At 45.7% G+C, this 288,358-nt stretch overlaps 1 protein-coding gene across 2 annotated transcripts; it reads right to left on the reverse strand.

Annotated features, from left to right (window-relative positions):
* Positions 1–21,926: 21,926 nt before the first annotated feature.
* STX5 (syntaxin 5) lies at positions 21,927–157,088 on the reverse strand. 2 transcript variants are annotated; one of them, XM_069207168.1, is made up of 12 exons: positions 156,983–157,055; positions 145,828–145,886; positions 129,183–129,399; positions 128,986–129,056; positions 102,816–102,871; positions 101,229–101,299; positions 96,831–96,947; positions 96,691–96,747; positions 96,514–96,595; positions 74,107–74,207; positions 73,236–73,357; positions 21,927–24,127 (listed from the first exon to the last, which is right to left on the reverse strand). In XM_069207168.1, exons 3-12 carry the CDS (start codon positions 129,378–129,380, stop codon positions 23,968–23,970), a joined length of 1,035 nt encoding a protein of 344 aa, XP_069063269.1. In that variant the 5' UTR covers positions 129,381–129,399; positions 145,828–145,886; positions 156,983–157,055; the 3' UTR covers positions 21,927–23,967. The 2 variants fall into 2 exon arrangements, with proteins under 2 accessions (XP_069063269.1, XP_069063268.1); XM_069207167.1 differs by lacking the exon at positions 145,828–145,886 and having other exon boundaries at positions 156,983–157,088.
* Positions 157,089–288,358: the final 131,270 nt, after the last annotated feature.

The following is a 288,358-nucleotide window of genomic DNA, read 5'->3' on the forward strand; positions in this document are numbered from 1 at the left end:
CCTGTGAAGCACTAGGACAAAGAAGGGCACGGGTGCCCAAAAGGGCGTTTAATCTATCCCAACAATACAATCGGATCAAGTCTAGTTAGAAAACACGTTCAAAAACAATACCAACGTTTAAAGAAAAGATAGAGAAGTTCAGATAGTACTGAACCGAGATCTACCAGAGCAAGAGGAAACACGTATGAACCAGACGGCGGAAAGAAAACAATCTAACAAAGGACTTGATGCCCATGCGCACTATCACCAAGAGGAGGAGTCACTCGATCTTGTGACTCAAAACAGCTTCTTCGAAGAAAAATAACTTGTAACACTCCAAGCCCAACACTAGATGGCGGACTTATGTAAAGCATGTGCATATGCAGCTACACGTGCCATCGAACATGAACATGTACATGTGTATATATATATATATATACATACATATACACACACATATATACACACACACACACACAATCAGAAATTAGAATAGAAAACTAGGATTGGCAAGAACTGTAGAAAATAGCTAGGACCCTAGGGGAGGGCCAAACCATATAATAAAATAGTGGAATGCGAAGTGAAGTCCCCCACCCACGTATGGAGTAGTTAGCGGGAAGCTGGGAGAACTCAGGACCCCAAGAGGTGAGTACATAAGGGACACCCAATGACCATGAGAGCAGAGGTAAGTACCAGGTTTTCTCAAGGATTAACAAGAGGACCTAGAAATTGGATTGTGCAAGTTCAGGACCAGACCAGAGGAACCCAAAGGTGGATTCTGGAAGAAGAGGACCTGCAAAAGAAGGGGACAGAGTCCAGTCCACGAAGGAGTGTCCAGTCAAGGCAGGAGTCCCTACCCACCCTTCTGTGGATGAAGCTGCACAGGAGTCCTTGGAGCAGTGCAGATAGTGTCCCATGTTGGGTCGCAGGTCAGTGGTTAGGAGAACCGTCAAAAAGACTTGACAAATGCAAGGAGGAGGCAAAAGAAGAGTTGCAAGGCTGAAGAGGACCATCGAGGTCCAGGGGACTCGACCCTTGGAGGGGAGTCCAGGCTTACCCTCAGGAGTCTGGAGAGCCAGCAGAAGCAGTCACAGCCTCCATAGACAACTCAGGGCAGCAGACACAGTAGGTTGCGGTGAGGCCCAATCAGCACACCTGGAGAGGAGTCCCGCATCGCTGGAGCAACAGAGGAAAGACTGTCCTTGTAAGGATGAAGTGCTGGGGGGCCGGGGCTACTCAGAGCCTGAAGATCCCTGGGAGCAAGAGACAACAAGCCTTGGTTGCTGCAAGAGTTGCAGTGCACAGGGGTACTGTCCTGGAAGAAGAGGCAAGGGCTCACCGTCTCCCAAGATGGAGAGTAGGCAGAGAGGACCAAAGGGACCACTCAAGACCACCATCTGTGATGCAGGATCCACACAGTTCAAGGATGGCAGATCCACGCAGCCGGACATCGTTGCCGTAGTTGCCTGCAAATGCAGGGGAGTGACTCCTTCACTATTCTTGGATGCAGCTGAAGTCTTGCCAAAGTCTTGCCAACCTCTGAGGATGCAAAATGAGCCAGGGAAACAGTGTTGCAAGGGGAGGTCGTCTCTGGGGTTGCAGTCTTGTTGGTTCCTGAAGTGTCCAGTTACAGTTCAAGTGGCCAGGAGCAGAAGCAGATGATGCAAAGGAGTCCTGGTGAATTCTTGCACGCAGAATCTGGGGACCCACCTGCAAGGGAGTCCCTAATTAGCCCTAAAAGGGGGTTTGGTCACTTTGCACGGCTACCACCTATTAAAGGGAGTCACTGATGTCAGCTGCCTGACCTGTTCATTCAGAAGCTCCCAGGGGCCACTGCACATCTGGATTTCAAGATGGTAGAATCAAGTGGCCACCTGGAGGAGCTCTGGGCACCACCTCTGGGGGTGGTGATGGACAGGAAAGTGGTCACTCACCTTTCCTCTGTCCTGTTTCACACCAGAGCAGGGACTAGGGGTCCCTGAGTTGATGCAAACTTGTTTATGAAAGGAGAGCACCAAATGTGCCCTGCAAAACAAACTGGTGGCTTGGGGAGGGTACCCCTCCCAAGCCTTGTAACACCTTTTTCCAAGGGGGTGTTGTCTCCTCTCTCCCACAGGAAATCCTTTATTCTGCTTTTCCTTACCTGAGCTGGTCAAGCAGCAGGAGGGCAGAAACATGTCTGAAGGGCTGCAGCAGCACAGGCTGTCTGTAAAACCCTGGAAGACTGGTAGGGGCAATACTGGACGGTCCTCTAAGGAGCCCCCAGAGTACATGGAATCATACAACCAATACTGGAATTAGTATTGGGGTATGATTCTGACATGTCTGATACCTCACATGCCAGGAATGAAGTTACCATTATGTAGCTGGACACAGGTCCAGTACACAGGCAAAACGGCTTCCCTGCACTTATGAAGTCCAGTGCAATGGAAATTGAGTTCGTAGGGGAACCTCTGCTCATGCAGGGGTGCCTTCACACAAAGAAGAACTCACCGCCCTTTGGGCTGAAAGGGCCTACCATAGGGGTGACTTGTAGTGACCTGTGGTGAAAGGGTGCATGCACCTTTCACGCAGGTTGCAATGGCAGGCCTACAGACACATTTTGCATGGGCTCTAATGGGTGGCATAATACATGCTGCAGCCCAGGGGGGGACCCCTAGTGTCCCAGTGCCCTGGGTACCTAAGTACCATATACTAGGGACTTAGAAGGGGACACCAGTATGCTAACTGTGGAGTGCACAAAGGTCCAAGGCAACCATATATGGCGGGAGAGGGTACAATTACGGGGGTTCTTGTAAGCAGGATCCCAGTGAAAACAGTCTAAGCATGCCGATAGCAGGCAAAAAGTGGGGGTAACCATGCTAAAAAGGTTACTTTCCTACACTGTCTAGAGCCACAGGAGCTGCACTTCACCCAAAAGTGAACAAGTATTCATGCCGTCCTGCTTGCTGATACAGACCACTGGTACTGGTATAGTACTGGTGTTGTCTGTTTTTACCAGCACTAGCAAATTTCTCAACCTGGTAAGAAAGGATTGTAATCTCTGGAACCGTTCTGAGCTCCAGAAAATGTATGTGAATGTCCTTCTCCAGGATCGTGCAATTACGCCCTGCATCCATTTCATGAAGGTAGACATCCCATCCTTGCAGTAGTGCGCTTAATGTCAAGATGAAGTGGGCTATTTGCATCTGAAAGAGTCAAGCCTTTGTGAAACTTCATCGCTCCAATCACCAGCTAAAGGCAGCTTTGATCTTGGGATTGTGACTTGAACTGGTAGCCAACTTCCCCTGCAGAGGTTGCAGCCATAGCCTTAAAAAAAAAAAAAGTATCAGTGAAATACAACACTATTTCATTCCCAGCAGTGAACTCAACAGCCACAGATATGTTTACAACATTTGGATCTACCATGTGAAAGACTGAGATGCACAATTTTTTCCTCCAACAGGAAGACTTTGCCAGCTCTGGAGTTGAGGTGAGACTCTAGAACCTGAAGTGATGATGTGGATAGAAATTGAGATTTAATCATGTTGATGGCGGGACGCAGATTGCCGAAAACTTTAATATATTCCTTTGTAGATGTGTCTGCTTCTCAAATGGTCCTTCCATTGATCAGCTAGGTGTCCACAGATTGAAACATCTGATGTCCTTGAAGGCATAAAAAATAAGCTGCTAACAGTGCCATGCACCCTGGGAATATTCTAGACTGAATAGCCCTGGTTACCTGGAGTTTTGCAAATTTGCACGGTTTGAGGTGAATGGGTAAGTGAAAGTAGGCATCCTGTAGATACAAGATCTAGCCATGCGAAAAACGTCTCTTCCTGCAGAAACTATAACTTTCTAAAGAGTCACCCGTCTGAAATACTGATTCTGTGTAACTTTGTTGAGCTATCAGTAAGTCCAGAATAGGACAGCATTCTCCTGACCTTGGAATAGAACTCCTTTCTTAACTAGGATCAGAGCATAAGTTCAAGTGCTCCTATATGAATCATTGACTATTTCAACCTTCAAAACTTCCAAATGAGGAGTTACTCTCCATAGTGATGTTTTGTGTAGGTTTCTGTAGAAATCTGAGGGTGTATTTGTATTTCACCAAGCCCAAAACCCATCAGTCTCTTATGTTTTAACAGTGAGCCTACAAGGCGAAAATTCTGTCACCCACCAGGGACAACAAGATGTGAGGTGAAGATAAGACAGCTGGGGCCAATATAGAGTCACTGACAATGCACTAAGGTCTGCTGTTTTAGGACTTATTTCAGGTTGCTCGCTTGGTGCCACCTGAATAGGGTGGTCTATTTGATTGAGAGATGGCTGGTAAGGCTGTGACAAAACGTTTTCACATTTTGATTTTTCTAGGGTCAGTATGGTTGGAAGCTGCCTTTGTATAAGAACGCTCTGCCTGTGGCTGCATTTATTTTTTTGTTGTATTTTTTTTTTTTTTTTTTTTTTAAATAAGAGCTTTCCTCGACTTCTATCCATGCTTTATGGTGCCACAATTCCGCGAGAAAACCGACCCAGTCACCAAATTGCCAGTACTGGCTTGGAGAAAGGCTCTACGCCACATCCAATGGCTGAACAAAATCATACAACAACCGCGTATCTGTCATGGCTCTTGGCTCCGAAGCACAGCACAGCTGCAGGACTTTGGGCGGTGGGACAGTATCAGCCTGTTGCGAGAAGGGGATGTCTGGTCAGGTACTCAACTGAAATCACTCCAAGAACTGCAGCTTGAATTCGTACTTACAAACACACAGTTCTTTAAGTATCTACAACTACGCCACGCCCTCATAACCAGAAACCCAGAGACACCCCCCTGCCAGAGCTCAATCCCCTTGAAAGCAGACTCCTTATGAGATCTATATACAAAGGAAAAATATCTCAAACATATCATACACTAATCCTAAACACCCCGGGAGACCTCCAAGTTCCTTAGACCCCGATGGGAGGAGTGGGTGGGAACACTTGAAGAAGAGGATTGGCGTGATGCTCTGATGGCACCTAGAATGATCACTACCTCCCTGCCTACGGCTAATCCAACTCTATACCTCTCCCCAGTGCGACTTTATCACGCAGGTCTACACGTGACTCTTGACTGTCTCCGCTGTAGTAATGGTCCGGCCGACTTATCACATGGTATGGAATTGCAGCCCAATTCAAAGTTACTGGTTGATGGTGGTGGCTGAGCTGACAAGATTTCTGGGATGGGAAGTTCCCTTCTCCCCAATTATGATCCTGCTGGGAGTGATGGAAGGAACTGGAGGAACAAGAGCTGATAGATCATGATTGGGAACAGTCCACTTAGTGGCTAAGAGAGATAAAGTAGCCCGATGGCAGGCATTTGGCCCTTCTACCCTTACACAATGGCACTTTGGAGTGGAGTGGACTGGTGAGTCGTGCAGGAGACGTCAGTCTATGAGGCCAGAGGTTGCCCCATAAACAAAGTATGGGGGAAATGGTCGAGAGAAATTGTTTAGGTGTGGTGGGGATCCGATGGGGGTGGTGGGTGTGGGGAGTCCTTGGCATACGTGAAGTGGGGGGGGGGGGGGGTCAGCTCCGTGATTGTTGGAGGAGCTGGAAATGGGGAGTGATAAAATGTACATGCAAGGCACTGTTTCTTTGATGAAAAGCCTAATAAAATTTGTTATAAATAAAAAAATTCAAAAAACTGCTGTCAATGCTGTAGCACACCAGCAAAGATGCACTGTGTTAGATTTGATGGCATGAAGGGCTTTGACCACGTCTTCCAAAGACATGGCCAAAGCCACATCCAGCATTCTGTGCTATACTTCAGTTCTAAAAGAAGTAGAGTGCAGCCACTTGATATTGCAGGCCTGCTGCATCTGCCATTTGTCAGAAACCAGTACCAACTATATATTTATATTCATCTACCATGGCAGAGCAGCCCTTTTCACACTCTCGCAGAATGCTTCTTCACTTCCGGAAAGTTAAGATATGAAGCCATGTCTGCACACATTTGGTGACTGTACCTACCAACTAATGCTGCAGAATTTGCCAAAGAAGATATCCCTTTACCAAAATTGTCTGCCAAATCTCCCAGCATGCAGGGCTAAGATGGAGTTTTGGAGCTGTGCTCTAGAAATCTGCCTCTTAATGACAGATATGGAATGAGTTACCTAGAGATATATGGAAAATGTCACTTACCAAGTGTATATCTGTTTGTGGCATGTCCCGCTGCAGATTCACATGCTGTACATACGTCTGCCATCTAGTGTTGGGCTCGGAGTGTTACAAGTTGTTTTTCTTCGAAGAAGTGTTTTCGAGTCATGGGATCGAGTGACTCCTCCTCTTCGGCTCCATTGCGCATGGGCATCGACTCCATGTTAAACTGTTTTCCCGCAGAGGGTAAGTTAGGAGTGATAGAGTATAAAGAAAAGAGATGTCCATGCAAATGGAATATATATAAATATACATATGTACAAGTGATTGTTCAACTTAAATGGCTACAGGCTCCCGGGGAGGTGGGAAGGTGAACGTGAATCTGCAGCGGAACATGCCACGAACAGATGTACACTGGGTAATGGACATTTTCCGTTTGATGGCATGTGTAGCTGCAGATACACATGCTGTGCATAGACTAAAAAGCAGTTGTTCCTCCCATAAAAGCGGTGGTTAGCCTGTAGGAGTTGAAGTGGTTTGAAATAATGTTCTTAGTACAGCTTGGCCTACTGTGGCTTGCTGCGCTGCTAACACATCTACACAATAGTGTTTAGTAAATGCGGTGTTGACCAAGTAGCTGCTTTACAAATTTCAGCCATTGGTATATTTCCTAAGAAAGCCATTGTAGCCCCTTTTTTCCTCGTGGAATGTGCTTTAGGTGCAACTAAGAGTTGTCTTTTAGCTTTCAGGTAACACGTTTGGATACATTTTACTATCCATCTTGCTAAACCTAGTTTTGAAATGGGGTTACCAGTATGTGGTTTCTGGAAGGCCACAAATAATTGTTTAGTCTTTGTGAATGATTTTGTTCTATGTAATACATTAGGGCTCTATTAATATCTACAGGGAGTGCAGAATTATTAGGCAAATGAGTATTTTGACCACATCATCCTCTTTATGCATGTTGTCTTACTCCAAGCTGTATAGGCTCGAAAGCCTACTACCAATTAAGCATATTAGGTGATGTGCATCTCTGTAATGAGAAGGGGTGTGGTCTAATGACATCAACACCCTATATCAGGTGTGCATAATTATTAGGCAACTTCCTTTCCTTTGGCAAAATGGGTCAAAAGAAGGACTTGACAGGCTCAGAAAAGTCAAAAATAGTGAGATATCTTGCAGAGGGAAGCAGCACTCTTAAAATTGCAAAGCTTCTGAAGCGTGATCATCGAACAATCAAGCGTTTCATTCAAAATAGTCAACAGGGTCGCAAGAAGCGTGTGGAAAAACCAAGGCGCAAAATAACTGCCCATGAACTGAGAAAAGTCAAGCGTGCAGCTGCCACGATGCCACTTGCCACCAGTTTGGCCATATTTCAGAGCTGCAACATCACTGGAGTGCCCAAAAGCACAAGGTGTGCAATACTCAGAGACATGGCCAAGGTAAGAAAGGCTGAAAGACGACCACCACTGAACAAGACACACAAGCTGAAACGTCAAGAATGGGCCAAGAAATATCTCAAGACTGATTTTTCTAAGGTTTTATGGACTGATGAAATGAGAGTGAGTCTTGATGGGCCAGATGGATGGGCCCGTGGCTGGATTGGTAAAGGGCAGAGAGCTCCAGTCCGACTCAGACGCCAGCAAGGTGGAGGTGGAGTACTGGTTTGGGCTGGTATCATCAAAGATGAGCTTGTGGGGCCTTTTCGGGTTGAGGATGGAGTCAAGCTCAACTCCCAGTCCTACTGCCAGTTCCTGGAAGACACCTTCTTCAAGCAGTGGTACAGGAAGAAGTCTGCATCCTTCAAGAAAAACATGATTTTCATGCAGGACAATGCTCCATCACACGCGTCCAAGTACTCCACAGCGTGGCTGGCAAGAAAGGGTATAAAAGAAGGAAATCTAATGACATGGCCTCCTTGTTCACCTGATCTGAACCCCATTGAGAACCTGTGGTCCATCATCAAATGTGAGATTTACAAGGAGGGAAAACAGTACACCTCTCTGAACAGTGTCTGGGAGGCTGTGGTTGCTGCTGCACGCAATGTTGATGGTGAACAGATCAAAACACTGACAGAATCCATGGATGGCAGGCTTTTGAGTGTCCTTGCAAAGAAAGGTGGCTATATTGGTCACTGATTTGTTTTTGTTTTGTTTTTGAATGTCAGAAATGTATATTTGTGAATGTTGAGATGTTATATTGGTTTCACTGGTAATAATAAATAATTGAAATGGGTATATATTTTTTTTTGTTAAGTTGCCTAATAATTATGCACAGTAATAGTCACCTGCACACACAGATATCCCCCTAACATAGCTAAAACTAAAAACAAACTAAAAACTACTTCCAAAAATATTCAGCTTTGATATTAATGAGTTTTTTGGGTTCATTGAGAACATGGTTGTTGTTCAATAATAAAATTAATCCTCAAAAATACAACTTGCCTAATAATTCTGCACTCCCTGTAATGTATGCAGGGCTCTTTGTGCCACAGAATCTGGCTGTGGGAAGAAGACTGGCAGTTCCACTGTTTGATTGATATGAAAAGGTGATACTACTTTTAGAAGCAATTTAGGGTTAGTTTGTAGTACGACTTTATGCTTATGTACTTGTATGAACGGTTCTTAAATTGTGAAAGCTTGAATTTTACTAACTCTTTGCAATGAATTCATTGCAACTAGGAAGGCAACTTTCCATGTTAAGTATTGAATTTGACATGAGTGCATAGGTTCAAATGGTGGGCCCATAAGTCGTGTGAGCACTATGTTTAGATTCCACAAAGGCACTGGAGGCTTTCTAGGTGGGATGATGAGTTTTAACCCTTCCAATAAGGCTTTGATAACAGGAACTCTAAATAAAGAGCTGTGCTGTATATTTTGGAAGTACGCGGAAATTGCAGTGAGATGTATTTTTATGGATGAAAAAGCTAAATTTGCTTTTTGCAAATGAAGCAAATAGAATACAATGTCTTGTACTGATGCTGAAAGAGGGGTCATTTGTTTAGATTGACAGTAATGTGCAAATCTTTTCCATTTGTTGGCACAGCACTGCCTGGTAGTGGGTTTTGTTGCTTGCTTAATTACTTCCATACATTCAGTTGGTAGTTGTAGATACCCAAATTCTATAACCTCAGGAGCCAAATCGCTAGATTGAGTATGTTGGGATTTGGATGCCTGATCTGCCGTTTGTTTTGTGTTAACAGATCTGGTCTGTTTGGGAGTTTGATATGTGGTACTACTGACAGGTCTAATAGTGTTGTGTACCACGGTTGACATGCCCACATTGGCGCTATGAGTATCAGTTTGAGCGTGTTTTGACGCAGTTTGTTGACTAGAAATGGAATGAGTGGGAGAGGGGGAAAAGCGTAAGCAAATATCTCTGACCAATTGATCCACAGAGCATTGCCCTTGGATAGGGTATGTGGGTACCTGGATGCAAAGTTTTGGCATTTTGCGATTTATATCTGGTGCTCGCCATTATTGGAAATATTGTTGAAGTACTTGAGGGTGAATCTCCCACTCGTGTGTTTGTTGGTGATTTCTGCTGAAAACATCTGCCAATTGGTTGTGTATCCCTGGAATGTATTGTGCTACCAGGTGAATTTTGTTGTGGATTGCCCATTGCCAAATTTTTTGGGCTAGGAGGGAGAGTTGGGACGAATACGTCCCTCCTTGTTTGTTTAGGTAATACATTGTTGTCATGTTGTCTGTTTTGATTAGGATATTCATGTGAGTGAGAAGAGGCTGAAAAGTTTTGAGTGCTAGGAATACAGCTAACAACTCTAAGTGATTTATGTTTAACTGTTTGTGTTTGGTCTCCCATTGTCCTTGAATGTTGTGATTGTTGAGATGAGCCCCCCAGCCAATCATTAATGCATCTGTTGCAAGTATGGTCTGAGGCACAGGGTCTTGAAAAGTCCGCCTTTTGTTTAGGTTTGTGGAATTCCACCACTGAAGGGACATGTATGTTTGGCGGTCTATCAACGCTAGATCTTGAATTTGACCCTGTGCCTGTGACCACTGCTGTAAAGGCCGCATGTTTAGTCTTGCATGTGGACAATCGCAATACAGGATGCCATCATGGCAATAGTTTCATGACAAATTACACAGTGTACTGTTGGCCTGTCTGTATTTGTGCTAATACATTGCGAAATACTTGTATTCTTTGTGGATTTGGGCTTGCTAGCACTCTCTGAGTATTTAGTGTTGCCCCTAAATACTTTGAATTTGCGCAGGTTGTAGTTGTGAATTTTGGTAGTTTATGGAGAACCCTAGGGTGTGCAGGGTTTGTATTACATAATGCATATGGTTTTGACACTGTGTGTGACTGTTTGATTTTATTATCCAATCATCCAGATATGGAAAGACATGAATGTGTTGCCTTCTTAGATAGGGTGCAACTACCGCCAGGCATTTTGTGAATACTCTGGGAGCTGTTGTTATTCCGAAGGGTAACACTTTGAACTGATAATGCTTTCCCTGAATGACAAACCTGAGATATTTTCTGTGCGGAGGATGGATGGGTATGTGAAAATATGCATCTTTGAGGTCTAATGTTGCCATGAAATCATGTTGTTGAAGTAGCGGGATAACATCCTGTAGTGTTACCATGTGAAAATGTTCTGACAGGATGTAAACATTGAGGGTTCTGAGATCTGATACTGGCCTTAAGGTTCTGTCCTTTTTGGGAATGAGGAAATACAGTGAGTAAACTCCTGTCCCTATTTGATTTTGTGGCACTGCTTCTATTGCTTGTTTGAGTAATATTTTACTTCCTCTTGCAATAGAGCAATATGGTGTGTGGAGAGGTTGTGTGGTTTTGGTGGAATATCTGGTGGTATTTGTGTCAATTCTATGCAATAGCCATTGCGGATAATTGATAATAACCAGCTGTCTGTGGTAATGGGTAGCCAATTGTTGTGGAACCTTTGCAGTCTTCCCCCCACAGGTGAGGTGTGAATTGGGAAGGGATGGCTCAAGTCACTGCTTAGTTTGCTGTGAGGCTTGTTTTGCTGTTTGATATTTTCCCCTGCCTCTGAGGTACTGGCCTCTATAATACCTTTGAAACCACCTCGTTGATATTGAGGTTGGCAGGCCGACTTTGTCTATGAGGTGGTTGCCTCTGCTGTTTGGGCTCTAAATCCACCTCTATATTGGGGCTTATGAAAGGATCCCTTGTATTGCATGGTATACAGAGCTCCCATGGACTTTGCGGTGTCAGAATCTTTTTTAATTTTTTCAATTGCCATGTCCACCTCTGGGCCAAAAATTTGTTTTTGGTTAAACAGCAAAATGAGGACAGCCTGTTGTATTTTAGGCTTAAATCCTGAAGACCTAAGCCATGAGTGTCTTCTTATGGTTACAGTAGTGTTGATGGTTCTGGCTGCTGTATCTGCAGAGTCTAAGGCTGACCTGATTATAGGTGATGGCTTGCCCTTCCTCTACTATTTGTTGTGCCCTCTTTTGCTGTTCCTTGGGGAGATGTTGGATTATGTCTTTCATCTCATCCCAGTGGGACCTGTTGTATCTAGCCAACAATGCCTGAGAGTTGGCTATCCTCCACTGGTTGGCTGCCTGAGATGCCAACCTTTTCTCCGCAGCATCAAACTTCTTACTCTCCTTGTCTGGTGGGGGTGCATCCCCTGACGACTAAGAGTTTGCTCTTTTCCTGGCTGTGCTTACGACTACGGAGTCTGGCGGTAACTATTGTGTGATAAAGGCAGGATCAGAAGGAGGTGGCTTATATTTTTTCTCCACCCTAGGAGTATTTATTCTTGTTTTTACTGGTTCTTTGAATATTTGGTCAGAATGTTTTACCATGCCGGGGAGCATGGGAAGTGACTGATAAGTTGCATGTGTAGAGGAGAGTGTATTAAAAAGGAAGTCATCCTCTAATGGCTCAGTATGCATGGCGACATTGTGATAGGATGCCGCCCTAGCTATGACCTGAGTGTAGCCTGTACTATCGTCTGGTGGTGAAGGCTTAGAGGGATAGCAATCTGGGTTGTTGTCTGGAATGGGGTCTGGATCATAAAGATCCCATGGATCCACATTGTCCAGTCAGAATCGAATGAGTGTGCTGGTGACTGCATAGGTGTAGGACTAGTAGGGTGAGAGATAAGTAAATTTGGAGAGTGAGGGGGAGACTGAGGAGAGGAAAATTGAGGAGGCGGAGGTTTCTCCTTTGTTCTTGGCACTTTAGCTGGAGGTTGAGCAGTGTCCAATTCTTCTTGAAAGGCTAATTTCCTCTTTGGCTTTGGAGGAGGTGCTGTTACAATTCTGCCAGTCTCTTTATGGATGTGAATCCTGGCTTGCCTTTCATCCATTGCCTCCATTTGTGAGTGTTCCTCAGTAACTTTATTGCTTTCTTTGAGTGCTTGTGAAAGTCCATGCTCCTCTGTGTAAATAGGCTTTTTCGGCTCCGAAGCTGGTTTTTTCGGTATAGAAAAAGTCAGTGTTGAGGATGGTCTAAGCTCAGAAAACGATTTTCGAGATTTCGACTTGAAGGATCGATGTTTGCTGGGCTCAAAGAAAGACCCTCAGCTCGAGTCCGATGGCTTGGGTGGAGTGGCCTTTTTCAGTGCCAAAGTTGTGGGTTGGTCACCCAAGGTCTTTTCTCGGGTCGAGCCATGGCCTTCCGGCAGTGGCCTCCCCAAGGCCTTACGATTGGGCTTGGCTGGGACAGGGGCAGGCGTACTCACGTGCTGTCCTGCCGTGACCGGTCTGACCTCCTCAGACTCCTGCTCGGAGTCGGATCCTCGAACGGAGACAGCCGTCTGCATGATCTCCTCCTCTTCGACATCAAGACATTCGGTGCTCTTGGATGCCATCTTGAGTCTCCGTGCTCTCCTGTCTCGGAGCGTTTTCTTGGAACGGAAGGATCTGCAGGCCTCACAATTTTCTTCCCGATGGTCTGAGGAAAGGCAGAGATTACAGACGAGATGTTGGTCTGTGTAGGGGAATTTAGCGTGGCACCGAGGACAAAAGCGGAATGGGGTCCAGTCCATGAGGCTTCAACTCGATCGGCCCGACCAGGCCTGAGTTGGGTGTGGGCGTTCTGAAGGGCGAGTAAATATGTTTGACACGACAGTACTGAAGTGTCGATAGAAGATGGGACACGATCGAAACTATACTGACGAGAATTAGAGAGTTTTGAAACTTTTCCAACTCGAACTATCGGAGCGAAAGGAAACACGTCCGAACCCAATGGCGGAAAGAAAACAATCTAACATGGAGTCGATGCCCATGCGCAATGGAGCCGAAGAGGAGGAGTCACGTGATCCTGTGACGCGAAAAACAACTTGTAACACTCCGTGCCCAACACTAGATGGCAGATGTGTGCACAGCATGTTTATCTGCAGCTACACATGCCCTTGAACATTATTTTATATATATATATATATTTATTTTTTCTTGCCCAGGAATTATGGCTGAACTGTAGCTGCTGTTTGCATGATCTTTACACACTCTTTCCAAATTGACTATTTTCCAGGAGCCACCCTACATTCTAGAGGAAACAATTTCAGTCAGAATAAAGTAATTTAGATGCCATTTACATTTGTGAGTGGGAATGGGCAACGTTATTCAGAGGCGAGTTGGCAAGAGGCGGGGTAAATGCACTTATTGTGGGGAGTGGGGTGTGAAACAGCCATTCCACTCTTCAGGGTCCCATTCTATTATTTTGGATCAGTTCATTACTCCTTAAACACAAGGGATCAATAATGGAGAAAATCATTTTGGGATATTGTTTCAACCTTATGTTTGAAAAATATTGCATCAAAATTGTGTTTTAATGCAATATTGTTTCCTTAACTTATGAATGGAAGCAATGCAACTTCATCGATTCTATGTTCACTTTCTTTTTTTAAACAAGGGGTGTTCTGCCCTCCATTCACCTAACTTTCTTTCACTTTGTTTTTTTTGGGGGGTGGGGGGGGGGGGGGGGTGAGTAGGGTGGGTCGCCATGCCACCCCTTAAAACTCTGTGTGTATATATATGGAAAATGTCACCCAGTGTACATCTGTTCGTGGCATGAGACGCTGCAGATTCACATGCTGTGCATTATCCTGCCATCTAGTGTATGGGCTCGGAGTGTTACAAGTTGTTTTTCTTCGAAGAAGTCTTTTCGAGTCACGAGACCGAGGGACTCCTCACTTTCGGCTCCATTGCGCATGGGCGTCGACTCCATCTTAGATTGTTTTTCCCAGCAGAGGGTGAGGTAGGAGTTGTGTATATAGTAAAGGTGCCCATGCAATGGAGCAAGTATGTATGTACATAATGTGATTAAAAGTGATATATATTTACAAATTTACAAGTTTTATCAACATATAATATATAGTTTTCATCAACTTAAAACGGCTACAGGCTCCCGGGGAGGCGGGAGGGCGCATGTGAATCTGCAGCGTCTCATGCCACGAACAGATGTACACTGGGTAAGTGACATTTTCCGTTCGATGGCATGTGTAGCTGCAGATACACATGCTGTGCATAGACTAGTAAGCAGTTACTCCCCAAAAGCGGTGGCTTAGCCTGTAGGAGTTGAAGTTGTCTGAAATAATGTTCTTAATACAGCCTGTCCTACTGTGGCTTGTTGTGTTGCTAACACATCTACACAGTAATGCTTAGTAAATGTATGAGGCTTAGACCAGGTGGCTGCCTTACAAATTTCTGCCATAGGTATATTCCCAAGAAAAGCCATTGTGTCGCCTTTCTTTCTAGTGGAATGTGCTCTTGGTGTAATAGGTAATTCTCATTTGGCTTTAATATAGCAAGTTTGAATACATTTAACTATCCATCTGCCGATGCCTTGTTTGGATATAGGATTACCTGCATGAGGTTTTTGGAAGGCTACAAACAATTGTTTTGTTTTACGAAATTGTTTCGTTCTGTCAATGTAATACATTAGTGCTCTTTTTATGTCTAATGTATGCAAGGCTCTTTCGGCTACTGAGTCTGGTTGCGGAAAGAAGACTGGGAGTTCCACAGTTTGGTTTAGGTGGAATGGTGATATGACCTTTGGTAAGAATTTTGGATTTGTACGGAGAACCACTTTATGTTTATGTATTTGTATAAAGGGTTCTTGAATAGTAACTGCTTGTATTTCACTTACTCTTCTAAGTGATGTGATAGCTATTAGAAAGGCTGCTTTCCAAGTCAGATATTGCATTTCACACGAATGCATGGGTTCGAATGGTGGGCCCATGAGTCGTGTTAATACAATATTAAGGTTCCACGAAGGTACTGGTGGTGTCCTTGGGGGTATGATTCTTTTTAGTCCCTCCATAAATGCTTTAATGACTGGGATTCTAAAAAGTGATGTTGTATGTGTAATCTGCAGCTAGGCAGATATTGCAGTGAGATGGATTTTAATGGAAGAGAATGCTAGATTAGACTTTTGTAAGTGTAATAAGTAGCTTACAATGTCCTTTGTGGAGGCATGTAGTGGTTGAATTTGATTAGTGTGGCAGTAGCAAACAAATCTTTTCCATTTGTTTGCGTAACAATGTCTCGTTGTAGGTTTTCTCGCCTGTTTAATGACCTCCATACACTCTTCTGTAAGATTTAAATGTCCGAATTCCAAGACTTCAGGAGCCAGATTGCTAGATTGAGCGATGCTGGATTCGGGAGTCTGATCTGTTGTTTGTGTTGTGTTAATAGATCTGGTATGTTTGGTAATTTGATGTGGGGTACTACTGATAAGTCCAATAGTGTTGTGTACCACGGTTGGCGAGCCCAGGTTGGTGCTATGAGTATTAGTTTGAGTTTGTTTTGACTTAGTTTGTTGACCAGATAAGGAATGAGTGGGAGAGGGGGAAAAGCGTAAGCAAATATCCCTGACCAACTGATCCATAGTGCATTGCCCTTGGATTGAGGGTGTGGGTACCTGGACGCGAAGTTTTGGCATTTTGCGTTTTCTTTTGTTGCGAATAGGTCTATGTTCGGTGTTCCCCAGCGGAGGAAGTGATCCTGTAGGATCTGGGGATGAATTTCCCATTCAAGAGTTTCCTGGTGATCTCGACAGATGGTCGGCTAACTGATTCTGAATGCCTGGTATTTATTGTGTAATTAGGCGAATGTGATTGTGAATTGCCCAATGCCAAATCTTTTGTGCTAAGAGACACAGTTGTGACGAGTGTGTCCCCCCTTGTTTGTTGAGATAATACATTGTTGTCATGTTGTCGGTTTTGACAAGGATGTGTTTGTGGGCTACCAGTGGTTGAAAAGCTTTTAATGCTAGAAAAACCACTAGCAGTTCCAAATGATTTATGTGAAGTTTTTTTTGTTGATCGTCCCATTGACCCTGTATGCTGTGCTTGTTTAGGTGTGCTCACCACCAAATCATGGAAGCATCTGTTGTGATAACAGCTTGAGGCACTGGGGAATTGCTGCCCTTTGTTTAAATTTATTGGGTTCCACCACTGAAGTGATGAGTGTGTTTGGCAGTCTATCAACACTAGATCTTGAAGTTGACCCTGTGCTTGTGTCCATTGTTTTGCTAGGCACTGTTGTAAGGGCCGCATGTGTAATCTTGCATTTGGGACAATGGCTATGCATGAAGACATCATGCCTAGAAGTTTCATTACAAACCTTACTGGGTAGTGTTGGTTTGACTGTATGCTTGATCTTACATTTTTGAACGCTTGGACCCTTTGTGGACTTGGAGTGGCAATCGCCCTTTGTGTGTTGAGTGTTGCTCCCAAATATTGTTGTATTTGGGATGGTTGCAGATGTGATTTCTGGTAATTTATAGAGAACCCCAGTTTGTGTAGAGTTTCTATGACATATTGCATGTGAAGAAGACACTGTTGTTGAGTGTTGGTTTTTATTAGTCAGTAGTCTAAATATGGGAATACGTGCATGTGCTGTCTCCTTATGTGAGCGTCTTCTACTGCTAGGCATTTTGTGAATACCCTTGGGGCTGTTGTTATTCCGAACGGTAACACTTTGAATTGATAGTGTACACCGTGCATTACAAACCTTAAGTATTTTCTGTGAGAAGGATGGGTATGTGGAAATACGCATCCTTGAGATCCAATGTTGTCATGTATTCCTCCTTTTTTTTAATAAGGGAACCACGTCTTGAAGTGTTACCATGTGGAAGTGGTTTGATTTATTGAAGAGATTCAGTGTTCTGAGATCTAAGATAGGTCTTAACGTTTTGTCCTTTTTTGGAATTAGGAAAATTAGTGAGTATACGCCTGTTCCTTTCTGATGATTGGGTACGAGCTCGATTGCTTGTTTTTGTAGTAGTGCTTGGACCTCTATTTGTAATAGGTCTAAGTGTTGTTGGGACAGATTGTGCGTTCTTGGTGGCACATCTGGTGGGAATTTTGTGAATGCTATGCAATAACCATGTTGGACAATTGATAGGACCCATGCGTCTGTGGTAATATGTGTCCAGTGATGATAATATGTGGTTAACCTAACCCCCACTGGTGACAAGTGTTGGGGTTTTGTGACATTGAAGTCACTGTTTGGTCTGGCTTGGTTTGGTTGTTTGGAACTTTCCCCTTGGGAATTGTCCTCTATAGGAACCACGAAACCCTCCCCTTTGGTATTGTGCCTGATAGGTGGGTCTGGTTTGAGAGGTGGAAGGCTCTGATGTTTGTTGCCGAAAACCTCCTCTGAATTGTGGTTTCCTAAAGGTGCCTCTGACTTGTGGGGAATAGAGCGCGCCCATGGCTTTGGCCGTGTCCGTGTCTTTTTTCAGCTTCTCAATTGCTGTCTCAACTTCCGGCCCAAACAACTGTTCTTGATTAAACGCCATATTTAACACCGCTTGTTGAATCTCTGGCTTGAATCCAGAACTTCGTAACCATGCATGCCTGCGAATGGTTACAGCCGTGTTGACAGTTCGTGCTGCTGTGTCTGCAGAGTCTAGTGCGGACCTTATCTGGTTGTTAGATATGGCCTGTCCTTCTTCCACTACCTGTTGGGCACGTTTCTGGTGTTCCTTGGGCAAGTGCTGTATGATGTGTTGCATCTCGTCCCAGTGTGCCCGGTGGAAGCGTGCAAGCAGGGCTTGCGAATTTGCAATCCGCCATTGATTGGCTGCTTGTGCTGCCACTCGTTTGCCCGCTGCGTCGAACTTTCTGCTTTCTTTCTCAGGCGGTGGAGCGTCTCCTGGCGATTGAGAGTTTGCTCTCTTTCTTGCCGCCCCTACAACCACTTAGTCTGGTGTAAGTTGTGTTATGAACACAGGATCTGTTGGGGGAGGTTTGTATTTCTTCTCCACTCTAGGCGTGATAGCCATTCCTTTTACAGGCCCCTGGAAGACCTGTTTCGCATGTTTGAGCATGCCCGGGAGCATTGGCAGACTCTGATAGGAAGCGTGGGTGGATGCCAAAGTGTTAAACAGGAAATCATCCTCCACTGGCTGTGTGTGCATTGCTACGTTGTGGAACGTAGCTGCCCTGGATAGTACCTGCGTATATGCAGTACTGTCTTCTGGTGGTGACGGTTTTGTTGGATAACAATCCGGACTGTTATCCGATACTGGTGCATCATATAAGTCCCATACATCAGCATCATCCTGTGTCATCCCAGTATGTGTGGGTGACTGCATTGTAGGTGTTTCCACTGGTGATAGTTGTGGTGAGTGCAGTGGGGATGGTTGTGGTGAAAACCTTGGTGGTGGGGATCTGTCTCTAACCACCTTTGCCTTAGGTTGCATTTCTGTCTCCAGTTTTCTTTTAGATTTGAGTGGAGGTAAAGTTTGTATTTTTCCAATCTCTTTCTGGATATGTAACCTCCTTTGTGTATGGTCTGGTTCTTCCATACCTAATTCCTGCTCAAATCTATGTCTTTCCTTGAATTGGCTGGAAAGTCCTTGCTCTTCTATATAAGAGCTTCTTCTCAGCTCCAAAGCCGCTTTTTTCGATACCGAGGTTTCAGGTATAGTCTTTTTCGGTTCCGAAGATATTTTCCTTACTTTGGGCGAATCGAACTCTCGGTGTCGAGATCATTCGGTGCCGGAATCACGACCGGAGTCAGAAGTCTTCGGCAATTCTCTGGCCTTTTTCGGTGCCGATGTTTGGTCACCTTCTTTTCGGTGGGTTAAGCCATGGCCTGCTGGTGGTGGCGTCCCCATGGCCTTAAATGTCTTAGTGTGAGATTTGGACGGGGCAGGTTTACTCACTGTTCGCTGCACCGTCGAGGGTTGTTCACTTTCGGATTCATCCGAGTCCGTCCCCTGGATGGAAATGCTTTCCTCCTCTCTGACGTCGAGTTGCTCTTTCGGTGTCAACGCCATTTGTAGTCTTCTTGCGTGTCGATCTCTCAAGGTCTTTTTCGATTGAAACGCTCGACAAGCCTCGCAAGTATCCTCCCTGTGTTCAGGTGATAAACACATACTACAGACCCGGTGCTGGTCTGTATAAGGATACTTCAAACGACACTTAGGACAGAAGCGGAAGGGGGTCCGGGCTGACCAGGCCTCGTGAAGAACGGAAGCCCCAAAGGGCCGCCGAAGCGCTCTTGATGTCAGTGCCGATACACTAACACTAACCCGGTACCGAACGATAACAATACCGTCGAATTTTCGATAATTTAGCTAACTTTCCCGATTCGAAATACGGAACGAAGAGGAACACGTCCGAAGCGGATGGCGGAAAAAAAACAATCTAAGATGGAGTCGATGCCCATGCGCAATGGAGCCGAAAGGGAGGAGTCACTCGGTCTTGTGACACGAAAAGACTTCTTAGAAGAAAAACAACTTGTAACACTCCGAGCCCAACAGTAGATGGCAGGATAATGCACAGCATGTGTATCTGCAGCTACACATGCCACCGAACATATATATATATATATATATATACACACACCCACACACACACACACACACCTCTAATCCCTTATTTTTACCTGTTTTTGTTAATGTTTTGGATGACTTTTTGGTTTTCTTGATTTTTTTCATTTTTTCAGACATTGTTTTTGGGACAAAGTAATAAAACTCTAATCAGATGCGTCATCAGGCCTTTTGAAGAGCTCTCCTTTTACCTCAATGTCCTCATTTCAAGAATCTGTATCCACAACTGAACTAGCTTTGGTAGACGCAACATTGGAGGTGGAGGTAGCAGGGGCAGTACCAGCTGAAGGAGCAAGTGCTGGCTGCGGCTGGACTCGAAGCTGGGCTCTGGAACATCCACATGAGGTATATAGTCTGGCAACCTTATATAACAATCTACATTGTATGATGCAAGACTAAGACCCACTGGAACCCTTACAGTTGGTGATCTCCAGTAAAATGAATCCATGCAGTACTCATATCAAGGGTTTCCATAACTAGTGAGACTAAGCTTCCTCATAATAGCTGTTGTCAGTTGCTTGCTAATGCCCGTAGTGATCGTCTTGACACTTTGGGAAGCTGAGAAAGGCTAGTAGCAGCTGCACGGGGTCCTTTGTCCTGGGATGCATCTTGTGCCCAAGAACTTCACAGGATGCAGAGAAGGTATTCTACTAGATGATGTGCCCTTAGGGCACCAGCACTTGTTGGCCGGGACCAGTGGAAATGGAATAGACTTCATCTTAGGTGTCAGACGATGGGACTGTCTACAATACCAAACAGTGATGCTACTGGTAGAGCATGAGTTGTTGTGTAGCAGGCATCAACGGTGCAGCAGCTGGAATGGCAGCTGGTGTCCCAATTGCCAGTAAAGTGACTGTCATTGGTGATGAACCAATGCAGACAGGGAGTCTATGGATGGAGCAGTCATGGGATCACAGAAGATAGCTCACCCATAGGAAAACTACAGCAGACTGAAGTCTTCTATGACGTGGGAACTGTCAATAGTCTACCAGAGATTTATAATTAAGAATGGGTCTCATAAGACAATTTTGATGGCATATATAAATTCTTGTCAGAATTTTTCAAGGTCTACAATAAGGTGCTCTTTAGGAACACCTTTTCCAGATGATTTTCGAGTCAAATTGTCCTCCTCAAATGGTCTTTTCTGTGGATGTTTATCTTGTTTTGATATTTCTGGAATAGACTCGGCTGATTACTTCTGATCACGGACTCCTTTTCTGCAGCCACCTGGAAAGACAGTCGTAACCTCTCACCATTCAGTATTTTAGATGAAACTTGGCAGCAAATTATAGTCTTTCGGTTTGTCATGCAGGTAAATGCACTAAATAGTCTGAATATAGGTCATTTACAAATGTCTTTCTGCCACAAGAGGGGTTCAGCGATTCAGCCATTATGGCAGAAAATATTGTAAAATCCAGTAGAGTTGTAGAAAAATATGAATGACTAGATAAAATCTGGATGAAATTTTGTCAAAATAAGTTGATAGATATGCCTCTGAGCAGAACTCCAAAAAGGACTATTCCACAAGATGTGAAATAGAATTCTGAAATATGTAAACCTCTGGGAGGAGTGGACTTCACAACACTCCAATCTCTTTGAACAGAGTTTGGGTCTTTTTAAATTAGGTGAATGTGCTACTAAAGTAGCTTTGCCCTGTTTCAAGGCATTTTCTTTAACACTGCTTTGAAAGCTCGCTGCAGGACTCCCAATGTGCCACAAGGAAGGATAAGAACATGTCAATCTATGAAAGATCTAGTATTAGAGAAACAAATCTACCTTTAGTGGAGGTCTGAAAACACCAGCATGCACATACCTGGATCAATAAGTATCAAGTGTGAAAACATTGTATGTTCCTCAATAAAGTGGTTGTCTACAAAGCAAATTCCTTCCTATCCTCAACAGTGGTCACTGTAAAATACACACAATTGCCCTTGATACTAAGCCAATTTAACTATTAAACACATGCACGCAAGATGTATTGCACAAACACAAGCGGTTGCAGAAATGATCACGAAAACTATACCACAGAATTTTATGTCTTGTTTACTTTTTTGGCAAACAGTATGATTATACAAATCACTACTGAACTGTCCGAACTGTGCTATTTACAGTCTGTACAGGGGCAACATGGCCAGAAAAAATTCATACAGGTCCTTGCTCAAAAACCAGCACATGGAGCTCCCAAAAATGCTCAAGGACAGGGCCTAGAACTGTAACACACTCTGCATTAAACTCAAACACAAGCAACAAGCACCAGAGAAGCACAGTCTTCTACACTTTGTTCAAGCACTGAGTGGAAGACTGTCACTGTGGCCTAAGTGCTCAGCACAGCACTAGGTGCTTGAGCACATGGGCTGCAAAACTCTGGGACTTATTCAAGGTCTGGCTCAAGCAGAAGTAAGGCAGTGTGAATACTCACACCAGGAGGCAAGACCATCCCACACTCTTGCCAACATCTGCTACATTCTGTCTTTAGTATTAAAAAGCGAGCTGTGATTAGCCTGACCTCAACCCACAAAACCAGAGCAGACAAAGCCTCCAGCAAGTTTCATGGGCTTCTGTATTGAGCTGGGAAACTCGCCTAAGATGAGTGCGGGGTTTAAATAAAAATAAAAAAAAAACTAAAAAGAAAAAGACTGCCTCTGTCTCTTTAGTAACTCCTGGAATTATCTATTGTTTTATGGTTTGTTAATGGTCCTTGTACGAAGTTCTACAGCGCAACTTAAAAACTGTTTATTGTTCTCTGGGGCGATCCTGGTAATGCTGCCCTTATGGTATTTGTTTCTCTGCATATTTCACCCCAGATTTGAGCATCGCAAGTGTAAGAGTTGCTAAGAACAGCCATCTAGGCATGCAGTCACCTACCCAGGGCCCACTTTTATCTTTAATTCCTTAAACAATATGCAGGGAAGGGGCATACAAAATAGAAGACACATTGGAAGAGGGAAGTGAAACAAGGTTTCAAAACAATTTGTGGACGGTGGGTGGGTGGTTAATAAACCCTGGGAGTTAAGGGAATAACAAACATAGCAGAGCATATGTAAATACTGTTCACGTTTAGAGAGGAGCAAGAGGGAGATGTGCTGACACAGGTGGACAAGATTAAAAGGCACTGCATAGAAAAAGTGGCCCCCGTTTCCAAAAGTGGGGGAGGGAATGATTGCCACTAATGGCCCCGCCCTTATAGACCATCCAGAGGTGCTGTGCAAAGGGAGACAGAAGGGAGGAGGACAAATGGGGACATTAGAAAGCCATCTAATAAATAAAAAAGAACTGTTTACTAGCTGGATAAAAGGATAAGTGTTTAAATATCAGTCGACCCCTCCCCCAAGTCTCATTTTTTTTTTGTTACAGAAAGAGGGAGGGCTTGCCCACACTGGACTACAAAGTGCCTCGAGCAAGAGGCAAGTAAATGTTTGGTGCATGGAGGAGGGGCTGGGGGCCAGAATCCCTTCATTTCACTACACCGAGGTCCTGTCTCTTGCTGCAGGATCAACTATTCTCCATGATGGAATGCCTGCTTATAAATCCAGGACTCAGCCTCAGGGGGGGGCACTGCAGCACCCTCTGTGTAGCCTACGCTGAAAATGGACATGCAGCACCATCAAAGAGGGAAAGTTGATAGGAGTCTCTGTTTCACAGTACAGGGTCATCGAATCAGGAGGTTGGGAGCAGTGGATTCATTGAGATGGTTCAACATCAAAGGTTTTCTGCTGCCTCAGTTTTGGAATGAGTGTCATTAGGATTCAAGATTCAAGTCCCAGTATATCACAATCACCTTCTTTAAATTGTGACTTGAGTCCACAGGATAGAGGCATATACCTATCACGACCTCCCACGCCAAATTATTCAGCTTCTTTGGAGTTCATTGGTGTTTCACAGGTCGCTGGACATTAAGTGGGCAGTGTAGGTCCACCCAAGCAGCAAGCCATCACTCCATAACGCACCAGCTTCTTGAGGCCATTTGTAATGGTGATGGAGCGGAAACCCATACAGAGATCAAATGAGTCAGATGGGTGCTAGGATGGAACTGTTTTGGGATTAGGGAATGGCGTGAAGCTGATATCCTCATGCTAGGAAAACCACAAAGATGATAAAGAAGACGATGAGGATGAGGAAGATTTTGATCATTAGCCAACGGTTGGAAGTGACAGACTGGAAGTATTTAAGAATTTCAGAGTGGGCGCCCTCCACATTGAGCTGTGTGTCCTCTACGTTGGCATCGATCCTGTGAGAAAAGAGGAGAAGATATGTCAAGATGAGACAACAAGACACAGGATTAGACAACCTAGCTTTGCACTACAATGCTTGGCCCGACATAGCAGATCTCATGTACTGCATGCCCAGAAATTATAAGAACAATGGCCTTCTCTTCCCCAATCCCTGACCTTAGTTACTTATGTACTGTTCTGTTAACCAGGATGAAGCTATAAAAACAGTTGGTAGCTTGTAACTATGACTGATCAGAGCTGGTACATTCTGCAGATTTACCTTAATCCGATACTCTAAAAAGGGGCATGGCATTGTTCAGTCACAGCCAAAACAGTCTACTTTGCTGGACATCAAACCGACCAGACACGAGAGAGAGAGAAAACTCTAAAGCAAGACAAACCAACACCAAGAACATGAAAACTAGTTGCACATGCAACCACAACTGATGAAACTGGTTGATTCCTGGTCTTAACCTTTGTAGGAAGCTAGTTTTTTTTATATAGTATACCAAAATGAGATATACTGTGCAAAGAGACCAGAGGTTCCCTTACTAGTGGACAGGGGCGGCTTGCTCTAGCAATCCCAAAGAGCTCTTTTAGGTGGTAGCTTGGTTGGGCAGCCGTAGGCTTATCAGAGAGGAGTGTTAGGTATTCACCATAGGCACACAGTCAATAAATGAGACACACAACTCTAAGGAGATCCACACCAATTTACAAAAATAACAATAATCTTTATATATCTTTAGGCACCAGAACCAATACAATCAGGTAAGTACATTTTGCAATAGAAATGATCACAGGTTTGAAAAAGTGACAATGTAATTTTCTGAAGCTGCAATGTTAACCTATGGAGGAAAAGCATACAAGGTGTAGGAAGTTGGCTCTGTATGCACTATTTCAAAGTAAGGAATAGTATGCACAGAGTCCAAGGGTTCCCCTTAGAGGTAAGATAGTGGCAAAAAGAGATCATACTAATGCTCTATTTTGTGGTAGTGTGGTCGAGCAGTAGGCTTATCAAAGGAGTAGTGTTAAGCATTTGTTGTACATACACACAGGCAATAAATGAGGAACACACACTCAGAGACAATTCCAGGCCAATAGGTTTTTGTATAGAAAAATATATTTTCTTAGTTTATTTTAAGAACCACAGGTTCAAATTCTACATGTAATATCTAATTTGAAAGGTATTGCAGGTAAGTACTTTAGGAACTTTGAATATTCACAATAGCATATATACTTTTGAAATAAAACACATATAGCTATTTTAAAACTAGACACAGTGCAATTTTCAACAGTTCGTGGGGGAGGTAAGTTATGGTTAGTTCTTTCAGGTAAGTAAACCGCCTACGAGGTTGAAGTTGGGGTCCAAGGTAGCCTACCGTTGGGGGTTCAGAGCAACCCCAAAGTTACCACACCAGCAGCTCAGGGCCGGTCAGGTGCAGAGTTCAAAGTGGTGCCCAAAACACATAAGCTTCAATGGAGAAGGGGGTGCCCCGGTTCCAGTCTGCCAGCAGGTAAGTACCCGCGTCTTCGGAGGGCAGACCAGGGGGGTTTTGTAGGGCACCGGGGGGGGACACAAGTCCACACAGAAAGTACACCCTCAGCAGCGCGGGGGCGGCCGGGTGCAGTGTGTAAACAAGCGTCGGGTTTTCAATAGGTTTCAATGGGAGACCAAGGGGTCTCTTCAGCGATGCAGGCAGGCAAGGGGGGGCTCCTCGGGGTAGCCACCACCTGGGCAAGGGAGAAGGCCTCCTGGGGGTCACTCCTGCACTGGATTTCCGATCTTTCAGGTCCTGGGGGCTGCGGGTGCAGCGTAGTTTCCAGGCGTCGGGATTTTGGATTCAGACAGTCGCGGTCGGGGGGAGCCTCGGGATTCCCTCTGCAGGCGTCGCTGTGTGGGCTCAGGGGGGACAATGTTGGTTACTCACAGTCTTGGAGTCGCCGGGGGGTCCTCCCTGTAGCGTTGTTTCTCCACCAGTCGAGTCGGGGTCGCTGGGTGCAGAGTTGCAAGTCTCACGCTTCTGGCGGGAATTGCAGGGGTCTTTAAAGTTGCTCCTTTGGAAACAAAGTTGCAGTCTTGGGTGAACAGGGCCGCTGTTCTCAGGAGTTTCTTGGTCCTTTTAGAGCAGGGCAGTCCTCTGAGGATTCAGAGGTCGCTGGTCCTGGGGAAAGCGTCGCTGGAGCAGTTTTCTTCCGAAGGGGGGAGACAGGCCGGTAGGGCTGGGGCCAAAGCAGTTGGTGTCTCCGTCTTCTCTGCAGGGTTTTTCAGCTTAGCAGTCCTCTTCGTCTTAGGTTGCAGGAATCTATCTTGCTGTGTTCTGGGAGCCCCTAAATACCGAATTTAGGGGTGTGTTTAGGTCAGGGAGGGCAGTAGCCAATGGCTACTAGCCCTGAGGGTGGCTACACCCTCTTTGTGCCTCCTCCCAAGGGGAGGGGGTCACATTCCTATCCCTATTGGGGGGATCCTCCATCTGCAAGATGGAGGATTCCTAAAAGTCAGAGTCACTTCAGCTCAGGTTGCCTTAGGGGCTGTCCTGAGTGGTCAGTGACTCCTCCTTGTTTTTCTCATTATCTCCTCCGGCCTTGCCGCCAAAAGTGGGGCCGTGGCCGGAGGGGGCAGGCAACTCCACTAGCTGGAATGCCCTGTGGTGCTGGAACAAAGGGGGTGAGCCTTTGAGGCTCACCGCCAGGTGTTACAGCTCCTGCCTGGGGGAGGTGATAGCATCTCCACCCAGTGCAGGCTTTGTTACTAGCCACAGAGTGACAAAGGCACTCTCCCCATGTGGCCAGAAACATGTCTCGAGTGTGGCAGGCTGCTAAAACCAGTCGGCCTACACAGGTAGTTGGTTAAGGTTTCAGGGGGCACCTCTAAGGTGCCCTCTGGGGTGTATTTTACAATAAAATGTACACTGGCATCAGTGTGCATTTATTGTGCTGAGAAGTTTGATACCAAACTTCCCAGTTTTCAGTGTAGCCATTATGGTGCTGTGGAGTTCGTGTTTGACAGACTCCCAGACCATATACTCTTATGGCTACCCTGCACTTACAATGTCTAAGGTTTGGCTTAGACACTGTAGGGGCACAGTGCTCATGCACTGGTGCCCTCACCTATGGTATAGTGCACCCTGCCTTAGGGCTGTAAGGCCTGCTAGAGGGGTGACTTATCTATACTGCATAGGCAGTGAGAGGCTGGCATGGCACCCTGAGGGGAGTGCCATGTCGACTTACTCATTTTGTCCTCACCAGCACACACAAGCTGGCAAGCAGTGTGTCTGTGCTGAGTGAGGGGTCCCCAGGGTGGCATAAGACATGCTGCAGCCCTTAGAGACCTTCCCTGGCATCAGGGCCCTTGGTACCAGGGGTACCATTTACAAGGGACTTACCTGGATGCCAGGGTGTGCCAATTTTGGATACAAAAGTACAGGTTAGGGAAAGAACACTGGGGCCTGGTTAGCAGGCCTCAGCACACTTTCAATTCAAAACAAAGCATCAGCAAAGGCAAAAAGTCAGGGGGTAACCATGCCAAGGAGGCATTTCCTTACACAAGGCAAACAGGAACTTGGCAGTGACTTACAGGACCAATTTTCTAGACTTAAGGTGAGCATGGGGTAGGGTACTAGGCCACACCAACAGGTCACCTCTGGCAGCACTGGAGTCCGTAGTCAATGGGGATCAGTCCGGTCAGAAAGGCACTGCAGGCAGGGACTGGGGGACCAGTCAGGTAAACCACTAATTGGGCTCAAGTTTTGCAATGCTCGGGATTTAGGGACACCAGTGGTCTTCTCCTTGGTCCAGGGTGGCCGGGTGCAGAGGTTTCTTGAACTGTTGGGTTTCTGTCAAAGGGGGGCGGTTGTGGTAGAGAGGAGCCTGCAGAAAGGGGCTGCACACACGGACTGGGAGTCTAGTCTAACTGAACCAAGTGCGCTCAAGTCTCAGGAGACTGAGGGACATAGGTACACCAGTGGTACTCTTCTCAATCCCGGGCGGTGGGGTACAGAGGTGTAGTGGACCGTCTTGTTTCCGTCACAGTAGAAGGGGAACTTCCAGAAACAGGCTGCAGGCATCTGTTTGAAGGTAGCAATGGAGAGACCCACAATGGACTTTGTCTCTGAAGGTTCCGGAGACCACGCTGGCACTGTTGGCCCACTTCATCGGGAGGCATGGGTGCAGTGGTGCTGTCGGGCATCGGGTTTGATGATCCACAATCTAAGTGAATCTTGAGGTGCCTGCAAGATGTAAGGAAGCTGCTCCAGGGGAGTTCATGGACCCTGGGTGAAGCCTGACAGGCATTTGGAGGCACAAGCAGCTGCAGAACGGGGAGTATTTGGTCAAAGTCAGCAGGCAGGCTTGGTGCCAAGTCCGTCACCGATCTTCCATGCTCTCTTTTGTCTTTCGAAGGTGTACTACTTCTTTCTTCTAGTCAGCAGGATCTGATTTTCTGGCCAGAAGTAGTAGTACTTTATTGATGTGAGCTTGTTGGGAAAGCGCCCTTTTTTGATGTGGTCACCCCCACTTTTTGCCTGGTATTTGATGCAATTTTGACTGAAAGTGCACTGGGTTCCTGCTAACTAGGTCCCTGGTGCCAAATCTCTTTCCCTAAAACTGTGCTATTGTCCCCCAATTGACAATACCTTTAAGTCCCTAGTAAATGATACCCCTTACTACCTAGGTTATGGGTACCAAAGAGAGTCCATAAGGGCTACAGCATGCATTGTGCCACCTTCCGGGACACCTCACCTAGCACATGTAGACTGCCATTGAAGGCTGCATGTCTTGGTGCAGCTAAAAGTGAAAGAACAACATGGCACACAGCCTGTGTCTGTCGATTCTTAGACAGTGAGTTGACAGGGAAGCCATTCTAAGTACATGTGCCGGACAATGATCAATACGAGTTCCCTAGCTACATACAGGCTTCACTAAAACTAGGGAGCATCTGAGTGGCCAGGCCAGGCAGGTGACGTCAGAAGCACCCTCTGATAGATAGTTACCTGGTTAGATGACCAAGCTCCCTCTTTGGCTATGTAGGGTCTTCCTCTGGGGTGGATCCTCAGATTCGGCTTGCAAGATTCCAGCAGGACGTCTCTGGAACCTCTGCTTCGACTTTTGGCCTCGAGAACCGCAAATGGACCCTCCAGGAACCTTCAAGTTGCAGATCCACGAGGAAGACTCTTCTGCAACACTGCATCCAGCATTCCTGCCAGCTTTGCAACATTTCCCTGGCCATGTATCCTCAGAAGACTAACTCGCCTGCACAATAAGAAGGAATCTCCCTTGGGGTGAAGGCATCCGCACGTGCCTGTCTGCAACAACGACCAGCTGCGTGGATATCCCCTCATCCTGAGTGGAGTGGGTCCTGCATCACGGGTGGAGGTCTGGAGGGGTCCCCTTGGTCCTCTCTACCAGCTGTTGCACTTTGGTGGTGGTAAGTCCTTTCCACTGCACGCACTACAGTACCCCGTGCATTGCATCTCTTGCTGCTGCCAAGGCTTGCTTGATTCACCTCCAAGGGGAACTTCAGGCAACGTGTAGCTCCAGCCCCCAGCACTCCCTCCTGCGCTTCTGCCTAGGATGCTATAGCGACTTCTGTGTCCCTGTCCTGTGGGACACCTGTGAGTGCTGATTCTGCCCCTGTGGGCCTTCTGTGGCTCAGAGGGTCCCCTGGGACTCCCCCTCCTGGGTAGAGGAGTCCTGCTCCTTCTGGTCCCTGGCAGCACCTCTTTTCCTACAATCGCAAATTTGCCTTTGCCAAGGATTGTCGGTGGAAATCCTTCACTGACACCCTTCTGCAATCCAGCGTGGGACACATTTTAGCACTCATCAGGAACTCTTCGGTAGCTTCTGGGCTGCAGTGCTGACCTGTCCTCCTTCGTCGACCAACTCCAAAAGGTACCGCTGGGTGGGCAGTACCTCCTACTCCCCCTGGACTTCATAGACACTTCTGGACTTGGTCTCCTCTCTCCACAGGTCTCATTCTTCGGTAATCCATTGCTGGTTTCTTGCAGTCTATTCTCTGTGTCTTCTTTTCATCCTTTGGGGTGGTTTTGTGGAAATCCAGTGTTTAACTCCTGCATTTCTGGTTGCTGGGGGGTACTGCATTACCTACCTGTGTGGTTTCCTACTACTCCCAGCTCCCCTCTATACGATTTACTTACCTAGGTGGGTGTCCTGTGTTCGCATTCCACTTTTAGTATATGGTTTGGGCTTCCGCTAGGCCACTATTGCTTACTGCTATTTTACACTGTTTTCTAAACTTTTTATGCCTCTTACTGTTTATTAGAGTACATATGTAGTGTATTTACTTACCTCCTATTGGAGGGTTGCCTCAAGTATTTTCTGATACTGTGTGCCAAAAATAAAGTGCCTCTTTATTTGTACAACCAAGTGTTTTCTTTCTTTGTGTAAGTACTGTATGACTGTAGTGGTATTGCACAAGCTTTGCATGTCTCCTAGATAAGCCTTGGCTTCTCATCCACAGCTACCTCTAGAGAGCCTGGCTTCTAGACACTGCCTACATGTCACCGAGAGGGGATACCTGGACCTGGGATAAGGTGTAAGTACCATAGTTACCCACCACATACCAGGGAAGCTTTTTACATCCCCTATGGCAATTAAGTGGACATTTGGATACTGTAGGAGGCTGGACTGGCTTGTAGTGAGTACCAAGGGGTACTTGCACCTTGCACCAGGCCCAGTTATCCCTTATTAGTGTATAGGGTGTCTAGCAGCTTAGGCTGATAGATAATGGTAGCTTAGCAGAGCAGCTTAGGCTGAACTAGGAGACGTGTGAAGCTACTACAGTACCACTTAGTGTCATATGCACAATATCATAAGAAAACAAAATACACAGTTATACTAAAAATAAAGGTACTTTATTTTTATGACAATATGCCAAAGTATCTTAGAGTGTACCCTCAGTGAGAGGATAGGAAATATACACAAGATATATATACACAATAGCAAAAATATGCAGTATAGTCTTAGAAAACAGTGCAAACAATGTATAGTTACAATAGGATGCAATGGGGAAACATAGGGATAGGGGCAACACAAACCATATACTCCCAAAGTGGAATGCGAACCACGAATGGACCCCAAACCTATGTGACCTTGTAGAGGGTCGCTGGGACTATTAGAAAATAGTGAGAGTTAGAAAAATAACCCTCCCCAAGACCCTGAAAAGTGAGTGCAAAGTGCACTAAAGTTCCCCTAAGGACAAAGAAGTCGTGTTAGAGGAATAATGCAGGAAAGACACAAACCAGCAATGCAACAACTGTGGATTTCCAATCTAGGGTACCTGTAGAACAAGGGGACCAAGTCCAAAAGTCACAAGCAAGTCGGAGATGGGCAGATGCCCAGGAAATGCCAGCTGCGGGTGCAAAGAAGCTTCGACTGGACAGAAGAAGCTGAGGTTTCTGCAGGAACGAAAAGGGCTAGAGACTTCCCCTTTGGTGGACGGATCCCTCTCGCCTTGGAGAGTCGGTCAGAAGTGTTTTCCCGCCGGAAGGACGCCAACAAGCCTTGCTAGGCGCAAATCGTGCGTTTGGCGTTTTTGGACGCTGCTGGGGCCCAGGAGGGACCAGGAGGTCGCAAATTGGACCTGAAGAGAGAGGGGACGTCGAGCAAGACAAAGAGCCCTCACTGAAGCAGGTAGCACCCGGAGAAGTGCCAGAAACAGGCACTACGAGGATGCGTGAAACGGTGCTCGCCGAAGTTGCACAAAGAAGTCCCACGTCGCCGGAGACCAACTTAGAAAGTCGTGCAATGCAGGTTAGAGTGCCGTGGACCCAGGCTTGGCTGTGCACAAAGGATTTCCGCCGGAAGTGCACAGGGGCCGGAGTAGCTGCAAAGTCGCGGTTCCCAGCAATGCAGCCCAGCGAGGTGAGGCAAGGACTTACCTCCACCAAACTTGGGCTGAAGAGTCACTGGACTGTGGGGGTCACTTGGACAGCGTCGCTGGATTCGAGGGACCTCGCTCGTCGTGCTGAGAGGAGACCCAAGGGACCGGTAATGCAGCTTTTTGGTGCCTGCGGTTGCAGGGGGAAGATTCCGTCGACCCACGGGAGATTTCTTCAGAGCTTCTGGTGCAGAGAGGAGGCAGACTACCCCCACAGCATGCACAAGCAGGAAAACAGTCGAGAAGGCGGCAGGATCAGCGTTCCAGAGTTGCAGTAGTCGTCTTTGCTACTATGTTGCAGGTTTGCAGGCTTCCAGCGCGGTCAGCGGTCGATTCCTTATCAGAAGGTGAAGAGAGAGATGCAGAGGAACTCGGCTGAGCTCATGCATTCGTTATCTAAAGTTTCCCCAGAGACAGAGACCCTAAATAGCCAGAAAAGAGGGTTTGGCTACCTAGGAGAGAGGATAGGCTACTAACACCTGAAGGAGCCTATCAGCAGGAGTCTCTGACGTCACCTGGTGGCACTGGCCACTCAGAGCAGTCCAGTGTGCCAGCAGCACCTCTGTTTCCAAGATGGCAGAGGTCTGGAGCACACTGGAGGAGCTCTGGACACCTCCCAGGGGAGGTGCAGGTCAGGGGAGTGGTCACTCCCCTTTCCTTTGTCCAGTTTCGCGCCAGAGCAGGGGCTAAGGGGTCCCTGAACCGGTGTAGACTGGCTTATGCAGAATTGGGCACCTCTGTGCCCAACAAAGCATTTCCAGAGGCTGGGGGAGGCTACTCCTCCCCTGCCTTCACACCATTTTCCAAAGGGAGAGGGTGTCACACCCTCTCTCAGAGGAAGTTCTTTGTTCTGCCATCCTGGGCCAGGCCTGGCTGGACCCCAGGAGGGCAGCTGCCTGTCTGAGGGGTTGGCAGCAGCAGCAGCTGCAGTGAAACCCCAGGAAGGGCAGTTTGGCAGTACCAGGGTCTGTGCTACAGACCACTGGGATCACGGGATTGTGCCAACTATGCAAGGATGGTATAGAGGGGGCAATTCCATGATCATAGACATGTTACATGGCCATATTCGGAGTTACCATGGTGAAGCTACATATAGGTAGTGACCTATATGTAGTGCACGCGTGTAATGGTGTCCCCGCACTCACAAAGTTCAGGGAATTGGCTCTGAACAATGTGGGGGCACCTTGGCTAGTGCCAGGGTGCCCTCACACTAAGTAACTTTGCACCTAACCTTTACCAGGTAAAGGTTAGACATATAGGTGACTTATAAGTTACTTAAGTGCAGTGTAAAATGGCTGTGAAATAACGTGGACGTTATTTCACTCAGGCTGCAGTGGCAGGCCTGTGTAAGAATTGTCAGAGCTCCCTATGGGTGGCAAAAGAAATGCTGCAGCCCATAGGGATCTCCTGGAACCCCAATACCCTGGGTACCTCAGTACCATATACTAGGGAATTATAAGGGTGTTCCAGTAAGCCAATGTAAATTGGTAAAAATGGTCACTAGCCTGTCAGTGACAATTTGGAAAGAAATGAGAGAGCATAACCACTGAGGTTCTGATTAGCAGAGCCTCAGTGAGACAGTTAGTCACTACACAGGTAACACATTCAGGCACACTTATGAGCACTGGGGCCCTGGGTTACAAGGGTTCCAGTGACACATACAACTAAAACAACATATATACAGTGAAAAATGGGGGTAACATGCCAGGCAAGATGGTACTTTCCTACACAACCCCCCCCTAAACGAAGGACAATAAGACTAGCCATGACCTGATGAGTCTTCATTGTCTAAGTGGAAATATCTGGAGAGTCCATCTGCATTGGAGTGGCTACTCCCAGGTCTATGTTCCACTGTATAGCCCATTCCCTGTAGGGATATGGACCACCTCAACAATTTAGGATTTTCACCTTTCATTTGTTTTAGCCAAAGTAGAGGTTTGTGGTCTGTCTGAACAATGAAGTGAGTGCCAAACAGGTATGGCCTCAACTTCTTCAGAGCCCAGACCACAGCAAAGGCCTCCCTCTCAATGGCAGACCAACGCTTTTCTCTAGGGGTCAACCTTCTACTAATAAAAGCAACAGGTTGATCCTGGCCCTCAGAATTAAGTTGTGATAGGACTGCCCCTACTCCTAATTCAGATGCATCAGTTTGGACATAGAATTTTTTAGAGTAACAAGGGCTTTTCAGGACAGGTGCAGAGCACATGGCCTGCTTCAGCTCCTCAAAAGCTTTCTGACAGTTTGCTGTCCATAATACCTTTTTAGGCATTTTCTTGGATGTGAGGTCATTAAGAGGGGCTGCAATGGAGCCATAGTTCATAATGAACCTCCTGTAATACCCAGTGAGGCCTAGGAAGGCTCTCACCTGAGTCTGAGTGGTAGGGGGAACCCAATCAATAATAGTTTTGATTTTCCCCTGAAGTGGTGCAATCTGTTCCCCACCAACAAGGTGTCCCAGATAAACCACTTTACCCTGCCCTATCTGGCACTTTGAAGCCTTGATAGTGAGGCCTGCCTTTTGCAGGGCCTCCAAAACTTTCCATAGGTGGACCAGGTGATCATCCCAGCTGGAGCTAAAGACAGCTATATCGTCCAAATATGCTGCACTGAAAGCTTCCAGCCCTTGCAGGACTGTGTTCACCAACCTCTGAAAAGTGGCAGGTGCATTTTTCAAACCAAAAGGCATTACAGTAAACTGGTAATGTCCTCCAATGGTAGAAAATGCAGTCTTAGGTTTAGCATCTTCTGATAATTTGATCTGCCAATACCCTGCAGTCAAATCAAAAGTGCTTAGATAATTGGCAGATGCCAGTGTATCTATAAGCTCATCTGCCCTGGGTATAGGGTGAGCATCAGTTTTGGTTACTAAGTTGAGACCTCTATAGTCTACACAAAACCGCATTTCTTTCTTTCCATCTTTAGAATTGGGTTTTGGTACCAGTACCACAGGAGAAGCCCATGGACTGTCAGAGTGCTCAACCACTCCTAGTTCCAACATTTTCTGAACTTCTTGCTTTATGCAGTCCCTGACATGGTCAGGCTGCCTATAGATCTTACTTTTGACAGGTAAACTGTCTCAAGTATCTATAGTGTGCTCACACCAAGAAGTGGTGCCTGGCACAGTAGAGAAGAGTTCTGAAAATTGTCCTAGGAGATTTATGCAATTGTCTTTCTGCTCAGCAGTAAGACAATCAGCCAAAACTACACCTTCCACAAGAGCATCTTGATCTGTGGAAGAGAAGAGATCAGGTAGAGGATCACTGTCTTCTTCCTGTCCCTCATCTGTTGCCATGAGCAGGGTGAGATCAGCCCTGTCATAGTAGGGTTTCAGGCGGTTGACATGGAGCACCCTAAGGGGACTCCTGGCAGTGCCTAAGTCAACCAAGTAGGTGACTTCACCCTTCTTTTCAACAATTGTGTGGGGACCACTCCATTTATCTTGGAGTGCTCTTGGGGCCACAGGCTCCAAGACCCACACTTTCTGCCCTGGTTGGTACTGAACCAAAACAGCCTTCTGATCATGCCATTGCTTCTGGAGCTCTTGGCTGGCCTGAAGGTTTTTACTGGCCTTTTTCATGTACTCAGCCATCCTTGATCTGAGGCCAAGTACATAATCCACAATATCCTGCTTAGGAGCTTTTAAAGGTTGTTCCCAACCCTCCTTTACAAGTGTGAGTGGACCCCTAACAGGGTGTCCAAAAAGAAGTTCAAAGGGGCTGAAGCCCACTCCTTTCTGGGGTACCTCCCTGTAGGCAAAAAGGAGGCATGGTAGAAGGATATCCCATCTCCTGCGGAGTTTTTCAGGGAGACCCATAATCATGCCTTTGAGAGTTTTATTAAATCTCTCCACCAGTCCATTTGTTTGTGGATGATAGGGTGTTGTGAACTTGTACGTTACACCACACTCCTTCCACATGGCCTTTAAGTATGCAGACATGAAATTGCTTTCTCTGTCTGATACTACTTCCTTTGGGAAGCCCACCCTGGAAAATATTCCCAGGAGGGCCTTTGCCACTGCAGGAGCTGTAGTGGTCCTTAAAGGAATTGCTTCAGGATATCTTGTGGCATGGTCCACTACCACCAAGATAAACCTATTGCCTGAAGCAGTAGGAGGGTCAAGGGGGCCAACTATGTCAACCCCTACCCTTTCAAAGGGAACCCCAACCACAGGCAGTGGGATAAGGGGTGCCTTTGGGGTGCCACCTGTCTTGCCACTGGCTTGACAGGTTTCACAGGACTTACAAAATTCCTTTGTGTCCTCAGACATCCTAGGCCAATGAAACAGGGGAACAAGCCTGTCCCAAGTTTTCATTTGTCCTAGGTGCCCAGCTAAGGGAATGTCATGTGCCAGTGTTAGGAGGAACTTTCTGTACTCCTGAGGAATCACTAATCTCCTGGCAGCTCCAGGTTTAGGATCCCTATGCTCAGTGTACAAGAGGTTGTCCTCCCAGTAAACTCTGTGAGAGTCACTGACATCCCCATTAGCCTGTTTGACAGCTTGCTGTCTGAGACCCTCTAATGTGGGACAGGTTTGCTGTGCCACACTCAGCTCCTCTCTGGCAGGCCCCCCTTCACCCAAAAGCTCAGCAGTGTCTGCTTCCAGCTCCTCTGGTGTAGGTTCTGCACAGGGAGGGAATTCTTCTTCCTCAGAAGTAGAATCCACTGTAGAGGGAGGGATAGTAGGAAGTGGTTTGCTTCTACTAGCCCTAGCTTTAGGGAGCACTTGGTCCATTGTTCCAGGATCCAAGCTTCCCTGTCCTTTTTGCTTTTTGGCCTGAGCCCTTGTCAAAGCAAAAATATGCCCTGGGATGCCCAGCATTGCTGCATGGGCCTCCAACTCCACATCTGACCAAGCTGATGTCTCCAAATCATTCCCTAATAGACAGTCTACAGGTAAATCTGAAGCTACCACAACTTTCTTTGGACCAGTTACCCCCCCCCAGTTGAGATTTACAACAGCCATGGGGTGGCTTTGTGTTATGTTGTGAGCATCGGTTACTTGGTACTGGTGTCCAAGTATGTGTTGTTCAGGGTGCACCAGTTTCTCAATCACCATTGTGACACTGGCACCTGTGTCCCTGTAGGCCTGGACCTCAACACCATTTATTAGGGTTAGTTGCTTGTACTTCTCCAAGTTATGGGGGCAAGCAACCAAAGTGGCTAAATCAATAGCCCCTTCAGAGACTAAAGTAGCCTCTGCGGTCTCCCTAATCAGACCAACCCCAACTAAATTACCAAAAGTGAGCCCAGCTACTCCCTTGGATTGGCTATTAGTAGGTTTGCTCCCACCACCACTGCTATTAGTAGGGACACTAGGTGTAGCAGTAGGGGTTGTAGTGGTAGGAGCTGTGGTGCCTTTCTTTGGACAACTGGGATCTGTTGTCCAATGGCCTTTTATTTTACATAAATAGCACCATGGTTTCTTTTCCTTGTTCTGATTAAAGGAGGATTTGGACCCACCACCCCCACCAGAGTGTTTTTGTGGGCCTGATGAAGACTCATTTTTAGATTTGTCCCCACCCTTGTCAGAAGACTTACCATCCTTCTTTTTGTTGCCATCTTTGTCACCCCCTGAATGAACTTTTCTGTTCACTCTTGTTCTGACCCATTTGTCTGCCTTCTTTCCCAATTCTTGGGGAGAGGTCAGATCAGAGTCCACCAAGTACTGGTGCAACAAATCAGACACACAATTATTAAGAATATGCTCTCTCAGGATCAAGTTATACAGGCTGTCATAATCAGTAACTTTACTGCCATGTAACCACCCCTCCAAGGCCTTCACTGCCTGGTCAATGAAATCAACCCAGTCTTGTGAAGACTCCTTTTTGGTCTCTCTGAACTTTATCCTGTACTGTTCAGTGGTTAAGCCATAACCATCCAGGAGTGCATTCTTAAGAACTTGGAAATTATTGGCATCATTTTCTTTCACAGTAAGGAGCCTATCCCTACCTTTTCCACTAAATGATAGCCATAGGATAGCAGCCCACTGCCTTTGAGGGACATCCTGTACAGCACAGGCCCTCTCAAGTGCAGCAAACCACTTGTTAATGTCATCCCCCTCCTTATAAGGGGGAACTATCTTGTGCAGATTCCTGGAATCATGCTCTTTTGCAGGATGACTATGGGGAATACTGCTGCTGCCACCATGGGTTTCTAAACCCAACTTCTGTCTTTCCTTCTCTAATTCAAAAGACTGTCTATCCAAATCCAGCTGTTGCTTTTTAAGCTTCAGTCTGGTTTGTTCCACCCTCAACTTATTGAGTTCCCTCTCTAACATTCTGTCATCAGGGTTGGTGGGAGGGACATTTCTAGAAACAGAGCTATGATGGGAATGAACAGAAGGAGACTTGTCCCTTACAGAAGCCAACTTAACAGCTTGGTTTACAGAAACATTACTACCAGTATGGTGAGAATAAATGCTTTTGCTATGATGTGAGACAACACTATTTATTTGGTGTGGCTCATCATCATTACCATCTATGCTAGATTGTCTAGTAATGGGCAGGCTAGGAAGTTTATTTCCTGAATCTTTTCCTGGGGGAGTCCCTGAATCAGATTGGGAACTATTAGGTACTTTTTCAACAGATGGGGCACCTATGGCCTTATCCTGTTCTCTAAGCATGTTTAGTAACAGTTCCAAGGAAGGATTCTTCCCTACACTCAAACCTCTCTCTATACAGAGACTCCTTGCTCTTTTCCAGCTAAGGTTGTCATATGCAAGTTTGGACAGATCAACACTTTGGCCTGTGCCAGACATTTTTAGAGAGAGTTAAAGTGATAGAAAAAGAGAAAAAAGTTTTCAGAACTTTTTGGAAAGACAGAAAAAAACTTTTTAAACTTTTAAGAACTTTTTGAAAGTTTAGGAGTACTTTTCAGCACTTAGAAAAGAGTGAAAAGAGGAAATGCAAAACTTTTTGGCTATGTGTATATACACTGACCTTGTTTTGTATATTTTTCTCTTATGAAAAGTACAATGACAAGAGTGGTAAGTAGTCTCAAGCACTTATCCCACCGCTGCCACCAATGTAGGAGGCTGGACTGGCTTGTAGTGAGTACCAAGGGGTACTTGCACCTTGCACCAGGCCCAGTTATCCCTTATTAGTGTATAGGGTGTCTAGCAGCTTAGGCTGATAGATAATGGTAGCTTAGCAGAGCAGCTTAGGCTGAACTAGGAGACGTGTGAAGCTACTACAGTACCACTTAGTGTCATATGCACAATATCATAAGAAAACACAATACACAGTTATACTAAAAATAAAGGTACTTTATTTTTATGACAATATGCCAAAGTATCTTAGAGTGTACCCTCAGTGAGAGGATAGGAAATATACACAAGATATATATACACAATAGCAAAAATATGCAGTATAGTCTTAGAAAACAGTGCAAACAATGTATAGTTACAATAGGATGCAATGGGGAAACATAGGGATAGGGGCAACACAAACCATATACTCCCAAAGTGGAATACGAACCACGAATGGACCCCAAACCTATGTGACCTTGTAGAGGGTCGCTGGGACTATTAGAAAATAGTGAGAGTTAGAAAAATAACCCTCCCCAAGACCCTGAAAAGTGAGTGCAAAGTGCACTAAAGTTCCCCTAAGGACAAAGAAGTCGTGTTAGAGGAATAATGCAGGAAAGACACAAACCAGCAATGCAACAACTGTGGATTTCCAATCTAGGGTACCTGTGGAACAAGGGGACCAAGTCCAAAAGTCACAAGCAAGTCGGAGATGGGCAGATGCCCAGGAAATGCCAGCTGCGGGTGCAAAGAAGCTTCGACTGGACAGAAGAAGCTGAGGTTTCTGCAGGAACGAAAAGGGCTAGAGACTTCCCCTTTGGTGGACGGATCCCTCTCGCCTTGGAGAGTCGTGCAGAAGTGTTTTCCCGCCGGAAGGACGCCAACAAGCCTTGCTAGGCGCAAATCGTGCGTTTGGCGTTTTTGGACGCTGCTGGGGCCCAGGAGGGACCAGGAGGTCGCAAATTGGACCTGAAGAGAGAGGGGACGTCGAGCAAGACAAAGAGCCCTCACTGAAGCAGGTAGCACCCGGAGAAGTGCCAGAAACAGGCACTACGAGGATGCGTGAAACGGTGCTCGCCGAAGTTGCACAAAGGAGTCCCACGTCGCCGGAGACCAACTTAGAAAGTCGTGCAATGCAGGTTAGAGTGCCGTGGACCCAGGCTTGGCTGTGCACAAAGGATTTCCGCCGGAAGTGCACAGGGGCCGGAGTAGCTGCAAAGTCGCGGTTCCCAGCAATGCAGCCCAGCGAGGTGAGGCAAGGACTTACCTCCACCAAACTTGGGCTGAAGAGTCACTGGACTGTGGGGGTCACTTGGACAGCGTTGCTGGATTCGAGGGACCTCGCTCGTCGTGCTGAGAGGAGACCCAAGGGACCGGTAATGTAGCTTTTTGGTGCCTGCGGTTGCAGGGGGAAGATTCCGTCGACCCACGGGAGATTTCTTCGGAGCTTCTGGTGCAGAGAGGAGGCAGACTACCCCCACAGCATGCACAAGCAGGAAAACAGTCGAGAAGGCGGCAGGATCAGCGTTACAGAGTTGCAGTAGTCGTCTTTGCTACTATGTTGCAGGTTTGCAGGCTTCCAGCGCGGTCAGCGGTCGATTCCTTATCAGAAGGTGAAGAGAGAGATGCAGAGGAACTCGGCTGAGCTCATGCATTCGTTATCTAAAGTTTCCCCAGAGACAGAGACCCTAAATAGCCAGAAAAGAGGGTTTGGCTACCTAGGAGAGAGGATAGGCTACTAACACCTGAAGGAGCCTATCAGCAGGAGTCTCTGACGTCACCTGGTGGCACTGGCCACTCAGAGCAGTCCAGTGTGCCAGCAGCACCTCTGTTTCCAAGATGGCAGAGGTCTGGAGCACACTGGAGGAGCTCTGGACACCTCCCAGGGGAGGTGCAGGTCAGGGGAGTGGTCACTCCCCTTTCCTTTGTCCAGTTTCGCGTCAGAGCAGGGGCTAAGGGGTCCCTGAACCGGTGTAGACTGGCTTATGCAGAATTGGGCACCTCTGTGCCCAACAAAGCATTTCCAGAGGCTGGGGGAGGCTACTCCTCCCCTGCCTTCACACCATTTTCCAAAGGGAGAGGGTGTCACACCCTCTCTCAGAGGAAGTTCTTTGTTCTGCCATCCTGGGCCAGGCCTGGCTGGACCCCAGGAGGGCAGCTGCCTGTCTGAGGGGTTGGCAGCAGCAGCAGCTGCAGTGAAACCCCAGGAAGGGCAGTTTGGCAGTACCAGGGTCTGTGCTAAAGACCACTGGGATCATGGGATTGTGCCAACTATGCCAGGATGGTATAGAGGGGGCAATTCCATGATCATAGACATGTTACATGGCCATATTCGGAGTTACCATGGTGAAGCTACATATAGGTAGTGACCTATATGTAGTGCACGCGTGTAATGGTGTCCCCGCACTCACAAAGTTCAGGGAATTGGCTCTGAACAATGTGGGGGCACCTTGGCTAGTGCCAGGGTGCCCTCACACTAAGTAACTTTGCACCTAACCCTCACCAGGTAAAGGTTAGACATATGTGACTTATAAGTTACTTAAGTGCAGTGTAAAATGGCTGTGAAATAACGTGGACGTTATTTCACTCAGGCTGCAGTGGCAGGCCTGTGTAAGAATTGTCAGAGCTCCCTATGGGTGGCAAAAGAAATGCTGCAGCCCATAGGGATCTCCTGGAACCCCAATACCCTGGGTACCTCAGTACCATATACTAGGGAATTATAAGGGTGTTCCAGTAAGACAATCTAAATTGGTAAATTTGGTCACTAGCCTGTTAGTGACAATTTAGAAAGAAATGAGAGAGCATAACCACTGAGGTTCTGATTAGCAGAGCCTCAGTGAGACAGTTAGTCACTACACAGGTAACACATTCAGGCACACTTATGAGCACTGGGGCCCTGGGTTACCAGGGTCCCAGTGACACATACAACTAAAACAACATATATACAGTGAAAAATGGGGGTAACATGCCAGGCAAGATGGTACTTTCCTACAGATACCCTCAGATTTAGATCTGACATATGGGCTGACAGAAAGGGGCATACTACTGCCTTTCATTTTACTTCCCTTAGCGAAATATAACTCTCCCACCTTATCCCAATTTTAATGCCTTTAGTGGTGTCTGATGCCTGGAGGCAGGGCCTGATGCCCCACACAATTTATTTTGTTTCTTGGAAATCAACCCCTAGTCTAGTAGTTTTTCTGCCCCATGGGCTGGAAGTTAGGAGTCTCTACCTGGTGGTAGGGGCTATGGGTAGGAGAAAGTATTGTTGGTCCCAAAATTGTCATTCCGTAGCAGAAAGCCCACCAGACTAACAGGGAATAGTGGGAAAAGGAGTGGGGTGGCGTGCTAGACAGTCTTGGAATTGGGCCCCACTCCAAATTGCCCGATAGTATATTGCTATTTGGGGAGGCAGCATGGAGGGCTTTACCTACTGTCCAGAATCCCTCGCGTCAAATCCCTGCCCAAAGAAATCCAAATTTCCTCTTACTTGCCACGGGGAATAGCTCCAGTATTTGGACTCTGGGCCAGCTGGCAATGAGGAATTCCTACAAACACTGGGCATTTCTGAAACTTGGAGATCCAGGGGACTCTAAGGTAACGTGGCTTGCATGGATCTCAGCACATTCTCTTATCTGGAATGCCCAAGGAACATCAAGGGATGGGTGAAAATAACAGTTTTCCCAAGTATTTGCAATACAAATCTCTCAAACTTCCAGCAAATGATCAAACTCATATCACACAGCATACCTACAATTCTTCCAATATAAACAGTACCTTCATGTAGGAGTAATCCCAATACATGTCATAGGAAATGACAAGCTGTAATGTGAAGAGTGCAATGACTACACTGACGTCACATGGTACAGGTTTTCACCAGTTTCTGCCCTGGATGACAGGCAACCACACACAGATGGGGTACCGCTTTCATTGACAGATGCATAGGAATGCTATGTTTTAGGACTTTTGTTGGGCACTTTCCAACGACAGTAATGTAAGAAAAATCTGCTACTTTAGAAAATGTTTGAAGATTTGCAAGACGGTCCTCATAAGAATAAGTGGAGGGAATCAAATAAGCCACACAACACTGGACTCTTCTGATTGTCTAGTTTGTATCAATGTTTGGGGATGGTAGGTTTTCCTATGCTGATGCACACCTTGAGGTGAAATACAACAATAATACACATCCCAAAAAGACTGAAATTCCAACAAAAACCTTGATTTCTCCATGTTGCATTTGGGACCTTAACAGCAATCAGTTTACCCACACAAGTAGGGTACACAGTTTTTTTATTGGAAGAAGTGTGAGAACGCAGGATGGTGGTACTTTGATTGCACCACCAAACCTTGATATTTCTGAACATTTGCTTGCAGAAAATGGAGTAAAATCGATAATTTTAACCAAAGTTTGAGGACTGCAGACCATTCGAGGCAGGAAATGGTAGTGGCAACAAATCCAGCAACACCACCTCGGACGCACCCGTTTATCCAGTTTTCAAAAATGTCTGGAGCAGGAAAGCTTCCTTGGGTGCTTGCGGACTATGGGCCCAAAACCCCACAGCTACCCACATCCTATGAATGACAAACTCCATGGAAAAATGGTGTCTCCAAGTTACATTTCGGGATCCTTTCTGTCATTGGTGATATGACCACCCACACAAGTTTAGGACACTTAGTTTGGTATTCTTTTGGTTTTCTTAGTTTGGGAGAAGTATGGTATCACAGAATAGTAAGAAATTAGTTATCATGAACTGAATTTCTCTCCATTTTTGGCTTCCAAATAATGTACTACAGTATGCAAGAAAGAACCCATTTTGCAAAATGCCCTCTGAATCACATGATATTATGGATAATCCTGGATTCACAGTTGTACGACTAACCACAATTCCTAAACTCATTCCTCAACATACTTGGGTGCATTTCTAAAATGCATAGATTTCCTTTATGCCCATGGCTTATGAACTGATGAATTGTCAGTACACAATACATTACACATTCATGTGGGAAGTTTTTTTTAGATTACAGAATATTTTCCTGAGATAAGGGTGGCCACCGCCCTCAGTGCTCCATTAATGTGGTGCTTCATAACTTTACTGACTATGGATAACAGTTAAGTGTAAAAGCCAAGGTCAGAAAACAAGACAATCTAATTTGGAAAAAAGAGTCATTTAACAGACAAAAATTACAGGGTAGGGAAGTAGTTTAGGGTCTTTTCTCAAAGTTTGAAGGACATAATTTCACAAAACACTTCAAGCACAGGAAGTTGAGATTGTCTCTTAAGGTTATCCTCTGAGAACAGAATGATTCTAGGCCCAATAATTCCTAACAAAGGCTAATCTCATGCATAGAGATCTTCGGAGTTTAAAACCAGCCTTTATGAAATAATTAAAGCATCTACTTAAGCTAAAAATGAAGTGAAAAAAAGACATAAGGGTAACACCAGTGGAAGGAGTGTATAAATTATATAGCAACATGAAAAATGGAGAACCAATAAAGAAACAAGACATCCTTATGTGGGGCTGTTAAAACAAGGAACTCTAAAACGTTGAGGTGTTTGATTGACTAAGGGGAGGAATTCTACAGGACCAGTTATGATTTTTATGTTGACTGTCTACTTTGGCACATTACATCACCGAGCTGTGTGAGGAAACAGGCAAGGAGATTCTATTCAGAGACACTGGATATATAGTAAAGAAACTGAGATATGGTAAGCTACTGAATACTGTTAAACATCTCACCACTGAACAGCATAATGTATATGAGTGCAAACACATGTGCTAAAACTAGATCTGTTTTCATGGACCAAAGTACTTTCCTTTATTTATTAACATTAAAGAATACGGGTCAACCCATCATTTTGGGTGGGATCTGTAATATAACCTTTATATTAAAAAGCTCCTACTGTCTACATTAAAAACTTCTGTCTCATAGCATTGATTTATGCTGCTGGTAAAATAGTTGCAAAAATTCTATAATACAAAACTAGACGCATGTAGGTAGATAACCAGCTGATATATTTCAACTAAACTGGGTGGGAGCTCACCTGCCAATTGTTTAGCTAAAGTAAATGTGCTTTTAATAAATAAAACAGTTTGCCACTACTTTACTTGTGCTACACACATTTTAGCTCTGAATTCGATCAGGTCAAAAGATCCAGTCTGTTGACTTAAAAAATGTGGGGCTTAGATTTGGCTTTGTTATACCCAGTTTTGGAACCTCGCTCTGCAACATGGATTAGGGTAAACTTAAAGGGTGTTCCTCATAAACAACAAGAAAACATACCTTAAAGCAGGGCAGTCTTTTGCTGTCCCTTCTTTTTTCCCTTATGTATTGCACATTTTCCACCCCATCATAAACACATTAAGAACATCCCTCAGAAGTTAGCTTTGACAGACTACATTGTAGAAATTCACTCACTAGATTACAGAAGTTATTGGCTGCTCTTCAACAATGTGATAGTACTAATTTCCTGGTTAATCATAATACAAAACAGTTATTTTTTCCAGGGTGCTGAAAGAATACTGACAACACAAGAAGTGAGAAAGTAAAGGAATAACCATACTTAGGAATGAATACTGATAACACCTTCAGTTGGGAACTTCACACATTACACAATACAAAGCACTCTTTAATAGGTGGACGAGCGATCAGAGGAGCTATAACATATTTAAGAGAAGAAAATCAATCCTCTTCGTCTCTGCTGGCAAGTTAACTTTGAGGTTGGATAAACAGGTGACTGAATGCCTCCGTAAACGTGAATCTCCAATTACAGACTCCACAAGCACTGAATAGGCTAATCCTAAGTATTACACCAGTCACAGCACTTGCAGACATCCAACGTGTGTACTATTTTGTTGATTGTGCCAATGATAATCAAAACTAAATAAAAGCTTCAATTTATCTTGAACTTTAATTAGGCCTGTCTCAGGTTTTTGTGAAACACAAGTCTCAAACACTTAACAATAAAAGAATGTTCTTATTTGTGCAATTTGGATAAATGAATTATTATAAAGGAGAAATCAACTTTAGCTATAAAAAAAAAGTCAAAGAGGAGTCATTTTCAGAGGTCTGACAACAGCAGTGAAATGAAGCATTCAGATTATGTGTTAGATCTTTATTAATTACAGATGGCAACAGTATTTCAACCCTAGTCTGACAGCTAGTGCTAAAGGAAAATGTTACTTACAGAGTAAGCATCTGTGTGTGGCATGTAGTACTGTAGATTCACATGATCTGCATATTCCTGCATAGTGTTGGGCCCGGAGTGTTGCAAGTTGTTTTTTCTTCGAATTAGCATTTTCGAGTAACAGGATCGAGTGACTCCTTCTCGGTTATACTGCGCATGGGTATCATCTCCTTAGATTGTTTTCCCGCATGGGGGTATAAAAAGGAGTGTAGAGGAAGTATACAGAAAGATGTCCATGCAAAGTAACTACACATGTACAACTAAATACAAGTAGAAAGTAAATGAAACAGCCACAGGCCTCCAGGGAGGATATATGTGAATTGAGTGAATAGAGTCAACTTGAGCTGAAAAAATGCTCCTTGTCGAAGGGCATATTAAGCACTGCCTGCTGGACCTCTGTTTGAACCCAGAGAACCAAAGTCATGCGTGGCTCCTTATAAACATGCTAGTGTGAATCCCGCGTGCAGCTGTGTCTGCAGCATCTAGAGCACAGCGGATGGAATTATTTGTGATTGTTTGCATCTCTGCAACAATTTGAGGTCCTCTTTTGCAGTACTCATCAGGGAGAAACTGGAAGAGCTCCTCAATCTCATCCCAGTGAGCCTGGTCATATCTCACTAGCAAGGCCTGTGAATTGGCAATGCGCCAATGATTGGCTGTCTGGACAGCCACCCTTTTGCTGACCGCATTCCAACTTTTTACTCTCCTTATTTGGAGGAGAGTCCCCTGTGGCCTATTGGCCCTTTTCTGTTCAGAGGTGGCCAATATGGAGTCTGGAGGGACCTGGGACCTGATAGAGAGTTTGGTCAATAGTAGCAGATATATTTCTTATCTACTCTAGGGGTGATAACCGTAGAGACGACAGGTTCTTCAAACTTTTTTCCGGCGTGACAAAGCTTGCCTGGGTGCATTGGGAGAAACTGTGTATCATTGTGTGGTGACTTGGAAAGTATACAAGGGCAAAGCCCGGAGCCCTATACCTCGCATTTGTCGATTTAACCTCCACATTCGACTGTGTGGTGCATTCAAAATTGTGGCCTATCTTGTTGGACATGGGGGTTGACACTACCATAGTCCACTTTATCAGGGAATTGTATGCTGGAACAAATGCCAAGGTTCGCTATGGGCGTCAGGGGGAATGCACCTCATCTTTCCCCATTGAACGAGGGGTGCGTCAAGGCTGTGTGTTAGCTCCCCTACTGTTTGCTTCATATATTAATAGTCTAGAGGGGACTCTATCCGATGCCTGTGGTGATCTCCCACAAGTAGGCTATCGGAAGATCCCGGCGCTCCTGTATGCGGATGACGCCGTTTTGATGGCCCGCACCCCAGTCGCTTTGCAAAGACTAGTAACAACCTTTGATAACTGCATGGATGCCTTGGGCCTTAAAATCAATCACACTAAAACTTTTTCTAGGACATACTCCAGAAGCCGCACAAAGAATTGCCATATAGATTTAAAAGGCGCAAAACTAGCTGACACAGGGACATTCTCCTATTTAGGCATTGTGTTCGATGACAAAGGTACATGGGTACAAGCCATAAAAGCGAGAAAACTGTTACTCACAAAAACCGTTATGGCGATAAATAACTTTTTTAAAAGGGTGGGGAGAGCAATTCCTAAAGATATGATGACTCTTTACAATGTGAAATGTGTTTCAGTAGCACTGTATGGGGCAGGACTCTGGGGCTACCGGGACTGCACCACCCTACAGCTGACTGAAAATGCTCTCCTGAAAACAGTCCTAAGCGTCCCGCAATCAACGTCAACATTAGTATGCCATACAGAAATGGGAGTAACATACCTTACAGATCTCATTCGTGTTCAACCAATTTTACTTTGGCATAAAGTATGGACCTCGGACCCTGCGAGGCTGAATAGGGCTATCGTAACAGATGCCCTAGCACTTACTTATTCGTTCAAAATCCCATGGCTAAATTACATAAAGAATATTTTTATCAAATTAGGCCACCCCGAGCTGTATTTTACTCCAGATGAATTGAAAACAATTTCCAGGAAAGACCTGAAAAACACTTGCCTCACCCACCTGGCCGAATTAAGATGGGATGCGGAGGCAAATAAATATAGTGTCAGGAGAAACCATGTGATACAGCAAACGAATGGCATGGAACCATACTTATGTAATGTTTTGAACCCAAGACATCGGTTTGTCCTTACGCGTTTGAGACTAGAGTCTTTTCATCGCCTCGTTAGTTTCCCCCTGATTAATGACTGGTCTCTACAACTGGAAAAATGCCCCTGCGATAATGTCTCCGACCAAAATAGAATGCATACACTTCTTTTTTGTAAATATTATTTAACTCCTAGGAAAATGTTTGTGATACCACTTTTAAAATTAATGCATTTTAAACAATGTCGTCCAGCTTTCTTGTATCTTTTATCCCTTCCGTCTATTATGGGGTGTAATGGATTAGCCTTATTCCTGTGTTCAGTGATTAAGGCCAGATCATGCTTTGAGGCAAATGAGTGAGACTTTTAAGCATTATATTTGAGATTATTTTATCTGTTTTAATCAAACTGTTTAATAATATTTACCACTTCTATTATTCTCTTACCTGGTTGTATTCATATTTATATGCATTTTACCATTTGCATTTTCTCTCAGAAAATCGTTTTTTTTGCAAAATGACTTATGATTGTGAAAATCAATCGAATAAAGTTTCTTTGATGATGATGGTGTGGTGATGTAAGGGTATCGAACAGGAAGACCTGTTCAATTGGGTCCCTAAGCAGCTCAACATTATTGAAGGTGCCTGCATGAGCTACTACCAGTTGATATGATGTGGTGGGGAGGGTCGTTAGGGGTACAAATCTGGGTCGTTGGTCAACATGGGATCAGGGTCATGTGTCCCTTGGATCTGGGTCTTGCTATGTCCCACCCAAATTTTACGCAGTGTATTCAGGGGATCCTTGAGGTGTGAAATCTCCTGCAGTAGGTGAGGGAGGCGAACAAGGAAGGGTGGGAGGTGGAGGAGAAGCAGGCGGGGAGGTGGTGCAGAATGTGGAGGAGGAAGAGGTGGAGAAGGCTTAGATGTGTAGAAAGCCTTGTGCTTTGGAACCTTGTTTGGAGGTTGTAGGAAGTTGGCTCTGTATGTACTATTTCAAAGTAAGAAATAGCATGCACAGAGTCCAAGGGTTCCCCTTAGAGGTTAGATAGTGGCCAAAAGAGATAATTCTAATGCTCTATTTTGTGGTAGTGTGGTCGAGCAGTAGGCTTATCAAAGGAGTAGTGTTACGCATTTGTTGTACATACACAAGCAATAAATGAGGAACACACATTCAGAGACAATTCCAGGCCAATAGGTTTTTGTATAGAAAAATATATTTTCTTAGTTTATTTTAAGAACCACAGGTTCAAGATTTACATGTAATACTTCAAATGAAAGGTATTGCAGGTAGGTACTTTAGGAACTTTGAATTAGCAAAATAGCATATACAGTTTTCACATAAATGACATATAGCTATTTTAAAACTAGACAGTGCAATTTTCAACAGTTCCTGGGGGAAGTAAGAGTTTGTTAGTTTTTGCAGGTAAGTAAACCACCTACGGGGTTCAAGTTTGGGTCCAAGGTAGCCCACCGTTGGGGGTTCAGAGCAACCCCAAAGTTACAACACCAGCAGCTCAGGGCCGGTCAGGTGCAGAGGTCAAAGTGGTGCCCAAAACGCATAAGCTTCAATGGAGAAGGGGGTGCCCCGGTTCCAGTCTGCCAGCAGGTAAGTACCAGCGTCTTCGGAGGGCAGACCAGGGGGGTTTTGTAGGGCACCGGGGGGGACACAAGTCCACACAAAAAGTACACCCTCAGCGGCACGGGGGCGGCCGGGTGCAGTGTGCAAACAAGCGTCGGGTTTGAAATAGAAATCAATTGGAGACCAAGGGGTCTCTTCAGCGATGCAGGCAGGCAAGGGGGGGGGGGCTCCTCTGGGTAGCCACCACCTTGGCAAGGGAGAGGGCCACCTGGGGGTCGCTCCTGCACTGGAGGTCGGATCCTTCAGGTCCTGGGGGCTGTGGATGTAGTGCCTTTACCAGGTGTCGGGTCTTTGAAGCAGGCAGTCGGGGTCAGTGGAGCCTCGGGATTCCCACTGCAGGCGTCGCTGTGGGGGCTCAGTGGGGTCAACTCTGGCTACTCACGGTCTCTCAGTCGCCGGGGAGTCCTCCCTGAAGTGATTGTTCTCCCAAGTCAAGCCGGGGGTGTCAGGTGCAGAGTGCCAAGTCTCACATTTCCGGCGGGAAACGCGTGTTTTTTCAAAGTTGCTTCTTTGTTGCAAAGTTGCAGTCTTTGGTGAACAGAGCTGCTGTCCTCGGGAGTTCTTGGTCCTTCTAGATGCAGGGCAGTCCTCTGAGGCTTCAGAGGTCGCTGGTCCCTGGGGAAAGCGTTGCTGGAGCAGTGTCTTGAGAAGTGGGGAGACACGCCGGTAGAGCTGGGGCCAAAGCAGTTGGTGTCTCCATCTTCTCTGCAGGGTTTTTCAGCTTAGCGGTCCTCTTCTTCTTAGGTTGCAGGAATCTGAGTTCCTAGGTTCTGGGGAGCCCCTAAATACTAAATTTAGGGGTGTGTTTAGGTCTGGGGGGTTAGTAGCCAATGGCTATTAGCCCTGAGGGTGGCTACACCCTCTTTGTGCCTCCTCCCTGAGGGGAGGGGGGCACATCCCTAATCCTATTGGGAGAATCCTCCATCTGCAAGATGGAGGATTTCTAAAAGTTAGAGTCACCTCAGCTCAGGGCACCTTAGGGGCTTGTCCTGACTGGCTAGTGACGACTCCTTGTTTTTCTCATTATCTCCTCCGGCCTTGCCGCCAAAAGTGGGGCCGTGGCCGGAGGGGGCGGACAACTCCACTAGCTGGAGTGCCCTGGGGTGCTGTAACAAAGGGGGTGAGCCTTTGAGGCTCACCGCCAGGTGTAACAGTTCCTGCAGGGGGAGGTGATAAGCATCTCCACCCAGTACAGGGTTTGTTACTAGCCACCGAGTGACAAAGGACTCTCCCCATGTGGCCAGCAACATGTCTGGTGTGTGGCAGGCTGCTAAAACCAGTCAGCCTACACGGGTAGTCGGTTAAGGTTTCAGGGGGCACCTCTAAGGTGCCCTCTGGGGTGTATGTTACAGTAAAATGTACACTGACATCAGTGTGCATTTATTGTGCTGAGAAGTTTGATACCAAACTTCACAGTTTTCAGTGTAGCCATTATGGTGCTGTGGAGTTCGTGCATGACAGACTCCCAGACCATATACTCTTATGGCTACCCTGCACTTACAATGTCTAAGGTTTTGCTTAGACACTGTAGGGGCATAGTGCTCATGCACGTATGACCTCACCTATGGTATAGGGCACCCTGCCTTTGGGCTGTAAGGCCTGCTAGAGGGGTGACTTATCTATACCTTTAGGCAGTGTGAGGTTGGCATGGCACCATGAGGGGAGTGCCATGTCGACTTAGTCTTTTTATCCTCACTAGCACACACAAGCTGGCAAGCAGTGTGTCTGTGCTGAGTGAGGGGTCCCCAGGGTGGCATAAGATATGCTGCAGCCCTTAGAGACCTTCCCTGGCATCAGGGCCCTTGGTACCAAGGGTACCAGTTACAAGGGACTTACCTGGATGCCAAGGTGTGCCAATTGTGGAAACAAAAGAACAGGTTAGGGAAAGAACACTGGTGCTGGGGCCTGGTTAGCAGGCCTCAGCACACTTTCAATTCAAAACAAAGCATCAGCAAAGGCAAAAAGTCAGGGGGTAACCATGCCAAGGAGGCATTTCCTTACAGAGGTGAAATGTCCAAAGCCTCTTGGAAGGATAATTTCTACTTGAAAAGTACATGGAGGGAAGCAATAATGCACCCTGTATCCTCTTGGATATAGAGTCTGCACTGTCAAGTGTCCATGGTCTCCAAAATGGATTCCACAGGTGAAGGCATAGTTGAAGATTCACTAGAGTCCTTCTACTCTGAAGATCTTGTCTCTGAGGCTTTCGACACCAAAGTTCTCTGTCAGTGTGATCTGATCGGCACCAAGGAGGAGTTGGTAGCTGTTCGGGTTGGTACCGACGCACTCTGAGCTGAAGTTTGAACCAAAGTGTCTTGGACTGAGGTGCCAATACCAAAACTGTGTTTTGGTCTTGGCTATTTTTGGAGCAGAGTCAGAGGGCCGGGCAGCTAAAACAGTTTTTCAGATCAGACTATGAACTGGTGGTGATCCAGTAACCTCTCTAAGGAGCTTTTTAGCTGTCTTAAAGTGGGCAGGAGGGGCCACAGTGCTCACGGGATATGCGGATGTTACCTTGTGGCTTTCGATATCTAACTGGATGTCAGAGTTAGAGTCCTAGATGAAGAAAGCCTCCTCTTGTTCTGGCTCTTCCTGGGAGAATTCTTCCCCTAAGATGTCCGGCGTGTCATCAGAAGTCTTGTGCGCATCTCCAAATGACGAGCTCTCCAGTCCCAAAGGGTCTTCTTCGACCAGATGATTTGCAGGTGTTGCAGGTAGCTTCTTGGTGATCAGTGAAGAAGCACAGGTTACACACCAAATGTTGGTCGCTGTGAGGGAATTTTGAGTGGCACCGTGGGCAGAAACAAAACTGTATCCTTTCCATCAGCACAGCATACTCTTCGGTGCTACATGGTGAGGAAGGCCCAAAAAGGGTGAGGACGTCCCTGAGGGCGCACGGTCAGTGCCCAGACTGACATGTGTAGACGAATGCAAGGATGGGAATACAAAATTGAGAAACAATACCGTTGATAAAGAGAAGATCGAAGAAAAGATTTTAAACTGGAGCGAGTTGAAAGAGAGCGAAGACACACATGTCTGAACCCAACGGCAGAGAGAAAACAATCTAAAAAGGAGTTAATGCCCATGCACAGTATTACTAAGAAGGAGGAGTAACTTGGTCCCGTGACTTGAAAATGCTTCTTCGAAGAAAAACAACATGCAAAACTCTAGACCCAACGCTAGATGGCAGGAGCATGCAGAGCATGTGTATCTACAGCCACACATGCCATTGAATATCCAGTTTTCAAATTTCTGCTTCTGCACACTGTATTACTGCAAATTGTGGCGAATACAAGACTTTGTTGGTGTAGGAGGCTGGACTGGTTTGTAGTGAGTACCAAGGGGTACTTGCACCTTGCACCAGGCCCAGTTATCCCTTATTAGTGTATAGGGTGTCTAGCAGCTTAGGCTGATAGATAATGGTAGCTTAGCAGAGCAGCTTAGGCTGAACTAGGAGACGTGTGAAGCTACTAGAGTACCACTTAGTGTCACTTGCACAATATCATAAGAAAACACAATACACAGTTATACTAAAAATAAAGGTACTTTATTTTTATGACAATATGCCAAAGTATCTTAGAGTGTACCCTCAGTGAGAGGATAGGAAATATACACAAGATATATATACACAATAGCAAAAATATGCAGTATAGTCTTCGAAAACAGTGCAAACAATGTATAGTTACAATAGGATGCAATGGGGAAACATAGGGATAGGGGCAACACAAACCATACACTCCAAAAGTGGAATGCGAACCACGAATGGACCCCAAACCTATGTGACCTTGTAGAGGGTCGCTGGGACTATTAGAAAATAGTGAGAGTTAGAAAAATAACCCTCCCCAAGACCCTGAAAAGTGAGTGCAAAGTGCACTAAAGTTCCCCTAAGGACAAAGAAGTCGTGTTAGAGGAATAATGCAGGAAAGACACAAACCAACAATGCAACAACGCTGGATTTCCAATCTGGGGTACCTGTGGAACAAGGGGACCAAGTCCAAAAGTCACAAGCAAGTCGGAGATGGGCAGATGCCCAGGAAATGCCAGCTGCGGGTGCAAAGAAGCTTCTACTGGACAGAAGAAGCTGCGGTTTCTGCAGGAACGCAAAGGGCTAGAGACTTCCCCTTTGGAGGACGGATCCCTCTCGCCTTGTAGAGTCGTGCAGAAGTGTTTTCCCGCCGAAAGAACGCCAACAAGCCTTGCTAGCTGCAAATCGTGCGGTTAGCATTTTTGGATGCTGCTGTGGCCCAGGAGGTCGCAAATTGGACCAGGAGGTAGAGGGGACGTCGAGCAAGACAAGGAGCCCTCTTAGCAGCAGGTAGCACCCGGAGAAGTGCCAGAAACAGGCACTACGAGGATGCGTGAAATGGTGCTCACCCGAAGTCGCACAAAGAAGTCCCACGTCGCCGGAGAACAACTTAGGAGGTCGTGCAATGCAGGTTAGAGTGCCGTGGACCCAGGCTGGACTGTGCACAAAGGATTTCCGCCAGAAGTGCACGGAGGCCGGAGTAGCTGCAAAAGTCGCGGTTCCCAGCAATGCAGTCTAGCAAGGTGAGGCAAGGACTTACCTCCACCAAACTTGGACTGAAGAGTCACTGGACTGTGGGGGCCACTTGGACAGAGTTGCTGGATTCGAGGGACCTCGCTCGTCGTGCTGAGAGGAGACCCAAGGGACCGGTAATGCAGCTTTTTGGTGCCTGCGGTTGCAGGGGGAAGATTCCGTCGACCCACGGGAGATTTCTTCGGAGCTTCTAGTGCAGAGAGGAGGCAGACTACCCCCACAGCATGCACCACCAGGAAAACAGTCGAGAAGGCGGCAGGATCAGCGTTACAGAGTTGCAGTAGTCGTCTTTGCTACTATGTTGCAGTTTTGCAGGCTTCCAGCGCGGTCAGCAGTCGATTCCTCGGCAGAAGGTGAAGAGAGAGATGCAGAGGAACTCGGATGAGCTCTTGCATTCGTTATCTAAAGTTTCCCCAGAGACAGAGACCCTAAATAGCCAGAAAAGAGGGTTTGGCTACCTAGGAGAGAGGATAGGCTAGCAACACCTGAAGGAGCCTATCACAAGGAGTCTCTGACGTCACCTGGTGGCACTGGCCACTCAGAGCAGTCCAGTGTGCCAGCAGCACCTCTGTTTCCAAGATGGCAGAGGTCTGGAGCACACTGGAGGAGCTCTGGACACCTCCCAGGGGAGGTGCAGGTCAGGGGAGTGGTCACTCCCCTTTCCTTTGTCCAGTTTCGCGCCAGAGCAGGGCTAAGGGGTCCCCTGAACCGGTGTAGACTGGCTTATGCAGAATTGGGCACATCTGTGCCCAAGAAAGCATTTCCAGAGGCTGGGGGAGGCTACTCCTCCCCTGCCTTCACACCATTTTCCAAAGGGAGAGGGTGTAACACCCTCTCTCAGAGGAAGTCCTTTGTTCTGCCATCCTGGGCCAGGCCTGGCTGGACCCCAGGAGGGCAGCTGCCTGTCTGAGGGGTTGGCAGCAGCAGCAGCTGCAGTGAAACCCCAGGAAGGGCAGTTTGGCAGTACCAGGGTCTGTGCTACAGACCACTGGGATCATGGGATTGTGCCAACTATGCCAGGATGGTATAGAGGGGGCAATTCCATGATCATAGACATGTTACATGGCCATATTCGGAGTTACCATTGTGAAGCTACATATAGGTAGTGACCTATATGTAGTGCACGCGTGTAATGGTGTCCCCGCACTCACAAAGTCCGGGGAATTGGCCCTGAACAATGTGGGGGCACCTTGGCTAGTGCCAGGGTGCCCTCACACTAAGTAACTTTGCACCTAACCTTTACCAGGTAAAGGTTAGACATATAGGTGACTTATAAGTTACTTAAGTGCAGTGTAAAATGGCTGTGAAATAACGTGGACGTTATTTCACTCAGGCTGCAGTGGCAGGCCTGTGTAAGAATTGTCAGAGCTCCCTATGGGTGGCAAAAGAAATGCTGCAGCCCATAGGGATCTCCTGGAACCCCAATACCCTGGGTACCTTAGTACCATATACTAGGGAATTATAAGGGTGTTCCAGAAAGCCAATGTAAATTGGTAAAATTGGTCACTAGCCTGTTAGTGACAATTTGGAAAGAAATGAGAGAGCATAACCACTGAGGTTCTGGTTAGCAGAGCCTCAGTGAGACAGTTAGGCACCACACAGGGAACACATACATATAGGCCACAAACTTATGAGCACTGGGGTCCTGACTAGCAGGGTCCCAGTGACACATAACAAACATACTGAAAACATAGGGTCTTCACTATGAGCACTGGGCCCTGGCTAGCAGGATTCCAGTGAGACAGTGAAAACACCCTGACATACACTCACAAACAGGCCAAAAGTGGGGGTAACAAGGCTAGAAAGAGGCTACTTTCTCACAGTTGGTAAGGAAAATGTTACTTACCCAGTAAGCATCGGTTTGTGGCATGTCCGATTCAGCCTACAAGATTCCAGCAGGACTCCTCTGCAACCTCCACTTTGACTTCAGGCAACAGGAACCACAACTGGACCCTTCAGGAACTGACAACGGTGCAATCAACGAAGAAGACTCTTCTGCAACTTTGTTTCCACCGCTCCTGCCAGCTTTGCAACATTTCCCCAGCCGTGCATCCTCAGAAGACAGCAACTCTTCAGCCTGTACAAGAAAAAGGAATCTCCCTTGGAGTGTAGGAGTCACTCCTCTGCATCCGCAGGCACCTGCTGCAATGACAGCCGGCTGCATGGATCTCCCCTCATCTTGAGCTACGTGAATCCTGCATCACGGGTGGTGGTCTGGAGTAGTCGTCTCTGCCAGCTGTCCAACTTTGGTGGATTTAAGCCCTTGCCTTCCCACGCAGGACAGCACACCCATGCACTGCGTCTCTTGCAGCTGCCAAGGCCTGTTTGCATCTCCTCCAAGGATCTTACGCCGACATGTAGCTCCAACCGCCAGCACTCCTTCCTGCGACACACTGCCACCGGCGTGGTTCTCCTGCGGCATAGGATCCCTTCCTGTAGTGCGGCGTGGGCTCCTCCTACGACTTTTTCATGTCACTGTCCTGTGGGACTCCTGTGGGTCCTGCCTCTGCTCTTATGGACTCTCCGAGACACTGAGGGCCCCTTGTGACTCCCCCTCCTGGATTGAGTCCTCCTGGGCCTTGCTTGTCCGAGGTAGCACCACTTTTCCACTAACCCTGAGTTTGCCTTAACCAAGGCTTATTGGTGGAGTTCCTGCACCGACACCCGTCTGCAATCTTCACTCCAGCGAGAGACATCTTCTGCATCCATCAGGAACTCTTCTCCGGCTCCAAGGCTACAGTGCTGACCTGTTCTTCTCACCGTCGACCAACTCCTTCAAGTACAGCTGGGGGGGTAGCACCTCCTACTCCTCCTGGACTCCACTGTGACTTTTAGACTTGGTTCCCTCTCTCCACTGGTTGTCTTCTCCAGGAATCCACCGCTGGTTTCTTGCAGTCTTGCATGGGTGTCTTCTTTTTCCTCCTTTTAGGTGGTTTGGGGAAATTCCAGTGATTTACTCCTGTTTTCCTGGTCGCTGAGGGGTACTGTGTTTTTCTATTACTCCCAGCTCTCCTCTACACATTCCACTTACCTAGGTGGGAGTCCTGTGTTCACATTCCATTTTGCCAGTATATGGTTTGGGCTCCCCCTAGGGTCACTATTGGTTATTGCTATTTGCACTGTTTTCAAACCTTTTCTATGCCTATTTCTGATTACTTGTGTATATATTTAGTGTATTACTTACCTCCTATTCGAGGGTTGCCCTTCTAGTACTTTGTGGTATTGTGTTCCAAAAATAAAGTACCTATATTTTGTAATACTAAGTGTTTTCTTTCATGTGTGTAAGTACTGTGTGACTACAGTGGTACTGAATGAGCTTTGCATGCCTCCTAAATAAGCCTTGGCTGCCATAGCTACCTCTAGAGAGCCTGGCTTCTAGATGCTGCCTACACTTCACTAAGAGGGGATGTAAGGAAATGCCTCCTTGGCATGGTTACCCCCTGATTTTTTGCCTTTGCTGATGCTATGTTTTGAATTGAAAGTGTGCTGAGGCCTGCTAACCAGGCCCCAGCACCAGTGTTCTTTCCCTAACCTGTACTTTTGTTTTCACAATTGGCACACCCTGGCATCCAGGTAAGTCCCTTGTAACTGGTACCCCTGGTACCAAGGGCCCTGATGCCAGGGAAGGTCTCTAAGGGCTGCAGCATATCTTATGCCACCCTAGGGACCCCTCACTCAGCACAGACACACTGCTTGCCAGCTTGTGTGTGCTGGTGAGGACAAAACAAGTAAGTCGACATGGCACTCCCCTCAGGGTGCCATGCCAACCTCACACTGCCTATGCAGTATAGATAAGTCACCCCTCTAGCAGGCCTTACAGCCCTAAGGCAGGGTGCACTATACCATGGGTGAGGGCACCAGTGCATGAGCACTGTGCCCCTACAGTGTCTAAGCCAAACCTTAGACATTGTAAGTGCAGGGTAGCCATAAGAGTATATGGTCTGGGAGTCTGTCAAACACGAACTCCACAGCACCATAATGGCTACACTGAAAACTGGGAAGTTTGGTATCAAACTTCTCAACACAATAAATGCACACTGATGCCAGTGTACATTTTATTGTAAAATACACCCCAGAGGGCACCTTAGAGGTGCCCCCTGAAACCTTAACCAACTACCTGTGTAGGCTGACTGGTTTTAGCAGCCTGCCACACTCGAGACATGTTGCTGGCCACATGGGGAGAGTGCCTTTGTCACTCTGTGGCCAGTAACAAAGCCTGCACTGGGTGGAGATGCTAACACCTCCCCCAGGCAGGAGCTGTAACACCTGGCGGTGAGCCTCAAAGGCTCACCCCCTTTGTTCCAGCACCACAGAGCACTCCAGCTAGTGGAGTTGCCCGCCCCCTCTGGCCACGGCCCCACTTTTGGCGGCAAGGCCGGAGGAACTAATGAGAACAACAAGGAGGAGTCACTGGCCAGTCAGGACAGCCCCTAAGGTGTCCTGAGCTGAAGTGACTAACTTTTAGAAATCCTCCATCTTGCAGATGGAGGATTCCCCCAATAGGGATAGGAATGTGACCCCCTCCCCTTGGGAGGTGGCACAAAGAGGGTGTACCCACCCTCAGGGCTAGTAGCCATTGGCTACTAACCCCCCAGACCTAAACAAGCCCTTAAATTTAGTATTTAAGGGCTCCCCTAAACCTAAGAATTTAGATTCCTGCAACTTACAAAAAAGAGGACTGCTGAGCGGAAAAACCCCTGCAGAGAAGATGGAGACACCAACTGCTTTGGCCCCAGGCCTACCGACCTGTCTCCCTCCTTCAGAAGAAAACTGCTCCAGCGACGCTTTCCCCAGGACCAGCGACCTCTGAATCCTCAGAGGACTGCCCTACTTCCAAAAGACCAAGAAATTCCCGAGAACAGCGGCCCTCTTCAACAAAGACTGCAACTTTGTTTCCAGAGCAGCAGATTTAAAGACCCCTGTAATCCCCGCAAGAAGCGTGAGACTTGCAACACTGCACCCGGCGACCCCGACTCGACTGGTGAAGAAACAACACTACAGGGAGGACCCCCCGGCGACTCAAAGACTGTGAGTAACCAAAGTTGTCCTCCTGAGCCCCCACAGCGACGCCTGCAGAGGGAATCCCGAGGCTCCCCCTGACCGCGACTGCCTGACTCTGAAATCCTGACGCCTGGAAAAGACCCTGCACCCGCAGCCCCCAGGACCTGAAGGATCGGAACTCCAGTGCAGGAGTGACCCCAAGGAGGCCCTCTCCCTTGCCCAGGTGGTGGCTACCCCGAGGAGCCCCCCCCCCCCCTTGCCTGCATCGCTGAAGAGACCCCTTGGTCTCTCATTGAAACCTATTGAAAATCCGACGCATGTTTGCACACTGCACCCGGCCGCCCCCGCGCTGCTGAGGGTGTACTTTTTGTGCTGACTTGTGTCCCCCCCGGTGCCCTACAAAACCCCCCTGGTCTGCCCTCCGAAGACGCGGGTACTGACCTGCTGGCAGACTGGAACCGGGGCACCCCCTTCTCCATTGAAGCCTATGTGTTTTGGGCACCTCTTTGACCTCTGCACCTGACCGGCCCTGAGCTGCTGGTGTGGTGACTTTGGGGTTGCTCTGAACCCCCAACGGTGGGCTACCTTGGACCCCAATTTGAACCCCGTAGGTGGTTTACTTACCTGCAAGAACTAACAATAACTTACCTCCCCCAGGAACTGTTGAAAATTGTAGTGTCCACTTTTAAAATAGCTATATGTGTTTTATGTAAAAAGTATATATGCTATTGTTATTCAAAGTTCCTAAAGTACTTACCTGCAATACCTTTCAAATGAGATATTACATGTAGAATTTGAACCTGTGGTTCTTAAAATAAACTAAGAAAATATATTTTTCTATACAAAAACCTATTGGCCTGGAATTGTCTCTGAGTGTGTGTTCCTCATTTATTGCCTGTGTGTATGTACAACAAATGCTTAACACTACTCCTTTGATAAGCCTACTGCTCGACCACACTACCACAAAATAGAGCATTAGTAGTATCTCTACTCTTACTTTGAAATAGCACATACAGAGCCAACTTCCTACAGGGGATACCTGGACATAGTATAAGGTGTAAGTACTTTGGGTACCCACCCCACACCGGGCCAGTTTTCTATAGTGAAGTAGGTTTATGGTGACCTGAGTGTATGTTTATGGTGACCTGAGTGTGTTGCACTTTTGACAAGTTGTGCTTTTGATGACTCAGTCATCTAGGTTTGAAAAGACATGTATGTTTTGTCTGCACAACTACTACTGTAAGACATTGGGCGCTGCAGTGACTCAGAAGGGGAACACTTCGAACTGGTAATGCTGTTTATTACAAACCTGAAATACTGGCAATGTGCCAGGTGGATGGGAATATGAAAATAGGCATCCTTGAGGTCGAGTGAAGCCATGAAGTTGCCTTTTTGTAATAACGGGATGACATCTTTAAGAGTGACCAAGTGACAGTACTGAGAGACTGTACTTGTTTAGGGAGCTGAGATCCAAGACTGGTCGCAGGGACCAGTCCTTTTTGGGAACAAGGAAGTATAGTGAATAGACTCCTGTGCTTTGTTGGCGGAGCTGAACAGGTTCTAAAGCTCCTTATTTGACGACTGTTGGCACTTCTTTACTTAGCAACTGTTGATGTTGTGGGGAAAGTCTATGTTTGAGAGGTGGAATGTTGGGAGGGGTGGAAATGAGCTCCAGGCAATAAGCATGTTGGATAATATCTAAGACACAATGTTCTGAGGTGATGTTCTGCCAGGCAGGAAAGAACCTTTGTATTTGACCCCCAATAGGTGTTGTGTGATCATGGGAATGATGGTAAGCCATCGTTTGGTGGTTGTGGTGATGGTTTGGTGAATCTGCACTTTTTGCCTTTGGCACTGTTACCCCTATATAAGCCTCAGTAGTATCCTTCAAGCGAGGTGGCTTGTGTTTGTGACTGCTGGTAGTATAAGGTGGTTTTGGACCTTCCAAGGTAGGTTGAGCAGCGAAAGGTGCCACTGCAAGGTATCTGCAGCGTTCCTATGGCTTTGGCTATCTCATTGTCTTTTTTTTTCTTCCTAGTAACGTATCTACTTGAGGTCCAAATAATTGTTCACCATCGAATGAAAGGGTCAGTAGATTTTGCTGCACCTCAGGTTTAAACGCCGAGACTTGAAGCCATGCATGTCTACATAGTAAAACAGTGGGGTTTATTCCCCTAGCTGCAGCATCCGCAGTGCAGAAAGCACAAAGTATAGTGTTGGATATCAATTTTCCCCCAGAGGCTAATTGAAAGACTTGATTTTTGTGTTCTTCTGGGGGGGTATTGGAGAAGCTCCTCCATCTCATCCCAATGGGCTTTATCATACCTAGAGAGGAGGCCGATGGAATTTGCGATACATCAGTGATTGGCGGATTGTGCGGCTACTCTCTTTCCAGTGGCATCTATTCTCTTGCTCTCCTTATCTGGTGGAGGGGCCAGATGTTTGGGGATTGGCTCCTTTGTGTGCAGCTGCTCCATTAAAGAGTCTGGTGGAAGAAGACCACATATGTATAGCGGGTATAGGAAGCTGGCTCTTTATGTTGTGGACAAAAAAAGAGGTACACAGTGCAAAGTCTCCAGCAAACCCCAAAGGAATTACAGAGGCACAAATGACACTCAACACGCTCTTTTGTGGTAGTGTGGGGGAGCAATTAGACATATCAGAAGGTAGTGCTAAGCATACAAGTCACACACATAGGCAGTAAGAGACACAATAAAAACTGACTTAAATTTATAAAAATAACACATACTTTTATATAAATTTAGATACCAAGATCACTCGAAACAGGAACTTTTAGATTTTCAAAAGTTGACACTGCATTTTTTTGTAGCGGAAATGTTACCTTGTGGGAGAGAAAACATGTACGGCAAACAGGTACTCCGCAACAACTTATAGGACTGTTCTCCAGGACTTAAGGTGAGTATTAGGCAACCTCCAAGGCCACACTAACAGGTCACCTTGGGGGGCTCCGGGGCATTTGGGTGCAGAGTTGTGTTAAGGCCCTGGGTGTCCCATTTAAATGAATGGGGATCAGTCTGGTCACAAAGATGGTGCACAGAAATAGGCTGCAGGTGTGGACTGGGGTTTCAACTCGACAGAATCAACAAGTGGACTCAGGTCTCATGAGCCTCAGAAATGTAGGGACACCAGTGGTCCTCTTCTCCGTGCTCTGGGGTGTCCGGGTAAAGTGGGCCATCAGTTCTCCATCACCAGAGGTGGTCGCAATTATGGGGGCCCGCAGACAGAGGCTGCAAGTGCTGTCAGGAAGTCAACAGGGGGCGAACTCAAGGAGAGCTTAGTCTCTAGGGCCTAGGAACCAAGCTGACACTGTTGGCCCACTTCAGCTCGGGTGCAGTGGCGATGCCCAATACTGGGTCCTTACAGTTCGTTGGTTGCCTGCAGATGCAGGGAAGCAGCTCCTCTGCTCCAAGGGAGTTCTTCTTGACAATTTGTTGGAGGCTGCAGCGCAGGACTGGCCAGTTGCTCCAAAAGGGTCAGGTGCAGCAGGCAGGATTGGCGCCAAGTTCGTCATGCTCCTCGGTTCTTTGGTTAGCAGACTGTTTGTCCACTCCTTTTATGTCCAGAGAAGATTAGAGGTCCTGGTATCAGAGAGTCCCCTAAATACTGAATTTAAGGGTGTTAAGAGTGAAGGGTAGTAGCCAATGGGCTGCTTACCCCTGGGGTCACTACACCCCCTAGATAATCACCTCCTTTGGTGAGTGGGTATCACCCTGTCTCAGAATTCCTAATTTCACCATACACAAGATGGCTGAATTCCTAAGGCTGTGTTCATTTCAGGTTGGACACCCTAGAGGTGTGCCCAGCCTGCAAGTGTAACATGCATCCTGCATAGTTATTTTTCCTGCCTGTCCAGGTGCCAATTGGAAGGGGGGGGGGGTCAGCATCTCTCGCCTGAGGGAAGCCAAGTGTGCATACCACGGGCGGTGGTCCTCTGAGGTTTCCCTGCCTTGGAATGCAGATTTGCGGGTCATCCTGTTGGCAGGGGTGTACCAACAACCCTGCTAGAGCAGGCTTTGTTCCACACTGCCTGAGAGAAAATGCTCTCACCCTTGGGGGTCAGAAACTCGAATGTTGGCTGGTAGACCAATGGAAACCAGTCAGTCAGCAAAACAGCAATTGATAGGTTTTCTGGGGGCATCTCTAGGGTACCTTCTGGGTGCCTGTATTAATACATTCATCACTGAATCAGGGAGGATTTATTAATACAAGATGTTTGATACTAAAAATCCCTATTTTCAGTGGAGCCATCATGTAGCTGGGGAACTCGTACTGACCAGTGTCCAGCGCATGTATTTAAAATGGCTTCCCTGTTCGTTTACTATATCTAATCATGGACAAGGATGGTAGGGATATATCTGCTCATCCATATATGTCTTCGCCCGTAAAATACAGCACCCTGTCTTATAGCTGCATGGCCTGCTATAGGGGTAACTAACAAATATTACAAGCAGTGTTGGTGGGGGCATAGCACACAAGTGTGTGCCATGATATGTTTTCATTTTTTGGAGCCTCGTCATGCAGGCTGCAGTGGCAGTCTGTATGAGGTTGGAGCTGGGTCCTTTAGAATGGCACAAGTTGTGCTGAAGCTCTTGGGGGACACTCTTTAGAACCCCTGCCATAGGCGTCTCTTGGTGTTATCACCCTAGATTTTACAGGGTCATTGAATATGTCAGGGGTGTGACAGAACATATTTAAAATAGGTAGGTATTGTAGGAAAGTACCCTCTTTTGGCATGGTTGTCCCCACGTTTTCCCCGCTATGAGCGTGCTTTGACTGTTTTCACTGGGATCATACTAACCAGGACCCCAGTGACTGTGCTCTCTCCTTTTAAACATGGTTGCTTGGACCACAAACACCCCACATTTGGCATACAGGTGCCCCCTTGTAAGTCCCTAGTATATGATACCCAGGGCGTTTGGGCACCAGGGGTCCTCCTTGGGAAGCCGCATGTATTATGCCCCCCTGGGAAGCCCATGCAAAGTGTATCTGCAGGGCTGCCCTCACACACAGGTACCTGCACCCTGCCCTTTGGGCTAGGAGGGCCTACCATAGGGGTGACTTACAGGGACCTGGTGCAGTGACCTGTAGTGAAAGGGTAAATGTACCTTTTCAAGCAGGCTCCAACTTCAGAGATGGTAAGCCCTTGCCTCTCCTTGCAGGACAGTACCCCTCTGTGCACAGAGACTCTTGCAGGTCCGAAGGCTTGTTTGCTCCTCCTCCAAGAGATCTTCAGGCTTCGTGTAGTCCTGGCCCTAAGCACTTCTTCCTGCCAAGCACAATCTCCTCTCTGCAGCTCCTGTAATGTGGGACTCCTCTTCCTGTGTGCTGAGTAGGACTCACAGACTGCTGTGCCTGTTGTCAGTGGGTTGCCTAGGGGGGCTGCCTCCTTTTCTTGTGACTCTCCGGATTGCAGAGGGTCACCCCGGACTCCCCTCCTCGGGTTGAGGACCATTGGCCTTGCTGGTCCTCTTCAGCCTTGCAACTCGTCGTCCTCTTTTGCATTTGCCAAAGCTGGTTGGTGGTTCTCCAGCACCACTGACCAACTGCAACACGACAGATAACGTGGGACGCCATCTCTATCACTTCAGGAACACCTCTTCATCTCCTGTGCTGCACTGCTGGTGTTCCTTGTCCCTCGTCGACCTGGTCCTGCCACCACAAAAGGGTGGGTAGTGGCTTCTGCCACAACCGGACACTCCATAATGAACTGGATTTGGTCCCCTCGCTTTGCATGTCCTGCTCTGCCAGAATCCACCTTTGGGTTCCTCCAGTCTTGTTTGGGTCTTGCACAATTCTTTTCCAAAGTCCTCCTGTTAGGTTTGGGGAAAACCAGGTACTTACCTCTGCTTTCCTGGTCACTGGCAGTAACTTTGGGCAGAATTGGAAAGTACAATGAATCTTCAAAAGGCAGCTGCCTTTTGGAGGGTTGGGCACCAGTATGTGTGGAGGTCTAGTTTTTATCAGTCCTGTGTGTGGATATATCATCATATGTTACTGCCGAATGTCTTGTTTCTTTCTGTAGTCTTTGAAGCAGGGGTCCCAAAGACCATGATCCATGGACAGTTTATCGGGGCGCGGACATGTCATGATCTGAAGATCTCGGCTCTGATGGGGCAGGGTTCGGTGCCGACAGTGGCTGGTGCTTCTATGCCAATTTTTTCGGTTCTGAAGCTTGACTCAACTGAGGCACGAGTGGTTGGCTGAGAAGCAGGCACCTTCAGTGTATTTTTTAAGCACCAACCAAGGGGTGGGCATGTTTGAAGAAGCCGGTCGGTGCCAGCCATGGCCTGAAGGCAGTAGTGTCCCAGCAGTGTGTTTAGGTTGATCTTGAATGGGAAGTCGACCCTTTGTGGAAGGGGCACAGTAGTCACAGCTGGATGAGCAGAAGGCAGATCTTGTATCTTGATTTTCAGAGCTGATTTCGGGGGGGATAAGGTCCCCTCGTCCACAGCCAACACCAGTGTGTGGTGTTCTTCTTAGGTCTGAACAGGTCTGGTGTATCGCCTGCGCTCCAAGATACTTCGAGACGTCGAGCCCGACGGTCATGTAAGGACTTCTCGGATCTGGCCTCATACTCGGGGGGAGAGGCACAAATTACAGACCTAGTGAAGATCGGTGCAAGGATACTAAACGCCATACCGAGGACATACAGAAAAGGGCCTCCGGAAATGGTGTAGGGGAATGCCGAAGGATTAAAGTAATGCCCCGAAGAGTAAAGTCCCACGCAGCGCCGCGTCTGAGTCGCCCCAACAAATTTGAAGACACTGAACCAAACAAAAGAGAGAGAGGACCACGATCAACAACAATGCTAACAGAAAGCAGGTATGAATCAAGAAAATGCAGCACAATGGTGTCTAACCGGAGCAAAAGGGCACAAGTCTGGAACAGACGGTGGAAGTAAACAATCTAACAATGGAGTCGATGACCATGAGCATTACTTGCAAGAGGAGTCACAATGCCCGTAACTCAGAAGACTTTCTTCGAAGAAAAATATCTTGCACACATCCAAACCCAACACTAAATGGCAGGATTATGCTAAGAATGTGTACCTACACCCACACATGCCTTGAACAGCAATCATCACCTGAGAAAATAATGCATACCTTATGTTCATGTCCTAAACCATACGAAATCTGTTGTAAATATTTTGCGCCCAATTTTATGGACTTAATTTGTCGTACCAAAAAGAATTAGTAAAACAGAGTTTTTAGGATGTAATAATGGTATAACTGGGTAATAATCAGGGAGGAAAGGTGCCTTATTCTCCAGTCAATGTCCTTCGTTATAAAAAGGAAAAGTACTTAATTACGCTCATGCCACTGAGTACAATGTATTAATTTACAAATATGCACAAGTAGGCAAATGGAAACACCCAGAGTGACCGCCTCCTAATAGTTCACATACCTAGCAAGCCCCAGGCCCCAAAAAAGTAATCCCCACATATACTAAACACAACATAAGTGAGTGTTGTTATCAAAAGGCAGGCTTAATAACTTTGTCGGGGTGTCACTACATTAATAAAAATAAAGTTCACACAGAACTAATGAAACACCATTAAATTCACTTTGGATGGTGCCATCTTACAACTGACCTTCATTAAGGCCTGTCATGACTCACTGTTAATCTTGGGTTTGTCAAAGTATTTCAAAATATGTCAACAACCTTCAATAAAACATGGAATGTTTACTGTTAAATGTGACCTTGTCAATAAAATGTTTTCATGGTCATGACGAGCGGTATAACATTTCATTGTCAATATGGTCTTTGTCCATACAGCGTTATCAATGTGTACAAGAGTCTTTGTACTAGTTTTGACAGGCTGCTACTGCAGATTTAGAAACCAGCAATAGGATTCCTCGCACTCCAGAGCCCACCTGAAAAAGCCAAAGCTCCAGATCTGCCTGAATTGCCACAAAATCTCTAATGGGGCATCAATATAGACCCCTCTTCCGCCACCCCCAGTGGGACTTGGGGTAACCTTCTGGGACCTGCTGAACTTCTGGCAACCCCCAAACACTCTCTAGACATGTTGATGGTACTCTTGGCCTTTCCACAAAAAGTAATATGCAAATAGCTATGGGGTGCTTCTTTGCCCAGCTGATCGGCCATGGGAATTTATGAATTTATGGGGTAACCTCCTGCCCGTGTCTATGTTTTTTTATTTTTTATTTATTTTTCGTTTTTTTTTTTTTTTTAAAGGTGGTCTTGATCTGCAAGATTCATCATTATTATTATTTTTCAAGAGGCCAGGTACTCATGCACTTCAATGAGGCACCCAGGGTGTGCTTTAAGCAGAGGCAATGCAGAGGGCTCATGCCAGTGCTGTCCAGATGGCTCCCAGCCTGGCTGATCCACAAATGTGGGTGACTGTGCAGGGAAGCCACAGCACAGTGCTACTGACAGTGTGGTAGCGCTCATCTTTGTTTTAGTTCCAGGGAGATGGAACACATCGTTCCATCCCTGCCCCAACCATCATGCACAGCATTCTGGGACATTTCAACATGGCGGCTTGAAGTAGTCCATAGAATGACCTTCCGTGAGGGCCTGTGCCTTGACCTCAATTGTCACTGTAGCCAGATCCCTTCCTATTGAAAACTCAGGTGTTTGGCTTCAGGTCTAACCCCCTATGTTTCTGTAGGAGTGAGCCCCGTCCAGGCCTGGTGCAGAGTGAAAGGTAATTAGCACATGCAGACTCTTTCCCCCACTCCTTACTTTCCCAAGAGCAAGGGTAAGCACTGTCAAATTGCTATCGCAGGGGGAGGCCTCTGATCCTCTTGCTTGCTAGTAGAGTAATAAACTTGAGCGATAAGGTGGGACAAAGAATCTGATTATGGACTGAGTAAGGAAAATATGACAATTCGCCAAGTGCCATAAAGTGTACAGATATCACAACAGTAACAGTTAATCTGCACTCGGAATACATTTTTAACCTTTGGTTTAGTATCTGACCTGTATCGCTAGGCAGGACAAAACTTTACTTTGGCTCCAATTTCACCCATAATGTATAATTCAGCAATGCACCTATTCTTTATTTAAGCTTTGCAGACCTACCCCACAATTGCAATGTAAGAAGTACACCAGATCTGCAACAATCTCTTTTGTGACCGTCTACCTGTCAGGAGATACTGGGCTGAAGCAGACTGTATTCTCACACATTAGGCAAGCACACCTGTTTGTCATCACGTGTTAATGTAAACCGGCACAGGGGGCTTCCTACTCTATCTGTGCAGGAGTGAACCTTATCTTAAAAGGCATACATTGGTGGTTAGTACTCTCAATCCATTTCCACACAATGTACAGTGAGTGAGATTCGCTCACAGTTAAAGTTCAAAACTGAGCAGGCAAAAAATAAAAAAAATAAAACACAGGAGGATTAAATGGGCAGACCCCATTTACTACAGGGGCAGTGACAAATGTAATTGGTTATTTTCTGTTTGGGTGGGCGGCAAAATTGTTAAACGGAAAGAATTATTGCTTGAGTGTTGGAATTCACAGCTTTTAATAACTGTATTCTATTTTTTGGGTATTTTTATTAGGATAACAAATGTTTATGTTGTCTAGTAATCACCAACTATTCTTGTTTGACAAATAAAACACACAATTTACTTATTAGTCAACATTGAAAAGCTTTGAGTGAAAAAGGAGGAACGCTCAGTGATTTTGTAACATGTGGAAGGAAGCCCCTTTTAGCAAAATAACAAAGTTAACGTTTCCTGTAAGCGCTTAAAAGTCTCTCACATTTCCAAAGAGGAATTCTGGCCCGCTTCTTAGAAAAAAGCTTCCTTTCAGCGCTGTCTGAGGGCATTTCTTTATACACAGCTCTCTTTAGGTCCCACACCAACATCTCATTGAGGAAGAGACCTGGACATTAATTTGACCATTACAATTGTGATTATTTTCAAGAGATTCTGTTGTACATGTATTGTGTGTTTTGGTATATCATCATGTTACTCAACCCACGTTCAGCAAAGTTTCTGGATGTAAGGACTGACACTTTCCTCTAGAATATTCTGGTAGGAAGAAGTATTCAGAATGGACTCACTAGGCATCTAGGTGATGAAGCTGCAAAGCAGGCCCATATTATCACCTTTCTACCACCATACTAGATGGCTGTTAGGAGGTTCTTGTTGCAATATGCACCATTTGGGTTTCAGCAATGATGTCATTGTGCATTACAGTCAAACATCTCCACTTTGGTCCAATCTGCGTGGAGGACATTGTTCCAATAGCCTTGCAGTTCAATGAGGTGCTGTTTAGACTTTTAGAGTCCCACTTTTGTTCTGGGCCAACCTGCTGCCACACTCAACCTAAATGACTTCTAGTACATTAGCATGATTTGCTCAGAGCAGAAAGGTTGAGCAGACAAAGCTTACTTTAGATGGTTGTGCAAGGCTAGAACCATGTCAAAACTTGACAAAAGATATGGATTTTATTTAGAAGTAAATATTCCACACTCTAGTCATAAATACATATCAAAAACCTGAAGTGCCTAGAACCTTCTGGGCCAGAGAACTAAACTCAAACACTTTAGTAGCTTCTTAGCCAGAAAAGGTAGAAAATAGTTTAACTGTGAGCACTACAGATGACGTTATCCCAACCTAAAATATACTGATTGATTCAAGTTAATGCATAAGCATTCAGCTTTAATATATTTCATAGTCTATTTCAGAATGAAGTTTTGGCATGTAGTGATCGCAGACACCAATATCTCAAGGAATGTGCTCAGGAATGCATCTTACACACCTTCTACAAACCAGGTTATATCCCACAAAGCCCACCACCTAAAGAATGAAAAGCCAATCTTTCAAAATGTTGCTGTAGGTGCTCTCCTGGGGCACTCCTACTGGTGTCCACAGGGGACTCGGTATTGTGACTGGTGCTGGGTTGGGGTGAACAGTTTATTTACTTTAAAGGTCTAGTAGCTGCTGTGCTGTGGAAGGGACAGTGGCTTGCAAAGTGCCGGTTTCTTGGTTGGTAGGGAAGGGGCCTGTATCTCAAAACCTGGTAGCTGGACACCCACAATGGCACCACGAAATCCATAAGCCAGTGTAATACTGACATGAACAAATGATCTATTGGATTTGGACCACAAACTCTTAAATCGCTAGGGCCAGGAAGAGAATACTAATAAGCTCTGGCATAAGGGTGACCTGCTCCAACTGACTGCAGAGGACCCCAAGGCACGTGGAGAAGTGAAGAATACTCAAGCCGACCAGGTACAGACTGAGAGGTGCTTCCATGTATAGGGAGGGTGAGTGTCGATGCAAACTTGTACTTCTCTATTGTGAAAGAGCAGCTCCAAGTGATTTTTGAGCAGTGTCAGTCTATTAGGATGCCCTCTTCCTAAGTCACTTCAGTCGGCTGAAACTTAACATTCATAGGTGATGCTGATCAATTTCTCCAGGCAAGCACACTCCAGTAACTCCTGCAAAAAGGGATGTCCTTTCTTGTGTCTACAGGAACAGCTGCAAGGCAGCTCTGCAGACTTTGTCAAACTTGTCCCCAGTCTAGAGGCACAGTGTGAAGGTAGCAACAGACCCACTCAAGGACCTTCGGTGGGGATTTCTCTTATGCAGTGGTGCGTCCACTTTGATGGCAAGTACAAACAATAAGAGATTTACTTATTGGTGGGTGGGTAATATTTATCGTCAGCTGATTGCCACATCAAACCCTTAGTGAGACCTTAGCGGTATTACCACCAGACAGCAACAACTGGTTTCATAGAGAGAGGAAGAGAAAATGTGTACATGCAAGACATTTAATTTGAGTGCAGCACTACTGTAGCCCAGTATCCAAATTTTATTGCCCAGCCTAAACACATGAAGTCCAATGGACTATGTCAGGTCTTGCGCTGTTCTGTGTTTTGTGTTCTGGAATCTTATGTTAAGTGCATTTTTATATGCAATGGGAAAATGTTCTCAAAAGTGCAGCAGTTTATTAAGTTGGAATGCAAATGGTGAAGAGATTCTGTAGCCAACACTTTGCCCTGTATAGTAGGATTTAACGAAGATCTTTACTTTCCCCCATTTCCATTATGTATCATTATACTTCCCCATTTACATTACACATACGAACACACACCATTACACATACAAACACATACAACTAGCCCAAACCTACCACGACGTACAGAGAGGTCTTCCATGCATGTTCCAGGTATCATCAAAGCCAAGGGCCCAAAGGTAAATCAGACATCAACAAACTAACACAGTGAGTAAATAAGTAATTCACCAAAGGGGTACAGATAAAAAGGCCAGTAGCCCCAGACTAAGAACTCCTCTGCCACTGATTCAGTCCATACAAAGCCGTAACCAAAAGCAAACAATTGTGGGTGCCTCCTTAACAGCAAAGCTGAGATCTGACATTGCCTAATCAGGAAAACATGGGATTCACACAAGGTCAGATAGAAATCATCCAAAGGCATGGAGGCACAGGACTTTTGTTCCAACAGACAAAGATAGGATGTCTGCTCTCATATCTGTATGTCTTTCATGAAGCTTCTAGGGGGTTAATAAGTGATGGCAGTATTATTAGACTTAAGGCATGCCTTATCCAAACAGCACTGTGTGTAGATTGACTACTCTCATCTCATGCTAAACCTAGTTTGAGAGAGTAATTGGATTTCAAGTATGTATTCTAGTCATTTTATTTCAAGTTTGATTGTGACAAAGACACAGATTGTGCCACTTGAGTAATTATGTCTTTTGTTTTATGTTACATACTTATTATTACTGACTTCATTGCGAGCCTTGCCCTTCTTCTGACCTTACACTGGGCAAAGTGATATTTTCACAGTCCGATGCGTCTACAGGGTTGCTTGAGGCCAGTGCACTGGGCTGTGTTTTTATGGAGAAAAAAAACCAAGGTATTACAGACTTATTTATTTTCTGCTGCTCTTTGACATGTTGTATCCTACAAAACAATTTTCCTTAGTTTGTATCTATGGGATGGGTCAGGGACAGTGCTCACTCTTCTGACTGAGAAACTCATTGACCCCAAAAAAGGATAATGATTTTGTTTAGTCCAGGGCTGCAGAGCCGGGCTACCTAATGCTTTGTGGCAGACCCAGGCCCTTAAGGTGTCCTCAAAGGAGCTCCTTCACTGAAGCTAAGTCTTGTGCAATACCCCCATGGACCAGGCCGCTTATCCTGACAAATGAAACCTAACTCCTCAGCAGCAAGTAGGTATTTCTTCTTTTACTAAGCCACAGGTGCAAGGAAAAAACTGTAGGCTTACCACACCATATTAAGTAATTCCGGAGAGAGTGGCAACCACTGAGGTTCAACTCCTGATCTGGTGTCTGATGTTGCTCTACAGGCTTTCTTGGTGTCTAGATGACTTAGAACAATGAATGCAGGGAGGCTGTAAGTACGGCAGTGCCACAAAATAATTTGGTGTACCAAATGAACTGCATTAGTAATGTGCCCCCTGGACACCAGTGGTAAATCCAGGAATCACTCCCTGTAGAGCCAAAAGAAAAGGCATCACAGTGATTCTTAAAAGAAGGCTTGAACATGAACCACACCTCCCTCTTCTGAGTCATCCTCAAGAGCTTGAGGGAACTTAGTGACACAGATTCTCCTAATTGTAAAACTACTCAGTCTTAGTTGTGTTACATGCACCTTGACAAAAGCAAGATCCATGGAGGTATTTTCAATTAAAATTATCTTACCGTTGAATGGTTTCCTCCTGCTCCTTCACCATGTGTGCCAGCTGCTGAAAAATGGAGCCCAACTCTACGATGGTGGACTCTATATTCTGCATAGTATCTGCTCGGCTTTGGATATACGAGTCCTATCAGGAGACAATCAACAAGACTTTTTTTCCACCAAGATAACAAAACAGCTCCAAGTGATACTGAACTTCCCAAACAGCTGCTCCCAGAAATCAAAACTATACTCTCCTGAAAAATATACCCAACCCTACAGTGGCGAGAAGGAAATAACAGTCCACTTTTGCATCTATTAAGTGACACGTTGCTGCTGCTTTGAAGCTCTTTAAACCATTCAAAAAGGTCATGAAGTCTAAAACGTATCATTGAAGCAACTGAAATGGTCTCATATACAAATATTACTGATTTTGGATTCCAACTACATATTTCAAATGACTAAATTAAATTATACACTCTTTAAAATGTGTCTACCAAGCAGACATGAACGTGTGTATAGTGCATGGAGATGGTTGGGGCTGAATTTAGTCAATGGTGATTTTGTTTCCCCCCCCCCGCTCAATCCTCCATGTCGTCAGGGGCACTCTAAGGAGAGAATGCAAATGTTGGAAACAGCAGCTGGATGGACACTTTGGATAATCTTTTTGTTAAAGATTCTTTGAATCTGGTAAGCTGTGGAGTTGATGTACTATTTAAGAGGGTAATGGCACAACAAATTTGAAGACGAAAAGTTTGCAGTCATGTTTATAATGGAGTAGGTACAATCTTTAAAAATCCTTCCTTTATTTTGTTTATATTCTTTTCACTGGTTTGTCAACATCCTCAAAATTCCTTTACCATGCAGATCTACAAAATATGAACCATAGAAACATACCTGTTCGTCTATCAGCTGTAACTGTTGGCTCATTCTAGAATCCATGTCGATCATGACTTCACCCGATCGTCGCGCATCATCCTGGAGCAGTACAGACCCTCCTGTGTGAGAGAACCAGAGAGTTTGGGAAACTGGTCCATTTGGGATAAGAAGGCAGACTAATACAGAAGACAGCAGGCCAGAGTCAGGATGTTAAGGCTGCTCAGATGACTGTGCCTTTTGATGATGTGTAAGTCAGTCATTTTTCAGCTTCACAACTGCTTAACACTTCTATGTCAATGGGCATGCCAAACTCAGCTTAGGACATTGGAAGAATTGGCATACTCAATTTGGTTTCACAAAAGAGAAGATTAAAGTAACATTTATTGTGGGTCTTACTATTGGGCAGTGATGGCCTTACCTCTTCCAACTTGCATATAGTTTGCTGCCTAGAGGCGGGACTAGAAACAGTTTCATAACAATTGTTCAAATCAGACATCTGCACAACCTACATCAGGTATATATGTTCTCATGCTCTCTTTGTCCACAAATGCTGCCAGTTGCATTTCTGAAACATAGACAATCAGTGTGCTAGTTTTCGATGATGATAGAATGTAAAGTAGGAAGCAATGCAAAAAGAAAACACCCTAGGGACTCAAGGTGTAAAGTTGCTGTACAGAAAACAATATGTCCTCCCTTCCCTATAAGCCCTATGAGCCCAACCTGTAGACATGTTCCATAGCAAGAGAAACTAAATGGTTGGGTAAAAATCTACACAGACTAACCAGAAGATTGAGTAAAATGGTTACTCAAAACTCTTGGCAGAGCTATTTTTCCCCATGATGAAGTACCAAGGCTGTAAAGCTTGCACAAAGCACCAGACATGGTCCACAAAGTCATCCTACAAACTGCCATAGACAGACATCAAAATTCAACGACTAATGCATGACTCTGGTGGAATACAGTTGGACACAGAGGGAAGTAATTCCTGTTGCAGAACAAAGTAATGAGAAATGTAGGAGGAGAATACTGGTGTTAGATGAGTATATATCTTACCCTGTAAGTGAGCTGGACACTGTACTACAGCTCTTTTGTCAGTTAAAGTGTGAGGGCATGCCAAGCACCAATAAAGTTAATCATACTCTCCCAATTGCATGCTGGGACCCCGGAGTACTTACTTTTTTTTTGTTAAGGAAAATAATTACTTACATCTTTGATTGGAGATAAAAGATGGCATTTTCCAAAAATGCATGTTTTAACCTCCACAGAACAAACAGGCCAACTTTTTCTATATATTTTTTTTTACACAATATAAAAGGCAGCACAGCAGCATTTAACAAAAACCATGCTGAACTGTTAAAGTTGATCTTGAAAACACCTATATGACAGAATAACGAAGTGAAGAGGTACAATGTTGAAAAAAAACATGCCGTGCTCCTTGAAGGAGCCAGCGGAGTTCATCTTTCAGCACGCACTGTACAGCAATTGGCCTCAGTTTGTTTTTCAGGTTCGTGCTGAACGGATCTCAAGAGATTTCAGGGTTTCTTTTGCCCTATTTTGTGAGGTCTTCACCTAAGGGTTCAGTATAAACAGACTTCATTCAACATCTTAAGAGTGCCTTAAGCTTTTTCTTCAGTTTATGGCCACCTCAAAAATGCCTTCACTTTTTTGTAAGAGTCCCTTTCTGTGGGAGGAAGAAAGCTGAACCTGCATTTTTGTAAAACGGCAACCCTTTTACCATCATTTTAACACATTAATGACGGTTTCTGCTTCTTGAAAATAGAAAATGTTACTTACCCAGTAAGCATCTGTTTGTGGCACATAGTGCTGTAGATTCACATGCTTGCATACTTCCGCCATCTAGTCTTGGGCCCGGAAGGTTGCAAGTTGTTTTTGTTCGAAAAGTCTTTCGAGTCACGAGGTTGAGTTACTCCTCCCCTTTGCTGGCAATGCGTATGGTCCTGGACTCCATCGTCAGATTGTTTTCCACAGGCAGTTGTGAATGGAGTGTAATATAAAGATATGTAAGAAAAGCTGACCACGCATACTAAATTATGCATATTAAAATACTGAAATGACCACAGGTGTCCAGGGCGGGAGGTGGGCACATGGGAATCTACAGCACTACATTCCACAAAAAGATGCTTAGTGGGTAAGTAACATTTTCTGTTTGATGGCATGTGTGGCTGTAGATACACATGCTCTGCATAAACTGTAAAGCCGTGCCTCCCAAGAAGCAGTAGCTAATCTGTGGGTGTTACAGTAGTTTGAAAAAGTGTGTAGCACTGCCTGACCTACATTGGCTTGCTGGTGTGCTACAACATCCCGACAATAGTGTTAGTGAATGTGTGAGGTGTTGACCAAGTAGCCACCTTACAAATGTCAGCTATGGGTATGTTACCTAGAAATGCCATAGATGCACCTTTTTGTGCTGCTCTGGTGACCTCTTGGCTTTTACGTAGCACGTTTGGATACATTTACCAGCTTGCTATACTTGATTTAGTAACAGGGTTACATTTATGAGGTGGAGAGAAAGCAACAAAGAGTTGTTTTGTCTTCCTAAGTGTTTAAGTTCTATCAATATAGAACATAAGCGTTCTTTTCACATCTAACCTGTGGAGGGCTCTTTCAGCAACGGAATCAGGTTGCGGCAAAAAAAAAAAAAAAAAAAAAAAAAGCAATTCAGAAGTTTGGTTGAGATGAAATTGAGATACTACTTTTGGTAGACATTTTGGGTTGGTAGGACGAACCACTTTTTTTATGCATCTGTAAAAAGGGTTCTTGCAAGGTTAATGCCTGGAGCTCAATTACACACCTTAGGGAAGTGACTGCAACGAAGGACACCTTCCATGAAAGAAATTGCAAAGGACATGAATGCAGTGGTTCCAAAGGTGGTCTCATAAGTGTAGTGAGTTCTACATTAAGGTTCCAAGAAGGCATTGGTAGTATCACACTCTTAGACCCTTCCATAAAAGCCTTTATGACAGGGATTTTGAGAAGACAAGACCATTGTCTGTACTTGAGATAAGCAGCAATAGCTGCTAAATGTGACCATATAGAGGTATATGCCAGGTTTGTCCTTTGCAAATGTAGGAGACACAAAATAATATTTTGCACTGACACTTGTAAAGGGTTCCAATTTTTAGAAATGCAATAGTGAACAAAGCATTTCCACTTTGACGCCTAACAAGCTCTTGTGGTTGGTGTAGGAAGTTGGCTCTATATATACTATCTCAAAGTTAGAGATAGTGTGCACAGAGTCCAAGGGATCCCCTTAGAGGTTGATAGTGGCAAAATTAGATAATACTAATTCTCTATTTTGTGGTAGTGTGGTCGAGCAGTAGGCTTATCAGAGGGTAATGTTAAGCATTTGTTGTACACACACAGGCAATAAATGGGGTACACACACTCAAATACATAACTCCAGGCCAATAGTTTTTATATAGAAAAATGTATTTTCTTAATTTATTTTAGAACCACAGGATTCAAGATTTGAGGTAAGTACATAAAATGCAAGGCACTTCACACAGATAAGTATAGAACTTTGATTTAAAACAGTAGTATACACAGTTTAGGTTAAAATGGCAATAAGCTATTTTAAAAGTGGGCACAGTGCAAAAATCAACAGTTCCTGGGGGAGGTAAGTTTGGTTAAGTTTCTCAGGTAAGTAAAGCACTTACACTGTCAGTCTCCTGGGCATAGGCAGCCCACTGTTGGGAGTTCAAGGCAACCCCAAAGCCACTGCACCAGCAACACAGGGCCAGTCAAGGTGCAGAGGTCAAAGGAGGGCCCAAAACACACAGGTGCCTATGAAGAACAGGGGTTCTCCGGGCCTAGTCTGCTTACAGGTAAGTACGTCCTCGGGAAGCAGACCAGGGGGGTTTTGTAGAGCACTGTGGAGGGAAGTGGGGGAGACACACAAGCCCACAAAACACACCCTCAGCGGCACAGGGGCGGCTGGGTGCAGTAGGCAAAGTAGGAGTCAGGTTTGCTATTGAAAGCAATAGAGGGGCCCGGGGTACACTTAGGCGATGCAGGCAGGGCACAGTGGGGCTTCTCTGGCCAGCCACCTGCTGGTCACTCCTGCACTGGTTAGTGGTTCCTCTTGGTCCTGGGGGCTGCGAGTGCAGTGCTTGGACAAAGGCATCGGGTTCCTTTGTTACCAGGCAGTCGCAGTCAGGGGGAGCCTCTGGATCCTCTCTGCAGGAGTCATTGCGGAGGTGCAGGGAGGTCGACTCAGGGTGTCCAGGTTGTTGGAGTCGCCTGGGAGTCCTCTATGCGGTGTTGTTTCTCCTGAACTTGAGCCGGGGGTGTCAGGTACAGTGTGTGAAGTCTCTCGCTTCCGGCGGGGACAGAGAGTTCTTTAAAAGTTGCTTCTTTGTTGCAAAGTTATTGCAGGTTCTGAACAGTGGCGCTGTTTTCAGGAGTTTCTTGGTCCTTTAGGTTCAGGGCAGTCCTCTGAGTCCTCAGAGGTCGCTGGTTCCTGTCAGATGCCTCGCTGTGCAGGTTCTTGGAGTCTGGAGACAGGCCGGTAGGGCTGGGACTAAGTCAATTGTCGTCTCTGTCATCTCTGTGGGGCTTTCAGGTCAGCAGTCCTTTCTTCAGGTTGCAGGAATCTGATTTCCTGGGTTCAGGGTCGCCCCTAAATACTAAATTTAGTAGTGTGTTTAGGTCAGGGGGCAGTAGCCAATGGCTACTGTCCTTGAGGGTGGCTACACCCTCTTTGTGCCTCTACCCTGAGGGGAGGGGGGCACATCCCTATTCCTATTGGGGGAATCCTCCAAACTCAAGATGGAGGATTTCTAAAGGCAGGGGTCACCTCAGCTCAGGGCACCTTAGGGGCTGTCCTGACTGGTAGGTGATTTCTCCTTGTTTTTCTCATAATCTCCTCTGGCCTTGCCACCAAAAGTGGGGGCAGGGGCTGGAGGGGCGGGCATCTCCACTAGCTGGGATGCCCTGGGGTGCTGTAACAAAAGGTATGAGCCTTTGAGGCTCACCAGCAAGTGTTATAGTTCCTGCAGGGGGAGGTGAGAAGCACCTCCACCCAGTACAGGCTTTGTTCCTGGCCACCGAGTGACAAAGGCACTCACCCCATCTGGACAGAAACTCGTCTGGTTGTGGCAGGCTGGCAGAAACTGGTCAGCCTAGCACCCAGTACAGGCTTTGTTCCTGGCCACCGAGTGACAAAGGCACTCACCCCATCTGGACAGAAACTCATCTGGTTGTGGCAGGCTGGCAGAAACTGGTCAGCCTAGCACTAGGAGTCGGTCTGGGTGTATTTTACAATAAATCCCACACTGGCATCAGTGTGAATTTATTGTGCGGAGAAGTTTGATACCAAACTTCCCAGATTTCAGTGTAGCCATTATGGAACTGTGGAGTTAGTAATTGACAGACTCCCAGACCATATACTCTTTAAGGCTACCCTGCACTTACAATGCCTAAGGTTTTGCTTAGACACTGTAGGGGCAGAGTGCTCATGCAACTATGCCCTCACCTGTGGTATAGTGCACCCTGCCTTAGGGCTGTAAGGCCTGCCAGAGGGGTGACTTACCTATGCCACAGGCAGTGAGAGGTGGGCATGGCACCCTGAGGGGAGTGCCATGTCGATTCAGTCTTTTTCTCCCCACCAGCACACACAAGCTGTGAAGCAGTGTGCAGGTGCTGAGTGATGGATCCCCAGGGTGGCATAATACATGCTGCAGCCCTTCGAGACCTTCCCTGGCCACAAGGCCCTTGGTACCAGGGGTACCATTTACAAGGGACTTATCTGTGTGCCAGGGCTGTGCCAATTGTGGGAACAAAAGTACAGTTTAGGGAAAGAACACTGATGCTGGGGCCTGGTTAGCAGGGTCCCAGCACACTTTCAATCATAACTGGCATCAACAAAAGGCAAAAAGTTAGGGGGATAACCATGCCAAGGAAGGCATTTCCTCTCAGTTGGTCTGCGTACTTCTTTAAGAATGTCCGTACATTCTTGAGGTAGATTCAAATACCTGAATTCTATGACTTCAGGAGCCAAATTGCAAGATTCAACTCCTTGGGATTTGAGTGCCTGGTCCGGCCCTGATTCTGAGTGAGAAGTTCCGGGTTGAGGGGATGCTTATCATGATGTGCTACTGATAGGTCCTGTAGTGTGGTGAACCATGGATGTCTTGTTCATCTGGGTGCCACTAGAAACAGTGTGAGAGAAGTTTGCTTGAGTTTCCGAACCACATATGGAAGGGAGGGGGAGAGGTAGAAAAGCGTAGGCAAATAGAGCAATATCCCAAGACTGAGGGTGTGGGAACCTGGAGGTAAAGTTTGGGCATTTTGTGTTTTCCTTTGTTACGAATAGATCGTGATTCGGAAATCCCACTTTTGAAGTAGGGTTGCAGGTCTTTGGGGTGGAGTACCCAATTGTGGACTTGTTGGTGCACTCTGCTGAGGAGGTCAGCAAAATTGTTGTGCGATCCCATAAGTTGTTCTACTAACAGGTAAATGTTGTTGAATCGCCCAACGCCAAATTGTTTGTGAAAGGTGAGACAACTGTAGTGAGTTGCCACCCCCTCCTTGTTTTTGCAGGTAGAACGTGGTGGTCAATGTGTCTGTGCGATGAGGACTACTTTGTTGTTAAGCTGTGTCACAAAAGCTTTGAGTGCTAGATGAACATCTAGCAGCTCCATTAAGCAGATGTGCAAAAGTCCGTGTGTGTGATCACAAAGACCCTGTATGGCAAGAACTTGTAGATGAGCATCCTATCCCATTTGGAAAGCATCCATTGTCGGAATGACTTGTGGAACAGGGTCCAGAAATGGCCACCCTGTCAAAAGGTTGTTTTTGTTCCACCACTGGGTTGTCTACCAACACTAGATTCTGTAAGGGACCTGGTGTCTGAGACCAGTGACGTGATGGACATTCCTGCAACGGCGCATGTGAATACGTGAATGTCGCTCTATTGCAATGCAAGAGGCCATCATTCCCAGAAGTTTCGGGATAAATTTCAGTGCGACTCATATTGGGATTAAAGTGAAGTTGTGCTTGAAAGTTCTGTACTCTGTGCATTTGGGTAAGCCGTGCCTAACTGTGTATTGATTATGGCCACAAGGTAAGGCTGTGCCTAAAGTGGGGTGAGATGTGATTTCTGAAAGTGGATTGTGAATCCTAACCAGTGAAGCAAGTCTACTGTGGTTTGAATAGGGCTGAGACATCGATTGCGAGAGCTGGCCTTTGATAAGCCAGTCGGTAAGGGTACACATGAAAGTTCTGTCTGTGGAGGTGAGCCGCTTTCACCGCTAAGCACTTTCTGAACCCTTGGTGCTGTGGTGACCCCCAATGAGAGCAGTCTGAATTGATGGTGCTGCCTTTGTATGACAAATCTGAGATATTTGCAATGAGATGGGTGAATAGGAAAATGGAAATAGGTGTCTTTTAAATTAACTGCCAGAAGTAGCCCTCCTGTAGCAAGGGTAACACATCTTTGAGTGTGACCATATGAAAATGTTCTGATATTGTGTAATGGTCTAGGGTTGTGAAATTCAGGACAGGTTTTAGTGAGCCATCTTTCTTGGGGAAGAGAAAGTAAAGGGAATACACTCCTGTGCCTTGATACTGAATATGAAATGGTTCTATTGCTCCCTTTGCAAGCAGAGATTGAACTTCCTGTTTGAGGAGAGTGATGTGATTCTGTGAATTTGTGAGTGCGAGGTGGGATATTTGGAGGTGTAGAACTGAGCTCCAAACAATAACCATGTTCGATAATATCTAACACACATTGATCTGTAGTAATGTGTTGCCAGTTTTGGAAAAAGAACTGAAGGCTCCCTCCTAGAGAGGTCTGATGTTCAGAGGGAAGCCGGAGTAAGTTACTGGTAGGAGACAGTGCTAGAGGTTCAAGGGGAGGTTGTTTTACCTCTACCTATTTAATTGTTTCCTCTATAGGACCCACTGTAGAATCCCCTGTTTGAGGATGTATGTGGCTGACTCTTATTGTGTGGTGAGGATGTTTCGGCTGAAGGAAGTTTAGAGGCTGGCTTGTCGTGTGGCCTATGCAAGAGCTGGGAAGATGGCACGTGAGGGAAAGGCCTTATTTTTCTTCTCCACTCTAGAACTAATAACCTGAGCTCTAGCCGTGTCTTGAAGAATGTTGTCTGCATGCTTTAACATTACTTTAAACATAAGGAGACGCTGAGTGAATTTGTTGTTAGGCAGTTAATGTTTCAAAGAGGAAATCGTCCTCTATAGGATCATTATGAAGGAGTACCTGATGGTAAGCTGCTGCCATCCCCACTAGCTCTTAGAAAGAAGTAGTGTCTTCAGGTGGTGGGGGTTTACCTGGATGGACCTCTACGTCTATATCTGTGCAAGTATCTACATCATACTGACACCGAGGGTCTATGTCCGTGTGTAAGTGTTCCATGCCATCTCCTGTATCTTGTATAAGATGGAGGGAATGAGGTGATCCTTGTGGTGAAATGTCCATAAGAGTGTTTCAGAGACAAGGTATGCGGTGGTAGTGTGGTGGTTGGTGGAAGAGATTTAGAGGGAGGTGGCTAAGCACCATAGTTTCACTGCGCTACCTACATACTTGGAAAAGTGGAGGCGTGGATGTGCAAATTACTGCTTCTGGTGTGAAAGAAGTAGTGTCTTCAGGTGGTGGGGGTTTACCTGGATGGACCTCTACGTCTATATCTGTGCAAGTATCTACATCATACTGACACCGAGGGTCTATGTCCGTGTGTAAGTGTTCCATGCCATCTCCTGTATCTTGTATAAGATGGAGGGAATGAGGTGATCCTTGTGGTGAAATGTCCATAAGAGTGTTTCAGAGACAAGGTATGCGGTGGTAGTGTGGTGGTTGGTGGAAGAGATTTAGAGGGAGGTGGCTAAGCACCATAGTTTCACTGCGCTACCTACATACTGGGAAAAGTGGAGGCGTGGATGTGCAAATTACTGCTTCTGGTGTGTAACATGGATTTCTATCTGGTTCATTCTCTTTTTTGTATTTATGTTAAGTTTTGTAAAGTGCAGGAGGAAAATAATTCTACCACTTAAACACCAGGAAAGGTATGAACTCAAATGAGCATGAATGAAGACAATTTAAGCACAGTTTGGATATTAAACTGAAACATCTCAGCCACGGTGTGCTAGACACATGGATTTAAGTTTGATTCAATTCTCTGCTGGCAGACAGTTCAGGGAGGTGAAGACAGACTGAAGTGATCCATCTATCTTACCTATACCATTATATACAGTACCTCTGCATCTGCAACAACTAGAGTGTAGTAATTTATATTGCTCCCAGTATACTGGTCTCAGCGTTTTTAACTCACAATGCATTCTTGTGATGCCTTCATGCCTATGTGATTCACATTATGGCACAAGAGCTGCAGTTCCAGAACTGTGAATTTAGGCATGATAGTCAGCCATGAGGATCTCCCTCTTGACAAAACCAACTAATAAAGATCTTCTTTGGCATTTGCAACACTGAAACTTTGGCTCCAACACCATTCTTCTTCATGTCACAAATTCTGTAAGATTTTACCATTCATCGACGGGTATGCTGTTAGCTACGCACCCAACAAACTTCTCTAATGAACAGTCATGTCTGCCTAACAATACAGTCAGGCTTGCAGCTATCATGGATGTGGCTGAGTGACAGACTTTCTACATTACATCAAGGTGCCTACTGTCCTCATATGGAGCTGTGGACAGTAAAGGTGATAGGAATCTTATTTACAAATCTAAATAAATCGGAGAATTAGGAGGCAGGTCTGATCCACAAGATATGAATTATGCAAACTGAGTGTCAAACGACTTACAATAAAAGGAACATTAAGGTGAGGGACTTTGAGGTTGCAAGATTTGAAAAATAAAAGATGCTGCTTGTTGAAGAATCAAAGTAAACATACTACACTTGGTAGCAGCTTAATGTTTTCCAAGTGAAATGATTAAGCATTTACTTTCAATAATACGAACCAGGAAAGGTTGATGGTTAAATCCTGTAGTAAGATTCTGATTTTATGATGAGATGGCTCACAAAGTGAAAAATGCTGTGGGCCTCTATGATAAGTACCATGAACCTACAGAGACAAAACACCATTGTGCAGACCAACTTCTTTCCCTGGAAATGGTTTTGCATATCTCTAGGCAATGCACAGATTCAGATAAGCTAGCCTTCAGTGGAGTAAAAACCTGTGCATTAATTTATCTAGGACCAGGAACCAGATCGTGAGCATCTGTTCAATGGTATGAGTTATCACAAGGTCCCCATGTTTTACGATCTTGCTTAGGGTCCTCAACATTCAACACAAGGTCTTCTAAGTTGAAGCTCTCTGCAATGTAAGCCTCATTGATGAAGGCCTAGTCATTGAACCGCATCTTGATTTTAAAACACCACTCAGTATGTGTTTCACAGCAAGGAACCAGACTATTTGTGGATTTTTTCTTAAACTAAGGAAAATCCAGAGCTTGACTCCATTCTGAGCAGTACAGTGTGTACAGTGACAGAGAGGTTAACTGACGTGCAGTGAAGTAGAGTGGAGTAGAGTAGAGTGGCATAACGCAGCGTTGAGTAAAGTGTAAGAGCACAGAGTGTACTGGCGTAGAGTTGAGTCGACTAAAGTGTTATATCTTGGAGTGGTGCCTCGGAAAGTAGGGTGTAGTCGTGTGTCATACAGTGTTGGAAAGTCTTGTAGAGTGTTGTTGTAGGAAGTTGGCTCTGTATATACTATTTTGAAGTAAGAAATAGTGTGCACAGCGTCCAAGGGTTCCCTTTAGAGGTAAAATAGTGGCAAAATTAGATAATTCTAATGCTCTATTTTGTGGTAGTGTGGTCGAGCAGTAGGCTTATCAGAGGGTAGTGTTAAGCATTTGTTGTACACACACAGGCAATAAATGAGGAACACACACCAAAGACTTACTCCACGCCAATAGGTTTTTATATAGAAAAATATATTTTCTTAGTTTATTTTAAGAACCACAGGTTCAAGATTTGAAGTAAACACTTTAAATGCAAGGTACTTCACTTAGATACTTTGAATAAAAGCAATATCATATACAGTCTTTGTAAAAATGGCAATAAGCTATTTTCAAAGTGGACACAGTGCAAAAATCAACAGTTCCTGGGGGAGGTAAGTAAAGGTTAGATTAGGAGGTATGTAAAACACTTACAAGTCTCAGTTCTGGGGCATAGGCAGCCCACCGCTGGGGGTTCAAGGCAACCCCAAGGTTACTACTCCAGCAGCTCAGGGCCGGTCAGGTGCAGAGGTCAAAGAGGTGCCCAAAACACATAGGCGCCAGTCTGCCAGCAGGTAAGTACCTGTGTCCTCGGGGGGGCAGACCAGGGGGGTTTTGTAGAGCACTGGGGGGGGGGGGGGACACAAGTAGGCAAACAAAACACACCCTCAGCGGCACAGGGGCGGCTGGGTGCAGTGTGCAAAGCAGGTGACGGGTTTCAGGTATGAAACAATGGAGGGACGTGGGGGTCACTCTAGCGGTGCAGGCAGGCACAGGGGGTGCTTCTCGGGACAGCCATCACCTGGGCAAGGCAGAGGGTCGCCTGGGGGTCACTCCTGTGTTGAAGTTCAGTACCTTCAGGTCCTGGGGGCTGCGGGTGCAGTGCTGGTTCCAGGCGTCGGGTCCCTTGTTACAGGCAGTCGCGGTGAGGGGGAGCCTCTGGATTCTCTCTGCAGGCATCGCTGGGGGGCCTAGGGGGGCGTCTCTGGTTACTCGCGGGCTCGCAGTAGTCGGGGAGTCCTCCCTGAGGTGTTGGTTCTCTGAATCTCAAGCCAGGGGAGTCGGGTGCAGAGTGAGAAGTCTCACGCTTCCGGCGGTAAATGTGCATTCTCTGGAAGTTGCTTCTTTGTTGCAAAGAAGTAGCTGGTTTTGAGCAGGGCCGCTGCTCACAGGAGTTTCTTGGTCCTTTAGTCCAGGGCTTCAGAGGTCACTGGTCCCTGTCGGATGCGTCGCTGGTTGCAGGTTTTCGAAGTTGGAGACAGGCCGGTAGGGCTGGGGTCAAAGCAGTTGTCGTCTTCCTCCTTCTCTACAGGCTTGTAGGTCAGCAGTCCTTCTTGTTTCTTCAGGTTGCAGGAATCTGATTTCCTGGGATCTGGGGAGCCCCTAAATACTAAATTTAGGGTTGTGTTTAGGTCAGTGGCAGTAGCCAATGGCAACTGTCCTTGAGGGTGGCTACACCCTCTTTGTGCCTCCTCCCTGTGGGGAGGGGGGCACATCCCTAATCCTATTGGGGGAATCCTCCAAAATCAAGATGGAGGATTTCTCAAGCATGGGTCACCTCAGCTCAGGACACCTTAGGGGCTGTCCTGACTGGTGGGTGACTCCTCCTTGTTTTTCTAATTACCTCCTCCAGCCTTGCCGCCAAAAGTGGGGGCAGTGGCCGGAAGGGCGGGCATCTCCACTAGCTGGGATGCCCTGGGGCGCTGTAACAAAAGGGGTGAGCCTTTGAGGCTCACCGCCAGGTGTTACAGTTCCTGCAGGGGGAGGTGAGAAGCACCTCCACCCAGTACAGGCTTTGTTCCTGGCCACAGAGTGACAAAGGCACTCTCCCCCATGTGGCCAGCAACATGTCTGGTGTGTGGCAGGAACTGGTCAGCCTACACTAGAAGTCGGATTGGTATTCAGGGGGCATCTCTAAGATGCCCTCTGGGTGTATGTTACAATAAATTGCACACTGGCATCAGCGTGCATTTATTGTGCTGAGAAGTTTGATACCAAACTTCCCAGTTTTCAGTGTAGCCATTATGGAACTGTGGAGTTTGGGTTGGACAAACTCCCAGACCATATACTCTTATGGCTACCCTGCACCTACAATGTCTAAGGTTTTGCTTATACACTGTAGGGGCATAGTGCCCATGCACATATGCCCTCACCTGTGGTATAGGGCACCCTGCCTTAGGGCTGTAAGGCCTGCTAGAGGGGTGACTTACCCATGCCACAGGCAGTGTGAGGTTGGCATGGCACACTGAGGGGAGTACCATGTCGACTTAGTCATTTTCTCCCTACCAGCACACACAAGCTGTGAGGCAGTGTGCATGTGCTGAGTGAGGGGTCCCCAGGGTGGCATAAGACATGCTGCAGCCCTTAGAGACCTTCCCTGGTATCAGGGCCCTTGGTACCAGGGGTACCAGTTACAAGGGACTTACCTGAGTACCAGGGTTGTGCCAATTGTGGAGACAAAGGTACAGTTTAGGGAAAGAACACTGGTGCTGAGGCCTGGTTAGCAGGGTCCCAGCACACTTTCGAATCATAACTTAGCATCAGCAAAGGCAAAAAGGTAGGGGGTAATCATGCCAAGGAGGCATTTCCTTACAGTTGTATAGTTGAATAGTTGAATGCACAGGTGTACAGTGGAGCACCGAGTTGGACAGTGGAATGTACAGGAATAGAGTGGATTAAAGTCTCGTAGATGGGCATAGAGTGTGGCAGTGCTTTGCAGAGTAGAGTTATACAGAGTGGAGGAGAGTCTTGTAGAGTGGAGCGTTGTAGAGTTGAGTGTTGAACAATTGCATAGAATGGGGTAAAGTATAGTGGAATAGAGCAAAGCCACATATGACCGAGTGGAGTAAAGTATAATAGAGTGGAGTGGTATGTTGTAGAGTTGAGTAGAGTACTTTGGATAGCTGTATCATAGCAGAGTAAAGTATCAAAGTACAGTGGAGCGGGGTAGTGTAGAGTGCAGTCAAGTGTCGGAGTGGAGTGACGCATAGTAGACTATAGTGGCGTGGACTGCAGTAGAGTGGGGTGGTGTAGCAAACAGTTGAGTAAAGTGTCAAATTGGAGTAGCGGGTTGTAGGAAGTTGGCTCTGTATGTGCTATTTCAAAGTAAGGAATAGCATGCACAGAGTCCAAGGGTTCCCCTTAGAGGTAAGATAGTGGCAAAAAGAGATAATACTAATGCTCTATTTTGTGGTAGTGTGGTCGAGCAGTAGGCTTATCAAAGGAGTAGTGTTAAGCATTTGTTGTACATACACACAGGCAATAAATGAGGAACACACTCAGAGACAAATCCAGCCAATAGGTTCCGTTGTAGAAAAATATATTTTCTTAGTTTATTTTAAGAACCACAGGTTCAAATTCTACATGTAATATCTCATTTGAAAGGTATTGCAGGTAAGTACTTTAGGAACTTTGAATAACTACAGTAGCATATATACTTTTTACATAAAACACAATAAGCTGTTTTAAAAGTGGACACTGCAATTTTCACAGTTCCTGGGGGAGGTAAAGTACTGTTATTTTTAGCAGGTAAGTAAATCACTTACAGGTCTCAGTTTTGGGTCCAGAGTAGCCCACCGTTGGGGGTTCAGAGCAACCCCAAAGTTACCACACCAGCAGCTCAGGGCCGGTCAGGTGCAGAGGTCAAAGAGGTGCCCAAAACACATAGGCTTCAATGGAGAGAAGGGGGTGCCCCGGTTCCAGTCTGCCAGCAGGTAAGTACCCGCGTCTTCGGAGGGCAGACCAGGGGGGTTTTGTAGGGCACCGGGGGGGACACAAGTCCACACAAAAAGTACACCCTCAGCAGCGCGGGGGCGGCCGGGTGCAGTGTGTAAACACGCGTCGGGTTTCCAATGGTTTTCTATGAGAGACCAAGGGGTCTCTTCAGCGATGCAGGCAGGCAAGGGGGGAGGTTCCTCGGGGTAGCCACCACCTGGGCAAGGGAGAGGGCCTCCTGGGGGTCACTCCTGCACTGAAGTTCCGTTCCTTCAGGTGCTGGGGGCTGCGGGTGCAGGGTCTTTTCCAGCCATCGGGATCTTAGATTCAGGCAGTCGCGGTCAGGGGGAGCCTCGGGATTCCCTCTGCAGGCGTCACTGTGGGGGCTCAGGGGGGACAACTTTGGTTACTCACAGTCTCGGAGTCGCCGGAGGGTCCTCCCTGAGGTGTTGGTTCTCCACCAGTCGAGTCGGGGTCGCCGGGTGCAGTGTTGCATGTCTCACGCTTCTTGCGGGGATTTGCAGGGGTCTTTAAATCTGCTCCTCTGTAACAAAGTTGCAGTCTTTTTGGAGCAGTGCAGCTGTCTTCGGGAGTTTCTTGTCTTTCTTGAAGCAGGGCAGTCCTCTGAGGATTCAGAGGTCGCTGGTCCTTGGGAAAGCGTCGCTGGAGCAGGTTTCTTTTGAAGGCAGGAGACAGGCCGGTAGGACTGGGGCCAAAGCAGTTGGTGTCTTCTTTCTTCTTCTGCAGGGGTTTTCAGCTCAGCAGTCCTCTTCTTCTTGTAAGTTGCAGGAGTCTAAATCTTTAGGTTCAGGGAAGCACTTAAATACTAAATTTAAGGGCGTGTTTAGGTCTGGGGGGTTAGTAGCCAATGGCTACTAGCCCTGAGGGTGGGTACATCCTCTTTGTGCCTCCTCCCAAGGAGGGGGGGGTTGGGGGGGGGGGGGTCACAATCCTATCCCTATTGGGGGAATCCTCCATCTGCAAGATGGAGGATTTCTAAAAGTTAGAGTCACTTCAGCTCAGGACACCTTAGGGGCTGTCCTGACTGGCCAGTGACTCCTCCTTGTTATTCTCATTATTTCCTCCGGCCTTGCCGCCAAAAGTGGGGGCCGTGGCCGGAGGGGGCGGGCAACTCCACTAGCTGGAGTGTCCTGCGGTGCTGGAACAAAGGGGTGAGCCGTTGAGGCTCACCGCCAGGTGTTACAGCTCCTGCCTGGGGGAGGTGTTAGCATCTCCACCCAGTGCAGCCTTTGTTACTGGCCTCCGAGTGACAAAGGCACTCTCCCCATGGGGCCAGCAACATGTCTCTAGTGTGGCAGGCTGCTGGAACCAGTCAGCCTACACAGATAGTTGGATACAGTTTCAGGGGGCACCTCTAAGGTGCCCTCTGGGGTATGTTTCACAATAAAATGTACACTGGCATCAGTGTGCATTTATTGTGCTGAGAAGTTTGATACCAAACTTCCCAGTTTTCAGTGTAGCCATTATGGTGCTGTGGAGTTCGTGTTTGACAAACTCCCAGACCATATACTCTTATGGCTACCCTGCACTTACAATGTCTAAGGTTTGGCTTAGACACTGTAGGGGCACAGTGCTCATGCACTGGTGCCCTCACCTATGGTATAGTGCACCCTGCCTTAGGGGTGTAAGGCCTGCTAGAGGGGTGACTTATCTATACTTGCATAGGCAGTGAGAGGCTGGCATGGCACCCTGAGGGGAGTGCCATGTCGACTTACCCATTTTGTTCTCACCAGCACACACAAGCTGGCAAGCAGTGTGTCTGTGCTGAGTGAGGGGTCTCCAGGGTGGCATAAGACATGCTGCAGCCCTTAGAGACCTTCCTTGGCATCAGGGCCCTTGGTACCAGAGGTACCAGTTACAAGGGACTTACCTGGATGCCAGGGTGTGCCAATTGTGGATACAAAAGTACAGGTTAGGGAAAGAACACTGGTGCTGGGGCTTGGTTAGCAGGCCTCAGCACACTTTCAATTCAAAACATAGCATCAGCAAAGGCAAAAAGTCAGGAGGTAACCATGCCAAGGAGGCATTTCCTTACACAGGTCGTACAGTACCATGCAGTGGTGTTGAGTTCTGTAAAGTGTAGGTTATAGTACAGTACAGTGGAGTGGAATACAGTGGAGTAGAGTGGCGTACACTATAATGCTGTGGAGTCTGGTTGAATAGATTGGCATATATTGTTATAGAGTCGAATGGCACAGTGTGGACAGTGGAGTAACGTGACAGAGTAGAGTAAAGTGGGGTGGAGTGCCCTACAAAGAGTTGCGTAAATTGCTGCAGAGTGGACTACATTGTGGAAAGGCATAGAGTAGTGTCACACAGTGGCATACAGTGTTGTACAGTGGAGTGTAGGGCTACAGAGTGGAGTAAAGTGTTGGAGAGTATCAAAGTGTAACAGAGTCCTGCAAACTGAATTTGCATTTAATAAAGTAGGGTGTCATATAGAGGAGCTTAGTAGAGTGGACTCTTGTACAGTGATGTAGAATGAGGTAACGTTTCATAAAGTCAAGTAGAGCGGTGTAACAGTGTGGAGTGCAGTATAATACAGTGTACCGGTTATGTTGTAAAGTCGAGTGACGCAGCGCAGACCCCAGTAAGCTGTTATAACTTGGAGTGCTGGCTCATTGAATAGAGTGTCGGAAAGTCTTGTAGGGTGCAGTAGAGTGTTGGATATGGAGTGCAAATGCATAGAGTGGAGAGTACAGGGATGCAGCACAGTAGGGTGTCTGAGTGGTATAAAGTGTAGCAGAGTTTTGTAGAGTCGATGTATGTAGAGTGGAGGAGCTTGTTGTACTCTGGAGTGGCGCAGAGTAGATTAAAGTGGAGAGGCATACAGAGAAGTAGGGTGGAGTGGGATACAATGGAGTGGAATAGAGTGGGGTATAGTGGAATGAATTTGAATGGCGTATGGTGGAATGAAGTTGAGTAGTGCAGAGAGGAGTTGCGTACAGTGGAGTGGCTTAGACAGGAATGGCATACAGTTAAGTGTGGTAGAGTGGAACAGCATACAATTGAGTAATAGCGCAGAATGGAGTGGCATACATATGAGAGCCACACACTGGAGTGGCATAAAGTGTAGTAGCATATAGTGGAGTGACATACAGTAGAACAGCGTAGAGTGGAATAGAGGCGAATAGCTTATAGTGAAATAGCGGCAAATGCTAGAGTGGCATAGAGTGGAGTCATTTAAAGGCACAGACTTGAGTGGCAAACAGATTGGGAAAGAGTGGAATAACACAGTGGAGTTGCATGCAATGGAATACCGCAGAATGTAGCAGCTTACAAGGGAGTGGAATACAGTATTGTGGAGTGGCATGTGTGGAATAGCATATAGTGGAGTAACCTAGAGTGGCAAACCGTGGAATGGTGTACACTGGAATCACGTATAGTGGAGTGGTGTTGAGTGGAATAGCAAAGCGGAGGGGCGTGCAGTGTGTTGAATGGTATAGGGTGGCATGAAGGAGTGGTGTACAGTGGAGTGGCACAGTGTAGTAGTGTAGAGGAGAATTGCATTCAGTGGAATAGCGTACAGTGGAGTGTCGTAGAATGTGGTAGTATACCATGGAATAGCGAAGATTAGTGTGGCGTACAGTAGAGTGGAGTGGAATATCATACAGTGGAGTGACCTAGAATGGATACCAATGGAATAGTGCAGAATGGAATGGCGAGGAGTGGAGTAGCATACACTGGAGGGGCACACAGTGGAGTGTTATCTAGTGGCATACAGTGGAATAGTGTAGTGGTGTACAGCAGAGTGGTGTAGAGTGGACAATGGAGTGGCGTATAGTGGAATGGAGTAGCGTGGAATGGAGTAGCATAGAGTGGAGTACAGTGTAGCGACGCATAGTGGAACACCGTAGAGTGGAGTATGCACGAAGGAGAGTGGCGGGAACTGCTAGCGTTTGAAGGAAAAAACTGCTGAAAATGACAAATGGGTAGCCAAATAAGGGCAATGAAAGGTCTGACACCCAGCAACAAAAGCCTCAGGATGTGAAGATTTTGAAAGTATATGGCGGTAATGCGTTTCCATGTTGCGCCCGGGGGTGATACCTTGGACCAAACAACACCTTAAAGCAATACTTTGCTTTCTTTGCTTTAAAAAGTTCTCAAATGCACTGCATCTAGCATATCACCTGTTGGGCACCAGAATTAAACCCATATCTGTGACTGGGGGAGGGGGGGGGGGGGGGGGGAGATATTTGATTTGTTCAGCATTCCGTCCATCATATGTTCTTTTGTCGCCTTTAGTGGAAAGGGTATGCCCAGACCTGGATCCCGTGCTCACTGTATTTAAACTAGCCTGGCTGGTAAGGGGTGATACCCTGAAACTTGTCCCAGGATGCATTTTTTCAGTCCCGAAAGGACCTTGCCTGGAAGTTAGGGCTGGACTGTTTTCATGGGGAGCAGGGATATAGCTGGATCCAAACTCACAGTTCAGGGATGTAAGGAAATGCCTCCTTGGCATGGTTACCCCCTGACTTTTTGCCTTTGCTGATGCTATGTTTTGAATTGAAAGTGTGCTGAGGCCTGCTAACCAGGCCCCAGCACCAGTGTTCTTTCCCTAACCTGTACTTTTGATTCCACAATTGGCACACCCTGGCATCCAGATAAGTCCCTTGTAAGTGGTACCCCTGGTACCAAGGGCCCTGATGCCAAGGAAGGTCTCTAAGGGCTGCAGCATATCTTATGCCACCCTGGAGACCCCTCACTCAGCACAGACACCCTGCTTGCCAGCTTGTGTGTGCTGGTGAGAACAAAACGAGTAAGTCGACATGGCACTCCCCTCAGGGTGCCATGCCAGCCTCTCACTGCCTATGCAGGTATAGATAAGTCACCCCTCTAGTAGGCCTTACAGCCCTAAGGCAGGGTGCACTATACCATAGGTGAGGGCACCAGTGCATGAGCACTGTGCCCCTACAGTGTCTAAGCAATACCTTAGACATTGTAAGTGCAGGGTAGCCATAAGAGTATATGGTCTGGGAGTCTGTTTTACACGAACTCCACAGCACAATAATGGCTACACTGAAAACTGGGAAGTTTGGTATCAAACTTCTCAGCACAATAAATGCACACTGATGCCAGTGTACATTTTATTGTAAAATACACCACAGAGGGCACCTTAGAGGTGCCCCCCTGAAACTTAACCGACTATCTGTGTAGGCTGACTGGTTCCAGCAGCCTGCCACACTAGAGACATGTTGCTGGCCCCATGGGGAGAGTGCCTTTGTCACTCTGAGGCCAGTAACAAAGCCTGCACTGGGTGGAGATGCTAACACCTCCCCCAGGCAGGAGCTGTAACACCTGGCGGTGAGCCTCAAAGGCTCACCCCTTTGTCACAGCACCGCAGGACACTCCAGCTTAGTGGAGTTGCCCGCCCCCTCCGGCCACGGCCCCCACTTTTGGCGGCAAGGCTGGAGGAAACAAAGAAAACAGCAAGGAGGAGTCACTGGCCAGTCAGGACAGCCCCTAAGGTGTCCTGAGCTGAAGTGACTCTAACTTTTAGAAATCCTCCATCTTGCAGATGGAGGATTCCCCCAATAGGATTAGGGATGAGACCCCCTCCCCTTGGGAGGAGGCACAAAGAGGGTGTACTCACCCTCAGGGCTAGTAGCCATTGGCTACTAACCCCCCAGACCAAAACACGCCCTTAAATTTAGTATTTAAGGGCTTCCCTGAACCTAAGAATTTAGATTCCTGCAACTTACCTGAAGAAGAAGGACTGCTGAGCTGAAAGACCCCTGCAGAGGAAGAACAGAAGACACCAACTGCTTTGGCTCCAGACTTACCGGCCTGTCTCCTGCCTTCCAAAGAAACCTGCTCCAGCGACGCTTTCCAAGGGACCAGCGACCTCTGAATCCTCTGAGGACTGCCCAGCTTCAAGAAAGACTAGAAACTCCAGAGGACAGCGGCACTGCTCCAAGAGAACTGCAACTTTGTTACAAGGAGCAGATTTAAAGACCCCTGCAACTCCCCACAAGAAGCGTGAGACTTGCAACACTGCACCCGGCGACCCCGACTCGACTGGTGAAGAACAACCAACTCAGGGAGGACCCTCCGGCGACTCTACGACTGTGAGTAACCAAAGTTGTCCCCCCTGAGCCCCCCACAGCGAAGCCTGCAGAGGGAATCCCCAGGCTCCCCCTGACCGCGACTGTCTGAACTCCATTTCCCGACGGCTGGAAAAGCCCCTGCACCCGCAGCCCCCAGCCCCTAAAGAAACGGAACTTCTGTGCAGGAGTGACCCCCAGGAGGCCCTCTCCCTTGCCCAGGTGGTGGCTACCCCGAGGAGCCCCCCCCTTGCCTGCATCGCTGAAGAGACCCCTTGGTCTCCCATTGAAAACTAAAGGAAACCCGACGCTTGTTTGCACACTGCACCCGGCCGCCCCCGCGCTGCTGAGGGTGTACTTTCTGTGTGGACTTGTGTCCCCCCCGGTGCCCTACAAAACCCCCCTGGTCTGCCCTCCGAAGACGCGGGTACTTACCTGCTGGCAGACTGGAACCGGGGCACCCCCTTCTCTCCATTATAGCCTATGTGTTTTGGGCACCTCTTTGACCTTTGCACCTGCCCGGCCCTGAGCTGCTGGTGTGATAACTTTGGGGTTGCTCTGAACCTCCAACGGTGGGCTACCTTGGACCAAAAACTGAAACCTGTAAGTGACTTACTTACCTGTTAAAACTAACATTACTTTACCTCCCCCAGGAACTGTGAAAATTGCACTGTGTCCACTTTTAAAACAGCTTATTATGTTTTATGTGAAAAGTATACATGCTAATGAAATGATTCAAAGTTACTAAAGTACTTACCTGCAATACCTTTCAAATGAGATATTACATGTAGAATTTGAACCTGTGGTTCTTAAAATAAACTAAGAAAATATATTTTTCTATAACAAAACCTATTGGCTGGATTTGTCTCCGAGTGTGTGTTCCTCATTTATTGCCTGTGTGTATGTACAACAAATGCTTAACACTACTCCTTTGATAAGCCTACTGCTCGACCACACTACCACAAAATAGAGCATTAGTATTATCTCTTTTTGCCACTATCTTACCTCTAAGGGGAACCCTTGGACTCTGCATACTATTCCTTACTTTGAAATAGTGCATACAGAGCCAACTTCCTACAAGGGACACATATTTTATGGAAACTATATTACCAAACAAAACCTGACAGTCAGGACAACATTTGTTTGTTAGCATTCAAGGACTTAAGGCTGTCCATTTTAGAAATACTGCAAACTATTAATGCTGATAAAATATAAATGTGTTTAAAACATTATAATATCTCCACATTTTTCATTGTGTCTTCAGGCTGCAATGAAATATTGATATGGGGTTTACACAAATAAACAGCAGAGAAAGTGGTGAAAAAACACTGTCTGTATGGGTGAAAAAGGAGACCAAACATGTTCATGAAGTTGAAAAACCCAAGACGGATTAAAAACAAAAAGCTTAGGCACAGATGCGTAAATACTTCAGCAGGGAAAGGGTTAACAAGATCTCACACTGAAAGAATCATGTTTCTAAGTGTAGCTCTTCTAGTTTTGACGGTTTGTTCTGGATGGTGTTGCACTTCAGATGACATTAATATACAATAACAAATCCCTCAAAGCCAAAATGTCTTGGCCCTGGGAAGAGTTGACAGGAGCTCTACTGTATCAAAGGGTCTATGGTAAATGATGAAAGCAAAGGGGTAGAAAAAAGGTTGTGGAAAATAATGTACTTGTATATCTATAGAAATACTAGATGGTATTTTAAGAGCACAGTGCAGAGGTCACTGAGCCATGAGCAGTTTATACAAGAGAGACTAACAACTCTTCTTTCCTATTAGCAACTGGGTGCCAGAAGCTAAACAGGCTTATTAATGGCCTTTTTTTAAATACTTCTTCATTCCACTGACACCATTTTCACATTGCAGTTTGGAAGGCAAAAGTACAGCAATTAAACACTAAGAATCCAAAACTGGGAGGCATCCCATACCAATGTTGTTGGCGGCAAGAGGTCGCCCAGAAACTGGGGTCCTGGAAAACTGCTCTCGGCGACTCCGCTGCTGCTTCAGGTTCTGCAGGAAGATAAAGGAAGAATGCACATTTTAGGTCTCTGCCACACACCAGGGAAAAGACACTGATTAAACTCTTTCCAACCACTAATACTCACCTCCGTTCTTACTTCCAGGACAGACTTGAAGTCGTTGGACATAGAGGCAAGCTTAGACTGAAATCAAAGAGAATGAAGCAGTGTGACAATGAGGAGAAAAGGGGCAACATGATACCTGAATAGCACTGATGGATGCTTACCTGCAGAGAAACAACAATGGTGTTGGAATGAGTCTGGACATGTCGCCCATTTTGACTAGCCTTAGCCCGAACAAAGTCCTGTAGTTGTGCAATTTGTTTATTCAGACTGCCGATGTCCTGACAAAGAGAAACATTTCTGGGTTACCATGCAACTTCTAGTGGCTACCAATCTATCATCACACCTCTCTGTCAAGCAGTCATGGGCACACAGTAACAGCTTCCGAGGACAAAACTTTCTAGGAGAAGAACCCATTACATTCTCAGCCTGCAACTAATTTGTAAAACGTGTTTCTTTATGATTTTACTTGTCCCAGGCCAATCCATTACAGGTGTACGAGCAAACATCACTGCAGACTCCTAAGCCGGGTAAAGTCAGTGTGAAAGGCCCTTCCTAAAGATTGTGCATTATGCTGAGCTAGTCATCTGCTAACAGCTCTAGTTACTAGTCTGCTGTTGGGACAGATTACACACCAATTGTATGACCTCTCACGGGTTTTAGACAAACAGACATCTATTTTGACACTGGAGGGTCATTCTTGATTACAATTGGGAGTGAAGGATTGTAGGTGGCAAATTAATTCACTGATCTATATTACCACAGCCAGCTGTGTTTTATCTAAGTTGTGCTGCCAGAAGAAATTTCCCATGTCACTGTGGCATAAAGACAGCAATGCAATTCGCACAAGGTGATCAGTACAGATGAAAAAGTGAAAGATACACATAAAAGAGGTCTCCTTCTCCATGCTTCAAGTAATTAACACATGGCATTACTTGATAATGCGTATTTTATTTGGTTAGCTTTTACCACTTAGTTTTTTATTCTGGGAAAGAGGGTTAGTTATAAGGTATAGTTACTTGTAACCACAGTTTCCCCATTAGTGGCATTTTTAGCTTTTAAATATTAGATAACTTCCGTACACATGCAAGATTCCAGAATACATCTTCAATAAATATGGATAGAAGAGGCGGCATTTACTGCCAACTGAATTTCAACAATGCATAATGCTTTTAGTATGAAGAAACCCCTCTTTAAAAGTCCTAAAAGGAGAACAAAAGCAATGCTGGTAATGGTTGCCACAAGTGTTACAATCCACAAGTGGAAACTACTACATTGCTTGTTTAGAGATCCAAAAACACCAAGTGTACCAGTTTAACTAGCAGAAGGCTATGCATATTTTTCTCTCCAACACAGGATTTATTTTCATTGCCATTTATAAACATTAGAGAAGTGAGCTCTATTGTTAGTAGTAACAAGATCAGTAAATTGTTCTAAACAATATAATAGGTCACAGCCATCTCGACCACCACAAACTGTGGAACCTTCCGTGTAAGGTAAAGTGGATACAGTCTGGAATTAACATCAAATGCATCTACCTGAAAAGAAGCTTTACACTGATAATGCTGCAGTGAATATCTTGGGCAACCAATACAATTGAGGAGTCTGGGGAATAGTTCTGTATATCAAAAGTTGGTCGTGGTCTTAAGCTTTAAAATTTTATCTTGAGTGCTCTTCATGGCTCTGAGTTGGTGGCCTGAGAATGGCCTCCATCCTGGACTTAGTGAAGCATGGCAAAAAGGGCAACAGTCAGTGCCTTTGGGTAGTAAGTCTAAAAACGTATCAATGTGGACAAGCTGAACCAATCAAATTCTATGGCAGATGAATCACTTTACATAGCATTTTTGCTCTGATAGGACCCAAAACCAAACTATTCTGATGTTTTTCTCCAGACAGTTTAGCCTTGCGCAGCATCACTTCATGTCCCTCATCAACATATAGGATTTCGGCTGACATAACTATTAACCTCAATTACAAGTGAATCTGATAAACACACTAAACAAACCAAGTATTGATCTTTCCAAAACTTTCCACCACACGAAGGGCACTTTTATAAGATGGGGCAGTAACTGGAAAAGCATGTGATGCAACTCTTAAAGTGAAACCATAAACAGCCACTCTTCCATTAAAATAAACCTAAAATGGGAAGGTCAGTACTCAGAGATCCTTGCTCAAAAGCAACTGAAAAATAATTATATACATGTTACTGTTGTGCATTCAGAGACAAAAGAGTTTCTGGAATTTTTAAAGGACAAGTCTCCAAATACCAACATGTTAAGCGTGGGAACGTTTTAAGGAGCCAAGGGGCAGTCAATATAATTCAGGCCAATTATCACTCATGTCCAGGGGTCTAACCTTACTGTTGGTCCCAAAGATGGTCACCAAGGGCATATCTTTAGCACATGACTTAGGGTAACACGAACAAGCAGTCCAAGGCTTACTTAGGGAGGTGGTATTGGTTAGCGACTCAGAACTTAAACTACAAATAACAGTTAATAAGTCACAGGATCTCTCTTCTCACAAACTCTTGGGTGACTGTGCGACAGCAGGAGTTGCTCCCCCCCCCCCCCCCCCCTTAGATAGTGTGCTTCTGCATGGGCCTTCAAGAGAAGATCAACAGATACATAAGAGCACCACCTGTTCCTGTGAAGAGGAGACTGGCTGCAGTGGAGTTAGTGTTTGTGGTCCTACTGGTCTTGCTGTTTGGGTTCTTCATTGGGCCCCTTGTCCAAACATGCAAAGCGCATAACCAGGTGCAGCTGTGATGTTCTCCTGCTGGAGCAGTCTCTTTGAGATAAGTGTTGTTCAACAGTGGTGGCGGTCAACTTTTCCTAGCGCTTGTCTGCTTCTTGCATGAGATAATTAGACATGGAACTCCCTCTTTACCCCAGTTACCCAATTTCCTCAGATTTGTCAACGTGGCTGACTGTGCCCAAAATACTTCCACAGTGTCTGACCTCACCTACAACACAGAAGTGCAGGTCTCCGCAATGTTGCAGTGGTGGCGATTTGTCCCACCTAGATTCTTCATAGGCCCTCTTTTTTTTTTTAAATGTCTTTCTCTTACAAAGGCACCTCAAGCACTCTTCCTCAGCTGCTGATCATCTCTTTTGCTCAACGAAGGGTTTAAGCAAACTCTGCTGGCAGACTTGTTTATTTTCATGATTACCAGTTCCAAACCTGGACAAATGAGAGTTGGTTATAGCCACTAACCTGGCTCTGTAAAAATTATCTCGGTTTTTACTAGTTCGGGGTCCCAGACTTCTGATAATGAAAAAAAAAAATCTTGACACGAGTGAAAATTTCTGCTCCATCTTTATACCCCAATTGCTGACAGATTTTGGGTATTCCAATAGCATAGCCCATTCTGTGACAAGTTCTTGACACTTGTGCATTTTCACTATTTCGAAGCAAACTGGTCCGGTCATGGTTTTTCTTTGAAGTGGACAAAGCAGGAAGTCTCCAGGCAGGAGAAACCCATAACACAAAATGAGGGTTGAGGCTAGCACTGTAGGAGAAGGATGGACCAGAAAAGGGCAGGGAAATCCACTGCCTCCTCTGCTAAACCCTCTTCGGTATAACCCACTGCACTGTTTTCTCGAGCGTCTGAGAGGAGTCCAGCATTTCAAATCTTCTGGCTGGTCTCTCCCCAACCCTCCCGTCCTTGTCTAAAATGTGTATCGCTGCCACTAATGTCAGTCTTCTACAGCCTGGTGAGGCTGCATTAGTTGGAATGGCAAAAAAGGGTGCAGCTGTTGTGCCCCTCTGAAATCAAGTGCCTACCTCTGAGTTAAACCCCATGATACAGAAGGCCACTGAGCCAATGCTGATTTGCTGATTGTTGTACACATGAAGCAGGGTCCCCACTCTTCCGAACCAGGCAGGGCACTTTTCACCATCCCAACACAAAGTGTAATGTCTATGTGCAGCTTTTTCTTCTTTTGATGGTGAGAAGGGTGGAGACACGGTTAAAGGGTTTTTCCTCAGGTAAATGGATTTTATAGGATTGACTGTCCATCACACTGGTTTTCTTTTTATTTATTTTTTATTTTTAACAGCAGTAACTATTAAGTGCAGTTACTAACAATATCATTTACAAAACGGGAATTGCTATCTTTTAAGTACTGTAAATGAATGGAAATATACTGTTTATAAACTTGAAAGAAGTCTCAGGATGTTAATGTCTTGCACTATGATGTGTCAGTATACACGGAAAACTACCTCAAAGTTTTTATAGAATGCCCACAGAAAGTGGGTAAAGCAACATAATAATGGTGTGGCTTACTACTGAAGCAGATTTGACAGTATTTGACTTTCCACAAGCGAGGACTACTATGAAAAACAAGAGTTATGTAAGAAGACAACTGCCAGGTTACTAAAGAGAATAGGGACCAGACTGAGGGAAAAGCTAAGTTTAATCAGAAACAGCATGTCTAAATAACAAACACAGCACAAGGCTCTTTGCCCAGCTGTGCCACTCTGCACAGACTAGGGGTGCATAGGCCACCATCTCTCATGACTTGTAGAACACAGTGTTGCTCATATCCCTGCCTTTTACTAACCTGTTTGATGATGTATGTTAACTCTTCGATCTCTACACCTTTATCGTCAAATAGGGATTTCCGCTTTGCCACTGGAGACATGAAAGGAAAAAAAACATTTTTTAAGGTTTAAAGAGGCATGAAATGGCATCAGTCACCCACAAAATAGCACTTTTCCTGACAAAGGCAGAGACAATGGCAAACCAGCAGATTTTGTGTTGCCTGGAGAGCTACATTCCTGCGGTTTATGGACAGACACTGTGTTTTATGCTCTCTAATCAGCTTGCACTACAAGCAGGATCAATCTTCATTACTGATCGGTGTCTGATTAGGATGGTCAAACTCCTGACCAAATATACTACCTTCTTTAAATCTTCAGCCATGTCTAACAGCAGCAATGACAGCTTCTCTGCCACATCTGATATATTCTGGATTCACCTCATTACCAGAAACCTACACGGCTAAGTTCCCCAGAGGCAATGAAAACACAGAGTTATCTGTTTTCACCACTCTTGTTACATGTCAGATGTCTAGAAGCTGCTGGTATTCCTTAGAGCGCGTCATAATATTTTCCTTGGTAGCAAATTAGGGTTTTGCTGCAGTCTTTGGCACTAATCTGCAGGCAATCAGTCTCAGCTGCTGCTCTGGACGAGAGAAGGTGTACTAGGTAAACCTAGGTAAATTAAATCAAAGAAAGGGGGAACACGTTTCTAGTGTGATCAACATCATTCATTCAGAAACACACACACTACCTACAAAATTAAGAAGCTTCAATTGCAATTTCAAAAGATCAAAGACAAGCAAGCATGTATGTATGTATGTATGTATGTATGACGTAAACGTAGCTAAGAGATCAGCAAAACAAGAGTTTAGATTTTTCTTCCAGAAATGATTTATTCGAAAGACTATTTCAAGGTGTGCCTTTAACCCCAGTGTTGTGAACGTCTGCTACTATGCTTAGATAGCAAAATGTTACAAACTGAATAATCAAATCCACCCAAGAAAGTGGATGAAGAAAATGCACTGTTATCCCCTTCTCTCCTTAAAACATGGAAGCTACGCAAAACACTGGATATTTTTATATATATTATTTACATGTAATGCATAATACACTAGATACTAACTCCCTAGTCAATCTCTTCTAGGTAGCTCTTAAGTGCAACTGTGCACCCTCAAATTGACATTTTTGTAGTAGGTCGCTCTCAGTCTCAAAACTGGAAAAGGATAACACAAACAGAAGATAAGGCATTCTGATGGTACACCCCTCTAATGCGTTATTCTGCTTGCTGTTTGTCCTGGGAAACTCCTAGAGACCCCCCCCCCCCTTAGGGGCACATTTCTCTTCTATTTACCATTTGTCAACTGATACTATTGAAATTAAAAAGGCATTTATGTAAACCAATTAAGCTATACATACAACATAAACAAGAAATGTGAAAAGGAGAAACTAAAGGTAAGCAGTGGACAACAAGCAAGGCCAATCACAGTAAAGTGCTTTTTCATTCAAAAGCTTTACACTTTTAGGAGGGTTAGAAAATACTAAGACATGTATCCAGCAACACTGAAATCCACTCAGATTAAAAAAGGCATCTAAAACTTTGCACTTACGTATGGTCAGCTTCTCAAGCTTGGCAAAGGTGTTGCTGAGATCTTTTCCAATTCGTCTGATGGAAAAGAACAAGACGTTACTCTGAGGTCCTAGCGGCATTAAGCAGAGTCACTTATTCTTATTTGTGACAGTCCAAAAGCCAAAAATCAGAGACGCAGCCTTGCTTTTGTTTCATCACAGACGACACATCAGCGACATCATAGGACAGTGTTACAGCGACATTTCAAAAAGATACTGTGGGGATTGAAGTGACAAACCGTTCTGCCAATGATCACTTCCTGCCCTCTGAAACATAACATTACCTTTGTGCTGAAATGCATGCATGCTGTAGGGTCTGTTACAGGGGGGGGGGGATTTCCTTTTTAATTTCAGGCAAAAAGGATATTTCTCACATGATTGGCTGAAATACTGCGATGTTTGGTGGGTTAACGGAACTTGGCTGGAAGCGTTCCTAGGGTGTGCCTCTAGGGGAAGCTAAAGGAGCAGCTGAGGGGCTGGATTGGGATGGCTGTTCATTTTGCATCTGGGAGTTTTGGTGTTTTAAGTTTACAAAAAAGGAAATTAGCAGTCTTGTGAGAATCATTTCAGGTCTACTGGAGGGACGGACTCAAGTGAGAAGTGTAATAGAGTAATCATAAGATGAAGTTTATAGTTCTGTACATTTACTTCATTAGAAAATCCAGAACACCATCACTCTAATATGTCCACATGTCATCAATTCATTAATGCCCTCAGGGTGTTTGTCGTGAGTCCTCCTTTGCAAAGAAACACTGCCATCGCTGACCTACTGCTGAATTTGTGTTTCTGGGCTGACACGCACCACAGTGCTGCCCAGACCGTATACACATCTACTTTTCCTCCTGCTCCAGCCACGTATGTCCCCAGTTAAAAAACAAATGGGAATCAACTCTTCTCCCCTTGTCCGATTACCACTGTAATTTACCACAAGTGAAGTTTAGTTTCTCAGGTGCAACTTTGTTATGATAAATAATTGTCACTTCTGACCCTTTCTACCAAATAGGTAGCAGATTGTTGTCTTCTGATACATCATTTCTTTATACTATAACTGGAGTGTTTACATATTTGTTTACTATTTCTATTGCAGTTGCTTTAACCCTTTGAGAGACTTTACAAAGCCAGTGCAGAGCCCTTTTTATTGTTTTGGACCGTTTGCACATAAGCTTTCTCAACTTTTTCCAACAAGGTTACTAGGCAAATGTGTCATTTTTTCATCATCATTTTGGTGGTTCTAAAGGTATCCAAGGTGTGTATTCCACTGAAGGGGAGCGAGAAAACAGACAAAACGTAACAAACATGTTTAAAAAAAAATTAAAATGGGGAAACGTTCTCTGCAAGATACAACAGCATTAACAAGGGTCTGCTGTGCTAAAATGACCCTCTTTCTAGATTTTAGAAGAAAGCAGAGTTGGTTAAAAAAAAAAAAAAAAAAATTGCATCTTTAGATCTCGTCTCAGGAGGTGCATGCACCGTTGCCTGCAAGACCTTTTGCTATCTAAAACATTAAAGAAAGGGGTTGGAGCCCAACTATTAATTACCATTGTTTGGCTTCATCATTACCATCCCATTTCTTTTCAGTTTCTTGTCAACGGGAGGCTGTAATTTTTTAGGTCTCCCTACCAGAGAGTTTTAAGAGGATTTTGGTTTTGCATTCTTTAGTTTCAACACCCCACCCCCAAAGCATTGCAGGGACTCAGCTGCGTGTGCTTTACAACTCCTTCATCTTGTTCATAACTCAGATAAGCAGAGCTGCCACAACTTCCTTATAAAGAATAACGAGCAATGTATTTGCCATCCCGTTCAAAGTATTGCATTCATGCCCAGAGATGTTGTCACAGTCTAAAGTGCACAATCTTACTCAGAGGCGTCTGTGGTCTTCTATTTAAAGTGCTGCAGATCCTAGGATGCACTAGTGCCCTAGTATATGCATGGGGTTTCTGCGCCCCATAAGCATAGTAAGAGCTATAGCAATACTAGTATCCAATTGCAGTACAGCTAATAGGGGTTTGTATGGTTCTGTTAAATGTGCTTTGGCCCCCTTCTGAGGTGTACGCACTGCCAAATTAAGAGTGGTAGTCCTGTTAGGTGTGTGCACTGCCTGTATAAAAGTACTAAGGTCCTCTTGCAGTGATGTAAAGTCCTATTAAAATTAATATAGTCTTGGAGTAGATAGGGATGAGAAGTAATAGTATTACTGCAACGTAGTGTTCTAGTGGGGAAAGTTGGTTCTGCCCCACTGAATGCATTGCAGTCCTCCTGATAATCATGTTTATCATCCAATTAAAGTACAGAGAGCTGCTGAAGTTAGCAGATGAGCATGTACTGATTTAATACTACAGCTCTGCCAAGAGAGGTCTACCGTGCGCCGAAGTACAGCAGTCCTTTAGAGAAGTGCCACTCCTGACCCATTAAATGATCCGTAGTGCTGTTCATGTCACTGAAATGACCACAATCTCAACAAGAATTACTAATGTTGTTCAATGGATACTGATAAAGGTCTGTCCTTTCCCTTTGTATAGCCCTTCTTGCATTTGATTGGACTGTAAAATAAACAGTAACCGCAGCTCTGAGGAGGTGTCAACTCTGTCCCATAACAAACACCACATTCCAGGTAAGAAACGTTGGTACCGTCTAAAAGTGAGGTATCTGTTCTTGGCAAAATGAAAGTGCTGCAATACCGCTCAGTGGAAAGTGCTATAGGTCTGCTGAGAATGGCCTATATTGTCCCTTTATTTTGAAGGGTTTGAGCAGTTTCACTTGCATACCAACAAGTCTATATCACCACATTACTGAAAATAATTAGGGGTAGGCTCTATACAAGATGCTATAAGTAATTTATGAGTTGCATATGTTGCCACTTTCTTTTATTTGTTATATCTTTTTATTTTCAACAGGTGCATAGTATATCCAAGTAAACTTTACATACTGGTAGATCATCAAAGCACCAAAACGTGGGAGAAATAAGCAAGTCCCCTCCTCCCCCCCAACAACACACAGACACATGATGAACGTATAGTTGATTCGTACAGTCATCGGTCTCTCTCCCCATCTGTAAACATCATAATCTAGATGCCATTCACAATCCCACAATCTCTGTCCAATACTCCTGGAGCACAGGGCTGCCCCAGAGTGTGTGTAGAAAGGTGCCAATATTCTTGCGACAACAAAGACAGTTCGGATGCTGTGCCCTTCCCATAGTATGTAAATATTGTCTGTCATAGTAGATCCTGTGAGGGATCTTAAATTGGATTAGTCTGAGTCTTGAACGGATAGCAACTTCACTTGGGAACATCAGTGCTGTCTCCCAATCTACATCCTCCAATTCTCCTAAATCGGTCTCCCACCGTCCATGCAGTCTTAGAAGTGTGTCAGGCATGTTATTATTAATAGTCGTATACGTCATAGACTTTAAAAAATTTTACGTCTAGGCCCTCCATCAAAAATCTGCCAGCGGGGCATAGTCAGGCACCCCCCTCCCCCGGGAGGCCCTCTGCTTTCCATGCGTGTCGCAGACACGCATACCGGAGGAACTGTCTTGCTAAGTGCATACTTGGCTCGAAAGGAGGTAAAAGGCATGATGGGGGGGGGTCTCCTTCGTGGGTCCGTGATGCTATCCCATTTCAGTGGTAGCCTTAGAACATGCCCTGAGGGACACCGGGGTGGCCAGCAGAAGATGTTGCTCCCCACCCTCCCAGTTTCTCCATTATAAGTAATGACAGGATTTCCCTCCCCATTGCAGTCTCTCCAATTGGAAGGTAGGATAATCCCTGGGGGCAAACATCCAGTCATTTATGTTAATCAGATGGGCTGCCGCCCAGAAGTACACCTCCAGGTCTGGCAGAGATAAGCACCTGCTATACTGATTGCGCTGTAGCGTTTTGAGGGCAATTCTTGGATGTTTCCCCTCCCAAAGGAAGAGCTGCATGTGTTGCGCTATGGTCGGGAAAAATCCGGGGGGGGGATCTGGTTATATGTATTTTACAGAACATATAGAAATTTTGAAAGAGGGATCATCTTAAAAATGGCTACACGGCCCATCAATGTGAGAAGGAGGCCTCTCCAGCGCTCCAAGTCAGTTCGGCAGACTCATCACCCTCCCCAAATTATTAGTATGACAGAGGTCGGCCCTATGTGTTATAAATACTGAGGTATTTGAATCCCTCACGTGAACTTTGCAAATGACTTGGGAGAATGGGTCACTATGTCTCTCTGTGGGGCACACATAATTGATTTATCCATGCAGGTTTTCCTTCCGGTTCCAGCAGGGTGGCAATCTTGATTTCTAGGTGTAGGAAGCTGGCCTGGTGTGTGGTGGGTACATATGGTACTTATACCAGGTCCAGGTATCCCCTCGTAGTGATGTATAGGCAGTCTCTAGAAGCCAGGCTCTCTACAGGAAGCTGTGGATGAGCAGCCAAGGCTTATCTCGTAGTTATGCAAAGCTCATGTAATATCACTGTAGTCACACAGCAGTTACACACATGAAAGAAAACTCAGTTGTAAAAAAATAAATGTACTTTATTTTTGGCACAAATCACCACAAAATACTAGACAGGTGACCCACCCTTAGGCGGTAAGTTATACACTAAATACATACACTAGCAATCAGAAACAGGCATAGAAAACAGTGCAAACAGTAATAACCAATAGTGACCCTAGGGGCAGCACAAGCCATATACTAAAAAAAATGGAATGCCAACAAGGTACCCCCACCTAGGTAAGTAAAATGTGTGGAAGGGAGCTAGGAGTACTAGAGAAACACAAAAGGTAACACAGTACACCCCAGCGACCAGGAATGCAGGAATAAAACACTGTTTTTTCCCCAAACCACCCAAAAGGAGGAATAAGAAAAAAAGGCAGCCAGAGAAGGCTAAAAGAAAACCAGAGGTAGATTCCTGAAGAAAGAAGACCTGTGGAGAGAGGGGACCAAGTCCAAGAATCACAGTGGAGTCCAGGAGGAGATGGAGGTACTACCCATCCAGCTGTGCATGCAGGGGTTGATTGACGGCACTGAAGAACAGGTCAGCACTGCAGCCCAGGAGAAGGAGAAGAGTTCCTGATGGATGCAGAAGATGTCCCACGCCAGAAGGAAGATTGTGGATGGGTTTCAGTGCAGGGTTTCCACCAACAAGCTTGGCGCCGCAGAGTCCACAGGAGCAGAGGAGTCCCAGAGGACAGGGACACAGGAGTCGCAGAAGGAGCCCACACAGCACTACAAATGTGGATCCCACGAGGCTGTGCTTTGTGAGATGGAGTGCTGGCGGTTGGCGCTACATGTCACCTGAAGATCCCTTGGAGGAGATGCAAACAAGCCTTGGCAGCTGCAAGAGACGTGGTGTACGGGGATACTGGCCTTCATGGGAAGGCAAGGGCTTACCTCCACCAAAGTTGGACAGCTGGCAGAGAGAACTAAGGACTACTCCGGACCCCCACCCGTGATGCAGGATCCACATAGCTCAGCAAGAGAGGGGATCCACGCAGCCTGTTTTCGCTCGTTGTAGGTTCCTGCGGTTGCAGGGAAGTGACTCCTTCACTCCAAGGGAGATTTCTTCTTCTTCTTGTGCAGGCTGAAGTGTTGAAGTCTTCTGAGGAAGCACAGTCAGGAAATGTTTGCAAAGCTGGCAGGAGCCCTGGAAACAATGTTGCTGAAGAGTCCTTTCTTCTTGGAAGCAGCTTGTCGGGTCCTTGAGGTTCCAGTCGCAGTTCCAGAAGCCAGAAGTCTAAGTGAAGGTTGCAGAGGAGTCCTGCTGGAATCTTGCAACCCGAATCTGAGGATCCACCTAAGAAAGAGACTCTAAATAGCCCTGAAAGGGGGTGCTAGTCACCTGTCCAGGTAAGCACCTATCAGGAGGGGGCTCTAACGTCACCTGCCTGGCCTGTCCACTCTGATACTACCAGAGTTCCCTGCCAACCTTAGAATCAAGGTGGCAGAACCCAGGGTCCCTCTGGAGGCGCTCTGGGAACCACCCCTGGGGTGGTGATGGACACGGGAGCGGTCACTCCCTTTCAATTGTCCAGTTTTGTGCCATATCAAAGACCAGGGTGGGCTAGGTCCCTGAATCGGTGTGGACTGGTTTATGTATGGAGGGCACCAAATGTGCCTTTCAGAGCAAAACAAGTGGCTTGGGGAGGCTACCCCTCCCAAGCCAGTCACACCTATTTCCAAAGGAATTCCTTACTTCTGCCTTTCTGGCCATTAAAACTATGGCTCCCAACAAGATGCCTGGCACAGACGGTCTGCCGGTTGAGCTTTACTCTGTCTACGTGGACATTTTAGCTCCCAAAATGGTGAACCTATACAAGGTACCCAGGGAGACTGACCCGTTACCACAGCCAACCCGCAAAGCCCTGATCGTGCCCGTCTCAAGTCAAGGAAGGAGGCGTATGATAGGGCGGCCCTTTGACCGCCATCAATGTTGTACACAGATTATAAAATATTGAGCAGGATCCTGGCAACGTGCTTCCTTCCCCACATGCCTACTCAAATACATCGGGACCAGGCAGGTTTCATCCCGGGCCATAATATGGCACACAACATTGCAGACTCTTTACTATATTGGGGAACTCTACATATAATAGAGCGGAGGCTGTAATCTTCGCCGTAGACGTAAATAAGACCTTTGATAGCTTGGAATAGGCATTCCTTTATAGGTTGATGATGCACTTGAGGCTCGGGCACTGATCTGTGGCTTGAATCCGGTTGCTATACATGGACCACTCGGCCAGGGTCAGAACTAGACACATTATCTCGGAGAGCTACAAAACAAAGTGGCACCAGACAGGGCTGCCCCTGGTCACTCCTGCAGTTTGCCCTGGCCATGGAACCATTGGCTTGCTGTGCAAAAACTGGAAATATTTACCTGGACATCGCAGTGGGTAACCAGTTCCATTACATTGTGCTATACGTGGGTGACCGGTTGATTTTCTTACAGGACACAGGAGTGGCTCTAATGAAAGCCCGAGAGCTTCTAAAGCGACTTGGCTCCTTGTCAGGCCTGCGTGTTAATTGGGTGCAATCCTGCTTCTTTTAAACTCTGCAGTCCAAGGTTCCTCCTGAGGGACCGGGGGCACTGAAGTGGAAGCCCAACTGCCTTCCCTACTTGGAGGTATGAGATTACCACAGCCCTGCAGACGTACTGGAGGTCAACACAGGGAAGGCCATTTGCACTCTCCAGGTCAGTGTTGAATTCTGGAGGACACTGCCGCTATCAGTAGCGGGACGGGTGGCGTTGCTGAAAATGGTGGCCCTCCCCTGCCTACTGTACTGCTTTGTGATGCTCCTGGTCTGGACCCACAGATCCTTCTTCTAATCCTTCTTCGCTTGAGGGTGGCTTAGCTGTGCCAGTCTTTGAGGCTTACTACTCGGTGGCACAGTTGCAATGGCTAATACAACTGGTGGCATGTAGACTCTCCGAGAGGAGTACCAACTGGTACCAGATTGGCCCGGGCTGGCTAGAGTACTCCTCTGGCTTCCGAGTTCAGTGCAGATGGCACTACTGAATTCCAGTGGCAGAGCAGCCGAAGGAAGCATGCTGCCTATATGTAGTTACTTCCTCTGGAACCATCAAAACAAAATGGTTATGTGAAGAGTTTTCTGGATTCACATGCTGTGCATCATTCCGCCATCTAGTGTTTGGGTCCGGAATAGTCTTTTTTTCTTCTTCATTTTTGGGCGTCGTCGACCACCATCTGGTGTTAGGTCTATCCCTGCATGACGTCAGATGGCGCCCCGGAAGTTCCTATGCGTAGTAGCCATCTTCGGATTATTTTTCCTGTTGCTTTTGCTTTCTGTTGTCCCCTCTTTCATTCTCTTTTTCCTTTTTTTTGTTGTTTTTTTTACCGATTGCATGAGCAGAGGTGCCCCTACAAACCGCAGCTTCATTTCCCTGGACTTCTTAAGTGCAGGGAAGCCATTTTACCCGTGTACTGGACACCTATGTCCAGCTACATCATGGTAATTCCAAACCTGGGCATGTTTGGTAAACGTGTCGGAATCATACACCAATACTGTTGCCAGTATTGGTTGTATGATTCCACGCAGTTTGAGGGCTCCTTAGAGGACCCCAGCATTGCTCCTACCACTCTTCCGGGGTTTTCCAGGCAGCCCACACTGCTGCGACCCCCTAGACAAGTTTGTCCTCCTGCTGCTTGACCAACTCAAGCAGAGGAAGACAGAACAAAGGATTTCCTTTGGGAGAGGAAGGCAACACCCTCTCTTTTTGAAAATAGGTGTTACATGGCTTGGGAGGGGTAGCCTCCCCAAGCCACAGGTATGCTTTGAAGGGCACATTTGGGGCCCTCCTTGCATAAACCAGTTGGTATCAGTCCCTACTCTGGCACAAAACTGGACAATGGAAAGGGGAGTGACCACTCCCCGGTCCTTCACCATCCCAGGAGTGGTGCCCAGAGCTTCTTCAGGTGGCCACTTGATCCTGCCATCTTGAATCCAAGGTGTGCAGAGACCCATGGGAGCATCTGAGTGACCAGGTCAGGCATGTGACGTCACAGCCCCCTTCTGAGAGGTGGTCATCCTTCTAGGTGACCAATCCCCCTTCCGGGGCTATTTAGGGTCTCCCTCACGGGTGGGTCTTAAATTTCAGTGTGCAAGATTCCAGCAGGACTCCTCTGCATCGTTTACTTCATCTTCTGGCCACCGGGACTTCAAATGGATCCTCCAGGAACCTACAATCTGCAACTCCAGCAAGACTCTGCCCTGCATAATTTGTTTCTCCGGCTCCTTCCCATCAACTGCAACATTTCCCTGGCTGTGCATCCTCCGAAGGTGACGAGTTTTCAGCCTACACCAGAAGCAAGCGGAAATCTCCCTTGGAGTGAAGGAGTCACTCCCCTGCATCCGCAGGCACCAACCGCAACGACAACCGGTTGCGTGGATCATCTCTCTTCCGGAACTGCGTGGATCCTGCATCACAGGTGGTAGTCTGGAGTAGTCCCCCCTTGGTCCTCTCTACTAGCTGTCCCACTTGGGAGACGGTAAGCCCTTGCCTCTCCTTACAGGACAGTACCCCTGTGCACCATGACTCTTGAAGCTACCAAGGCTTGCTTGTTCCTCCTGCAAAGGACCTTCAGGCTCCGTGTAGCCCCGGCCTCCAGCACTCTCCCTTGCAAAGCCGACTCCTGCCTGCTGCTCCAGCAACGTGGGACTCCTTTCCAGGTGTGCTGAGTGGACCTCACTGCGACTCCTGTGTCTGCTGTCTGTGGGCCGTCTGTGGGAGCTGCCTCCTCTTATTGTAACTGTCCCAGCTGCTGAGGGTCAACTCGGACGCCCCTTCTCGAGTCCCCTGGGTCTTGCTGGTCTTCTTCAGCCTTGCAAAACCTTCTTCTCCGACTCTTGTGTTAGCCAAGGCTTCTTGGTGGTTTTCCAGCACTACTGATTGACTGCATCATGACCTCAGACGTCACTTGCATCACATCTGGAAATCCTCTTCTGCTCCTGTGCTGCACTGCTGACTTTCTTCATCCACCGTCGACCCGGTCCTGCATCCACAAAAGGGTGGGTAGGGGTTCCTGCCACAACAGGACACTCCAACGCCAACAGGACTTGGTCTCCTTTTGCAGATCATCTTCTGTCAGGGTCCACCTTTGGTGGTTTCTTCCAGTCTAATCTGGGTCTGGCACAGTCCTTTTCCAAAACTTCTCCTATGGGTTGGTGGGTTTTTGGGGTGGTGGGGTGGTGAGAGACAGATACTTACCTCTTCATTCCTAGTCAAATGTGTACATAATAGTGTATTTACCTACCTCCTAGTGGAGTATTGCCTATACAGCATTTTAGTATATGCTTTACCATAATAAAGTACCTTCATTTTTTCAACACAGTCTGGTTCTTTCATGTGTGTAAGGGCTATATGACTGTAGTGGTATTGCATAAGCTTTGCATGTCTCCTAGTTAAGTCGTGGCTGATGTAGGAACCTGCCCTGATGTGTGGTGGGTACCTAAGGTACTTACACCTTACACCAGGTCCAGGTACCTGCTCTTGGTGAAAGGTAGGCAGTGTCTAGAAGCCAGGCCCTCTAGAGGAAGCTGTGGATAAGCAGCAAAGACTTATCTAGGAGACATGCAAAGCTCATTCAATACCACTGTAGTCACACAACACTTACACACATGAAAGAAAACACAATTGTACAAAAAGAAAGGTACTTTATTTGTGGAACACACCACAAAATACTAGAAGGGCAACCTTCCAATAGGAGGGAAGTAATATACTAAACATATACATTAGTAATCAGAAACAGGCATAGAAAAGGTTAGAAATCAGTGAAAATAGCAATAACCAATAGTGAACCTAGGGAAAGCCCAGACCATCAGTGGTGTCCAGGAGGAGTAGGTGCTACTACCCACCCAGCTGTACTTGCAGGAGCTGGTCGACGGTGAGGAAGAACAGGTCAGCACTACAGCCCTGGAGCCAGAGAAGAGTTCCTGATGGATGCGGAAGATGTCCCACGCTGGAGTGAAGATTGCAGACAGGTGTCAGTGCAGGAATTCCACCAACAAGCCTTGGAAAAGGCAAACTCGCGGTTAGTGGAAAAATGGTGCTGCCGGGGACCAGCAAGGACCAGGAGGACTCAACCCAGGAGGGAGAGTCACAGGGGACCCTCGGCATCGGAGAGAGTCCACAGGAGCAGAAGCAGCACCCACAGGAGTCCCACAGGACATCGATACAGAAGTTGCAGAAGGAGCCCACGCAACACTACAGAAAGGGATTCCAATCCGTAGGAGAACCACGAAGAGGGCTGTGCGCCACAGGAAGGAGCTACACGTCGCCTGAAGTTCCCTTGGAGGAGATGCAAACAAGCTTTGGCAGCTGCAAGAGACGCAGTGCACGGGGGTACTGTCCTACATGGGCAGGCAAGGGCTTACCTCCACCAAAGTTGAACAGCTGGGCAGGGAGGACGAAGAGGACTATTTGAGATCACTAACCGAGATGAAAGATCCACGCAGCTCAGGATGAGAGGAGATCCATGCAGCCAGTCGTCATTGCAGTAGGTGCTTGCAGATGCAGGGGAGTGACTCCTTCAATCCAAGGGAGATTCCTTCTTCTTCATGTGAAGGCTGAAGAGTTTCTGTCTTCTGAGGATGCATGGCCAGGGAAATGTTGCAAAGCTGGCAGGAGCAGTGGAAACAACTTTTCTGAAAAGTGTTCTTTGTGGATTGCAGCGTTGCCAGTTCCTGGACGGTCCAGTCGCAGTTCCAGTGGCCAGAAGTCAAAGTAGAGATTGCAGAGGAGTCCTGCAGGAATCTTGCATGCCGGATCTGAGGACCCCACCCAAGAGAGAGACCCTAGATAGTCCTGAAAGGAGGATTGGTCACCTAGCCAAGTAAGCACCTAAGATGCTCCCAGAGTTTGCTGCCAACCTTAGAATCAAGATGGCAGAACTCAGGGACCCTCTGGAGGAGCTCCGAGCACCACCCCGGGGGTGGTGATGGACAGGGGAGAGGTCACTCCCCTTTCCATTGTCTAGTTCGCACTAGATCAGTGACTGGGGATCTCTGAACCGGTGTGTACTGGTTTGTAAGGAAATGCCTCCTTGGCATGGTTACCCCCTGACTTTTTGCCTTTGCTGATGCTATGTTTTGAATTGAAAGTGTGCTAAGGCCTGCTAACCAGGCCCCAGCACCAGTGTTCTTTCCCTAAACCTGTACTTTTGTATCCACAATTGGCACACCCTGGCATCCAGATAAGTCCCTTGTAAATGGTACCCCTGGTACCAAGGGCCCTGATGCCAAGGAAGGTCTCTAAGGGCTGCAGCATATCTTATGCCACCCTGGAGACCCCTCACTCAGCCCAGACACCTTGCTTGCCAGCTTGTGTGTGCTGGTGAGAACAAAACGAGTAAGTCGACATGGCACTCCCCTCAGGGTGCCATGCCAGCCTCTCACTGCCTATGCAGGTATAGATAAGTCACCCCTCTAGCAGGCCTTACAGCCCTAAGGCAGGGTGCACTATACCATAGGTGAGGGCACCAGTGCATGAGCACTGTGCCCCTACAGTGTCTAAGCAATACCTTAGACATTGTAAGTGCAGGGTAGCCATAAGAGTATATGGTCTGGGAGTCTGTCAAACACGAACTCCACAGCACCATAATGGCTACACTGAAAACTGGGAAGTTTGGTATCAAACTTTTCAGCACAATAAATGCACACTGATACCAGTGTACATTCTATTGTAAAATACACCCCAGAGGGCACCTTAGAGGTGCCCCCTGAAACCTTAACCAACTATCTGTGTAGGCTGACTGGTTCCAGCAGCCTGCCACACTAGAGACGTGTTGCTGGCCCCATGTGGAGAGTGCCTTTGTCACTCTGAGGCCAGTAACAAAGCCTGCACTGGGTGGAGATGCTAACACCTCCCCCAGGCAGGAGCTGTCACACCTGGCGGTGAGCCTCAAAGGCTCACCCCTTTGTGCCAGCACCGCAGGACACTCCAGCTAGTGGAGTTGCCCGCCCCCTCCGGCCCCGGCCCCCACTTTTGGCGGCAAGGCCGGAGAAAATAATGAGAAAAACAAGGAGGAGTCACTGGCCAGTCAGGACAGCCCCTAAGGTGTCCTGAGCTGAAGTGACTCCAACTTTTAGAAATCCTCCATCTTGCAGATGGAGGATTCCCCCAATAGGATTAGGGATGTGACCCCCTCCCCTTGGGAGGAAGCACAAAGAGGGTGTACTCACCCTCACGGCTAGTAGCCATTGGCTACTAACCCCCCAGACCTAAACACAACATTAAATTTAGTATTTAAGGGCTTCCCTGAACTTAAGAATTTAGATTCCTGCAACTTACCGAAGAAGAAGACTGCTGAGCTGAAAACCCCTGCAGAAGAAGAAAGAAGACACCAACTGCTATGGCCCCAGTCCTACCGGCCTGTCTCCTGCCTTCTAAAGAACCCTGCTCCAGCGACGCTTTCTGCAGGACCAGCGACCTCTGAATCCTCAGAGGACTGCCCTGCTTCCAAGAGACCAAGAAACTCCAGAGGACAGCGGCACTGCTCCAAAAGAACTGCGACTTTGTTTCAAGGAGCAGATTTAAAGACCCCTGCAACTCCCCGCAAGAAGCGTGAGACTTGCAACACTGCACCCGGCGACCCCGACTCGACTGGTGGAGAACCAACACCTCAGAGAGGACCCTCCGGCGACTCCGAGTCCGTGAGTAACCAAAGTTGTCCCCCCTGAGCCCCCACAGCGACGCCTGCAGAGGGAATCCCAAGGCTCCCCCTGACCGCGACTGCCTGAACTCCATTTCCCGACGGCTGGAAAAGACCCTGCACCCGCAGCCCCCAGCACCTAAAGGAACGGAACTCCTGTGCAGGAGTGACCCCCAGGAAGCCCTCTCCCTGGCCCAGGTGGTGGCTACCCCGAGGAGCCCCCCCCCTTGCCTGCCTTCAACGCTGAAGAGATCCCTTGATCTCTCATTGATTTCCATTGAAAACCCGACGCTTGTTTCTACACTGCACCCGGCCGCCCCAGTGCCGCTGAGGGTGTACTTTTTGTGTGGACTTGTGTCCCCCCGGTGCCCAACAAAACCCCCCTGGTCTGCCCTCCGAAGACGCGGGTACTTACCTCCTGGCAGACCGGAACCGGGGCATCCCCTTCTCTCCATTGAAGCCTATGCGTTTTGGGCACCTCTTTGACCTCTGCACCTGACCGGCCCTGAGCTGCTGGTGTGGTAACGTTGGGGTTGCTCTGAACCCCCAACGGTGGGCTACCTTGGACCCAAACCTGAGACTTGTAAGTGATTTACTTACCTGACAAAACTAACAAAAACTTACCTCCCCCAGGAACTGTGAAAATTGCACTAAGTGTCCACTTTTAAAACAGTTTATTGTGTTTTATGTAAAAAGGATACATGCCAAAGTTCCTAAAGTACTTACCTGCAATACCTTTCAAATGAGATATTACATGTAGAATTTGAACCTGCGGTTCTTAAAATAAACTAAGAAAATATATTTTTCTATAACAAAACCTATTGGCTGGATTTGTCTCTGAGTGTGTGTTCCTCATTTATTGCCTGTGTGTATGTACAACAAATGCTTAACACTACTCCTTTGATAAGCCTACTGCTCGACCACACTACCACAAAATAGAGCATTAGTATTATCTCTTTTTGCCACTATCTTACCTCTAAGGGGAACCCTTGGACTCTGTGCATGCTATTCCTTACTTTGAAATAGCACATAAAGAGCCAACTTCCTACATGGTTTATGTATGGAAGGCACCAAATGTGCCCTTGAAAGCATACCAGTGGCTTGGGAAGGCCAACCCTCCCAAGCCAGTCACACCTATCTCCAAAGGGAGAGGGTGTTACCTCCCTCTCCCAAAGGAAATCCTTTGTTCCGCCTTCCTGGGCTTGATCAGATCAAGCAGCAGGAGGGTAAGAACCTTTTTGATGGGTGGCAGCAGCTTGGGAGCCCAGCAAACCGTGTAAGACTGGTGGTAGCAATACTAGGGGTCCTCTAAGGAGCCCCCAGAGTGTATGGAATCAGACTTGCAACAGTACTGGGGTATGATTCTGACATGCTTGATACCAAACATGCCCAGGTTCGGAGTTACCATTATGTAGCTGGAAATAGGTAGTGACTTATGCCCAGTACATATGTAAAATGGTGTCCCCGCACTCACAAAGTCCAGGAAAATGGGCCTGAAGTTTGTGGGGGCACCTCTGCTAGTGCAAGGGTGCCCTCACACACAGGTACCTCTCTGGGCTGAGAGGGTCTTCCATAGGGGTGACTTACTGTGACCTGGTGCAGAGACCTGTAGGGAAAACGAGTGCATGCACATATTTCACGCATACTGTAATGGCAGGCCAGCAGAACCCTTTGCTTGGGCTCCCTATGGGTGGCAGAATAACTGCTGCAGCCCATAGGGATCCCCTGGTACCCAAATGCCCTGGGTATATAGGTACCATATACTAGGGACTTACATGGGGGACCAGTATATCAATTGTGGGAAGAAGAAGGTATAGTTACCAAGTTAGAAGGGAGAGAGCATAATTACTGGGGTCCTGGTTAACATGATCCCAGTGAACACAGTCAAACACACTGACAATCAGGCAGAAAATGGGGGTAGCCATGCCAAGTTAGAGTGCACTTTCTCACAGCTGCTGATCCACAGTTACCTCTAGAGCCCTGGCTTCCTAGACAATGTCCACACCTCACTAATAGGGGTTACCTGGACCTGGTATAAGGAGATAACACCATAGGTGCTCACCACACTCCAAGCCAGCTTCCTACAACAGGAGTTCCTTTGTTGGATTTAGCATATGCAACAAATAATTGGTTACACTTGCGGAGTTGCTTGGTCTCCTCAAAGAGGTATATAAGTGCCCTTCTTACGTCCCGTGTACGTAGCTTTTTCTCCATTTCGGTTTGCAGGTTTTTGAAGAAAACTGGTAACTGTATGGTCTGACTGACGTAGAATTTGGTGAAGACTTTGGGTAGGAACTGCAAGTTTGTTCAGAGAACTACCTTGTCCTTGTGGATTTACATGTATTGTTCTTCTATTTTTAAAGGTTGGATCTCGCTTACTCTCCGTAGCGACGTGATCGCTATCAGGAAGGCTGTTTTTAATGTGAGAAAACACAATTTAGCCTTGTGCATGGGTTCGAATGGTCATGAGTTGTGTTAGCACTGGGTTTGACTCCACATTGGGGCTGGTGCCCTTTTTGGAGGGGCAATTCTTTTACATCCTTCCAGGAACCTTTTGATCACGGGTGCTGTGAAGAAACTTTTACATAATGCGCCTCTGGTGTAGGCCACGATTGCCGCCAGGTGTACCTTGAGTGAAGAGTAGTTGCTTTTTGTAGGAAGCTGGCTCTGTATATACTATATCAAAATGAGATATAGTGTGAACTGAGTCCAGGGTTTCCCCAAGAGGCTTTATAGAGGCAATAATACATAATATTAATGCTCTATTTGTGGTAGGGTGGTTGAGCAGTTAGGCTTATCACCAAACATGTACCCTCAGCGGCACTGGGGCAGCCGTGTGCAGGGTGCGAACAGAGTGTCTGGTCCCAAATGGAACTCAATGGGCAGACCCGGGGATCACTTAGGTGCTGCAGGCAAGGCACAGGGGGGCTTCTTGGACATGCCACCGACTGGACAGGGAGGAGGGCCACCTGCTGGTCACTTCTGCACCAAACTTCCCAGTATTCAGTGTAGCCATTATGGAACTGTGGAGTTCGTTTTGACAAACTCCCAGACCATAGACCTAATATGGCCACAATGTACTTACAAGGTTTAAGAATGGACTTACACACCGTAGGGGCATATTGCTCATGCAGCTATGCCCTCACCTGTGGTATAGTGCACCCTGCCTTAGGCTTTAAGGCCTGCTGGAGGTTTTACTTACCTATGCCACAGGCAGTGTTTTGTGTGCATGGCACCCTGAGGGGGATGCCATGCATGTCAACTGCCTTTTTCTGCCCACCAACACACAAAATTTGCATAGGCAGTGTGCATATGTTAGGTGAGGGGTCCCTTAGGGTGGCACAACACATGCTGCAGCCCCCAGGGACCTTCCCTGGTTACAGGGCCCTTGGTACCACTGGTACCTTTTACAAGCAATTTATCTGCGTGCCAGGGGTGTGCCAATAGTGAAAACAATGGTACATTTTTAGTAAAAGAATACTGGTGCTGGGGTCTGGGTAGCAGGGTCCCAGCACACCCTCAGTCAAGTCAGCATCCGCATCAGGCAAAAAGAGGGGGGGGGGGGGGGGTTAACTGCAGTCCAGTAGGTGTGAGGGGTAGGTTATTAATGTCTCCTGGCAAGGTACTGCTTGTTGGGTATTGTTTCACGCGAAGCACAGGAGGTATCTTTTCCATTTTGATGCGTAGCATCTCCTTGTTGTTGGTTTCCTAGTGTCCTTTAATATCTCCATGGTCTCTGTGGTAGGTTAAGGTGTCCAACTTCTATGTATTCAGATGCCATGCTGTTAGATTGAGTGTTGGTGGTTCTGGGTGAAACGCTTTTCCCCCTTGTATTGCGAGTAGGTCTCGTTCCAGTTAGATTTTTATATTCTGTACCCTGGGCAGTTCAAGAAGGTCCAAGTACTGTGCTTGTCTGGGATATAAGGATGGAGTTCGTCCTTGGTCTCCTGGCCTTCTCCAGTACCTTTCGTATTAGGGGAATCAGTGGAAAGGTATAGACAAATGGCCCTAACCAGTTTAGTGACAGGGCATTCCCTTCTGATTGCTGGTTTGTAAACATGGAGGCGAAGCGCTGGTGTAGGAAGTTGGCTCTGTATGCGCTATTTCAAAGTAAGGAATAGTATGCACAGAGTCCAAGGGTTCCCCTTAGAGGTAAGATAGTGGCAAAAAGAGATAATACTAATGCTCTATTTTGTGGTAGTGTGTAGTTGAGCAGTAGGCTCATCAAAGGAGTAGTGTTAAGCATTACCAGTTTTTGCAGGTAAGTAAACCACCTACGGGGTTCAAGTGTGGGTCCAAGGTAGCCTACCGTTGGGGGTTCAGAGCAACCCCAAAGTTACCACACCAGCAGCTCAGGGCCGGTCATGTGCAGAGGTCAAAGTGGTGCCCAAAACGCATAGGCTTCAATGGAGAAGGTGGTGCCCCGGTTCCAGTCTGCCAGCAGGTAAGTACCCGCGTCTTCGGAGGGCAGACCAGGGGGGTTTTGTAGGGCACCGGGGGTGGGGGGGGGGGGGACACAGGTCAGCACAAAAAGTACACCCTCAGCAGCACGGGGGCGGCCGGGTGCAGTGTGCAAACACACGTCGGGTTTCCAATGGCAATCAATGGGAGACCAAGGGGTCTCTTCAGCGATGCTGGCAGGCAAGAGGGGGGGGGGGTGCTCCTCGGGGTAGCCACCACCTGGGCAAGGGAGAGGGCCTCCTGGGGGTCACTCCTGCACTGGAGTTCCGATCTTTCAGGTCCTGGGGGCTGCGGGTGCAGAGTCTTTACCAGGCGTCGGGATCTGGGAGACAGGCAGTCGCGGTCAGGGGGAGCCTCAGGATTCCCTCTGCAGGCGTCGCTGTGGGGGCATAGCGGGGACAACTCTGGCTACTCACAGTCTCCGGGGAGTCCTTCCTGAAGTGTTGTTTCTCCACAAGTCGAGCCGGGGGCATCGGGTGCAGAGTAGCAAGTCTCACGCTTCCGGCGGGAAACGCAAGTCGTTTTAAAGTTGCTCCTTTGAAACAAAGTTGCAGTCTTGGGTGAACAGAGCCGCTGTCCTCGGGAGTTTCTTGGTCCTTCTAGAGCAGGGCAGTCCTCTGAGGATTCAGAGGTCGCTGGTCCCTGGGGAGAGCGTCGCTGGAGCAGTGTCTTTAGAAGGGGGGGGGAGACAGGCCGGTAGAGCTGGGGCCAAAGCAGTTGGTGTCTCCGTCTTCTCTGCAGGGTTTTTCAGCTTAGCAGTCCTCTTCTTCTTAGGTTGCAGGAATCGGTTTTCCTAGGTTCTGGGGGCCCCTAAATACTCAATTTAGGGGGGGTGTTTAGGTCTGGGAGGGCAGTAGCCAATGGCTACTAGCCCTGAGGGTGGCTACACCCTCTTTGTGCCTCCTCCCTGAGGGGAGGGGGGCACATCCCTAATCCTATTGGGGGAATCCTCCAAAATCAAGATGGAGGATTTCTAAAGGAAGGGGTCATCTCAGCTTAGGACACCTTAGGGGCTGTCCTGACATGGTGGGTGACTCCTCCTTGTTTTTCTCATTATCTCTCCTGGACTTGCCGCCAAAAGTGGGGGCTGTGTCCAGGGGGCGGGCATCTCCACTAGCTGGAGTGCCCTGGGGCATTGTAACACGAAGCCTGAGCCTTTGAGGCTCACTGCTAGGTGTTACAGTTCCTGCAGGGGGGAGGTGTGAAGCACCTCCACCCACAGCAGGCTTTTGTTTCTGTCCTCAGAGAGCACAAAGGCCCTCTCCACATGGGGTCAGAAACTCGTCTCTCAGCAGCAGGCTGGCACAGACCAGTCAGTCCTGCACTGAACAATTGGGTAAAATACAGGGGGTATCTCTAAGATGCCCTCTGTATGCATTTTTTAATAAATTCAACACTGGCATCAGTGTGGGTTTATTATTCTTGGTAGAAGTTTGATACCAATCTTCCCAGTATTCAGTGTAGCCATTATGGAGCTGTGGAGTTCGTTTTTTACAGACTCCCAGACCATATACTCTTATGGCTACCCTGCACTTACAATGTCTAAGGTTTTGCTTAGACACCGTAGGGGCATAGTGTTCATGCGCCTATGCCCTCACCTGTGGTATAGTGCACCCTGCCTTAGGGCTGTGAGGCCTGCTAGAGGGGTGACTTACCTATGCCACAGGCAGTGTGAGGTTTGCATGGCACCCTGAGGGGAGTGCCATGTCGACTTAGTCGTTTTCTCCCCACCAGCACACACAAGCTGGCAAGCAGTGTGTCTGTGCTGAGTGAGGGGTCCGTAGTGTGGCATAAGACATGCTGCAGCCCTTAGAGACCTTCCCTGGCATCAGGGCCCTTGGTACCAGGGGTACCAGTTACAAGGGACCTACCTGGGTGCCAGGGATGTGCCAATTGTGGAGACAATGGTACATTTTAGGTGAAAGAACACTGGTGCTGGGGCCTGGTTAGCAGGGTCCCAGCACACTTCTCAGTCAAGTCAGCATCAGTATCATGCAAAAAGTGGGGGGTAACTGCAACAGGGAGCCATTTCTTAACAGCTGGCATTTTTTGTTCTCTGCTGATGCAAACAGGTAGATTGTTGGTGTACCCCAGATCCTGAAAATTATTTTGAGGTTCCCTTGCTTCATCTCCCATTCTTGTGTGCAGTTTTTTTGTCTGCTTAGTTTGTCCGCTTCGATGTTGTTCTTTCCTGGTAAGTGTATCGTTTGTAGGTTGATCCCTGAGGTATCGCCCATTTCCATATTTCTTGCTCCAATCTACTTAGGGAGAACAATTTTGTACCCCTTTTCTTGTTCAGCTACAACATTGTTGTTGTATTGTCTGTCTGTACTTGTACTGTTTTGCCTGCTATTTGTGATTGGAATGATTTCAGGGCCAGTAACACCATTTTCAGTTATAGGAAATTGATGTTTTACTGCATCTGTGTGTTCTATAGGCTTTGGATTCATAGATTGTCTGTGTGTGCTCCCCACCTCTTGTGGGATGCATCCGTGGTGATGGTCACAGACGGAGCTGTTGTGTTGAAAGGCCTTCCTTTGGTTATGTGCTTGGATGCCCACCCCATTGTATCTCCTTTTGTATTTTCCCCTGTTATAACCACTAGATCCTCCCAACTCCCTCTGGTTTGTGACCAATTGTTGGTTAGCCATTCTTGGAATGGTCAGATGTGTAGTCTTGCATGTGGTATGAGAGGGATACAGGATGCTATCATGCCCATCAACTTCATGAGTGTCCTCACTGTCTGAGATTGTCCCTTCTAGTAAAGGAGAGTTTGCTCTGTGATTTTCTGTAGTATCCTCTTTTGGGCAGGGTAAGCATGTACTCTCCTGGCATAGAGTCTGGCTCCTAGGAAGATCTTTTCTTGTTGAGGTTCTGGTGTTGATTTTTTGCTGCTTATGCTGAACCTGAGCACTTGTAGGGTTGTGATAACTGTTTCGGTGTCCCTTTGACATTTCTCCTTTGTATGAGCTCTTATAAGCCAGTCTAAGTAGGGCTACACATGAACTCCCTTCCTACTTAGGAAGGCTGCAACTGCAGCTAGGCATTTCGTGGAAACCCTTGGTGCCAATTTTATTTTAAATGATAAGACCTTGAATTGATAGTGCACTCCTTTGAGCATGAATCTGAGGTATTTCTTGTGTGCCTGATGTATTGGGTTGTGAAAAAGGCATCCTGAAGGTCGATGGTTGCCATGTAATCTCTTTGCAGGAGTGGTATCACCTCTTGAAGAGTTGTCATTTTGAAATGTTGAGTGCGAATGAATTTGTTTGTGAACCTGAGGTCTAGGATCGGTCTTAGTTTAAGATCTTGTTTTGGCACCAAGAAGTAGGGCGAGTAAGTTCCCTAGTTTAATTCACTCTTTTGGGGTTGGCCCCTTGCCCTCCCTCTACCTTGAAAGGGCTGTCTGGCTGGGAGTTGCCATTGTTGGTATCCAGTCTGTTGGCTGCCCTGCAATGTACTACTCTGAGTTGGCTGTTGTTGCTGGGCAGAGGTTAAAGGTTCCCCTTCCTGTGGGGCTTCTGATGTTGCTCCCTCTCCTAAAGCTCCCTCTCACAACTGTACAGCCCCCATTGCCTTGGCTGTCTCATTGTCCTTCTTGATTTGTTGTAAGAACTCATCCACTTCTTGGTCGAATAATGTCTCTCCATTGAAGGGTTTGTTGATTATGGAGGCCTGCACTTACGGTTTGAAGCCGTATATCATGAGCCTTGCGTGCCTTCTTAGAGTTGTTCCCATGCACATTTGTCTCCCCGCTGTGTCTGTCGCATCTAGGGCTGATTTTAAACATGCATTGGCAATTTTTTCCCCCCACTTGTATGATGGCTTTTGCCCTCTTTTTATCTACTTCTGGGAGCTTTTTCACGTGCTCCTCAATTTTGTCTCACTACTGGTGACCTTATCTGTTCAGGAGCGTGTTGGAGTTGGCTATACACCACTGTGTCACAGCTTTTCTTTCTACTTTCCTCCCCACCATGACCAGTCTTTTGCTCTCTTTCTGGAGGGGAGAAGGGAGGAGCTGTTGTGGAGTGTGCTTTGTTCTTCCTTCTCACTGTCAAGACTATTGATGAGTCTGCTACTGTTTTCCATGGATGTATTTAGGATGCTTTGGGGAGGGTTTGGATTTCTTTTCCACTCTTGGTGTAACTCTCTTGGCTGTTGCTAGGTCCTTGAAGGCCTCCTTACCCTGGTCTAGTATGCTGGGTAACATGTGAAGGTGTAGGCTCCCCTTACATGATGGTATGAGGGTCTCCAGTAGGAAGCAGGAGTCCCCTTTCTCTTCCTTCAAGGGTACCCTGTATGTGTCTGCTGCCCTCTTCACAAGGCTATTGTAGCATGTGGTGTTGTCAAAGGGCGAAGGTTTCGAGGGGTAGCTGTCGATCTCCTCCTCTGGGCTCTGTTTCGAGATCATGCCAATCGTACTCAAAACTCCCAGTGGCTTCCTCCTCCTCTGGGTCGTAGAACTTCTCCTCCGCCTCTTCATGTAGTTCGGGGGTTTCCAGGGCTTAGGGCGGGTCTTCCTCATCGGCCTCCGCATACGAGAAGGTCAGAGGGATTCAATATTGTTTCAGCACGTCAAACTTTTTTTTTTTTAGGAGCACTGCCATTCCAGCCTCCAGATGACATCTCTTCTCCACCTCCAATGCCTTTTTGACATCTCGCTCTGTCGAAGGTAGTCTTTTCGGCATATGTAGCCTCGATAGCTTCGGGGTCTGTTTCCCGATGTTTTCAGGGCCTCTTTCGCTGACTGGGGTCTCCTTTGTTTCAGAGGCCGGCCCTCTTCAGTATCCCTGGTGTGGGATCCTCAGGGATCTCTTGCTTGCAGCTGGCCCATGATCATCTTTTTCTTGGATGTCGGGCTGCCTTGTTGTGATAATGTTTCTCGAGGACCTTCTCCTCAGAGTTCTTTGGTATTTATTTATTTTTTTAAACCTTTTCAGATCTCTTTTCGACGTCACTTACTGTCTTCTTTTTCTGGACTTTTTCCTCTGTGTCCTTCAAGGAATTCGATGTCCAACCCTCCGTGACTTGATTCTGCACCTCCCACTTGCTCTTCCTCAGCGCTGGATAGTTCCAACTCCTTAAGCGACTTGTGGTGCTTTTGGCTCTGAATTACTACATGGTGCTCCTCCCTCTGCTTTCGGCATGCTTTGAGTGTCATGGGGACGAAGGCAGTGTATGTTTCTGTGCCCTTGTGTCTCTGTGATCCCGCTGGAGACAGAAGTCGCAGACCTAGTGAGGGTCATGCAGTCAAACTTGTGGTGGCAGTTCTGGCAGAATTTAAAAAGTGTTTTCCATGACCCCCCACCTTGCTTCATTCTCCTGCTCTGTGGATTTTTTTCGGAGTCCCCCACGGGGAAATGTGCCCGACTGTCTCATTGTCTCTGCGTTGTTGATCTCGGCATTCTCCTTCGTATCAAACTTCAAATTTTTAATTTAAGTTTTAGACGTCCTCTGTCCAAAACTTCAGAGCTCCTTCTTTGCTTCCAGACCCAACGGTGGAAAAAAGTACCTGAAGAGGGCTACCACACACAGGAACTTCTGCGGCACCGTCTGCCGTCATGCAGGGACTGACCTAACACCAAATGGTGGTCGACGACACCAAAAAAGGAAAAAATAAAAATAAAAAAAGGAGACAATTCCAAACCCAACCACTAGATGGCTGAATGCTGCACAGCATGTGAATCCATGGATTCATGCTGCAAAACTGTTACTTGCTTATATAAGAGGTTGCAAGGAGATATATTGCTTTGCTTGACTGCTTTGTGGGCCTGATGGGAGAATGATTTGGGTACCACTATTCCAGACCGGGATTAGGAACACATCCTAGAACACACCCCCCAGTCCACTAGAAATGCTAGATTTCAATTTATCAGTTTTTACGTGTTGCACATGGAGTACCTTACACCAGGGAGGATTAACAGATACTATGCATCGGCTAGCACAAAATACCCCCATTGCGGGGAGTAACTGAATTTTATATATTTTGGAGCTGTTCAGAACTGACCAGCTATTGAGAGGGGGGGGGGGCATAACAGGGACACTAGCTGAGATCATTGAGGAGGAGGTTCTGTGCACTCCGGCCCATTGCCACTTGGGTTGGTTCCCGCACACAGCAAAGATTAAAGTGACAGGCAAGTTTCAGGATATAGCCTTTTGTCCTTGTCAAAAGAGAGATCACCAGAAAATGGAAGACTCCTGGGGGGGTCCCAACTAGCAGTATGGAACAGAGGTGATTAAGTGGGTCGGGTATGAGAGCGAGGTGAGACTGCAAGAGGCAAATCGGGGTCAGGGCTCCCTTGAGGCGGCTTGGGAAGCACTAGCAGACAAGCTGCAGCACCCTGATTCCTCCCTCCACCCCACTGGGCTGTGTAGACATATCACCCACGCTTCACCAGATATTCTACAGGAGTATCGTCCACAATGGGCTGCACATATGAACACTACAACACATAGGAAAGCTTACGAGCCTGCACATCTTTTGAGGCACCAGGCAAACTTTCTTCCAATGATATGTTCATTCCCGCTCCTTGCAACAGCGGGGTACTGGAAGGGCATGCACCAGGGGCAGAATAGGCGGGCATTATGGCTTAAGCTCTATTGAAGCAAATGGTGGTGGGCATCTAGCTAAGGGACATCAGAACTTAAAAGACATAAAGCATGAGTTCCTTGTTTAGAAACAGAATACAGTATGCTTCGATTTCCTCCCTATTGTATTATGACTGTATGTAGTCAGAAAGTGGGGTATTACACTTGGAAAGTAGTGCACTGCAATGAAGATGTGCCCTGAGGGATTGTGTTGTCATGGTTGTAAATCATAATAACATTTTGAAAAAAATTCTGACTCTTGTGGATCTCACTAAGTTTTATTACCCAGGATGTGCTGCAAACCTAAAGCTTTGGCTGAAAGTTCTGTGAGGGAACGTTCCAGAATATGAAGGTATCCACAAATTTTTTACCAACCAATATTTCCATACTCCTCCTGATGGAGCCGTTAATCAGTCAAAAATGTACTGAATATCTTGGAAGCTCAAAGGTAGAAACATCTTTCACACAAATGTGCCCCATTAGAATGGAAACAGTGGTGTATCAGGCATACATAACGTACTCATCGAGGGTACCTACCTTTATGGTGTTTACTGAGTAACGGGAGGTGCAGGGATCATTATTTACTTAACTGCCTCATACTTATACCAGTCTACAGGTTATTAATGACTTTTGATTGCAACTTCAATACCTAATGTATTGTTATCGGATAGCCTATATTTAGAGCATTACAGACAATACAATTTTACATTTAAAAAAAAAAAAATAAGACGTATGAGATTTTCTGGAATCATGCAAATGGACAGAGCAAGTCAGTGTTGTTAATATTGGTGAAGATTCCAGATTCTGACTGCATACAAGTATATCCACTATACATATACATACACTGAAAAAAACCGAAGGTTAGAAGGACATTATGGTTAGGTTCTGAATTTACTCGTACAACATCATAGAAGTTCAGCAGTTATATTTAGAGTTATTTTAAGTAACTATATCTCGTGCCCTTGCCATACATAGTTTTCTTACCAATAATTTTATAGCATATTTTGCAGGGATAATATCAAAGATACCACAGAAGATGCCATCAGTTATATAATATGTGGAGTATTTAGCTGTGCATTGTGAAGGCACGAGTTGTAGTTACCTTACGGTGCGGGTTATAGTTACTTGAAATAACTAACTGCTGAATTTCTATGGTTTTGGACAAGTAAATTCAGAACCTAACTATAACGGCCCTCTAACATTCTAGTCAGGTTAAGGCCAGCCAATTACAGCGCTTCTATTTGAGCCTGAAAGGGAAAAAAAAAAAATTAAAATAAATAAATACAAAACAAAATCTGGAATTTTTGTGATTTATTCGTGAAGGATCCAGGTCTCTAGATATACAAATTTATTTTCCCTTTAATATCTTCAATTCTACTGCAAGGATTACAACCAAATAGAAAAAAGTGTGATCGGAGTACAGAAAGCTAGCTTTATGCCAAATCTGGTTAATTCAATTGAGTGGTTTGGGCTGTAGTCGTGTCTACAGAGAATTAACATGGGAAACGCAATGCTTTTTGACCCCACCTTTTTCTCAGCCACCGCTTGACAGATCACCCCGAAACTTTCTATGAGCAACAAGAATCACTGGTCCACTTTTTTTGGGGAAAATTTTTGTGACGATTCAGACAGTGCCAAAAATACAGACAAGTCAAAAAACGTTTTTTTCTATGGAAACATGGTTCTAACTATAACTAACTAGTGGCAACCGCATATAATCATATATATAAATGCTCAGCATCAGACACCACGTCTGCTTGGACCCGAAAACACACATGGGACTGTCTTCAGCAGAGTGATGTTCCCTCCCACTTTCCTGGGTACAGCTTCCAGTTCACAGTAGTGACTTCTACTCAGCTTAAATAATGAAAGGTTAAAGGAGGCCATGGCCCATAGGCCCCTCAGATTAGATAAAGACCCTAGTATGAGTCTATCCCAATGCTTACTCACTTGGCCATCATGGTGAAGTCACTCCTCTGTCGCACAGCACTAAGGACAGGACGGTTTGTCTGGACCCCATTCTGAAAAAGAATGGAATGGAGTTAGTGTGATTGCTCTAAGAAATGCTTCCCAGACATCTCTTCACCTAGTCCGTCAGCATGCAGACTTATGAATGAGCAAGGCTTCACCCCCAAATCCCTACTCACCTGTCGGCTCCTCAAAGACTTGCACGCCGAGAGAAACTCCTGGGTCCGATCCCGGCAGGACATGGTGTCCGTAAGGATTTGGGGTGGCACGGTGGCGGGAGCAGTGGCCGGCTGAGGTGGTAGGATCTGAGTTTGAGAAGGGCCAAGATAGACTCCCTCTTCAGTGTTCCTAGAACCGTGGCGTCTTCTTGTATTCATCGAGGCTCATAACCACCACCTGAAAAGGAGCGACAGAAGATTTCATTAAGAAAGATGGAAAGGGGGTGGGGGAGGGCGCAGGATCTTAAATGTACAGACCAGCCAAGATCATAAATGCAAGCTGGTAAGGAGACACGGACCAAGTGAAGAAAAAAAAAAAAAAAAGGTACAGTATCATGGTCCTAGAAGGGAAAGTGAATATCTGTGAGTAACAAGACACATGATCGTAGAATTCCAAATATAATCTACAAGAGCTTTTAACACTTGCAAGAAGCTGTGTAATGTCTCCCTGTATCATCTGATTGACGGTGTGGGCCAGAGGCCAAATTTATTCACTATAATATTTTAAGCACAAAGCTCAATGTCCACAGCTCCAGAAAGTATTGTCAAAATAGCAGGAGAGCACAAACAGAGGAAGAGGATGTGGGCCAAGTTAATAGAAAGTCATTGCTATATGGCAATCGAGCCGACATGGACATAGAAGTGCCATGTTGCCAGAGGAGCAGTATACTCTGAGAGGGAAAGGCACATGCATTGTCCTTTGCACTGGAATCTGTGAGACAGTCATCACATTTCAACTAGCTGGGTTCCGTCATTACTCATACTGTATTAATTTGGAGACAAAAACTAGGATTTGCAGACCTGTGCTCTATAGAATCTGGTCTCTTCTTTAACAAAGATTATGTGTCAAGATGTAAATCTCTCACGCCTACAAATTAAGCAAACTAAAAAATAATAATCACACAAAGTACAAACGTGTCACATATTACAGTTTTTCGCTTCAGGCACTGTCACGTACAAAGAGGACACTGTGCTCAAGGAGCAGTTGAAGTGAGTCAAGACATCAGCAAAAGACAGTTATGTAGGCAAAGCAGCTACATTCACGGTATGTTTTCTATAATTCTCAGGGAGGGACTTGTTCAGACTTAGGGAAAGCTTTAAAGTGCCACAGTTTTCTTTTGTTCAGTTTTCTTTCAGTTTTCAATGTGGTGGCTGAATACTTTGGTAAGTCTACTGGTCCTGCGTGCAATGCAGACACCAGCAGGATCAGTAGAGGGGCTCACATCCGAGAAAAAAAAAAGAACCGAAATTAAAACCTCAAAGCGCAGAAGAAAAAATATTAAGCAGACCAGAGCAAAAAATATCATGCTTCGGTCAACAAATTGCAGAAGTGCAAGTCCTGCTCAGAAAAGACCATATGCTTCATTAACAGTGGATGGACGATCATTGTGCTCGATTTATTAATACCTACACCTCGAGATCACCCTGTGCCCAAGAATCTGCACAATACTACTAAACATCTTATTTCATAACAATAGTTTTGCTTTATCAGAACCATTTCAAGTCAAGCTTTAAGTATCTGTATATGGCCCGGGGACACACACGGTGTTTTCACTTAAACATTAGGACAGTGTATAAGACAATTAATTAAAGATAGCCCTAGGCATTAAACACACAAAAAAACACACACACAAAGTAACAACTAACAAAAGGCGTTGCACATTCCGCAAATCAAAATGCCAGGGTGAAAGGAGAGGGCTGTGTGCAAGATCACCCACTTAGTCATCAGAAACAAGTAATGACAAAGTCCATCGTCTTGAATTTTGTACAATGAAAATATTTTAATCATCATTAAAATGCATTGTACAGAATAGACTTCAATGGTACAGCATCTGGACACTACTGCACAGCCAGTGACAGTGCATAAGAACCTCAGTCACAGAAAAATCACAATATCAGTAGCAGTGAAAGTTTGTTGGTCTCAAAAAACAGTCAGAGGCCGGTCCGCTGCAGATGAAAACACACACACACACACACGAACGAACAGCTGTGACTGCATGCTTTCTAGTACGTTTATCCCCACCACCACTAACAGGACGTATAATACATGCAGGACCAGAGCAACTTTACTTATAGCCAAATGGGTCCAGTCGAGCTGTGCACATTCCCCTCAGAGAAGGAAAGATACAACAAACAAACAGTGCAAGCTTTCCTCAAAAATAAATTGCATGGGCGACATGGCTAACAGGTACAGCAACAACCAACAGAAAAGCCAGCTTCTACACAAGAATCGAGAAGTGCAAGGGCATCTGCAGTGTAAGCTTTCCTTTCATGCTGAGCAGGTAGATTGGGACAGCAAAGGTGTAAGACTCAATCCAAGAACTTGCATAGAATTGGCATAGTGCCAGCGGCTCTCACGTAAAGAACATGCACACCGTAAGCAGTAGCAGTACAAGCTTTCCTCACATATCCACTATAAAAGCACAAACAGCAGCAATGTACGCTTCCCTTGTATACAGAACAGGTGCAGCACAGAGAGTGATCCTACAAGCATCCTTTGCTACAGATAACAGCAGAAATGTAGACCAAGAGGTCACTAGGAGTTATGCCAACTAAACTCAAGTCTTGTAAGGTCACTAGGAGTTATGCCAACTAAACTCAAGTCTTGTAAAGTTTTTACACGACAAAGACACAAAAGTAAACACATGCTTGTGCACACGGTTAACGTGATGATGATACAGCTCGCTTTCCTCAATGGTTAACTGACTACAGTAATTGTTTGTGGGCTACCGGCCTCTATGGAAGCCTGAACTTAGGCCAAACCCAATATATTTATTTTCAGTGTAATCTAGCCCCCAATTCAGATCGCACTATCTGATTAGTAGCAAAGCTATTAACTCTCAACAAGCACTGACTAGAGGGCATTCAATATATTTATTTCATCGTGCTGGTCCTAAATTTCATTAACACGTTTATGATTCTAGGACCACCTATAGAATCGAACTAAGGAGAAATCGGACATCAAACCACAGCATGGGTTGATCATCTCATGCCTAAATGTGGGGAGTTATGGGGCGCTGGTCCTCTGCAGACTTGGACCACCCCTGGCACCAAAGACTGATAGGGGAATATCTGAAAATGCTGCTGTGTACTGCCTTCACCATGGCAAGAGTGATGAGAAAAGCTTAATATGCTGCGCTCAGCTACAGACTTGAGATGTGCTGATTGTTCGTCCAAATCATCCCTTAAAACCAGATTATGGTGATCAGAATGTTGGGATAGCTATAATGGGAGTAGAATGTAGGGATGGAATTTTTAGTAGGAAGAACGTTGTGATAGGCAGTTGCTGTGGGGCGGTTGCTGGAAGATGTTGTGTTGGCGTTGCTCCCTTACGACAAACCTACTTTATTAAAACGAGGTTGGAAATGAATTTGCCTTGGTGGCATCTTTTTTTGTCTCCACAAAGGTGCTAGAGCTGCAGCAGTCAAATGGACCGCAAACTATAGGGTCAGAGAAAACTGATGGACTTATGTCCCCCACAGGTCCACCCTGTGAGTACAGTGTCTCCAGATCACATAAGTATTCCACAACAAGCTTGTATTCAGTGCTATAATCCATGAGAGGAGATAAATATTAGGTCTCTAAACTTTTACTAAATATTAGGTCTCTAAACGTTTACTGAAACCTCAAAACGGACAGTGGTGTGAAAATGCAAATGTCTGTCACTGTGCTACCAGACTCCATCAAGAACACTCATGGCTGACCTCAACAAGGACAGGCCTATTTAAATTGCGACACAAAAGCCGAACGGCTCATTAAATTACAGTATGATGTTCTTAAATGTTTTCTATTGTAATGGGTAGGTAAGTGGAGAGTATGCTATTGAGGAAACACAGCTCTAACCGAAATTGACAAAATAAGCCTTAAAAGAATTTTTCAAGTTCACTTGTGTGGGATCTTTCAACAATGAACAAATTGAATAGGATTCGGAAAGAAGAACTTACAAGGGTAGATTTTCAGCTTTATAACAAATACTATTTTGGATTCAATAGTTATCCTCATCAGGATGCATGGACCATCACAAACCAATGTGGCAAGCTTCATCATCAAGCTGTGCCATGTTGGGTGGCTCCTCTTTTTAAAAAAAACCCTTAGATGTGTTTGGAGTATGTTTTAGATTGGGCGAGGATTAGGTGAAGTTAATATTAACTTGAAAAGACCATTTCAGTAAATGGTTATGCAGGACTTAATGAATGGGATGATAATGTGCTGCTAGTCCCTGTTCTTTTTTTTCCTTACCATGGATAACACAACTAATAATAAGTACTACGGTAAAGGGTAAAAAAGTGGCAGTCTCTTGACCACTGCACATAAAGAGCTCCATAAAAGAGCTCCTTTTGGAGCCCAAAGTGTATTGCACACCCATCCAACATGGAGCATGACCTGACGATGAAGCATGCAACCCGGGGGGTTGAGAAATCAGTGCATCCCAATAAGGATAACCCTTGGATTCAACATACGGGTGTAAAGGCAAATCTACCTTTAAAAGCTCTTCATTCAGAAATTCGTGCCATTTGAGGATTAATATACGATATGTGTGGAAGTGTAACGGACCAATACAATCCTCTCTCCCCCTTGACTGTTACAATCATTCAACACCCTCCAGCTGGGGCAGCGGAGGGGTAGGCGAATGGCAAAGAAACCTTCAGTTACAGGTTCTTTAGTAGCGAACGACCAAGACGAAAACCTACGATTCTCCTATTGTTAATAAATGACCAATTCTATAGCTGAATACATCGACCCTTGGGAGTCACTTAGAGTCATTTTTGCTCATAAAATTATTTAGCAGAGTAAATGCTTACACCCTAATTAGCCAGGTACTGTAGGGCGTAGCCATAGAGAAGCATTCTCAGTATACCAGTCCTGCTCTTTGAAGTAAGATATTATCTAAAGGCACATCAGCGTATCCGCATTTAGTAGCGGATAACAGGTGCTTCTGTTTCAAGGATGGACAGCAAAGTAATGGTCACAGTTAAAAAAAAAACATGTGTAAATGGGAGTCAACCTGCTTTAAGAATGCAGATGGCTTACAGTGAATACACAGCAGTGAGTATGTATTTGTGCTTAGGGCTAACGTAGGATGGAATAGGAAATCCGTGAAAGGGGACATTAAAAATCCTGCGTGAAGACAAAACTCCAAGTTCACAGGTGTGAGGTTTTTTTGCCTTCAAAAATGCCGCTTATTAGAAAAGCGCAGGTTAAGCATGGTGGTCTATAATTAAACATACCCCTAAAAGTAAATAAATTGTTCTTCATAACATAACAGGGGTATTTACAAAGAGCATAATCACGCCGAAGGAGCCTCCGTCTTGCTATTGATAAATAATGGATGTGTACGGTTACTAAACTCAATGGTACTTGTTTTATCGACTTTGAAAGGCTGTGTGGACCTGAGAGAAAAATAACTCTGTAACCAAGGAGGCGAACATGGAGCCCAAGTGTGGCTTATTAATTCCAGGAGCCGCAAGAGCCCATCATTAAGAAAGCTAAGGCTTAATACTGGTGTGTGGAGATGGCCAACGCCTCCAGAATGATGAATAAAATTAAAATGGGAGTGGTTGACCAGTGTGTATGGGACCAGGAATTCAAATGATGAACAAGTGCTCCCTCTACTGGATTGGCGAGAGGGAAAATGTTTTCGCCAGAGTGGGGAAATAATGGAAAAAGATTGCGGGGTGTGTGAACCTCAGAATGAAGAAAAGGTAAAGTACGGTAGCAAAGTGCTACTCTAACATCCTCAAGAGCTTGGAAGTACTCCGCTCATGAGCGACTTTTTTTGGACCCTCAAGCTTAATATTACTGTCACGGTCAGTACGCAAATATCCAGACCACAGCTGCATACTGAATAAGAGATGTGACTTTTGCAAGAAATGCTTACCTAAAATGCGCATACCACATTTCAGGTTAAGTCAAGCAGGGCTTCTCACCACAGCAGCGACAGCACAAATAACTGCCTAAAGCAACTGTTTTCACAACGACACATTAGCAATTTGTATGCTCAGATAACTTCCAGGAACTTAATACATAACCTTATCTGACATTTAAATTTAACTAGGTCAAAGGCTAGATTATTGTTCGACAAGTAGAATAACAGTTTATGCTGTTGCCGAAACCCTAACATGTGAGTATCCAAAACTACCCTTTAATCGGCACACAACAAGCACTGACAAAACCAATAGGGCTTTCCCTGCGTCCTGACAAAAATCATGGGAGTCAATTAACAAAAACTCCAGGGGTAGCAGAAGTGACATCACACTCTTTTAACCTTTACTTTGACTCATACACACACATACATTCACACTCCTCACATACACTCTCGCCCACAAGCACAAATACAACATACATTTAAAAGCATTTTTACTTACCTTAACTGCCAGATGGTGTCCTATTCCAACTAACTGTACTCCTTTTTATTACACTAAAAATGATTATTATTCACTGTTAGTGTGATTAAAACAGCTAATAAAAAAACAGGAAAGTTGAGTCTCAACCGACGTCCATTAGGACAAGCTCTCCCTGTGTTCTAGGCACTGAATTTTGCCGCCTCCGAGGGTGGGGGTCAAAAGGGTAGTGCCAGGGGTTGCAGGGGGCAAGCACGTGGTCGCAACTGCTCCCCCTAAATGACATCCATGACAAAAATATTTGTAGTAGTGTGCTACAGTAAAAAGGTTTCCAGCTATCGCGTCAAGAATTTTAGATTCTACTAAAGACACAGAGGTGAGGATTATGCTTCTCTTTACTTTACTGAACAAACAGCAAACGTAAAACTTTAAACTACATATCCCATGAGTCTTTAACATGGTCTTGTCGAATCTTCTCTCTTCCATGCCCATACAAGTCCTTGTCACTGAAGCCCTTCCTCTTTCTTTGGCAACTTTAAGTAACCAGAACAAGAGTCCAACATTGTGCATAACATCACCATGAACTCTCCAGCACCTGCGGAACTCCCCAGTAACTGTCGCTGTGGAACTCAAGCGTCAGGGTCTACATCAGGATGTACACCAGGAGCTGGGACGAATCAAACACAGATCCCTCTACGCTATTCAGGTAGATGAAGTATTTGTCCCTGGTGGAGCCAAGAACAACAATTAGCCACATTCTAAAAGGTAAAAAGCCATTAACACTGCAGGATAATTTTTATAAATAACAATCAATATATTTATCAATTGAAATCATCCATTACATGAAATTACATAAGGAACATAACATGAAACGTTTGTTTGGGTAGTATAATCCTCGCATCCGCACCCTTAATAGAATCTACAATTCCTGAAGTTATAGCTAGAAGTGCTTTCATTCTATGGCAGGACCGGAGGATTCGGATTACGCTAGTTCAAAGTTGACTCACCACGCCTGATGCCACATCAACTACTGGTTTATGACAAAACACTTTAAATGTGAAATCCGAATACCAATTGGCCGCGGTTATAATATCTTCCAATCGTGAACAAGAGGAAAATGCCTTAAAAGCCATTGCCCCTCCCACAGAATGAGCCCTAAAGTGGGACACATCAATTCCCCCTTCAGCCAACAACTACTTAATCCAACAGGCTAAAGTCACAGAAGAGACCGGATGGAAAGGTTTCCTCAAAGAAATAAGCAATTGACCAGATACATGACGAGATTCACGAGTACAGTCCTTATATGCCTTAATGCATTGAACCACGCACAATTTCTCATCGTAACGAAAAGCAGGATAAGCTCACACAACGTGATGCAGTCTTGGTACGTTTTGATAGAGAAAATGACACTCCTGATGAAGTAAATACTCTACTTGCAGTAATTAAGGCTCACACGTCTGATACTTGCCTACAGGAAATCAAGCATAAAAGTAACTTCAATTTGGCAGATAACTGCTCGGAGGATAAGTCCTCATCATAGGACTAGTTCCCAAGGAATTGCGGTACCACATTGACATCCCATAAAACCGAATATTTAGGTTGAGCAGGCCTAACCATGAGGATGCCCAAAAGGTGCTTCCAAACCAATGGATGCTCCCCAATTGGTTTGCCCTGCATGTCAGAATGCCTTGTAGATATAGCTGAACAGAAATTATTAATTTGTTCTATATGCCAAACCCTGGGTGGCCAGATCCGAAAGAAAATTTGCTATAATATGAAATTCTGTCCCCAAGGGATCCACACCCCAGTCATCGCACCAATTAACCCATCGCCGCCAGGCTTGTTCATATCGCTTATGAGTAGAGGGAGCCCAGGATTGTCATAAGAAAAACAGTGCTGAATATTAAACTCCTTGCACTTGCCAGCGTCTCCTTAAAGCCTCCACTCCATGAGGGACAACAGACTATCAGAAGATGTGGGATTCCCATTGAATCTGTTTTCCGGTTCGGTAGCCAAACCGGAAAGTTGCATGACAGAGCCATCGGCAAAGAGAACCAGGGCTGATCTTTCCAACAGGGTGTCACCAAAACCACCTCCACCTTTTGCAGTTCTACCTGGGCGAGTACTCTCGTTATCACAGAGAATGGGAAAACGCATATAGCAGATCCCGAGACAATGATTGAAGGAATGCATCCAACCCCACCGCCTGAGGATCTGGCCTCCAACTGAAAAATGTTGGTATTTGCGTATTAAGGTGAGAGGCAAATAGGTCTATCGAGCATGGACACACAAGGCAGAAGTTACCAATAGCTGGAATCGAGCAGAAAGCACAAATTCCATTCAGCCATCACATTTGACTGACATGGAATGTACTTAGTTACTACCAAAATCTGATGTTTAAGGCAATAATGCCCAAAGTCTTCCGCTATCTCTGCCAACATGCAATATCTCATACCTCCCAGGCGATTTAGAACTGAGGACACATTGTCCATTTTATGAAGGATACAGCAATTAACTTTTGGGTGGGGGGATAGGGACCGAAAAGCAAACACCTCACGAACAGTCCAGGCAATTGATGTGATAACTCAAGTCCTCCTGTGACCATCGGTCTCCCATTTCTACAGGACTGTAACATGCTCCCAACCCCCACTCGCTGGAATCCGGTTCAATGGTCACCGCCGGAACAGATGCAAAGATCACACTGCCATTCCACGCATCCATGTGGGACAACCATCAGGAGATCTCGATCTTGGCCACCTACGACCTTCCAAGTATAGCAGACCCTTCTGAAGATGCATGAATTCCAAGCGCTGAAGGGTGCAATAGTGCAGGGGACCCAGGAAAATGATCTGTATCGAAGAGGCCAGAAGGCCCACTGATCGGGCCAAAATCCTCAACAATATAGTTGGCGAGGCAAAGGCTTTCCTCAACTTTTTCTTTATTTAGCACAGTTTGGACATCAGTAGTAGAAGTTGAACTTTGATGAAATCTATCTGAAAACCTAAGAATCCAACAGTTTGGGAAGAAAATGTACTGGATTTCTCGATGTTGAAGACAAAACAGAAATCTTGGAGCAAACTGCATCAACCAGGAGAGGTGGCAAACCACAGTCCCATTGTCTTGGCCCGGCGTCTGACCTCTGAAGCGTCCAACCCTTGTAAAAGGTTATTGAAGATCTTCTTGACTGAAGTCTGCAAAACCTATTTACTCAGATCCTTGACAAATTTACCACCAAACAGCAAACTGTTGGCCAAAGTACCAGCTTCATTGGAGGCCAAATTACACTAGTTTTGGATCCAGACGCATAACAAAAGACCATCTATGTTCCACAGACATGGCGCAATTAGCATTGCCTAACAGACAGATAGCCCTTTGCGCTCATTCCAGAATAACATCAGGGTCCAGGAGAGAGCTGGATTCTTTAGCTAGAACAGCCAGCTCGAGAATTTTTATTAAAAGGGTGGAGAGGTCTAAAAGCTTATCTTGGCAACCGCACCAGACGGAGTCCAGAACCTTCTTAGGATACTTCGCAAATATTTTCAAAAAGGTCGCCAGGCTGGGATCAAAATCAGGAGTATCAGCTACCTTTCCCAAAAGTGAAGGGTGAAGGTACTCTGACCCAAGAGTGCTTTTGACGTCTTATTCAAAGCCTTTGCGCAGTCTATCCTGCATGTAGTGTGCAACCTCCATGCAAGGAACCCACTCTGTGGGACGTGGATAAATAATGTTCTCTTGAGCGAACAAGAGATACCGCCCACTCGGACCTGGAAGATCAGAGGATAGGTGATGGGCTTTGCACTTTCTTAGATGAAGGGAGAATTGCCCTCTGTGAATCCCTTTGCAAGTCCTCCAAATCATAGGAGGCTGATGAAGATTCATAGGAGACCTCCTGTGATTGAGGAGGTATTGAGAAGGCTTCTGACGAACCTTGAGGGGCAGAGTCCCCATATTTGTGGTCAAGCAGAACAGAGGCTGCCATCTGCGCCAATATGTCAGCTGACATATTGGTGTAGATGACAGCCTCCGCGTAGTACGCCACAACTGTTAAGCTGAGGGATGCTGAAAAGGTTCAAAGGGGTGGGAGGGGGGGAATATCCTGAATCAGGTATAAGCAGTTATAGTAAGTGAAGACAGTAATAGAAACTGCCTAGCCAGAATTTAGTAATTGGGGAGGGAGCCACCTGCTGCTGTGAACCTATTTCCCCTAGGCAGGCCATAAAACGATTATTGCAGCCCCGTTGGTCACTCTCTGGGACCAATGCTCTAGCTGGAGAGCGTTGGGCGCATCAAACTGATCCGAAATATAAAATCCCCCTATGCGGTCCAAGGCGCACGTGTGCAACAAAGAGAGGACAACGTCCTCAATGAAATATAGAGACAAAAAGCCTCAGACGGTCTCCCTCCTGCTCCACTTCTGGCGCACTAGGGAGAGGAAGAACCCTAAGATTGCACAAATGCAGAAACACCGGGCACGCACAAATTTAACACAAAGCAAACATCATATATTGACAATGTATGGTAAAATAATGAGCACTTAGCTTTGACTGCTGCCGCAGCAAAGAAAGAAGAAGGACTTCAGTGTCGATTTATGGAAGGGATACAATTGGACAAGACTGTTTTAAAGGCTCATGGGATATGTAGTTTAAAGTTGTATGTATTTTGATTGGCAGCTGTTTGTTTAGCAAAGTAAAGAGAAGCATAATCCGAAGCCTCCGATCCTGCTATAGAATGGTGGATACCCACACAAAAGGAAGTTTTTCTGCATACACTGCGTCTATAAGATAAAGAGTGATGATTCAGAGTGCTTCGGAGATGCAAAACAGTCCATTAAGCACTGTAATTCTAGCACTCCATAAGAAGCAGAACAATGGGCCAGATAGTCAATAGCATGAGGTGTGAGAGAAATACTCTTCTGGGTGAAGTGAAAGCCCACTCTGTATTTTTTTTTTTTAACTGGTAACAAAAGGCAATCCAGACAATTAGGGTACTTTCTTGCTATCCCATTTGGAGGGGGCAGCGCCCACTACCCTTGACAAATTACTAATTTACTTGTTAAGAAGAAAGGAGAAAGGCACACACACTGCATAGCTCAAATTCTCTGCATTAGAGCTCATGAAGGATCTTGATATCTGGCTATTTTGTGTTCGACTAAGTACCAGAGTACATTTCAACAAGCATAAGTGGATGGAAGAGAAAGAGATGGCCATTGCAATGGTCTCTCCACGCAATGACTTCAGAGAACAAGGACTTACCTGTGGCATAACGGTTGTAGTCACAGACCCTCACACTTAAAGTTGAGTGTTCTAGTCCAGGTGTGGCTATGGTCATTTTCCTACTTTAATTTGTTTTCAACCTTAAAAAGTTTAAGGTTCATAATGAAAGGTGATCTCGCTCTTTAAATTTACAAATACATTTTTGTTTTCAATTTGTCAAAAAATATCAAATTCTAAGTATATCATTCACCAAAGTCTAAAAAAAAAAGTCTCTCTCCCTCTTTCTCTCGGTTTCTCTTTTTTAATCTCTCTAACCCACTCACAGACCCAACTCACACCCTTATGCACCCGCTCACAGGCCCAATCAGAAACTCACACACCCACTGACACACCCACTCAGACCCACTCGCACCCACTCACAGCCCAACTCAGACCCTTATGCACCCACTCAAAGACCCACTGAAACCTTCATGCACCCACTCAGACCCACACATGAACTGACACACCCACTAAGACACTGATGCACCATCTCTCACACCAAGACAGATTCTTACCCCCAGAGACACCCTCTCACACTAAGAGACACGCTGCGGCCTACTCCTGCCATGCAAGGGGAAAGGGCTGTGCGCAGCGTGAGGTTTGGTGCTTAGGGCGTTGCTTTCTGGGCCTGGCCAAGGCCAGACCCTCCAGCCCATTGCCACACATGCGACGGCGGTGGTGGTTGAATTAACATATAGTAATGAAATTAACTTTAGGTAAAAAAAAAAAAAATTTGCACAAATTACAGCACTCATGACATTATTGATAATGTTACTGTAACATGCAGTAAGATTATTGATCAGATAACTGTGCTTGGCAGGGGCAAGAGTTATAGTTACCTAAGATAACTAAGTATAACTGGTGAATTTTTATAGTTTGGTACGTTTAAAATGTGATCCCAACTATAACATCCCTGTAACCTTTGATATTTTAGGTGAACTTCCATTTAAAAAAAAATCTATTTCTTAACTATAACGTGCCTGTACCCTTTGTTTTTTCAGTATAAATTGTTAAATGGTTTTGTTATGACACCATTGTGAGCAGTAAGAGACCTGGGCCTGCATGACATATGGGAAGCGCTGTCCCCGTTTGTGCCAAAGCGCATCTTTAAATGGACACAGACTGGGATAGCATGCCATAATGCAGTAAATACATTTGCCTCCGCACAGCTACAAACTCATACCTGCCAGAGGGGCAGTGCATTAGCGAAAGCCTTATACTAGAAGAGGCCAGTCGGACCTCCACTGTGCTTACAGTAGCTAGGCCTGCTTTTAAAAGGGTGTAAGAGGTCCCCCTGCACAAGGGTGCAGTGAGTGACAACACCCAACTGCAGAGGGGTGTCCCTAGGACTCCTTGTCCCTTCAAAAGAAGTGACCTTATTTAGGAGTACAAGAAATCTGTAGCCACTACGAAAATACCAACATGCACTGATGGTACTAACACCCATCTTGAGCCCCTGCTGCAGTTACTGCAATACTGCCCCAGTTCTGTTTTTTTCCTTTTATTAGCCACAACCTTCCACAATGTAGCAATCCACTTCTTTTGTTGGCTGTATTAGATGCAATGACATCTTATGTGCAACAGGCCATTCTATGGTGCCAAATATGGCAGACGCAGGCTAGTGCAGCTCCAGAGACCTGCCCGGGAGACCAGATTATCCTGCAGACAAGGCCAGGAAATTCGCCCTGCTCGGCTACAGCTGTGGGAGGTGACCGGGGGGGACCTGAGAGAGCCCTCAGAGTCCCTCATGGTTGGCCCCCGACGCCTGGAATTTGGTCGGCTGAGGACAAGAGTGGTGCGACCTACGCAGCCTGGGTAGCAGTTTGGAGGACGTCCCTGCCCGGCTCTCCCATGGGGTGACTAACTCTTCCAGTGGATAACCGTCAGCCCCGGCGGTCGGGCACATGTGAGCTGCGGCGGTGTCTCCTTTCGGCAGCGATCGAGTGGGCTCTGTGACACTCCAGTGAGTGAGGGCACATAGTCCAGGTCAGGTCCTGCACTTGGGGGAGGGAGGCAGAATGGAGAGCCTGCAATGTCTGGTGATCCCTGTTCTGGAGACACCCGGCCACACTTTCAGACCCTCCTGAAGTTAGGATGAATGTTTGGTCGAACAGATGTTTCATGGTGGACCTAATAGTTGGGGTTTATAAAGTGCTGGTTTGCCTGCCATGGGATGCTCTGCCAAACTGGGTGGGTGCCAGGCCGCACGTTAGCTAGATGATGACAACACCATACCTTTATAAGATAGTGACAAAATGTTAGAGGTTTGGGTCGCGCTCAAAAGAGGAAAGGGGTGACAGCCTGACTACATCACCGTAAAGCATCTATTGCCTAATTTATCAATACCAGAGGTGGCCCGGCTTCGATTAAAGTGGAGAGGCCAAGTAATAGCCACCACCTACTCTGGGTTTGCCAGAGGTTCTGCCATCTGGATTAGAGCACACCAAAATAGACACCCTTGGTAGATATGCCTTCGCACTGGGAGAGTTCGATGGAGTGCCGTTGGTACTAGGGAGTATACATTGCCCCAACATATACCAAGGTGTCTCTTTGCAGCACCTTTCCGCAACACTGGGAGAATGGGCACAATTTCCGTGTGTGATAGGAGGGGATTTTAACCACTCCTGGTGGCCCACCGCCCTAGGTCCTGCACCCACCCCTGCAACCCAACCACGCAACCTCGGCATTATCCTCGACCCCTCCCTCTCCATGACACAGCAAATCAATGCTCTAACCTCCTCTTGCTTCCACACACTCCGCACTCTAAAAAAAATCCTTCAAATGGATCCCCCCAGAAACCAGAAAGACAGTCACCCATGCACACATCAGCAGCAGACTGGACTACGGCAACGCCCTCTACGCCGGCACCATACTCAAACGCAAACTCCAAAGAATCCAGAACACAGCCGCGCGCCTCGTCCTTGGCCTCCCCCGCCACGAACGAATCTCACCACACCTCAAATCCCTTCACTGGCTACCCATAGACAAGAGAATCACATTCAAGATCCTCATCCACGCACACAAATCCCTCCACAACACCGGCCCAACCTACCTCAATGAAAGGGTAAACTTCCACACTCCCACACGCAACCTCCGATCAGCCGTCCTCGCCCTAGCCGCAGTCCCCCGCATCCAGCACACCGCCACAGGAGGCAGGTCTTTCTCCTACCTCACCCCCAAAACCTGGATCTCCCTCCCAACCGACCTTCGCAAAACCAAAGACCTACTGGTTTTCAGAAAGAACCTCAAGACTTGGCTGTTCGAACAGTGACCCTCCCAGTTCCACCCCCCCAGCGCCCTGAGACCCTCACGGGTGAGTAGCGCGCTCTACAAATTTCTTTGATTGATTGATTGAGTGTTGCATCCACCGCTGCCTAACACCAACTCTTTAAAGCAAGCACAGGTGCTCATAGCCTGGTCTGTACATCGGGATCTAGCAGACGTATGAGAACACAACATGAGGGAATACTCTTTTCTCCCCACAGCACGGCTTACACACCTGATAGGACTGCATCCTATGCCCAACCAAATCGACGAGGCGTTTCAGACAAAACATACTTAGCTAAGACCTTTTCAGATCAGAACCGTCTGGATTTGACACTCCAAAGGGGCTGCGTCCCTACGCCAATCCCTACTTGGCGTATGCAACCGACCCATCGTGAGGATGCGTCCTTTGGTAGCACTGTGAACACTGCCATAACTGAGTACTTCACTATAAACGATGGTGCCGCCTCGACAAAAATAGTGGAAGGTGATGCATTTAAGGTAGTTATTAGGAGGGTAGCCATTAAAACCATACTAGGGACTATGACCAAGTTGCTACAAGACTTTACAGGTATAGAGAACCAAATGGGTAGCTTAGAGCGAGAATTGATCGAGGATGCTATCATTACACCTGCACTGCTGGCAGCTAAAAAATGATTTGCAGAACTTGAGCAACTGCGGGTTTATGACTACAAAACCTATAGACACTGGACACATGTAGACTGAGATAATGTAGGGACCTTATTAGCGCGTATGATACAACCTCCCCGGGCCCCTAACTCGATCCTTCAGGTGATATCGCAATCTGGTCTGTTGTGCGCTACTCAGTTAGAGGTGAATCGGGCATTCCAACAGTATTGCAGGCCCTTGTCACCTCCTCCCCAATCCTCATGGACCTCCGACTCCCACGTCTGTCCAGAGCGGATTGTACGCAATTGGATGGGCCCGTAACGGAAAAAGAGGTACGTCAAGCTGTAAGGGAGATGCCACGCATTAAGTCCCTGGGTATTGATGGGCTGCCAATCGAATTCTACTCTACATTTGCATCACCGATAATCCCAAAGTTGGTTACAATGTGCAAAACGGCACTAGAGCAAAGGGAGCTCCCTGTAACCTTGAGGCAAGCGCTAGTCAGTTCTTTATCAAAAACAGGTCGAGCACCTGAATTGATTGACACTGATCAATGTGGTTTTATACCCTGCAGGAGCACTTCCTTAAACATTTGCCGTCTGTAACAGGTGATGGAGGTAATGTGGGCAGCCTACCCAAGGACTGGATGCTCTTTGCTAGGGTTGCAGCAGGCATTTGATTCGCGAGATTGGGAGTATCTATTTGCCATTCTTAGGAAATTTAGCATACCGTCTGGTTACATAAGATGGGTTAAAGTACTGTACTCCCCCCACCCCCTCCCCCCACCGGCCAGAGCGAAGACGGGTGAACACATCTCACCAATCTATCAGATATCCTGGGGCATCCAACAGGGCTGCCCGCTGACCCCATTACTTTCTGCTCTAGCAATGGGAACCCTTGTCCAAAAGTTGAGGCAGGAGGGAGACAACTGGGGGATCCCTGATTGGTGTGAGGGGCGGATATACATTGTGTCCTGGGGATTACATGCTGTTATATGTACGTGACATGGGTAGAGAACATGAACTAATAAGCCACACCCTTTAACAATTTGGTGTTCTCAGGCCTGAAAGTAAACCATTCAAAGTCACTTGCGTTTTAATTTCAAGAGGGGCTACTCACCTCTGCCAACGTCCCAATGGGTGTACTGGAGATCCCCGTGGCTCAACACATTCAGATATCTAGGGGTACAAAATTAGCACTCCCCTGACGATTAACTGGAAGGTAATTTGAACAAAGCTATAACAACATTAATATCACAGATCAAATTTTGGACTTCCCTGTCAGTGGCTGGACGCTTGGCACTAGCCAAGATTTTGATGCTTGCTAGGTTATTGTACTTTTTGTGAATCTCCCAGTTTGAGTACCAAGATCGATTTTCAAAACACTGAAAATCTTACTGACAGCATTAGTATGGGGCATCAGTCTTCGTATATTACAGTTGCCCACATGGAAGGGAGGGATGGGTGCGCCTGACTTTCACACATACTGCATTGCAGCACAATTGTAATGGCTGGTCTACTGGTTAGCGGGAATAAATCCCCAGGAGATCAACTATACACAAATGTGATTAGAAAGTAGAGAACTACAATCACTCCTGCTGCCAGAAAAACTGCACCACACAAAGCAGCTACCCCTGTTGTTGCAAAATGTGCTGTGGAACTGGCTCACGGCGCTCAGGTTTACCAAGACTACAACACCATACGCACTCAACATTCCCGTGTGGCTTTCCCACCCCAGTTGGGGTGCTCTCTATGATAAGGCCGAGGCAACTGGATGAGAGTGGATTCTCGACCTGGGGTGGGGGGGGGGGGGGGGGGGGGGTGAATCTCTCCATAGAGGTCACCTCCTCTCCCATAGGAAGTTTATCACCCAAATTCAACTTCCAGGTAACCAATTCCTAACACAGGCCAATCTGTCAAATCATATACGCCACCAATGGTCCACCTCTGGGGAGGGACCCCAGACATTCCCTAGTACAGACACTTTATGATATGGGGTCAGGGAGGCATCTAATTAAATGACTAGACAAAGTACAACGTTCCCATCCATGTATATCACTCCCCCCCCCCTCCCCCTTGCGGGAAAGATGGGAGGCAGACTTAGCGTGCCCCTTGCATGATAAGGAATGGAAATTCCTTACAGAACATGCATCCTATATTCCCAGCAAAGCACGATTCAAATGTATCCAGTTTGCAATCTTCCTTAGGGCCTACTTGACTCCACAAAGGGTACACTCCCTATTTCCAACCACAAAGTCCACCTGTTCCTGGTGCCCTATAGTAGAGTCAGATTTTCTCCACATGGGCCTGTCTGCCCCCAAGACATTACTGGAATAGAATCTGCAACACACTTTGTGAGATAACAGAGTTCTCCTGTGGTATTCGGCAGACCATTGCATATTGTATCTGTAGCCCAGGCCAGGGAAAGCGGGAATGGCTACTAGATTTGTCAACCTAGCACTTATACTAGCCAAACGGTTAATTACAATTCACTGGAAATCCCCTTGCTCCACCGTCAGACCAGACAGAGAACGGAGTTACTCTGTTGGGGAAGGCAGAGTGCACAGCCTTGCACAGAGAGGAATACAGAGGCCTGAGGAAAAGCCCCATTTCAGCAGATTGGGAAATGTTAATAGAAAACCTCGACAGAATGGATTAGAGGACACCCAAGTGACTACAGAGGGCACAGGCACCAACCGGGCCAATTGACCTGTGAAGTGCACAACAAGCAGATCCTATCCTTACCTCATGCCACGCCAATACAAAGTGCTGAGCGGAGGGGCTGTCCCCTTGCTGCTGTCTCCCATCCCCCCCACACCACCCTGATCCAAAATGACAGATATTGCAGCAATATTAACATGAGCACAGAGCAGGTAAAGGGCTGTTTAATGCAACCTTAATTAGTACCAGACACTGAGGTAGGTATCCATGCCAGGGATTGTAATGTACCCAAACAGAAATGAGAAAATAGTTGACCTGTCCTTTGATGCATATTGATACATAAGGACAGAATACTGGTGTACCTTTATCTTGTAGGCTATTTAATAACATGGGAGCAATGATTTGCAGTTAACCAGATACCGGCCACTACTACATATAAAATAACAAATAACTTTAGATTGCTGTTGGCTTAGATGCAAAGAACAAAATGATAGTAGAACTACCTTAGCCAATGATTTATGTAATCACTCTTAACTCACTCTATTGCTTAAGCAATGTTAACTGACAACTATGTATAACTAAACGTGCGATAAAACTATGAAGGCATATATATCTACCTTTGACTGGTACGTAGTTACGTCGTGAATACAATGTTATGTCTGTTCTATAACATGTTAATAAAAATATGTTTGGGAAAAAATGGTGATAAGACACAGCTTGCACTTTGAAGAAGTAGGTAAAAGGAATAAAATAGAACATTAAGATTTTCTAATCAATTAAAGATCCTGGCAACGTCTATCACAATGTTCAAACAAAGGCAACACTAGACGTAACATTTCCAATGAAACTGAGTTAAAAGAATGAAAGATTCATCATTAGAAGAGTTGATTCAATGGCATGGATCAATCACTTCCATGCGATTGAAGAGTAAAAAAACAAACCACTGCCCACCTTCAATTTCAACCTAAACTAATACATGTTATGTATTAAGTAGTTAAATGGCCACAGAAACATTCTTTAGTTAACCTGATACTTTTCATATAATACAGCATGTCGGGAATTTTCACACAACACAACAAAATAACAAGCATTTGAAATGCAGTAGGTCTCACATTTGCTTGAGTTAGAGCTATTGGCACTGTGAATTCATAACTGGAATTTTCTTGCCACATAAATTGGCCAACCCTGCCTCACAATCTTGTCCTTTCCTGCCATATAATTCCAGTGGCCCTGCATATAACTAAAGCACTTCCATTTACTTTCTTTCTCTAGCTGCAGAAAAAAAATGAAAATGTTGCCATTTAGCATCCTAATTGAAATCTGCCATGCCAACAGAATCCCACTTTCACCATCCCATCATCAGAGTTGCTGGCTGACTAACACAATTCCCCCAAAAAAGACACACGACAGCTACAGCGGAGAAATAAACTAGAATGGTCACCCAAACATATCAAGAGTGTTCAAATAGTCATAGTGTAATAAAGATGTTAAATTGGCCTGAATCATGGTCATAATTGTAATAAGTAAAGATTATTATTATTAAATATATAAAATTATATAAACCTTTATCTGACATTACAAACAAGGTCTTTAAAACAAAACTTCTCCCAGCTGTAAAACAAAATTTCCAGCCATGAGAAAGCTTGACAAAGACACTGCCTGGTTATTATTCTGGGGTCCCCACTAACCTAGTGTGGGGACCCAGAGATAACGTAGACAGAGCATGTTTTTGTGATAGTTTTGGTGGTGGTCCCATTGTCCTAGGACCACCAAAAGGCTCAGTTATGAGCAAAAATGTTTTGTAAAAGTAGTGCCCTGCAAAGCACAATGGGGCAAGTTTCCATGCCACAAATGCTTTAGTATGTTGATATGATTAATGTTTAGAGAAGCCCCAAGTGGAAACCACAATGTAAATAGCTGTAAAAAAAATATAATAATAATAATACTACAAAAAATAAAAAGTTTAAAAAAATAACACACAGAAAAAGAAAAAAGGCAATAAATAATGCAGTGTAACCATGTAATTAGCCCCTAGAGAACATAGTGCAATATACATTTTCAGGGGTAGCAGGCCTGTTACAAACAAGGCCCTTAAATCACAAGCTATTCCCAGCTGTAAAACAAATGTTCCAGCCTTGGGAGTTATTATTTTGGACCTCCCACTAACAGTGAGGGGAGCTAGAGATGACAAAGACAGAAAGAGCAAATTGTGGTCAATGTTTTGAAGGTGGTCCCATAGTCTTAGGACCACCACAGAACGGGAGAAAGTAATGTTTTGTAACCATATATGTAGCCAATGGAGGACATAATGAATTACACATTTTCAAGGCTAGAAGGCCTAATGCAATGCTATTACAAATAAGGCCCATAAAACAAAACTTCTCCCAGCTGTAAAACTAAAGTTCCAGCCTTCAGAGACAAATATAGTGTGGGGACCCTGAGATGATGTGGACATAAAGAGCACATTGTGGTCAATATTTTTGAAGGTGGTCCCATTGTCACAGGACCACCACAGGCTGAATTATGAGCAAAAATATTTTGCAAATGAATGCCCTACAAAGCATCATGGGGTGAGTTTCCCAGAGTGCAAAGAATATTGTAGTATCAGCGCTCTCACTGTGCGGGAGAGCCGCTTTCGCTTCAAGGATTTCTGTTTTAAGGAAACTATTTACCAATTTCAAGTGTTTTAAGGGGAGAGCCACAAGAAATGACTGATTAGGTAGCTATGAACAATGTGACCAGTGCTCCAATACTGCCGTTCGAGTTCACGCTGTTGTGCCCTTTTGCGCTGTGAGCGCCATGGCCACCATGCAGCACGAAGCTGAGAGGTAAAAAAAAATTGTTTGCCCACTCTGAAGTGTATCGGCAATCGTGCAATCATCCACGTAACAGGGGCAGTCTGCAAGGCGGTCACAAAACTGCCCCAAGGTGGGACAAACGTAAAGCAATTACCATTTATGACAACAGATTTTTGAAAGGCGAGCCCACGAACGAGTGAAGGTGATGGGCAGGAGGTGGGTATGGTTGAAAGCCTACAATACTCACAACAGGTCAAAGAGATTGCGCGTTCGACCTAAAAAAGAAACCAATAGTAATATTGGGTTGTAATTTAATATACATTGTACTAATCAGTCAAACTTTATTAGGCAAAAAACCCATCAATGGGCAATATTAATACAAATTACACACACAGCCCATCTAAAAAATACAAGTAAGCAATTACGTACCAAATAAAATCTCAGTATAAAAGATGCAAAACTCTGTTCAGTATTAGAAGTGCAATAAATATCCCAAATACCAGAACATAATTGTGAGGAAAATTCAGCTGAGCCCTATTAGCATTATCTTTTCCTGATACTTAAGGACCCTCTAATGTTACTGATCTGATCATGACAAACCCCCGGCTAATTGCCGCGATGGAGTAATCTAAAGCCCTTCTTGTAGGAATTGAAACTTAATGGATGCAGAAAAGGAACTAAGAAACAAGATCTCATGGATGTATAAAGTGTGCAAAAAGCATAAAGTGCAATGTGTTTGCCTTGATATATTACCACAAGGGCAAGGCACTAGATTTTTTAAGGCAGTAATTGCAGCTCTAAAGATATTTTTAAGCAGAGGGGCCCACAGGTCAATATTTTCTCTGAACATGTCTAAAGGGACTCCATCAAGCCGCGGGGCTTTCCTGCACTGGCTGTGCTTGATGGTAACAGCAACATCCTTAACAGTGATGGACTGTCTAGACTAGAGAGCCAAATGTCGATCTTTACCAGAAGGTATCCCAATGTCCTGAAGAGTACTCGCATGATTAGATTTAAATACTTGCATGAACTGGGTGACCCAGGACACCGCATGGATTAGACATTCTGACCATCATTACGAGTCTGGCACTTCTAGGACTGCTAGATGTGATGGTCCGATAGCCACATTATGACCGTGGTGAAAGTGCCACAGTCTGACCACCGGCACCACCACTTTTTCACCAGCCACGGCCTGGCGGTGCCAGCAGTCTTAATCCGCCAGGGTAGCTACCCTGGCGATTACGCCCCCGGTGTCCGCCAGTCTTTGCATTGCGGTTCCACTGTCAAGCAAATACTAGTGGAGATGGGGTGCACTTGGCATCGGCAGTGCAGGGGCCCCCCTGGGCATCCCTGTTGTGCTGATCATTGCCTGAACTATACCCAGTGAAAAGCGCGACGGGTACTCTCACACCTGATGCACTGTAACATTGCCGTCGACTTGATTACGAGCCAACATCAGTGTTGTGGGTAGTTTCTGGCTGGGTCAGCAAGCAGAAATCCTGTTTCCGCCCAGCGGGTAACTCGTAATAGGGCAAGCAGGCAGGAGACCAAACTGGAAGTTTTCAGATCTAATGAGACCCTCTATGTTAGAGGAAGGACTTCTGGAAATAATGGACTGTTCAAAACCTCTCAAAATAGCCTGGCATCCTTCAAGTTCCTAGAAGCTAACAGGTCAAACCATGCCTCATTTATAAGTTCAACCTTCAACATACCTTTATGAGCTTTACATGCTACAATGATATATTCCCTATTTGTTTGGCACAGTGTTTAAGGCCGCCGTTAGCTGTTCATGTGATTTTGAGCAAGCTGCACTGAACCATTCGTGTTGAAGTGTAATGGATGAAGAACGTTACACAGAAAGCGCCTGAGAAATAGCTAAGCAGACAAAGCCCTCTATTATAGAGGAAGTGACAATAGCCGATGTCTGACACATATATTGCACCCAAATTTTCAGAAACTTTATTTTCAAAAAAACGTTTCGGGTTAACATGCTCCCATTTCATTCTGAGGCCTTTGCTGGAGCTAAAAGTAAAGAGGCCACTTCCAACCAGGGCTTAATTTTGCATTAGCTGCTTTAATAAAATATAACTAGAGGGTTATGATCACTTGAGCAAACAGGGGAGATTTTAAATCAAGAAGTAAAAAACTAAATGAATGTGAAATTAAAATAAAATCAACAGTGCTATGTTTGTTACCGCCAGTAAAAGTTGGGTATGACTTTGGGGTGACCATGGTACAGTCACTCACAAACACTAAATACTTAGAGTATATGATATTGTTTAGGGCATCCACATAATTAACAGTGACTGAAATGTGCCAATGCCTGGCTGTCTGAATTCTCCAAACCACAGACCCCTGACCTGCTAAATTCACGCAACTTATAACTGAAATCACACGCCAAAGTAGGCAATGCGAACGATTTTTAAAACTCATATTTTCAATTGTATACTCTAACTTAGCCACACCATTGGCACAACGATGATAAAGAAAAAAAAAAAAAAAAAAAAAGAAAACACTGTTAGAAATTTACAACTAAAAGAACAACTGTACCCAGCTGCATCAGAAATAATAACTGAAGCAAAGGGGATGAACCAATGGGCTTAACTTTTAAGTCACAAAACATAATAGAAATTACAGTGGCCAAGTCTCCTTGCCCTCCTACAAACTGATGATAATGCAGGGTTACAGAAAGAAAGAAACCCACCAATGTGAAAATCGTTCCGGACCAAGTTCTCTCGTAGAGAGATTAGATCAAACTTTTTAATACAATACATGCAATCTTTGCTGGATACCTTACAGTGAACACCAGCAATGGTTCGAGATAATAAATGACTAATTTTGACAACACAGGTTGGTCTGAGTAATAGACTTGGACTTAATCTTAGTTTAACTTTAAGGCCTGGACTCGAAACCATGCTTATAGAAGAATTGCATCCTGTAATACAGGGGAAAAGGGGACCCAGAACAGGCAACCATTAACACCAGCCATTTTCATGCAAGTTATGAAGGGGAGAAAAGTGATTCCACAGAGGAATCGATGAGGCCTGGGATGGAGCAGCAGAAATTAACCTCACCCCGCCGGGTGCCTTCTTCCACCCTACCCAGAGGTAGGAAGGTGTTTATAAAAGAATCCCAGATGGAGAGTTCCAATTCGTCCTTGGGCATCAGCCAACTGTTTCAAAGCTACACTCTTTTTGGCATGGTTACCCCCACTTTTTGCCTATCAGTGTGTTTAGACTGTTTTCAATGGGATCCTGCTAATCCGGATCCCAGTGATAGAGCTCTCTCCTCTAAATTTGGTTGCTTTGGTAACTTTCACACACCTGGCACACTGGTGTACCCCTGTAAGTCCAGAGTATACAACTGAGTGCTGGGTCCTCCATTTCAATATTCAAACCAGTTTTTCTGATTCTCTGAGGCCTAGGGGGTTGGTCCTCAAGACCCGAGCACCAATTACATCAGTAGTTACCAATCGGGGGGGGGGGGGGGGGTGTGGGTGTGTGTGGGTCGCTATCCTGGCCTTAGAGATACTGGGGGATGTAATCCCACACAGCAACAATTAGCAAAAAAAAATGCAGGCAGTATTACATCCCCTGTACACACTGTAGACATGATTGCAGCAGGTGCACTGGGCCTTTGGAAAGCAAAGGGCTCACAGCACCCTAATATATGTAGTAGTGTTTCTAGCCAATTATGTTTTGCCTGGTGCATTTTCTTTTTTATTAATCTTGCATTTAGTGTGGATCATGAACTGCAAACAAGCAATCCTGAAATGATCTCATAATCCTGGCCCATGTAATTACCCATGCCCTCTCCACCTCCCCAATTTTTGCCACAAGTTTTGGAGTTAACCCCCCGACTTCACAATTTTTGGTTAGGAGGGGCTCAGCATAAAAAGGGTTGAAGACCTCTAATCTAGAATGGAGCACAGGACCAATATCACCCACACTGCTGCATTTGATCAAAAACAGTGACACCTCCATACATTCTGTGCAACACATCCAAAGCAGAGGAGGATGAAAATAGCTAACACCATCTAGGCAGCCACTGAGTAACAACTGGCTTTCTCCAAAGCACCCCTACGTCCAGGAGCATTCACAGATTAACAGTTATTCGTACAGCATTTTACAGCTCCTTCACGTAAGTTACCAATAAAAATCAGTGACTCGCTGACATCCATAATTGGAATAAACCTAGTGTTGATATGTACATGGTATATTGTACGTAACTGAAAAAGCAATTCAGTGATCACAATATGAATACCACATACTAGGATATTGCATTGCAAATAATTATAAATCAGGTTGCTTCTCAAAAAACTGAAATCCCCCATCCCCGCTCTACCTTTACCACCTGGAGTGGACAATAATGAAAACCCAGTAAAACTGTGAAAAGAATGGTGCGAGGCACATAAGGGCCATATGTACGAACACATTTTCCCATTGACAGAGAATGGGAAAAACCCTTTGCTACATCTGGCCCTAAGTCACATGAAACATTACATGATCCAGAATTATAAACACTTTGCGAGAACATATCATGTACAAGATAACTGTTTTATGTGCTACAGCTAGGTCTTGTAAAGTCAAAGTGTTATGGGCTTGATTCCGCAAAGCTATTTACATTTTGGCTCGCAGGTGCAGGAGTTCAGTTTGTAATCAAAATGATTTACGTGCATGAAGATTTTTGTGGGAATAAAACTACTTACAGAGAAAGGAAGTAAATTAGACTTATTTTTGTTTGAAAACGTCACTACCTAACGTATTAATATAAATATATATATTTTCAGCCTTGAGAAAGGAGTTTCCACAACATATGAATTCACTTTTATTCTACAAGAAATAAGAAAAAGCCTCTTAAGTTCATTTCCAAATGCTTTGCATATGTGTAATAGAACAGTGAATTATTAGTTCAACCCACGTTTAAGCTGTGCTGGTAAGCTATGACACTGGTCGGTAACTCTTGTGGATGAATTCACCTAGCAACAGGCCAGAACCTATTTACACAGTCAGTCAAAACGTGCCCAGTGACGCAACCATATGCTTCAACATTACTGATGGTGAACACTCTCTACTTACTTGAAACAACTATGAGCTTCAATAACGTGAATGCGTTTGAGAGGACTGGTGCTGATGCAAAGGCAGTGTGCCCTGCCCCCTCCACCCAGTTGCTACAATAGACTTGGCCCAACCAGTGATTTGTAACCCCCTTTGCATGAGATTCCAGTTTGATTTAAAGCTTCTAACCAGTGCCAGTTACGTCTACACTGACGCATGTTCAGCTTTGACATTTCAGGTCATAACCCATAAATTGAGGAAACTTCTAAACTGTGAGCAATATTGGATGGGAATCTGTGCTTCTCCGATTTCTTACATTTATTTTTCTTTGGCTGTATTGGCCCATGTCGGCTTCTACCTTTATTTGTCCACCTACCAATCACAGAATGGCCCCAAAGTGCCTAACCAGGGCTCTTTTGAGATGTACGATGACAAATAATTACCTATAATATGCAAATGTTTCATGTTAGTGCCACTTCCATTCTTTCCCACTAACCTCAAAAGGCTGAAACGATCCTTGCTCAACTCAAACCTAACTAAAAAATACAGTGCCTAAAATGTAAGCCCGCTCTAGTTATCTAAAATGAAATTTCCATTATGAACAAAAACCTAGGGCCAACAGATAACTGTAACCACAGCACCTCATAATATTGTGAAACTCTGTCACCGCTACAAAGAACTACCCAAGTCCAGCCACTCGGTCATAATGGAGCATGCAAAGGTGAAAGTGAAACTGGATTGATGCAACAAGTTACAGCATGGGCTACCAAAGAAACCAATGGCAGGAAACACTCTAGCCAGGTGCAACAAACAAATTAAGGAGTTCACACTACCCCTGCTCCAAGGAACCACCCTTAATCATCTATTATATAGGATGGAGGAAAGAGTGACCATACTCGATGTATGGATAAAAAATGCACAGCGCAGTAAAAGGCCGGGAAAACAGTATACAGTCCAGATCGTACAATGCACTGCCATAGCCGTAGGGGCCTTATATTTCTGTAGGTCGACTAGTAATGTTTAATTGTATGTGACCAAGTCAGGTCGACTTTTACCATTTCCAGAACAGAAGATGAGAAAACATACTATGGGCGGGGGCATAAACAAAAAGACTGTGCATACAGCAGCGTCCAGTATGATAATGGCAAAATACAAGTAGGTATAATTTTCAATAGAGAGGAGCCTACGTAAGTAGGGCGACGGAGTCCTCGAAGGTGTGAGGAACCCTGGGCTGGTGCTGAAGCCAGTAAACGAGTACAATTTGGGAGGGTGACCCTTGTGGCGTAGAGCAGCTGGGCAGCCAGAGATATCAAGAGTCGCCTATAGGCGTTGGGGCGTCATAACACAAATGGTGACGAACAGTTGGTATACATTAAAACGAGAGAGTTAGGGCTGGAGGAGATGAGACGCCAAGGGATGTATGTAAAAATCTGAGTAGGGGTCTCCAACGGAGGCCCAGGAGAAAGAAGTGAAGTGACATCCATGAAAGTGACGCCGTAAAGAAGTGGGGCAAACGAATATACAGGATTAGGGAGCAAAGAAGGTGTCGCTCTCATGGGTGGACGTACCACCCAGAACAGATTCACCCAGAAACTATTCCGGGCTCAACATGGGGATGATGTTAAAGGGACCGGTGGAGAGGTGGGCAGAGATTATGGGATTTTCCTCCCTGATCTGGGCCACTACTCTCTTCGACTCCCTCGCCATGAGTACCCCTGCCTCAAATCCTTCTTAACCCCTTCCTCCCACCCCTTCTTACCAGGACTCTGCTCCTTTCAGCTTCCACAGCTGACTCTTTCCTCCGGCCACAGCTGACGTCACTGCCACGTATCCCACGCACAGCGTCATGCGCCGGCAAGCAGTAAGCCACGCCTCCTTCCTGCCGGTGTCGTGATCACGGAATTGCGTGCATACGTCAGCTCGCGCTTCCACTTGACGGCCGGGTGAGGTCACGGTACTTGTATGTCAATAGCGGATCCATGAATGCAGAGACGGAAGCTTGCATCAAGTTTAATAATACAGCAGTAGATCCACTGATGATTTTCAGCACTAACCAAGGAACAGAATTAGCTATGGCTGCAACGATACGCCAGTAGACTAGGAAACGTGAAATTCATAGCATAACCATAGAAACTAGACAAAAGATAGGCTGTATTTTTGATCCTATGTCAGGACCGGAGGTTTCGGATTATACTTTCGCTTCCTTTACTGAGAAATTACAGAAGCTAATCAACATTAATCAACACAAAACTACATAGCCCAACAGCCTGGTAGTCCATAATGCCCTATGGCAGGCCTGCTTTCCAAGTAAATGTCTCTGCCTTCTTACTCCTTCCTCTTTCTTTGCTGCTTGCAGCCAAGGCTATGTACTCCTTCAATTTATTTCCTAACCTTAAATAGATATCTATATTAAAATGTAATTACAGCCGTGGAGCGGGAGTGGGGATTGAGTAGTGCTTGACTAGGGAATCTACCCTTATAAATCACACCCATCGCGCTTGCACGTTGGGCAAGCTCTTTCCTTAAAACACCGTCTCGGCCGTGTAGAGTGCAGATGACTTTATGAAACAGAAATTAGAAAGTGGAGCGTCTGTGGTGGGCGCTTTGTTTTTCCCCTTATTCGCATGTGTAGCTGACTTCCGCGGGAGGACAGCTGAGCGCTTGCATCAAGAGGACTGTCCTCTTTCGATTTCCATGGTCCCACATGTGTGCGAGACAATCTCCGACATTGTTTTCAGTTCGGAGATTCCCTTGAGTGCAGCGCTTCGCCTGAAGTAATACTATCCCTTTAGAACGCCCAACGGGGAGCAAAAACGGAGAAGGGCTTTGGCTTAGGGAAAAGATGGGCAGGTGCTCCCGCCACACTGATTTTGGCCGTTTGAGAGATCTATCTATCATTGTTATTAGGAGCTTTTCTCCTGTTTTGACCTGCCACAGCCACCCCCCACATCCCCCACCCCCTTGTTGAACTCCCTTATATCATCTTGCCTTCTGGCATGGCATACTACGCTGAAGAGGACGAATATTTTCAGGAAGAGGCAGAAGTGCCCTATGAACATCAAATAGAGGAGAGACTAGTACAGGCCCTGGGTCTCCATGTGCAGGACTCTGTCAACCAGGCCCTGATAAATACCTTAAAGCCCTTTACTCAACCTCTGGTGAGGTACGGAAAGAGAGAATTGATGGTCATTCCCCCTCTGAGACACTGACGAGAGACAGTCAGCCTTCTGATGTGGGCCGTGCCCCTAGAGCCTCATTGAGGACTTTTTTTCTCGGCAGAGATTTTTTCACAAATGGCTTCTTCGGTCCTCAATGATCATGGATACGGACCTGGAGTTTCTCCTGATCCTTCTGGCCCATTTTTGGCTTCTGCTCCCCCACACACTGAGGCCTCTCACTCCTCTGCTTCGCAGTCTTCGGACTCCGACCAAGCGTTAGGCAATATCAAACAGTCTCCCAAACGAAAACGTAAGACTCAGCAAACCGCAACTGACGCCGTGGTTCAAAAGAACCTATTTTTTGATCATTAAAATATAACTCATCCAAGATCTACCGAATGGATACCCTCTGTCAAGGTGGCGCATGATGTGCAGGAGAGGTTACGCAAAAGTTTTGTCAAAGACGTGCATAATACTTTACGTTCAGAATGTCCTCGGCTTTCATTGCTTGGCAAAGTTACTGATACCACGGAACTGGACTCTCGTATGGCCACGCAGGCAAAATAATCCAGCTCTCCTTTGGATCCGGAGGCCATTCTAGAATGGGCACAAATGGCAATATGCCTCTTAGGAGACGCAAACTGTGCCATGTCCACGGAACAGAGGAAATCCTTTCTGATGAGAATAGATCTGAAATTGGCTGAGTTGGCTCCTTCAGAACCTGGAACCCTTGTGAATGGTCTGCTTTTCCAAGACATATTTGTGAAAGATCTGGGTAAATACGTCTCCACCTTCTCCGCTCTTGACAAACCCCAGACCTCTTTGACGAAGATGTTCAGTGGAGGCCTTTTTAACAGGGCCAGACGCTTTAGAGGCCAAGCGCCAGGCTGAGGTTTCTATCAGGCCTCAATAGGCTGCTCCCTGAGAGGACGCAGCTCCTATTAGTCACACTCAGGATTCTATCCTTCCAGAAACAGGAGAAACTGTGGTCGCGCCCACAGACGCAGTGGGAAAGGTGGTTTTGGTTCCATAGACGTCACTGCATAAAGTGAGAGTGATCCCCTTTTCAGAAGTTATTATGGGGGGAAGTTGAAATGGAATCTAGCTGCTCGGGAACGTATTTCCCAAGACCTGTAGATTTTACAAACTGCTCAAGGTTACAGTATGGAGTTTTACTCCCCTCCCAAACAAGACATTGCCCCTCTTCCTCTTCATTTTTCCCAGTCAGGAAGCAGTTTCATAGACTAAATACTTTTACTGCTTCACAGACAGGCAATAGTCAGGACGGTCCCCCACCCGTCAGGTTTTGTCAGCACAATCTTTTTGGTGCAGAAAAAAGGTGGGGGTTGTCATTTAGTGCTAAACCTAAAGACGTCCAATTCATGGATAGTGTACTACCATTTCAAGATGGAAGGTGTCCATCTTCTAAGAGCCCTCTTACAAGAAAGAGATTGGCTTGTCTGGCTAGATATCAAAGATGCCTATCTAATGGTGCCAGTTTTCAATCCGAATAGTAGTTTTCTTCAATTTTGTTGGCAAAACCAATGGTATGAGTTCACTGTCCTTCCCTTCGGACTGTCCTCGGCCCCTTGGTGTTTCACCAAACTGCTTCAAGAATGCCTTAATATATATCTTGATGACATCTTAATCATGCCCAAACTAGAGAACTGGTTTTATTGCACCTTTTGTGGACTATTCAGATTCTGCAGGATCTGGGGTTTCTGATAAACTCTGACAAATCAATCATGAATCCCTCTGAATGTATAGAATTCTTAGGTTTCCAAGTAGAGTCCATCAAAGCACAGTTGAAATGACCGCTAGTGAAACAAGCCTGGATCAAGAGCGAGTTGCAGAGAGCCCTTGCCTCTCCGACTATATCCTTGAGAACCCTTGCTTGCCCAGTAGGGCTTCTGTATTCTTCAATCCAGGCGATATTTCCTTCATTACCAGGCCCTTCAATGTTTGAAAATTTTGCATCTGCGCAAAGGGTTGTCATACGCGGAGCAGATACTGTTGTTGGACGAGGCCAAGACAGAAATAGTTTGGTGATTGGACCATATGGATGCGTGGAACGGCAAAGCCATATTTGCATCCTCTCGGGAGGTTTTCATAGAATCGGACACCAGTCAATGGGGCTGGGGGCTCGGTGTGGAATGGTTTAGACGGGGGGTAGGTAGTCTCCGGAAGAACTGAACCTTCGTGTCAGTTGTTTGGAGCTTGTAGCAGGAGCTTTTGCAATTCGATCTCTCTCTCCCCCCAAAGCCAGTTGTTGCATACCTTTGGGCATGGATAACATATCGGCGGTAAGAGACATGAATCGCCTAGGTGAGACCAAATCTTGTGTTCTGTTTGAAATTGCCAAGGAATTTTGCCATTTTTGCATTCAACGCCAAATATCGGTAACAGCGGAGTACATTCCGGGTCATTCCAATGTGATAGTGGACTGGAACTGGAGCAAGTGCTCAACAGACTTTTTTGAGTCACAGCTGAATACTCAGCTCCCTCGGTTTTACAGTTGAAGGCTGGACCCTCTGGGGTCAGAAGCCTTTCTCCAGGATTGGACCCGGGGTCTTCTGTATGGCTTCCCTCCATTTTCCATGATTCAGAGAGTACTCTCTCATGTGAAGCGGCAAATGGCAGAGATCATTTTAGTAACACTGCTCTGGAGGGCTCAGTCGTAGTTTCCAGTTGCGAAGTCGCTGTCATGTGCCCCTCCGGTCCTAATTCCATCATTCATATCCTTGCTTCTGGATCTTGCAGGTCTTCCTCATCCCCTGATACTTCAGGGACTATTGTTACTCATGGCATGGAGACTTTCAGGAAACGCTGGCAAATGCCAGAAATTTCGAGAGACGCTATGTTTTTCTTATCCCAATCTTGGGCATCTTCCACTCATAGGTGTTACGAGGCATCCTGGAAGCGATGGTTGGGTTGGTGCAGTGAACAGAGTGTTGATCCCATGGAGGCCCACATTAGTGTGATTGTCAAATTCCTTTAGGAACTAGTTATCCAAGGTTTAGTATATAGGACCATTAATAATTTTAGATCAGCTATTTCAGCAGGACACCCTCATCTCGAGGGTAAACCGGTAGGTGAACATCCACTGATTTGCAAACTCTTTTGAGGCATCCGAATGGTTAGACCTCCTTAACCTAAATATTCCACTTTATGGGATGTAGATATTGTTCTGCGTTTTCTAAGAAACTGGCCATGTGAGGAGGATCTCTCCTGTAAACAATTGTCAGTCATGTTCACGGTCCTTTTGTGCTTAATCTCATGTTGAAGCGTGTCAAACGTATGCGCCCTTGACGTAGCAGGTAGAGTATTTACTCCTTCAGGAGTTTCATTTTTGATTTCCAGACGTACGAAAATGGCAACTAAGTGTTTTTCTTATCCAGCTTTTCCCCATAATCAAAAAGTGTGTGTTGTAGAATGTTTAAAGGCTTATGAGAATTGTACTCCAGAGATGCTCGAGGACATTTGCTTATATCTCTACAAAGTCTGATTGCTCCAGTTTCATCAGCCACTTTGGCCAGATGGGTTAAACTGCTTTTGGGGGAAGCTGGTATAGATACCTCCACTTTTGGAGCGCATTCAGTACGCAGCGCCATGGCATCCAAGTCCTTTGGGGCGGGTTCTTGTTTAGAGGATATCATTGTGGCCGGAGATTGGTCTTCAGACAATATGTTTAAGGTTTTTTTTTCATAAACCTATTATGGATGTAGCATCTACTGTGGTGGATCAATTTTGAATCAGCATAATCCAAAGCCTCCGGTCCGGACATAGAATACATTTTTTTCTAGCTATCGCATCAATAATTTTCAGTTCTATTAAGGACACAGAGGCGAGGATTATCCCACCCTTATTGTTATCATTATTATTATGATATTATTATGATATTTACTGCAATAAGTATATTGTTACAATTCATATGGTACAATTAAATGATATGCATGACATATTTCTTATATACTTTATTTGTTCCCTCCCATGTTTTTCTTGAATCGTTGCCAGATTATTGGTACATTTTCTTTTGTTTGTAGGATCAGACAATAAAGGCACATGAATTCCTCATGTTTTCATGGGGGACTAGATGATCGCGCAAGTTCAGCCGATGGCTACAGTTATGTGTCCTCGATGGGACTTTAGAGAATCCAGTTTGGAGATCAGGTTGTTTTGTCCTGTTATTTGCAAAGAAAGAGTAAGGACTAAGGAGGCAGAGACATTTATATGGAGAGCAGGGCTGGGATTGGGCATTATGGACTACCAGGATTTTTGGGATATGTAGTTTTTTTGTGTTGATTGCCTGCTGTCATTTCTCAGTAAAGAAAGAGAAAGCATAAACCTCACCTCTGTGTCCTTAATAGAACTCAAAATTCTTGACGTAATAGCTAGAAATGTTTTTATTCTAGGGCAGGACCAGAGGCTTCGATTATGCTTTTCAAACTTTACTACGCCAAAACAGCAGCCAATTAAAAAAAAACAGTAAGCACACTACATATCCCATGAGGCTTTGAACCCTGCCTCTAATCAGCCCACCAATAGTCCAGCAGTATACCATATGAAATAGAGAGGCACCGTCTTGATTGCCTCTTTCTTTGCTGCTCTGCAGTCAACATAAGTGCCTCTCTCTATTGATGTGGTTTTTGCCTTTTCATGATGGTTACTGTTGTTTTGCTGTGATGTTCAGATTGTGCTGGGGGCAATTTGCTCTGTGTGCACGTGTTGCCTTTTAGGTTTTGTTGCTTTCTACTCGCGCCAATCGGCTCATGCAACCGGCACGCATGCCCTTCTTTATTACGGTGCATGTTGCACGTTCCTTGAAGTTTAATCCCCACTTTTCCCTTTCCTTTATTCAGACTCCCCGGGCTTTGTGCAGCTACACTGATAGCGGTGAAGCCCCTCATGGTAGCAAGGTTATGTGTTTAACCCAATTGGGTTACACAGGCGTACCTCAGGGATTGCAGCCAGAGCTCTTCGCATGCTTGACTGCTCTCCGAATAGCTGGCACCGCCTCTCCTGGGGCTTCAAGTATACAACATTTTCTAGCTTTGCAACAAGAATTTTAGATTCTATTAAGGGCACAGAGGCGAGGATTATGTTTCTTAAGTTTTACTACTCCATGAACAGCATCCAATAAGAAAACAGTAAAAACAGAAAACACACTATAAACCATGAGGCTTTGAACCACACCTCTCATTTAACCAACCAATAGTAGCCCAACACAGTCTACAAAATAGAAAGGCACCATCTGACTTCCTCTTTCTTTGCAAAACAGTCCAAATACGGCTCTTGAAGATGAAGGGATACAACCAGAACACCAAGGATGTCTTCAACTCCAACTGAACCTAGGAACCGACTCCTGCGATCAACGGAGAACAGGATATCCACAAAGCATTATGTCTGTTTTGAATCAGCTCCTGGAAAGAAAGAAAATATAAGTTCCAATTCAGCCCCAACAGACTAAATCAAGGGAGGGCAAAATACAAATTAACAGATAAATGCAATGCAAGCATTAGTATACTCTGCAAGATCACTTGTCCCAACGGGTAGGATAATCCTCGCCTCCGTGTCCTTAATAGAATCTAAAATTCTTGTTGCAAAGCTAGAATTTTTTTTATTGTGTTTCGACTATGCTGGTTCAAAGCTGATCATCAACCAAAGAAGAAACATGTACAATTGGTTTATAATAAAACAGTTTAAACATGGAATCATTTGATCAATCGGCCGCACAAAGAATATCTTCCAACCTAGAACCCAAAATAAAAGCTTTTGAAGCAATGGCTCCCCTGGTGGAATGTGCACCATACACAGATACATCGATGCCTGCTTCAGACATAACCCAGTTGACCCAACGGGCCAAGGTAGCAGCTGACACCGGGCGAAAAGGCTTCTGAATTGCAATCAGAAGAGGAGCTAAGGGATCATTTCTATAAGTAGCTGTATGTTCTTCATATACTTTTAACAACTTGACACACAAAATTTATCGTTGTGTGGAAATGCCGAATAATCAACTGATGTAGACATACATTTAGTCTGCCTGGAAATAAGAAAATAAATTCCTGTAGGAGAAAACAACCTACCTGCTAAATCTAAAGCCCTCACACCTGAAACCCTGCGGCATGAAATTAAACATAATAATAACAAGGTCAATTTTGCAGACAGTTGTTTCATTGATAACAAATAGTTATCAGGCCAGACATTAAAAAAAAGAACACTACACTCACATCCCACAATTAGGAGCAACGTTGTTTGGGCGGATTGGCAACCCTAATACCATTAAGTAATTGGCATACCAAGGGATGCTGACCCACTGGTTTACCATCTATCCACTGATGTCCTGCAGAAATAGCTGATCTGAAAATGTTTACTGACCTGTAACATAAACCAGATTCAGCGCACTCTAACAGAAAGTTTAGTATGTCCTTGGGTTCGGATCCCACAGGAGCCACCTCCTCTCGAAGGCACCAACCCACCCATTTCCTCCATGCCAAAGAATATCTTTTGCAGGTGGATGGAGTCCAAGCTTGATGAATAAAAGTGGCAGTTGAAGACGAAATGGCCTGCACCTGGCCATGTCTCCTGATATCTTCTAAGTCATGTGGGTCAGTCGACCCGCTAATAGAAGAGAGTAGGGGGAGCCCACTGGGTCCAGGAGGAGATGAGGAAAAACTGGGAGAAAGATGGGAAGAGCTATGGAGAACTCCAGAACGGACGGAACCATGCTTGACTCTTCCACACTAGAGTGATAAGAATCAATGATGCAGATTGATGCCTCATTTGCACTGCCATTCTCTGAATGATGGTGACGTCCTCATTGACGGGGAGAAGCGTATCGAGGCCACCATGCTGGTTACACATCCTAACGTTATTTTTTAAGGGTGATATTGTGGATTTAAACGACTTCAATGAGAATATAAAGAGGACCATTTGGTGATACTTTTGATGTGATGTGTGGCGTTATGTAGACGAAGGCTTGGTATAAAAATTTGTGATAATACCCCTATCGTTCTAGTCCTGAAGAAGACCCTGATGCGAGGCCGGATTTAGCCCGTGATTTGGATGGGTCGAAATGCAGATGAGAATTTTTAGAGCCTGGATGCAATAATTTGTTTGGACAATATTGAGGATTGATTATTTCCTGTCGTAATTAATCAATGCGGAGAAAGTTGAGACAACAGGCTCCATGTTTGTTTGTGAATCTATGTATTGATTGGATGGACCTTTTCTGTCCTCTTTTTCTTACTATCACGTGCACTTTATTCTGAGCACTTTATTCTGTCCTGTATAAGTTTTAGGTTATGATAAGAAGGGTTTTTAGACTCTTGGATGTGATTTAATTGTTATATATTAATAATAAATTATGTGTTTTATTTTCGAAACTTATTATGCTGCTTTTTATTAATGGTTTTTGTTTATAGGTGAGTTTCTAGAGTGGGCACTGTAGTCTTTTGATACTTTTCACCCAGCCCATTTTGGGTTTGTTTGGGTTACCCTCTGTGGTTAGTAATATAGGCGAACGGAGACAAGGCATAATTCATCTGACTCGACTAGTCTTGCAGAAAGACATCCGTTGCTGGGGCCAACGGATCCAGTCTCCAACTGTAAAAGTTTGGTAGTTGATAGTTGAGACGAAATGCAAACAGATCTGTTTTGCAAGGACCAAGAAGAAGCACGATTCTCCGGAAGACAGACAGATAGAGCTTCCAATCGCTGGAGTCTATCGGGAACTGAGAATTCCAATCGGCCACAAGGTTGTCCTTCCCCGAAATGAATTCCGCCACCACCATAATCTTTTGTGACAGGCAAAAGTGCCGGAAATCCCTGGCAATAGTCGCCAACAGGCGCAACTTGGTCCCTCCCAGACAGTTGATGTAACAAACTGCTGACACATAGTCCATCCTCAAAAGGATGCAACAGTTGCTTTTGATAGGGGAGAGGAACCTGATGGCGAAGGAGCTGGTTAAGAGCTCCAGGCAGTTTATGTGGAGCTGTAATTCCTCAGACGACCACCGACCTGTCAACATTTTTCCTCATCTCGCTCCCTAGCCCCACCTGCTGACATTGGAGTCTATCACCTCCTCCGAAGAGGCTCAGGTGATGGCTCTGCCATTCCAGGCCTCCATGTGGGAGCGCCGCCAATGGAGCTCCTCCTGGGCTTCGAGAGATAAGGAGATCAGGTGATCATAAGAAAGACCCTGTTGCAGATAATGAATCTTAAATCTCTGTAAGGCCCTGTAATGCAATGGCCCCGTAAATACTGCCTGAATCGTGGAAGCAAGTAACCCCGCAATCGGAGCCAGGGACCTCAAAGAGACCGTCTGATTTGACAGCGTCACCCTCAACTCTCTCTTGATCAGCTTTATTTTCTACAGAGTGAGAAGCAGCTGGGCCTTGACTGAGTCAATCTGAAACCCCTAAAACTCCAGTTGTTGGGAAGGGATCATGGAAGAATGTTTGAGCTTGATCACAAAGCACAGATTTTGCAACAAAGATACCATCCACAACAGATGATTTAGCAAAAGAGATTGGTCCTGTGCTAAAAGAATCATATCGTAGAGGTAGATGATCATGCAGATTACCCTCCAGCACAGGTGTTTCACAACCGGTTTCAAAAGTTTGGTGAAACCCCATGGAGCAGATGATAGGCCAAACGGGAGAGTCAGATATTTGTACCATTTGTCTGTCCAGCAGAATTGCATAAACCTTCTGTGGGAGGGAACCGTTAAATAAGCGTCCTTGATATTGAGACGGACCATGCAATCTCTATCCTGAAGGAGATTTCTCAACAGGTGGAGACCTTCCATCTTGAAATGGTGGTAAACCACAAAAGGATTGAAATTCCTAAGGTTGAGGACCAACCTCTGACTGCCTCCTTTCTTTTGCATTAGATAAACATTGCTACAGAAGCCATTTGGGTGTTGGGAGGTGAGGGCGATGGCCTGTTTTGCTAGCAGTTCTCGAATTTCGCAGTTTATAAAGGAGTTGTCTTGTTGGGAAAAAAGGAGAGGGGGATTTGGTTCATGAGGGATAGCAGTTAACTCTATGGCATAACCTTGAACTGTGTTTAACACCCAGACATCTAAGGACATTGTAGGAAGTTGGCTCTGTATGTGCTATTTCAAAGTAAGGAATAGCATGCACAGGGTCCAAGGGTTCCCCTTAGAGGTAAAATAGTGGTAAAAAGAGATAATACTAATGCTCTATTTTGTGGTAGTGTGGTCGAGCAGTAGGCTTATCCAAGGAGTAGTGTTAAGCATTTGTTGTACATACACATAGACAATAAATGAGGTACACACACTCAGAGACAAATCCAGCCAATAGGTTTTGTTATAGAAAAATATATTTTCTTAGTTTATTTTAAGAACCACAGGTTCAAATTTTACATGTAATAGCTCATTTGAAAGGTATTGCAGGTAAGTACTCTAGGAACTTTGAATCATTACTTTAGCATGTATACTTTTCACATAAAACACAATAAGCTGTTTTAAAAGAGGACACAGTGCAATTTTCACAGTTCCTGGGTGAGGTAAGTTATTGTTAGTTTTCACAGGTAAGTAAGTCACTTACAGTTCTCAGTTTTTGGTCCAAGGTAGCCCACCGTTGGGGGTTCAGAGCAACCCCAAAGTTATCACACCAGCAGCTCAGGGCCGGTCAGGTGCAAAGGTCAAAGAGGTGCCCAAAACACATAGGCTATAATGGAGAGAAGGGGGTGCCCCGGTTCCAGTCTGCCAGCAGGTAAGTACCCGCGTCTTCGGAGGGCAGACCAGGGGGGTTTTGTAGGGCACCGGGGGGGACACAAAGTAGCACAGAAAGTACACCCTCAGCAGCGCGGGGGCGGCCGGGTGCAGTGTGCAAACACGCGTCGGGTTTCCTTCAGGTTTCAATGGGAGACCAAGGGGTCTCTTCAGCGATGCAGGCAGGCAAGGGGGGGGCTCCTCGGGGTAGCCACCACCTGGGCAAGGGAGAGGGCCTCCTGGGGGTCACTCCTGCACAGAAGTTCCGTTTCTTTAGGGGCTGGGGGCTGCGGGTGCAGGGTCTTTTCCAGCCGTCGGGAAATGGAGTTCAGACAGTCGCGGTCAGGGGGAGCCTGGGGATTCCCTCTGCAGGCGTCGCTGTGGGGGCTCAGGGGGGACAACTTTGGTTACTCACAGTCGTAGAGTCGCCGGAGGGTCCTCCCTGAGTTGGTTGTTCTCCACCAGTCGAGTCGGGGTCGCCGGGTGCAGTGTTGCAAGTCTCACGCTTCTCGTGGGGAATTGCAGGGGTCTTTAAATCTGCTCCTTGTAACAAAGTTGCAGTTCTTTTGGAGCAGTGCCGCTGTCCTCGGGAGTTTCTTGTCTTTTTCGAAGCAGGGCAGTCCTCAGAGGATTCAGAGGTCGCTGGTCCCTTGGAAAGCGTCGCTGGAGCAGGTTCTTTGGAAGGCAGGAGACAGGCCGGTAAGTCTGGGGCCAAGGCAGTTGGTGTCTTCTGGTCTTCCTCTGCAGGAGTCTTTCAGCTCGGCAGTCCTTCTTCTTGTAGTTGCAGGAATCTAATTTCAAGGTTCAGGGAGAGCCCTTAAATACTAAATTTAAGGGCGTGTTTAGGTCTGGGGGGTTAGTAGCCAATGGCTACTAGCCCTGAGGGTGGGTACACCCTCTTTGTGCCTCCTCCCAAGGGGAGGGGGTCACATCCCTAATCCTATTGGGGGAATCCTCCATCTGCAAGATGGAGGATTTCTAAAAGTTAGAGTCACCTCAGCTCAGGACACCTTAGGGGCTGTCCTGACTGGCCAGTGACTCCTCCTTGTTATTCTCATTATTTTCTCCGGCCTTGCCGCCAAAAGTGGGGGCCGGGGCCGGAGGGGGCGGGCAACTCCACTAGCTGGAGTGTCCTGCGGGGCTGTGACAAAGGGGTGAGCCTTTGAGGCTCACCGCCAGGTGTTACAGCTCCTGCCTGGGGGAGGTGTTAGCATCTCCACCCAGTGCAGGCTTTGTTACTGGCCTCAGAGTGACAAAGGCACTCTCCCCATGGGGCCAGCAACATGTCTCTAGTGTGGCAGGCTGCTGGAACCAGTCAGCCTACACAGATAGTCGGTTAAGTTTCAGGGGGCACCTCTAAGGTGCCCTCTGTGGTGTATTTTGCAATAAAATGTACACTGGCATCAGTGTGCATTTATTGTGCTGAGAAGTTTGATACCAAACTTCCCAGTTTTCAGTGTAGCCATTATGGTGCTGTGGAGTTCGTGTAAAACAGACTCCCAGACCATATACTCTTATGGCTACCCTGCACTTACAATGTCTAAGGTTTTGCTTAGACACTGTAGGGGCACAGTGCTCATGCACTGGTACCCTCACCTATGGTATAGTGCACCCTGCCTTAGGGCTGTAAGGCCTGCTAGAGGGGTGTCTTACCTATACTGCATAGGCAGTGAGAGGCTGGCATGGCACCCTGAGAGGAGTGCCATGTCGACTTACTAATTTTGTTCTCACTAGCACACACAAGCTGGTAAGCAGTGTGTCTGTGCTGAGTGAGGGGTCTCTTAGGGTGGCATAATACATGCGGCAGCCCTTAGAGACCTTCCCTGGCATCAGGGCCCTTGGTACCAGAGGTACCAGTTACAAGGGACTTATCTGGATGCCAGGGTGTGCCAATTGTGGAATCAAAAGTACAGGTTAGGGAAAGAACACTGGTGCTGGGGCCTGGTTAGCAGGCCTCAGCACACTTTCAATTCAAAACATAGCATCAGCAAAGGCAAAAAGTCAGGGGGTAACCATGCCAAGGAGGCATTTCCTTACACAACCCCCCCCCAAACGAAAGAGGATGAGACTAACCTTTCCCAAGAGAGTCTTCATTTTCTAAGTGGAAGAACCTGGAAAGGCCATCTGCATTGGCATGGGCAGTCCCAGGTCTGTGTTCCACTATAAAGTCCATTCCCTGTAGGGAGATGGACCACCTCAACAGTTTTGGATTTTCACCTTTCATTTGCATCAGCCATCTGAGAGGTCTGTGGTCAGTCTGAACTAGGAAGTGAGTACCAAAGAGGTATGGTCTCAGCTTCTTCAGGGATCAAACCACAGCAAAGGCCTCCCTCTCAATGGCACTCCAACGCTGCTCCCTGGGGAGTAACCTCCTGCTAATGAAAGCAACAGGCTGGTCAAGGCCATCATCATTTGTTTGGGACAAAACTGCCCCTATCCCATGTTCAGAGGCATCTGTTTGCACAATGAATTGCTTGGAGTAATCTGGAGCTTTTAGAACTGGTGCTGTGCACATAGCTTGCTTCAGGGTGTCAAAGGCCTGTTGGCATTCTACAGTCCAGTTTACTTTCTTGGGCATTTTCTTGGAGGTGAGTTCTGTGAGGGCTGTCACAATGGATCCATATCCCTTCACAAACCTCCTATAGTACCCAGTCAAGCCAAGGAATGCCCTGACTTGAGTCTGGGTTTTTGGAGATGCCCAGTCCAGAATAGTCTGGATCTTAGGCTGGAGTGGCTGAATTTGGCCTCCACCTACAAGGTGTCCCAAGTAAACCACAGTTCCCTGCCCTATCTGGCATTTGGATGCCTTGATAGAGAGGCCTGCAGATTGCAGGGCCTTCAAAACCTTCTTCAGGTGGACCAGGTGATCCTGCCAGGTGGAGCTGAAGACAGCAATATCATCCAGATAAGCTGCACTAAAGGATTCCAACCCAGCAAGGACTTGATTCACCAACCTTTGGAAGGTGGCAGGGGCATTCTTTAAACCAAAGGGCATTACAGTGAACTGATAATGCCCATCCGGTGTGGAGAATGCTGTCTTTTCTTTTGCTCCAGGGGCCATTTTGATTTGCCAGTACCCTGCTGTTAAGTCAAAGGTACTTAAGAATTTGGCAGCCCCTAATTTGTCTATTAGCTCATCAGCTCTAGGAATGGGATGAGCATCTGTCTTGGTGACAGAGTTGAGACCTCTGTAGTCCACACAAAACCTCATCTCTCTCTTTCCTTCTTTGGTGTGAGGTTTGGGGACTAAGACCACTGGGCTAGCCCAGGGGCTGTCAGAGTACTCAATTACTCCCAATTCCAGCATCTTGTGGACTTCCACCTTGATGCTTTCCTTAACTTGGTCAGACTGTCTAAATATTTTGTTTTTGACAGGCATGCTGTCTCCTGGGTCCACATCATGGGTACACAGGTGTGTCTGACCAGGGGTTAGGGAAAAGAGTTCAGCAAACTGCTGCAGGACCTTCCTGCAGTCAGACTGCTGTTGGCTAGAGAGGGTGTCTGAGTAGATCACTCCATCTACTGAGCCATCTTTAGGGTCTGATGAGAGGAGATCAGGGAGAGGTTCACTCTCAGCTTCCTGGTCCTCATCTGTTACCATCAACAGATTTACATCAGCCCTGTCATGGAAGAGCTTAAGGCGGTTCACATGGATCACCCTCTTGGGGCTCCTGCTTGTGCCCAGGTCCACCAGGTAGGTGACCTGACTCTTCCTCTCTAGTACTGGGTAAGGGCCACTCCATTTGTCCTGAAGTGCCCTGGGAGCCACAGGCTCCAGAACCCAGACTTTCTTCCCTGGTTGAAATTCAACCAGTGCAGCCTTTTGGTCATACCACAACTTATGGAGTTGTTGGCTGGCCTCAATGTTTTTACTTGCCTTTTCCATGTACTCTGCCATCCTTGAGCGAAGGCCAAGTACATAGTCCACTATGTCTTGTTTAGGCTCATGAAGAGGTCTCTCCCAGCCTTCTTTAACAAGAGCAAGTGGTCCCCTTACAGGGTGGCCAAACAGAAGTTCAAAGGGTGAGAATCCTACTCCCTTCTGAGGCACCTCTCTGTAAGCGAAAAGCAGACATGGCAGGAGGACATCCCATCTCCTTTTGATTTTTTCTGCGAGCCCCATGATCATGCCCTTTAATGTCTTGTTGAATCTCTCAACAAGGCCATTAGTTTGTGGATGATATGGTGTAGTGAATTTGTAAGTCACTCCACACTCATTCCACATGTGTTTTAGGTATGCTGACATGAAGTTGGTACCTCTGTCAGACACCACCTCCTTAGGGAAACCCACTCTGGTAAAGATACCAATGAGGGCCTTGGCTACTGCAGGGGCAGTAGTCGACCTAAGGGGAATAGCTTCAGGATACCTAGTAGCATGATCCACTACTACTAGGATGTACATATTTCCTGAGGCTGTGGGAGGTTCTAGTGGACCAACTATGTCCACACTCACTCTTTCAAAGGGGACCCCCACCACTGGAAGTGGAATGAGGGGGGCCTTTGGGTGCCCACCTGTCTTACCACTGGATTGACAGGTGGGGCAGGAGAGGCAAAACTCCTTAACCTTCTGGGACATGTTGGGCCAGTAGAAGTGGTTGACTAACCTCTCCCACGTCTTGGTTTGTCCCAAATGCCCAGCAAGGGGAATATCATGGGCTAAGGTCAGAATAAACTCTCTGAAACCCTGAGGCACTACCACTCTCCTAGTGGCACCAGGTTTGGGATCTCTTGCCTCAGTGTACAGGAGTCCATCTTCCCAATAGATCCTATGTGTTCCATTTTTCTTGCCTTTGGACTCTTCAGCAGCTTGCTGCCTAAGGCCTTCAAGAGAGGGACAGGTTTCTTGTCCCTTACACAACTCTTCCCTTGAGGGTCCCCCTGGGCCCAAGAGCTCAACCTGATAAGGTTCCAGCTCCATAGGCTCAGTTCCCTCAGAGGGCAGAACTTCTTCCTGAGAAGAGAGGTTCTCTTTTTGGTGTTGTGTTGCAGCTGGTTTCCCAGCTGACTTTCCTTTTCTCTTGGTAGGCTGGGCCATTTTTCCAGACTCCAGCTCTACTTTTTCACCCTGTGCCTTGCACTGTGCCCTAGTCTTGACACACACCAGTTCAGGGATACCCAGCATGGCTGCATGGGTTTTTAGTTCTACCTCAGCCCATGCTGAGGACTCCAGGTCGTTTCCAAGCAAACAGTCTACTGGGATATTTGAGGAGACCACCACCTGTTTCAGGCCATTGACCCCTCCCCACTCTAAAGTTACCATTGCCATGGGATGTACTTTAGTTTGATTGTCAGCATTGGTGACTGGATAAGTTTGTCCAGTCAGGTATTGGCCAGGGGAAACCAGTTTCTCTGTCACCATGGTGACACTGGCACCTGTATCCCTCAGGCCCTCTACACTTGTCCCATTAATTAAGAGCTGCTGCCTGTAATTTTGCATGTTAGGGGGCCAGGCAGCCAGTGTGGCTAAATCCACCCCACCCTCAGAGACTAATGTAGCTTCAGTGTGACACCTGATTTGCTCTGGGCACACTGTTGATCCCACTTGGAGACTGGCCATTCCAGTTTTAGCTGGATGGGAGTTAGAAGTGGTATCTTTCTTGGGACAGGCCTTGTCTCCAGTTTGGTGTCCAGACTGACTACAGTTACGACACCAGGCCTTTTTGGGATCAAAGTTTTTACCCTTGTACCCAGAATTGTTTTGTGCAAAGGCTCGGGGCCCACCCTCCTGTGCAGGTTTTTGGGGGCCTGTAGAAGACTCTTTACTATCTTTGTTCTTGGCTGTCTCACCACCTTTCCCCTGGGGAGGCTTTGTGACCCCTTTCTTTTGGTCACCCCCTGTGGAAGTTTTGGACACCCTAGTCTTGACCCAATGGTCCGCCTTCTTTCCCAATTCTTGGGGAGAAATTGGTCCTAGGTCCACCAGATGCTGATGCAGTTTATCATTGAAACAATTACTTAATAGGTGTTCTTTCACAAATAAATTGTACAGCCCATCATAATCATTTACACCATTGCCTTGAATCCAACCATCTAGTGTTTTTACTGAGTAGTCTACAAAGTCAACCCAGGTCTGGCTCGAGGATTTTTGAGCCCCCCTGAATCTAATCCTATACTCCTCAGTGGAGAATCCAAAGCCCTCAATCAGGGTACCCTTCATGAGGTCATAAGATTCTGCATCTTTTTTAGAGAGTGTGAGGAGTCTATCCCTACACTTTCCTGTGAACATTTCCCAAAGGAGAGCACCCCAGTGAGATTTGTTCACTTTTCTGGTTTCACAAGCCCTCTCAAAAGCTGTGAACCATTTGGTGATGTCATCACCATCTTCATATTTAGTTACAATCCCTTTTGGGATTTTCAGCATGTCAGGAGAATCTCTGACCCTAGTTATGTTGCTGCCACCATTGATGGGTCCTAGGCCCATCTCTTGTCTTTCCCTTTCTATGGCTAGGATCTGTTTTTCCAAAGCCAATCTTTTGGCCATCCTGGCTAACTGGATGTCCTCTTCACTGGAGTTATCCTCAGTGATTTCAGAGAGGCTGGACCCTCCTGTGAGGGAGCCAGCATCTCTGACTATTATTTTTGGAGTCAGGGCTTGAGAAGCCCTGTTCTCCCTAGATAGGACTGGTGGAGGGGATTCTTCCTCCAGTTCACTATCATCCTCCTCTGTGTTATCCACAGAGGGGTTGGCTCTATCATACTCTGCCAACAGCTCCTGGAGCTGTACTTTGGTAGGTCTGGAGCCCATTGTTATTTTTCTTATGTTACAGAGTGACCTTAGCTCTTTCATCTGGAGATGGAGGTAAGGTGTGGTGTCGAGTTCCACCACATTCATCTCTGTACTAGACATTATTCTTCTAAAAGTTGGAATGCTTTTAAGAATCTAAAACTAGTTCTAGAATCTAATTCAAACTTTTAAACTCTAAAAGAAATGCTAACAGGGACTAACACAAGGCCCTAGCAGGACTTTAAAGAATTTAGAAAACTTTTCAAATTGCAAAAATCAATTTCTAATGACAATTTTGGAATTTGTCGTGTGATCAGGTATTGGCTGAGTAGTCCAGCAAATGCAAAGTCTTGTATCCCACCGCTGCCACCAATGTAGGAAGTTGGCTCTGTATGTGCTATTTCAAAGTAAGGAATAGCATGCACAGAGTCCAAGGGTTCCCCTTAGAGGTAAAATAGTGGTAAAAAGAGATAATACTAATGCTCTATTTTGTGGTAGTGTGGTCGAGCAGTAGGCTTATCCAAGGAGTAGTGTTAAGCATTTGTTGTACATACACATAGACAATAAATGAGGTACACACACTCAGAGACAAATCCAGCCAATAGGTTTTGTTATAGAAAAATATATTTTCTTAGTTTATTTTAAGAACCACAGGTTCAAATTTTACATGTAATAGCTCATTTGAAAGGTATTGCAGGTAAGTACTCTAGGAACTTTGAATCATTACTTTAGCATGTATACTTTTCACATAAAACACAATAAGCTGTTTTAAAAGAGGACACAGTGCAATTTTCACAGTTCCTGGGGGAGGTAAGTTATTGTTAGTTTTCACAGGTAAGTAAGTCACTTACAGTTCTCAGTTTTTGGTCCAAGGTAGCCCACCGTTGGGGGTTCAGAGCAACCCCAAAGTTATCACACCAGCAGCTCAGGGCCGGTCAGGTGCAAAGGTCAAAGAGGTGCCCAAAACACATAGGCTATAATGGAGAGAAGGGGGTGCCCCGGTTCCAGTCTGCCAGCAGGTAAGTACCTGCGTCTTCGGAGGGCAGACCAGGGGGGTTTTGTAGGGCACCGGGGGGGGACACAAAGTAGCACAGAAATTACACCCTCAGCAGCGCGGGGGCGGCCGGGTGCAGTGTGCAAACACGCGTCGGGTTTCCTTCAGGTTTCAATGGGAGACCAAGGGGTCTCTTCAGCGATGCAGGCAGGCAAGGGGGGGCTCCTCGGGGTAGCCACCACCTGGGCAAGGGAGAGGGCCTCCTGGGGGTCACTCCTGCACAGAATTTCTGTTTCTTTAGGGGCTGGGGGCTGCGGGTGCAGGGTCTTTTCCAGCCGTCGGGAAATGGAGTTCAGACAGTCGCGGTCAGGGGGAGCCTGGGGATTCCCTCTGCAGGCGTCGCTGTGGGGGCTCAGGGGGGACAACTTTGGTTACTCACAGTCGTAGAGTCGCCGGAGGGTCCTCCCTGAGTTGGTTGTTCTCCACCAGTCGAGTCGGGGTCGCCGGGTGCAGTGTTGCAAGTCTCACGCTTCTCGCGGGGAATTGCAGGGGTCTTTAAATCTGCTCCTTGTAACAAAGTTGCAGTTCTTTTGGAGCAGTGCCGCTGTCCTCGGGAGTTTCTTGTCTTTTTCGAAGCAGGGCAGTCCTCAGAGGATTCAGAGGTCGCTGGTCCCTTGGAAAGCGTCGCTGGAGCAGGTTCTTTGGAAGGCAGGAGACAGGCCGGTAAGTCTGGGGCCAAGGCAGTTGGTGTCTTCTGGTCTTCCTCTGCAGGGGTCTTTCAGCTCGGCAGTCCTTCTTCTTGTAGTTGCAGGAATCTAATTTCTAGGTTCAGGGAGAGCCCTTAAATACTAAATTTAAGGGCGTGTTTAGGTCTGGGGGGTTAGTAGCCAATGGCTACTAGCCCTGAGGGTGGGTACACCCTCTTTGTGCCTCCTCCCAAGGGGAGGGGGTCACATCCCTAATCCTATTGGGGGAATCCTCCATCTGCAAGATGGAGGATTTCTAAAAGTTAGAGTCACCTCAGCTCAGGACACCTTAGGGGCTGTCCTGACTGGCCAGTGACTCCTCCTTGTTATTCTCATTATTTTTTCCGGCCTTGCCGCCAAAAGTGGGGGCCGGGGCCGGAGGGGGCGGGCAACTCCACTAGCTGGAGTGTCCTGCGGGGCTGTGACAAAGGGGTGAGCCTTTGAGGCTCACCGCCAGGTGTTACAGCTCCTGCCTGGGGGAGGTGTTAGCATCTCCACCCAGTGCAGGCTTTGTTACTGGCCTCAGAGTGACAAAGGCACTCTCCCCATGGGGCCAGCAACATGTCTCTAGTGTGGCAGGCTGCTGGAACCAGTCAGCCTACACAGATAGTCGGTTAAGTTTCAGGGGGCACCTCTAAGATGCCCTCTGTGGTGTATTTTGCAATAAAATGTACACTGGCATCAGTGTGCATTTATTGTGCTGAGAAGTTTGATACCAAACTTCCCAGTTTTCAGTGTAGCCATTATGGTGCTGTGGAGTTCGTGTAAAACAGACTCCCAGACCATATACTCTTATGGCTACCCTGCACTTACAATGTCTAAGGTTTTGCTTAGACACTGTAGGGGCACAGTGCTCATGCACTGGTACCCTCACCTATGGTATAGTGCACCCTGCCTTAGGGCTGTAAGGCCTGCTAGAGGGGTGTCTTACCTATACTGCATAGGCAGTGAGAGGCTGGCATGGCACCCTGAGGGGAGTGCCATGTCGACTTACTCATTTTGTTCTCACTAGCACACACAAGCTGGTAAGCAGTGTGTCTGTGCTGAGTGAGGGGTCTCTTAGGGTGGCATAATACATGCGGCAGCCCTTAGAGACCTTCCCTGGCATCAGGGCCCTTGGTACCAGAGGTACCAGTTACAAGGGACTTATCTGGATGCCAGGGTGTGCCAATTGTGGAATCAAAAGTACAGGTTAGGGAAAGAACACTGGTGCTGGGGCCTGGTTAGCAGGCCTCAGCACACTTTCAATTCAAAACATAGCATCAGCAAAGGCAAAAAGTCAGGGGGTAACCATGCCAAGGAGGCATTTCCTTACAGACATGTTGACTCAATTGCGAATAAAGTGCTTGAGTCTGCCCCCAAAAGGAAGAGAAGGAAAAGAAGGGTTTATTACCTGAGGGGGAGTTTTCAATGGCTCTATAACCTCTGCCAGAGCCCTGGAAGCTGCAGCCTTGTGCTCCTGTAGCTCTGGATGGGCAGAAACCCACTTGTGCTAGATCTTGAGTATATCCTCTGCACCTTGGATAGGTTCCTATCAACGGACTTTGTTGGTAGCCTCAGCCCATTGGGCGTCCTCGAAAACAACCAGCCCTTCCAAAAAGGGGATTGAACATACGCTTGAGGGATGATTGTGACTTGTCTAACGAGGTGAAAGTGCTCACGAATTTTGCAATGTCTTTTACAAAGCGATCACTAAACAACTGCCCCTCGGCAAGGGGTCCCGCTTCAGCAGACGCCAAATCAACAAGTTGAGGGTCAATGCGAGGTAAGACAGATTTTTGACTTTCGGGGGCCAGGGTACAGTTCGCATTGCCCAAGAAACAGATGGCTTGTTGCATCCATCCAGCAAGCACATCTGGGTGAATGGAGGCCCCTGTTTCCATGGCTTGAGTGCCAGTCCTAGAATCTTGGCTAATGGCCCAAAAACATCCACAAGATCGTCTTGACATGCCCGCAGGGCCCTATCTATACCCTTCTTAGGGTATGTACTTGTTGTACTTGTTAAGGAAAGTCACCATGGTGGCATCAATTACAGGGGTGACAACTGTCTTATGAGGTAGGTCAGATCGAGGGCATTCGGATTTTAATCTGGATCTCACCTCCTTCTCAAAGCCTTCCCTGATATGCAATTGCATGTATTCTGCCACTGCCGGTGCTAGAGCCCAATCAGAGGACTGGGGATGAACAATATCAGAGGTTTCAAAAGTGAGCGGGGAGGGAGTGGAAGGGGAATGTTTGCATTTCTTGGATCGTTTACAAGCCTTACGTGATTCTTGTGACTAAGCTGAAGAATCAGAATCCAAAGGTAGGGAGGAGACCAGAGGGATAGTCTTTTTAGGGGAAGAATCCGCTGCATACATATGTTTGGGGAGAGACGGCTGGGACAGTTTGGCCAGAGTGCTAGAATTGGCTGGTCAGAAAAAGGTATAAAAGGAGTGGAAGAGAGATCCCCAGGGGGGAGGCGGGGACTGAAATTTCATCAAGACGTTTGGATAAAGGCTGTAGGGCTGAGGAAAGCTCGTTATCCAGTGATTTTTGAACAGAGGAGTCAATTACCTGTTCCATGCAGGGGTCAAAATAATAATCTTCATCTTCGTAAGGGCCATATAGCTCAAGGGCCGCTTGTATCACTCATAGTCTGACATGTTGGTGGCAAATTCCACAAAATACAGTCCCAAAGGGAAGTAAGGGTCCTCCAAATAGGAATTAAGATAACTCAGGGGTGCAAGAGTTAAATACAGAGAGACCCAATCAAATTATTGCAGCCCCAGCCTTCTTTAGGTCTGGGACGTCTGTGGGAGTGAAGCAGGGCAAAGGCAGAAATGAATAGTTCTAAAAATTATTATTCAATCTTGAGGGATTAAATATCTATCAAAAATGCCCCTTTTATGCAGACAGACTGATCCTGTGTGATATTCTGCATGAAGGAAATCCCCCGTTATTGCAGCAGGAGGAGAGGCGTCTTGCCGCATGTAGAGAGGTCCCCCGAGCCTGTGGAGCGTCACAGTTGCCACTCCCAGAAATAGCGTGCGCTCCGCGCCCAATTGGGCTATGCTGCTCGTCTTCACTCTTAAATGTGTCTGTCCTAGGGAACCCAGACAGGGAACTGCCTGGACAGGAAAGGCCCCGCTGAGAAGAGCAGACGGTGCTACGGGGCCAGGGGTGCCTGAAGCCAAGGGAGGAAGGTTGTTAAAAGAGGGGTATCCGGAAACATGTGTATCGGGAATCTTAGGCGCAACACACACCTGATAGAAACAGAGAAGCCTTTACCCAAGGGATCACAAGACAAAAGCAGTGTGTCGCTGTGCAGAAATCGCACAAACTGGCAAGTATAAATATTGTAATACAACATAACTCTCATGTAATGACCATAAAACCAAATAGAGAGGCACTTATCTTGACTGTAGAGCAGCAAAGAAAGAGGAAGTCAGGTGGTGCCTCTCTTTTTTGTAGACTGTGTTGGGCTACTATTGGTGGGTTAAATGAGAGGCTTGGTTCAAAGCCTTATGGTTTATAGTGGGTTTTCTGTTTTTACTGTTTTGTTATTGGCTGCTGTTTATGGAGTAGTAAAGATTGAGAAGCATAATCGGAGCCTCCGGTCTTGACATAGAATTGGGGTCTCTGCAAGATAGTGTCATTGAGGGCTTTTTTGGGAAACCTTTTAAAAAAGGCTTTCAGTGGGTACCCTCAGTGATTTAAGTCCTTTAAAGAATTTCCTGACACTTTGAGACTCTCTCTTCCCTACTGCCAGCTTTATGCTCCCACTGGCATCCTGTGTCTAAGCTGGGCAGGGCTGTAATAATATATATTTGTAGGGTCACCCCCATGCCCCTCTTTGGTGCTACTTTATGACCCAAGCTTCCCTCTGGGGACATTGAATGAGGGGATGTTTTCCCTCTATGAGCATGTCTGATTACAAGACATTTGAGTAGGGCATAGAGGCTTATGGCCTTCAAGAAGATGAGGATTATTACTATGATGAGGGCATGGAAGAGGTTATCGATAAATCTGCCCAGAAATCTCTTGATAAAGCCCTCAGCTCAGTCCATTCCTGGAGGAGCTAGCTGGACAAGCTCCGGTCCCCTCCCCCTCTGGGGACCCATCCCTCCACCTGTGTAGGAAAGTCACTCTTTTTGGCATGGTTACCCCCCTTTTTGTCTGTTTATCGGTGTGTTTAGACCGTTTTTACTGAGATCCTGCTAACCAGAACCCCAGTGATTGTGCTTTCTCCTCTAAATGTGGTTGCTTTGGTACCCTTTACACCCGCAATTGGCATACTGGTGTACCCCTGTAAGTCCCTAGTATGTAGTACTTAGGTACCCAGGGCATTGGTACACCAGGGGTCCCCCCTTGGGCTGCAGCATGTATTATGCCACCCATGGGAGCTCATGCAAACTGTTTCAGCAGGCCTGCCATTGCATCCTGCGTGAAAAGGTGCATGCACCCCTTCACCACAGGTCACTACACCGGGTCACTGAACGTCACCCCTATGGTAGGCCCTTGTAGCCTAAAGGGAAAGGTGCAGGTCCCTGTGTGTGAGGCCACCCCTGCATGAGCAGAAATGCCCCTACAAACTCCAGTTCCAATGAACTGGAGTTCGTAAGTGCAGGGAAGCCATTTTACCTGTGTACTGGCCACTGGCTACCAGCGGTACAGCTACATAATAGTAACTCTGTACCTGGGCATGTTTGGTATCAAACATGACAGAATCATACCCGAATATCAATGCCAGTATTGGTGGCATGATTCCATGCACTCTGGGGGCTCCTTAGAGGACCCCCCAGTATTGCTCTTACCAGTCTTTCAGGGTTTGCGGGCAGCCCTCACTATGCAACCAGCTTGCTTTGAAGGACAAATTTGGTGCCCTTCTCGCATAAGCTGGTTTGCACCAGTTCAGGGACCCCTGGTCCCTGCTCTGGCAAAAAAGCACACGAAAGAAAGGGGAGTGACCACTCCCTAGTCTATCACCACTCCAGGGGTGGAGTCCAGAGCTCCACCAGGTGGCCACTTGATTCTGCCATCTTGGAAACAAGATGTGCAAGGGCCCCTGGAAACATCTGGTTGGTCAGGACAGGTGCCTGACATCAGTGACCCCCTGTGATAGGTGGTCACCCTGCAGAGTGACCAAGCCTTCTGTTAGGGCTATTTAGGGACTCCCTCGCGGATGGGCCCTCAGATTTGGCGTGCAAGACTCCAACAGGACTCCTCTGCATCAACCTCTTCTGCTCCTGGCCACAGGAACCGCTGCTGGACCTCACAGGAACCAAACAAGCCTGCAACTACAGAGAAGACCTCACCTCGCAACATTGTTTCTCTGGCTCCTTCTAGCAATTACAACATTTCCACAGCTGTGCATCTTGTGGGGTCTGCAAGTCTTCATCTGCACCAAAGAAGCAAGAAGGAGTCTCCCTTGGAGTGAAGGAGCCACTCCCCTGCATTCGCAGGCACCTAAGGCAAAGACGTCCGGCTGCTGGGATCTGCTCTCCACAGGTGGTAGTCTTGAGTGGTCCTCTTGGTCCTCTCTGCCCTCTGTCCATCTTGGGAGACGGTGAGCCCTTGCCTCTCCTTGCAGGACAGTACCCTTATGCACAGCGACTCTTGCAGCAACCAAGGCATGTTGACTCCTGCTCCAAGGGATCTTCATTCTACAAGTAGCCCCAGTCTCCAGCACTTCATCCTTGCAAGGATAGTCTCTCCTCTGCTGCTCTCCAGACGTCGGACTCCTCTGCTAGTGGGTTGATTTTGTGGGGGCTGTGGCTGCTTCTGCTGGCTCTTCTGACTGCTGAGGGTCATCCCGGACTCCCCTCCACAACTGATCTTCATCTTCCCTCTTCGACCCAGACCTTCATCCACAGAAGGGTGGGTAGTGGCTGCTGCCCCACCTGGACACTCCTGTGTGGACTGGACTCTGTCCCTTTCCTTTACAGGTCCTCTTCTTCTGGAATCCACAGTTGAGTTCCCTTGGACTGGTCCTGGTCTTGCAATCTTCGTTTTCCAAGTCTCCTTGTTAGTCTTTGGGAAGACCAGGTAACTTACCTCTGCTCTCCTGATTGCTGGGGGTCACCTAGGTACTCACCTCTGGGGGTTCCGAGTTCTCCTAGCTCCCTTCTAACTATTCCACATTCATGGGTGGGGGACATCACCTCACATTCCACTATTTTAGTATATGGTTTGCACCCCCATAGGCCCAAGCTATTTTCCACAAATTCTTGCGAATGCTTGTTGTTTCTATATGATAATTCCTAATAATTTCTGTGTGTGTGTGTGTGTGTGTTTATATATATATATATTGTGTACTTACCTCCAGTTGGGAGACTGCCTATAAGTAATCTAGTCCAGTGCTACTGTTATAAAGTCCCTTTATTTTTGTAACACTGTGTGATTCCTTTCACGTGTGATGAGTTACTGTGTGACTGCTGTGGTTTTGCAAGTGCTTTACACTCCTCCTAGGTACGTCTTGACTGCTCACCACAGCTACCACTAGAGAGCCATGGCTTCCTAGACACTGTCTTACAAACTAATAGGGGTTACCTGAACCTGGTATAAGGTTCAAACACCATAGGTGTCCACCATACACCAGGCCAGCTTCCTACAATCTCTTCCTCCATTACTTCCGAGTGGTCGCATTCTGTGGTTATTAACAAAGTGGCTCAAGGAGCTTTGACTGACCATGCTTAAAGTATAAGGACATCTATAGTTTGCCCTCATTTTCTATCCCAGGCCTCAGTTTTGGATACTGATTCCTCCTTTTCCCAAGAGTATCAGGCTCGCAAACGTCCCAAAAAAACATAAGCTCTCCCTTCCCCTCCCTTCCCACTCCTTTCACCTTCGATCCCTCTGAAATTGTTCATCCTAGATCCTCCGACTGGTCACCTGCTTCTGCTGTAGCTGACTATATGCATCTTAATCTTCGCAAAGGCTTTGACTAAGAAGTCAGATCTCGACTTAAGTCTGAATGCCGCAGACCATATCTACCCAATAAAATGGTTCTTACCCCTAATATCAATACCTCCATGATGACTTTTCTCAAAAAGTTCAATAAAGATCCCCAGAAAGGCATCGATCGAGCCTTTCGGGCTTGTCAGGACAAGGTTCCTGATGTATCTGGTCCTTTGGCCAAGATTCTCGAACTGGCACTCCAAGCACAGGAAACAGGTGCACCCATTCATCCAGAAGTACTTGCTGGTTGGACCCAAAGAGCAATCTGCTTGTTGGGCAATGGTAACTGCGCTTTAGCCTCTAAACGCCGCAAATTTGTGTTGTTGAGCATTGACCCACAATTGGTGAAGTTGGCAACAGCAGAACCAGGTCAGTTATTTCGGGACCGGTTTGTGAAGGATATTACAACATATTTTAGCACCTTTACATCTCTTGACAAATCTCAGACTTCATTGAAACATATGTTAACCCCCCTTTTGGCCGGGCCAGCCGCAGCATAGGACGCCGCTTCAGTCAACAAGGTCCTCTAACAGGTTTCAACCCCAGACACAGGGATTATGGTCAATATCCAGCCCAGACGGGCTTCCATCCTACCAGATCCATGGGATACAGAGGTCTCTTCAACAAAGGGGTCATCAGAGGTTTCTGCACCTCAGATTACAAATCTACAGGTAAGGAATCCCAGTTCTCCTTCATTTTATCATCTGGGGGCAGATTGAAACATTTTTCACACAATTGGCCAAAGTCTCTTCAGATCGTTAGGTACTCGATGCAGTTTGAGGCTATCGCATATAACTGTCCCATCCTCTGGTCCAATCCTTGCCTCCCTCTCCTCTCTCTTTTTCCCAACAAGACACATTTTTTATAGACTCCGAAATTCTAGAACTCTTGGAAAAATTAGTCATTGCTCCAACATCCTGTCTTCGTCAGGGCTTCTGCAGCAATTTCTTTTTGGTTCAGAAGACGGGTGGAAGTCAGAGGCTTGCCCTCAACCTAAGACATTTCAATCCATTTGTGATTTATCGTCATTTCAAGATGGAGGGTATCTATCTGTAGAGAGACTGCTTCAAGACCAAGATTGGATTGTTCGCATCGATCTAAAAGCTGCCTGTCTGTCAGTTTCCATCTGTCCTTCTCAAAGGCGGTATCTCCAAATTACGATGGAAGGGTCAATGGTATGAGTACCGTTCTCTACCTTTCGGTCTATCTTCAGCCCCTTGGGTGTTCACCAAACTCTTGAAACCAGGGTTGTCTGTTTATGAGAAGTGGGGATTCACATGATCGTGTATCAAGATGAAATGCTCATTTTAGCTGAAGACAAGCGTCAAGTTTTCATACATCTGTCCTGGATAACATCTCTTTAACAAGATCTGTAGTTTGTGATAAACGTCAAGAGGTCCATGATGATCCCCTCCCAACAGGTGGAATTCTTGGGTTTCAAGTGGACTTGATGACAGTCCACTTATTCCTTCCCCCTCTGAAGGTGAAATCCATGAAATAGGAGTCGAAGGCTACTCTCTCCAAACAGATGGGATTGTTGAGGTCTCAAGCTCGGATTGTGGGATTGTTGGCATCTTTGATCCAAGGAGTGTTCCTAGGTCCGTTGCATTACAGGGCTCTGCAGCACATGAAGATTCATTATCTACAACAGGGTTTCAGTTACGATCATCTGATCTCATGGTCGATGGACGCTCAGAGTTCCAATTGTGGATTCATCACATTGAAGCATGGATGGCAGAGCCATCTTCGGAGCCTCCCCTGACGTGGTCATCGAGTCAGACACTAGTCGGTGGGGCAAGATGCAGAGATTTTTCTACCGGCGGTCGATGGCTGTCTGAAAAGATGACTCTTCACATCAACTGTTTAGAGCTCCTGGCAGGCTCTTTCCCCATCAAGTCCCTTTCCCCTGTCAAGAGCAATTGCTGTATCCAGTTGCACATAGACAATGCCTCAGCGGTTTGCTACATCAACCTCTTTGGAGGGAGGGAAGGGACAGAGGGGGGACCAGATCACAGCCTCTGGCAAATATTGCTTGAGAATTTTGGCATTTTTGCCTTTCTCAGAAGATAACAGTTCTGGCGGAGTTTCTCCCAGGCTAAAACAATTCAGTGGCAGATTGGGATTACAAATTCCTGGTGGATTACAGTGACTGGAAGCTCCATCTGAAGGTCTGTTCTGTCCTTGGGTCTGTGTCAGGGGGATCTTTTTGCATCCTGTTTGAACATTCAACTGTAGGAGTTTAACAGTTGGAAACCGGATCCCGTGGCAATAATAACAGATGCTTTTCTGCAGTCGTGGACAGGTCCAGTGAACTATGCGTTCCCTCCATTTGCGACCATTCTGAGAGTAGAGGCGAGGTCAGATGGCAGTCATCAACACTGGTTCTCATCACTCCAGTATGGAAAACTCAGTATTGGTCTCCATCTCTTCTGGAAATGTCAGACGCTCTCCCTGTTGTTCTTCCTGTTTTCCCTCAACTTCTCTTTGATCGAGTGGGAACTCCACACCCAATAGTCCTTCAAAACTATTTGACTCTCATGGCTTGGAAGATATCGGGTCACAAGGCCAGACTGCAGATCTTTCATCGGCAGCTGCTGAATTTATACACCAGGCTTGGGCTGCTTCCACCCGCAAACTATACTCTTTTGCATGGAAGAGATGGGTCGGTTGGTGCCTCAACGGGAGGTGGATCCCGTGGGATCCGAATTGAAGGATATCCTAAACTTCCTCACGGAATGTGCTGAATTTGGACTTTGTTACAGGTGGGTAAATAATTTCAGGTCAGGTTTATCTGCGGGTTACCATTTCTATGGTAAACCAGTAGGTATCCATCCTATGGGAAATAGTATTCGGGATGCTCAACCCCCTAAACCTATGTATTCTTAGTTGTGGGATGTGTTGTCGGCCAGTTTTGGCAGCAATTCTTGCCCATTGAGTTTATTGGGTCATGGCCGAAGAGGGGATTGATATTTCTCATTATGGTGCTCATTCAATTAGAGGAGCTATGGCATCAAAAACTTTTGCATTGGGATCTAGGCTTCAAGATATTCTTTGTGCTGCTGATTGGTCATCTGACTCTATGTTTAAATCTTTCTATTATAAGCCTGTTTCTTCTGTGGTTGTTGGTCAGCTTTGAAACAGCATAATCTGAGCCTCCGCTCCTGCCATAGAATATAACTTTTTCTAGCAGTTGAAACAAGAATTTTGTATTCTATTAAGGACAAGGAGATAAGGATTTTATCACCTGATGGAAAGGGTAAGATGTATGAGATCTTTCCTGTCAGATTAACTGTTATGCACAGTCTGCTTTATTGGCCCACCCTTATGATTATGTCTCTATTTGAAAGGGGATGTAATTTATACTTTCTTTTCAGGCTGAGAATCAAAATAAATCTGAAGTGCTTGTGGAAGGCGCTCTCCTGTGGATGACGTTTCTGGACACGGATTGGAGTTCCTTCCTTGGGAGATGTGAAGTTCTGTAATGGGTTACTTTGAGAGTCGTTTGATCTGTTATTCTTTCATATTTTCATGGACATGATTCTCATGTTTGGACTGTGCTTTTGCAAAGAAAGAGGCAGTCAACATGGTGCCTCTATATTTTGAATGGTATACTGCCTGACTATTGGTGGGTTTACTGTTTTTTTTTATTGGCTGCTGTTTTGGAGTAGTCAAGTTTGAGAAGCACAATCCTCACCTCTGTGTCCTTAATAGAATGTAAAATTCTGGTTGCAAATGCTAGAAAATGTTTTGTTCTATGTCAGGACCGGAGACTTGGGATTATGCTTCTCTTTCTTTACTTTGACTTTAACAGCAGCCAATCAAAACCAAATAAACTTTAAACGGCATATCCCATGAGCCCACAGTCTCCTCCAATCACAAAAGTTAAGTCCCCCCTATAAATAGCGCTCACACAGTAGTCCTTCCTCTTTCTTTTCTGCTGCAGCAGCCAAGCTAAGTGTTTTTCTATCACAATATTCTTACATACAGTGTTTGGTTTATGTGTTTTATTGGCCAGGTTGGTAGGTATGCTCTCCAATGCCAGCGCAATTCAGGTTTGATATATATTGCTGCCAGGTGGACTGGGAGCGGGCAAACAGAGTGGAGCCCACTTGGAGCGAGGATGACACTGCCACATATCCCACACACGGCATCATGCGCCAGCATGCACTGAGCCACTCCTCCTTACTGCTGGGGTCGTAATCACAGATTTGCGTGCATACTTCATCTCGTCTTTCACCTGACAGCAGGGTGAGGTCACTGTGCTTATACATCGATAGTGGGTCCAGGAAGCCAAAGAAGGAAGCTGACTTCCAGTTTAAGCAGCAATAGACTCACCGATAACTTTCAGTACCAACCATAGAACAGAATTAGCTATAGCTGCGACGTTACACTGGTAGATTAGAAAACGTGAAATTCACAGCATAACAGTAGAAACTGGACAAAAGATAGGCTGTATTTTTGATTCTATGTCAGTACCAGAGGCTTCCGATTATGTTTCTTGTTCTTTACTTTGACCTTCACAGCAGACAATCAAAACCAAATAAATTTTAAACTGCATGAACCCACAGTCTCCTCCAATCACAGGTGTTAAGTCCCCATATAAATAACTCTCACACCGTAGTCCTTCCTCTTCCTTTGCTGCTGCAGCAGCCAAGCTAAGTGTTTTTCTATCACAATATTCCTACTTATAGTGTTTGGTTAATGTTTTTTATTGGTCGGCTTGGAAGCGGTATACTGTCCGCTGCCAGCGTGATTCAGGTTTGATATATATTGCTGACAGGTGGACTGGAAGCAGGAAAACAGAGCGGAGTCTGCTCGGAGCGAGGATGCTGTCTTCTTTAATTTTTCATGTTCGCGCATGCGTGATGATCCAGATGGGTTTATTGCCTTTCCAGATCAGCTCTTAGCGCGTGTGCGGCAAACAACGCTTCAAAATCCCCTCTGAACGCCCAGTGGGCCTTGCCCAAGGGAACATTGCAGGTGGCTCCCTCCACTAGTAAGAATAATATTTTTTGGAATCTGGCTTGAGGCAGTTTTTAACTGTTCCTCTTGTGTATGTACTGAAATGCACCTGCCAAGGGCTTCATTCCCCCCTTAACCTCTTCCACCCCTCACTGCCTCTAGATATTATTAGGCATTATAGTGTACTACGCCAATGAGGAGGATACACAGAAAATGCTGAAGTACCATGTGAACAGCATATTGAAGAGTGTTTAGTGGAAGCACTGAATAATCAAGTCCAGGACTCCGTGATCCAAGCTTTAATCAAAGCATTGAGGCCCTTCACACAACCCCTGATCCGATTTGGAAGAAGAGAATTTGGAGGTACTTTGGGGGAATGTTTTTCCAGGATGATTAACGTTGGGAGACTTACCCCTAGAGCATCTGGTGGGGGTAGAGTTTCAAACCTTGCTTCAAGATCAGCAGAGTTTTTGTCGCAAATCGCAACCTCAGTCTTCCGGGACCATGATTATGGGAACACAATGCCTTTAGGGGTGGCTGGGAATCCCATGGGGGCTGCACCCCAACCTACTGATGTGTCTTCTACCTCTTCCCCCCCACCTTCTGACTTGGATGCCTCCCCGGAGTATTTGCATCCACCATGTAAGTGAAAACGCAAGACACATACAATTCCTACTGATCAAACCCCAGTAACACCTAAGAACCTATTGTTTGAAGGGGAGAACATAATTCATCCAAGATCTTCAGAGTGGATACCTTGCATGGAAATTGCAACTATGTGCAAGATAGATTGCGCAAAGGTTTTGAGTGTGAAGTATGCAATACTCTTCGATCAGAATGTCCTCAACCATCTTTGTTGGGCAAATCTGTGGACATGCCAGAATTGGATCCGAACATGGCGACGTTCCTAAAAATGTTTGTGAGAGACCCTAAAAGGGGCCTGGATAGGGCTTGACGTGGATGTCAAGAAAAGTTACTTGACATTTTGGGGCCTCTCACGAAGATTTTGGAATTAGCAGTCCAAGAAAAGGAAGCAAATGCCCTACTGGACCCCAGTGACAAACATGAATGGGCTCAACAAGCTATTTGCCTGTTAGGCAATGCAAACTGTGCTATGTCATCCGAGCATAGTAAGTCGTTTTGAATGAGCACTGATCCTAAACTGACGGACTTGGCCTCCTCAGAGTCTGGCACTATGGCAAATGGATTGTTGTTTGGTGACAAATTTGTCAAGTAACTGGGGTAGTGTGTCCACGTTTGCCACCCTACACAAGGCACAGACATCCATAAATAGGGGACGCCTTGAGAGGGGTCTGGGGGACCGCAGACTACACTCCCCAGACTCATAAGCAGCAGGAAGCCGCTCTTGCTGTGATTTCGTGCCCGGAGGCGCTTATCATCGGTTCTCTTCACCCGCTGTGCGGGACGCCTTGAGAGGGGCCTGGGGGACCTCAGACTACACTCCCCAGACTCATAAGCGGCAGGAAGCCGCCCTTGCTGTGATTTCGCACCCGGAGGCGCTTATCATCGGTTCTCTTCACCCGCTGCGCTGGACGCACACGGGCGAAGACCAGGCCAAGTGCGGGCTCGTCTGCACCCGTCAGAGCCCGGAGGAGACTGGGCTGGGCCACCCCTATAATATTATTGTTAGAAAGTGTATCTTCACTAAAGGTTATTGAATATTTGCATTATTTTTGTTCTGTTTTTTTATTTATTTATTGGCTCAGTGCATTAACGGAGGGCTAGTGAGGAAAGAAGTGTAATAAAGTACCTTTGTGGCTATCCTAGCGAAGGTTTAAAACCCAGACATGGGTAAGAGGAAGCAATCAAATACAAAAAATACACCTCCCCAAAAAGAGCACACATCAATACTAAAATACATCTCAGGGGCAATGGGGGCTATAGACAAACAGATTACAAATGTAGAAGAAAGGTTATCACTACAAAGGAGCCCTATTGAGGCTATACCCAGTTATAATAACCCCATAAACTTAGACCCTGACTCCACACAGTTACAGGGAACAGAAATTAGGAATCAGGATAAAACTCAAAATGGCTGCATTCAATATGTATATGAGTCTATATCAGAAGTTGATGATTTCCCCCCCCCCCAACCTAAACGCACAAGGAAGCCGCGACCACTGCAAAGGGGAAGGTCAAAACGCCCTCTGATAGCTGAACCCTGCAACAAGCCCGATACAAGCTATAGGACAGACACATAATAAAACCGATAATAAGAAGCTCCCGGGGAAAATAACTGAAATCTCGGTAAAAATTCAAGCAAGCATCCTGGACATGATTAAAGCATTAGAACTTACAATCAAAGCATCAATTGATATTCTTCTAAATCGCCTAACCCAAATAGAAAATAATGTGGCATCTATTCTTGATTTAGTGAAGACACGAATGGTCGATCCAATCATTACAACCCCCCAATTGAATGGCCTAGCTGACTCAAATCTACATCCAGTAACGGAGATGCAAACTTTTCTCTTCAGCCAACCAGCTTCCTGTAGAGCAATGTATATGTCCAGGCCGCACCAATAGCATACACCAAACGATGCGAATGCAGATAAGCAAAAGGAGTCTTGAGACCTATAACACATCTCATCCCCCTTTGGACACCTCACTTTCACCGAGCGATATCTTAAAATTACCCCCTACAGTTACACCTTATGTAGCGGTTCTTGCGAATGTTCCCATCATACCCCTTGAGAACGTGAAACCTGGACAGCGCTAAGAAACAAATCCTTAAATTGGATAGGGTCCCGAATGGAACCTGGCATGATTGGCACATTATTTGAAGACATAAAAATGGTTAGGAGAGTTAAATGGGTGGGTAGGAGTAAAAAATCATTAATGGGAGACTGTGTGGTACTCTCATTTAAATCTCCGAAACTGGTGGAAAAAATGTTATGGGGATTAAGTCCTCGATGGGTAGCCAAAGATGGCATCTCATTACACCCATTAGGTTTTTTCTACCAAGATAATAAAGGCCATGTCCATCACAGAAATAGGACCCCCTACCACGGAAGCTAAATGAGCACAACAACGCTATCCCCAACACTAATAAGTTCCAACCTCTCTCACCTTTAGAGGATTTGGACTGACGGTTGGACGGTAGCAGGGCGGTTCCCCCTATGGAACCTTCACCTGATCATCTAATCAATAACAGCAGGAGGGATAATTGTAGGAAAGTACCTGTGGGAATTAATAATGAACAGGATAACACTAGATCTGGTGTATGACGGAGGGGTTTTTGCTCACCCAATTAACTATCCACTCAGTCCCTGTAATGAGATAGATCACCCCACCCCTGATCTATATGAGGCTGAGGTAGGGGCCGTAAGACCAGGCTTCGAACTCCTATTTTGGAATGTGGCGGGTCTTTGTAGTAAAATTAATAACATTGAATGGCTACGCTTTATCGAATCATTTTCTTGCCTGTGCCTTCAAGAGACTTGGTCTACTGACCCCATACATATTAACGGATATAGGAAATTTCACACTCCTGCGATCCCTTCCATACACGGCAGGACAATGAGGGGGCTTTGCACTTATATTTCAAATAAGTTGGATTTGATAAAGGACATTAGTTTAATTTCAAATGTTTTTTTCCAGATGATTATATGCAAATTACAAAAGCTATGCCAGATAGTTATTGTCAATTTTTACAGTAATGCCCCTTTAGATAACATTTCTAGTATAATTAGACAACTCCAGGATGCCCTGAGATCAGTGTGTAATTCCTCTGGGAGAGAGTCTTTGATTGTATGGGGGGGTGGTGGTTTCAATACTCACCTGTGCACACACTTGACAGTGAAAGCTTGTGGCCTCTATGTAGGGGAGTACGAGGACCAAGCTAATTTCTTTCATAATCCCTATGGTAGCATATTGAATGACACCATGTATACGTATGATCTTGCATTTGTAAATGGAATTCATGGTAGCAATCTGCAATTTAAACCAACTTTTAACGGAAGACGCGCAAATACCAAATATAGATTTTATTTTAATATCTAATTCTAATAATTTTTCCTTTAGCATAGCCAATCATCAGATCCATGATATTGCCGTTAGCGATCATTACCCTCAAAGCATCCACCTTGCATTGCCCTTAGGAAAAAAATAGCCCACCGGAGAGGTGGATAATCTTAATAATATACCAAATCAAACCAATAGGCTTCATGAAGCAGTTGCTTAGTGATTATGCAAATGACTTCGAGATCTGTCTTAGTGATAATATTAACCCACAAGAATGTATCAGAGCCTTCACAGCAATCACCTGTGGGATTAAAAAGTCACTTAGCATTAATATGAAAACGCCAGGTCCACAGGGTAAAAAGTGCTGGTTCGACTCTGAATGCACACGGGCTCACAAAACACCTAAGAAGGCTTTACATAATTCAGAAAGAAACAGGAGTGAGATCTCCACCCTCAGACAGGAATGTAAAAAATAGGAAGACATTTCTAAAAGAGCAGGCTAGGAACACCTTGTATGAAGCAAGCGTCCAAAACAATAATGTCACATTCTGGAAAGTAGTAGTAAATTCCCCGTTGTTGGGAGAAAGAGATTCTCCCACCTTAGCAATCGCTACTACAGAAAAGGAGTGGATAGTCCATTTTTCAGAAATATACTGTTAGAAAATGGTAACTTTAGATCCAGATGCCAATAGAGGTGATGTACTGACTATTACCCCATCGTTTAGTGTAGATGAGGTCACTAAAGCCATTAACGAAAGCAAGAGTGGGAAAGCACCAGGTCCAGATGGAGTCCCAGTGGATATATACAAATCCAACATTACTCTATGGGCCCCCTTATTGACACAGGTTCTTAGAGCATGCTGTTCCACAGGTTTTATTTCAACCTGGACGGAGTCCATTATTGTACTAATATTCAAAAAAGGCGATCGCCACAATCCTGCCTGTTATAGACCAATCTCGCTCCTTGATACCTTTGCAAAGATAGTTGGTTGTATTATTTTGAATAGATTGCAGGAGTGGGCTGAAACGAATAACATTTTAATGGATATGGCTTCCATGCAGGGATAGGAACTGTGGAACAGGCTCTAAACCTTGATATCCTAATTGGCAAATATACTAAGGTCAGGATAGGAAATTTATATATGGTCTTCTTAGACTTGACCTTAGCATTTGATTGTGTGATCTATAGTAAATTATGGTTGATCCTGCTCCAATTGGGGGTAGATGAAACAATTGCCCACTTCATAAGGGAGTTATACTCGGGAAGCAGAGCAAAGGTACGGTTCAGAGTGCATGGGGAGTGCACTAGCTCATTTAACATAAAACAAGGGGTACAACAAGGCTGCGTATTAGCGCCTTTTCTATTCTCACTATATATAAACAAACTTGAGTCAGTGTTAGTTAAAGCATGTAAGGATTTACCACAAATTGGACACCGACCAATACCAGCCGTTATGTATGCTGACGACGCTGTCCTTATGGAACGAACCCCAATAGCGCTACAACGCCTTTTGGCAACCTTCGACAATTATATGGGCGAATTAGGCCTTAGAGTTAATCGCTCTAAAACTTTAGTGATGAAATGTGGCACTAAGCCTATTAAAAACTGCCCTATCACAATAAATTGAGATGTTACATCGACATTCTCGTACCTAGGAATTTTGTTTGATAACAAAGGCACCTGGAATCAATGTATTAACTCGAGGAAACTTCAATTTATTAAAACCAATATGGCTATAAACAACTTCTCTAAAAGAGTTGGGGGGATCACTCCAAAAGACATGTTGACAATTTATAGTGCCAAATGCGTCTATGTCGCAATGTATGGGGCGGTCCTATGGGGACATAAAAACTGTAATGTGCTGCAGATAGTGGAAAACTATTTTTTTAAATTACTTATGAATGTTCCCAAATCTATCTCATCATTTGTGTGCCATTCAGAACTGGGGCTCATGTACATCACTGACTTAATAAAGCTACAACCAATACTGTTATGGCACAAAGTATGGACATCAGAACGTGTAAGTTTGAATAGGGCAATCATAAAAGATTGTCAAACATCAAATTATTCACTACAAATCTCTTGGTTGAAATATATTAAGAATTTTTTTTATGGAATTGGGTCATCCAGATTACTATGACACTCCAGAGTTAATGGAAGTACTGACCAGGAAAGAACTAAAAAAGAAATGTCTCACTCATCTGGCTGATCTAAGGTGGGCGGCAGAAGCACAAAAATCGAGTGTCATGAGGAATCAATTGATGCAAATGTCTGACGGCATGGAACCATATTTGCAGTACGTTCTGAACCCTAGGCACCGCTTTGTCCTTACCCGCTTAAGACTAGAGACATTTCATCATTTGGTCATTTTCCCTCTAATGAATGATTGGAGCTCAGAATTGGAGAATTGTCCTTGCGATTTAATCTATAAGCAAAGCACAATATACTCAGTTTTATTTTGCAAAATGTATATTAACCAGAGAAAGACATTTTTAATACCAATTCTAAAAAGTTTACAAATACGACATTCTCGTCCAGCCTTCCTGTATCTACAAACTCTCCCATCAATCCAAATATGCAATGGCCTCGCAGCCTACTTATGCGCAGTTCTCAGGGCCAGAAAGGAATTGTAGATAAGTCCACAGATGCTTTCAGCTATCTTAAAGGTTTCAAGATTTTTCGTTCTAATACATTGATGTAATTTATGCTGGATTTTAAGTTAATAATCACTCTCTATTTTTAAATTTTGCTTGGTGCTGTTATGGCCTCTGATAATTAACCAAATAAGGTATTTCTACGACACAACACACATAGACAGTTCGAGATATTTCCAATCTGCTGTCTTAGCAGAAATCTGCTATGTTGTTGTGAGTTTTAGCGGATCGGCCATAAAATTATAGAGGGCCTATGGGAATTGAGATCTTTAAAATGTTTTATTTATACATGCCTGTGTCATTGTCCAGAATATTGCACACTCCATCTTAGGCCGTCGGAAGTAGAAGTGCTTTTTATGAGTGGATTGGCCAAAAATGCATTTTTAATGCTTTTTAATTTTGTTTAACTATGTATTATCCTTTGGAATAGGACCACATTGCACTTTAGATTGACAGAACCAGAATCATTCCACAAGGAGTGGAATTGGCCAAAAACTGTGTTTTTAACATCTTAACCTCGCACTCTTTTTTATATATATTAGATCGACAGAAGCATTCCACAATGCATGGAATTGGCCAAAAACTGTGTTTCTAATGTTTGTAACTTGGTACTATTTTTTATATATATATGTGCCAATTTTTAAAGGCACACTGTACTTTATGTAGATGAGATCGGAAATGTCCAAGTTGGTCTTGAGGTAACACTCCTAGGAAGGTCTCTTGTTATTTCTTTTAAATTACATGAAAGTTAATGGTTGCAATTGTCTTTATCATTTGCCATGAGACATATTCTGTTTGTATGTATTAGGTGTTTTTACTGAACTTTTATGGTCTCAATTTAGACCAAATAAAGATATCTTTGACTAGGTGTTTCACAGTGGCCTTTTTGCCAGGGCTGTACGCTTCCGAGGCTGAGCCCCTGGCTGTAGTACCTACCAGGCTTTCAGAAGTTATCCAAGAGGCAGAGGCTCCCTCTCTGGATCTTCCTTGTTCTATCCTTCCCGTAACAGAGGTGGGTGTGGCCGTGCCTAAAGAGGCAGATATCGAGGTGTAACAGTACCACGGATGCCTCTTACACAGGTGAGTGTCATTCTTGCCTCGAGGCCTTGGGGGAAGGATTCAGGGGTTTAAATGGAACTGGGAGCAAATCACTCAAGATCCTTGGGTGCTGCAAACTGTTCAGGGTTTCAGATTGGCGCTTTACTCCACTCCTCATTAGAGTTCTCACCCAACTCCCTGTCTTTTTTCCCGAACAGAGAGCTCTTTCATAGACGAAGAGCTTCAGTCTCTTCTCACAAAGAGAGCAACTGTACACACTGCTCTGCATCTTCAGGACTTTGGTAGAACGATATCTCTGGTTAAAAAAAAAAAGACAAGGGTTTCCATTTGGTTCTAAATCTCAAAAAATTCAGCTCCTAAGTTGTTTATCACCACTTCAAAATGGAGGGCATTCATTTACTTCGAGATCTGTTACAGGAAAGGGATTGGCTGGTCTGTTTGGACTTCAAAGATGCTTACCTGTGGGTTCCTATTTTCCAACCCCCATCGGAGATTCTTCCAGTTTTGTGGCGTCACCAATGGTACGAGTTCACTACGATGCCTTTTGCACTGTCCTCGCCCCTTGGTGCTTCACCAAATCGCTACAACCAGTGGTTAAATTCCTTCCGGAGCGAGGGGTGCGGCTGATCATATAACTTACGACATTCTCGTTATGGTGCACGAGAAGGAAATAGTCAACCTTCATCTCTCTTGGACAATCCAACTCCTTCAGGATCTGGGTTTCATTATCAAATCAGAAAAGTCTGTTCTAGTTCCTACTCAGATGTTAGAGGTTTCTGGGCTTTGAAGTGGATTCGGTCAGGGCACAACGTCTTCTGCTGTTAAAGAAAAGGATTTCGATAAAGAAAGAGTTGAGGAGAGCTTGCCTCTCCGACTATACCATTGAGGATCCTGGCGCACCTGGTAGGGTTGTTAGTATCTTCCATCCAGCCAGTTCTTCTGCGCCCACTTCATTATCGGGCCCTGCAACTGTTAAAGATTTTACATTTTCGCCAGGGATTGTCTTATTCAGAGAAAATAGTGTTGTCAGTAAAGGCCAGGACGGAGATGAACTGGTGGCTGGACCATATGGATGCTTGGATTGCAGAGCAATCTTTGCATCAGTACCAGAAGTAATAATATAATCTGACGCAGTCAATGGGGCTGGGGTGTCAGATGTGGCCCGGTGGAGACCGGAGGCCATTGGTCTCTGGAGGAACTTTGCCTGTACATCAATTTCCTGGAACTTCTGGCAGAGTCGTTTGCAGTTCACACTCTGTCCCCTCGCAAGACCAGCTGTTGCATTTGGTTAAAAATGGACAATGCCTAAGTGGTACTTTATATCAACCGTCTAGAGGGGGAAAGTTCCTGTGTCCTGGTGGAGATCGCCAAAGATTTTTGGAATTATTTTCTCCAACATCAAATATCAGTGATGGTGAAGTATTTTCCGGGTTGGAACAACATGATCGCGGATTGGAACTCTTGCTTCCTGAGTGATTGGAAGCTTCATCCTCTGATTTTCCATCACTTGAATCAGCATTGGGGCCCTTGCAGCATCAATCTTTTTGTGTTTTGACTAAATTCTCAACTTCTGATCTTTTATTCTTGGAGGCCGGATCCTCTGGCAGCTGCATCAGATTCATTTCTTCAGTTTCGGACAACGGGTATTCTGTATGCGTTCCCTCCTTTCTCAGTGACCAGAGGATGTTGTCTCAGGTGCATCAGCAGAAAGCAGAACTGGTCCTGATAACTCCTTGCTGCAAGACTCAATCCTGGTTTCCGGTAGCGATAGAATTGTCATGTGCTTCAACGGTGCAGATTCTTCCATTTCCGGATCTCCTCTCTGATCCGATGGGCCTACAACATTCTTTGGTGATTCAGGGGCTCCTGTTCCTCATGGCGTAGATACTTTCAGTAATCATTGGCAAATGTTGGGAGTTTCACAAAATGCTATGTTTTTCTTGTCCCAGTCCTGGGCTCCCTCTACTCATAAACGGTATGAGGCCGCCTGGTGACAATGGGTATGTTGCTGTAGTGTGCAGAATGCGGATTCCGTGAGAGCAGGAGCACAAATGATTGTGAATTTTCTATCGGAGTTAGCTGGTCAAGGACTAGCCCCTAGGACAGTTAATAGTTTCCAATCAGCTATTTCAGTGGATCATCCTACGGTGGATGGTAAACCTGTTGGTGAGCATCCTCTGGTATGCAAATTACTTAGATGTATTAAGATGGTATGTCCTCCATGAACCAAATATTCTTTTTTATGGGATGTAGATGTTGTCTTGAGATTTCTTAAATCTTGGCCAGCGAATTAAGATTTATCTTGCAAACAATTGTCAGCAAAATTAACTCTTCTGTTATGTCTAGTAGCCTGTAGACTTGTTTCGGATGTGCGTGCCTTGGATTTAGCAGGTAGAGTATTTACCCCTTACGATTTCCAGACATATGTAGACTATGTTTAAATGCATTATCTATCCTGCTTTTCCACATCATCGGAAATTGTGTGTGGTGAAATGTATCAAAGCATATGAAGCTTGTACTCGTGAATTAAGGAGAGATGTCAATGGTCAGTTGCTGATTTCTTTACAGAAACCTTTCCACTCAGTCATTTCTGCCACTTTGGCCAAATGAGTTAAGTGACTATTTCATGAAGTGGGGATTGATGGCTCCACTTTTGCACTTTTATTGTAAATCTATTGTGGATGTTGCATTTGTGGTGGTGGATCAACTTTAAACTAGCATAATCCGAAGCCTCCAGTCCTGACATAGAATAAAACATTTCCAAACTTAGCATCAAGAATTTTCAATTCTATTAAGGACATGGAGGCGAGGATTATCCCACCTGGTAAAATGTTATGGTCAATTAAAATCCATGTTTACACATCAGTATAATATGGCTTAGATATGATGCATTGTTTGACATTATTGCTATCCTCGTTTTCCCAACCCTTCATGGAATGATGTGGATCTATAAGATGGATGTTAGTTGCTGTTTTATATTTCAGGTTCAGAGACGAAGGCAACATGAAGAATGATGTCAGTTCGTTGAAACTAATTTTGCGGTTGCAAGGGAAGTTGTTTTATCTGCAGGATGAGGTTCGACTGGAGGAGTTCTTCTGTTCTAGAGTTGTTCATTCAGAGTCAGGTTGGAGACTCCTTTTGAGACGCAAAGAAAGAGGAAGGACTATGGTGTGAATGATGTTTATATGGGGGCTTAACATATGCGATTGTAGGAGACTGTGGGCTCATGGGATATGCAGTTTAAAGTTTATTTGGTTTTGATTGGCTGCTGTGAAAGTCAAAGTAAAGAAAAAGAAGCATAATCCTCACCTCCGTGTCCTTAATAGAATTGGAAATTCTTGACGCGTGTGCTTGAGAATGTTTTTATTAGTGGAGACTCTAGTCTTGATGGGTTAATACGAGGGAGCAAGTGTACGTTTTTTGCGGTTTTTATATAGGGCAAACTTGAACCAAAATCATTAGAGCTCTTAATGAGACTAGATTACGCAATGCGTTTTTCATTTTTTGCACAAAGAAGTTAATTATATCAGCTTTGGAAAACATAAAAAAGGCACCTCCCACCGTTTCAGCCGACTCTCTAAAAATCTGGACACGCGCTACAATTCCCAAAATCTGCAGGGACAGCTGGTGACACACCAGGACTACCCCAAAAAATCCAGTACGCCTGGTCACCATATCCTACAGGTCACTGCACAACATTTTTTGCACGCTCTCTCTACCTGCCATATCACTTTCTCCGTGCTCCTGATAGGTAGGGAAAAACATATATTTACATTTCTAATATCCAATCCTGTTGCAGCACGTTTGCAAGTCCCCTACATGACAATAACCCGATTCCGGTCTCAATAGAAGTAAAGTTGGGGAAATACATTCTCTTGCTTACTTTTTGGAAATCTCCCACTTTTCTCTTATAAAATGTTGACATGTATGCATATAGAAACCTCAATGCTCTAATTTCAAGTGGGAATCACATTTTGGAGGCAGGTAGAGCTCTCACAGAATGCGAAATGTTACCTGGTGAACTGAGTCAAAACCTGAACTGTAAGTTTGACTCCTAGAGTTCTTCCGTGTGAAAACCTGCTTCTGGGAGCTGCAAAGGCTTCAGGAAGTCAAATGAATTAAAGCACAACTACAGATCCCTTTAGCTCATTGGAGACACCACTTTGGACAGCTAAAAGCACTTCTCTACTATGTTTGCAAGCCTTTAGCCTAGCTTAGTGAGTGATATTTTTTTTATTTTACATCCAATGTCCCACGACCTCATCCCAATCAATTACTCTTGAGGTAAACCTACCTCATTGACAAGACCAAAGCCAGGAAGTAGGAGTGGACTTGCCTTAATCCCACCTAATTAGATGGTATAACAAATGACAATCCCATTCCCTTTGTTGTATTTTTCCATTCATGAGGACTGAGACAGGGAGGTAGTACTGGGTTTTCAGTGACCTCACACCAGCAGAAGGAGACTGAGCCCTGCAGTTCTTTGGTGCAGTCTATACCCACCGCACAAATAGCCGGAAAGTACAGAGGAGGCTGCAGCTCCATCCAGACTTCCTCCTTCAAGCCTGGTTCCCACCAGCTGCCTTAGGCACCAGGAGGCATGGCAGAGACACAAGGGTATTTTCCGGGCAGCGCTCATCTGGCGGTACATTAAGGCTGTTCCTCTTCAGTATCTGGCCTCTTCAGTGATCAGGGTTATGACCATGGATGCATTATTTTGCTCATTTTAGGAGTTTCTCCGTATCACTCAGTGGAGCATGTTCAGAGGGAATTCTGGCTTTGCTTCGACCATGCTTATTACTGGTTTGAGGTTTTGCGCATGCTTGAGCTTTCAGTCTGTCGGCGGTGCTCCTTCCCTTGATATTTAAAGGAAGCAGCAGTAAGGTGTGGTGTTTTTCAGCATTGTCTCTTTATCATACAGCATTTATTTGGTATTTGCTCTCTGGGCCTCTGCTTTGCTTTCTGGCATTATGGGGAAACATTCTAAAAAGAGCAGACACTTGGACTCTTCTTCCAGCAATGATCTCGGTTCTACATCCAGACCCCCTTCCCGGAAGCAATCCAGGTTCATGTCTCCTCTTAGGGATGGTGCCTTTGAGGAGAAAGTTAAAAAATACTGCTACAAGCCTTAGGAGAGCTGAAGAGTGACTCTAAAAAGGTGGATACGTCTAGAACACATTCTTCTTTGTCTGATTCAAAGGATGATGAGGAAGATGCAACTGCTGTATCTGAACTTAAGGGCAAATTTACAAGGACTTGTTTCCTGAGATCCTGTCCAAAGTTTATGTAAATATGTCCCCCCCTTTGGATTTCCCATCCACCTCTACTTAACCAGTGTTGCGTCAGTTCATCACATCTCAGACGCCTTCTCTGCCTATTCACCAGCATGTGATGCATGTGGTTCTCCAAGAGTGGAAAGACCAGAGAGAATTGTAGTCCCTAAGTTTATGTCAAAGCTATGCCCTCTGGAAGATACTAACAGCAAATTCTCGTACTCTGTTTCAGTGAATTCTTTGGTGGCCAGCCTTGTGGGTTGTACCTCTATGGCTGAAGAAAATATGATTAAAGATTCAGTTGACAAAAAGATGGAGCTCTAAATAAATCTTATGAGGGATCCAACATATTAAGGAGGACAGGTATATATGGATCCTATACTGCCTAATCTATGCTAACTGACTTTAAGGATCTTTTTTGAGGCCATTCAGGAGGGTGAGGAGCGTTCTAACCTCATTGAAGGTCTTGAGAAGCAAACAGAGTTTTTATCAGATGTATTATTTGATGTGATACATGCAGCATCTTTATCAAAAGGGGCTACAATAACTGTTAGATGGAATGTCCTTCTCAGAAACTGATTATGCTCAGATGAATGCAGCACTTCGGATGGCTTTTAAAGGGGTGAAAGCTTTTGGTCTATAACTGGTTGAAAAATTGCACAGGATGTTCAAAGACAAGAAACATTCTTCATCTTTTCAGCAATCTCTGTCATCATCATCCCTCCCTTCTCATGCGAAATCCGCCAAATCTTTTCACCAGCCCTGAAGACTTCAATATAAATAGGGGCAGAGATGTCAGAGGGGGAAAACCTCCAAATCACAAAGTGATGGGAAGGGTAGAGCTCTCTCAGCCAGTTTTAATCAGAAGTCCTGAATATTCCGCAAATGGTCCAGACTGGCACGTTGAAGGTCGAATTTCACAATTTTTGGAGGCACAGAAAAAGTCTGCATCTGATGCTTGGGTCATCCAGATAGTGGAGACAGGCTATAGAAAAGTGTTTATCTCCACTCCTCTGGACACTGGGACCATTCTTACACGAGGGCCTCAATGCAAAGACAAACTGGAGGGCCATGATGCTTGTTGTCCTAAACCACCTTCAGAAAGAGGCAGTGACACATATTCTGCTGGATCAGCAGGAAAATGGAACCTACTCAAGAGTGTTTCTGGTGTCAAAAGTAACAGAAGGGGTTTGCCTCATCCTAGACCTCAAAGAAGTGAACAAAAGGATAAGGAACATCTGTTTTGAGATGGAAACATTGCAGAAGATTAATCTCTTGAGTTCTCCTATAAACTTTCTTATTACCATAGACCTCATGGATGCCTATTTTCACATTCCTGTGGTACTAGACCATCATCAGTTTCTGCAATTCTGTGTTTTTGGTATCAACTATCAGTTCCAAATACTGCTGTTTGGAATCATTCCTGCTCCAAGCATATTTACAAAAATGATAACTCCTCTGGTTGCTACCCCCCACTTGCAAGGTCAAAAGATTTTTCATACATAGATCACAGGCTCCTGGCGGTGATTCAATGCAGGATGCAGCAGAAGGGTTGAATCTGATGGTGAGGTGTGTTTGCACTCCTGGTCTTCTCTACTATGCAAAATGTCAACTGTTCCCATCTCAAGGAAGGACTTTTATTAGAGCTCCCTTCAAGACCCAGAAGGCTATGGTCTAGCTCCCGCAAGACAGAGCAGTCAGGCTGAGACAGACTTGGACTGATCTGTTATCATGCAACATGGCGTCTGTGAGACTTTGGCTGAAGGTTCAGGGGGACATGGCATTGTACGTTTTTCTGGTACCTTGGGTGAGGTTGCAAATTAGACCTCTGTTTGGTACATCTTTTTAATTATTTGAAACCTGCATCTATGGAGTACAAGATTCAAATACAGGTAATATCTCAGATTTCACCACAACTTCAGTGGTAGCTGAAGGATTCATCAGTTCTCTGTGGGTTTCTCAGGATCCTGATCCTCATCAAATCCCAACGACGGATGCCAGTCTTTTCAGATGGGTAAAACTCTGGGGTAACTTTTAACACAAGGCTTATAGTCACAAATTCGGAGGCATCCGTTATCTAATTGGAGCAAACTCTCAGCAATTGGGGCATCCCTTCTATTTTTCAAACAGCATCTGGTGAATCATCAAGTGTTGTGAGGACAAGCAACTGGGCTATGGCTTCAATAAACAGACAAGGAGGGTCGAAGTACTCTCTCAATCTGGCTGTGGTGGTCATAGGGTTTCTGGTAACAATGCTAGAGTTGTTTAGCCTTTAGTATTTCACAATGATTTTTACTGATCAGAAGTAGTCTTTGCTACAGAAAAGGTTGGAGACCCCTGATCTAGAAAGTGAAAGGTCAGAAAGTGCTACAGAAAGGCTGCTATACAACACAAGTAATTGTATTCTCATTTCAGCCCTTACCACTTTAGCCAGCAACACAGCGGGCTCCTAAGGAGTTGCCCTGTCACCCATGGGCACATTTGGGAGAGGACACACTGATATTGGCACAATACATAAGGAATTTACCACATACATTCTTTAATAAGAAATAATAAAAATTAACACCTCTTGTTTCTTGCACACAAACGTAAAAACACCAAGGACCTGGGCCTCGCTTATTAGCCGTTCTCACCTGCCTGGACAGATCAAGACCTCTCACGCTAATCTCTTCTCATGTCGTACCTTTAAAGATTTTCAGTCTTTAAGAGGGATGAGATAGAATGTATAGGTCTATTAGCATTTTCATAAAAAGCTATCATTATGCCTAAGCAATACAAAGCAGATTAAAACATGCACAATTCATTGTTAAATACGATTACAGTTTTATCAATAAAACATATTTCAATTAACATATATTGACTTCTAATTAGAAGGTGGACCCATCAGGTACATATTATAAAAACATCTGTTATTTATTGTGCAGTAAAAACTAGTGTGAGGTAATCAGGAAAAATGGGTGTCCAGAGAATTGGTGGGCTACAAAAGAGGCAGGTGACTACCTGAATCGTTTTAGAACATAAGATAAAATAGTTTTTTTAGGTAGTGCCATTTATGAAAAGTACTTACTTAAGAGTAACTTTTATAATTACTCTTTATGTGTTTACTTCATATTCCTGTATTTCTTTTTCACTGTATGGTTAATCTGGACAGTTCCTATTCACCACCCTCTAATATAGAACACTTGACGTTCCTAAATATCATCTGTTTTTGAAAAAGTTTGCAGTATATATGAATAGTGATGCATATATTCCAAATCTCAAGTATTCAAGGATCCCATTTAAAAGATATGATTTCAGCCGATGCTTGTTTTGCTATGCGCTGATGCTTTTTCATTGCTGAAAGAGAAGCAAAAAATACTAAAAGCAAAACACAAGAACAGAAATCTGAGATAAGTGTCAAATAGAACATTTCTTTGAGGTGAAATAATTGATAATATCAACCAAAACCATAGGATCTCCTAATAAGGGTGTTGCCTGACTGGAGACTCAGAAAGGGTCTGATACCCGAACTAAACAAAAACCACACACACACGCACTAACTCTCCTTTCCCTCTCCCTCTCTCTATAAAATAGGTGTCTTTATAAATATTTAGGTACCAGAATCAATATGATCAGGTAAGTAAGTTTTGAAAGAAAAAGTTTTACAGGTTTGAAACGTTGGCAATGCAATTTTCTGAAGCTTCATTGTTACTTTATGGGAGAGAAAATATATACAGCAAACAGGTACTCCACAGCAGCTTACAGGACCAATCTTCCAAACTTAAGGTGAGAATGGGGCAGGGTTCTTGGTCACACCAACCAGTCACCTCGGGCGGCACTTGGCCGGCAAGGTGCAGTGGTGCAGTTCCTCGGATGCCCTGTGGAAGTCAATGGGGATCAGCCTAGTCACAAAGAGGTTCAGTTCTTGTAATGCTCTGGGACATAGGGACACCGTTGGTCATGTTCTCCTCTGTCTGGGGCAGCCAGGTGCAGAGGAATCTAGGACCGTTGGGCTTCTGTCATCTGTGGCGGTCGCGGTGAAGGGGGGCCTGCAGAAGAAGGCTGGACAGTGGGTCCAGTCCGACTGAACCACCAAGTGGGCTCAGGTGACACAGGGACGTAGGGACACCTGTAGTCCTCTACTCTTCAGTCTGGGTGTAGAGGTGCAGTGGACTGTCAGGTTTCCCTTACCGAAGGCAGTCGCGATTGAGAAGGGGCCTGCAGAAAGAGGCTGTAGCCGTTGGCTTGAAGGTCGCAGTGGGAAGACCCACAATGGACTTCATCTTTGGAGGGTCTGGAGACCATACTAGCACTGTTGGCCCACTTCAACTTGGGCTAAGAGGTCCGGGTACAGTGGTGCTGTCCGGTGTTGGATTTTGGTGGTCGGGAGTCCTCAGAGTGTCTCTTGGGATGTCTGCAAAATGCAGGGAAGCAGCCCTGCTGCTCCACGGGAGTTCCTGGATCTTGGGTGAAGGCTGGCAGTCCTCCTCGGCTTTTGGAGGCACAAGCAGCTGAAGGACGAGGTGTCTTTGGCGCAATGGTCGAAGTCAGGCGGCAGTTTGGCAGGGTTGGCACAGGATCAATCACTGGTCTTCAGTTGTCTCTTTTGCATCTCTGGACTGTCCTTCTTCAGGTCAGCAGAATCGGAATTTCTGGTGCCAGGGGCTGTCCTAAATACTGAATTTAGGGGAGTGTAGGGTAGTACCCCTGGGGTCACTATGACCCCTATATGACCACTTCCTGTGGGAAGTGGGCATAACCCTGTCCCAGAGTTCCTAGTTCTGCAACCACCCAGATGGCAGACTTTCAAATTTTGGGTCCACATCAGGCAGCTCACCTTAGGTGTGGAACTTACCTGAGGATTGGGCACGCCTCTCTGACTACTAATTTTTCCACCCGTCCAGGTGCCAAATGGACCCAGGTCAGGAGGGTCGGCATCTCCCATGGGGGAGGGAAGCCAGATCTGCAAATCAAGGGTGGTAAGCTCTTTGAATCCCCCTGCATGGAATGCAGATTTGCAGGTCATACTGTTGGGAGGGATGTAGTAACACCCCTGCCAGAGCAGGCTTTGTTCCTGTCTGCCCAAGAGTGGAGGCTCCCACCCTTGGGGATCAGAAACATGCCTGCTAGGGGTAGGCTGGCTAAAACTAGTTGGCTAGTACACCAGAAACTGGTAGGTTTTTCAGGGGGTACCTCTAAGGTTTCTTCTTGGTGCCTGCATTAAAAAATCCATCACTGGAATCAGTGAGGGTTTATTAATATGAGATGTTTAATACCAAACATTCCTATTTTCAGTGACGCCATCATGTAGCTGGGGAACTCGTATCGACCAGTGTCCAGCACATGCAGTTAAAATGGCTTCCCTATCCCCTTGCTATGTTTAGGAATCGACAAAGACATAACAGGAGCAGAGCTGCTCTTGCACACATATAATATAATGCACCCTTCCTTAGGGCTCTAAGGTCTACTGTCGGGTGACTTACATATATTGCACACAGTGGTAGGGGACATGGCACATAGACTGTGTGCCATGTTGTGTTTTCACATTTAGCTGCACCAAGACACACATCCTTCAATGGCAGCCTGCACGTGCTAGATGAGGGGTCCCTAAGGGTGGCACAATATGTGCTTCAGCCCTCGCAGACCCACTTTAGGACCCATGCCCTAGGTACCAGGGGTACCATTCACTAAGGACTTACAGGGGTGCCAAATGTGTTGCCAATTGGTTTACAATTGCACAGTTTTATAGAAAGAGGTCCAGCACTGGGCACCTGGATAGCAGGAACCCAGTGCACCTTCAGTCAAAATTGCACCATTTACCGGGCAAAACGTTGGGGTGATCATGTCAAAAAGGTGCACTTTCCTACAATATCACAATCATTACCAAGTTCCACATCCAAAAATGCAGTACTAGGTATACTTTGGAAACATTGTAACAAATAACACCTAAAGATATATAGTTTAAATAAACCAATACAACTTTTTACCAAATTAATGTAATAACAAACTTAAAGTAATGTACATCATATATAACTGAAAAGACACCACAGTACCACTTCAAGTCGGAGTTGAAGATCACACCCAAGTGGGCATATGCAAGATAAATAAAAACTGAGATCCAAAAGGGTTACTAATTATGAAAGGATAGCGTTATGCAAAATATGAAAATTCATCATAAATATGCAAATAACTACTAAGAAGGTACAATTCCAAAATTGACCATAATGCCTAAGTGGGCTAAGGTAAGGCTGAACAGCAGTCATGGGTGTTGCTAATATATACAAACAAGGATGAACCAAAAGTGAAAACGCAATCCCATAGAAGTTCCTCTCCTACAGAAGAGTTGGGTAGGGTGCCCCTAGCTGGGGAAGATCTCTTTACCCCAGCCAGGTTTAGGGAGTCCCTTCTACTCGCCCTGCAAAATAAAATAAAAGAATGGTTAAAATCATAGCTGTTCACAGGAATGTGACAAAAAGTAACATGTTAAAATCAAGGTACTTTTGAAACAAAGGGCAAAGAAACAGAAACCAAATTTTACTTCATACTTGTAGATTCAGTCCAAATTGACATGTGATTTCTCATCAGTATTGAGTCCTTTCGGGGTTTTGGTATGTAAACCAATTATATAGCAAGATTCTCTTCTCACCTCCCCATGGTCTAATTCCACCTTTTCAATGCCATATTATCTGAGTAGACTGCGATCACTATAGTGAAACTGTTCTAAATGTCTGACCACTGGCTAGTGTTGATCACAGTTGGTAATAGCTCACATATGTTGCAGTATACTTGTGCAGACTGGGTGGATGGTACAAAGGTTAAATTAACATTATAGTTAGGTGAATAACATTAATGTTTTGAACTAAAAAAAAACATGGAAATTCACCAGTTATAGTAGGCAGGGCTAACTATAACTTGCTTCCCTGCCATGCACTGCTTTGACCTCACATATTACATCACTCATGACGTGTTCTTTGACATCATTCCTGATGTTGCTGATGACATCTCAAATGATATTGTTGATGACATCACCGATAACATCATTCAAGCTTGTTTTGTACACATTTCTCTATAAATCAGTATGGCATTAGAGGCCTGAAAGTAAGTACAGAATAGCTCAGAATAATATGAAGCATCACTAAAGACATCAAAGATACAACTCCGTTAAGTTTAGCAAGCATGTGTTATGTGCAACATTGAACCTATTCCATACACTCCAAAGGTAGCCTAGTTCATATTGACTAACAACCACAGATAAAAGGTTAACCTTTACTGCACACAGTGTTAATTTCATATAGAAATGTTCAAAGAAAACCACGTTCTTCTAGATACTCAAGATGTGTTACATAAATAATGCCCTACTATGGACAGTCTTTACCTGTATTAAACCCCTGACAGTCACAGAACCTACATTAAAAAAGAAGTAGATATGAGAAAAGTGGTTACTTTAAATAGTTTTCACCCTATGGAGAGAGTTTACACTACAGAATATTAAAAGTATCTATAAAGAACAGTGTACACTCCATGCAACACTTGGCAAAAAACAGTTTGGCTCTGGGGGTCTCTCTGGGTCCCCCCTGGGGCCTACGGGGGCATAATATCGCTACCATACCCCCTTGTATCATTTTTCTTTTAAACTTCGAGACAGGGTACTAACCCCTGAGTTTTGTAATGGCTGCCAGCAACATTTATCTCATGTTACTGGCAGCCGAATAGGGCGCTCACTCCCAAGGGAGTCTGACTTTCACGGGAGCAAGATTGCCCAAGGGAAAAAGGCTCCCTGGGCCAATCAGAATACTCTATTTTTTAAATAGACGCTCCCCTGAGACTCTCAAGAGACTCTTATGGATTCTACTGTTCAGATATACAAATAAAAAGCCACTGAATGGATTTACACCACATCCGAAAAGGCACTATCTGCGGACCGTTCAACATTTTCTGCAGTAGCGCTTCTTAAGTCTATAGAAATGCATTGGGATTTTGGATTATGCATTTTGGGACGTTGCCCTTCCCACTGAACCTCCCCCGACCCCCCAACCTGACGGATCCCACCAAAAATGTCTGTGTACGAACTAGGCAAAAAAGGGCACTTTCCTTGGAATGTTTTGTGAAGATTTGTCAAATGGTACAAAAGTTATTGACAACTCAAAAAACACATTTCCTGTGTATGTATGTATATATATATATATATCATCCAAATTATTTTACAATAGTCGCACACTCAGGAAATCAAAAATAGAATATGTTTTATTCAACACAACGCGTTTCGGCTGACTAGCAGCCTTGGTCACGTGTATAATTTCACCAATACAAATCAACTTAAATACCCAACACTCATGGACACAGAAATAGGACTGAATCTTTCTACATAGATGCCATTCTCTTTTTTCTTTCTTTTTTCTTTTTTACAAAGATCCAAATATAAATAAGTCTAAATACCAAAATAACTATAAATATAAATGCAACGGGTATGGGGTTGAATAAATAGAAAATATCAAATTAATATATATATATACATTGCCATATGTCAAAGGCTGGAATATAAAGGAACGCAAGTATGTCAATAAATAGTATCAATATATAAATATAACTATAAACATTGATACAGTTCATAGATACATCCAATAAAATGATTCTTTAAAAAAAAACAATTAATTTTTCATAATATAGATGAAACTAGTATCACAATTCTAAATCGCATCCCCTTCCACCCAATATATTGAAATTCACATACCATGTATATATACTATTTAAAACTTCTTCACTCAACCAGGAACCCAATTATTAAATAACATCAGTATTGTTCTTATTATAGGAAAATTAAAATACATTCTCCCTTATATGATCTTTAGCAAAAAGTAATTTTTTTCTTTTAGGAAAAGTACTCGTCACTATGTTCGATGGCATCTGTCGCTGTAGATACGCATGTTTTGCATAGCTCGCCATCTGGTGTTGGGCCGGAGTGTTACAAGTTGTTTTTCTTCGAAGAAGTCTTTCGAGTCACGGGACCGAGTGACTCCTCCTTTTGTCTCCATTGCGCATGGGCGTCGACTCCATCTTCAATTGTTTTTTTTCCGCCATCGGGTTCGGACGTGTTCCTGTCGCTCCGAGTTTCGGAACGGAAATATAGCTAATTTCGGAAGATTTTCGTCGGTATTGTTGCGTTCGGGATCGGCGTAGTTAGATTCAACACCGCGTCTAAGATCGAAGAGCTCCGGTGCCCTTCGGGGTAATTTTTTCGATTCCCCCGTCGGGGCCTGGTCGGCCCGACCGCGTGCAGAAGAACGCCGATGGAACGGACCCCGTTCCGTTTCTGTCCCAAATGCCACAATAAATACCCCTATACAGACCAACACTTGGTCTGCAACCTGTGCCTGTCACCTGAGCACAGTGAAGACACCTGCGAGGCCTGTCGTGCGTTCCGGTCCCGAAAAACACTCCGAGACCGTCGAGCCAGAAGACCTCAGATGGCGTCCGTGCCGACAGCCCACCGGGAGTTCGAGGAACAAGAAGAGGAGGGAACCTTTTCGATCCAAGAATCGGACTCCGAAGGATTCGACGATACACAAACCGTGAGTAAGACGTCGAAAACCACTCAGAAGAAGATTTACAAGGCCCAGGGGACGCCACTGCCACCAGGCCATGGCTCGACCCATAAATTCGGTGACCGACCGTCGGCACCGAAAAAGGCCCAAACAGTGCCGAGATCGTCCGACTCCGGTCGAGACACCGGCACGCAGCCTTCTCGGGACCGAGAAAGTGCTGGAGACAAGCATCGACACCGAGATACCGGTGTAGACACGGCTCGACGCCGAGACAGCGGCACCGAACAAGATCGACGCCGAGAGGTTTCGGCCCCGAAAAAGAAAAAAGTCACCTCGGAGCCGAAAAAAGATGCAGACAGGGTTTCGGTGCCAAAACAAACTGCAACCGACCCAGTTTCAGGCTCTTATACAGAAGAGCACTCGCTAACCTCCCAAATGCAAAAGCATAGGTTTGAGGAAGAGCTACACTCAACTGATGTAGACCATACGCAAAAGCGTATTTTCATACAGCAGGGGACAGGAAAAATAAGCACCCTTCCCCCTATTAGAAGAAAGAGAAGATTGGAGTTCCAAACTGAACAAACACCACAAACAAAAGTGGTGAAAAAAGTTACCCCACCACCCTCTCCTCCACCTGTGATTAACGTCTCACCAGCACAAACTCCATCACATTCCCCAGCTCACACCACCATGAGCCAGGGTGACCAAGATCAAGACGCATGGGACTTATACGACGCCCCAGTGTCAGATAACAGTCCGGAGGCATACCCTACGAAACCATCTCCACCAGAGGACAGCACTGCGTATTCTCAAGTGGTGGCTAGAGCAGCACAATTTCACAATGTAAGCCTCCACTCAGAACAGGTCGAGGATGACCTTTTATTCAACACACTCTCCTCCACCCACAGCTCCTACCAAAGCCTGCCTATGCTCCCTGGTATGCTCCGGCACGCAAAAGAAATCTTTAAGGAGCCGATCAAAAGTAGGGCAATCACACCAAGAGTGGAAAAAAAGTATAAGGCGCCTCCTACAGACCCGGCTTTCATCACTACACAGCTGCCACCAGACTCTGTCGTTGTAGGAGCAGCTAGGAAAAGGGCCAACTCCCACACATCTGGAGATGCACCACCCCCAGATAAAGAAAGCCGCAAGTTCGATGCAGCTGGTAAGAGAGTCGCAGCACAAGCTGCAAACCAGTGGCGCATCGCTAACTCCCAGGCACTACTTGCGCGCTAGGACAGAGCCCATTGGGATGAGATGCAACATCTCATTGACCATCTGCCCAAGGACCTACAAAATAGGGCAAAACAAGTGGTTGAGGAGGGACAGACCATTTCCAACAACCAAATCCGCTCCTCCATGGACGCTGCAGATACAGCTGCACGGACAATTAATACATCTGTAACTATCAGAAGGCATGCATGGCTCCGAACGTCTGGATTTAAACCAGAGATTCCGCAAGCAGTTCTCAATATGCCTTTTAACGAAAAAGAACTGTTCGGTCCAGAAGTGGACACAGCGATTGAGAAACTCAAAAAAGACACGGACACTGCTAAAGCCATGGGCGCACTCTACTCCCTGCAGAGCAGAGGAATTACAGCACATTCCGTAAAACACCCTTTAGAGGGGGGTTTCGGGGTCAGAGCACACAAGCCAGCACCTCACAGGCAACACCGTCCAGTTACCAGGGACAGTACAGAGGAGGTTTTCGGGGACAATATAGAGGAGGGCAATTCCCTAGGAATAGAGGAAAATTTCAAAGCCCCAAAACCCCTACTACTAAGCAGTGACTCACATGTCACTCACCCCCTCCACACAACACCAGTGGGGGGAAGAATAAGTCATTATTACAAAGCATGGGAGGAAATCACTACAGACACTTGGGTTCTAGCAATTATCCAACATGGTTATTGCATAGAATTTCTACAATTCCCTCCAAACATACCACCAAAAGCACAAAATTTGACAAAAATCATTCCAATCTCCTGGAGATAGAAGTGCAGGCACTATTGCAGAAGAATGCAATCGAATTAGTGCCAAACACACAAATAAACACAGGAGTTTACTCACTGTACTTTCTTATACCAAAGAAGGACAAAACGCTGAGACCAATCCTAGACCTCAGAATAGTGAACACATTCATCAAATCAGACCACTTTCACATGGTCACACTACAAGAAGTATTACCATTGCTAAAACTACACGACTACATGACAACTTTAGACCTCAAGGACGCGTATTTCCATATACCAATACACCCATCGCACAGGAAATACCTAAGGTTTGTATTCAAAGGAATACATTACCAATTCAAGGTACTGCCTTTCGGATTAACAACCGCACCAAGAGTCTTTACCAAATGTCTAGCGGTAGTCGCTGCACACATCAGAAGGCAGCAAATACATGTGTTCCCATATCTAGACGACTGGCTAATCAAGGCCCATTCGTTAATAGAGTGCTCAAATCACACAAATCAGATCATACAAACCCTCTTCAAACTAGGGTTCACCGTCAACTTCACGAAATCCAACATTCTGCCGTGCAAGGTACAACAATACCTAGGAGCCATAATAGACACAACAAAAGGAGTAGCCACTCCAAGTCCCCAAAGAATTCAAAATTTCAACACCATCATACAACGCATGTATCCAACACAAAAGATACAAGCAAAGATGATATTACAACTCCTAGGCATGATGTTTTCATGCATAGCCATTGTCCCAAACGCAAGACTGCACATGAGGCCCTTACAACAGTGCCTAGCATCACAGTGGTCTCAAGCACAGGGTCATCTTCTAGATCTGGTGTTAATAGACCGCCAAACTTACCTCTCGCTTCTGTGGTGGAACAACATAAATTTAAACAAAGGGCGGCCTTTCCAAGACCCAGTGCCACAATACGTAATAACAACAGATGCTTCCATGACAGGGTGGGGAGCACACCTCGATCAACACAGCATACAAGGACAATGGAACGTACATCAAACAAAACTGCATATAAATCACCTAGAACTTCTAGCAGTTTTTCAAGCACTAAAAGCTTTCCAACCAATAATAGTTCACAAATACATTCTCGTCAAGACAAACAACATGACAACAATGTATTATCTAAACAAGCAAGGGGGGACGCACTCCACGCAGTTAAGCCTGCTAGCACAAAAAATTTGGCGTTGGGCAATTCACAACCAAATTCGCCTAATAGCACAATTTATACCAGGGATCCAAAATCAACTCGCAGACAATCTCTCTCGAGATCACCAACAGGTCCACGAATGGGAAATTCACCCCCAAATTCTGAACACCTATTTCAAACTCTGGGGAACACCTCAAATAGACTTGTTTGCGACGAAGGAGAACGCAAAATGCCAAAACTTCGCATCCAGATACCCACACAAACAGTCCCAAGGCAATGCCCTATGGATGAACTGGTCAGGGACATTGCTTACGCTTTTCCTCCTCTCCCTCTCCTTCCTTACCTGGTAAACAAACTCAGTCAAAACAAACTCAAACTCATATTAATAGCACCAACTTGGGCAAGGCAACCCTGGTACACAACGCTGCTAGACCTATCAGTAGTACCCTACATCAAATTGCCCAACAGGCCAGATCTGTTGACACAACACAACCAAAAGATCAGACACCCAGATCCAGCATCGCTGAATCTAGCAATCTGGCTCCTGAAATCCTAGAATTCGGGCACTTACAACTTACCCAAGAATGTATGGAAGTCATAAAGCAAGCCAGAAGGCCATCCACCAGGCACTGCTACGCAAGTAAATGGAAGAGGTTTGTTTGCTACTGCCATATTAATCAAATACAACCATTACACACAACTCCAGAACATGTAGTGGGTTACTTGCTTCACTTACAAAAATCTAACCTGGCTTTCTCTTCCATTAAAATACACCTTGCAGCAATATCTGCATACCTGCAGACTACCTATTCAACTTCCCTATATAAGATACCAGTCATTAAAGCATTCATGGAGGGCCTTAGGAGAATTATACCACCAAGAACACCACCTGTTCCTTCATGGAACCTAAATGTTGTCCTAACTAGACTTATGGGTCCACCTTTTGAACCCATGCACTCCTGCGAAATACAGTTCCTAACCTGGAAGGTTGTATTTCTCATCGCCATTACTTCCCTAAGAAGAGTAAGCGAGATTCAGGCGTTTACAATACAAGAACCTTTTATACAACTACACAAGAATAAGGTCGTCCTAAGGACTAATCCTAAATTTTTGCCAAAGGTTATTTCACCGTTCCATCTAAATCAAACAGTGGAACTTCCAGTGTTCTTTCCACAGCCAGATACCGTAGCTGAAAGGGCACTACATACATTAGATGTCAAAAGAGCATTAATGTATTACATTGACAGAACAAAGAACATCAGAAAGACTAAACAACTATTTATTGCATTTCAAAAACCTCATGCAGGAAACCCAATATCAAAACAAGGTATAGCCAGATGGATAGTTAAATGCATCCAAATCTGCTACCTTAAAGCTAAACGACAGCTGCCCATTACACCAAGGGCACACTCAACCAGAAAGAAAGGTGCTACCATGGCCTTTCTAGGAAACATCCCAATGCAAGAAATATGTAAGGCAGCCACATGGTCTACGCCTCACACATTCACCAAGCACTACTGTGTAGACGTGTTATCCGCACAACAAGCCACAGTAGGTCAAGCCGTATTAAGAACATTATTTCAAACTACTTCCACTCCTACAGGCTGAGCCACCGCTTTTGGGGAGATAACTGCTTACTAGTCTATGCAAAACATGCGTATCTACAGTGACAGATGCCATCGAACTGAAAATGTCACTTACCCAGTGTACATCTGTTCGTGGCATCAGTCGCTGTAGATTCGCATGTGCCCACCCGCCTCCCCGGGAGCCTGTAGCAGTTTGGAAGTTACCTTCAACTATTTGTATATGTATCATCTCAACCTTAAATAGGTACATACTTAGTCACTCCATTGCATGGGCACTATTACTACAATTCAACTCCTACCTCACCCTCTGCGGGGAAAAACAATCGAAGATGGAGTTGACGCCCATGCGCAATGGAGACAAAAGGAGGAGTCACTCGGTCCCGTGACTCGAAAGACTTCTTCGAAGAAAAACAACTTGTAACACTCCGGCCCAACACCAGATGGCGAGCTATGCAAAACATGCGAATCTACAGCGACTGATGCCACGAACAGATGTACACTGGGTAAGTGACATTTTCATTTTATATGGTCACAATCTATCACCATGTGAGAAAACAAACACTAATCAATCCATGAATCAGGAATCCATCCGGATCCCACCATTCTAAAAACTATAAATGAAAAAACTATAAATGAAATGAATACATTATAACCCAAAATAATAATTTGAAATACAAACTCATTAAAAACATCCTTACTAATCATAGTATAATTGCCATAAAGTTTAAAATTCATGATGCAGAATCACCAGTTCCTTATATTTAACAATCTTTCATATTAATTATCAAATAGGTGGGTATTCAACTCTTCCCTAGTATTCAATCCTTTCGGCATCTTAGTTTCTAAATCCAAGATATATCGAGATTCCTTTTTCCGTAAAATCAACTCTCTATTGCCACCTCTGTAGTGTAGTGGCACGTGTTCAGTACCAAAATAAGATAACAAAGTGGTATCAGAGTTGTGATTATCTTGAAAATGTCTTGCTACAGGATAATGTGGATCCCTTGTTGTAATAGTACGCATATGTTCTAAAATACGTTTTTTTACTGCATGTTTCGTACTTCCCACATACCTAAGATGGCAAGGACATTCCAATACATAAATAGTAAATGGAGTACTACATGTCACAAACTGCTTGATTTGTCTGTTTGTTCCTGGTTTACTTGTAGAGTACTCTTTCCTAGATACACTATTGCGGCATGCCTTACAATGGCCACATGGAAAGAATCCCTGCAGATTATGCTCTTTTACTTGAGAAATAGGTGAAACATCATTTGATCTCAGCCTATCATGAAGATTACGCCCTCTTCTATAGGTAATAAGCGGCCACCTCTGAATCTCTTTACCAATAATAGGATCACTATTCAAAATACTCCAATGCTTAGAAAAGATCTTTTTAATCTGTGTAGTATCTTCATTATAGGTTAGGACCAATCTGATGTCCTCCTTCTTGTCATTATCCATTTTCAAGGTATTATTAAAAAGTGTCTGAATTCTTTACACTTTCTTGATTTTATCTGTAGCCTTTTTGATTACCCAATCCGGGTAACCCCTTTGTTTGAACCTTACAATCATATCATTCTGTTCTCTTTCAAAGGCCTCATTTGTATTGCTAATTCTTTTGGCCCTTAATAATTCCCCCTAAGGGATACTCCATTTGAGTTTATCGGGATGTCCACTGGTAGCGTGCAGTAAGCTATTACCTGCAGTAGTTTTACGAAAAAGTTCAGTATGGATCATCTTATTCTTAATCTTAATCCTTGTGTCCAAAAAATCAATCGACAGACGACTGATATTGTATGTCAATCTGATGTTACACTCATTCTCATTACGTTTCTCAATAAAACATGTGGCCTCATTCTCAGATCCTTTCCAAATTATGAAAAGATCATCGATATATCTCAGCCATAATATGGCCTGATTAGTTTCAGGATATTTTTCTTCATCTTTGAAAATCCCTTCTTCCCATAAGCCCATAAATAAGCAGGCGAAACTGGGAGCAAAGCAAGTTCCCATTGCAGTACCAAGAACTTGTTTATAGAGCTTACCATTAAATAGAAAAATATTATTCGTCAAACAGTATTTTATCATCTCAATTAGCATATCAGTATGTGCCAGATATCTCAAAGATCTTGTCTGCAAAAAATGTCTACATGCTTGTATGCCTTTCTCGTGATCAATTATCGTATACAAGGAATTGACGTCTAAAGAAACAAGTAAAAAATCGTCTTCCCAGGTGATACCTTCTAATTTACCTAGGAAATCTTTAGTATCACGAACATAAGACGGTAAGTTCATAACAAATTCTCTCAGAAAAAAGTCCACATATTTAGACACATTTTCCAGTACATTCCCACACGAGGAAACAATTGGTCTCCCTGGAGGATTATCTCTATCTTTGTGGATCTTAGGAAGAATATATAATATGGGTAAGTTAGGATAATCCCTTTTCAAAAAACAATATTCTTCCCATAATAGAAGGCCCTTGTCCTTCCACTCTGTCAATAGATGCCAAATTCCCGTGATACTGTTTGTGTATACATCTTTAGTTACAACCATATAGAACTGAGAATTACTTAGTTGGCGCATAACCTCATCAATATATCTTCGTTTTTTCCAAAGTACTATGTTACCTCCCTTGTCAGCAGGGCAGATAATAGTATCACTATCCTCTGCTAACAATCTAATAGTTTCACTTTGGTTGTATTTCATATTGCTATTATGTCTGGGGCAGATTTTAGATACAGAATCTCCTTTGTTAGGTACTTGATATCATTTTACTAATATAGTTGTGTATGTATCTTTATATATTATTATGTTGTTAAGATATTTGGTTGGATTTTATTATTTTGTAAGCTATTATTATTTTAATTTAGTTAATTTTATTTTTGATTTAGTGACAGTTGAAGGTCTTTTTTATTTTTGTAATGTATTTATTGGCGGGTTGTTGGGATTTTTGGGGATTGGAGTGGGAATTTTTTTAAATAGTTATGTTTAATTGTTTATAAATTGTTATTGTTTATTTGATTATTATTTAGATACATTATTTTATTTGTAAATTATTAGATTGATAATTCTAAATACAATGGTAATTAATTGTTGTAATTTTAATTGGTAATTAGGTTATTGATTTTGGACATTATTTTATTGGTTTAAATAATTAGTATATTATGTGTAGTATGTTTTCATGTTAACTATTTTGTATTATGTGTTAAACTAGTGTGTATTGTTAATTTCATTCAAGTTTTAGTTTAAGTTGTTTGTGGGTGTTGGATTTTTGGCATAGCAGTTTAGGAACTGTTTAAAATAAAATTATTTGTAGAGTATTTATTTAGTAAATATTTTTAAGTTTTATGTTTTGTAATATTAATTGTTATTGTGTTAAATTTAATTTATAATCAGTTTTATAAATGTTGGAATGTAAAAAAAGTAATCTTTTTCTTAATATATTTGTATAAGTTGATATTATGTATTTTTAAATGTATATATGTTTTTAAAATTTAGGTGTGGGAATAGTAGATTTAAACCTTCCAATGTCCAACACTTTCCCTACTGTTGATGGGAATAGAAAATCTGATCCCACCAAATGCCAACACTTTCCCAACTGTTGCTTACATTGGAGTCGGAATAGTAAATCTGACCCCCTCAAAGTCCACCACTTTCCCTACTTTTGCTCAAGTATGGAGTCGGAATAGTAAATCTGACCCCCTCAAAGTCCAGCACTTTCCCTACTTTTGCTCAAGTTTGGAGTGGGAATAGTGCATTTCATACCTCCAAAATCCAACACCTTCCTTACTGTTGCTTATGTTGAAGTGGGGATAGTAAAAGTAATCCCGCCAAAGTCTAACATTTTCCAGACTGTTGTTTACATTGGAGTGAAAATAGTTAATCAGATCCTTCAAAAGGCCACAATTTTCATACTGTTGTTTACATTGGAGTGGGAATAGTAAATCAGCCCCCCTCCAAAGTCCAACACTTTTTCTACTGTTGCTTGCTTTTGAGCTGGAATAGTAAATTTGATTGACCCCCTGCAGTCTATCTGTTTCTGTGGCTTTCATTTTAACTTTTTTAAAGATTTATTTGTGTGATAATATTTATATTAAATGTTAATCTTTTTAAATGATGTATTTTTATTTGTTTGAAGTAATATTATGTTTATTAAATTAATTTGTATTTAATTGTATTGTATTTATTGGTTTTGTTATGTGATATATATGTGTATGTGTGTGTGTGTGTGTATATATGTATATGTATATATATATATATATATATATATATATATGTCAAAACCACAAATTCCTTAATCAAAGGAATTCCTCCAACACTCCTGGTGAAGAATGCAGAAATATTTATTACAAAAAGTTGGTCCTCGCCCAATGCATTTCGGCTCTAGCCTTGTTCACAGTGATATATATACACAGGCCCTCATTATGAGTTTGGTGGCCCCACCACGCGACTGCCAAACTCAAGGGGAGGACTCCATCCCCATGGAGCTGATGTTCCCCCCCGGGCTGACCGGCGGGAACATTGCAATATGCGTTCCTGCGAGGCTGGCCAGCGGAAGCAGTGTTAGGATATCCCAACACACAAGCACCCTCTGAATGCACACTGTCTGCAAATAAGACAGTGCGCGTTCCGACAGTGCTGGGCAGGGAGAGCACTGCACTGCCCATGCCAATGGCAGTGCATGAGCCCCCCTGTGGCCTCCAGCACCTGCTTTCCTCTAGCCTTTTCACGGTTGGGCACCCACCATGAAAAGGCTAGCGAAAAGAGTGATTGTAATTGGCCAGGCAGCGCTGAGTTCAGCCCCGCCAGGGCTGGATACAAGCCCGACTGCCGTTACCCCGTCGAGATCTTTGATCCTGGCAGGGAGGGTGGTCTTTAGACTGGTCCGCCCCCCATTCTTGTAATATGGCGGTGGGACAGCCACAGCAGTGGCGATCCGACTGCCACCGAGGTGCTGGCGGTCCTAGGACCACCAAGCCTCATAATGAGGTCAATAGTGTTTTTAATTATTAGTTTTAGTATTTACTATTTTATTGGCTGCACAACTGCTGGGTATTAAAGTATTCATGTTAGCAAGAGCCCGAAGGGTTATGTATAAATTCATATTACTATGTACTACCCAGGCTGGACATTGATTAGCCCTTATAACTTACCTGGACATCAAAAGTTATTAGTGAGTTTGCCAACATGAGGAGAGCATGTTGGTCAGGCTGTTGCATATCTGTGGACTGTACATTGCAGGTGGATGAGCGATTATTGTTCCAAGTTCTGTTGCAAGGTTATGAGATGGTGTAGTTATCTTTGAAACAGTCATGTTCTCCCCATGTAATTTTGGCTTTTTTGAACACCTATGAACTGGCCATAAGGCAACCCATCTCTAACTGTTTGTTGATACCTATTGTTTGTTTCAGTGTAGTTAGTTTTTGCCTACCAGGAAAAGACCTATTGTGAGCTTACCAAGAACTTACAATGTGCTTACGGTCCACCCATTGCTTAGCACTGGTTAGCAGTATTGTCACTCTCATTACCTAGCTTCTTATTCACTGGCTTTTCTTGTCCATCTAATTCTTGTCCCTCACATGGAGTATAGCCTTGTTACCATCTTTTGGTTTGAATTACATTTATTGTTACACTGCTCAGTTTTAAGGAACTATGGGCCAGACGTACCAAAGGATTTTACCCATTCTGTGTCTATGGGAAAAAGCTTTCGTACATATGGCCCTATGTTTTTCCTTTTGCTTAAGCACTACATGAAGGGCTGTGTGTCTTCCAGCTCTCTACCTCTGTCTCTCTGTGGTACATTGCCACCACATATCTTCACCCTGGGTTCCATGTTGCTGTCTCCTCCATATTGCAAGCCCTCTCATATGCTTCTTTACCTGCCAAATGCCCTATCCCCTCGTGCTTTATGTTGCTTTCTCACTTGTGTGCTTCTCCCCCAGCTCCTGTGTTGATCTCTCTGGTGTGCTGATTTTTCCCTCCCCCACACACTCTAAATTGCTTCCCCACTCCCAATCTTCCATTGCACACCACCTGCAATCTTTTTTTAATGTTGTTATAATGTATTCATTTATTTTTGGGAGTACCAAGCAACAAACTGCTATTGGGCCCTCTGCCTTACATAATGCAACTTATATATATATTTTTTAAGTTTACCAATCCATCTCGTATCGGTAAATTAAAAAAGCAATGGCACACAAGTCATTATGTAGGTCGCACGCAGATGTAATGAAGAATGCTCATGGATACTTCACTACCTGCACAGCATGGCCAAAAGGATTGGTAAAGCCAATAGGTCTCAAAGAGAAAGGGCTATTGGCTTTGCCTATGCTTGTTTTTAAGGTTGTTGTTATCACTAGCCAACACCTTATCAGTGCCTTTTGTGTTTCTCCACCACTGCACTTTTAGTAATTGTGGGGTAGATTACGCTCCAGCCCATATCAAGATGAAACTTCACTCTGCTTAAGCTAAAAAATGCTGCTGGAAGTTTTAATGTAGACTTTTGAGAGAGTGCACTCAGCGACAGCCTGGAAGCTCACTTTATGTTTTCTCACTCAACACCATTTTCTGTATTGAATTTCCCCAAAAGACTTGCATTTTTCCACTACTCCAAAATTATATGGGGCCAGAAACTATCTATTATCAACACCCCTCACCTAACAGCAAATTAATTTATTTTCATCTTTTTATAATGTTAGGTTCATGGTCAGATCCACGGATAAACCATTTGGTTATCATGTTCTGAAGCTTCTTTAGTCCTAAGAGAATCACTCCTCTCCATTGTGTCCTTCGCCTTCCTTTCTATTCTAATCTCTTTCACTCCAATTTTACTTTCCTTTGAGCATCTTGATCGATCTCACATTCCCACCTGCAGTATTCAGATCTTCAGTTGTTTGAGTCATCTTTGCCCATGCCATTCTATGGGGCACATTTCTTGAACATCGCTGTTTGAGATGTTATCATTTTGGTATTGTACTTGTATAATGTACTGTGTGACCTAGGTGCAGACCCAGTTCATGTCTTACAGGTTTTGCTACACTACAAAGACTACATTGTATAATATTGTGTTAAAAAAAAAACATTTTGTGGGGCTAAAGAAAGATACATGAATGAACTCTTATCTGCTTTCCAGGCTATTATACGGTTTAACGCTAAGTCTGGTTTGCCTCAATGGTCTTCAGTTCTTGTGCTCAGGGAGAATTCAGGAATTCTTAAAGAGCTACAGCTTTCTGAACTAACATAATTTAGCATTTACATTTCCCAAAATGTAATATTCCAAACAGTATGATGTGTGACAGGAATTAGCTCATTCTAACTACACGTATTTGCCAAATTTTGGGAACTGTAGAGTTATTGTCTACCCCTTATAATGTTATTCAATTTTGAGGCAGCCTTCAGGTCCTGGCTTGCTTTTGTAAATTCCAGGAATTACATGATGTTATCCCCTTGGTTTTGAATTGTTTGTGTTGATTCATTGTGGGCTAAGGCGTGTGCCTTTTAAGAGTTCAGAGGCTTGCTTTTGGGATCTGCAGCAAACTCATCAGATGGTCTAATAAGAAGATTTTATGTTGTTTCTTTCTTTCCCATTTGGGAGGTCACAAAACCTGACATTGTTCCTCCTGTTTCTGTTTTCCAATTTTTTTTGAGGTACCTGAAGTTTGTCGACTTAGTATTACAACTCCTGATCCCTCCGTGGAAGACTTTCAGACCCATCTATTCTAGTTTTGCTACGGGTGATCCCCTTCTCCACATTGTCCAGTTTCCTTTTAATGATATGTACCATGGTTAAGCCAGAGGCCATAAAGGGTTTTCATAATTTCACTTCTACCAAGATATTAGCTAGAGTCTACTGGTCAAGCTGCCTCATGGGTGAAAGACAGTTGCACTTCGGCCTACTCCAAGTGCACAATATATCTTTTTTAGCTGAAGATTTTCCATGTCATGTGGACGACTATTCTAGGAATCACCTGACTGAAGTTTTTTTTACCATTAGCATTCAATAGTGTCTCCAGTTTCTGAGGGTAATTGGCCAGAGGATTCTTTGCAAGTTCCCATAACACAATTAATCTATTGCTTGCTTGTCCTGCTTGTTTGTCGGTATTAATGAATTGTTGCTTGCTTGTTTGCCTTGCCTCCCTACTTGGGATGTGTGCCTGCCTCTTGCTTACTTGTTTGAATACTTCCTAACTGCTTACCTGCTTGTTTTCTGGCTTTCTTTCCCTTGTCTGGCTGCTTGCATGTCTCTTGTTTATTTACTTGCTGATATTTCCTGCTTGGTTGCCCTTCCCCCAGGTGCCACTGTAAAAAAGCAACTATGTTGATACCCTGAAATCAGCCCCTAAGCTTTGTTTGTTGGTGACAGGCTGTCACAAGTGCACAGCATGTGTAAAAAGGATGCTCATTACCCTATTTACACATGCAGTGTGCTATTCAAAGGTGAAACAGCAGGTTTGACACCAGAGAGAGCATGAAATTAGTTTGACTTCTCAAGACTCTTGCTTACTCATCATGTCATTGTGTCTGCTTGTCATGTTCAGCCAACAAGGTGAGGAAAGTGCATTTAGTAAGTAACTCCAGTGCTGTGATTGTTTCTTTTAAAATAAAACACAACACATCGGGAAGCCGAAAGTCTTACATGCGTTAGTGCAAAGATAGCGAGCAGCTCAGCAAATAATCAAGAGACAACTGCTATTTCGATCAATCAGAGCTCTCGCCCAAAACTGCTAGCTGAAGCATATCATGCAAAAAAGCATGGAAAATGAAAATTGTATGTGCTTCTCATCTAAACAGGTCTATAGAGCACAAGCATGTGACAGAATCCTGTTATTTCAAGCTAAAAGTATGTAATAAGCAGGTACCAGGTTCTTCTCATGGAGGAAATGCGAGATGTCCTTGAAGCAGCGACACAATACAAGAGCACTTTGCTGACTTCATTAATTTCTTGAAAGTTTCTTCTGGTTGCCAATATTGAAAGCTATACTAGACTCTTCTGTGAGATCTAGGGAATGTACAAAAGCAGTGCGTTGAAAGAATAGGATTCTATGCCTACTAGAGACATAAAACTCAGCAGGGATATTGAGACTTAAGAGCTCTTCAAATAAATAAATAAAATACACTCATATTTGAATAAAAAAAAATCAGCGCACATTCTGATATACAAGTGCGAAGTAATATTGACATCCTTATTTGCAGCCTCCTGGTCAGAATTTCCAGTACTCGCAAGAACACTGCAACGAAGCTGAGAAGCGGGGGAGACGGAAGGGAGATGGGAAGAGTGGGCGTGAGGACGGAGGAGTGGAGAAGGCGTTGAGGAGGTGAGGTGGTGAAGCGCAGAGCAAAGTGGTGTACACAAGTGCGGAGCGGCTAGCGATCCCCCGCTCCCCGTCTCCTGCTCCCTCTCTGTCCCTCCGTCCACCCTCTGAGCATCATATTAAGGAGGACAGTGAGTCGCGGAGCGCAGAGCAGTACAGAATCTTCCCCGCTCCCGCCCCTTCCGCTCCCCCGCACCCCACCGAGCATCATAGTAAGGAGGACTGCGAGACAGGAGCGCGGAGCTACTTGTGATCTCCCTCGCTCCCCCGCTGGATGCCATTGCAAGGAGCAAGAGCCCGCATCACTTTAAGGAAGACAGCGAGGCAAGGAGCACGGAACGTGGAGCAGCACAAAATTTCCCCTGCTCCCCCACCGCCCGCACCAAGCATTATAGCATTATAGTAAAGAGCACTGCGAGACCGGAGCGCAGAGCTGTTTGGAATCTCTCCCGCTCCCCCGCTCGCTCCCCCTACCCACAGAGCATCACATTGAGACAGCGAGGCAACGGATGTGGCCCTGTCTTGGACGCCTTTGTAAGGAGCAAGAGCCTGCTAGCGCCACGGTGTCAGGCAGCAGGAGGCATAGCCGCCACTGACAGCGATTGAGAACAGCACCATCCAGCACCTGCTGGCGCTCTCCGGCCGTCATCTCCCAGTTCGGGGCGGGAGGTGAACGCGGCCGAGGAGCAGCTGCATGCATCTGCAAACAGCTGCCGCTCAGAGGGGGGGAATTGCAGCAGGACATCTATCACGAAGAAGAAAAGGAAGCATACAGTGCATGTGGGGTTCCCTCTTCGGGGGGTTACTCTGCCAAGTTTATTCAAGTTTATTCAGCCAAGTGTTCTCAGCCTTACTCAGCTAAGTAAGCAGTCAAGTCTACAGCCAAGGCAGCTAAGGTAGTAGCCCAGCAGTAGCCCAGCTGCAGCTCCACAGTAGCAGCACCAGTGGTACTGGTTCCGATAGTGGGCAAAGAACCCCCTTCTGCGCAAGGATGACTGCTAAACGCCTCAGGAGGTGTAGGGCTTTTCTTAGTCGTGCATGCAAAAAGACTAAGGGGGTCATTATGACCCCGGTGGTCGGTGTAATAGTTGAGGTAGTACCGCCAACAGGCTGGCGGTACATACCTCCACTATTATGACATTGGCGGTTTGGCCAAAGCGGCAAGTTAGCACACCGACCGCCACGGCGGAAACGACTACAGTCTCCAGCTGGCGCCAGTCACTAGGCTGTCCATGGCATTTTGACCCCACCCACCGACATGGTTTCCGTGGTTTCTGTACCGCCATGAAAACCATGGTGGTAGGCACTACCAGTGCCAGGGAATTCCTTCCCTGGCACTGATAGGGGTCTTCCCCTCCCCAGAGTCCCCCTTTCCCCCTCCCGACCCCCCTACATATACACATATACATGCACACACACATACACACATTCACCCACGCATGCATACATTCATACACACTCAAAGCAAAACTCACGAACATACATCCAGGCACACACACAATCACATGACACAACATGCATGTACACACACACCCACTCATGCACACACGCATTACACACGCATGCATGCATTTAAACACAGTCACACACACCCCCACTCACGCACACAACATTCCCCTCTCCTGTCGGAGAACCCGACTTACCTGCTTGCAGGGGGTCAGGAGACGGGACGCGGCGCTGCTGCCAGCAGCAGCGTCCACCAGCAAAACACTGCTGTTCGAATCCCCTACCCCTTGGGGAGAACAAGACTCAACACCTCATCGGGGTGTGCAACACTTTTTCCGTCAGTCTCTGTGAGCATGCTCTCTGATCCAAATCCTCAAGCGATTTCTACTTGTAATTTGAACGCTTATGCAGTGGCATTGAACCCTACCTCAGTGCTTTACAAAGGTGGGGTAGTAAACAGTAAGGAGGCTATTACGGTCATATAGAGACCCCTGAATGCCTAGAGTTTTCTGCTTTATTTGATATGAATTTAATTTTAAATCGTTCTTAACAAATTTCTTGTTTTACAGGTATTGATGAGCTAAAATTCATTGACAGTAGTGATATTGCTCTGGTTTGTCTCGATCAGTATAGGAATGTTAAAGACAATAGTATGTTTTTTCTCTAAAACTGTTATAAACCTGATTCTAGTTAACTGTGAACAATTACAGTGTAGAGGTATAGATGTGGTCCCAATACGGGGTAAGGAAGTTCCTTTTACTCATTAGCCGTCCCCCCTGCTTTATATTTGAATGGTATCAACTCCTACTAAACGCCAGCTTCCCCCTTGGAAAATGTAAAAAAGTCTCTCCATGGTCTCTTGGAATGCTGCAGGAATAGGGAACCATTCCGAAAATGAGATCTTATTTGCTCTCTACAGGCGGACTTAATTTGCATCCAAGAGACTTGGAGCGTATCTCACTTCACTTGTCCCGGGTATTCAGTCCTAAGTATAAAGGCACAGCCCTCCAAGAAAAGGCACGCAAATGGGGGTATTTTTTATGCTGTTAAGTAACAAATATAAATGGGAATATGTTAGCGTGCCTGACTCCTCAAACCTTTTTCAGATAGTGAGAGTGTATTCAATATTAGATAATGGTAAGAAACCCCCCATGCTAATAGTAAATGTGTATATTCCACCAGATAAGGACTATGATATAGCTCTTTTGCATAAGTTTAGTCATATTTCTGCAATCTGTTCTAATCCACACGAAAGCGCGGACGAGTTTTTAATAATGGGGGATTTAAACTGTAAAATGTCTAATCTATCTCTTTCCACCTTTTGTGATCTAGAAAGGGAAACTGCTTTAAATATTCCTTCCATCCTATTTCCCCCTAGAATCAGGTCGGACAAAAGGGTCTTCACCCTATTGAAAGGTTTGAGGGACCTTTGTTGCATCATCTTCAATGGACGTTTTTGTTCGGACTCTCCTGCAGCTTTTTCTTACAAATCCCCACAGAGCAGTTCCATTATTGATTATATTTTGGGTTCCTATGGTATTGACCAATCAAAAGAGGATATGGGAGTTAAGGATACACCAATAAGTGACCATAAGATTCTGATCCTCTCGTTAAAAATACAGCTTTCCTCCATAGAACCCTGGAATTTTAGGGGCAAGTATATTAGTTTCTGTGGGAAAATGGGTAGAATTTTTTGGACCCCTGCCAAAATGTCAGCTGTCAAAAAAGTACTTGATTGCTCAGTGAGAGATATTGCTGAATGGGATGTGGATCCGTTAAATTACCTTTCCAAAATCATTGAATCTATAACCCAAAGTGATACATATCAATGCTGCAAGCCTCCACAAAAGAAGGCAAAGCAATCCATTCTATCGTTGAATAGAGAAATGAATACATTGGTAAGGATACAGTATAAATGGGAGACCAGGGATAGGAGTAGGGGAATATCTTTATTAAAAAGAAGAAGAGCGTGGGTGAAGTTAGGCATAAGGAAGGAAGAGGCAGAGCAGATGTGGGTAGCACTGAGGGAAGCCGCGGTGTAAAAAAACTCCCGTAAATTCTGGGCTATTATCTCTAAAGGTTGCGGAAAGCGTACATCGTCTAGGGCCCCTCCAATAGCCGAGGTCGACTGGAGGAAGAGGCCTTGGGCCCTGGATTTGAGCACAAGAGTTAGAACTGAAGTGGATTGCTGGGGTCCCCCATCTGTGACTGAGATCGAGGGGCTTATCAGGTCGATGCGGGCATCTGGTGCAATGGGCCCTGATGAGATTCCGATGTAATTAATTAAACAGGAACCGCTGCTCTGGGCAAAAATTCTCCACCCGGTCTTCAGCGCCTTCTAGTCACACAATGGAGTCCCGGACTCCTGGATTGGGAGTGTCATAGTCCCACTATATGAAAAGGGAGCTAAATCTTTGCCCTTAAACTGCTGCCAAATTGCACTACTGGATGCAACTGGCAAGATATTTGCGAAATGTATATTAATGCATTTAACCTCTTGGGCTGACGAAAATGAGATACTCCCTCTGGAACAAGCAGGTTTCAGAAAGGAACATAGTACATTGGATAATATCTTATTGATACAAATCATAAATGAAAAATATGTCCCTATCAGGGGTGGAACAGTATATGCTGCTTTTATAGACTTCTCCACAGCTTTTGATAGGGTAGATAGGAAAATTGTGTGGAAAACAATATATGAATTGGGTGTACCACCAAACCTGTTACTTCTGGTTATAACTTTGCACTCTTCTACCTGGTTCAAGGTCTTGTTAGGAGGGGAACAGGACCGGTTGTCTTAATTCCCCACAAAAAATGGCTTGAAGCAAGGCTGCTTATTGGCACCACTATAATTTTCTTTATACATTTTGGATCTGCCCCGTTTGTTGCAGAATGCAGATGACTTTGCTCCCAAAATTGGAGGTCATTCACTCTCCTGCCTTTTATACGCAGATGACATAGTAGTAATTGACCTCACTCTGAAAGGTTTAAATCGGCATCTGGCTGCGCTAAATTACTACTCTATACAACACAATTTGCATATTAATTTATCGAAGTTGCAACTAGTATGTTTCCTAGGGAAAAAATTGGGCAAGAAAATTATTTTTTCCTGGTCCCTGGGTCAACAACAATTACAGCGGGTAAAATCTTATTGTTTTTTGGTGAGATTTTTATCCTCTGCACTCAGTGATCAAGATCACACGCTACTAAGCTTCTGTCCCAAGCACAAGGCTTAATGGCCTTTTTTAACGCAGTCGGCCAGCAGCATTTCCTCCATTTACTAACTGCTTATCAAACTAAGATTCAGGCCACCCTCTTATATGCTTTGGAGTGTACAGAGATTTCTAAATGGAATTTTCTTGACAGGGTGGAAGGGCAGATTCTAAGACGCCTAGCCTTTTGTAACAACTCAGCCTCAGTGGCTGCTCTCAGGCTTGAATTTGGTATTAAGAACACTTTTGTACTGAGTCTAGCGGTGTGGTCCGGAGGGCTGATAGCCTTGTTGATAGTAGGGAATTCACTCTAAGAAACTCCGTTTATATAGAAATGTTCGGCAGATTAAAAGAAAAATATACGTTTTTAGAAACTATAATCTGAAAGAAGGGACTTGGTCCAAAAGCTTCTCTCTTGACTTAGGATCTTGTCACCTAAGCAGGAGACTGGTCACGCTTAATAAAACACCAACCTTTAAACAGTCTCAGCCATACATGTTGGAATCTCCCACATGGGGTGAGGCGTCTGTTCATCTTGTTGAGATTAGATAGATTGCCACTCAGAGAACTAACCTCTAAATGGGATAGATCCGATAATAATTGTGATCTTTAACAATTGGGTATACAGAACTTTAAGCATGTATTACTTGTCTGTCTGGCTTTAGCTACACGTAGACCCCCAGGGTCCGCACATCCTTGGCGATGGCACGCCATATACGATTTTTTTGATGGGCGTTGACCTGCAGAGAAATACACACAGGAAAGGGTATCAGTCCTGCCTGTTACACTCATGGCCCACCATAGCCGTCACATCCCCTTACGCACAGACATTGCCCACCATACGTGCAGCACGCTGCCCAGGGCCCTTCCACCAACCCCCCCTACACAAGGCCCTCACACACAGCATTCCATGCATTCATGCCCCATGCATCGTGCTCACAGTGTACTCACGTATTGGTCTGGAGGCCCATACAGCATTCGGTACTGGGGTAGGAACCCATCCACCAATCTCTCCAACTCTGCAGCAGTGAAGTCAGGGGCCCTTTCCCCAGTGACACAAACCATGGTCGGTTCCAGACACAGATCACAGCAGCACTTGCAGTGTAGGTCCTCTCCTGTTGAAGGTCAGTTAGCAAGTGAGTGAACAGATAGAAAATGGATGTCACGTCCGCGGCGGTGCATTCCGTCACTGCCGGCGTACATCACCATTGGCCACTGTAACCAATAGGGCCCAAAGGTATCCAATGAGGAGTTGCACGGCAGTTCTCAACCACCTCCCACAACGGCACACGTCAGCGGAATTACCTCATTTCCACATGTCTCTCCATACAGGATAGGCGGACGCCATTTCAGTGGGGGGGGACAGGCCATGGCACCTAACTGCATCACAGTACACATAGGCACCATTTGGGCCTATCCAACAATATACTGTTACAGTCACAACATGCAATGCAGTGTAGTGTTTGGAAATATAGAATACTGACCAGCTGCTCACCGTTTGCCCCCTAGATTGCAACCGCTGCAGATGAATAGGAGATGAAGACATCCCCCCGTGTACAGGCCCCTGGACTTGGCAACAATGGAGGACAGGCACATTAACCTCACCTATAGACTGGACGTGGGCCACAATCACAGAGCTGTGTGCCCAATTGGGACATGATATCTGCTATCCGTCAGCCAACCTGGATCCCCCTCTTGTGCACGTCCTATCTGTGCTCCATTTCCTGGCAACTGGCTCCTTCCAAGTGACAGTGGGCTTGGCAGCAGGAATGTCTCAGCCAATGTTCTCAATAATGCTGACCAGAGTGTTGTCTGCCCTGATTAAACACATGTGCAGCTACATTGTTTTCCCCCAGGTGGAGGATTTGGCCACAGTGAAAGCTGATTTCTATGCAATGGGACATATCCCCAACATTATTGGGGCTACTGATGGTACACATATTGAATTTGTCCCCCCCAGGAGAAATGCACAGGTGTTCAGAAATCGAAAGAGCTTTCACTCCATGAATGTGCAGATAGTGTGCCTGGCGGACCAGTACATCTCCCATGTCATTGCAAAGTATCCTGGTTCTGTGCATGATGCCTTTATCCCTTGGAATAGCAGCATCCCATATGTGATGGCTCAACTCCAGAGGCACCGGGTGTGGCTAATAGGTGAGCCCTGGTTATCACCCAGTATGTGTTGGTGTATGGGTACGGTGTGGGCCCTAAGGGTTAGTGTGTGGGTAACAGTTGTCCCTCGATATTTGCAGGTGACTCTGGTTACCCCAGCCTCTCATGGCTACTGACCCCTGTGAGGAATCCCAGGACAAGAGCAGAGGAACGTTACAATGAGGCACATGGGCGAACAAGAAGAATCATAGAAAGGACATTTGGCCTCATGAAGGCCAGGTTTTGTTGCCTCCATCTAACAGGTGGATCCCTGTACTACTCACCCAAGAAGGTGTGCCAGATCATCGTGGCATGCTGTATGTTGTACAACCTTGCCTTACGTCGCAAGGTGCCTTTTCTGCAGAAGGATGAGGCTGGAAATGGGTGCATGGTAGCAGTGGATCCTGTGGACAGTGAAGATGAGGAGGCAGAGTATGAGGATGAGGACAACAGAAGTGCAATAATACGACAATACTTCCAATGAGACATAGGTAAGATACTGTAACTTCACTTCTATTTGACAGTTTTGTGTTTGACATTGTCACTGGCAGGCTGATTTTGCCACTTCTATGGCCACTTACTGTACCCTTTGGCATCTCTATTTTCAGATATTTGTGCCCCACTATCGCTCCTGGTGTGTTGACTGCAGCCAACTACAGGTCATTCCTATGTATACATTACTGTACAGTTGTATTGCAGTGTTTAAAGCTTGGTAAACGACTACATAGTTCAATCATTTGACAGACTCCATACTTGTATTTATTCAAATGGTGTTTATTTAAGTGCTAATAAGTAGAGGGGGCGTGCAATGGGCTGGGGTGATGGTGGAGGAATGTCCAGGATAGAGTGCAGTCTATGCAGATCACAGGCGCATTGTCCAAGGGGGCAAAGGAAGTGGAACAATGGCAGTTCAAGGTGGACAGGGTGACAGAGTGGGACACAAGGGTGACAATCAGGAGAGTCTTATTTCCTGGTGGGGTTCTTGGCAATAGTCTCTGGCTTCTGCCTGGTTCGCAGGGACCGTTTGCGGGGTGGTTCTCCTTCTGCAAGGGGTTGGGTACCCGTGGCCTGTTGATCCTGTGGCAGGGCCTCCTGTCCACTAGCAGCAGTGGAGGTGGAAGGCTGTTCATCGGTTTGGCTAGTTTCAGGGGCCCGCTGGTGTGCCACTGCCTCCCTCATGGTGTTGGCCATGTCTGCCAGCACCCCTGCAATGGTGACCAGGGTGGTGTTGATGTCTTTCAAGTCCTCCCTGATCCCTAGGTACTGTACCTCCTGCAGCCGCTGGGTCTCCTGCAGCTTGTCCAGTATCTGGCCCTTCGTCTCCTAGGAATAGTGGTATGCTCCCAGGATGTTGGTGAGTGCCTCTTGGAGAGTCAGTTCCCTGGGTCTGTCCTCCCCTTGTCACACAGCAGTCCTCCCAGCTTCCCTGTTGTCCTGAGCCTCTGTCCCCTGAACCGTGTGCCCACTGCCACTGACCCCAGGTCCCTGATCCTCCTGTGTTTGTGGTGTGCCCTGGGGTCCCTGTAGTGGTGGACACACTGCTGATTGACATGTCCTGAGGACAGAGATATGGGCCCACTAGGTGGGTACTGTGCTGGTGTTTCCTGAGGGGGTAGGCTCTGTGATGGTATGGGACTGTGCCTAGGTAACCAACTGTCTGGAGGTCCCTTATGGGCCAGGTTGGTCATCCAGATCCAGGTGTCCAGATCTGTTGTCATCACTGTGGGCCTCTTCTGTGGGATTGGATGTTGCTGGCACCTCCTCTCCGGTGACGTTGGGTGGGGGACCTGTGGGGTGGTAAATGCAGTGTTATTGTTTCTGTGTGTGACATCTTGTGCATGGGTGTGTTGCCCTCTATTGTTGTTATTGCCCTGTCAGCTTTGCCTTGTGTGAGTAGTTATTTGGTGGGCTAGGTGATTCTCTCTAGTGTGAATGCTTTAGTGATGGGTGTCCATGCAGGTCTGTGATGGGGGTCCATGCATTGGTGTTTCATACAGGGCTTGGTATTGGGAGGGGTGGGTTGTGATGGTGGGGTGTGTGTGAGGTGGTGGAGTGATGGGAATGAGGGTAAGGATGGGGGGCTGTGATGGCATGCAGGTAGAAGGGGTGATATTAATAGAGATTTGACTTACCAGAGTCCAGTCCTCCTCCTACTCCTGCCAGGCCCTCAGGATGCATGATTGCCAGGACTTGCCGCTCCCATGTTGTTAGTTGTGGGGGAGGAGGTGGGGGTCCACCGCCAGTCCTCTGTACAGCTATTTGGTGTCTTGCTGCTGTGGAACGCACCTTCCCCCGTAGGTTATCCCACCTCTTCCTGAAGTCCTCCCTTGTTCTGGGGTGCTGTCCCACGGCATTGAACCTGTCAACGATTCTCGGCCATAGCTCCATCTTCCTAGCAATGGATGTCTGCTGCTGGACCTGTGATCCGAATAGCTGTGGCTCTACCCGGATGATTTCCTTCACCTTGACCCTTAGCTCCTCCTCTGAGAACCTGGGGTGTCCTTGTGGTGCCATGGGTGTAGTGTGAGTGGTGTGGGTGAGGGTGTGTGGGGTGATGTCTTGGGGTGTGTGATGTAAGGTGCGTGGATGGTATATACGTGATGGTGGTGTGTGTCTGTGGTCTTGCTATCTCTCTGGTGGCACTTGTTTGTAGTCCTAAAGGGTTGTGGGTAATTTGGGTGTGTGTTTTCTAATTGTGTGGGTGTGGTGTGTGTATGGGTGTGTGTTATTCAAATTGTCCAATGTAGTGTTGTTTTGTATGTATGTGTGTATTTTTAGCGCAGCGGTATGTACCGCCAATGGTTTAGCGCCACTGAATGTCCGCCAAGGTGATTCGTGGGTCATAATGCTGTGGGCGTAGTTCTGTTGGCTTAACAGTGTGGGTTTTGCTACCGCCAGTTTATCACTGACCTTTGGGCTGGCGGACTTGTGGTGTGGCTGAATAGTGACAGATTGCTATGTGTGTGTCATAATATAGGTAGCAGTAATCTGCTGGGCGGCGGTTTGTTGGTGGCAGTCAGCATGGCGGTAAGCAGTACTAACCGTCAATGTCATTATGAGGGCCTGTGTTTTCACAGTTACTTTCTGTGACGTGTAACAAAAATGAGTTTACTGTGTGAGTAGCACTTACCTAGACAATACAGTGGCACCTAGATGGCCTTCCGATCCAAGTGTGAACTCCTGACATTGGCCTTCCTCACTGTGGTGCATGCTAGGGCGGGCAGTCCCTGCTTGACAATTCTTTAGTGATGTCTTCCTCTGACAGCAATTAGCTGGTGGCTTGATCCAAGAAAAAAGTGGTTGCTTTCAATGGTATTACCGTGAGTACCGCCTCCTGCTCAGAGGCATTGTTGGTTTGTATGCCTCCCCAGAAGCCTGGTTCCTCCGTGGACCAAATAAATCAGAGAATGTAAAATTTCCTAGCTAACGTGAAGGAAAGTTTCAATTCTATTAAGGACACGGAGGCGAGGATTATGCAGATCTTTCTTCACTTTTTATTATACAGCAAGTTCAAAGTACAGTAATAAAAAACATTAAACTACAAGTCCCATGAATCCTAGTCATGGCAACCATTAACCAGTGAACAGCTATAGTATCGACAGTATAAATGCCTCCAAGAAACGTCATCCTCCCTCGACTTCACTGCGAAGGGACATCAGGACATCAAGTAGCCGTTGACTCAAAACCTAAGTGAGAATGTAAAACAGCATCAGCCACCCGATAGGTGATTGCAATAAATACAACTAAAACCGGAAGAAGCATGAGGTATACAAGCAACAAAGCGTAAAGAAAACCAACAACCTGGTATCCATACCCAAGTCATAAAACCCCTTAAGCAATGTCCCACACATAGACAGAAAACCATTAGAAGCGGAAACTACACTCTGAATCAAAGAAAGTATACCACCTTGAACTTGATCCAATTGTCCTTTCCGGGTGGGAAGGAACTTATCATGTGACGGGTGGGATAATCCTCGCCTCCATGTCCTTAATAGAATTGAAACTTGCCTTCACGTTAGCTAGGAAATTTTACATTCTATAGCAGGACCGGAGGTGAGGATTATGCAAGTTCAAAGCTTACTTACCACCAAAGAGGCCGCCTCATGGATCGGTTTAAAATAAAATTTCTTGAAAACCGACTCCGAGGACCAATCAGCTGCGCTCATGATGTCCTCTAGCCTACCACTTACTTGGACTGCTTTAGAGGCCATGGCACCTCGAGTCGAATGAGCGCCGAAAACCTGAATGTCCACACCCGCTTCAGGTAGGATCCATCTGATCCACCTATCAATGGTAGGCGAAGAAATCGCCTTGAACGGTTTCTTCAATGAAATCAAAAGCTGGTTCTCCCCAGGGGGACGAAGGGTAGCCATTACTTCTTCATACGCCTTCAGACAGCAAACCACACATAATTTTGGGGTAAAGGGAAACGCCGGGTTAGACACTGATCTAGTATCACATTTTGTCCTACAGGTGATCATGAAGGTAACCCCCTCAGGAGAAAAAACTCTGGATGACACGTCAAGAGCTCGAACATCCGAGACTCTCTTGCAAGATATGAGACACAACAACATTGCCAACTTAGCCGATAACTCTTTCCTCGAGAGGGAAGAATTATCCTGCCAAGTGGATAGCAACCTCAAAACCAGGTTGACATCCCACAACTTAGTGTATCTGGGCTGAGGAGGGCGGGACACGCGAACACCCTTGAGTAGCCTGCACACCCACGGATGAGACCCCGCTGGGTAGCCCTCCAGAGGAGGATGTCCAGCCGAAATAGCAGAACGAAAAGTTTTTACTGTGCAATATCACAAACCTGACAAGGCCAATTCTGCCAGGAAATTCAGCACTTCTGTAACATGGGCCCCCAAGGGATCTGTATGTCTGTCCAGACACCAGCGAGCCCATCTAGACCAAGCTGATTTGTATCTTTTGCCAGTCCCCGGAGCCCAGGCCTGAGAAATGAAGGTTTGAGCCTCTTGCGAAAGTCGGCAATCGTGCCATAGGCTCCGGAAATCCTCCAGGTTACCAATTGCAGGTAACCCTGGAGCACTAGCGGATGGCACTGGCCCGAGGAATCCCGAAGGATTGAGTGATGAGATGGAAGGCAAAGAGGAAAGTCGCATGACAGTTCTAAAAGGGTTGGAAACCACACCTGAGAGCGCCACAAAGGAGTCACCAGGATAATCGTGGCTTGTTGACGACGTACTAGAGACAGAACTCTCAGAATCATCAGGAATGGGGGAAAGGCATATCCTAGAAAGGGGTTCCAGGTCTGTTGAAACACATCCACCGCCTCCGCTCCCTGGTCGGGACGCCAACTGAAATAGCGGGGAAGCTGCGCATTCCACCGTGAGGCAAACAGGTCCACCGTGCAAGGACCCCAATGGGCCATGATCGCCCGAAAAATTGCCGGATCCAGCTGCCAATCGCTGGAATCCTTCAGATGCCTGGAGTTCCAGTCCACCATAGCGTTGTGGATGCCCGGTAGGTATTCCGCTGTCACTGATATCTGGTGCGCGAGACAAAAATGCCAAAAATCCTTCGCCAATTCGGCTAAAGCTCTGGACCGGGTGCCCCCCGGCAGTTGATATACTGAACCGCCGATATATTGTCCATCCGAAGAAGTACCACACAAGGATCACATGGATCTGATCGCGAACGAACCCGCCAGGAGTTCCCGACAATTGATATGGAGGTCGAGTTCTTGGGTCGTCCAACGACCCCCGAATGAAAGGTCCCCGCAACGGGCTCCCCAACCGTGCTGACTGGCATCCGACTCTATGATCAGATCGGGAGAAGAACCGAATATGGCCCTCCCGTTCCAGGCCTCCATGTGGTCCAACCACCATAGCAACTCTGTCCTGGCTTCCGGATTGAGAGATCCGTTCGGAGTAAGTCAGCCCCCGGCGTAAGTGATGTGCTTTGAGGCGCTGGAGAGCCCTGTAATGAAGAGGGCCTGGAAAAATAGCCTGGATCGATGAGGACAGTAAGCCCACCACTCTGGCTAACTGCTGAAGCGAGATCTTGTCCCGTCTCAGCACGATCCTCAGCTCCTTCTTGATTTTCGCAATCTTCTGGGGTGGAAGACTTAGGGAAGCCGCTTGGAAATCTATCAGGAAACCCAAGAAAGTCATCGATTGCGATGGGATCAGATCGGACTTTTGGAAGTTGATAACAAACCCCAGGTCCTGCAACAGCTCAATAATCGTGTTCACATAAGAAAGAAGAAGGGTTTTGGACTGATCCATCAAGAGGATATCGTCCAGGTAAATAATGAGGCGAATTCCCCTCGAACAAAGGAATTCCACCACCGGTTTGAGGAGCTTTGTGAAGCACCAAGGGGCTGATGTAAGGCCAAAGGGGAGAGAGGTGAACTCGAACACCTGTTGTCGCCACCGAAATTGCAGAAACCTGCGATGTGGAGGGAAAATGGGGACCGTGAGGTACGCGTCTTTGAGGTCCAGACGGACCATCCAGTCCCCTTGGAGCAGAATGTCCCTCAGGAGGTGACTCCCCTCCATCTTGATGTGGCGATAAACCACCCAATCGTTGAAGACCTGCAAATTGATTACCAGGCGAAAACCTTTGTCCTTCTTCTCGACCAGGAAAAGGTTGCTGACAAAACCTCTTGGGTGAAGCAATGTGGGACAAATAGCGTCTTTGCGCAGTAACTCCTGCACCTCTGCATCTATGAGCCGGGAATCCGCGTCCGATAAAATCATAGGTTTGGGAATCGATTCCTGAACTGGGGTTCCCCAGAACTCTATGTGAAAACCTGACACAGGGGGTCATTCTGACCCTGGCGGTCGGTGACCGCCAGGGTCACCGACCACGGGAGCACCGCCAACAGGCTGGCGGTGCTCCGTCGAGCATTCTGACCGCGGCGGTTCAGCCGCGGTCAGAAACGGAAAGTCGGCGGTCTCCCGCCGACTTTCCGCTGCTCGGGAGAATCCTCCATGGCGGCGGAGCGCGCTCCGCCGCCATGGGGAACAGGATGGCGGTAGGGGGTGCCGCGGGGCCCCTGGGGGCCCCTGCAGTGCCCATGCCCAGGGCATGGGCACTGCAGGGGCCCCCGTAAGAGGGCCCCACTGTGTATTTCAGTGTCTGCAATGCAGACTCTGAAATACGCGACGGGTGCAAACTGCACCCGTCGCACATACCCACTCCGCCGGCTCCATTCGGAGCCGGCTTCCTCGTGGGGAGGGGTTTCCCGCTGGGCTGGCGGGCGGCCTCCTGGCGGTCGCCCGCCAGCCCAGCAGGAAAGCCTGAATGGCCTCCGCGGTCTTTCGGAATCAGGCCCACAGTTTGTAATACCCATGCATCCGAAGTGAGGAGTTCCCAGTTGTGTCTGAACCAGCGGAGTTGCCCTCCCAGATTTGGAGGGAAAGAAGGAGTAATCCTTACCAGAGGGTCCTCCAGGAGCATTGGCTGCACCACGGGCACCTCTACCCGCTCTTCTTCGTCCTTTCCACCTGTTGGGGAAGAAAGTTCCCTGATGACCGTCTTGCCAGCCGAACTGTCGTGAAGTACCAGGGCCTTGCTGGAATTGGCGGCCGGAAGAGCAACCCCTACCTCGTCCGGCCCCTCCAAAAACCTTCCCAGGAAAACATTTCTTTATGGAAGATTGGGCCTTATCCAGGACCGAAAAAGTGGTCACAAACTTCCCAAGTTCTTTGACGAAGGGGTCACTGAACAGATTCCCCTGCGCCACTGCCCCTGCTTCCGAAGGTGACAATTCCCCCAGCTTGGGATCGATTTTAATTAGCAGGGAACGGCACCTCTCCACTGAAATGGCGCAGTTGGCATTCCCTAGAAGGCATAAAGCCCTCTGGGCCCAACCCGCAATGACTTCAGTCTGAAGCGGTGTACCTGACAATTTTGCCCGCTCGGCCAATTGGATAATTTGCGTGAGGGGACCAACGACGTCCAGGAGTTTATCCTGGCACGCTCGCCAAGACCAATCGATCCCCTTTTTTGGGTCCTTAACATACTTCCCGAAGAAAGTACAAAGTTGCGGGTCCAACTCCGGGGTGGCGGCCACTCTATCTGGGAGAGTGGGGCGGGGGCATTCGGCCCTGAGCCGTGCCCGAACGTCCTTATCCAGCGGTTGGCGAAGTTTACCCGCCACGTAATCCGCCACCTTGGGATCCGGGTGCCATTCGGATGAGCTGGGATGGTATATGACCTCCGGCTCAAACATATCGGAATCCAACTCCCCCGGATCCTGGGCATCCGGAAGAGAGGCTCCCGGGCGCAACGGACGACCCGTTTCCACCTCCTCCACCGAAGGAAGGAAGGGCGCAGAGGGAAGGGGCCTCATGGGACATGAGGGGAAAAGAATCCTGATCCTGGGGAGGTTGCATAGCGCTCATGAGGAAAAAGACAGGAGACAATACCAAATTTGCACCCCAAAACCTCGTGGGGTAACCCCCTCCTACTCCTGTCTTCTACCAAGAATTTTGTCAAAAAACAATGACCAACCGAGAAGTCAACCAAATGGTGTCACAGGAGGGGGCACAGCACAGGGCAGTAAAACAGCCCTAGCGCGTTAAAAAAACGCAACACCGAGCGTTGAAAAACTTGCGCGTTGCTAACGCGAGCGCCAGAATCGTGACGCGTGCCATCTAGAGGGCCCGACGCGTCACCGCAATGGAAAACGCTCTTGGGCTCTGAAGCCTACTGCGCGCGTGTAGCAACAGCGTTGCTACAACAATAAAAACCCTGAAAGGCAAAGAACAATGCTCCACTTGACGCGCGCAAGGCAAATTATCAAGTACACGCCTAGACCAGTTTGAAAACTAGCGAGAGGCAGAAAGGCACTTATCTGTCACCGCGAGCAGTGAAGAAAGAGGGAGGATGATGTTTCTTGGAGGCATTTATACTGTCGATACTATAGCTGTTCATTGGTTTATGGTTGCCATGACTACGGATTCATGGGACTTGTGGTTTAATGTTTTTTTGTACTGTACTTTGAACTTGCTGAATAATAAAAAGTGAAGAAAGATCTGCATAATCCTCGCCTCCGGTCCTGCTATAGAATTCAAGATCTTCATTATCAGCATGGATATGCAGGATGAAGAGAGGAAGAAAGAGCTCCTTGTCCACTGTATTGATCCCGATATCTGGAACATTATGTTTGAGCTGTCAGACCCTGACATTGGCACTTTTAACCCCTAACAGGAATGGATTATTTTCACCTCCAAAGAATGTTGATTACAAATGTTACATCTACCAATTTGTGGGCCAGACTCCTGGCTAAACCATTGACTTGTTCATTATGTGCTTTAACATGCTCATGGCGGACAAATATTACTGTGAAGAGACACTGAAGTTCCAAATTTTGGTAGTCATAATTTTGGAAACAGTGCAGCACAATTAAAAGAAAATATAGGACATTTTGAAAATGGCACTTGTTGCTTACATTGCTGATCTTCAGGCTAAGGCAATGAATTGCTCCAGGTGTCTTGACACAACACACAGGGCCCTATTACGAGTTTGGCGGTCCCAGGACCGCCATGTTGGCAGTGGCAGTCATACCGCCGACAGGCTGGCGGAGAAGATCGTCAAATAAAGACTTAGGCGGCATTCCCTATGGAATACAGCCAAAGCAACACCGGCACCACCACTGATGACTGAAGGCACCTGCAGGTCAGCAGAGACCATGTTACAGCCGGACATATTACGAGGCTGCACACCGACAAGATTTCCGCCATGGTCGCACCACCATGGAAACCCAGGCGGAAACAAACTTTATAAAAGGAGACACTCACCTTCAGGAAGCCAGGCAAGTCCGGAGCTGCCATGGAGCTACAACTAGACATCACCCTGCTTCTTCTGCTCGCCAAAAGACTTTGGAATCTTCGCCGCCGCCGACAGCAACCGTATTTACACACACTTACCTGTTATGGTTGTAAATTGAAAATGTTTCGAACATGTACACAAAATGCCATCTGGAAGGGGCTGCGAGAGCAACATTCACACGTAACTGTACACTGACAGCACACTCACATACAGCCACACAGACAGCCGCTCATACACAGTACACACACTACAGCCAGCATACAAACAAATGTCAAAAATACACACTTATGCACGGAAGCACAGCACAGGCCCAGTCTCACACAATAACACACAACACCACAACATGTCACAACAACATCACAACCGCACCATCATCAACACATTGGCAAGCATTCACAATAGACACTACCTAGGGGCACATCACACATACAATACAATGTTCAACCAACAGTGAACGAACACACACAATTATACAACTTACCAATCGGCACAAACATCACACACACAGCACATTGTACCTATCATACCATGCACAAAACACGCAAAATCACACAGTCAAAGCTCACAAAGCCACACAACACAGCAACAAACACATGTAAACACAAACACCACACAATACCATGACAACAACATGTCTGCTACATACACATGCCCATCACAATACACACCCTATGCCCGGGAGACAAAAGCACTGCACACACCCACGCATACTGGCAATACAATAAAGGAAGCAAAAGTACCACACACACACAAATACTGACATACAACCAATATCAGCCAGGAACAACTCTAACCTAGTAAAAGAAATGCAGGACAAAGGTGTAACCAGGAAACCAACAACTGGTTGGTCTGTATATATTTTCTTGCAAAATATAAATAAAGTCAAAGGCCATCGGCCAGTCCATCGTCCTAATAATGTGCACTGAGGCACATATTGGTGCCCTGAACTTGACTCCTGTCTGCCATGTAACCTCCACAGGTTGGGGCATCAAGGGGGTAGGCAGGCACCTCAGGGATCATCTGGAAGGGTGGGTGTCGGCTTGGCAGGGGGTGCTTTGGGATTTGTCTTGGGAGGGGGAGTTTTGGTTTAGGCTTGGGGGAGGGTGGGTCTTCATGGGAGGGGTAGGCTTCTTGGCAGGAGGAGGGGCATGGGTACTTGCAGGTGGGGGGTAAGAGAGGCCTTGGAGGTAGAAGGAACAAACGTGGGGAGGGTAGCAGCACATTTATGGGGAAGAGGAGTAGGGAAAAAGGAAAACTCAGAAAGGAAAGTTCTTTTAGACACACGGGGACGGTCATGGCAAAAGGGTTTGGGTGTGGAGGGAAAGGGAGTGGTTGTATGAGGTATTCGTGTGGATGTCTTGGGTTTGTGTTTGTGGGAGGTATGCTTGTGGGTGGTGGGTGTCTGTTGGGTGGGTGTCTAAGGGCATTTAAGTGTTTTGAGCAGAGGGTGGTGGAGGTGCTAGGAGATGCTGTGGTGGGTGTGTGGCTGTCTATTGGTGCAGGGACTGGCGGTATGGTGGATGTGCTGCATGTAGGAGTGTCAGTGGTTGTGGTGTCTGCGGGTGTGGTGACTGGGGTGGATGTCTGAGGGTCTGCTGGCATCTGTCTGTGGGTAGATAGGAGTAGTGGCTGGATCTGTGAATGTTGGTGTGGTGTATGCAGGTATGTCAGTGATGCTGGGGGTGGTGGGGGTGTCAAGGCAAGTTGTGACTGCTGCTGAGTGTGCATTTGAATGTTGCTTGTGTGTATGCCAGTGGTGTGTCCTGTGGTGCTTATGTTTGTCTGAGCTACCCTTGGATATTGAGGTGGAAGCATGCCTTTCTGTTTGTGTGCTTTGGTTGGGTCCGGGAAGAGGGGTTTGGAATTGTGACGAGGAAGGTGGAGGGGGACCGTAGACAAAGAGTGACCTGCTGCCGTCAGTGTGGAGGCCAGAGCCTGAAAGGATCTCTGTAGGCCAGCCAGTGGACCATGAATGCCCTCCAGGAACGCATTACTCTGTTGGATTTGATTTGACAGTCCCTGGATGTCATTCACGATGGTTGACTGACCCACAGAGATGGACCTCAAGAGGTCAACAGCCTCCTCACTGAGGGCAGCAGGGCTAGGGGCAGAGGTGCCTGCTGCAAAGGAGACACCCACCCTCTTGGGTGAGTGGGCACCGGCAACGGGTGGGGAGCTACAGGGAGGGCAGTGGCATAAAAGGGGGGTGATGGACAGAGATGTTGCTGGGGTGATCCCAGATGGGTCCGCCACAGCCAGGGAGTGTCCACTGGAGGAGAATTCTGAAGATGATGAGGTAGATCCGGTCTCCCCTGTGGCACTCCCTTCACCCTCCGGGCTAGTGGGTCCCTCAGTGTGGGTGGTATCATGAATGAGGTCCCCTGGCCAGCACCTTCCATACTAGGCTGTGCCCCGTCTCTTTCGCCTGCTGATGTTAAAAAACAGAAAGAGAAGTAGGGTCATCACATTCTTTTCATGCACTAACATCACACTGTACACACAATTTACATTAAATCTAGTTGTACTACACCCCCAGGTAGAACCAGGTTAGTGCCAACATCATGTCACAACAAGATACAATCTACACCCCTACATTATAACATCACACACCAGCTAAGCCACCTATTGCACACCTACAATACCATCATATCAGTAGAGCTATCACACTAACCATTCCATGACAACCTGACTTGGCAACATGATTCTGGGTCCCTATCCACAGCAACACAGTCAACCAAAAACCAAGCTATGGGAAATAGTGGTAACATTGATTTCCACATATTACATACACAAAATCTACACATACTTACATTATTATTTGATGTTGTGTACCAGGAAAGGAACCTTATCATATGCTAAACACAAGGCAGCATGTTGCATTCAAGCCAAAACCATTTCATGTCATAGAGTCCACAACTTTCACAATTGAAATGTACATACATGCACCTACTATATTTGGCATATCAAAATTTAGATTATGATAGAGTTTTAAACACATGTCACCAACACATGTACCAATAGTGATGTAGGAAAGGATGATACATACTTTGTTGACCTACTCACCTTAGTCATTCTCCACCTGTAAACAAAGTCTTGACCACTCATAGGGGCCTAATTAGCCTATAGCATTTACCTACATACAACCACAGGTAGCACAACTACTTCTTAAATATAATGGATACCTGTCATGTGCATGAAGGCCACATACAGTACAACGTATCATGATAAGTTGCAACATCAATAGCACAATGTCTGAGTGGCAACATCACTATCCACACTTCAGACATGAGTAGTCTTATATCTGTATAGGAACATGTCAATGACATCAAACCACATCTGAGGATACCATGACAGAGATATACACCTTGAGGCTAGACAAATGACTGACTACACATACCATTCCACCCTCATGTGAATGTGAACTACCACACCTGCACCACAATGTAGTCAGTGCAAATTATAGGTTTCCTTTCTGAAAGCATTCAAAACATATCCAAAATAGCAAACAAAATTACGTCTATGATACATTACAATGATTAGTTATGATAGAACCTTACAATGTACACATGTTTTTGGCAAAACCCAGTGAATAATGTAACTGTTCATAGGATGTCTTGGCCTATTTACCATGCCTACAACACAATGGCTAAGGAAATAGCTGTGTAGCCACTTACCATCCAAGGAACATGTACATGGTAGTAACATTCATGTATGTGTTGCAACAGTAGTTTAACAATATCTCAATGTTTCCAACATGTAGGATGTCCACTCAGATGAGACATTACAGGAGTCAATGTACAGCCCTCACTTACCAAATGGGTTCACCTCCTAACAGCCCTGAGTAAGTATAGCAAGTATGGCATGTGAAATGTCAGATGGTAATCTGAAACCTCATGAAAAGTAGGTATGACTTAAATTTGTCAGACTCTGTGTTGCACATAGACATGGATCAAGGGTCATTGGAATGGACAGAGGGCAAATACTTGAACAACTTACCATCATGATATTGATAGTATGGATCTGTAAGTGGCAAGTAATAGCCAGCAAGGTTTGTGAAGCAGTATAGTGGTACACAGTTACATGTGCTTCATCATATGCTTTTGTACAGAAGGGATAACATAGGAGATTAATATATCCCTATACACAATAGTATGTGCACACCTGTGTAAAATGTTAAGGACTTTACATCTAGATGTTCCTTGGAGATCTTTGACCCTTTGCTCTTTCCCCAATGTCACAGCTTAGATTCTATCACTTCATGCCCTGACCTGGCATAGGGATGAAATTGTGTTAAGTCAGTACTCACCCCCTTGTGGCTGCTGTGCTGCCCTCAAACGCCCATCCAACTCAGGATATGCCACCCCCAATATACAGGCCATTGGGGGGTCAAGGTCCGATGGGCATCCCTTCCGCCTTGGCAGGACATCCTCAGCAGGACCTCTGCGGTCTTCCTGGCACAGCGTCTGAGGTCCTCTCACCGCTTCCTACAGTGGGTGCTCTGCCGGCTGTGGACCCCCTGGTTCCACACATTTTTGGTGATGGCCCACCGGATCCCCTTTTTCTGGTGGGGGTTGTCCCGCATGGATGACAGAGAGAAGAGGAGAAAGTCATGTCCACATACCACCATCCCCGAACAAGAAGGCTGAAACAAATGTTAGTGCAAGTAGCCATACACACACGTCCTCCAACATCCCCTTCTATGTGGAATTACCATCTGCAGACGGGCCATGTGTGAAGTAAAGTCAGGCATACAACATGCATATGCAGTACCAGGTCATAGCTAGAAACATATGACCAGACCACAAGCATGTCTTCAAACATGGTATAATTATACAACTATTTCAAACATGACCTTCATTTATCATGTAATACAGTTTTTCGGTGCGTAACTCCCGGCGGACATCACCATTGGCCCAACTCCGCCAAAGGCAGCAATGTGTTTCAATCACAATGTCCACAGCAGTTGTGACCGCCTACCGCCATGATGCCATGAGTTAGGTCACTTCCTGATGTCCAGTACAGTAGGTCAGGCAGCTACTATTTTGAGGCTCAAATATGTATGTTAACGTTATCAAAGTTGCATCACTGACTAAGATTTGTATTTATGGTAACATGTTAACTGCTGGATTAATGCAAACATGTTGAAATGTGCATGTAATATGTGTAGAATGTGAAAATAATGTATCCTGACATGTACATGTAACAGTATTGTCAGCAGAGTAATGACGATCTGAACACAGTATAGGTGTTCCACATATGTTTCCCATGCTAAGTAAGTTGATGTCACTTTTACAGTCAGTGACATGTTTCTCCATTCCAAGAACATGCTAGGGGTTAGGGGATCTGATTACAGTATTTAGACAAATGTTGCCTATGTATGTATTTTTCACAGTTTCATGTGACATGATGTAGCTTTATCTAAGACGTAGGTGTGATCATACTCTTGATGTTTAGATTGAGTCATACACACACATTCTGGTCTTGTACCACATAGTTACCCTTGCATGAGTTGAGCAAGACAACCTCTAGTGTACCGTCCACTAGCAGACCTGCACACAATGGAGGAGCGACATGTAATCCAAATATACCTTCTGGATAGGCAGACAATCATGGATCTCTGTCATTAGTTGGAGCCAGATCTGATGCCTGCCATTTGTAATCCCAACTGCATACCTCCCCTTGTCCAAATCATGTCAGTGTTACACTTCCTGGCCACTGGGTCCTTTAAAAATACAGTGCCCCTAACTGCAGGCATGTCACAGCCCAATTTCAGTCTGGTTTTGAAGGCTGTACTTCTGTATTGTTGAAACCCCTGGACAGCTACATCAGCTTTTCCCAACGTGAGGATTTGGCACATGTAAAAGCTGATTTTTATGCTTTGGGACACAATCCACGTGTGGTTGGAGCCATAGATGACAGCCACGTAGCCTTGGTTCCTCCAAGTGCCAATATACAAGTATGTAGGAACAGGAAAAACCTCCACTCCATCAACGTCGAAGTTGTCTGTTTGGCTGACCTCTATATTTCACAAGTTTGTGCAAAGTATCCTGGGTCAGTCCATGATTTCTTCATCATGTGGAACAGCAATATCCCACTGCTAATGACACAACTATACATAGAGAGGGCCTGGCTGGTTGGTAAGTCACGTAGGTCATGTGTGTCCGTACCTGTTATCTGCTACCATATATGTGAGTGTCCAAGGATAATGTTTGGATAGTTGTAACCATACCTTGCAGGGGACTCTGGCTACCCAAACCGTCCTTGGTTGTTGACACCAGTGAGGTACCCAACCACGCCAGGTGAATTCAGCTTAAATGAGGACCACAGAAGGACAAGGTGTGTCGTGGAGCAGACTTTTGGGCTCCTGAAGGCAAGATTCTGCAGCGTTGATAAGTCTGGAGGAGCCCTCCTCTACTCACCCAGCAAGGTTTGTAAAATTGTTGTTGCCTACTGCATGCTCTACATCCTCACCCTGAGACATCAGATACCATTCATACCAGACGAGGGGGAGCCAGCAGATCCTGTGGGTGGAAATGCAGATTTGCCAAGTGAGGATGAGCATGATGAGGATGAAACTGGAGACATCAGGGCTGATCTAATCAATCAGTACTTCAAATGACTCAAGGTGTGTGATGTGATGTAATTAGAGTTATTCAGTGGACTCCAAAGCCTGTGATTCAGTTATGCATGCAGATTGTTACTTGCAGTTGTGTACAGAGCTGTTATGTACATTGTCAAATGTTTTCACAATGCACAATCAAAGTCATATTTGTACATATCATTTGGCAGTGTAATGTACATGTATCAATGTGGCCTATACCTTATGTTTGTCAATTACAGATTGCAGATGTACTGTTTGGCTCATCCTCATTTGACAATATCAGACAGTGTCACAGGCAGATGGGATTTGTAGACTGACATGTGAAGTGTACCTGAATTAAACCAGGTACTGTTTGGCATGAGATTTGTGATGTGCAAGTTCTAAGGCCAGACTGTCAGGACATTGGGATGGTAGTGTCCTTTTCCACACTAAAGACTTGTTTGGTGTTGGGGGTGGGGAACGCCCTAGCCAAATGTGTGTTCATTTGTCCCTGACACTTCATAATGTGGTATCCAGACCCTCTAACATCATAATGGTTTGTGTTGTATGTGAACTAACTTGTACATAGCTGTCAGTGTGTTGTCATTTTGCAGAGTAATTTGCATGTGTCTGAATACTAACATAGGTGAGTGGCAAGTCTACAGATATCTGACCATGGTAGATGGAAGGTTCCATGACTAGGGACATTAGTACTGACCTCTGTCCGTTTCACGGGGTATGGTAATTTGGGAGTCATGGTATAAGGCTTTATCTGATGATACATTGAACCAATCTGTTTGCCTCCTGGGATATTGAAATACTGACATGTACCTAACTTCAGAAGTCTGTGGGTTGGTAGTGTATGACACCTATGCCGAAACAGTGAAGTTAGCAGCAGTTCTTCACTATGTGGCCATTGGCATTCTCCAAATAAATATGTGGGCATGTACAATACATGTGATTTGTGTCATGTATATGATACATTTGCAATGCAATATTTACCCTGGTTATACAGTACATGTGTAATGACCATGACAATGTTTAATATTAGAGAGGAACATTTTAATACAAGACTTGTCATACATGACAGTTGTATATGGTTGAAAAATCACACTAACACATATCCTGTGGTTAAGTGGTACTTATTGGGGAGTGCACTGCAAATTGAGTGCTAAGCACCAAAAATAACACAAACTAAACAGTGAAGGGTTCGGTCATATTGGATGAAATCATCTGGGTAGCAGCTACACCATTCGGAAACACAAGTCTAGTGTCCTTGTACCATAGGAACATGGAGATAGATTTTAGAACAGTCAACAGGGTGTATCAGGGGAACCAATCATCAGTGAAGTTTCACTTCCTGGAAGTGGGTTCACTCTTGGCATCTGCTGCTCCTGGATATCTGGGTGGACGTCCACATTTGCAGGAGGGTTCTTTTGCTACAGAGGTTGAGGTGTCTGAGGCATTCCCTTCCTCTGGCAGGGCCTCCATTCCATTAGAAGCCATAGATGTAGAAAGGCCTTATGGTTCATTGCTAGTGGAAGAGGCATGATGGGTACAAAACCTACTGAAGGTGGTATTCTTATCCCTCAGCACCCCAACAATGGAAGCCAGGATGGGATTTTGGGCCTACCATTGCTGCATGGCATCCTGGTGGTTGTCCCTCTGCAGCTGTCTGATCTCCACCATCATGGTCAGTACCTGGCCCATCATGCCTTGGGAATGTTGGTAGGCTCCCAAGACTTGGGTGATAGTGTCCTGTTCAGTTGTGTCCCTTGGAGCCCCCATCCTCTGACCCCCACAGTCCCTCACACGCACCCTACCCCCATGTACCTGTGGCCCTGGCACAGTGTGCCCACTCTTATTGGTGGCAGGACCATCATTATCAGGGGTGACAACAGGAGACTCAGGTACCTGTACTGGGGGGTACACAATGGAAGAAACTGTCCTTGGGACACAGATATGAGGGCAAATGTTTGCCTGTGATGATTTATACAACAGGGCTGGGAGGAGTCAATGTGGGCAGGGTGAGGCTCACAGTTGTTGACTGACCAGGTGTACCTGATGGACCAGCTTTGTCTTCAGTGTCAAACATCCAGGCATGTTTTCCTCACTGGGGCCTTCATCCAGAGGGGTAGTGTCCATCTCTGCTGTCCTCTCCATGTTGAGAATGGCAAGGGTACCTGTAGGAGAAGTGGAGCACACAGTTGCTGTAAGTGATGCAACAAGCGATGTTTAACTTTGACAACTAGACATGCTATGTGAAATTCAATCACTGTCTTTACATGATCCCATGATATGACAAATGCTTCCAAATCTGGGTTAGAGCAATGTGGGACACAGAGATTTGCAATTGCATACACCGTGCTCCAAGCTCTTGGAGTATGTAGGTGTTTAGATGACTGCTGATACCCTCATATCTTGTCTAAGTGAAGACATGGCAAAGTACATTTCTCTCCTAGTAAGGTGTATGGCATCATTGATTCAACAGACAGCTGGACAATGCACAATGGTGACAGAGCTGGCAAACAGTATGGGAGTTACCATGTGACCCTGGCCTCTGTATGGATGTACTGCAAGTACATCCAGTTTCCCATAGAGTTCCCATACCCCAGGTGAGTATATGACATTGTTAGGAAGTTTATCTCAAAGGCCAGTTTGGTAGGGGACACAGCTGTAGCTGTGTTTTGCTAGTAGTAGTGCTGGTAGGGGGCCATAGCATTGCTTTCATTGCCATGGACTGTAAAACAGTGGTGCATTCAGGAGTGGTTACATTGATTGTTAGTTTCACATGCAAGACATTTTAAAATGTTGTACAGGCTTTCTAACAGGTGGAACAGTGCCTGCTGGGAGTTGTGCTGTCAGCCCCTTTACTTCACATGCCATACACAAATGCTGTGGCTCCAGGTGAGTTTAGTTGACATGTGGCATGCTAGAGAGGAGTATTTAGACACTTGAACACATGGGTGGTGGGTAATTTTGTCACTGAGTTGGGGAAAGGTGATCATTGAGTATGCAAGACAATACTTTTTGGTGACATGAATGCTGTAGCGCGACTTACCAGACTCCACTCTCCCAGGTATTCCTGTTAGGCCCTCAGGATGCAGGATATCCAACCCCTTCTCCTCCCATGATGTGAAAGTAGGGGGAGGAGGTTGGGGTCCACCGCCAGTCTTGCAGACCACCAGCTGTTGCCTGGCATCCATGGAACACTCCTTCCCCCTCAGGTCGTTCCACCTTCTCCTGAGGTCCTCCCTTGTGCATGGGTAACTGCCTACAGAATTCACCCTGTCGACTATCCTTTGCCACAAATCAATTTTCCTGGCTATTGATGTTTGCTGGGTCTATGCTCCAAAAAGGTATGGCTCTACTTGTGGATGTTTTGTGGGGACATGGTAGTGATGGATGGTGAGTTAGTGAAAAATGGGGTAAAAATGTTTTAGGGATGAGATTTGGGTGCTGTGATGTGAGTGGGTGATGGTTGTTGTGTATTGTGTGGGAATCTAAATTGTCTGTTGTGTATGTTGTGCAGGTGTGGGATGAGTGCTGAGTGAAATGTGTAGGGGTGCCTATTGTTTGTTTTGCTATATCTTATTTTTTTGGGTAGTCTGTCTGTGAGTGGCTTTCTGATTGCAAGGATTGTGGGTTGGTAGGGGTGTCTTATATGGTGCAGTCTGTAGGTGTGTCGGGTGTGTAGATGTGTGTCGGGTGTGGGATATTCAAACTATCCAATGTGGTGTGGTGTTCTGACTGATGTCACTTCAGACCACCGCAGTTCACACCACCAATGTTTTTCCACAATGGGAGAACCGGTCTTGTGATTTGTGGATCGTAATATGATCAGAGGCTTTTTGGCGGGCTGGTGGTGCTGGTGGTTGAACCGACTCTTTTCCGTCCTCCAGTGTTGGAAATGTGGCTGTTTTTTGGAGGGCTGAGCTATCTAACTCTTAATATGGCAGTCAGATTACCGCCAACATGGTGGTCTTTTGGTGGCCACCACGGCAGTCTTCCCTTCAGACCACCAAACTCGTAATGAGACCCACAGTGTTGTCGGGCAAGTCAAAAGATCCTTTTCCATGTTTAAAGCACCTTGTAGTGTATGCCCTAAGTGTGGCTATTATATTCAGCACAATGACTAGTACCCAGCACAATGTGAAGGCTGCAATGGATGTGGACAGGAAGAACATGTTCAAAATATGTGCAGGTACCAAACCACCTTAAAAAAAGATCAAATATATCTGTCACCTTGAGATTTGTTGAACCATATACTGAACATACTAAAACATACTGTGGAGCCAAAACACTGAGCGAGGATGATACAATAAAGGACTGCTCCCCAAGAGGGTCTTTGTTGTCAAAGTGGGCTGAACTCGCAAAAGACTAGCAAAACTCGCAAAAGACAAAGGGCCTGATTTAGAGTTTGGCAAATGGGGTTACTCTGTTACAAATGTGACGGATATTCCATCCACCGTATTACGATCACATTATATCATATGGAAATTGTAATACGACTGGCAGGATATCAGTCACGTTTGTGACTGAGTAACCCATCTGCCAAACTCTAAATCAGGCTCAAAGTGTATTCTATCATAAGCAGTGCCCTGACAGAGGTTGATAACATAATATAGTTGGTGCTGGACATTCAAGTAGCAGATCTGAAAATTCCTTTCTTGGAAGCCACTATTTGCCAAGCTCCTGACTGTGCACGATTAAAGACCTCAAATGTAAGAATCTATACATATAGCTTATGCAGACAGCTCTCCTACAAGAGTTCATTAGTATGGTGCTCTCCGCAAATGGCCTTATGGTAAATATGATGTTCATGTAATCGAAGGAGCTTACGGCACAAAGTGTTTGTTGGCTGATCTGTCAAACTGGACCTGGTATAGGTGCTACACTGGCTTGAAGCAGAGATCAATGCATCATAATATGTTATTTACTGGAAATATTCCTGAGCTTTTAAAAGGTCTGGGCTAGCTGAAATATGACAGATTAAATTGCACACAGATTGCTCTATGAGACCTGTATAGCGTTTCAGTGGCATCCCCATTAATATTCAGTAGCAACAGCTAGAAGCGGAAATCAACAGCTTTCTGAAACAAGCTGTTATTGAGCCAGTAATATGGCTTAATCCAGAGGGTTCTCTGATTGTTCCAGTGCCTTAAAGACTATTGTGAGACCAAAGCATGATCTGTGTGGGCATACTGTAGCACAGGTGCAGCAGGCTCTGCGGTCACTGCTGCTGGGGTGGGACTACATCCCTGAGCAGCCAACTGGTGAAGGAAGGAGGAGGGAGAGGGGCACATGACGCTAATAAGCGCTTCCTCATTTCCAGCAGCACAGGTGCAGCAGACTCTGTGCTCACTGCTGCTGGGGTCTTGGAGGAAGGAGGTTGAAAGGCACATTGCGCTAATAAGCGTTTTCTCATTTCCTGCAGAGTGGGATGCGCCCGGCCCAAAAGCAGGCCCATCTTCTCCTGTCATCTGTCAAAAGAGGCTATGCAAAGCCCACTCTCTTGGCCCTATGCTGTAAGGACCAGCTGGGTGAGTGGTCTTCTCCTTCACCGTTTTTCATCTTCAACCAACTCTTGCTGAGTGGCTGCCGTGGGAGAAACATTTCCTGTCTGCCATCTTGCCTGTTAGGTGGTCTTCCCATTTTACTCCTAGGACTTCATAGGCTTTATCTTAGCTTAGAATAATCCTAGATCTAAGATGGGGTAGAGAAAGATTCTGGGGGCTAAGGACCACACTAGTTCTCTTTGGTAAACCCACAGTACAACTCTGGATTCCTTTCTGGCTAGAGCAGTAGGGGCAGTCACCAAGGAAATAGACTGGGGGAGCAGCAGCTCTCTTGAGCTATGTGAACATTAAGCTGGCTAGGGCGTACCTCCCCAGGCCTACCAGATCTCTGGAGGGCCCCTGCTTTCTCTGGCTGGTTCTGAGTCTGCTTTGGAGGGCCTAGATTGCCAGTCAGTAAGACTAGGTTCTGATGGAGCAGTGAGCGAAGAATGAACTCCAACTAAAAGGAAACATTAGATAAATGGGTCTGGGGTGCAAGTAAGAAAGAGTCCTTGTGCCCTGATAATGATAGTTCAGTCCAAGTCCAGGTGGTTAATGAGGCTCCTGGGAGCATAACCAATGATATTATCAAATCTATTTTGGCCATCTTTCAGAGCAATTTAAAAAGATCATTGAAGCCAGAATGGCTCCCCTAAAGGAAAAGCTGAGCTTTCTGAAGGTAATGGTTTCAGATTTCCTTAAACTGCACAAAGTGGAGTCAAGGCTGATTAGCATGGTGACAATTCTATCTTCCAATAACACACCCAATGATACAGATTCTTGTCCAGGGGTGAGGGGGATTCTGTTACCTGGCCCCATTAATGCTGTGCCCTCTGTACCCCGGGTGGGTGGTCACAAAACCTTATCTTCATCTCAAGTCGGAAGAGGAAATTTAAGTGGGTCTGTGGAAGGTTCTCATCCCAGACTGGAGGAAGAAGGGCCAGGCACCAACCTGTATGAGGAGAGTTACTCACACCTTAATCTCCCTCCTGAGTGCTGCCTATATGTTGCTGTATTCACAAATGTCCTATCACTGTTGTCATCAGCTGAGCAGTCCTTAGTCCAACTTAAGAACAAGTTCTCTTTTGGTTAACTCAGAACTATGACTTTCATTTAAAGGAATACAACAATATCTTATTCGTCAGGAGAATTGGCTGGATTGGCCCTTCAGATAAGCAGCTGCAAGGGGATGTGTTGTCATTAATTGCTGATACCAAGGGTTAGCTCGCCACCTGATTTTTTTCTTATAATTGGCAAAAACAGATGACCAATGGTATTAACTTGGTTCCACAGTTATTCTTTTTACAAACTCAACACAAGGTGGAGATGGTACTACAGCGATTTCAGACAAAAGGAATGGTGCAGGTTAGACAGCTACCCCTTGTGATTAACAACAGGTTCTCCACCCTGACAGGCTCAGAGGACACTGATTGACTTACAACCAGTGGTAAATCTACAGCTGATAAGAGGCTTCTGGCCACAATGGATATTGGTGTTGCAAACTTTGTACTGTGGATACTTCTACCAGGACAGATGCCGCATTTCATCTTGTGTGCTGGAATATTGCACATTTTCAGTCCAAGCTCTACAATGAGGACTTGCTTGAATACGTCTCTAATTTTGACACTGTGATGATGCAGGAAACATGGACACCAGGGAATATAACATGGGCTGGCTTTGTTAGTTTCTCTGTCCCTGCTATTGGTGTTCCTTAGCAGAGAGCCAGGGGGGAATTGGTGACCCTAATTGGAATTGCTATGTTTTTTTTTTTTTTTTGTTTTTTTTTTTATTGTTTTATTAAGTTAAACACAAATAAAAGAAACATACATTAATTCAGCAGATCTCTCGACAGGTGGATAAGGATATATAAGGGTCATTACACATCATATAACTACTGTGGTATCCCGTATCACAGATGTGACTCTACCGGTATCTCTCTCTATATGCTGATACCCAGGGATCAGTTCCAGGAAAAAGAAAGGGAAGAAAAAAGTCCTCCATAGCGGAGGGATGCAACAGTCCACCACTCCGTAGAAGGGCAAGGGCAGCTACGCCCTATGGTGTTAATCTAACCACGTCGAGTAGAAAGAACTGCAAAAAGATAACAATTGCAAAACCTCTAAAAAACAGGCAGGTGGAGGACACAGCCACATCACGCAGGGCTATCTCACAGCAAGGAAACACGCATGATTCGGGGGGGGGGATTGAGGCACGCAGATAAGGGACATCAGTCACACAACACTCTCAGTCTGCGTCGCCAGGTATTCATTTAAAGGGCTCCAGATATCTTTAGGGCGGGATCTCTCTGGCATGAGTTCCCAGAATACTAACAGCTGATCATGGCAAAAAGCAGCATCTCGCAACCAATCCGCTCTACAGGGGGCCCTCCCCTGGCCCCAGCACATTGCGACTCTTCGCTTAGCCAGCAGCATGAGAAGGCCTACTAGACGTCTATGCGGGCCATGAACCTCGTCCATATATCCCAACAGCGCTATCTTAGGAGAGAGGGGTATCTCCTCCTCTGTCATTTCAACAATCGACCGTCTTATCTCCTCCCAGAACTTATACACTTCCGGACACTCCCATGCCAGGTGAAGGAAGCCCGCGTCCAGAGCTCCGCACCGGGCGCAGCGTGAGTCCGCCAGCAGTCCCATGGAGTGTAGTTTCCTAGGCGTATAATATATTCGGTGCAGAAACTTAAAGTGTAGCAAGCGCAGTCTATAATTCGGAGACAATGCCCTCATATGAGCACAGCAGCTGCGCCACATCGCTTCCGGGATAGGCTCCCCCACATCTCTCTCCCATGCAGCCCGAGCGGATATCACAAGGCCGCTCCCCTGCTCCTGCACAGCATTATACAGCTTAGTTATCAACTTGGAGGGGGATCTCGCGCTACAGAGTGCCTCCAGAGCCCGAAACTCAGAGGGAGCATCCGGCTCTTCAAAAAAACTTTCCCGCAGCAAAGCGCGGACACGGAGAGCACAAAAACGCTGCAGCGGGGTGCCATCACAGTTCGAGAGTGCACCAGGAACATCCAACAGCCGACCGTCTACCACCCAGTCTCCCAGCACCGACAAGTCAGCGTCTCGTAGAAACCCACGCACCCCTCCATAACGGAACATCTGGGCATCTGCCACCGCCATAACAGGCAGCGATGGAGCAAAGGGAAACGGCAACCCAGCCCGCCGCATCAACACTCTCCATGCCCCGGCAGTGCAGGAGATCGTGTCTATACCTCTAGAACGTGGGAGAACCCGTCTGCCGAGCGCACATACCAAGCCGTCAGGCCAGACAGAATCACTCTCCGGTGCAAGGTGTGGCATATAACGGGTCGGATTCAGCCAATAGTACGCAAAATGTGCCTGTGCACAGTGATAATATAACTCCAGGTCTGGGGCTGCCAATCCACCTCGCTCAAATGGCAGCGTCAATTTCTCCCAGGCGATGCGAGGCTGTTTACCGGCCCACGCCAGCCGCACAAGCGCAGATCTCAGGCGCCGGAAATAAGCCTTAGTAAGTGGCAGGGGAAGATTCACGAATAAATACAAAAATTTAGGGAGTACCACCATCTTAGCAATAGCAATGCGACCGGTCAGCGAAAGGGGCAGGGCTTATTGCTATGGTTTTTAAGGCCATTCAAGTGGTTTGCAAGCTTCAGAGGATTTTAATTGTATGTGTTGTTCTTTTCAACAAGTGTAATTTTGTTTATGATTCATTTTATAACCATTTGTGAGCTAGGTAGTTATATTGATGTTTTATTTTCTATCTTAACTACCCTAAAGCCCTAAAGCACAAGTCAGCTAGTGTGCTCAATTAATCCTATGCTATAGTAGATGGAGATTTTAAAGCCAAAATAAGCTAATACATATTATTTAGAAGAGGTTGTAGAAGCCATCTAAAAAGTCAACAGGTCCTGATGGAGGTTTGATGGATATCTATAAAGAGAATATATTTCTGTGGGTACCCATTATCACAAGTGTCCTTAATGCTGCTGTCTCAGAGAAAATACCAGTTTCAAGAAAGTCTTCTTTTATAGTAACCATTTTTAAGAAAGGAAATAGGAGGGAACCTAAGTGTTATAGACCCATTTCTTTATTGGATTCAGTAGTTAAGATTGTGGGGTGTATCATTTTACACAGAATCGAGAGCTGTGCCCAAGAAAATTATATTCTGTAAAGGCCTTGGGACCCTACAGCAGTGCCTAAACCTCCATTGCATTTAAGGGAAATATATGATTATCAAAAAAGGAACCCTATAGCTTGCTTTTATGGACCTCAGTAGCACCTTTGATTGTATGAATTGTTCGAAACTTTGGAGAATACTATCTAAGCTGGGTCTGCCCTATCCAATAGTTGACTTTTTACAGGCATTACATGAGGGGGTTAGTACGTCTGTAAGGTATGGTATGAAAGGTGAGTGCACTGATTCTGTCAATCTCTTTAGGGGTGTGCAACAGTGTGTTTTAGCCCCCATTGTATTTCTTTTATATATTAACGGTCTGCACACCTTTTTAGTCTCTCAGGGTCAGGATCTTCCGATAGTGAAAGTGAAACATATGCCAACTTTACTGTACGCTGATGATGCAGTTTTGCATTCACGGACTCCTAATGGCTTACGTGGCCCTATTGATGCTTTTATCAAATATATAGATGACTTAGACCTGAAAGTTAATATATCAAAAACACATTATATGGTATGCGGAAAGCCCCATCGGAAAATTGGGCCCATGGTGATAAAGGAGCAATCTAATAGTTGGGTCAATTAGGTCTCATATTTGGGTGTAACTATTGATTCCAGGGGCATCTGGCTGCCTTGTCTTTTGAAGCGGTGTTCTCACTTCAACACCTCTGTGGGGGCTGTTTTTGAGCTGGCATCAAGAGTCTGCAGTAAACTAATTCTGCCACTACTAAAGGTGTTTAAACTTAAATGTTTACCTAGTTTAACTTTTGGGGGATCCATATGGCTATATCAGGATTGCCCCAGTCTACAGCAGGTGGAGAATTGTTTCTTCATCAGATTCTTGGAGTAAGGCCTGCTAGTCCCCAATTTTTTTACATGAAGAGTTAGGCCTAGGTTTTGTGGAATACCACATCACGCTTGCACCATTCCTTCTCTGGATTGTAGTCTAGGACAATATGCTCACCAAATTTAACAGGGAGGTTATTTCTGACTGTTTGCAATTTGATCTGGTTCATAAAATTCCATGGCTAAGTTACATTAGGTGTATCTCCAACAGATTGGGTAGGCTGGAGATGTTTTTATCTCCACATTTGTTGACTAAAAGGGAGGTTGGTTAGGTTAAAAAATAATTTTTGAGACTTGCATCTGCTGCCAGAGAGGCGAGGGAACTTGAAAAAAACATCTTTGAGAATCTATATCATGTATAAGACATGTCAGGGCGTTGAACCTCATCTCCACCAGGTAACAATGTTTGGGAAAGATCACTCTTGACCAGGTTCTGGCTGGAATCTATCAGATGCAATCTTTGTTTCCCCTTGCGCCAGTGTGGTGCCAAATCCATACTGGTATGCCCCTGGATGGTACCTCCCTATAATTGTTCTGTGCGAGCCACTCACCTGAATTCCATGCATTCCAAAGGGGCGATTGCAATTCCCTAATTTCGGTAAGGACTAACATGACCGCAATGAAGAGTACATTGCCCTCTCTCAAGTCCTCAAAGGGAAGGGGTTTTTGGAAAGAGAAAAAGAGAAAATACCAGCTTCTGCTTTGTAGGCTGCAGAATCAGACTGCTGGACCCAGACGTGTCATGTTAAGTGTCTGGACTTCTGATTTCTCAAAATACTGGGTTCTTGATTTTTAGGATTTTGGGCCGCAAAAGAATTACTTCATTAATACATTGAACTTGCATAAACTATTGGAAAATTGTATATTGCATAATGTCAGTTATTGTTAACACATTGTGCATATGTTTCTATAAGGCTGAATACGTCTCTTAATCTTTTTCAATACTTTCTGAGTCTCTGAATTAATGTTCAAACTCAAAAACAATCATCTTGACTAAAGGGCTTCTTTGTGTTCTGGCATAATCTCTTGCCAGTAATAGTTTTGATGAACTTGCTCTATTTCCAATCTCCTAATTCTCAGGTGAGTGCTTTTTACAGGAGCTACAGTTTTCCTTAATGTCTTTTTATTGGTATCTTGGATTTCCAACCAAACAATAAATCATGCTAGTTCTTACTGTCATACATTATTTAAAAGACAGAGATCAGTTTTGTTTCATTTAAACGATTAATCTTTCTTTACATTGAAATGAAGTTACTTGCTTGAAAATTTCAGAAGAACCCAAACTGGGTTTTTTCACCTTTCTTATTTTCTCTCTTTTACAGGAAATACGGGATCATCAGGTGAAGACAAAAGAGGAGAGCCAAGACTCCGCAGGAAGCCCACCGGAGGGCATGGATCACCGGAACTACTAGAGGCTGTCTGGAGGACGAAAAATGCTGGAACTCGACTGGAAGCTGGTCGGAGAATGAGGAATAACGGAACTCGACTGGAGGCAGGCAGGAGAACAAGGAACTTGACTTGTACTGAAACTTGTCTGGAGGCATGTTGGAAGACAAGGAACGTGACTTGACTGGAAACCGGTGAGCAGAGTAATAGGTATGAAGCCAAGCAAGGCCTCAGACTGACAAGCATCCTTAAATAATCAAATGTGCACAGGTTGATTGCTTGTTAAGGAAATGAGTGATTATCTTCCTGATTGTGGCACATGTTCAATACACATCACATTGTGAAGAGCACATGTTTTGGCAGTTACAGTTGAGCACATGGAAAGACAGTTAGTTGCTTGTTAAGGAAATTAGCAATTATCCACCTGATAGTGGCACATCCTCAATACAGATTACATTGTGAAGAGCACATGTTTTGGCAGTTACGGTTGGAGCAGGTGAAATACAACATGCATAATCAACAAGCATTGGTTATTATAAATGAGACATTTAACAAGCATTGGTTATTGCAAACTTCATATTCAAGGTTGTAACGAATATACCCAAATAAGCATCTTACTGTAATCGATCTCTTGGATGTGCTAGTGTACCCACAACACATGAAAGCACTTTAACTTCTTTCAGACATAATATTATGAACCTTTTGGATGCAGATTTTTATTACCTCTTAAAAAAGTGTGGGGTTCCGGCAAAGTAGGCCTGCTTTCTGCCATCTTTATATGGTTGCTCATCCTGCTGTGTGCTCTGCTGTGGGGGCTTCTTTAAAAATGCATTACGTTGGCACCCTTTTGTGAATTTTTAACACCCTCTACTGTAATTGTTATTGTTTTTAACTGATGTTTGTCTCTCTTTATGTGATGTATGCTCTTGTACGATTATTTTTAATAATCAAATAAAGATAAGATGATATGATATGACATTTCTTACCCTGTGATAGACATGAAACACTAAATTCTTGACACATGTCTCCAAACTCGACCTCAAAAAACGCTATTGTCAATTTGATCTGAAGGAATTCTCAAATTAGATTGCCTAGAAAGGGCTATAATACAGCTGACCTCTTCTCAAGATTTACTTTGCCTTCTATGAAGTCTCACTTCTCATTCGCAGAATACATTCCACCTTTGAATTAGGCTTGCCCTGTAAACACTAGCAAAAGTGAAATTGTTAAAACCACCCCTTAGAGCCCAATGCTGATTGGATTAATGAATCTTATCCAAACACAGGGCTAAAAAGACTGCAACAAGACCAATAACAGCCAATAACAAAGAGATCTCTAGGAGTTGAAGGCAATCAGGTATGGCCAAGGTGAACTATGCCACAGAAAGGGGCTGTGGTCACAAAGACCAACCTGGTAATTCCAAAGCTGCAGAGAAAGGAAGCTGTGGATCTGGCATATTATGGTCATCCTTGCATACTGCTGACAAAGATACCGGCCTCTTTCTCAGTCAAACTGGTGGAGCATATGCTTGGTTTCAATCACCTATGAAGGTCTAAGCGAGCAGTTATATCACAGTGATATCTGCTATCACAGGGTTTCTGCAGCAATGTTATTGATTTTTGGACAATTTGAACCGGGCTGAATTTACTGGTTGTCATCAATGAGTACTTCAGATTTCCAGATGGCTGTTACTAGAATATTGGCAGAAGATGTGGTTCATGTCCTTAACAAAATATTCTCTGTTCATGATAACGCTTCAACTGAAGCCTGATGAGGGTCTTCCTTTCAAAAGAAAGGATTTCAGTGAAGTTATTTATTTACTTGTGTCCTGGATGCAAGTGTGCCTAGAGGCGCTGGAGGTTGTGAGCTTGACCTAGTGGAGGGCACAAGCCATGTAGGATGCTCAGGTATTGATCTGATGCGAGCATAACCTAAGTTCCTCGAACCTTGTGCCTGCATTGCATAGATTGTGCATAGCTCATGCATCTTAAGTGAAAAGAGCACCCAATATGGTAACTGATTGCTTCACCATACAATTTTGTGAAAAGTATTGGGGATATTCACAAAGGTAACTTACATTTGTGAGCCATTTATATAGGTAATTTACCCTTACACTTTTCAGTAACTTTACTACATTAAGCTATTCACAAAATTTGAGTGTAACGTTAGTCTAAAGTGCAGACTTACACATCTCCACCCCCTGAAAAAGGGCGTGAAACCAAATTTACGAGTGAAAGTTACTAGTGCCTTAAAGAAACAGTAGTAAGTCCTGCACCACACATGGCTAACACCGATACTGGAACACCCATCCATAGAAAATAATGAAGATAGCGGCTTAAAATAAAACCCTATCGGAAATAATATTAAATTACTTTGCAGTGTTTAAAATTGTTAAGCATAGTTAAAAAAATAATAAATATAATTTCATGTTGAAAAAAACCTATAAAGAAGTATTGCATATTTATAATTTAATTATACAATATTTCAACATCCTTTTTTGCACTTAAAAAACAATGTTAGATTACATTTTAACAAAATATAATTAGATTACTTTGAATTAACTATTTAAATCACTTTTAAAAGTTATCAGTGCATAACAAAAATATGGTTTACTTTTGATGGGAATTTATTTTTAATTTAAACTTCAGCAGAATAATTTGAATTACATTTAATATATTACATTAATGATTTAATTCAAAATTAATTTAATAGTTTTGTAGCACTTTTGTTCTTACATTTAAAATAAATTTATAACATAAATTTAAGAGAAAAGTTTTAGTAACTTTTCAAACTTTAATTAACTTTTTGAAATTTTCCCTATGCTTTACTGTAGATAGATCTTCACCACCAGTTGAAAATCTCCCTATAATACTTTGCAGGGAACATTTTTCTATACTTCTCTACCACATGGGGATCACCCATACCGGGGTGGGGGGTTCCCCTATGGTAAAATACAGGCCATTTTCCCTATACTTTACCATACAGAGAACTCTGCCCCGACTGTAGAGATCTACGTACAGTAAAGTAAAGGGAAAAATAAAATTGTTTATTAAAATTGAAAAAAGTTAGTATAAAGATTTTTATGTTAAATACTTTTTAAATTAATTGTATATATTTTAACTGTAGATCACAAGAAAATAAATCTACATTTTGCAACTTAAATTTGAATTAAATCAATATCAATATATTATTTTAAATTAAAAAATACATTCCCACCTAAAGTAATATTTTTTATGCATAAATAATTATTAAAAGTGATGTATAGAATTCAATCAATCAATCAGGGGTTCTTGTAGAGGGCAAGCTTGTCACCCCGGGGGTTCTCGAGGCGCTGGAGGGATGCTGCAGGCCTCGTCCAGCTGGTGATGGCCGTCAAAGAGCAAAGTCTTGAGCTGCTTTCTGAAGTCCTTCAGAGAAAGGGAGGTGCACAGATGGAAGGGGAGGTTGTTCCAGGACCTGAGGCGAGGTGGGAAAAGGAGCAGCCTCTGAAGCATTTGCGGCAGACCCGGGGTGTAGTTCTCTAGTCGGTTGGTGGTATGTGAGGCGGTTGTTGCTGTAGGTGGCTCTGGCGTTGTGGAGGGCCTTGTATGTGTGTGTGAGGAGCTTGAAGAGGCAACTTTGCTTGATGGGGATTCAGTGGAGGGCCCTGAGGTGAGGAGTGATGCTGATTCTTCTGGGGAGGTCGAGGGATCAAATCAAATTGGGGCTTATAAAGTGCAACTACACACCTGTAAGGGTCTCAAGGCACTAAGGGGGTTTGTCCTCTGAGCTTCAGTTGAACAGCCAGGTTTTAAGGTCCTTCCAGAATTGGGATAGCAATGGTGACTGCCTGAGGTGCAGGGGCAGGGTGTTCCAGTTTTTTGCTGCGAGGTAGGCAAAGGATCTCCCACCACCGCGGTCTTCTATAGGCAGAGTATGGTGGCTAGTGGTTGTTGAGTAGAGCGAAGAGATCTGGTGGGGGAGTAGAAGGTGATGTAGTGGTTGAGGTAGGCAGGTCCTTGGTCATGGAGGGCCTTGTAAGCGTGGACGGGGACCTTGAAGTTAATTCTCTTCTCAATAGGGAGCCAATGGAGGTCTCTTAGATGACTGGAGATATGATCGTGGCAGGGAATTTCCAGGATGAGTCTGGCGGAGACGTTTTGGATGTGCTGTAATTTCTTGATGTTCTTTTGGTAGTACTGGCGTATAGGGCATTGCTGTAGTGGAGTCTTCTGGTAGCCAGGGCATGGGTTAAGGTTTTGTGGCAGTCCTTTGGGATCCATTTGCAGATCTTCTGGAAAAGTCGGAGTGACTTGGCGGGTCATGGTGAGCAATGAGTCCAGGATGACACTGAGGTTGCTTGCTTGGTTTGTTGGGGTGGGGTGTGCTGACATGGGTCGATGTCCACCAGGAGTTATTCCAGGCTGATGTGCATGGTCCCAGGATGAGGATCTCACTCTTGTCAAAGCTGAGTTTGAAGCAGCTGTCCTTCATCGTGGAAATTCCTCTTGGGAGTAGTGGGGTTTTTGGTCAGTGAGATGATCTGCTAGGTATCGTTGGGGTTGGAGACGATGTTTAGTCCGTGGTCCCTGACAATGGATGCAAGAAGGGCCATGTAGACGTTGAACAGTGTGGGGCTCAGGGAGGAGCCCTGTGGAATTCCACAGTCTGACTCTCTGTGTTCAGCCAGACAGGAAGGAGCGTACCCATTGTAGGGCCTTTCCACGGATGCCGGATGGGTGCAGCTTGGAGCAGAGGGTGAGATGTGACACTGTGTCAAAAGGCGGCCAATAGGTCCAGTAGGATGAGGGCTACTGTATGGCTGCGGTCAAGGGGCAAGAAGATGTCATCTGTGGCGGTGAGGAGCACGGTCTCCGTGCTGTGATGTTGTTGATCTCCAGGTGCTCATGGAGCTTAGCGTTGATGGCCTTTTCAATGACCTTGGCTGGGAAAGGCAGTAGAGAGATGGGACGGTAATTCTTGAGGTCCAGGGGGTTAGCCGTGGGTTTCTTCAAAAGCAGGTGGATCTCGGCATGCTTCAAATCCTCCGGGAAAGGGGTTGTCTTGCTGCTGCGTTCTGGATGGCCTGGAGGTGGTTCATGATCTGTTTCATGGTTCATGGTCTGTTGGGTATCAGGATAATCCTGGGGTTGTGTGTATGGTCTGTGGGTGTGGGTGGGGAACCAAAGGCAGCGGGTCACCACATGTCATCTCAAGGGGAGGGCTTCTTCCCAAAGATGAGGTTCCCAGTTTTATCTCAATTTAGCTTGAGGCAGTTGGTCCTCATCCAGGTGGAGATGTTGGTCATAGTGTTTTGGAAGTTGGTTCATGTGGTGGGTCTGTAGTCTGTAAGGGATAGCACATTATAAGTGATTTAATTATAGTTTGTTTCAATTTATTCTAACATTATTTCTTAAAATACAAAAAAGTTAAAATAATTAAAAATAAAATATATGTATGATTTTTAAATATATTTTCAACAATAAATTAAATATATTAATATTTTACCTATTTTAGATAATGTAACTTAATTTAAAATCATTTCCTATGTTTTTTTTATTCTAAGTCCCTCTCTCCATTATTTGTCAGTAATTTGCTACTGTTTTTGTCCCTTTTGGCTGTAGTAACTTTAGAAGGGCAGTTTGTAAATAGCAATGGGCTTACTCTTTTGTGGGTGGGTGCATGTCCCTCCCTAATCTCCTCTTTAATCCCTCCCTACTCCGTCCTGAACAAGACCTAGTTTGTACCAATTTTAACCCTTTTTTCAACCACTTTCTCGAGTGCCACCACATTTACTACTTTGTAGTAAGCTTACATGTAGGAGGATATCCAAATAGAAAACGTAGGAGAGGTGAAGATTTACAATTGTAGGTTTGTGAACAGCATTTTATAGTACTTTGGGCCATATGTACAAACACATTTTCCCATAGACACAGAATGGGCAAAACTGCTTGCTACATCTGGCCCTTTATTAGTACTACTATAATACCACTACATACTACAAAATTCAGTTTATGAATAGGCCCTTATGTGTATAAAGTGCTGTAACATGTTCTAGGTGTTTTCTGTTTTTACAAGATGCTTATGCGGTGCTCCATAATGAAGGGCTTGTGCTGCACAGTTGTCATTGGCAAGGGTGTTGTGAACCACCGCCTCCTTAGCTGCAGCAGAGGTTAACACTGGACTCGTTATATTATTATTTTTAACCACTTTCAACTTAAATCTTTGAGTACCAATTCCCTGCTCAGAAGCCAGTAAATGTAACGGGAAACGATGACTGAGATGTAGGCTGGGGCCGAAAAAGAAGAGGAGCAGAAAAGTTCAGCACAATGGAGAAACAATGACAAAAAAGTATAAAACTGGAAAATAAAAACGAGACAGAGGCGAATAGAGTGAGTGCAAATATGGAAGATGAAAATAAAGATTGAAGAAAGGAAGGAGCTGAAAGTAAAGATTAAATGAAGGAAGTGTGGCACGAAAGATATGTTTTCAAGTGGTTATAATTTATTTGCACTTATTTTTTATTTTTTTGCTACTCCCTTGATCACTGGTTTGCTCTTTGGTCAGGGACGTGATCATACAGTAGGCAGCTTTGTTATTTATGTTGATTACGCATATTTTGGAATATATTTTAATACTTAACCATTATGCAGCATTGTGCCACCTTTTGCAGGTGCCCCTACTGGACAGCAGCGATATATATTATTCCTGGCGCCCAGTGAGAAGAAATGCCTCTGCTTCCAAAAACATGAGTAATGACATATGAGATATCATGGAAAACTTCATAGAAGATTACGGGGCTTACTTTAAAGGTGAGTGGACGAAGAGATCAATAATAGTGGCTCAGCAGTGCCGCAAAAACATGGTATATCACACAGGGTGTATGTTGGCATCAGAATACAGACAGGTAAAAAGCTTTATTCTGCCACTGTGGGGTCGCTAAATATCCCCAAGTCCTGCTGCGCGCGCCACGCTGAAGGAAAACTCAGAGGCCGTGTGCTGTTGCTACGGGCTTTTCTCCGTGTCATTCACTTTATTTTCTTAGCCCCGCCTGCTCGCCCATCTTTATTTATCCCTTCTCGATGTCACCTCTTGGCTCCAACCACAGCCCGTGGTAGGAAAGGGGGAAACGGGGCAAAAGGGTGAAACCCCCTTTTTGACAGTTTTAGATGGTCATGCCCGCACTCCAGTTCACGTCACTGGGCGCGACATTACATTCCTCCCAAAAATCAAAACATAATGGAATACAAACTAGGACGGATTCAGTTCAGTCACAACACAGGTGGGACCATCAAATGAATGGACCTCCCATGGGTTAGGCTGCGAAGTCTTGGAGCTTAACAGATGGCAGTGGGCTGCGCCTCAAATGGTACCTCGTGCGGGCAGACCGATCTGGAATCCAGGCAGCTTGGGGCTCAGATGCTTTGGTCTCGGATACCTGGCGGGGGGACGCCAGGGCAGGTGCTTGGTCCGTATCGTCCCCAGGAGTGACGCGGAAGCTGTTATCTGTGAGGGTGCTAGAAGGCATGCTCAATGGTGATGTAATCACGGGCGTTGGCCCAGATGACTGGGCTCATGAATTAAAATGTTCGAAAATGGATTTTTTGCAGGCGAGTTCTTCTGCCCCTCGGCGAGCGAATACTATGGTGCCCTGACGCCACACAATTGTCCCAGGGTGAGGGTCAAATGGTAACCTGAACTTGTTACCAGGGTTTCTGTTTTTCACCAGCACTTTGTCGCCTACACGGAGATCCGATGTCTTGGCACTGTGGTGACTGCTCGCTCGATCATTTGTTACTCTTTGCCTCTCGTAGGTCTGGTCATCATTAATAGAAACAGGTGCCCAGTCTGGGTGATGGAGAATAGAGTCTCACACTACTCGCCCCATAGAAAGGTGAGCTGGGGAGCATCTAGTCGTGGCATGGGAGTCATGCAATAGTTTTGTAGGAACGAGTAGATGGCCAGTTCAGGGGATTGATGAGACGCACTAGCAATTCTGACGACCTTGTTGAGAGTCCTCATGAATCTCTCAACTTTGCTGTTTGCTTGGGGCCAGCAGGGCATTATCTTCTTGAGGAGGATTCCCTTAGACGTCAGATAGGATGCAATCTCTAGACCTTGGAACGGTGGTCCATTGTCAGTTCGCAACTCCCTTATGAGGCCGTGAGTAGCTAGAATCTTTTCTATTTTAGGGATCACATAGGTGGCTGTTAGGGACTGAAGGATCTCTACCTCTGGATACTTTGAGTAGTCATCAATTAAGACTAACGTGTGCCAACCATCTGGCAGACTTCCAAAGTCAAGACTCGCTACCTCCCACAGCTGATTTGGTCCACGTTCGGTGGAGATGGGGGCTGCAGGCCTGGGGCTCCCTGCTGCCTGGCACCACTCACATGATCGTATCCTGGTTTCCACCTTTTCATCCATCATGGGAAACCACACTTTGGCCCTCAATCGATTCTTGGTCTTTCCCATGCCCTGATGACCCTCTTGGGCTAACTGAACAGCTTGATCTGCTAGGCTGGAGGGGATGATGAGACAAATTCCACGGAGGAGACACCCTTCAGGATCCACGGTGAGTTCTTCTCGAACATGATGTAAGCTCTCCATGATGCACCTGTATTGCATTGTGAGTTGGGGCCACTGTCGTTTGACAATGTGCCACTGGCCACTCTGAACGGCAGCAAGTACCTTTTGAAGACACCCGTCCTGTATGGTGGCTTGGCGGAGCTCATCATTGGAGATGGGTCGAGGGCAAAATCGTTCTGCAACATATCTCACGTACTCGTCTGCTTCCTGCACCTCTTTCTCTTCTTCTTTGGTAGCTGACCGCGGGTGGCGCGAAAGGTAATCCACGGGATTGTTGGATCCGGGCTGATACTCTATTTGACAGTTGTACTCCTGGAGTTGGAGCATCCATTTCTCAATTCGAGGAGGTGGGTTAGAAGCTGTCTCTTTAAAAAGGGGAAGCAAAGGCTTGTGATATGTCATAACTGTGAATGGATGTTCATACACATAGATGTGGAAGTGCCTACAGCCCCAATGTATCGCAAGAGTCTCCTTTTCTATCTGCGAGTATCTCTGCTCAGTCGGGGTGAGAGACCGACTGGCGTAGGCAATGGGAGACCAGTCTTCTTGATCTGTTTTTTTGTAGTAACACTGCTCCTAGTCCTTTCGGGCCAGCATCTACGGCTATGGTGGTGCCCTTGGAAGGGTCAAAGTACCTCAGGATGGTATCTACAGTCAAAGCATCTTTGGTATCTTGAAACACGGCGTCTTGGGCGGTCCCCCACTCCCACGGTGTTGCTGATTTGGTGAGGTCTCGTAGAGGTTGTGTTAGAAGGGTGAGGCCTTTGATGAAACGGCCCCAATAGTTAACCATTCCTAGGAAGCTGCTCATTTCTGTTAGTGTCGTCAGAGGAGGTGTGTCTTTGATGTCTTGGACCTTGGCTGGATCAGGAGCAACACCTTCTGATGAAAAGACATAGCCAAAGAAATGCAACTGCCTCATGAGGAATTCACACTTGTTGCGATGGAGAGTCAAACCCGACTCCTGGATCCTCTGGAGCACTTTCCTTAGGCGACTCTGATGTTCGAACAGAATGTGAGCATGCACAAGGATGTCATCTCTGATGTTTAGAATGCCAGGCAGGTCAGCCAGAAGTTCGTGTATGGTATTTTGGAACACCTCGGCAGCACTAGAGATTTCAAAATTTAGTCGGCGATAGCAACGGAGCCCTACGAATGTCCAGAAAGTTGTTATGTACCGTGACTCCTCAGCAAGAACCAGCTGGTGGTATCCAGACCTCAAGTCCAGCTTCGAGAACCAACAGGCTCCGCTGATTTTGCTGATCAGGTTATCCATGGTGGGGGTGAGGTGTCGTTCTCTCTTGATGGCTGCGTTGGGTAGCCTCATGTCGACACAGATCCTCACCTCTCCTGGCTGCTTGGGCTTCCTGGCAATCATGATTGGGGATACCCAAGGTGTGGGACTGGTTACTCTTTTAATTATGCCTGCTGCTTCGAGGTTGTCCAGTTCTCTTTTGACCTGTGGTCTTTAGTGAAATGCGATGCGGAGATGGTGAAGGGCTACTGGCTGGATGGTTTTGTCAATATGCAGTTTGATCTCCTTACTCCTCAGGCAGCCAATACCCTTGAAAATGCCAGTGAAATCTTTCAACATGTCTGCGATGGACTCTTAGTATACTCCAAAAGTAAAAGACACTATGCCTAGAACTTCGAAGGCTCCACATCCCCGGGAGCGTGCCATGGCCGTCCTTTGTCACATATACTTGTCGTACTATTGAGCAGGGTCTATATGCCAGTGTCGTTTTGAATTTTCCCCTCATGGCAAGTGGGGAAGACTGGCCGTAGGCAAATACTCTGATGGTTGTTGGAGTCAGACATGGGGGTGGCTTCATCTCCTTGTACGTGTCGGATAACATGATATTAATTGAGGCACCAGTGTCTACAAACATTGGGGTCAAGTGTCCTCTGACTTGTATGCTACATCTGGGTAGTTGTCGTGTAGTACTGGACGACGAGCCAACAGTGAAGATGGAATGAAAGGTATGTTCTTCATTATCATCATCATCCATGTTGCTGGTCTGGCTTTATGGATTGAAAATGGCATTGGTTGTGGGGTTCAAGGTCTTTCCTTTTGTTGACCTGCACACCTTCAGGAAATGGTTAAGTTTTCCGCACCCTGCACATGTCTTTCCTCTGGCCGGGCATTCTGATGCGCCATGAGAGGGTCCTCTGCAGTACCCACATGTCCTGGGTGGGGCGTAGCGCTGTTTGGGTTTCGGTTTGTTGGGTGTCGCTGTGATTGCATTCACAGGTTCTTCCTTCACACGTCCATGTAACGCTGCTTCCATATGCAACACTCTAGTTTTGGAGAGTTTCTTTGTCCTTCCCAGGGTGAGTATGTCAGCTAGTGTCTTCCTGACTCTCCTAGAATTCTTTCTTGTAGCTTTGTGGACACGCACCCTTGCATTATCTGCCCTCTGATTTCCTCTCTTTTATTTTCAAACTGGCAGGTGCTGGCTAATTCTTTCAGAAGCATGTGGAATGAGTCTATAGATTCTACCACCATCTGTCGTGCCTGGCGAAATACAAAACGTTGGTAGTCCATGTTAGTTATTGGCTCGAAGTGGGCATTGAGGGCAGCGATTAGCGTGAGGTGGGTCTTTTGGGCGGCTTCCTCAATGGTCTTGGAAATTCTGTGAATGTCTATCCCTCCAAGATGGAGGAGCATTGCTCTTTTCTGGGTGTTTTCCACTTTGGTTGCCTCAAAGAAAAGGAGGACCCTTTCAACCAAGTCTTTCCTCCTGGAGGCTTGAGCGAACAGCGCGCCCTCAATGATGAATGGCTCAACTGCAAGTATGGTGATCATGTTATGTGAAATATGTCTACGTACAGTGATGTCCAGAGTGATACACCCTCAGCACACATAACAGGCGGTGCGCTGGTGCTCAGTGTCCAGTCAGGGATGCTTTATATATCTTTTTTTTTTTTTTTTAAACTCCCTCTGCAGCACTGCAGTTGGTGTGGCAGTAGGTTGTCAGGACCATGGAAGTCATGGCACCTGTCTCTCCGTTTTTTGTTTTTTTGCAGTACAATCAGCAGCAGTACCAATAGATGGGTGCAGGTGGCAGGCAGCTGCACTATACATAGGCCTACACGAGGCAGCAGGGGGAGCGGGCAAGAAAATGCACTTCACCATGCTTACCCTCGAGCGCTGTGGGGAAGGTAGATATCCTCTGGGTATTAGGGAAAAGGCCACACTCACTGATGCTGCTCCAGCGATGAAATGAAGGAGAGCGGTTGTGCGGCTCTAATCGCGGGAGTGCGTAAGGAAAACTCCCACAGTGCTCGATGTTTAGGCAGGGTCCGGGGGCCGTCCCTTGTCGCCAATGCGGGGTCACTATAAATCCTCAAGGCCTGCTGCGCGTGCCACGCTGAAGGAAAACTCAGAGGCCATGTGCTGTTGCTACGAGCTGCGAGCAGGGCTTTTCTCCATGTCATTCACTTTACTTTCTTAGCCCCGCCTGCTCGCCCATCTTTATTTATCCCTTCTCCACGTCACCTCCTGGTTTCAACCACATCCTGTGGTAGGAAAGGGGGAAATGGGCCAAAAAGGTGAAACCCCCCCTTTCTGACAGTTTTAGATGGTAATGCCCATGCTCCAGTTCATGTCACTGGGCGCGACATTACATACCACATCAACATTTTAGTGCTTACGTTTGTAAAAATAGGCAAATAAATAGCCTAAAATGTTCTTAGGAGCCCGCAGCCTTCATTTCTTTTGCTATGGGTCAGAGTTTGATGTTGAAAAATAATGCTGGTACCAGCCACCTGCATCTACCTCACAAATTAAGCACTGGCCCTGTGTTTGGACACTGACCATGGTCGCTTATCAGGGTTGTGAGGCTTCAAACATGGGGTATGTTAGACCTGACAACCTTAGGGTGGTCATTCCCCACCTTTTTGCCTGCCTCCCTCCACTTTTCTGACACTGTTTTTGCTGGTTTTAGGACTGTGCACACTTTACCACTGCTAACCAGTGCTAAAGTGCATTTGCTCTCTCCCTTAAACATGGTAACATTGGTTCATCCCCAATTGGCATATTTGATTTACTTATAATTCTCTAGTAAAGTGCACTACATGTGCCCAGGTCCTGTAAATTAAATGCTGCTAGAGGGCCTGCAGCACTGATTGTGCCACCCACATAAGTAGCCCCTTAACCATATCTCAGGCCTGCCATTGGAAGGCCTGTGTGTGCAGTTTCACTGCCACTTCGACTTGGCATTTAAAATTTCTTGCCAAGCCTTAAACTTCCCTTTTCCTACATATAGGTCACCCCGAAGGTAGGCCCTAGATAACCCATAGGGCAAGGTGCTATGTATGTAAAAGGCAGGATATGTACATATGTGTTGTATATGTTCTGGTAGTGAAAAACTCCAAAATTCGTTTTCCACTACTGTGAGGCCAGCTCCTTTCATAAACTAGAATTAGGTCTGCCCTCATAGGCTTTTTGAGTGGTAGATTCTGATCTGAAAGGGGTATCCAGGACATATTTAGTATAGCCATAATGGTAATGGAAAATCCTGCCTATTGGTGAGGTTGGGTTTTATATTACTATTTTAGAAGTGATACTTTTAGAAAGTGATCATTTTTCTGCACTTAAAACCATATGTGCCTTACAGCATATCTCCAATCAATGTATGGTCTGTGCTGGTTGACAGCTCCCTTGTGCATTTCACACAGACAACCACAAACACAGGGCACTCAGCAACACCTGCATTCATCTGCATATTGAATGGGTCTTCCTAGGCTGGAAGGATGGAGGGCCTGACACTTACATTTCAGAGGCCAGTGGCCGGCCCTCACACAGTGGACTGCTAAACCCCCTACTGGGACCCTGGCAAACAGGACTGAACTGAAAGGGGAACTTGTGCACTTCAAAACCACTCATTGAAGTCTCCCCCACTTCAAAAGCAATTTTGGGTATATAAACTGGGTCTCTGACCCCACCAAACCAGACACTTCTGTATCTACACATGCACCCTGTCAGAGGAGCTGCCTAGCTGCCCAAAGGACTCATAGGCACTGCTTTGCTAAGAAGGACTGCTGTCCTGTTATTTCCCTGCTGACCTGCTGGCCTCTGACTTTGCTGAAAAGGATTCTGCTTTCCCCAAAAGTGCTCTCCAAGGGCTTGGATTGAGCTTGCCTCCTGCTTTTTGAAGTCTCAGGGACAAAAAGACTTCATCTGTTCAGGAAACTCCTTGTGCGTTGAAAATCGACGCACCACCTGCCAAAATCGACGTGAAGCCTGCATTGCGACCGAGAAATCGCCGCACAGCCAACTGGAACAATGCATCCCCAACTTCCCGACTGGGAAATTCGACGTGTGACTTACCCTGACTGGGATTGTGGTCTCTACTTGGACAAGGGTGTATACCTCTACCAACTAGAGACACAATTTCTAACAGTGTAACAAAATGTGTTCTTCATGGAAAAGCAACTGTTTTCACCCCAGACACACTGCAATAGGCTATTGACGCAAAAGCAACAGGAAATAGGCTGCTTTCTGCCCTGCGTAAAAGCATGGGAATGGGCAACATAGAAATTAAGTGAAATAGCTTAGGTGATGCCCTGTTGTCTCCCCTGAATTTGCGGTGCCTGAAACAGGCTTTACTCTGCCTTATCCAAGAAATGAATGATCTGATTTTTAAACGGTAAACAGCTGCCCCCGAGGTAGTCCTGGCGCTAGCCAAATAACTAACGGCATCTCATCTTTAGAGCACACAATTACACTACAGTGAACAGCCAGGTCTTCAGGAGCTTCCTAAAATGATTCTCTGGCTTGGTGGAACAAATGGCAATAGAAAGTTTATTCCAAGCTTTAGCCACTAGGAAGAATTACCTTCCTCCCCTTCTTTGCTGTTTGAACTTTGGAATTTTAAATAAGACCTTACTTGATCTAAAATGTCTGCTAGAGCAATGAAGAGAAAGCCCATCTTGGAGTTATGTAGGACTGATCCCATAAAAGGCTATTTGAGCCAACACCAGAGCCTGAAACTGAATGTGTTTTGCAATTGCTAAGCAGTGTAGTTGTCTCAGATAATGTAATGTAGAAGACCACCAGGGTAGTCCAAGAACTTGACGCGATTCTGCATTTTGAGTCACCAGTACTCAATTTAACAGAACGTTCGGGAGACCTTAATGCAGGCTATTGGCATCATCAAGTCTGCAAGTAATTAAGGCATTTATCACCAATTTAAGTTCCTGCAAAAGAAGAGTCCATGAATTTTGTAAAACTCGTACAACAGAAAAACATGAGCCAGTAACTGCCAGCACTTGGGAATGAAAAGGCAGCTCATTGTCGAAACTGAACCTCAGATTTCTAGCAGTGAAAACAGACAGGAGAAGGTGGAGTAGGCAAGTCTTTAAGCCACCAATCAGAGACTAAAATGTTGGGGATATTCTCTTCATAGCCAAAAAAGTAAGATCTCTGTTTTATCAGAATAGCAAGCTATTAAGCATCCACTCAATGACTTTGTCCTAGACACATTTAAACAAGCATTTGCAATGCAACGGGTCTCGCATTTGCTCATGTTAGAGCTGATAGCGTTGTAAACTCATAACCCGACTTTTCACCTATCGGCAAAAGTGCATTTATGCACGTAACCCGAAAAAGTGCAATTAACTATGTAAAGCGCTCGACTTCTGCCAAGCGAAATCGCACTAGTAAATTAGAGAAAAAGTAGTCCACAAGCCGGACAGAAAACAGTGAGCCTCGCATGTTTTCTGTACTTGGTCAATGCGCTCAAGGAGGGCTAGCCACCGGAAAAGGCATGACGTATGCATGCCTTAGACTAATGAAAGCAAGCAGATTTTAATAGGCAAGCCCACGAACCAATGAAAAACACGGACGTGACGTCGACAGGGCTCCGAGCCCTTTTCTAAACACTAAAGCGTCTCGCTGCGATACGCATGCGCGAGCGCATGCAACACAGGCTCGACCCTAAAGAAGCAGCCAGAGTGTTAGTAGATTGGTCCATAGAAAAAAACATCTGGGTATCATAAGCATATGAAACAACCTTAATATCAAAATATTCACTCAGTGCCACAATGGGGGATGTATACACAATAAACAGGGTAGGACCCAGAGAAGACCCTTGGGGTAAACCACAATTGAGTTATTTATTGCCTGAAGGGCAACTGGCTATACTGACCAACTGGTGTCTGTCTGACAAACAAGACTGACTGTACAACTCCACCTCAGAAGGACCTGGGTATGGTCTAGGGCTGAGGGCCAGAAGAAAAATGTTTTTTCTTAATGGTGCATCCCCTGTAAAAGTCCGAGCAGCCCCCTACTACTGAGATCTTTTCCTTGTGTATGTACTCTGTGGTGTGAGCGTTTGAAATGTTTGTGTGTTCAGGGACTAGTGTAAGCACAGATGTTCAGGTAGGACATCTTTTGTGAGTTCCACAACACAGCAGTTACTTTACAGGTTTGTCTTATATATGGCAGATTTAACAAGCTACTTGTACATTTGTCCAGGAACCATTCCTGAAACTGTGCATCTGGTGGTCTGGGAAAGGAATGTTCACCCTTTCCCTTGTACCGCAAGATTCCTTGCTCTTCCTCAAAACTTACCATCTCTATTTCTCCTGTAATGTTCTTGATGATGTCTCACAACTCTAGCTCTTACACACAAGCCCTTGACTGCAAGTTTTGCAAGCACTCCACCCATCACCTTTTGCTGCTTTAATGTGATGCCTTAATTGTGACAGGTATGTCTGGTCCTTGGTCCTTAGATCACTGTACTATAGGATTTAAGCTGTGCCTTGCTAATGAGGTCTAACAACACTGAAAACAGACTTGGGTTGTTTGTGTACCAATTCAGAGAGGATGAGGTTTTGCAGTTGGACTAGGCTGTTCCTATTGCAGCAGGACCAAGACTGGTTTGTCTAGTGTGGGCTAGTGGGCAACGAAGATGATGAACTGGAATGCAGCTCAAGCAATTGCCAGGGGCTGCGACATTGGCAAGAATTTTAACCATCACATTTTGTCATTTTCTCTTACACTCAAGCAACCTTGATTGGTACTGATTTGCCTGACATACACTACCTGTCCAGAAAGCCCCCTCCATATCAACATACTGACTAGTAATGTAGTCCTTCCTGATTTAAATGTTTTGAACTTCAATCAAAATTTGCACTTTGGGTAGTTGAGGCATGTCATAAGTGCTCTCAAACCTCCATCAGATGTCGAAGGCACTCTGTGCATCAATGGTGAAATATGTGTTTGTCAGATATAGGACCTGCCTTCCTTGAGCTGTGCACAAGGTATTGACTCTGGAGCATCTTCCTGTAGTAACATGGGTTCGAAGAAAAGATGTTCAACTGCTCATTGAGGATACAGTGTGATCCCTGTCTGCCAGGAAGACCTGAAGAAGGTTCAGCTGACTGGGAAGTTGTGTGTGGAGCCCTCCTCAACTGATCAAGTTGCTGAGAAAGCTTGCAATCTTTGAAGCCCAGGTGGACCTAGTTAAGACAAACCAATACCTAAGGTTGAGGAGTGGCACCTGAACTTCACACTGTGGTGAGCTTGCACCGTCCTTGACCTTCCCAGTACCTGTAGGTATCCTTCTCAGCCATTCACTTACAGGAGGACACTTGGATCTTTCTTTTCTGCCAATGGGGATGCATTCCAGTGTCTACAGCTGGGCACCATTATTCTGGAATTATGTGATCCTGTTCCATGGCGTGTTCATCATACTGCATTTTAAAGTCACATTCAGATTCAAACCCTGAATGCTATTTACAATGGTAACATGCCAAGCCTCTGGGTTCAGTAAGCAGCCCAGTTTTAAAGTGCATTGGTCATTTCATGATACAGGCTTATAAAGTTCACTATGCCCCGTTAGAGTCAAGAATGAATGCTAACCCACCATTAAAGGTTGTCCCCCTTGAAAGCCTTGAAAGATTGTGAGACAAGTTTGTCCTTAAATGTGCTCACCCAGAACGGTGTCCTACATCTTAAACCCTAGTAACTGACCATCTTAGAGGTCTGTTTTTTTAAGTTTTGGTGGTGGCTTTTTGTTTTGGGCCAATGGAATGTTCAGTCTGTTGTGACTGAAAACTCAGCAGCAGAACCCTAAACTCACTCGACTGAAAAGCTGTGCATTCAGAGTCAAACATACTCGTAGAGAGAATGGTCAGGTCATATACAGCTAAATACTTTACCATAAATGTTGTTATAAACAGACATTCACAAACGAGTTTAGCATTTATACCCCTGCCAAGAATGGACAATTGGATTATTGAAGGGAGTAAATGCATTTACTTGTGTGGATTTCTTGGCCACGAGTGTGGTCAAATCTACAGTACTAAATTCCACTCAGGGGGTGGAAAGTGGGTGTTCCAAGTTGTGGTTTGCTTCGGATGTTTTGGAAAACCCGAAACATGTAAGTCTAAAGGCATTTGCTAACTATTCTCCGACTGCTTGACAACCTAAAAATGGTCAGAGACTTACTCTAGCGAAGGGCTAGAGTAAGTCCATCTAAGATGAAAAAGGAGAATGGATCACTGCCAGATTTACTGAGGATGTAAGGAAAGTGCATTCACCAAGGAGAAAACATGTATTTGCACAAGGGTCTTGTAAAACTGGAATCATTCCTCTCCTCATGAGTGGAGTTCTCCGGTATGGAGAGCTCCACTCGGGTAGTAGGAACTTTTAGAAGAAGTCAAACAGTGTTCACAGAAGTACACTGTGGTACAGCTTTGAGGAAAAAGAAAATGTGATGAGTGGAGCTCTTGAATTAATCTTAGCTGGAAGCAATTACTTAGGGAGCATCCCAGTCCATTATTTTCCCCAGTATGCTACTCTAAAGGAGACCAGTCATAAGCAAATTAGCCCAGTCCTGCTCCAACAGGAACAGTAGACTCATACTTCTGGGAATGTTTGTGAAAATGAAAAATTCATAAAAGTAACTTTAGGTAGAGACGTAATCTACACACATACTTTTACAACTTTTTTTACGAGTTGGGCCCTTAATCCCCATTAATAGAGAATTGTTATAAACAATATAGTAAACCTAGTGTGTTTCTGAGACATCCAAGCCTGTTTCTCAGCTTCACAAGATGCTGAAACCTTTGTGGGCTTTTGTACAGGTATTATATTTCTATCTGCCATGTTTTACTTATTTTAATAACGTCTTAATCATTTTTGGAATGATAGCCCTAACTGACCATTGAGTTTATTGTGTGTAATGTACTGCATCATGCTGCATGTGGTTTCTGAACCTTTCTACCTCCTAGAGTAAGGTGGACTGCTTTGGTGTACCTCAAAACCCAAGTGCCTAAAGAGAGACATTTGGTTACTCTTGAAATACAATAGTACTGGTGGCCTTAAACACCAATAGGATACTTTTCACTAACCAAAGGCTGCTGCAAGGTTCAAAGAAAAGGCTTCATGCTTATAGGTATTCACCTAGAATCAATGAGAATGAGATGTAAAACATCACAATTGTAAAACCATTCATCGACTGGCCCAGCCACAAACACCTGGAAAGTGCTCTCTGTCAATCTATGAGCTCAGCCTGATTTTCTCACCTTAAGGAGGCCTTTAAGAACACATCTCTCACATCAATGGGGAACACTTCAATACTATTTTATTTATAAACGGGAACAAGACAGGGGTGCCAGCTCTTGCCCCAGTAGAACCCTTGCGCAAAAAATCAGGGACAGCATTGACATAAAAGACATCACATTTGGCTCGAAAAAACACATAACATGTCTGTTCGTAGACACTATAATGTTACCACAAACGGACCCCGCAAGTTCAAACTAGGTACTGCTGTAATAACTTGGCATCTTTGAAAAGCTCTCAGGATTCAAAATCAATGATGCTGCCTTGTTCAGTCAAAAAATACATTAGCAAACAATAGATGACAAATGTCCATTTAAGGAGGCAGCCAAGATGGAGAACCCGCCTTCAAGACGCTTTCACAACCCCCTCCTATATTCTTAACAATCCTGGCACCGTGGGTATTTTTGATGGCTTCCAGACACCTCTTCTGCCCATCTGGGCTGATGTGACCACCAATTCAAATCAAATCAGTGTTTATAAAGCGCAGCCACTCACCCGTAAGGGTCTCAAGGCACTGAGGGGGTTTGTCCTCGGAGCTTCAGTTGAAGAGCCAGGTTTTAAGGTCCTTCCTGAACTGATGCAGCAATGGTGACTGCCTAAGGTGCCGGTACAGGGTGTTCCAGCTCTTTGTCGCGAGGAAGGCTAAGGATCTTCCACTGGCTGAGGTCTTCCATATGCAGGGTACTGGGGCTAGTGCCTGTTGAGCGGAGCAGAGAAGTCTGGTGGAGGAGAAGAACTTGATGCAGTGGTTGAGGTAGGCGGGTCCTAGGTCGTGGAGGACCTTGTATGCTTGTACGAAGAGTTCGAAGTTATCCTTTTCTCGTAGGTGATTGGAGATGTGTTCACGGCGGGGAATGTCCAGGATGAGTCTGGCGGAGGTATTTTGGATGTGCTGTTGTTTCCGCAGGTTCTTCTGGGTGATGCCGACGTAGAGGGCGTTGCCATAGTCGAGTCTGCTGGTAACCAGGGCGTAGGTCACGGTTCTGAGGCAGACCTTTGGGATCCAATTGTAGATCTTCCGGAGCAGTCGGAGAGTGTGAAAATGGGAGGATGTGACTGAGTTAACTTGGCGGGTCATTGTGAGTGATGAGTCCAAGATGAAGCTGAGGTTGCATGCCTGGTCTGTAGGGGAGGATGCCGAGGGTGAATGGCCACCAGGAGTCATTCCAGGTTGATGTGGAGGGTCCCAGGATGACGATCTTGGTCTTGTCAGAATTTAGCTTGAGGCAGCTCTCCTTCATCCAGGTGGGGGCTTCCATCCCGTTGTGGAAATTCTTCTTGGTAGCTGTGGGGTTTTCAGTCAGAGAGATGATCAACTGGGTGTCGTCGGCATAGGAGAAGATGTTCAACCCGTGGTTCCTCATGATGGATGTGAATGGAGCCATGTGGATGTTGAAGAGTGTGGGGCTCAGGGAGGAGCTCTGTGTAACTCTACAGCTGATCTCCATAGGTTCTGACAGGTAAGGCGGGAGTCTGACTCTCTGGATTCTGCCAGACAGGAAGGAATGTATCTATTGTAGGGCCTTTCCATGGATGCTAGCTGTGAAGTGACTGGAGCAGAGGGTGAGGTGTGAAACCGTGTTGAAGGCAGCCTGTAGGTCCAGTAGGATGAGGGCTGCTGTGTGGATGCAGTTGTGGAGTGAGCAAATGTCATCTGTGGTGGCAAGGAAGGGGATCTCCCTGCTGTGGTTGCTCCTGAAACCTGATTGGGAGATGTCCAGGATGTCCAGGATGTTGTTGTCCTCAATATGCTTGCGGAGCTGAGTGTTGATGGCTTATTTGATGACCTTGGCTGGAAAAGGCAGCAGAGAGACAGGGCGGTAATTCTTGAGGTCCAGAGGGTCAGCAGTGGGTTTCTGTTGGAGTGGGCGGATCATAGGGTGCTTCCAGTCCTCTGGGAAGGTGGCTGTATTAATGGAGCAGTGTTGGCTTTGTTGAAAATGTGGTGCAGACAGGGGTCCGTAGGGGCTTAGGAGTGGATGCTGTTCATGATGGAGCGGGTCTCATCCATGGTGAAGGTGGTCCAGTGGTGCAGGATCTGTGATGGTTCGGAGTGTCAGAGCTGTGGGGTTGTACGAGGGCTCGGAGGGTCTTGGGGTCCGAAGCTGGCATATATGTCTTTGATTTTCCACTGGAAGAGCGTGGCACATCTGTTGCAGAGGTCTTGAGATGAAGGGATGTTTGCTGTTTCCGATTGGGGTTTGAAACGCTCCTTGACCACAGTGAAGAACTCTTCCGAAGAGCCACCCTGCTTGGTCCTCTGAATCCCACATAGCTGGAATGTTACAGGCTTTACCCAGTGCGGGCTCGCCTTCGCTTCACACAATATGGCAGCAGCCTGTGCTCTTAAGACCTAGAGAGGTCACTAATGAACACGGGGTGCTCCGCTGAAGACATCTAAGTCACCTGCACTGGTGACTTGCAGCGTAGGGCAGCACTTGCCTCTGTTCAGTTGCACCTGAGCGGGACCCTCAGCCACCGAGGAGTTGTGCATGGCCACTGCCTGGGACTGACTGTTGAGGGCTGCAGCGTCGCCTTACCTTCTCCATGGCCAGGAGGACTGCGTCTGGAGAGGTGGCATGTCACGCTACCAGCCGAGATCGCAGGCCCATGAGGGTGATCCCTGCTTCTGTTGGAGTCCCGGTGATGGCACCACATTGCTCAAGGGGTCACCCCAGGCATTGGACTTCTTGTTACCACTGCTCGCCCCCTGGGACTCATTGCTGCAGCAGCTGGCCCAAGATGTGACTTTTGGTGGCAGCGGGCGCTCCTGGCCATGTCAGGGACCTCTGTCAGTGACACATAGGGGGTTATTCTAACTTTGGAGGAGTGTTAATCTGTCCCAAAAGTGACGGTAAAGTGACGGATATACCACCAGCCGTATTACGAGTTCCATAGGATATAATGGACTCGTAATACGGCTGGTGGTAAATCCGTCACTTTTCCGTCACTTTTGGGACGGATTAACACCTCCTCCAAAGTTAGAATAACCCCCATAGTGTGAAAAGTGTGGCCCTGCCTCATTCTCACCGCAGCTGCTGGACTGGTTACTGCCATTGGACCATAGGGCCTGGTGTGGCAGCCCGAGGCCTTTCATGCAGGTGCCTCTCCTTCAGAAACTTCGAAGGCATCAAGCCAGGTGTGGCTGATAGTTGGCACGTCAGCATCGGGGGGTGCCCTTGAGGCCTGGGTCCTAGGGACTACACTTCCTGCACATGGTCCTGAAGACAGGGATGCCCCTGGTTCCTGACTATTTTGACCCTCACCTACAGTGCTGGGGGCCCCCAGCACACTCTATTTGTTGCCACTGTGCCTCCTTCTCCACCCGCGGCATGCTTGGGGGGAGGGGACTCATCCAGCGCCTCCCCATTGTCTACCATCTGTTACCCGGGAACCTGTGCTGACACTCACCTGCTGCCACTTGCTATGTGGATACACACCTGGTAGTTCAGCCAACGACTTAAACAATCTGAGATGAAGATGGGAAAAGACAAACAACCCGCCACAAGCTCTCAATCGAAAATTGATAAGTTTGACACCTCTAATCTCAATCACCAGAAGTAATCCACCAGGGGGAGCCCCTGGCACTCAACCCTGTCTTCCTGGAAGTGCTTCACATTCTTCAAGGCATCCAGGCATCAAAAGAGGCCCTGGAAACTGAAATTAGGGAGATTTGGGTAGATGTGGCCTTGTTGTAGCAGGACCTCCGCAACGTAGCAGGATGAGTCAAAGAGACAGAATTGCATCTATCCACTCTGGAAAATGATTCAGTAGACATTAAAACCAATGTCTCTGCTCTACAGGTCACAGTCCGAACTCTTGAAGCTAGGACAGAAGACACTGAAAATCGCTCTCAATAGAACAACCTCTGCCTGGTGGGTTTCCCTGAGGGGGTCGAGGCCCCCTTTCGACAACCTTTGTGAAGACCTGGATACGATCCTGGATGCCGGAGGGCTTTCTCTCGCAATAGTTTGTGGTGGAGCAGGCCCACCACTCATTGGTGTTGCATCCCCCTCCGAGACCCCCCGCATGCCCAATGATCATTTTGCATGAGGCCCGCACCTGAGAAACGCTCTCATATCAATCATCGAAAATCATGATACTTACCGACTGCACAGGGATGACCCAACAGCAATGCAAATTCTTTAATGCGGTGAAACAAAAACTCAGGGCTATGTCTATTTCCTGGTTGCTTTTCCCTGCCAGACTGAGAGCGGTGCATTGCTCCCATATTCACATCTTTGACACCCAGGAGGTGGCCTGGGAGTATGTGACTGAACAGCGGACTCTTCATAGCCATGACTTCTCCAAACGTGCAGGAATAGGGACCTCAGCTGCCTCGCAGGGGTTTATAACCCCCTTCCATTCTTGCCAATGCTGCAAATCCAGGCGTGGTGGGGTGGCAGACCTCGTTCCCTGGCATCATCAAAGTCTGACTATCCAAGATCACAGCTTCCTCCTGGGGATGAGATGGCCCCCCTGGACGATCCATGAATACCAGAGGCCCGGGGGAAAAGGATGCACATGAGGATGCAGGACCCTAAGCACCATCATCTGGATGACCACTACCATTGATATCCTTAATGCTCATCCATTTGTATGGAGGAGGTCTCCTACCTCCTTGAAGGCCCAGTTATGTACTCACTGTTTAATGTGGATTGTTTTAGGGTGACAGATACTTCAGGGGTGGGGGTGTGAGGGTAATGTTGTAGGTTGTTTTTGACTGTTTCATGATGGTCTTTCCTTTTTTGTTTTCCTATAGGCCTTGCTTATCACCACTTCCCACTCTCAGTAGAGCCCCGACCTGCCTTTCTTCCGATTCCCACACACGACACAGATTGACCGCACCCATGACGAAGCACACCCATCTCTCCTGGAATGTGTATGGTCTTCTAGACCATATCAAGTGCACAGCAGTCCTCACATTTCTACCCTGATACCACCCAGGATTGGGGGGGTCATTACAACCTTGGCGGGTTTGACTGCCGGGCGGCCGCCAATGCAGCCGCACTCGCGCCACGGCCATTATGAGATCCCCGCTGGGCCAGCGGACGGAAACCGCGGGGATCTCGGCTGCAACACAGAAGCCGGCTCCAAATGGCCCCAGGGGCCCGCAACTCCCCTTTCCGCCAGCCTTTTCATGGCGGTGCAAACTGCCATGAAAAGGCTGGCGGGAGGTGGACTCGTAATCCCCTGGGCAGCGCTACAAGCAGCGCTGCCCTGGAGGATTACTCGCGCCGGGACAAAAGTGGCAGGAAACCGCCAGTCCTGTCGGTGCGACTGCAGCGCTTCCGCTGCGGTCGTAATCCCCAGGATTTCACCGCCAGCCTGTTGGTGGTGAAATCCGTCAAAACAACCCTGGCGGTCAAAGACCGCCAGAGTTGTAATGACCCCCATAGTCTTACTGGAGACTCATCTCCTGAGTACCAAATGCTCCTTCCTAGGTAGGTTTCGGTACACCCGAGTCTACCACACGAGCTTCACTCGTAGCTTCTGCAGTAGGGAGATCCTCCTTCACAAAATTGTCCACCTTGTGATAACCCAGACATTCCATGATCTGCAGGGTAGATATGTGGAGGTGGATAAGAGGGTAGGCAAAATATTGTCTTTAGCGTCTATGTTTCTCCGCACAGGCAAACTCCGAGACTCCAGGACTTAACCCAGCTTGTGGCTGACCTGCCCTCTGGTTCCTTAATTCTTGGGGGCGACTTCAGTGCAGTGGTTGACCCACTTTTAGACATCCTTAACCCAGTCTCCCAGGACAGGTGGGCTTGATCCCGCTCCCTCATGGGATGGATGACCTTGCTGGGCTGGAATCCACATGCAAAAGCCTACTTGCACATGTCAGCCTCCGTCCATCTGCTGTCCTGGATTGACTATACTTTCCTTTCGGCTACTGATGTTCCTGCCACTGTGAGTGCATTGATGGTTCTTATCGCCTCATTTCCCTGATTAATGCAGGCATTAAAATCTATGCTAAAATTCTGGCGACCAGGCTCAACCCTGTCCTCACTGACTTGATCCACCGCAATCAGTGCGGCTTTATGCCACACCGTTTTACCCAAAACTGTATCCGATGACTACACTGTGTTCTTGCCTGCATGGGTGACTTAACAGGGGACCTAGTACTGTTTCTTGCCGACTTTGAAATGAGCTTTGACATTGTCGACTGGGACTATGGCTTTGGATGCCCTTTTCAGGCAATGACCTCTCTTCTATATTACCACCACATGACCCAAGTCCACTTCAATTAGGTGCTATCTGACAAATTTCCGATTGAACAGAGCACCCAACAGGGGTGTCCTCTTTCCCCATTGCTTTTCACCCTTGCCATGGAACCACTGGTACAATTGATATGTTGCAATGCACACTTGAAGTATGGCACCGGTCCAATGCCTCAGAGGACCGAATCACCCTGTACGCAGACGATGTCCTGCTCTATCTGGGGAATCCAGCAACTTTGGGCCCTTGGGACCTTGCACTCTTTCACTTGTGCCTTAATACAGCAAAGTCCCTTCTTGTCCCTCTATGGGCTGATGCCACATCGATGGACTGGAATTCAGGTATCCCTCTCCAGTGACTCAGCTTCAAATACCTAGGTACACATGTTGCAACCGTGCCAGAACATACCCGAGCTCTCAACTTGTCACCTGTCCTCAAGGGCACTAAAAATAGCCTGACTGCATGGCGCAATCTGCCCCTGAACCTCCCCGGGAGTCACATTAATAAAAATGATGATACTCCCCCGGTTTCTATATATATTATAGAACTACCCAGTCCATATTCCTAATTCCTGTTTCACAGAAATAACGTCTTTACTTTGCATCTTTCTGTGGCATGGGGGCCCGCCTGAATAGCCTAGAACACAGGTCGCTGATCCGTTTACGATGGTCGAATTGGGACAGTGGACACCTGCCTATATTAAAGGCCGTCTCACCTTCGTGTGAATAATAAACGGCTGTAGGGGCTGGAAAGACCCGATATACCAGCTAGAGATTAGAGACCTGGGGCTGAACAGGGTGCTGCATTATCTGTATGGCTTTTCACTCCCGTCTACACTACCAGAGGTGACCAAGGTGATATTCTTGGTGTGGCAAGGAGCTCTTTGATTCATGGGTTGGTACAAGCACTAATGTAGGAGGATGGCCGGGCTTGTAGTGGGTACCTAAGGTACTTTACACCTTATGCCAGGTCCAGTTAGCCCTTATTAGTGAAAAGTAGGCAGGGTCTAGAAGCTTAGCTCTCTAGGGGTAGTTGTAGCTGCGCAGCCAAGGCTTATCTAGGAGACATGCAAAGCTCATGCAACACCACTGTAGTCACACAATACTCAAGCACATGAAAGAAAATACCAAGTGTTACAAAAATAAAGGTACTTTATTTTGGTGACACAAATGCCAAAAATACCATAGAGACTATACTCCCTTAGGAGGTACGTAATACACAAATTATATACACTAGTATGCAGAAATAGCTGTAAAAGAGTTTGAAAACAGTACAAATATTGAAAATCACAATAGTTAGAAATGGGCCTGGGGGAACACATACCATATACTAAGAACGTGGAATGCAAATGTCGGTTTTCCCACCTAGGCAAGTGTAGTATGTAGAGGGGCACTGGAGTATTAGAAAACACCAAAGGTAGGTCATAGAACCCACCCCAGTGCCCAGGAAAGCAGGAGTAAATCACAGTAACTTTCCTAGAACACACAAGAACACGAGAAAGAAGATAATGCAAGAACCAGAAGAGACTGCAAGACAACACTAGATTCCTGGACCTGAACACCTGTGGAAGAAGGAGACCAAGTTCAAGAAGCACAGAAAAGTCCAAGGAGAGCAGGAGCCCCTGTAAACCCGGATGAAGGTGCAAAAGAAGAACCACCAGTGAAGAACAACAGTCAGTACTGCACCCAAGAAGATGGATGCAGGTTCCTGGTTGGTGCAGACGATATCCCACGCCGGATGGATGATTGCGGTCTGGTTTGTGTCGCTGGATCCCGCCAACAAGCCTTGGCACATGGAAAGCTCACGGTTAGCAGAAAATGGCACTGCCTGGGACCAGGAAGGACCTGGTGGACTCTACCAAGGAGTGGGAGTCAGAGGTGCCTCTCAGCAACTCCGAGAGCCCTCAGAAGACCAGGCAGCATGCACATGAGTCCCACAGCACGGGGACAAAGAAGGTGCAAAAGGAAGCCCACGCAACACTACAACAAAGGGTCCCACGACGCCGAAGAACCACGCAGGAAGCTGTACCTCACAGGATAGAGTGTTGGGGGCCAGAGCTGCACGTTTCATGAAGGACTTTGTGGAAGTATGCCAACAAGCCTTGGCAACTGCAAAACATGCGGTGCATGGCAGTACTGTCTTGGGATGGAAGCTCTTACCTCCACTAAAGTTGGATAGTAGGATGTCACGACCATCGGAACCACTTCAATCCACTCCCATGAGGCAGGATCCACGCAGCTTGTCAGGAGAGGGGACTCAAACCGCCGGTCGCCCTTGCAGAGAGGTGCCTGCTGAAGAAGGGGAGTGACTCCTTCACTCCAAAGGAGATTCCTTCGCTCTTCTGGTGCAGGCTGAAGACAGGCTGTCTTCTGATGATGCACAACCGGGAAACAGTTGCAGTTGCTGGCAGGAGCTGAAGATACAATGTTGCAGAAGTCATCTTTGCTTCTTTGTTGAAGTTTTTAGAGTTCCTGGAGGGTCCAGATTCAGTTTCTTTGGTGAGAAGGTGAAGTAAAGGATGCAGAGGATTCCTGCTGGAGTCTTGCAATCCGAATCTGAAGATCCACTCAATAGAGAGACCCTGAATAGCCCTGAAAGGGGGATTGGTCAGCTACACAGGTAAGCACCTATCAGGGGAGGGCTCTGATGTCACCTGCTGGCACTGGCCACTCAAATGCTCCCAGAGGTCCCTTCCAACTTGGAATCCAAGATGAAAAAATCCAGGGACCCTCTTTAGGAGCTCTAAGCTCCACCTCTGGGGTGGTGATGGACAGGGGAGTGGTCACTCCCCTTTCCTTTGTCCAGTTTTGAACTAGAGTAGGG

Source organism: Pleurodeles waltl, chromosome 9 (genome assembly GCF_031143425.1).
Source record: "Pleurodeles waltl isolate 20211129_DDA chromosome 9, aPleWal1.hap1.20221129, whole genome shotgun sequence".
Lineage (NCBI taxonomy): Eukaryota > Metazoa > Chordata > Amphibia > Caudata > Salamandridae > Pleurodeles > Pleurodeles waltl.

What these genes read in the sequence shown, in the direction of transcription:
- STX5 (XM_069207167.1), bottom strand. Translation starts at nt 129,380, where the DNA reads ATGAATACAAGAAGACGCCACGGTTCTAGGAACACTGAAGAGGGAGTC. An exon ending in GCTTGAGAAGCTGACCATAC is followed by an intron (nt 101,300 to 102,815) that starts GTAAGTGCAAAG and finishes TCATGTCTCCAG; the next exon opens with TGGCAAAGCGGAAATCCCTA. An exon ending in TCCTGGAAGTAAGAACGGAG is followed by an intron (nt 96,596 to 96,690) that starts GTGAGTATTAGT and finishes ATCTTCCTGCAG; the next exon opens with AACCTGAAGCAGCAGCGGAG.